Below are 288,358 nucleotides of genomic sequence, written 5' to 3'. Positions count from 1 at the left end.
GAGCTACTCCTGCTAATATATTTGTGCAGTGTAAAGAAAAAATATGGAATAAAAACAATTGGAATAGACAACAATATCAACCACATATTCTGGTTATTTTTTGAGAGGGAGGACAGAGCAAAGAGAGAAAACAGCTGCAACAAAAAAATCGTAATGACATCTGCTGGTAGTCCTCAGTTTTAGAAGTGACACCCAAAGAGAGAAGACAGCAATATCATCTGACACTAAACATATATTAAACAGTAATCAGAGATGATTCATTTACACATAATGCAACTATCAATCGCAATCATCATCATAGCGGTGATGATAATCATTGTAATGCTCGTCATTATTTTTTTTCTTCTCCTACTCCCCAAGGTGGAAACATAGAAGATTGGATTTAACGTGTTTTCTGCTCAAAGCTGAGCTCATGTATAAAATCAGCGTTGACTCGTCAACACTGAGTTATACAGCAGTTTTCTGTGGCCTGTCACTTCCTGTTTGCAACATCTCAAATATCCAATTAGGTTTCTACAATTGAATTTAGGCAGGCTGTTCCTTCACGGTATTCTTTGCCACTGTGCACGGGTTCAGGAGGGAATATTAGATTTTGCTTTACACATTTCATAGATGTTTCGGTTTGCTGTCGGAAGAGAAAAGACACATTGTATACAAGTACAATTATTGTTTGAACAGCAGCCAACATTGTACCACGACAGCAGGAGAGACTCCATGAATGCAACATTAAGAAAAGCCTCATAATCTAATGAGACTGCTGTGATTGTAGTTTGTAGCCATTCATAACTGCACCTCATCAGAGAACACAATGGTTCCTGAAGTGGAACCACTATAGTTGAATAAAGTTGGAGATTTTGGATTTAAACCTACACTCAGAGATATACTACCACTATAAAGCAAGGTTGTCCAGCTTTGGTCCTTGAGGCTCACTAGCTATGCAGTTGCTATGGTCATTTATATGTCACTGTGATCATCATAGTCTCGCATTTGGTTATTTTAAGTTTTTATTTCCCTAATCATATAGGGTCGTGTATTTACTTTTGTGACAGCTTTGCCCCTTCTGTATCTTTTTTCATGCAGTTAATTGGTTCTTTAGTCTGCTTTATTATGTTATATAGTTTGTGGGTGTGTTTCATGCTTGACTGCCAACTACTGGTTACATTTTTAAGCCCTAAACTGAGCCTCTAAAGATTGTTTTTAGTGACAGGTAATGTATTTTTCACTTAACAGTAACTGAACATTATTTTTGTCATTTTGAATTGGAAATGAAACCAATTTTTCAACTGCAAAAAAGTGAAACTTTGAGCAGGATACGTTTAGTGAAAACCCTACTTGATCGACTTTTTTTTTTTTTTTAGCCCTATACTGCACTTTCTACCTTTCCTCTTCCATATCCTGTATACTTCTGAGCCCATAGTCTCCTCTGCAGGTGACACACTATCCTGCATGTTGACTGGTTGCTTTAATGTGCCCTGTGATTGGCTGTGACCAATCCAGCGTGTACCCAGCCATTTGTCCCAAGTCAACTGGGCTGGACTCCAGCTCAGCTCTGATCCTGAGTGGGATGCACGGATAAATTCTGGCTAGCTTAAACAAAAGTGATCTTAACGGACAAATTATAAAATGTGATGTAAAACTTTTTAACGACCTATGGCGATCATCCATTTAAATTTGTAGGCAAGATGCAATCAGAGGACAGACTACTTCCCTTGGGTCAGGCATTAGTGTGTCATCTTTATTCTACTCACAACTCTTCCAAACTCTACACAGACAATTATGGCACATCCAGATGGATTTAAGAAGGGGCACCAAGGATACTGTGTGAGCTGAGATGGCACCAAGCCATATGGTTTTATCATCCTCACAGACAGAAAATGCATTCTCATCTTTTGACTAGAAACATCCTGCCAATGGCTTCCAGTCACTGATTGTGCAGTAAAATGCCACAGTGGGGAGTGCCACCTGTCTCAAAGCAGTATGATCCTGCCAAGATGATGTGCCTTTTAGCCTTTTTTTCCCCTGACTCGGCTAAATAGGTGGAAAAAAGTGCCACATTAAATTTGATCTTTCATTCATCAAATCCCTGCTCACTCAAATTGTCATACCGACGACACTGTAGCACTTGCTTTAGTCTTACTTATCAGTAAGGCATCGTGACTTTTTGAAGGTTGTACTAATGTGGATTGCACTATCCTTTTTCAGTCCCCATTACTCATCTCTTTTGAGAGACACACACATCTTGACTTCAAGTTCAAAGAACGTTTTTTTTTTTAATTTAATTAATTATACAGATTATTATCACTCATGGTGAAATTCAATTTGCACTCATAATGAAATTCAGTTTGCACTCAATTTTCAGTATTGCCACTACACAGAAAACTAGAACACATTAATGAGCTTAAGAGGTATCATGCATATAAGGCATGCAGTTCTAACTTATACAATGCAAGACTATGCATTTTGTTTTTATTGAAAATGTATGTTTCCACCAAAGTTGATGTTCATTGTAAATAAGATTGAATGTAAAACTTAACTGTCTTAAATGGAGATAAAAGCTGAGCAATATGGCCAAAAATTCCCATTTAGTTGATATTGAATTGGTTCACAATAATGGAATACTATACATTATGATCTAAACTTACAGTAAGTGTAAATTTATATATATATATATATATATATATATATATATATATATATATATATATATATATATATATATATATATATATATATATATATATATATATATATATATATATATATATATATATATATATGATGGGTAGTTAAATTTGAAATATAAACATTTTGTAATGATCTGTTTTTTTTTCTAATTTGCCTTTGTTTACATTTATTCTTATCACCTCATCCTTGTGATCTTTATTAATGTCTACCCCTGAATCAATATTTAGAATCCAAAAGAAGTCATACAGAACATCATAAATACACAACAGCATCCCCTGAACAAAGCTCCCAGAAAGGGAAGGAAAAACTCAAAAACCCCTTCTGAGGAAAATAGGAAACCGTCAGACGGGCCCGCAGGTGGGAGGAGCCCTTTTCATGGCTCAACAGGTTGCAATAGATGCCGAGTCCTAAAAATAGCAGATTGTGCCATATTAGGCAGTAAGTGTCCCTTGACAGCAGGCGAAGCCATCATGTAAGATCCTCCTCACAGTCTGACCTAGTGGATCCATCCTAACAAAAGCGCCACAGAGGAGATGGTCCATCTCAAAACCCTCTCAAAAAATGTGTCCATGTCAGGCCAGTGGCTTGTGTCTTCCAATAAGCTCCTTCAGCCGCTCGTGCCCTGTCCAGGTGGTCCTCGTACCATCAGTTTCCTTTGATTTACTTTCATGGTTTCTCTATCTTTGTTGGTTCATTTTGTTTGATCTTTGCCTTAGTAGTTGTTTGCTATCTTGAATTTCGTTTTTTGGGCTATGATCTTTAAGTTGAGTTTAAACACAAACATAAAACACAGTTTTGCGACCGCATGATCATATTGTCTAAAATCGTGATTATGGTCCAAAAATGTTGAATTTTGAGTCAGATAGCAGAGGCTTATAAAAGCAGACTTTGTAGCTTTGCGCTTCATTTCCTCACTGACATTTTAGTATGTCAGTGGCACACTCAATGAGGTGAACACAATCACCTAATAATGAGCTTCCAACATTCTAAGTCGCATTCCATTATCACTTTGACTCATTACTTCCCTGCAACATGCACTTCTGTGAGGCGCAGCCATGTGATCTTTTGTTCTTTTTATATTATAATGAGACACTTCATCAGTTTTATCAATAGACTTGCTCACTGAATAAATATACAGTAAGTAGTTTTAAATTCATGGGTGGTATCTTTGAATTCTCTGAGCCTTGACAACTGAAACAGAAACACCTTTTAGAATGTGTTATCACACTCGGCAGAGACAATTGCTCTGTTCTGCTGTTTTTACTTCGCACAGAGGTAAAATAAAATAGCATTTAATTTATATAGTTCCATCTAACAAAGTCCTGTGTCCATATGCATTACTTCTGTTCCACAAATTATTGCTATTATATGGACATTAGATTGGTTTTGATGAGAATCTGTCGTTAAAGGGACAAAGTGTAAGATTTATGCTTATGATATGATCAAATGTTTTCAAGTACCCCCTGCAATGTGGTGATATACAGTACTAGCCATTACTGTTTGGTGCATTTATTGAGCATTTCTGAAGATGTTTGAAATATCCCACTGTATCACTAGTCGTTGAATGCAATGCACCTAAGTATCTTCATGCTCATGAATCTGGTTGTTGCTAATGCTAAATGCTATCTTGGTTGACAGTTCAACATCAAAGCACTCACCAAACGTTGCTCGGTAACAGCAGCTTTTGGAAACTGGCTGTGGCATTTACTGTATCTCGCACAAGGTAAACATTAAGGCTCATTTTGTGTTGCTTTGCCCGTAGCCATTGGCTACACAGGACTACCTTTCCCATGAGTCTCGGATACCGGAGCCTCAAGTATTTATAGTACCAGTATGATGAACATGAAGCTTGCTAGCATGCCACAAAAAGTGACGCTGAGGATGGAATTGTTAAAATACAAATATTCTGATACCCATCCTTTGATTTTGGCATAGAGGGGGGTTGAAACTAATACTATGGATTGAACCGTTCCTTGTTAAAAAAAAACACTCTGGGTTTTTAGCACATGATGAGAAACAAAAATGGTACTGTACAATAAGTCAAATTTAGATAAATTCTACATTTAGCCCTAAGATTTTATTTTTATCAATAATTAATCATTGTTAAACAGAATGTACCCTGTTTTTTGGACCACAAGGTGAAAATAAATCGGGTGGAATTCATATTAATGATGACAAAATGGTAAACCATGAACCATTGATAAAGCACATGTTTTTAGAGAAAAATTAAGGATTTTAAGTGTGCATTATAGTCTGAAAAATACCATATTCCGTTATATGAATGGCACTGATTAAATATAACTTTGGCAGTCTAGTGAAAGAGTGTTTAATTGTTCTTTCTGTAACAATAAGTAACTGGGTAGATGAAGAAAGATGTAATTTGAGAGAAAAAAATCACTGCTGTAGCTTAACGTACTGCTGCTTAAAGCTTTGTGTTATTTAATTTGGCAAGAATTAATTTTAAATATAGCTCTTTGTATTGAACATCATTGTGTGTACTCAATGGTGTGATTTATGTACTTCATGTTCTTATATTGTCTTCATTTATTATTTAATAAACTTAGAAATCCATCAAGCTTTTACTAAACAAGCGATCCATCTGAGAGCATTATTCATTCTTGACAGATCATTAATATTTAATTTCTCTCACTATATTTTCCAAATATTTGATCAAAAAAGAAGGCCCTTTTGTTGGAGGCTCAGTGCAGAAGAAAAATGTTTTATGCGAAGACATTTTGTGCAACCTTGTGTACAATTTTGTAATTGAATTTCACATTTAAAAAACATTTCAGGTAGTTTGTGACAAGGTCACCAGCATTAGTACTTATAAAACATTCTGAAAATAGTGATTATGGAGGTTGAGAGTACGAACGCGTGTACCACCTTTCTTCTTGTGTTCATTAAATAGTCTTTCAGCATAACTTTTTACTAACCCTGATTTTAGTAAACATGAGATGCGGTGCTATTGAATGATCGTTTTTCCTCTTTAATTCCATTTCAATCAAAAATGTGTTTTCAGTAGATGCATTTTGCCCCTAGGTCATGCTGCAAGTTGTGCTTAGATGTTTGAATGGTATTTTAGATGCACTGCATTTAATCAAAATCTGCTGACTCATTTCAATACTTTAAAATGACTCGTATTGGAGAACAGCAATAGCAGTGGAGAACACTCAGCATGAATGTCGAAAGTCAAAAATATGGATGAAAAACAATTTAGTCTGCTTTTAGTAATGAGTCAGCTTTTTATTATTCTCCTGCCCTTTGTTGCATAAAGGCAGGCGGGACATTTTCTGGGAACAATACTACTGGGAGCTCTTCTAACATCTTGGCAAGGAAATGTGTGCAGCATGCTGCCAAAGTGAGAATAAGCTTTAATTCTTGACAAGATTCGTTTTAAACAGCCAGGTCCAAAGAAGAGGGGATATAGGAAAGGAAATATTTCAACAATACTTAAAAACACCTATTTCAATTTTGGGTAAGTAGATTGTTTGAAGAACAGTGATTTTAGTGCTTTACACCTGATTTGTTTTTTCTTGTGGAAGTCCCATGCGCTTCCAACAGCCGTGAAGTGTAAATTATTTATTGACTGCAGATGTAAAAACATTGACTGTGTATACGGTATGTGTTGACAACTAAGTGAGTGGCTGTAAACCACACAGCAATGTGTATTTAAAAAGCTTTGGGTAAAAAGAGAGAGCAATCACTTGATAATCAATACATACATTAAGCACTAATTCAATTTGATTCTTAGCTAAACACTTTACAGTTTACCGTATTTTCCACACTATAAGGCGCAGCGGATTATAAGGTGCACCTTCAATGAATGCCCTTTTTAATACTCTGTTTTTATATATAAGGCACATCGCGTTATAAGGCGCATAGAATAGATGCTACAGTAGTGGCTGCGCTTGCATTATGAATACACTAGATGGAGCTGCACTAAAGGGTTTGGCAATGAAACAATCAGATAAGTCAGTCAAACTTTGATAATAGACAATCGGAAATGAAGAATAAAGATGATTTATGAAAAGTACTATTTGAAGAATGCGGCGAAAAATACCTTTTGATTCTGTTTGAAGATCTATTTTAGATCTATGAAAATGAAACAAATTCTTATTAATATTTAAGTTAATGATTTATATTTGTGAACAGATCTCTACTGTAACCCCAAAACAGGACACTTTATGTTTCATAGTTTTCTGTGAACAAATACATATTTATATATTTTTTTTTTTAGAATAGGTCCGACACTTTATATGGATATGATTTTCAGAAAAATACTATAATATATTAAAAATTAAGTTATTTCTTTTTAACAACAGATTCCTTCCATTATCCAAAAGAGTGCACTTTAGGTTGATTATTTTCTTGTGGACCAATACAAAGTTTGAAAGGGTCAAAAGTTTAATAAATCAGCCATTGATGGCATGTTTCAAGTCTTTTTTTTTTAAGTCTTTTTTTTTCACCCAAAAATGCTTTGCATTGATGAAGGGGTACTTGATTCAAAAGATATTTCACTGGGGGTACATCACTGAAAAAAGGCACAGATTGGGGGCAGACAAGATGGTGAAACTACTAAGACTCCTAGTACAACATCATCAGTATAGAACACATTAATGAGGCTGACTTGACACACTTTCACTCTACTAGACCATTGATTCTTCACCATGGCCAGCTTGTTAAAAGAATTTCAATTTTGCACCTGTGGGCCATGAGGTCTGTGGGCTAGCATATCTTACCAATTATATACACAGGATCTTCTGCTGCAACCAAAGTGATCCTCACTTACAATTTGTGCACTAGGTGTCGAAAAACGTGTCAGACTGTTATTTGCCTGTACATGGAAGTAGATTAGAGGTAGTAGGAGAAGAACCCCTGCAAAAATACGTCCTGCATCAAGGCCAATGCAATGAATTACCGGTTATGATCAACTTACTGGATATGTAATTAAAAAGGTTCTTTATAACATTTTGTAAACATAGGCATTGTTATTGCAGTTGTACGATAATGCTTCTTGGAGGAAGATGGATGCACAAACACAAAATAAGCTTCCTGACAGAGGGTATTTCATTGTTTCGGTCAAACTGTGTGAGGGTGGAAGAGAGCTGAGGGAGCAAGTGGACCACCGCATACGCAATTATAGATTAGTATTCAAAACACCAAATCATACATATGTTCATGTCTGCTAAATTAATAGAATGTGCAGTAGAGAGTATGAATGTGTCAATTTAGAATTCCATATAAAATATGGATAGGAGTGTAAAATACTTCCACAATCGTGAGTGGAGGCATGTATTTACTCAATTGCAGATGCAATGTGGAGGCATATATGAGGTATTCAAGTATTAAGGGAAGAACACATACAGTATAGTGACTAACTTAGGGCACAATTTGAAAAAAAATATGCTATTATCTACTTGGTTGTCACATTGATTTGGGCAATGTTAGCAAGCTGTGACTTAGCAAGCCATTCACACTTTGTTTTGTGTCAAGGGAACATGCCAAACAATGGAATGATAACATTTTTGGAGAGACCTTGCGCAAAGCAACACACTCATTGAATTGGAATGAAGTTAAAGATTCAAGTGGAAGTTGGAGATTGGTTTGTTGATCTCGAGCTTTCCTTTAAAACCAATCCACGCAAAAGAACACCTTTTGTGTATGACAAGTCCGTTTTTGTAAATGGTAAATCTCACTCAATGTCAAATTGGCGCTCCCTTAAATGAAAAGGGGTGGGGGGAGGGCAAGTTATGACTAGAACCATTGACATAGAAGAGATGTTATCAAAAAGAAATAACTTATTTCTTAATAAATATTTGTCCACAAAAAACAATAGTGTCAGACGTGTTTTTAAAAATAAGTAATTAATCATTAAAATAATCAATATAAAATGTCACACCTGCTCTCAAAAACAAATAATTATAAATAAATACATATTTTCCCACAGGAAAATATTACATGTAAAGCGCCCTGTTTTGGGATTAAAGTAGAAATATGTTCATAAAAAATATTTTTAACCTAATTAATAATACACTTTTGTCCACAAAAATAATCAACATAAAGTGCCAGACTTATTCACAAAAAGAAATAATTACAAATAAATATTTGTCCACGGAAAAATATTCAATTTAAAGTTTCCTCTTTTTGGATAATAGGAGAGATCTGTTCACAAAAATAAATCATTAATTTGACAGGTAACGAGTGGTGGCACGTGACAAGTTGGGGCGAACCTTTCCAGTTTTGGGGAAAGTCTGGCTTTTTAAAATAATAAAATTGAATAACCGGAATTGAATAACGTTAAAAAAAAGTGAACTTATATTTGTTCTATGAATTTATACTAAAACATTGAATTAATTCAATAATCATTTTTAAAGGACTTTTGCATGTTTGTTGAATTTAAAATCATAAGTACCCCCTGGTACCTTCATCCCCAGGGGTACCCGTACCCCCATTCGAGAGCCACTGGACTAGATAATTGTGCCGTATACTGAGACTAATAGAATCCAAGTTGATATCATGATGTTGCTGTAAACATTCAGTTAAAAAAATGTTTGAAATAAAAACAATAATTAAAATAAAACAAAACGTCCATGTACCAGTTTTTTGCGGAAATATCTGAAGTTATAACCTACGGCTTATAGTCCAATACATGACAAAAATCAATTTTTTGTTAACTTTTTGTTGTGGAATTAGTCTTGCTTGGATGCAGATCCGATAATGTTATCGCTATCTGACTTTTGTCTTGCCTTCCATATTCAAACAGATACAACTACAAAAACACAGACTACAGAAAAATAAAAACAGACACGACAGAATAAAATAATTTACTGTCGTGTGAAATCCACTTCTTTGCCCCTCAAGAGAATTAGAGAGAGGGCTGTGATTGTTTTCTATTTGCAAGGTCCTAATAGGAATATTGGAAAACTCATTACATCTGGAAGGGAACTCAATTATAGACTAAAAGTGTCTGTACTATGTATCACAAACAAAGCTGTCATTAGTGCGATTGAAAAACAAATGTCCAGTTTATCATTTACCACTTATCAAAAGTAACAAACAAACTATAAATCATTTTGTGACTAATCTCTTCACCAGTGCTATTTCTTTCATGGCCAACGCTATTAAAAGAAAACACTCCACTATAAAGCAGTCTTAATGTCTTTCAATGTACAATGAGGTTCTCTAGAATGTTATGTTTTTGATCCTAGTATTTACAAGGCTCAATCTGGAGTTTTTCGTTGCTGTCACCATAAGAGTAATATGTGATATTTACAGTACATCTACTTCATAGACAATGACATTTTCAATCCCATTTTCCTATTATTGTAGTCTCCCATCTTAATGACGATTCTGAATGTTCAATATGCAGCAGGGGCATTGAAAATTTTCAGTGGGGAGGCCAAGGTGACAAATACCTCATGGAGGTTTGGCAATGTGTGCGTCGGTATTTCTTTATCATACTTTAAAGTTTGCATTCAGATCAATTGCACATTCTTTTTTTTTTTTTTGGAAGTACTTTGAAAATGTGTGAAAATGTGTCATGTTTGGGCATGATGGTTGGCAGAGTTGGACCCAAAGGCAGTGAAGCTGGAAGGTGAACTAAAAAAGGAGGACCAATAATCAATGTAGAGAACAGTAAAGTAACAACCAAAAAGGACATCAATTACAAACGCAGCAGATAGGGGGGAAACACAGAACTGAGACAAACTGAGACAAATGGACTTAACTTTAATAACTTCAAGCAACTTGGGCCTGGACATATACTAAGAGCAAAAACAACCACGTGTGACATAGACAATGACCCAACAACTAACTGAATGCAAACTCTGACTTAAATAGACTAGTGACTTGACAAGGAAATGCAAAACAGCTGGAGAGGAACAAAAGGCAAAGGAAGCTGATTGGACGACACGTGGAGGGAAGCTACACAGACATGTGGAAACAAATCACTCTAACGAGGACCGACAAGAGGGAAACCAAATTGGAATAAGACACAAGAACTAAAAAGAAACACACAACTTGAAAATGCCAAAATCCCCCAAAAGAGATAAAAAACAACTGGAATGCACAACCGAAAAATAACAAAAATGTAGGGAGGCATCGTATCAAGTGGTCTTAGAATACTGTAGGTATATGTGTGAAAAAGCCAGAAATGACAGATTTAAAACATCCCCTTGGTATGGGGTGGCAACAGGGGTGCCCACTGAGCCATGGTGTAGCTCTGTCCTTGACACACAGTAATTATAGCCTTTAGTTCTCCTGCATGCCCCGTTAAAAGTACAATTGCAGCGCTAACTGACAAAAAAAAAACCCAGATTTTATAACTCCTTTTGAATAAGTTTCTTACCGCCTACCAAAAATGTCCTTCAAAAATCAAGTACATTGTAATTCTGTTTTAAACGCACCTCCTTCATTCACTTTAAGAGGAATGAAACTCAAACGTGTTTAAAAAGGAAAGCCAATCAAATGTTCCTCTTATTTGAATGTGAAATAGCATAAGATATTTTTCATCATTGGGGTTGCAGGTGAGCTTGATTCTTCCCAGCTGACTTTGGGTGAGACACGTCATCTGTCCTAGACTGCTCACCAGTCAATCAATGAGTGTGAAAAACCAAGGCTATGCTTTTGGGCGTACATGATTTTCATAGAAATGTAATATTTTAAGTTGCTCAAGACTTACTCTTACTGTATGTTCATGGCGTGAGTTGGTGTTCATTCGTTTTTCTTTTCTTTCATTTTCCATCGTGATTGAAGCTCATTCTGAGCTTCCTGTAAGTACTTTTTTTCCCCACGTAGCATGTCTCTGGTTAATGATTCGCTTTGCATTGAATTTCCTCTAGACCCAAATTTCTGTCATTCATGTTGCCCCCCCCCCCCCCCCCCCCCCAATCGCCAATCTCCATTCACTTTCCGTTTAAAGACAAGGCATTAGTATTACAAAGTTTTGTTGTCTGCTTTAGGATTTGTAATTTAACCAAACACACATTTGTAACAGTTGACTGGCCTAAAAGATCATTCCAAAGTTTTTCAAAAGAAGAATTGGAAGTAGGATGTATTAAGTTTAAAACTTCCTTTATGATGAAACTTGTGGTCAGGGATGACTAATGTTTATACTTGTGCACCTTTTACTTATGTTGCCATTGTCTTAGACCAAGGGCTGCACAAACCTTTTTGCCCTATGATCTACTTTTGCAGCAGCCAACAGCTCAGTACCTATATAAACCAAAAATAAATTAATAGCTCCTCTTTTGCAGTGATAGCAGTAAAAAGTCACAACAATAAATCTTGGCACCCATACAATAAATCAATAGCTCCTTGGAAATCACTCGACACTATTTTGTGAACACCATACAAATGAAAATGCATATCTGCATCATCCAACTGCTGTAAGAAACACTGTCATTCCACAATTGCTCAATCATCAGATCTTTTTCCGCATCAAGCAGAATAGGGCTCCTCAGCCGTGTACTCCATTTTGCTGCCATACAGTAAGTACGAAGATCTCAGTTTTCCAGTTCTAGTAGTATAGTGAGTATAAAAGACAAAAAAAAACCTAACACAGTTACCATCACCATCTATCATCACCATCTTGTGGCGCTATGCGACACCAGGCACAAAAGTGAGTAGACCCAACAGACACTGAACACAAACTATCAAATAATGAAAAAGTTTAATACCGAAAAACTGAAAGTGTCATTGCAGATAGAACAAGTGTGTGACAAACAACAGGAGGGGCGGAACCAATAGGGCGATGACATAAAACAATACTTGATAAAAGTAACAAAGTAGTGCGTTCGGAGAAGAACTTGAGGAATCAGCAAAGAAGCAAACAAGAGTCGCGGCGAATATTTACGGAATCCAAAATGACAACCGGGAGATCAACAAGGAGAGTAGCAAACTAAAGGACTAGGTAGTGGCTCGGAAAAACTCGGAGTTCATAGAATGCGCGGATAATCTGACGGAAATTCAGAGAATAATCCCACCTCGTAGCCCTGCCCCGGCTGCGCTTAAATAGTGGGTGATGAACATTGCAAACGGGTGCGCAGGTGGTGGTTCCGCCCCTCACACAAGATTGTGCCCGTCCTGCAATAAATGAGAGCTCCACTATTACTTTCTGTTAGCACTATCATTTTCATATTTATACAATTTCTTCCACTCCATCTACTCCATAATAAGGTGAGAATGTGTCTATTCTTTTATTAGTGCTTCAAGATTATGCCCTTATTGCTCTATTACATTTATTTTCCCCCAATTTTATTGCCTACTTTATTATTTGCTCAGTTGTGATAATAAGAATTTCATTGTGTAGTATTACTATGCATATGACAATAAAACTCTTGAATCTTACTGCTACTTTAATTTTTTGGTGGATTCTGTTTACTTCAATTTACAAACCAAAATGACTCTTACTGACTTACACGTATGTTTATGACATATTTTTTGCCATGTATGCCTGAATAATATGCTCACAGTTTGCAGATGGTCATGTAATGTCATCCTTCTCAATCAAATATTCACCCAGCACAAGTAATATTGCTCCTTGCAAGGTAATCGATGGCATGAGCAATCTTTTACGTCTTTTTTTGAACACAGAGGCCTGAAAATATATTTCATGCTTTTAGGGTAAGCCTGAGAGCAAAAAAAAATAGTGTGTTAAAGCTAGAGTATATTAACTCTAAATTTATTTGGCAATAAAACGAAAAAGCTGTACTGGCACAAAGCAAACCATGCTCTTTAATCCACCATTATTTGTAGCCCCACTCCAAAAAGTAGAATTAGACACCTTATTTACGTACTTGCTCTGCAATTAGAAATTGAATCCCTCCCGGAATTGGTGCTGTTTTGTACTAAATAGACTCACAGCAAGTATTTGCATTCACTCTGTTGGTGTTGGAGTGGCGCCCAGCAGCCTGAAGGAGGCAAAAAAACATCAAATCACATCCTGAGCCATTTACAAAGATTGTAACCACACTGAATGACAAGTCACGATGATTTCGAAGCAGAGGGAATAAACATCCGGTGGATTGAATGTAGATGTTTCTGTTTGCAGAAAATGTAAAGCGCTGAGCCAGCATTGGGGCGTTCCCATATTTTGTAAAGGCTGAGTAAAATGAAGTCATATGTACTATGTTTAATTTTCTCACATTTTGTCAACAAGGGAGCTATTATCATAATGCGTTGCCGACTTGCCGTTGTGTTTACAAGTGGATTTATTTAAGATACAGTGCACATGATTTGTTTTCTGTATTCAGCGGAGAAAAGCGTTAAGTCCTAGCATCAGTTTCAATATAAATGCATGATGTTGGAAAACAAATCTTATGAATAGACCTTCATGGTTCCCAGAGGGAGAACCCTAATGAGTCGCTTAATCACGCTCCACTTGGAAGTTCAACAATACTGTGTTGAAGAGTGAAATATGCATTCATCACTTTCTTGCTCTTATCATTTAGCATCATTAGGAGATTACAATCCACCGACTGCTTTGTTTCATGTCTTTATCCTTGTAAAATTAAATATACCCTTCTTGGTCACAGGCAACCTGTTTTTTTCGTCTGCAACAAAGTCATTTTCCACTGTGGCGCTTGCTTTGAGAGTGCACCGCAGACTCCTCCAAATTTGTATTCGCAAACCAAACCATGGCAACCATGCTGCTGTTTTTGACCTGATGACATCACATGCCATTCGATCAATGCGGGCATGTACAAAAGCACTTGTCATGTTTATCACCTTTCAAAATGCCACTCGAAAGCCACCATTGTAATATTGTCTCAATTAATTCGATGCAGTTTTCCTCAGCGTTACACAAGATTTGTCAGCGTCGATGCTGTTACCATAGCAACGCTTTCAATGCCTTCCCAGCTTTTTCTTGAGAGATACCCTTAAAACAAACTTCAGTCAGTGTAATGCTGAAATATAGCTGACAAGAATGACCAATATTATGAATTTTCTTTTTTTCCTATTAATAATGTAGTACCATAAAAGTACCAAGCCTGACTATATAACAATATGTCATTTTACACTGTAGAAAAATATGACTTCAAGTGCCGCATTACATGAGGTGTACATCATAAGCGTCTTGGACGGCTCGGAAAAATGAGCTGTCAATGAAAGTGAAACTTAAGCTTTTCATTGAATCCCTGTGCCAGTATATTTTACTTAGTATGAAAACTGAAGGGATATATTGCTGAAAGTCAATGAATTTCAAACACCAGAAGCCTTATCAGGAGAGAAAAAAGGAGTACACTGGAGAGATATTTGCTAGGTCTGCAATAACTTAGCTTTCTGAGATCCTAAATCGAGGTGAGACTGAAAGCAACCAAAAGCAGGCTTGTTCAGTGCCCTGTTACTTAGTTTTTGTTAGATGAGCCAGAGAACCTATATATATATATATATATATATATATATATATATATATATATATATATATATATATATATATATATATATATATATATATATATATATATATATATATATATATATATATATATATATATATATGTTCAATCATCTCAAATGACCACAGCATTGAGTAAGCTACCACGAGTGGAAAAGTTCTACACAGACAGATGTGTTTGTCGGATCTCTAAACTGATTTGGTCTGGATTTATGGCTTCATTAGATTGTGTTTGGACTCCTGTGAGCACCAGTGACAGACATTGTGTAAGATACAGATAGGAATCTTGTAAAGACACACGACAATTCTCCCAGTGTCCTAATAAGAAAATATAAATCAAAAGAAATATGATTACAAGACAGTGTTTGTGAATAATCAAACTTTACATATTACCCCATCTCGGACTCATTACGATTCACTGAGTGATACAGCTGTGGCAATGTAATCCAATAAAGTGGAACAACAGCACATCGCTGCCACTATATGTTGGATTTTAATGGATTTATCGCACAGCATTCTTTGACCTCATTGTTGCCTCTCAGGGATGAAAATACTCCTGCGCTCTGCAGAAGTCGCACTCTGCAGAAGTGAGTGGTGGTAGTGGGGGGTAAGCGGCTCCTTACAAAAACTCACACCCCATTGTTCACAGGGTAGAGCTGGTCAAAAGACTCGGTTCAATCATGAATTTCTCATTACGATTAGCTAAGCCTGGAGCTTCCACATCATTAGCAAGATCCTATGGTTCAAAGGTATCAGTCAGGAGAAAAGTGGAAAAGAATTTTCCAAGCATTAAGTATACTATGGAGTAAAGTCAAGAAAATCATCATTACTGGAAGAAAACACAGAACGGTGACATTACCAAAAACGAGTGTAGAAAAATATCAATGCCAAGTTATAGTTTGCAAAAATGCATATAAAGAAAATGTGCTATGGTCTGATTAGACCAAGATGTAATTATTTTCTTGAAAAGAATTTATCATTTATCTACTGCATATCTTTTGTCATTCAAGTTCTGGAACTTAACAAGGCACTTACCAAATGAATGTCATGAAAGTTCAATTACAGTTTGGATGTTATACTTAATGGAAAGTAAAATAGAACCACCAGATTACATTTTGTTATGTACTGTAGGTTTCACATGGGAATAAACCATACAATGCGCTCTACTTACATTGATGGACCGTATTAAAAATGTTGCTCGACATACGACCCTTTGAAAGCTTTCACATGCAATCGAGGCATAACCAATGTCAAGAAGCATTACATTGATTAAAACTCTTAAAGTCATGACGCTGCTCTTCTGAGTGTCTCTTGAGGGTGCTTCCAACCAGAAAAATCTCATAGTGTATCCCCACCGTTTTATTTTTTTAATTCTACAGATTGAAGTTGAATATACCACAATGGATTCATATACATGCATATACTGGTAATACACATGGTTGCCTATTGAGAGTAGAAGTGATGAAAAAAATGGGACAAAAACGGTTTTATTGTCCCCAATAAAATTTATTGTTCACAGGCAGCTGGCTGACTCAGTACGCAATGCAGATAGAAAACATGAACATAGTAAATTATTGGAGTCTTCTGACTTTGTCAGCAAATTTGTTAAAAAAGCATTTTTGCTGTCGGTATTTGAAAGAATATCTATTTTTTTTTCAATAATGAATTATGAATATTGCATCTTAAAGCACTCATGTGAAATACAGTATCATATAATATAGTCAAATAAATAATGTAAAATTATGAATAAAATTAATAAATATACAATAATATATAATAAATAAGTAACATTTAAAATGTCAGTTTATTTATATATATTTATGTATTTTTTATATTATTTAACATAATAAAATCACCATTTCCAAACTCACCTATTAGCATTTATTTCTGTAGGACTGAACAAACAAATATTCTGTGCTGTATTGTTTATGTAATTGGTGAGAAGTTTCAAATTTAAATTTGTGTGCACTGGTTTCCAAATGTGGATATGAGTACCCATGGAAATATGCAAAGGCATTTCTAATTGAATGCATGTTAATGCCGTAACGAGAAGACTATGTTTTCAAATTAAGGGCAAATTAATCGGAACACGAGGAAACATATTGCTAGGTTGTGTTAAAGTGACTACATTGTAATTTTCTGTTTTGATAAGGCTTATATGGAAGCACATTGTCTTCAGTGATGCACTTTTCTAGCAGATGAGCAAGAAATAAAACAGGTTATATTACATGAGCTGTCATCTGGAATTACAGTTTAATACAGTAAATCAGACACAGAGGTCACAGAATTCTATTTAAGCTTTTTTTGTTGTCAAAAGTACTTTTCAGTGGTTGTTGGTTACTTGGCTGAAAAAATATTTCACGGCAGCAAGCACATCATTGAAAAAAAGGTCGAGAAACATTGTTCCACAATATAGCAACTCTCATAGCAGATCTGACAGGCCCAGATTTCACACCAAGTTGCTTGTATATATCTTTTGTAATCATTTTATTTCATGGTCTGCCGCCATACTTTTCTTATTTAAAATGAGTGCCTTTGGGATACACTGCATTGAAGCATTTCATTTTTAAGACGTTTTGCTTTTGTACCGTTTGCGAGACGCCAAACCTTTTCCTTTAACCTATGCCGCGTGGAGTTTCCTGTCAGCATAATATAATTAGAGCTTCATTTCATTCTAATTAATGCCTTTTGTACCCTGTTACAAGAAAGTGCAGCCGCATGGACCATAAAGTTGATGGCATTTAAGTGGCATTTATGCAGCCATTATCTGTTTGCCTCATCCCATCGTCTGAGATGGCTTCTCAGACCCAAGACCGATACTTCGCTCCTTGAGTGTCACTCGCCGTGGATCAGTGACTTGCTGAAGCCTGTCCAACGACATTGATGACCACAGGGTGCAAGCACACTCTTCTTCATTGATTGATTTGTTTTTTTTTCTAACTTCCTTCCTTAGCTTTGTCAGACCCAATTCTGAGATACGTAAATTCCGTTTCATCCAAACAGCATCCATAACAAGTCCTGTGTAAAAACCAGTGAGGACATTGTGGAGGCTGCAGCGCCGCATGTGAAAAGATCACTGACTTTAACCACATCGATCTTTTGAGCCGCTCCGGAAAGAGACGACACGAGAAAGGTTAAACCATTAAAAAGAACTGATCTCCGCAAAGATTAAAGCCACTGCAAGTTCCTCCTCTAAAGTGTACCGGTGCCATTTTAGATCATAGATTTTAGTTTCTGGATTATATTATTCCATAATCAGAGTAAACATACAATATGTGAATCCTAAGAAAAATATTATTACTCAAGGTATTACTAAATCACATTAAGGAGTGTCAAAATAATATTTGAAATGATATTTGATGAGTCATTTTCAATTTTATGTGTAACTTTATGCCTTCTATATGCTTGATTGGATCCATTTTTATGAAGGAGACTTCTTGTGCTTGAGTTGTTGGTGGTTGGAAAAAAGAAGCAGCTCAAGTTTAGCCTACCGCATGAATACAAAGTGCTCGGTTGTTTGTGACTGCAGCCACAGCGAGGTGGTCAAGGTCAAGTTGCATTTAAAAATATCATTCTTTCACTTTGACTGTATAATTTGTTATTATGACATCTTGATCATTTTGTGAAATGGCCAAAACACCATTATGATCAAAATGGTAAATGCAGTGTACTTATACCACAATCCCGACATTGTACTTCACCTAAAAATTTGTATCATACAGATTGTTGCATCATAAATAATCAAGAATAAAGACCTGGTTAGAATGTTGAAAGTATTTGTTTTCTTTATTAGACATAGACACACATTACAGCACCACAAAATTGACATTGCAAGGGCAAAATGAATCCAAAATTGCAAATTAGACATCAAAGACTTGGTCCAAAGTTGCATAATTACAACATTCCTATTTTACTGACTCGACACGGAAGCGTTGAACATTTAGAAACCGTAGCTTTTTATGTGTAGATAGCCCTCATCTGAGAATCGTGTCTCAGGGTTCACTAATGACTGACTCAATGTGAATGTTTAGTTCATTTTAATTTTTCTGCCTTATAATTGGACAAAATGATCACTTTTTTTGGCGTGTATGTATGTATGTCTGTAACCCTAACCCTAACCCTGTAATATTTTACAGATATGCACTCAGAATGTATTAACTTTGCCAAATATAAATGTCATTGCACCATTTTCTTTCAGACAAGCATGCACGGTGCAATAATCTTCCATCCATCCCTCCATTTTCTTTTTAATCACTTCCTGCCTCCTTGCATTTGGGTCTTCATCCATATGAAATACGACACTGACCAATTAAAATAAACAAGGCATGGAATGGATGTTTGTTTTTACAAACGCATACATTTAAAATTCCTTTTGTTCTGATCAACAAAGGAAAAGACAATAGTTGCCTTGGGATGAAAGGAAAAATAATCAAAGTTTTTTTTAATAACTATAATACAAATATAATGTTTGTGGATGACGAAACATATTTGAATATATATATATATATATATATATATATATAAAATTATGGGTCAAAATTACACAAAATTTGTCTCAACTTTGTGGGTTGTTTCTTTAAGCTTGTCTCAAACAACGTGATCTATTTGGAGGCTTTGTTATGTGCAAAACAACCCAGAAAGCTGGGTCAAATTGACTTAAATATTTGTCAGCCCTTTTTGACCCATAATTGGATTATTTTTCTAGTTTTGAGAATTATTAATTTTGAGTGGTGGATTTTGGAGTATAGCAAGGGAGACCAAAAAAAAACACTTATGAAAACATGAAACAACACTGAAATATGTTTCCTTTTTTTGGAGTGGTTAAAAACAAAATCGCAATATTTATCCCTTTTAATTCCAAAATAAATAAAAGACAAAGATGTTTTCCAAATCTTTTTTTTCAACCTTTTTTATCCTTCTGTGTGTGAAATGAGAATCACATGGCTCAGATTCACGTGGAAGCCGGTTTGAGTCAAACCAACTTGTAAACATGTTGTTAAATATGACAAACATGTGGTCCAGGTGTTCACTGACATGTGAACATATGCTTGGAATCGATGTTCTTAATTTAAAGCAGCACTTAAGTGAAGCGTCAATTACATTGAGCGGTGATTTCTTTTTCAGCCACACGTTCAAAAATCAAGAGGTCACGTTAAACGCTCGTTACAAATACATGAACTCATTCTGTCGTTTGTTCCATTTCAATCGGGTGATTACGTGAAACCGTTAAACATTCTTGATAGGATGGATGAGCACGCACATGGGAAATTTCCACTGGTACAGGTCGATCAGCACACAGCTCCTGTTTTGTACCGTCCACATGTGACGGGCTAGCAAAAGCTCATCCAGCTGGCTAATTATGGCGTTATATTTGTGCCACAATTACGCACGCGCGGAAAAAAAAATTGAGCGGAGAAAATCAAACTGAGCGAGCGAAAACAGATTTTGAGAGCAAGAAAAAAACTATTGAGCGCGTAATGATAAGAGTTTGAGCGCGCGCCGATGGAGTTTGAACACAGAAAAAGAAATTGCTCGCTCAAAATTCCTTTTTGCTCGCTCGGGATAGCCCTCTCTCGCTCAACATCTCGCTCTCGCTCGCGATACTCCTCTCTCCCTCGCTCAACATCGCGTTTGCTCAACATCGAGCTCTCGCTCGCTCGAGTCGTCCTCTGCGCTCGCTCAGTTCTACTCACGCGTTACGTTTGTGCCACAAAACCAGCCAATCAGAGCTTGTAAAAGCACTTTGATTGACACAGCTCAGTATCCAATGAGATTGCTTGTACGCTATCCGTTGACGCACTCTCGTTTGCCCTGTGTTCACCCGGAAAGGGCAAACGAGAGTGCGTCAACACGGTCTTGGGCTGGAGAGTTACTTTTATATCATTATTATTACTGAATTGTATCATTTGACAGAAATACCTTGTTAGTTTTTGTACTTTAATAATATAAGCCCACAACTCCCGCCCATGTCGATGTGACGCACTCTCGTTTGCTCCTTCCGGGTGAACACAACAAGCAATCTCATTGGATATCAAGCTGTCAATCAATGTGCTTTTACAAGCTCTGATTGGCTGGTTTTGTGGCACAAACGTAACGTGTGAGCAGAACTGAGCGAGCGCAGAGGACGACTCGAGCGAGCGAGAGCTCGATGTTGAGCAAACGCGATGTTGAGCGAGGGAGGGAGGAGTATTGCGAACGAGAGCGAGATGTTGAGCGCGAGAATGCTATTGCGAGCGAGCAAAAAGGAATTTTGAGCGAGAAACTTCTTTTCAAGAACTTTTTTTCTGCGCTCAAAATCTGTTTTCGCTCGCTCAGTTTTATTTTCAACGCTCAAATTTTTTTTCCGCGCGTGCGTAATTGTGGCACAAATATAACGCCATAGCTAATGCGCTGAAAAGGCACAGTCGTGACATGTTATTTACAAGGTTCCTCAATGTGAATGCTCAAGATGGCAGTTTATCCAAGAAATAAATGAATAAATTAATAATACAATAAAAGCAGAAATATAGGGCTGTCTGTACATTCCATAAAATAACAACAGTTGCCTTTTCCTCATGCTGAGCAAATGGTAGGCATTTGGCACAAACAACACGCCATCTTTTTATAAGAACTGTACATCTTGAATGAATGCAACACTTTATTCAACTTCACATATTGTATTATTGGAACCTTGAAGCCAACTATTTGTGACACCGCAGCTTTTGATTTTTATGTTTTGCAGTAGTATTTACGTCTTGTTATTTACATTCAGTGATATCATTAGGTAGCATTATAAGCGCATGGCCAGAAAAGTATTCACCACTACATTCATCATCAATAAATAAGTTTACATTCCATTATTCTTTCCGATTTGTTTTCATCAAAAATAGATACATTCATGTACGATAAATGGTTTACATTAATGTAAAAATGTGATGACAAAAAAAACAGATGCATCACTTAAGTTTAGAGTCACTTCTTGGAAATGATATGACTGAAAAATAACGCAAGGAGACGATATGGAATGTATTCACATCAGGTGACATTTAAAAAGAAAAAAAATATGCTTCCACATGCAGGATATCAGTTTCTTTTATCTGCATTTAATGTTTCATAAGTCTTTCTCAGTCATATGTCTCCTTTGTGACTTTGGCTTTTCTGGAGAGTTTCTTGGTTCTGCTTGTTAAGTGCATCCAGAGCCGTTTGGGTTTCCTTCTGATCCTCTATGGAGCAGTTGGAGACGGCATTGGCCACCAGGCAGAATTTGCGAAGGAGGATCTCTCTGAGGAGCAGGTAAACCCACGGGTCCAGGATCTGGTTGAGAGAGGCCAGGCGGATGGCAGTCAAGAAGAAATTACAGTCCAACTGGACGTCTCGCACCGAAGACGGATGGGAGCTATCGGTTGAGGAATTACATTCGTGAGAGGACACTTGGGTGGAGATCATCCTCAGCATCAGCACCTGTGGAGGTAGACAAGGTGTCTCAGGTTGTGTTCTTTGTCTCTAGTTTCTCTTATTGATAACAAACACATGAAACATTGTCAGAAAGGCCAATTACTGAGGACAATAAACAAATGTCCACTACAACGGACATACGGTAAGTGAATAGGCAAGTTTTCAGGAGAATATGAAGAAAAGTACAGATACTTATAAACATGGCGCACCACAAGGACAAAGCCTAATAAAATTCTGGGAGAAAGTTTCATGGACAGATGAGACAAAGATTAAGTACAAGATTAATATCGTCTGTGGAAGGCCTTAGAGGTAATGGAATAGCTTGGGTCTGCATTGCTTTTTCTGGAACAGGCTCGTTAATCTTCATTGATGTAAAGTGACAAATCAAAAGCCTACAAAAACATTCCGTCTTCCAATTTAAATAAAGATGCTAACCAAAATATTGGAAGGGCCTTCATCATGCTGCAAGATAGGTTTCTAAAGGAGTTCATCAGGGGCAATTGGACTGGCAGACTTAAACCCTACAGAGCATGCACTTTACCATCTAATATAGGAGCGGCGAAGTCTGGTCTTCTAGAGCCACAAACCAGCCTTGTTTTTGATGTTTCCCTTCCGGCTATAAGCAGTAAACAAGTTTGTCCAGTAAATAAACAAGTTATCAAAATGGACATATTGCCCCATCTTGAGATCAGTTCGGTGATTGGGTATTGGTCTATGACGTTGTTAGGCATAATTTAGGGGTCTGAAGGCCCTCTGAAAAGTTCTCAAGCTCTCCATAAAAATAATTTGGTTGCATTTTCAATGCATTTTTTTATTCATATATTCCAAAAAAATGGTGAAAATGTTCAATGTAAAATGGCACGAAACCAATTTTAAGTAAACATACACTTAATTCATCTTTTTCTCTTGACTTTTATTACCTTTGTATTTTTATATTTTGTTACTTGAAAATGAGGGACTTTGCTTAGTTTGTGACAACACAGTGGCTCTAATTTGGGTAATGTTTTGCATACACTATATACATATTTTAAATGTGGGGGGTTGTTAATGCATTAAACACATTTACTCTATTTGTGGAGTGCATTAAAAACACACTAAAATAACACTACATATTGAATCTGTTGACTTGGAAAGTTTACACGGTATTAAAGAGCTGCTTGTAAAATTTTGCTCCCCTTGCCCATAAAACTAAGTGATATCACTTAGTTTCATCGATGGTCATGAACAGCCCCAAAAATCCTGATCGTGGAATTAATACTCTCATATTTTCATGAAACACACTGCTTGTCATTGCACTACTGAAAATTAAACTTTTGCAATCATCTGCTTTTTGCAATCATCTGCTTTTTATCATCATGTTTTTTTAACATCATTTTTAACTTCACCTAACGTAACCAACAGATTAATCTATTATTAAAAAAAATTAAATCCTTAGTTGCAGTCCTAATTATAATATTGAGTCAAATTCACCGCCACTTTTTGATGATGCTCCCAATGAACAGCTGTAGCAGAACAAGGACCGTGCTTTCCTAACAAGGCTACCACACAGACATGCGCTCACTAATAACGTCCTTGGTGGATCAATTACATATGTGACTGACAAAGCATGCCCTCTTAACACATGCAGCAGACCCCTGAAACAGAACTCAGCTAAGTGGATTGGCCCTAAATGGATAGCGGCGGGAATGGCGGGGGCGGAAGGGCACCGTTCATCTGCTCAAAGCAAAATAATCGGCGTATACCTAGAAAAGTATATTTTGTCATTTCACAAATATACAAAAATCTTTTCCCCACACTCCATGAAGTGCTATAATTACCTCTTAGATTTTTAACTTCACGCACATAAATGGACCGATTTCTCAGCTTGTGTAAGATCAAACGAAACATTTGGGGGCGGGGGATCTTCTGGAGAAAAGAAATGATGCATCTCACACAGCTGCGAATGCGGCATGAGAGCGCACGTGTCCATATCTGGACGTCCAATTATTTGCGGATTACCGTGTCATAATATTGTATAATGTCGCAACGGTTTATATCTCACGGCACTGAATCATCTTTAGCATTCTTCTTGATGTTCTTGATGCTTTTAAAGATGAATAGAAAGCCCACACGATTTAGATATTAACAGTTATTAGCGTCAAATGCAGAGGTGGAGCTTTTTTCTTTTTGATTTTGAAATGTCTAACTTCATCTGAATGCACCACGTAATAGTAATGCTGGAGACTTTGAGGTGTATTGTACAATGACAGTATAATTGATACGCAGTTTCTTTGCATCCTTAATCAGCAATTGAATCAGATTTTATGATAGTAATGTGTTGGTAAAGATGTAATGTGATGGCAAAAAAACAAACAAAAAGTCGTGAGGAGGAGTAAATCTAGCTGGTAGCAACCACCTCTGCAAAGGCTAACTTCAAAATAAAAGTGTTTTATATCCATTGACACTCATGCATTTATTATTTGGTGCGTTTTGCCTTTTTTGGAAGTTTACCTTTGCTGCTTGCTGTTGGCATGTTACATGATGTTTGTTGCCTCTTCCTAGGTAAAAAGTCCAACATAGTGTAAACTAAATAAATTATTTAAGGAAAATATTAGTTTATAAAACAAATTTTATGTTTAGTAGGTCATTTAATTTAATGATTGTAAAAACTCAGATTCTCCCCCATACTGGAATGGTTTGACCCAACATGTCATGTGCCACCTCTCGTTACCTGTCAAGTTAATGATTTTTGGTTTATTAATAATGAAGTTGATGGTTTATTTTTATTTTTTAACAGATCTCTTCTGTAACCACAAAACAGGATGCTTTATGTTTAATATATTTCTGTGGACAAATATTTAGTTATTTTTTAGGTCAGGTCTGAAATTTAACATCGATTTTTTTATGGAATATTTATTAATAATTAAGTTATTTCTTTTTGATAACATATTTCTTCTATGATCCAAAAGAGGACGCTTTAGGTTGATTTTTTTAGTTGTTTTTTTTGTGGACCAACACAGATGAAGTTTGAAAGGGTCTGAAGTTTAATAAATCAGATACTATAGACATGTTTTCCTTTTTTTTTTTTAAATAAAAAATGCTTCAAGTGGTTACTTGGCTGAAAAGATATGTCACAGAGACATCAAATTTGTAGCGCAAAAGATCCAGTCTCAAAGCAATCTAAGCTTGAGAAAAGAATTAAAATATGGACAAGTATAATACTTCCCTTTTATAAATGACAAGTGGCTTTTCATAATTAACATCTAACTCATGTTAAATCAGACAAAGTGCTATTACTTTGAGTGCCGCTAAGTATCCCCACACAAAGTTTCAACTGTTCAAAGTAGTTTTTTTCTGTCACCTGTTTTGCTTTTTTTTTTTTGCAAATATTTCAAACTGTTTAGACTTCCCAGCACCTTGTCTGAGCAGAGAATTGCCCCGACCATTCTTACCTGTAGGTATGATTTTGTTATGTGTTTTATTTATGAGCAGTGTTGAATTTGTGCCCAGAATAACTTTAGGAATTATGGGCAAAAAGTTCAATTTCGGTTCCATCGTACTATAACTCATATTCCCACACCTATTTGGGAGATTTCAAGTGTGCTTGTATTTTAACAAATGAAGGTAAAATAAGGCTCCTTCATGTCTTCTCAACTCCACAGCCCAGACATACAAAAAAGTTAGGAGACTGTTGATGTATGAAACAGCCAGTATTTTCCAGAGATTTTTCCAGCTGTTGCTGTTGGCCTCTTGGCAGCCTTCTTTCTCATCAATTTTAGACACTTCCAGCTGTCAAAAGACAGTGCTGTGCCATATTTCCTCCAGTTGACGACTGATCTTCAGTGAATACACTTTATTGTGATACACTGCTCCTGTCTTGACAAACAATGTGATCCCTCAGATGCTGTCTGGAAAAATGCAGGAAAAACCCCATGAAACCATCCAAACTTATTCTACTTTGAAATGAGGCAGATGTGACTCCCATTTACTATGAATGTGTAGCCTCATGCCAATATCCTTCCGAGACCCAGCCTGTCCATTTGTGTGCAGCATTGTGTCCATTTTGGCTGAGCAACAAAGCAAAGTTCATTTCATCCTATACAAACACACGAGGTGCCTGTAGAACGACAAGACAACGATGTCTTCTAATGAGTATACTATAGTAGTAGATTACTTTGCTATCTCGAATGAGTGAAAACATATGCACAAAATGAGAAATGTCCACTACCGGCGGACACACATATGACACAAATAGTTTATCCTTAGTATTCTCTCGTTCGGTTCTCAATTTAGCTGCAAATTAACACACCGCAAAAGTTTTGAATTTATTTCATAGGTTCGATTGTTGAGAAGCGCTGAGAATACAAACATAGACATCATTTTGTGAATGGAAAAGTGAAAACGTACCAGTAGAGGAGACCAGCACACAAGCAGGACGCACATAATCCCCATGAGTTGAATGACGGTCTCCGTGGTGAGTCTTTCCCAGTGTTTGGATGCCAGAGACGTGCCGGACTTGGTCTTACAGCGACTAATCAGGCCGCGGATGGTCACCACGTTGCAGGACACCGTGACGAGCAGCGAGAAGATCCCCAGTAAGGCAAAAGTGAAGGAGAAAAAGATGTTGCCGGGCACTTCTCTGTCCCCGGTGCTGATGAAGCACCAAGTGCCGGGCCACTGACGCGTATACTTGCCCACGCCTGCAACGGGCAGGAGGGCGAAGAGCAACACCAGGCACCAGATGACCACCAAAGTCTGCTTGGTCACGCTGGTCTTCATGTGGTTGGAGTACCAGTGCGGGTTGGTGATGGCCGTGGCCCTCTCCACGGCCATGGCGCTGGCCATGAAGAGCGCGCACAGGCCGAAGGTGGTCATGCACACGCCGAAGAAGGCGCACAGGTTGCCCGACGAATCGATGCGCTCCCATCTCAGATCGGCGCGATAAACCGAGATCACGATCGGGCTGGTGAGGAGTTGGCCGAACAGGTCGGTCAGCGCTAGAGAGCCGATGCAAAGCAAGAAGGACTTCTTCCTTCTGTTCTCCTTCTTCTTGTAGGAGATGTAGACCAGGATGAGAGCCAGAGAGTTGCCCACCATGCCCGTGGCCATCATGGTGATGGGGAAGACAACCGAGACGTAACTGCAGCCGGAGTCCGTCCTGGTTGCGTTTTCCTCCTCAGCTGACTTGGTCACATTGGATGTCAGCATGGCTCCTATTCTGCTTTGCGAGCCGCCGAGAAAGTCACACTTGTCCGAAGTCATCCTTTCGGACGGGCTAAGGAGTGGAGGATAGCAAAAGCCCGACGTGTGGCCACCATCTCTTCCGAGATCCACACTGAGCTGAGCAGCTCGGTGCGTAAAAGCGCCCCCAGCTCCTTTTGCGCACCGGAGGCGGGACTGGCGAGGAGCCTCCTCAAAATAAAAATGCTTAGAATGCTTGCACTTTTGTCTCTTCGTTATTGACACAGTGAACCGCAGCCGCAGACAATCGTCGCAAGGGCTACTTTGATCCCCCCAAAATAAAATAAGTTGCACCAAAATCAATAAATTGCATATGCACATGCTTTTATTTTATTTTTAAAAACCACAACTTGAACTGTTTTAAAGATGGCAATAAAAGGATCTTATAAGATTTTTAACTGCACGTAGGGCTTGCTAGGCGAAAGGCAAATAAAATCTTTTTTCGACATTCTACTATGATTTCAATGAAAATAATAAACAGCCAAAACATTTAGTTTAAATTTACTGGAAAAAAGAAATCACGTGAAAAATGGCGTGTATACTGGTTTAAATCACTTTAAATTTAACATAAAAAAATGATTGTAGCACGTGCATTAAGAGATTAAATGTAACAAGTACGTTAACTATTGTTATCAATTCTTGCAAACCATCAGTGGAAGCATTCTTCCACCTGGAGAAAACTTCACGTTCATTGTCCAATTTCCTAATAGTCAATTTTTAGAATGAAACAAATCTAATGCATTGCAAGATGTCAAACACTATTTTTTCAACTACTAGTTCAATGGGAAATAATTTGATATGTTCAGAATTTGTACTTCAACAGAGAAGTAAATGAAACCATTTTTGCTTGTAAAAATATCTTATTGACATGTTTTGGATATATACGTTGTTTAGTTGTAAATTGATTAATTTGATCTTCCATAACTATTAAGAAGTCACACAGAGAAAACTAATTACTTGAAAATGTCTTTTTTTGTGTGTGCGTATGCCATGGCCCACTGGGCAATTTTAAACCCCACCAGTTTAATTCATTCGAACTGGCGGGTGTTTAAGAACGTTGATTAAAAAGTTAATCAAAAAGTGGAAAAAAAAAAAAATTAGTTTTATGTTAGCATTTTGGTTACAAGACAACCTATTTAAGACCTAAAATAAATGATTGCAGCCAAAATTGAAAGCACACATTACAAAGTTTCACATTTTGTACGCTAGATATCTCCTGAGAAATGACAAGGACCGAAGTTGACAAGACTTTATTCACACACGTAGTTATTCCATGTGTTTCATCATGTACTGTACTTAAAAAAAGGCTTTGGAATACTAATATGGGGATTTTTTTTTTTTTTTTTTAACCGAACCTGCTGTTTCCTCCGGTAAACACTGTTAAGTGTTTAATCAGTTGACATTTATGCATAAATACTTACCTTAAAACAAAGTACTGTAAACAGTCAGTATTCAGCTCTAAATGTACTTTTCCCGCAAAAGGAGCGCTTATATTCTAAAGATTCCCAAAGATTGACAAATACCGTCAACCGACATTATCCGCAAGTTGGGCAGAGAGCATGTTGACATATAGGAATAATTGCTACTGTAATATGCGTGTGTGCACGTGTGTATTGGGAGAGAAGGGGGATGAACAGCATACTGTATGGATGTGGTTGTTCCTCATGATCACATGCACTTTTACTGAGGCTTATTTCACTGTGGATTTAAAACTAATTGCTTTTCTTTTTAGAACTGGAGTCAGAATGGGACGATCCGGAGGACTGGTTGCTGCCCCTGAAAGCACACAAAGTGATGGGAAGGGAGGACGCGTTAACATGGATAGTCGGCCGCATTCAGCAAGGCATACTGCAGCGAGTCAAGATCGTGGCGTGAAAACCGGGCGATAAACGGCTATAGTGAGCGCCACTGTGGTATTCCACTTTAAACCCAAACCTTTCGGACGAACGGGATCTAGAGCGCCTCCGTTTTCTCCCTTGGGACGAAGACCTGGAGCGACTGCGCTTCTTCGCCCCCTCGGGGGAGGAGGGCGGAGAGACGGACCTCTTCCGGGGGGAGGAGCCCTTTCCAGACCTGGAGCTGGATCTTTTGAAGGGATAAACCAAGCGTTCAGGTCAGAAGGGTCTGAGAAAGATCAGTACCAGCATGAAGCCTGAGAGGACAAGCTACGGCTTCAGTGGGCACTGATCAGTTCACTTTAGCAACGGCATTTTTGAAGAGACAGTCCAATACAACGGATTGAACAGACTTGGGTTATGCCACTCGGAAGACACTAAGACCATGTTCTTCTCTAGTGGCCAAATAGGAAGATTTCCATCATGGGCTAAAAATGCATCTAAAAATTTTGGGGCCCAGGTAAGTAGGTAAAACTACCAATTTAATACGTACTTAAAATTAAGGGTGGAATTTGCCTTGTTAAAACCGATCTCAAAGAATCCATACATAACTCGAACCTAGGTAATAAAACTGCTTATGGAGCCTTGGGGCCCATACAAACACTCTCTGTGCTGAGAGAGAGTGCATGTCACCTCATTCACCTGGAGCGGGACCTCGAGCGAGATCTGGATCGGGAACTAGAGGAGCTCCTAGAACCGGATCTGAAAGACAAAAACACACAAAAACTCTCCAATATTTTTTCAAAGAGGAGCTTCCACTGTGCAATAAGTTAATAATTATAGCCTCTCGATAAATGGCATATAGATTTTCGATATTTAAATTTTGTCCGTTTTTTTGTGTGTGTAACTTCACAATCTGTGATGAATTATCAGCCACGTGACTCCCCACTAAAACGGCTTCAAAATTTGGGGTTATTGCACCATCTGTTGGTTAAGGAAGGGAATGGCAACTCATGAATGGATTCTCAGTTATATTTTTTCACATCTAAAGGGGAGTCAACACCAAATAGTTTTCTTTCTTTTTTTTTTTTTTTTTTACTGTAGGTTCCATGTGCCCCCACTAATCTAAATTTGGCATGAGGTTCAATAATATGTTTGTGGAACCTGGATTAAGCAGCAAAATCAGTTTTTATCCCATCCCAGCGGGTGGCCATTTTGTCACTGGCTGAAAATGACAATAGTTGCTCAGGTAATAACCAATCACAACTCACCTGTTGTCAGAATTAAGTCATGTGACGCTTGCAAGCTAAGCAGTGATTGGTTGTTACCTGAGAAATTGATGTTTTCAATCAAATTTGAGGCAAATGGACACCTGAGATGGAGTTAAAAATAAATCCATTTTTTTTAGACTAGTGGGGCTGCATAGAACACATCATGAAAAAAAGTTCTCATCGCCTCTGAGAGGACTCAATAGGTCTGCACTATAATTATGGCACAGTACAACAAATGGAAAAACAGGAAAACAGCAACATGAAACGTAAGCTTTTCATAAGTTCATCAGAAGGAAAAGTTGAGAGCTGATACTGACATTTTGCCTGGAGTTACCCTTGACCTGCGCCCGTTTACCTGGACCTCGACCGAGAACTGGAGCTGGATGAGCGCGAGGACGAGCGGGAACGGGACGAGCCCGAGCGGCTGCCCTTTTTCTTAGCTTGCTCCTTCTCCTCATCGCTAGCATCCAGGTCGTACTTGGACAGGTCGCCGTCTTCGTCATCTTCGTCGTCATCCTGAGCGGACGTTAACATCAGACTCGGCACACGCGTAGACCGAAAGACTCTTATGTCATGCGGCAGCCTGTGCGCTTACGTCTAGTTTGTACTTGGACAGGTCACCGTCTTCGTCGTCGTCATCCTCTTCTTCGTCTTCCTCCTGCTGCGGTGGCGGCTGGACCTTTTTTGAGCTTTCTTTCTTTTCACTGCTTTTTGAAGAGCTCTTGCTACTACTGTTCTTCCCACGATACTTTTTCTTTTTCCTCCCAAACTGTGACAGAAATCACATTACCTCGATAATGGAAAAACGTGTGTGCACGTTTACACACTGTGAACATGCAACCACAATTTCTGTCCAATAAAAACCTCACAACAGAATCACATTTTTTAGCTGCTTAATAAAATTAAATGTGGACGTTTTGTAATGCTATGAATGTATCTCCCAAGTCATTCACCACAAAAAATAATAAAGACTTTGGAACTGAAAATAACCAGGCAAGCTAACGGTTTGTAAATGATTAATAAATTTGACATAAAACTGCATATACTATTATAAAAAAAAAAATGTGACTAGATGGACCATTTATTGTAATTAAATCTTAACTTTCAACCTCACGCTATCTGATGTTTATTTTTATAGCTTGATAGGAAGACAACAATATTTAGACATTTGTATTTATTAACGTTTAACGCCTTGATTAGTTCCTGGGATTGACGTTTACAACGGCGTTTGAATGCACCATGTGTGGTGCATTGATAGTTAGCCAACGCTGAGTCATGTATCATATGACGATAGCGTAGTTGATTAGCAGTTCCTTATCATCTTTAATCAGTGATTGAAAAGGATTTTTTTTGTTTTGTGTTTTAAATGGTGTGCTGATGTTGGTAGAGACATGTGGCGGCAATAAAGACTGACACTGGGAGGACACAAGTTAACCACTCTGCTAACACAGTTACAAAGTCCAACTTAAAAATAAAACCTTACTACTGCTAGTGCCACCCGTTTATTATTTGGTGTTTATTTTGAAGTTGGCCTTTGCAACACACTGCTGGCATGTGATGTGATGTTGTTCCACCTTCCTATGTAGGTCTTTTTTTGGCTCACCCGAAGTTCCGGGAAAGAAGCAGAAGCTCGGCAGTGTTCTTTTCTCGACCCTGCTGAAATGCTACTGCGTTTGCCTACCATTTGATAGCCTGTGTGCTTGTGTAAAATGTTGATATCTTAAGCTTTCCGATGCATAGTTTCATTTGAAATTGTATAACTTTTTTTTGGACGAACATTTTATACTTTACAAATAATGTGCATATCTACTCTAAATCCTATGTTGTTTTGTTTTGTTTTTTTTGTCTGGATGCTTGGCCTTTTTCACTTGCCACCATTGCATCTATAAGATTATAAGTTTATCATTTACAAGTCTTTGATCAAGTGCATACATAAGCCTGTAAAAACATTGTAGAGGTGTGTGTAGTGCAAAAATGGTAGTATGACATTGATTGTCATTGAATAGCAACAATATGCACAGTAATTTTCAAAAATGCACCAGGAGGAAGGGAAGGGCGCACCTCATCATATTCACCATCAGACTCCTCTCGCTCAATATATTCCACATTTTCCCTTTCATTAAAACCGCCACCATAACCTGAAAGTGCATGGAAGAGGCACGGATAAGAGATTGGCTTGCATACAGTAATTGAACAGAAACGAGATCGTCGCACATTTTGCTAAATTACCTGTTCTTTCTTCAAGCTTGGCATACTTGGGAGTGTTACACATGTTGCACTCCGACCGCCTTGCCCAGTTGACGTTTCCACATCTTCATGATGGCAAGAGAGACAGGACAATGAACATGAACATAAAATTCGGATTGAACTTAATAGGAATGTGCTAACAGCTGACACTTACGTTTTACATTGCCAATCATTAGCACTGAACAGTCCTCTGCTCTTCTCAGCCAGAGTTTTCCCGATCTCTGTTCCCCCTGCCTTCATCATCTTGGCTTCTGTGGTTTTCTCTGATCAAAAACAGACAAAAATGTCAAGAAGTTCAAAAGCTCGATTTGATAAGCGATTCCCAACAATGATATTGATAAAATTACCCAAATCTACTTTACTGATCCAATGATTACTCATTCTATAGAAACCGGCAGAACAATTAAAAATGTTTTTCCACTAGATGGCAGAAGTTACAATTAACCTGTGTACTGACCTGTTGCCATTCATGCAGACTAGCCTTGAGTTCAACTAAGCACACCCAGATTTCTAAATAGTTTCTAAATAGTTTAGTTTTTTTTCTCATGTAAATGTGACCTAAATCAATAAAGGCTGAATAACACTGCCTTATAGATTTAACAACATAATTATACTGCATACTCACCTCTTCCACATCTATTACAACTTGTTCTCCTAGCAAAGTTCACATTTCCACATCTGGAAAAAAAAACACGTAACGTGTAAAGCTACAATAAACACAGAACACACATATTGATTTTGTGTTGCACTGACACATTTCCAACAATCATGCAGGAGCAAAGTCATAAGCTTTGCAGCTGCCAGCTACTTGAGACGCGAGTAATACATTTAAACTACATAATGATATTTATGACCCGAGCAGAAACTCACGTGACACTTTGTCCTGGACGCAAAGAAAAACAAAAACGCACGACCCACAATCGCGAGTGGAGGCTCGTCAAAAGCAGCTAACGCTAGCCGCCACGTTTGCTTGCAAGTCAGCAAACACAAAGACTGATCGAAATTAAATACACCAAAATCCCCACTGTAAACCAAAGCTCTGCTTCGTTTATTACTTTTATTTATCTTTCTAATTTTGGAGCAAATAATTTGAAGGGTGAAGATCCCCGCTACTTTGGGCGAACGATGGAGGGCCTTGCAAGCTAAACAAAGTTGACCTGCAGCTTGAGTCAAGATATTCTCTTGAAAAACGACAAAATACTTCCAGCAATATATAGTCATCTTACTTCGTGCGATAACTTACTTTTTATCAGGACATATCCAGTCCCCGTCGCTTACTCGAAAGCTCTTTCCCGACATTTTGATTCGTGTTCAAACGTCGAGAGAAGCTAAACTGCTCTTGTTAGCTAAATGTGCTCAATGTGGTTGTACAGAGCCGCCCACCCCTTATGCTGCATTCGAAGGCCGTTGGCCACCAAGATATCGTTTTGCTCAGCGCATGAAGTCCATATTAATCTTAGAAATTTTCAGCAGTCTTTTTTTTTTATACACGTCTGCTATCTGATATTGATTCAAGTCCATCACTTACCCGGTTTTCAAATCAATTCTACCGTACAAAAGCACATTTTAAAGTTATATTTGAAACTTTGTAAAGACTTGAATGCATCAATGGCACGGGCCCTACAGACAAAATCAGTGTTCACAAATCAAGATAAGCAAATGATAAGCTTAGTATAAATAAAGCATGCATTACCCCTCTTGAGATATAACATATTATTTAATACATTTTTTTTTATTGTTTTGGTAATATTCAATAATACAATTACACAAATAAAGCCTTTCAAATTTCTATTAAATGAACTGTATTTGATTGCAAACTTAGAGACACTTATTTCATGTTACAAACCAGACTTTTTACTGATTTTTGTTACTTTCACAATTGGCCACTAGATGCCTCTTAATGCTATTACTGTACTGCACAGGTAAAGTGATGCGTGCTTCCGATTGTCTCCTTTTGCCCTGATCAGATCATTTGGAGAGTTGTAACATAGAAGACATTCACACTGAGGTGAGTGTTAAAGTTTTATTTCCTTGTATTCATATTTGTAAGTGACTGCACGATTAGGGATACAGTATTCTATTTAAGACTTCTGGAAAACCCAAACTACAGTAGACACTAGAATTACAACAAAAGTAAGTGGCATTATTGTTTTAAAAAAACAAAACCACACACTTATTTGGTCAGTGTTCTTTGATCACACTCTGAACAGAATAAATCAAGGTCTATCTGACAGACTGCTAAGAGAAATGCAGATAAGGAAATGTACAGGTTCTGATCCAAAGCAAATCACACCATACGTTAAATACTGTGGGCATAGTGTTGTTATAGACATACACGATGTTTAATTCATTCATGCGGACAAAAATGTCAAAACGAATTTTGAAGCGCATACTGTAGTACCTACTATACTCTCTCTACAGTAAAACAAATAAAACATACAGTAACCAATGAAATGGCACACAACTGTGGAAGCAACTGATAAGTCTACTCATCTAAATCTTTTAAAAGTTTCATTTTGAATATGCTTTAATTTAACAGTGCAGTTATTGTAACTTGTGAAAACCCCTCAGCAAAATAAGGACCGTCAAAAAATAAAGATTAAAGAAAAAAAACTCGACGCAGCACATGAATGTCCCTACTTGCTCACACATGTTTGAACCCTAATGAAATACAAACCATACAGATGAATGCCACAACACCTGTAAGACAGGCAAAATGAGGTGCAAGTACCTACAGGCGGTTTCATTCATTCGATTGATTAACAACTATAGATGCAATTTTCGAGAGAAACATGGAGTGTGTCCATTGCACTTTTAACATGGCTGTTTTTGTCCTCTGCAGATATTTGCATTTAAAATTGAAAACAACAAAAGAAAACTTAAAATATACCACAAAAATACAAATTGTTATGCCACTGCACAAAGAGTACGATGACTTTGTGTTTAATCAAACAAAAACAAACAAAACATGTGTAACAATTGCAGGGAAGTGCAGGGAAACCGCACACATCCCATCACTGGCAAAAGATTTTATTATAAGTTTAGTAATAGGTAAAACTTTAATTCTTTTTTTTTAAAAATAAAACAGAGTTGCATATACAAAAGCAATACAGGAAAAAGCCTTATTTATTTTAACAAAAAGCATTCACTATCATAACACAGCATTAAAAACAAATGAATCATAAACAAAATATGTAAATTATTTGAGGAGATTGTAATTTTGGTGTTTGATTCAAGTCACTATTTTCATATGGATACAGTTGGAATAAAAGAAATAATAAATAATAATAAATGAATAATAAACAATAATAATAATAGTAAATAATAAATAAAAACAATTGACAATCAAGGTTTTGGCTGCAATGTTGGGTTTGCATGCACATGAAGATTCATGTTGCCCGTTTCATTGAAAACCCTGGCACATTTGGACTTTAACCACAGGTGCTTCTACTTAATTGGTGGGTTAACAAGCTCATTTGACTGCAGGTTGAGTAGTAGCACTTGTGCCATAAAGCCAAACTGCAGCATTGTTTTTCCTTTGTGGTTCTGATTTTTCCATCTCTGCCACATGAAGAATGTGAATTACACAGAGATTAGCAATTAGACAAAGTTGCATCGTCATCAATCATGTTTGTCTCGTTTCCAGCAAAATGTCAACAAAGAATGCTACACCCACCCTTTTTGTTCTGTGATACAAGCAGTTGTAGAGACAACTGATTGGGTGATTGGTGGTTTGTTACCTTTGACAGATTGTGGCTACGGCTTCCAGAAGTACCTAGTGCGCCTGTTGACTTATTTGCCTTGAGTCCCGATAGCCAAAGCTCCTCTCACACCACGCCTACTTTATGAAGTGGGCCATACTGCAGCCAGAATGGACAACATCCTCAAAGAGGTGCAAAAGTTCAAAATATTTGCATTGCTCTTTTGTACTCCTAAGTGAAGAAATCAATTATTTTTCATTCAGAATGCTTATGAATATTTTAGAATTCAGCGGTGCTCAAATGAGGGTATGTGAAGGCACTTCGGGGGTGTATTTAAGAATTTAACAGTGTTTCCGAATGCATCAACACATCTACTTTAATGACAGTAGCAGTATACTATTTCTTCAAATTAAGAGCAAATTAGTTGGAACATGAATTAACTTATTGCTAAACTGTGTTATAGTGACTACACTATATCCCGCTGCAAAATGGCATATGCCTTTATTTTGTTAAGTTTTATATGGGTGGACATTGTTATATTGTTGCTGTTGACAAGCCAGAAATAAAATGCTAATTTTTCTCTGGAAATTGTCACTATAAAATAGATGTCCAAGGTTTCATAAATTAGCCAAGGATGGCACTGTTTAATTTATGATTATTATTATTATTATTGTTGCTATTTTTTATTTCATTATTTAGTTTTAATACAAAAATGCTTTGCCGGTTAGGGGGGACATAGCTGAAAAGTTATTTTACAGGGGGAACGTCATTGGGAAAATAGTTGAGAGACACTGCTTCAGATTACACCAAATGTGGATGACTTGATCCAACATTTTGGTGCTAATTCTGTTTCAATAACTGGACTTTTCTGATGCAAATGTTTGTTTTCCTTATTAATTAAGATCATATAACCAAGATCATATAAGATCATAAAATAAGATAGTTATCCATAAAAAAACGTAAAAGTATACCTAAAATTGTATCCTTTTTGACATTAACAAAAGATAAAAAAGCAATCTTTTTGATTGAAGTTGATTTACAACTTTCAATTTTACAGTTTATACAGGTTAGAAACATTTTCGACCCACTGAATTGTCTGAAGCTGAAAAAGATATTAAATCAATCAGTAATAATACATTTAAAATGATCAGGAACATTAAAAGAGGACACCAATATGTTAAACACATTAACCTAAAGAAAAGAGGCTTGAGACATTGTGCAGATTTTTTTTCTATATCACATCAATCATTAATGTGATTCAAGAAAAAAAACGTTGTTGACACAAGAGCACCACAGCACTACACTAATGCCGTGGAGGTGCAATTAAACTTCAAAAGTAAAGCCTGTTCCCTGGGGTTTGTGGGAGGCCCGCCCCACTATTTGTCTTATACAGTACTATTATTGTTGTTCTTTTTTTCTTTTTTATATACTCAGAGATGATATAAAATATCTGGTTAAGAAATAAGGCACCCAGATACTGATACTACAGGACTAAGTGGCAGAACAGGAAAGCAAATCATACGAAAAAAGAAAACAAAAAGAGCGAGACAAGGAAAAACCGGTAATTGCTTATCTGGTGCAATCATATCTAATGTCTTTGTTTTCTTTATACTAAGATTATCTCTCACAATCTAGCTACAAACCCTTGGTGCAGTCAACCGCTTGTTCATAAGTTAATAAGGATAACTAAAAAATAGAGCTTACTGAACATTTCCTGCTTCCCTTTATTAGGTGCATCTCTACATTTCCTCTATGTTCCTCTCATGTTTTCTTTTCTTCAGTGAACATGCAAATTCCACTCAATGGCCTATCCGAAGCAGATTTGAAGGCACATCATTTTTGCCCGTTTACTAAATTGTGTTTTCTATTTAGTCCTTAGATGAAACACCCTCAAATCAACAAGTTGCAAAGGGACTATTTTAAATGGAGTTTGTCAAACGTTCCCATTCTGGAGAAATACATGCTTATACTGGATGGAAACCCTCTTCAGGAGGTTGTAAAGTCTGTCCTCCATCAGTACACAACGAATGTCTCCGACAAATACCCCAGTTTCCGCAAGTGTAAATCTGAAATATTTTTTACATCACTCATTAAGGGGTAACTAATTACTTGAATTTGGTCAAAAACTGTTTAACCGCTTATATTCTTTTCTCTCCGACCTTTCCTCAGGCCTCATTCATGGAGACTTCAACGATCTCAATGTCCTTGTACAAGCTGACGAAAGCAACGGCTACAAGATATCCGGTGTCATTGATTTTGGGGATATGCACTTTGGTTGCTATGTCTATGAGCTAGCCATCACCATCATGTACATGATGCATTTGCACCACAATCCTATTGAGGCGGGTGGACTTGTTCTAGCAGGCTGGGAAAGTGTCTTCCCCCTCAACGGGTCAGAGAGAGACTGCCTTTTTTGGATGGTCCTTTCTCGCTTCTGTCAGCAATTAGTTTTGTGTTTGTCCATAGCAACATGCTACCCTGAAAATGAGGAATATTTGCAGCGTTTATCCGAGAGGGGCACTTTGATTTTACGCAAACTTCACGAAATCGGGAAGGAGCAGGTGGAGAAAGTGTGGTTCCAAAGTGCTGCAAAATTCAGCCATGTATAAATAAAATCAATCAAGAAAATTGATCTTACTGTTTCAATAACATTGTTTTTTGTGGGAGGACATTTTTGGAGTCATTGGTTTTTTTCTAAGTATTGTTTTGAAGGGTAAGTGTTATGAAATATCAATGTGCTGCAAAAGGTGATCATATGTCCCGTGAATTTGGAGTAAATTGAGACAAGATCATCATTATACTTTGTCTTGTTTCTTAGGGCACTAAGAGAGTTTTTGTTTTAAATGCGAGACATACATACATACATACATACATACATACATACATACATACATACATACATAAATACATATATATATATATATATATATATATATATATATATATATATATATATATATATATATATATTTACTTACGATTCGGTATTGGCAAATATGAAGTAACCTGTGATCTAATTTGAAATCAATTATTAGTAAAGTGACTCAGTTTTCAAATGAACATTTTCAAGGAACACTTTCAATTTGATCCTGTTGATAATTGTTTTATTGTTTCACAAACTCTTCCACGAAATTTCTTGGATGAACGGGAACTGAAGGGAATGTGTGTCTCCTCTATACTGGCGATATCTCAGTGTGCCCGTGTGAACATAGAGAGCGGGACATCTGTAACTCCCTGCTTCGACTTATGCCCTAAAGTAAGTGGGATTTAATAGATGTAAAATAATGAGCTGGTTACAGGCTGGAGTGGGTCAAAAGGTCCAAAGCCATTTTTTTTTTTTTTTAAATCACAGTGTGTCTCAGGTCTATTGAACTATCCATTTATTTTGGGCCTAATGAAAGCGTTTTCCTTTTTTCCTTTGTTGTTACACCTTAAATGACATATTTACAAGGAGAAGGTAATAATATAGTTATGATAAATGAGGTGGGAAGTTGTTCTCCTTTAATACAAACATACAGTAAAATGGGTTTGAGTGATATGAAAGAAAGTAGTTAAAAATGATTAATTGAAGTGACCTTTTTTCTTATAATATGCATCACTTGCACTAATAAGACACATTTTTGTCATACGCCTATGTTGTGTGCAAAAATCTTAATTTGGCCAGCATAAATATGAACAGTGAGTGACTACATATTTAGCGATTTTTAGGGACTGATTGATTTGATTGAACATATAAAGACATTACAAAATTTAAGAACAGAAAAGAAAGAAAGAACAAAAAGCAAGTTCAAAAGAAGGTAGGAAGATACAAAACTTATCTAGTCCTACTCCTTGTTTTCTATTTTACTCATGTCGTTAATTCACACTCCAAAACAAAATAAAACAAGCTCCTCTTATTTTAGTGGGGAAAAAAAGGTTAACACTTTTCTTAAGTAATTTTCTCATTCCATTTAATTCCACATTTTGCCATTTCCTGTCCACAGAAAATGACATTACACACTCAGGGTTTAGTTGTTGCCTAATCAGTGCGCAGCTTGTGAATGTCACATGACCCGACACAGAAAACATGCGAGCTGGGATTGCTTGCTACCTGAGCCCTCAGCATGTCATGTCATTCTCACTCAATGGCAAGTGCCAATCTTAAGGATTTAACAATGGTTGTAGAGACTAAATTCCTGTTTGATCTTAGTGTCACAACTGTTCACGGGTATTGCATCATTCGAAGCCATTTTACTGATTCGTCTTTCACCTTTTCCTCTAGCTGCTTTTTTTTTGACATGATTGAAATGACATTGCTCAGACACGTCCTATCTGTCTTGGACAAGGTAGTTCTTTTTAATTTAGTGCGCTCACGATAAATCGAACAGGACTTTTAATCAAACATTGTTTTAATCATCGTGTATCTGTTAGGGGGATGTGCAATAGATTTATGAGGCCTGTAGAAGGTTTATTAGGACATGGGGGGTTTTGCAAAGATGGTATCTAAGGTGAAGGAGGTACATTTTATGATGCAGCCTCCTTCTGTTATAGGAAATGACTCTTGGGACATTCATTCTTCAAACTATCACGTGCATAAAAAATTGGTAGCTCATGCAAATATCAATCAGCTGAAGTGCAGTTAATTAGCGAAAAGGCATGCTTTAGGTTTGTACTTTCTGTTATGTTGTTTTAAATGTAGGACCTAGTTCCTTATAGCGTTAACATTCTGCAGAGACACATATGACATACAAACAACTTGCTATAAATCATTGATGAGAAGTTAGTGGAAAGGGTTCACGGAAATGTTTGAAAATCGGATTCTTCCTAATAAAATGCCTTGCCTGAAGCCAGTAAAATCCTTTTCATGGTATTCTGGATTTTTAAAAGAAAGACATGAATACATTTTAACGCGAGTATACGCAAAATTCAAAACTACTCACAATAAAAGGGCATCCGAGAAATGGACAGCCTGCCATCGGATCGAGTACGTTTTCAAATTACATTGTGCAAGTATTTGAATTGTTGATTTTATTGTCTTCTATTCATGTGGAAGTTTACCAAGGCATTTTTTAAAAAAATGTTTAAACCAGATGTGTGTGTCATTACCTATTATTATATTTATATTTATATTTATTATTATATTTACTTATTTTTTCCCCCACTGAACATCCTGGGGTAGCAGCTAACTGATTACATTGGGTTACATTGCACCGGAAAAATGTGACCCACCCCCCACTCCGTTTGGGACACTGACAATCTAAACTGGCCAGATATAAACTTGCTTTGCAAGTTTTATTAGTATTTTCAAGACCAGTGTGAAAAAAAATCGTTTCACTGTTGCGCAGACAACAACTTAAGTGGATGCTAGATGATGATACAGGTTGCATTTGAAATTCACTCTGTTGAGAATTTATATTCCACCGCAAGAGCATAAAACAATCATCCACTAAATGTCTTCCATGCACTGTAGTCTCAATTAGTTTATAAAATGAAACCATCAGGCTTAAAATACAACTTTTTACTATCATTTACACTTTTAGAGGACGCTCTGACATTTCCTGGTTGTGATAGGTAAACTGCAATGTTAGTCAAGCCCATCAGCGTTCTATAATGCAGACGAGTGCACAGTAAAACAGCTTGCTCTGGCAGATGTGCAGCTGCATTGTGCCATATCTCTGCTCCTCTCATCCGGTCCTTATCGCAAAAGCACATTCATTTGGGAAACCAAAAGCAGAACGTGCATTGTGCAAAGAAAAAGCGGCCAACAAAGCATAAACATAAAAACGAAGAGTCCAGTGTTTAAGCCATTGTGTGGTAATACATGCGAGACCGATTGTCATCATAATATTTGTCTTTAATTGATTACTAGCCGTAGCAATGATAAAACAGATATTGATATTCTCTGCTTGTTATTTAACTTATCCCAAAATAACTTATAATGCTTTTATGTCGCGTGTAATATTTGGCTGGTAATAGAAATATGTTTCTATAAAACCGATCAGAGAATTCTAAAATGGAGTGAGAGACCATCCCTGTAGCTGTCAGACATTTTAGTCAGACACAAAAAAGGGCAACAGTGCTTTAAACATTAATAACTAATATTGTTCATAATGTCATATTATTGTGTGATTGACCATCCCCCAAAAAGCTCCACGAAATTCGAAAGTTGCTCATGAAGTCAATGATTCGCAAAAATGCTCTATCTAAAAACAAAAACAAAAAAAAACCAACAACTAAGTTTTGCATCAGGACAATTTTAGATCTCTAAACAATGATCAAAAATATTTATTGAATGATAGCGAAGTGGTTAGCACTTTAACCTCACAGTGCCAAGATATTACCATTGGTACAATGGTGTTCCAATTTTTTTTATGAAAAATGAGTTATTTTGGTGGCTATATTTCTAACGTAACACAACCATTCATCTGCCACACCTCCTTTATGATGTCGTTCCAGTGCACTGCTGACTGCTAGGAGTATGTGGGTGAGTGTTTTGTCTCCATGGATGATATGGGGGCAGAGCTTAATCAATGGTTTGACAAAATGGGAACCTTGTTATTTTCTGTGATCAAGTGGGGCAGAAACTCAGAGTCAAGCAATGAGTTGCATTTTTATTTGATTTTATTTTCCAGCAACATTGTTTTGTTGGGTCCCAATGACCCTGTTTTTTTTTTTTTTTGTCAAACAAGCTTAACCAATTAAAAACGGATTTAAACTGTTTATGTTCACGTCAAATTGGCACTAGAACAACTTCCTGTTTCCATGTCGTTGACTCAGGGGAAATGAACTCAGGCCGTGGTGAGCTTCGCTTTCTTGCGGCAAGTTCCCAATGTGGGACAGCCAGGTATGTTGTGCTAATTGATTTTCAGTTTGATTAACAAGGTTTTAAAACAACAACAGCAAAACAATAAAAAGTGCCCACATTCGTTTGACGGATAGCCATGTAGTGAAGCAAAAAAAGGCAAGTACCGTACTTACTCACACAGTTCAGTGGAGATGCATTCAATGACCCCTCACATAGTAGTAGGACATCCATCCATCAATTTTCTGTCGTCGCGTATCCTCACAAGGGTCGCAGGCTTGCTGATGCCTATCCCAGTTAGACAGCCACAGCATGTTCTATTATTGTGTATTCTCCAAGCCATTAACGATGTATTGACAGATGGCCTGACATCAAGCAGATGGATTCTCAACAGACAAAGTACAGAGAGCATTTTCGGAATTCAATTTAATGTGTTTTTCCTGCTTTTCATGACAGTCGATGGTTCTTCTTTGCTTACCTCAAATTAATTCCTCTAACTTGATTTATCTCACCGCGCCTCCTCCCTGCTAACTTTTCAGCAAAAGCTGTTTGGATTCCAATACGGCAGCGGCTAATGCAGGTAAATGGGAAGCAGCTTCCTTGCAGCCTGCTCTATTTGTCACCAAGGGTCTGCTGCCGGCACTGACACAGTCCTGGCAATAGGGTGATTAATGTGATAGGTGGAATTTGTCTCGTTATGTTGACAGCGGCTAATAAATGCCTTGTAAACAGCCGGTCGCAGCTGTGAATGCATCATCATAATCCTGGATTAGTTGCTGCCAAGAATGACCAATCAATGCAATTAGTTAGACGGAATTAATTTGCCCATTCTTTGACTTTCCCGCAATGAGTTTCGGTTCATTCAGAAACTCGATTCATAAAGTGACTCTGAATATCTCACGTTCAATAAAGAACATCTGCTGTAACTTCGTGTCCACTGTAGCACACAATTTGTTGAATATATGCGCACACGAGATTGAAATGACAACCAATATTCATCCTTTTTTTTCCATTGGCTAAAAATCCCAGCAGAAGGTGCTGAACCGCTGTTGCAAAAAAGTCATTATGTAAATGCTGCTTTTAATTCCCACCTCCCAGTGTCTCGGAGGGAGAAGACGGGTGACTTTTAAATGTGAGCATTCGGTAAAGAGGTCACCAAGAATGTCATTAACATGCTGTCACTTATCTCTGTCACGGCTCACTGCTGCCAGCTCCATTCGCTTCTTCTTGTAGTTTGTCTCACTTTGCTTATTTTCAGCAGCTGCATGGGACTTTGCTTTAGTAAATATCCCAAAACCTCAAGCGCCCGGTCAGCTCATCCTATTACCAACGTGCCGGTCAATTGAGATGATCAATTTGCATAATGGAGCATTAAATTGGACCCATCAAATCCACTTCTCAGCAGCTTGCTCTCATGGAAAGCTCACTCAGACCGAAATTTTCTTTCCAATCGGTGACAGGTATCCTTACTTGAGTAGCCTTAAAGGGCCTGGATCACGGTATTTTCCCTCTTTCCAAAGTCAAATATATGCTTATGAATTACATTTGGCACATTGACAATTTAATTTCTTATTAAATATGAGTTTTATAGTCTTGATATTTACTGTATAACCAGGAAGTAAAACACCTTGTTTGCAGAGGCCACACCTTTTATTGTGTGGATGCCTCGCCCCTTTCACAACACTGTTCAATGCCTGCCGGCCATGAAACATCTATCCATCCATCATCTTGGCCGCTAATTCTCATGAGGCTTGCAGGAGATGGAGACTATTTCAGCAGCGTGAATACCTGGGCCACAAACAGGCATTTTACTGATATTAAAATGCAATACAGACTCAATACACTGCTCTCACTTACACCCGTAACATATCAAATCAATCCCAGTGGGAATCAGAATTCATAACAAGAGTTTGGCCCGGGGGCGAATCATTTACCAGTGATATTGATTGTCCGGCTGTGTGTTCCCAAACGTATTTCTTTGCCAATTCAGCATTTTCTACAGTAAAACGTTGTAGCTAATTAATGAAACATTGCTGTTTACTTGGACGGCTGCAAATTATTACATCCTCAACCGAAACCAAAATGAAACGAAAAGATGTATTAAAGGTCAGCTTGTATATACCCTTGCGCCGGTGGTACGGTACCAAATTCTTCCGTCGGCAGAGGACCTCTTTAAGTCATATTTATCTGCTGGCCGGTGTGAAAGCACAGAATAAGAAAAGAATGCTTAGGAAGGCATCACTGAAGGAAAATAACACTTTGGGGGTGTTCAGGGTGAAAAATCAACATTGTAAAAAAGTTGACTTTTCATCATAGAGCCCCTTTTAACTACACAGGTTTTGGAAATTAATGACTCAAGATATTTTATTCATGCAGGAACGGTTTTATTATTGCTGTACGTATAGACAATTATTGGTGAGCTTGCTTACTGAAATTATGCTAAACCATTTTTAACTGACTCCTCTCTCTATGGGGAAGGGATTTTCAACTTATGCAGCCATTTTTAGCATGGTCATTTGCTGTTCGGAAGCTGAGCTGTGATTGGTAAATACTCCATCCCTGAGCATGTAATGTCATTTTCCGGCAGCAGCAAGTGGCAAAAATGCTTTTTGAATTTATTCATAGTCAATGAAGAATGGTGAGTGACAAGATCAAATTACAGACAAAATATTCACGTGTTACAACTGAAAATGGCAAAAGTATCCCCTCATGCCTATTGCCACCAATCTGTGTGGCTAAGTGGAAATTTCTCAATGTTTTTGCTGCCAATTTTATGAACTTTTTACTGGCTTTTCATTAGTTTAGCTGAATGCTCTTCAACACTTTTGTGTTACAATGGCGTAGAAAAAATATTTAGAAAACTGGAATATGTCAAAGGATTTTAAACTGTCTCGCCTGCTCAAGGACAAGAAATGCTTCACTGCTAATTTAACTTTTTCTCAACTCAATTAAAATGAATTAACAAATAACTTAACAAATGAGGACAGGGGATGCTGACATTATAATTTCATGATCAGGACCTAACTCAATGCATAATGCCACTCATCTTTTCTACAAACGGAAGTGTATAAAAGCTGTGTATAAAATATATATATAACAAGTTGTACATCATTAATTGTACAAAGAACTTTTTGTGTTAATATATAATAGCATTAAAATCACATTTTCCACTGAAAATAACATCACATGTGTTAAAGGGAAAGATAACGACACCGCGGCTAACCTATTTTCATGTGACATTTACAATTCGAGCTGTGATTGGTTTTGGCAAAATTTGTTTTTAAAGGTATCAATCTTACATAAAAAAAAGTCAGTGCATTGTTATCAAATTAACATTTTACTACGCTGTTAATTTGTTCATTGGCGAATAACAATAAAAGATAGAACAGCAAAGCCTCACTTCATTTTACCCTGCTATCATCTTTTCCCATATTTTTGTCCATATCTTAGTGTCATTGTCTTTGTGCATTTTCTTTCAAAGTCTCTAAAACAAAGTCGGGGCTCTTGACCTTTTATGATCGTTCCTTTTTCTTGAATGTAGAGCAGAATCAAAGTCGCTATTTAGATTCTTGTCAGCGCCTTTTGGCTCTGCGGCCAATTGTGTCTGAATAGCCCCTGCAATGTGAGGCTGGCGGTCCATGATTGATGGTTGGGCTGTGTGATTGGCAGGGGGAATAAGACAGCACCATTGCTGGCCTACATCTCCTACCATGTTTCCATTGTGCTGGGACCTTCCTCTGGGGAGAACTCTGCTGAGAGGACAATGGTCCACGGTCTGCATGTTTTTTTAACTGGATAGTTGAAGGGGTGTATTTTAACTTGGTTGGTTTGGCAAGAAGCAGAAAACTGGACTGCTAAAATAGGATGGACAAATGTATACTGATATGGCTATAACAATTGCTACATTTCTACCATCATCCCTCTCAGAAAAGATGAAATCTGATGGCAAGATGGATGTGCACTGTAAAAACCTTGCAAACCTCACCACGATAAAAAAAAAAAAAAAGGATTCCCACCCTGACAAACTGTTAAAGTCTTCTCAAGTTGATGGTATGAAGGAAAAAGTGCTTCACTTTGCTCAATTCTATTAAAATCACTTGTCAAGCCAAAAAGCATAATTCTCACAGAACCACAATGCTCATCAACAGATCAGTACGCCCGGTGGAGCATGTGGTGAGGACTGCATCCTCCACTCCACTAAGTTCCTGATATGCTATTACGGATCAAGTGCCTGCTGTATCAAGAGGTTCAAAAATACGGAAAAATAGTATCCCCAAAGAAGTGAGTGGGAAGTGAGAGTCGCAGTTGTCAATCGTCATGGTCTGAAACCATTTTCGGCTCATTTTTACATAACAGCACAATTTTGTTGTTGAAAAACACACACATACACATACATATATACCTACTAATACTACAAACATACAAAATACATATACATACATACATACAAGCATACACATTTACATATCCATTTAAACATACATTTTCTAAGGCCGGTTATCCACACTAGAGTCGCTGGCGCGCTCGTACCTGATCCCCAGTCTTGCGGGCCATCCTAAACTGGTTGCAAGCCAAGCGCGGCACACACAGAGATGAATGACTACTCACACTCACAAACACATCCAAGGGCAATTTGGAGGGTCCAATTGATGTTTTTGGGGTTGGGGGAGAAAAGAGGAGTAGCTAGAGAAAACTCAAATAGGCACGGGGAGAACATGCAAACTCCAAACAGAAAGGCCAGAGTTGGTTTTGAACCAGGGCCCGCTGAACTGAGAGGCGGACATGATAAAAGTTGATCTACAAAAGGATATTTGATACATAAGCCTTATGGGAGCTAAGAAGTTTGCAGTATCTGCCAAAGGTCAGTTGTTTTACCCTCCATATGCCACTGGTCTCTATTTTCAACCATATTTCCTCCTTTGCTCATTAGTGGTAACACCAATGTGGGTGACACATTGCTCTGTAGCTTCAAACCAACCTCCGGTGCTCTCAGATGTGTAATATTTGCGTATAATAGCAACTCTGTTCTTCACACGTTCCGTTGAAGGATTAAGCCGTGGTGATACAGCAAATGCGCGCAACTGAAATGTAGCTCTATCACGTGCGCTCAATAGGTGTGATAGAGTCCATGCAGAAATGGATTAAACACATGTGATAAAATATAAGTCACTGTCCATGTCTGTGTAGTCCAACCAAGTTCCTGTACTATGGCTGCCTTTGACACCCGATGAAAAACATCCCACATTGTGAAAAGCAACACTTTCTTCATCCTATTTTAAATGTCACGCCTGAAAGAAAACTCAGCTGAGTGTTTGCCTCTCCATGCTCTAGATCCATACCATTAGCATAAATGGAGAATCAATTATTTCAGCCCTGATGGAGCCGATTATGCAGAGAATATAAAGGCGGGCGGAAGGAGTCTTAATTACAAAATGACCTTTGTGACCTTTTCTCCATCACCGATGTAGCAGCAACATGTTGGCGTTTCATGGCTGAGTCACTAATTGCCCGAAGGTAATGACTGAGGAAACGGCAAAGCGGATTGATCCCTACGGTATATCGCTTTCAAAAACAGCTCATTGGCAGTGCCACATCGCAAAATGTGAAGCTCGTGCAACACATAAACAAAACCCTCACAAACGTAGCCCTCCCTTTACATTAGATGTCAAAAATACCACTTATAATGAGAATATCCAGAGCGGTGAAGGGTGAGCTGAGAAACATAATGCAAAAGCTTCCATCTCCCGAAGCAGAGGTGCAGTGAAAAGCCACCTGGTAGCACAGCCAGTGCACACAAGTGAGGCTTACCGCTTCCATGTCACGCCTGTCAGAATGAGAGATGGGCTGAAAGAGAGGCAGATAGAGCGAGTAAGGGCGATATGAGCAAATGAGTAGCAGGAGGAGGGAAGGACCAGCTGCTGGGTTTATCTCTGATGCAGATGATAAACAAGAAGACACCGTGGCTGCTGGATAAATGTGAGGATATTGCAGTGGTTATATTTATTAAAAGCACAACAAATGACAAAATGACAACTGAGTCAATATCACTGTAAATTACCTTTGGTGTCCTTATCGGAATCTTAGAATGCAGCAGAATAATAAAACTCATAATATAAGTGGCCAAACAATATCAGACACACCAGTGCCATCTAAAGTCCCCCCCACCATGGGATTTGGGTTGTCCCACACAAAGCTGTGTAAAAGTGTGTTTCACTTTTTAATGTGTCCCTGAAATTACTAGGCAATGCCCACTTTGCCATTATGGGGTAACTGTCAATTTCAGAAACTCACTATTTTTTTTTATAGTTTTTTGGCTATGCATATATGAAAATACACATTTATTCTAATGTTTTGTAATTTTCATGGATATTGGCTAGTTATTGTTTAGCTTGACATAACATGACCACTATTTCATAATGAAATATCAGCTGATTATGAAAAAAAAATGTAGTATTAAGGTGATGACTCTTAATGTCCCTGCAAAATTTCAGTTGTTTTGAAGGTCTTACAGCTGAGTTATTAAGGTTTTTGTCACTCTTGGCGAAGGAAATATTCATCATAATTTGATGTTCCCATCTTATAAGGCACGGGATCTTCACAAGTTTTGGAATATTTGTGCCCCTAAGTCTGATAATAGTTCATGCCAAAGTTCAAGTTAAGCGGGTAAACCGTTTAAGCGAAGAAGGCACTAGTTTGAGACCAGGAAATATGTCCAAGAACGGGGCAAAATTGCATAGCTAAAAAAACCAAAAAACATAAATATTTTTCTGTATATCTGAGCCCATAACTCCCTTTGACTTTTTGTAGGTCTTACAATCCTACATATGCCTAAAAGGTTTAGTAGCTATAAGTCAAACCAAATAGGATTGACTGTAATCTTTCAACTCTAATGACATTTTTTGCTGCCACTAAGTGGCGCTAACACTAAACCAGAATATATGTTTGTTGATGTCTTCGGGAACGGACTCTCATCCAATGTGTGAAACTGTACATCACCTCATCAGTCCAAATACAGGTCATGTTGCTCAGTTAAAGTTCACCATATACTAAAAAATTACAACTGGTAAACAAAAATGTCCACCCTGTCAGTAATGCACACAGATGTGGCTGTTGTTGTGTACTTTGTCTATTGTAAAATGTAAGTGAACGTAAAACATGTAAAATGTAATGTAAAAAATAGAGAGCTGGTTTTAGCTAGTGATCAACTTTTTTTTTTTTTTTTTAATAATGTTTTTCTGTACCTGAACTAAAAACATCCATGCAAACAACATTGTTTTGTGGAGGTGTTAAAACATTTTTAACTAAAGCCAACTGAAGGCAATAATTGGATTTTTATGATCTACCTTTTTATTGAAATTAATGCAGTGATTCTTTTGATCTACCATCTATGGACCGGAAACGTCAGGGCAGAAATTAGATTGAGATCACACACTTGTCTGCTCTGCTCTTCCCACAGCTTCCTTTGAACTTTGCGGGTAGCAGAGATTAATGAAGATGCAAGGTCGTTTGGATGACTTTTCTGCATAAGCCACCATGCACAGAAATAGAAACACACAGATACATTTTCTTTAGAGAGAGAGAGAAAAAATAATGGGTACTAAGTCATACTTAAGGTACATTTTTTCTCTAAAATATAAAGCTTTAGAGACGTTAGAGAGCTCATAAAAGCGTAATCTCCAGTTTCATAGTCCATCTGCTCCATATTTTTCAAAGCTGAGGTGACATGCTGTTTCCTTGATGGACGAAATAATATGACCTAACAATGTGGTGTGCGGTCAGATTGTTGCAAATTCTCTCCCGGATCATCCATATTGAGGGGTATCTTGCAATTTGCCGCCATCTACCCAGACAGCTGGCTACAATTGTGTTTGGCAGATGTCAAGGCATTCTGGCAATGCAACACAAATGTGACACAGTTGGACTGTGTCAACTAACAAACAGGCCGCGCTCTCGTTTTAGAGTCACCACCAGAGGACACTGTTGATATATCAACCCCCTCACAGGATATTAATGTTGAAGCCCCTGTCTGTATAGATGGGGTCTAGATCATACTTTTTCAAATGTGAGTGCATGGAGTATGTCAGGGGCTACATGGACGATGATTTTAACTCTCTAATAACCTCAGGTGAAAATACTATTTCAAGGTTTACGATAAGAGACGATGATCATTTGTTACTGTGATGCGCAGTTAAAAAAAGAGACTGAAAACGACACAGATGTAGCTAATAATGAATAAGAAAACCAATTTGAGCTTAGCCCTTTTCAGGCTGTGGCAGACTGACATAATAATATCCTCTCTGGATTCCAAAACGACTTTCTGTCATGTTGACACCGTTGCAGCGTTTGTCCTATTCCTTGGATGTGAATGCAGATGCCTAATCATGGAGAAAAACACTATTAAGGCAGTATTGCATTATTTCCCTCCTTGCCATAATTATCCTTACGCCCATTCACATAGTCACAATTATTTCCTCCCAACAGACTGCATTTAAATCAAACACAACATTGACACCGCATTCATTTCACACGGGTAGACAATAAGCGAAAATAACGAGCAGCGTATTCTTCAAATTTGCATAAATGTTCTTTCGCAGTGACACAATAATAGTTGTGATTGTGGATTATGTAAATTTTTGGACAAAGCAGTCTCACAAGTCTACTGTCAGATTACAAAGTCGAACTTTACAGAAGAAAGAACCTCGAACAATACGGAAGTGTGGCGGAGGGAAAGCCATTCTAAGGAACATTCAAATGTATGTTAGAACATTTTCAAATGTTCATTTATTTATATTATTTTTGCGTGCCCAAATGAATGAAGTAATGTGAGTATTAAAAAGTGTGCGAGAGAAATATAACAAGGGAGGGCTCATGTGATGTCCAGGTATGTTGTAAAAAGTTCCGGCATGCTAGAGGCTAAAATTGAGAGGTGCTGGTAAGATGTACCCCTGCGTAGACGCACACTTAAAGCACCTCTATTAAGGTAAATGCTAAATAAATTTGCTCCCATAAAACCACAGGGCATTGATGAGCATACTTGTTATGCTATTTTAACCATTTGTTTGAATGTTTAATTTTCTTTAATTTTCTCATAAAACGGCAGTTCATTCCTAAAATGAGTAAAATTGTTAGAATAGGACTTTGGTAAGCCCTCCGTTTGACTGACTTAGGACATTTCCCACTGACACAGGGACATTAGGGAAGGAACAGAAACAATACCTATGCTAGCAATGATAGAGCAATCAGAGAACATCACATAATGCGTGCAGTGCGCACACTGGGAGTGGTAAGCCAATCAGATAATATTACGTATTACGTGCAGTATGTATGCTTCTATACTCAAGTCCCACTCATGATGACCACGCAATATTGTTGTGTGACTTTAGCTGTTGGTTTGAAAAGAAAACTTGGTTTGAAACAAAAGTAAAAGCTAAATAGATGTAGCCTATTTAAAACATATACTGTATCATGTGACTTTGAAAGGAGAATCGTTGCACTTAGTTTTATTGCAGCTATGACTAACTGTGCAACTGACTGCAAGGTCAGCTAAATAATAAAATTATTTCTTGTGGAAACATCTGTTTTAAATTCATCAGTTGATAGCCAAACAGCGTGACACACTCAACACACCTCAATCGATATTTATAGTTATCCAAAGGTACAGTGGCAGTTATATTATCTAAAGTGTTTCTTCAAAAACACCCATTTTATCAAGAAAAACAGTCTAGGGAAACTTGGCTGTGCTCCTAGTTCATAAATACATTTTAAAGCATGTCTGTACAATACACAGAACACGATCAATCGCGAGGCTGTATTTTCATTACTCGTAAGAATGCACCTCATTGTTTTGCACAAAATATGTTGGAGGTTTCACTCACATGCATCAAGTCAATGCCTAACTGAATAACTAATTGGAGCCACAGATGGTTGCCTGGCTACCCCAAGGCAATGCACATAAGGTCACAGCCAATTGTCTAAGAGATGGCTTTTCACATTTTTGTGTCGCAACATATTTGATTTTTTTAAGTTAAAGGAATAATTACAGGTAATAGCATTCAAAACCTATTATGGTACATCTACCTTGAAAAGAAGGTTGACTGCTTTGTGTGTGTGTGTATATATATATATATATATATATATATATATATATATATATATATATATATATATATATATATATATATATATATATATATATATATATATATATATATATATATATTCTAGATTGCACACCTAAAGTATTTCTGGCTTCATGCTAGCTAGTTAATGTGCAGTCAACACTGCGATGTTGAAGGTTCTGGTACAAATCGGTATCTTCTTTTCCTATGTGCCATATTTACCACCTTTATTCTATTTTACATCCTCTGTCTTCATCGTCTATCATTTGTGTTTGTCTTTGCTTTGAATTTCAATATTTGAAAGTGTTAAGGGTGAGCGAGAGGTTAGCGTGCGCCGCAACTACGATAATGCATATTGAAATGTTTGATCAAGAATGGGAGGAAAGAAATAGCGGCTGTCTCCTCCTTCTCCATCTCAATCACTTCAGTTTGAAGTGATTACTCATGTCGGAGAGTTGGTTACAACCTCTCTAATCCAGTGTGCATAATCACCAAAGCTTTTCAACCAGCCAACATGTGCAGCTTCATAGCGATACAGTATGTATTTTTCTAGATTATGGACTATATACGCTGATGCTTTAGTAGAATACTGCTTACATAACACATTTTATAGTTTGAATTAGTTTTTTTCTTGTCTTTAACACACTCATATCTAACAAAGAGTCACTCAATATATTATGCTAGCTAATTATTTGCATGTAAAATCTTTTTGTACTATTCAAATAGCTTCAGGGCCAATATAGATTTTCACTACCTGCACACATTCTCTTTCATATTTTTGTTAAACAAAACAAAAAATCAGCACAGAAGGTTCAGCTGAATGATTTTGAAGGTTTCATACTTGAATGTTAGCACAGAGAATAGTAACCTGGCCTCAGTTTATTAACATGGGCCTGAACAGGATAAGCACTATATTTGATTAGATTTCAAGGGACTTAGTTTCTGTGCAGTGATTGTGATGATGTTTCAGGAGTTTGCCTCAGCAAAATCTTGGAAAAAAAAACAAAACAACTTGTATTTACTAAAGGGGAACACAATGAGTGTTAGTAAACTGTTTTGGTCAACTAATGTAGGTCTTTAAAGAAAGGGCTGTGAGCTTGTTGGTAGCTTTTACTCAACAATTTTAACATCAATGTACAATGTGTCATGTCAGGTACAACACAAAGATCATCTTTCATTGAACAGATAATACAGTGTAGTGAGAATGTTTACACCACATTTAAAATGTATTTGACATGAGGAAAAATAAAACATGTTAACTGCTCAGTGTAATGCGGCTGTGGTCTCAGCATAGTAGTGTTTCTTTCCCTCTAGAATGCTGTGGAAAATGATTTAGCCTGAATGGAACATCCTTTCTTCATAACATGCACTTTTCCATTTCATTCATTTCCTTCACGCTAAATGAAGCCATCAACTTCACTTTTAGCTTTAAAAACTGGGCGAGCTTAAGGTATTGTCTAATTGACAGTCACAAAACAGAAAATAGATGGACTCCTCTTTGTAAATTATATCATCGCTTCTCATCTTCGAAAAAGAAAGAAAGCCAATGGTGTGTACCTTTTCAAGCCCAAGATGGATCTGATCACTCTTCACCGCTCAAATATGAAACAGATGTTTACTGTGGTTCTTGCTTGGTGTTGGTCAACTTTTAATCTTTTTTGCCACTTGTCATGGATTTTCTTTTCTTTTAGCCTTCCATGGGAGTAACTGTGAGTGTCTGGGACGATCTCTTCTGAGCAACTGTAGAATGCATTACAATGAGATATTAGCTCCTGGTGATAACTCGCATTACGTCACATCAGGGAATTTGAATCTAAATCCACTCTGAAAAACATCGGCTGGAGGTTAGCATGCATTCCTTTTGTGACCAGTCGCGCCATTAATGTGCCAATTATGTGATTTTGAAAGAAATGAGAGATTTAAACTACTTTAGACTGTGAACGAATAGTCTCTAATTACTAAATTATTGGACACAAATGGAATGCCTTTGCAAGGAATCATTCAACACAATCGTTCATCCCCGCCCACCACAGAATTCTGCAGAACGCGTCATCTTCGCATATTGGCGCCATAGAGTTGAAAGTCTTTTCTTTCCTTTTTTTTTTTTAGCTTTGGAGCAAGCGCAAAAAAAAAAAAAAACGTCAAACAGGGACCGAGTGGAGAGAGAAGAAAGGGAGGGGTAGATGTGGAGCGTAGGAACTGGTGAAGACATGCTCTATATGGTTTGTATATTTAGATTTACAAGTCTACTAATAAATTACAGAGAACACAATGCTCATTGCCGAAATGTACTTACAACTGACAATAATTTAAAGGAAGATAATATTATGTCCCATCAACGTATTGAACAACGCATGACATCAATTTGAAAATAATCTCTAATTCTCATGTTCATTTTAAGAGCAAAACAGTCATGTTTTAAAATAAACTAAAAACAAATGAAAATGCTAGTTACTTGAATGGCTCTTTTTAGTGAACAGTTCCATCACTATATTGTGCTAAGTAGAAGTTGTATGAGTCACGAATGATCAAATAAAATGGCTATTGTAAAGTAAACGTTTGTGTAATGTAGTTTTAAATGTCAGTTTTTTCCTTTGTGTGGAAGTACTCATACGTCTCCGAGCAATAAAAATAACCTGGCTCTCATAAAAATAAAATCAAACAAACAAAACAGAATCCTTATTAAAAGTCATTATCATGGCTAACACTCTACCTGTCCAACTAGTTACTCTTTTATGCTTTCGAATTGATGGGTATTCAAAGCAAATTAAGCTTAATAAACCCAGTGATTAAAAAAATGTTTGCTGAGGTAATTCATTATTTAGTGGGGCAATATTGTTCAGTGTAAGTGAATGGGCGTGTTTGCGATCATACTATTAGAGCTCCACATTTCTCTCATCATTAAACGCGAGTTGGATTTAATTGTTTCGACGTCATGCGTGTGCGTGCGTATGTGTTTGTGTGACATTGCTGTCGTTTTGGCTCAGGCCCAGGTTGCCACATCCAAACATTCACAGCTGTTGCCACTGTCCTCAGAGGCAAACATGACACACTTTGTGAAAGGCATTCAGTGGTAATTCCGCCCCAGTTAGAAGCGCGGCTCCACATCATCTTGCTTCACAGAGAAGATCAGGAATGCCGTCGGAGCGCACTGGTAGCTCCCATTTCCTCTTCATTACGTATCGGCTTTGATGAGTTTGTCACATCAGGGCTGCCTAATGAGCCTGTGGTGAGTCCTTAAATGTGAAATGGCCTTGACAGAGGTTGATAGCAATGGATGACGGATAAAATAATCATCTGAACCACACATTTTTTTCAGTTTTGAGCCGATCAATAATTTAATTCCAGTCAGATGGCTGACAATCACTCTTAACTTTGCTAACTATTTCATTCCATCGCTGGCTAGTTCTACTTTGTTAATGTATTCATTTCGCAACTTTTGAAGGACGACTGGGTGTACGGCCATAGATTCAATGTTTGATTTGATTCTGCGGCTATGCCAAACAGACGACACTTTTGTTCTATTCATTTCGAAATGCTTTTGCTGTGTGCAACTTCACACTGCACTGCTGTGGCACTTACTGCCGTATTCTGAATTAAAAAGCAAAAAAAGGCAGCAGCTTACTAATGAGCACAATTGGGACATTTTATGACTGATACAATACCAAGTTAAACAGAAAAGGATTTCATTATTACTAATGTTTTGCATAAAACAGAAGCAAACTGTCCATTCCGAATCCCCTGTAATGGCAAAAAATTGAAACATGCTCTTGGCACGTATGAAAGTGATAGTGATAGTAATGTTGACTTTTAGGGCTTTTAGGGCTTCTAGGCAAATTCATATTCAGCTCTGTCAAAAAATAAAGCATTGAAACGTCAAACATTTTATTTTAGCAATATCAGTTTCACCATACATTATGTGTACATTGCCTTGCAGTCTTGTCCATTTTCCATAATTATGTTGGTGCTAAAAATGCAGGTGTGTTCACTCGGTTGAAAATAGGATGTTGGTATAAGCAGGCAATTAAAAAAAACTTTAAATTAAAAAAGGAAAACTTCAATATACTGTACACCATCTTTATGTGTAAATATCCAATGTTACACCCTGCGGCTCATCGTCCAGTGTGGCTTATCACTGATCATTTTTGTTTTTTTTTTAATTTTTGAGACTATAGTCCAGAAAATACGGTTGGTAACTACGAAAGTCAGGGGTAGACTTATCATATTTTTGTAAATTTCACCCAAATTGCAGTAAAATAAGAGGGTTGAAATATATACCAGGTCGAGAAAAATGGTACAGTAGTTCCATTTTTTTCTTTTTAATTGAACCAAATAGACATTTCTGTATGACTTTCCTCTACTAACGAAAATTGTGATGTCAAATGGGGAATGACACCACGACTCCTACCCCATGTATCCATATGCTTATTAAGGCACTGTAATGAACACAGTTCATTATGTGACAGATGGCTTAGTTATAAGAGCATCCTTTTGGAAAGGGAGCTCAGTCTTCATCAGGACACTTTGACACATTTCAATCTGGGGCACTTGATTGCACTATTCCAAGCAATCCCCATGGAAATAATCTTGGATTATCCATGAGCAAAGCTTATCCCATCCTGCTCCAACATCTCTGAAATGGATTTCCCCAAGATGCCAACCAGCACATGGCTACCAAATGGAATGTCTGTCATTGGCAATGCCATCACGGTCCATATGTGACTGAAATGTTCAGACCAGTGTGGCCAAAGATGAGTCCTCTTTATTCCATGACCAGAGGCAACTAGGAATGGCACTGGGCCACCTTTTTATTGCATCTATCTGTGAGGCTTCAATAGGTTGTCTGCCAAAGGGAACACACTTATAGATAACAAAGAGCGTAGGTATGGTAGCGTGAAGGTCACTGTCAGTCAGTGCCTATTATTATTAATACAGCAATATGTCAAAAGTACAAAGGAACCGCTAAGGTTGAACACACCGTTCAATTTTTCCTAAAGGGGGGAAGTGAATATGAAATGATCTGTTCAAGGGTCATATTATATATCTATCTATCTATATATATATATATATATATATATATATATATATATATATATATATATATATATATATATATATATATATATATGCCTAAAAAGGAGTGCCACACCCATGTTATATAATTTAACTAGACCTACAATTACATTTAAAACATACTGTTGGTCGTTAAGAAGACATTTATTTGGCAAGTTCTTTAAATTCATAATTTAATCTATTCATTTTAATCAAAAACGGTTTAAATCTTACATATTGTCACTTTAAGGCATGCAACATAATGAAATTATGCAATTTAATGAAACGTCTAAGTCTTGTAATACTGTGTTACTTACTCTATTGAGAAAACGTAAATAGAAACAAATTTGTGTTCAACCATTAAAATGTTTCTGACATTTGTTTTCTGGCCAAAAGAATTTTAGATATCTGATATACTGTATAATATCAATGATTAACCTTTCTGGTCACCGCTGGGTCTCACCAATAGGCAATTTATGTTTTTATTGACACAAAAACCCAGTCAAATTTCACATTGCCATAATCACCTAAAGGGTTAATAATGTTGTTTGGTGGTTGAGGCCAAAGAACTATTTTTGCCCAATGTCATCTGTTGACATGTTTAACTTTCTCATTTAAAACTCCCTGAAAGTTTCAGGTCAATATCTTTTTCCTAAGATAATGCTTGCAATGGACATTTGAAAGGTGAACATGCCAAAACTTGCCAGAATGCCCTTATAAAGTATGTAGAAGAGCAGTGGTTTAGTTTTAAGCAAAGGTACCTTCATTTGAGCACGATTTTGTGTTAGGGCTGTTGGATTGCTTCAGACACCACAATAAGACTGAGCGTGGGATTGTTCAGTGCATCATGCATTACTGTGAGGTGACAGTCCTTTGAAAAAATTAAACACAAACCACTGAAGGTCACAAAAAGTGAAGCTCGATGTAGCTATACTGTATATATATAATGCATACTTGATTCATTATCAAGATGTAACAATGTCTTATAAAATATACCTTTTTTGTAGGCAATTTTTCTCCGAGTAAGATGCCTGGCTCTCTTAAACTCTGCTTCTCACAGTATGTCTGCTGTACCCCTTTTATACCGTTGTCCTCCTGCACCAATGACTGCATTGAGTATGTGGGCGGTACTCAATTTGCGATGTCAGAAAGTAAGGACCTGCCATTTTAGCAGATTGGGTCAGGCTGGTAGTGAGGACTATGGAATGCTCAGAGATGAGTGAAAGGAGGAAAAACTCTTTGAAGTGGGGTGGGTTAGGGAAATAGCATTCTAACAAGGCCAAACGCTTCTAAGTTGAATTTGCATGATATAGGCCTATTAACATTTTACACTGTGGGTCTTAAATCCACTTCCCAAAATTGAACCCCGTAAATTTTAACACTCCAATTTTTGCTGTTTATCAGGACCTTTTGCCATTTTGGAGTCTAGTCCCTGCAGAGGAGAATGAAACCTTATAGCCACAGGCAGCTGATGAACCGATTTGGCTACCAGTTTCCACGTTCCTGGCTTTCCATGTTCCCTCCCTCCTTCTCATTCTCTCCTTCACGTTCTTCCTTCCAAGTCTCCCCAGCATGCAGCACCTGTCGCCGTACCAAAAATACCCAGGGATGACAGCAACACTGCAATCTGTCACCTCCAGGGCCTTGCTGACATTTTTAATCAGAAAAGGCTAGGATCACAGCTATAAACGATATTTGCCCCCTTAGCAAACACACCTTCTTAGCTATGATTGTGATTTGTGAGCATCCTTGTTGTGAGAGTGGAATACACCGGTTAAAAAATGAAAGAGCAACCAATGTTTCCCTCTGAAAGCTCTCTCTGAATTGCTGCAATGTTTACAGGTAGAAATAGCCTTGTCATTTTTCACCAACTGTATCAAATGATTGAATATTAGTATTGGGCTGGCAATGTTAAAAGTCCATTCGCAAAATATTACTTAGTATCCCCCCCGTGCACCTCCTTTATTTATTCTGTATGTATTCTTAGTCTCTAAGTGATAGATTCTCTAAGAACTTCACAATGAAAAACGGAACCAACCAAAGAACCTACATAAGCCAAAAGGTAAAGGAAATGCATTAAGAATTTATGTTAGATCTTTAGCCTATTTGCACAGACTCTTCCTCGGAAATATCCAATAGATTACTGCAGTTTCTCATTTACTCCAGATAGAGCGCTTTCAAACATCAAATTTGACCCTTCTCTTCCACATCCCTTGTTTAGTGGTGTTAAATTCCTTTGAAGCTGTTTCTTTGCGATTTTCTTTTAGAGAATATGCTACACCAGATTGAGCCATCTTGCTCCCCATATGACTTGTTCCGTTTAACTTTTTTTAAAACATGTCTTTCTTGTGTATTGGTAAATCAATTTTTAACATTAAGAACAGTCTTCTTGACTAGTCCCCCAACATTTCCAATATGCTGTGGCACATCTCCTGCTCAAGAAACCTGGTCTTTTTGGTGTGTTGTCAAATTTTTCAACCCATTTTCAGCATTTTTTTTTTTAAAGGAAATTCTCGTGCACACTGTTCACTTTTTTCTTGGATAAATATAATGCTATGGAGATGTTCTAGGCAGCCCTGTTATGAGCATTTAATGACATTTTCCTGTGCAATGACACTGCAATGACACAAAGTATTCAGTTTGATCATTTGCAAGATCAGGTTAGATTAGTGGTCAGCCCTACTATCTTATGGTATTCCACAGGGTTCAATCTTAGGGCCTCTCCTTTCTTTACTGTATTTGTGGACCCTGGGTTCCATCTACAGAATACATGGTATTTCTTTACATTGCTCTCAGATGACAGCCAGGTCTATAGAATGTGCTACTGAGCAAAAAGGAAACTTTCTCATTAAGGCCACCTTTGTCCTAGAAAATCAAGACCTGGATGACAATGGAATTCTTGAATTTCAATGAAAAGTAATACAATTCATGACGTTTGGTCCCAGTAGACGTTCTATATCCCACCTTGCTGACTTGGCCCCCCTGGCGCCTTATTTAAAGCCAACAGTCTCAAACTTGGGTTTTAAATAAGACACTGAATTTAAATTGGACTGGCAAATTGGTGCTGTTGCTGAATCCGTTTTATTTTTTGGGCATCAGGCTAAGATATATCCTCTCTTTTCTCAACTGCATTTAGGAACTGTAATCCATGCCTTTGTTACATTTTAGCTGGATTACTGTAATTGACTTTATTTGGAAGTTAGTCAGTCCTCCCTCAAGCATCTTCGGTTTTTGAATGTTTAAGTGGTCTTGCCTTACTTTACCTGTCTAAGCTCCTCCACCCCTATACATCTACCAGTGCCACAAGTAAGCGGACCAGAAGCTCCCGGAGGTACAGAGGAAGATTACGTAGAGGCTCAGAGGGGATCGAGTGTTTTCTATTGCTCTTTATTCTCTTTGTGCTTCTCAACGTTGGAGTCAGACATATCCTCAATCAAAAGGGAAAACTGTCGGCCTGTCAATCTGTCATTCTGGACGGATAGATGTTGTCCCCATGTCCAACCTTCATGAAGTGTCTTCATGCATATAAGTGAAATGGTAGAGGTCATTGTAGGGATTTACCAGTGACCTTCTGGATAGTGGTCCTACTGCTGGGTTGTTGTTGCTGCCCTTTTCCCTTCTCCTGGTGTGCTGGCTTGTTTTCCTCTCATCCACACATTTGACACTGCACTGAGAGACATACAGTAGCAAAGCTTCTGGCCCATGTGTATGTACTGTCTATGCTACCTTGAAGTAGCAGCAATACCTGAGCAACTTGTCAGGGTTACAGATAGCGCCTCATTTCAGTCGTGAAAAGGTCACTGAAAAAATGCAAAACTTGCCAGGAGACTATCAGAAAGGAGAGAGAAATGGTCCATATCCACCACCTTTAAAACCTTTCCTTAATAAGGCCTGTCTTGTTAGTTGCTTCTTCTTTTCACCTGTTGTTTGTTCCATTTATACAACAGCAGGTGAATGTGAGTCGGCATCATCATTGCTTTCTAACTACAGGGTGATTGACACGCAGTAAGGATAACAGGTTTCTTTTATTTTCAGCAGAGTATACTTAATGCAATCACAGAGGTAAAAAGAAAAAAAAAGACTATGAAAATAAATGTGGAATATGCGTTCATATCTAAACATAGTCTATTTGTCTTTGCCAAAAGTTTGTTATATCCCATTGGCAATTTATGAAAATGTGTGCTTAAGGCAAAATTCCCTGGCCATCACTACAAAAGATTTCTTTGTACCGTGGGATGCTGCTGCCTCTGGAAAAATAACAAAGATTCTCTTGAGCTTGGATAGGCTGAATAAATCCCAAATGGAAAGTGAATTTTTATTTCAGTCGCGCTAATGGATAATTGATGCAAGACTTGAGTCTGAGAAATGTCCCGAATAGTCACTGTCACTGAGGAGAAGGTGCACTGACTGGCAGATGTTAGCCTCAGGCGACAGATCAGTAAATCACATCCCCTCCTCCATCTTTACATGGACAATAGCAGGCACATTTGTGAAATCATCTCAAGATGTGCACCGTCATTAGTTCACATACAACTTGCTGAGACAGACAGGTGAGTAGGGCCGGCAATCAAAAAAGAAGTTCAAAAATCCAACGGTCCCACCGGAGAGATAAGCCTCACCTCACTCTAACTTTTACAGTCTGCTGTATAATTAAGGGTCTCTCATCTCCCCATTTCAAATTGGTCTTTTTCACCGGCAGCCTATAAATACGACTGTGGCTGTATCCCATTTTCTGGATGAAAGTGCCTGAGCAAGGCAACGGCTGCCACCCCCTCAGTGGTTGAATAATGGTGCGATGCCCCGGCTCGGCAGCCTCTTGGGGATTATGTTTCAACAGTGACCTGCCAGAGTAAAGGTTGTGGCAGTAATTAAAACCAAATATTTAAGAGCTGGCCAGCACTCGGACACTAAATTTTCAGATCAGTGTGTGCCAAGCCCAAAGACCTTGTTGTCTGCCCAGGGCTCCATGTGCCCCGCAGTGAAAGTCAAACTGATTGAGTCCACTCAGCCGCTGGCCAACTCGCGGGGCGGGAAGGTACGACTCCAGTTTGGGATCGCTTATGGATGAAAGAGGATGCTCACACTATTGGCATGCTAGCGGTGCAATCATCATTACACAGAATGCTAAAAATTTAAAAAAAAAAAAAAAAAAAAAGAAAACTCTTTCTATTTGAGTAACAGAGCATTTTGTATGCTTTAAATAAGATCCCTGCAGCAAACGGTAGAGAATTTTTTTTATCGTTTATGCAATGGTGCCTAAAAGCCCCTGTCATACTGTAACCAGCCTGGAACTATGTGTGTGCCAGAACCAATTCAACTTCAACTAAGCCAATAAATGAGATATCAAACACCCCATGTTGAGATAAAATGTGTGCTTTCTAGTGCAGAGGAACCTCTGAAGTGAAATACCCGGGCAGTTACATTATGCAAGACCTCTGCATTTTGTGCAAGACTTCAGCAAATCTTGCAAGACTTTAGCATTAGCATCTAAAAGATTAATCATAATCAAGCGTACCGCAATGTGGGTAATCTGTCTCGGCCTTGGATGCTCAGAATCATATGATCATAAAAATAGTGTTGTATCATTTTGATGTGAAGAGACTTGATTGCCTGTTAACGCCGGGTGTACTGAATCTTATGAAAAAGGTATTTCCACCTGTATGAATTACGCCAAAAGCCTACAACTTTGACAGCTAGGTTGTGTAACTTTCCTTTTCTTAGCAGCTGGTTCTTCTGTTGTTGTGTTAGAACTACAATCTTTCTTAGTATCGCCCACGTAATATTCGAATGGCTGTGTTCACGTAATCCGAAAGCTTTAGTAGACGGAATCAAGGTCACGCAAGAACATTGCGAGAGCTAGCAGACGACAGTTTGCAAATAGCAGTAGCAACCGTTGTCAACAAAGTACAACTCCATTAAATTAAAAAAAATGGTGGCATTAAACAACTAATGTCAATTATAAAAATGGTGTTCAGATTTACGATGTATGGTGTAAATGTTTGAAAAAAAAGATGCCAAATCTGTACAACTCGGTGTAGATTTGCCTGAGCCTCCCAAGCACAAGCAGTTATACCTTTATGTGCAATGAAATTACATTAATATTAAAAGAGTTAATTATTGGGGGGTAAAACATTGTTTAAAAATTGTAGTTTGTAATTTAACTTAAATTTCAGCTAATAAACCCGTTTTACACCGAAACATGAATGGCATTTTTCATGATTATTTATGTGATTGTAAATTTTATGGTGACAACACCGGAAGCACATCTCCTTCACAAGGTTCTCTGACTAATGCTACTGTACATTCCACAACCATTCACCGCATTTTCGCAGCCAAAAGACGAACCGTATTTAAAGGTGCAGTCTCAGTTGCGGGTGCTATTTCTGTATTTAACACACACATAACACACATCGTATAATTAGGCGCTAGCATAAAACATGCGGTATCATACATGCCCGCTCGTGTATGTTTTTAAAAGAAAGCAGCAAGAGCAAAACCGAGTTTGCTTGCCCGTGCCTCGTTTATTAAACTTTAGAACGACATTTGTAGTGGTATCACTGGATGTATTTTATTCAGCAACTTTCAAAGATAGATTGTGTTGCATAATTTCTTTCATTTTTCTGCTGGAAATTTGTGTCACTAATGAAAATGTGCGTCTGGATAAAAATCAGCATAATAAAGGCATACGATGTTTGGAAAAAAGTCATTAATTAGTGACTTATAAGAAGCTTCATTCTTCAAACAATTCACTCTTAATTTGAAATGAAAGAACTATTGCCATTAAGGCATTAGGAAGCATCACATTTGATTCTCTGAGATCTGCAGAAACACTGCTAAAATATCACCTGAAGTGCCTTCCGGTACCCCAGGCGTACTCAGACTGGTGATCAGTCCATGGTGTTTTGGAACTTATACCCCAAATCAGCAGAGGCCCCAGTTACCCACAACCCTAATTAACCCAAATAGTGTAGAAAATAATGGATGGACAACATACTGGTCTTGAGTTGTTATCTTGAATTACAGCTCTACTGGTCTTCATGTATTTGCAAAGAATGTCACATCGACTGTACATCAAAAGGTCAGGTGCTGTGCTGCAAAGCCAGTTACAATTCACATCCTCAGCTTCAAGAGTCTCTTTTGGAGAAAGAAAAAAATAGCTTCCAGTCAAAAGTAATGCAGAATTTCAAATCACAGGACAAGTACCAGCTTCTCTCTTTGGCAGCCATGTCCTGGAGGCGGTGAGTAGGCTGGTGGAAAACATCCTTTGAGGATCATCATATCTTATGCACTATTGCTTCAAGACAAAGCCCCTCAGGCCAAAACTGAACAACACAGACAACTTCTCGACAGTATTTTACAACCCGTGCTTTCATACAACATCTACAACTTGATGAAACATTAAACTCAAACATAAACAGCCCTTTATGAGCAGTCAACAATAGTTTATCAAAATATGGTGCCGCTTTGCTTCACAGCCAGCCTCGTAATCATACCAAAGTCATGTGATATGCATGATACGTACTTGCATCCTCGCTTAGTGCAAATATTGGTGGACTAAATGTAAAAGCATTTTTTGATGAATAACAGTCTGGAGTCAAAATGGCATGCGCTGTAAAAGATTATACAACTAGAAGACCCAGTGCTAGTCTATAAACGACATAGTGGTTCAACAGTCATAGGCAAATGGTGAATGTACAAAGCCATATAAATAATAATGAATTTAAGAGGTGAAACCATCTTCATCTCACATTGCCAAATGTTTATATCAAAAGTGAAGTTAGAGACCACACATACACATTATATATACTATGTATATATATATATATATATATATACTATGTATATATATATATATACTATGTATATATATATATATATATATATATATATATATATATATATATATATGATGTGTGTACTCAAAGGCCACCAGAAGTTCAGATACCAATTACTCGTATGTCAGGGTGTAAAGTTTACTCTGTTAAATTCTGCCCTTCTTATGGAAAAAGTGTTGCATTTATTTATTTGTTGTGTGGAAGTCTTGTGAGATGCTGCAGTCTTGTTGTGCACAGTATGCTGATCTTGTTTGAAATCATGCACAGTTGCGCTATGAGCTTTTGTGTAATTTTTCTCAAATCTTTGGTTGAATTTGGTTACATTTTAAAATGTACTTTCAGGGAGATCAACTTCGAGGTCCCAATGTGTTCATATTAGGATACAAATGGACTCCTACTCCAAATTCTGACAGTTATTCCAGCCTGAGACCCAGCAATCATTTTTATGCCAGTCTTTTGTCGGATGCATTTTGTGCTGAATGCTTTTTTGTATTCCTTTACCCCTACTCAGCACTTTGCTCCTGTTTTGCTTAAGTCACTCTGGGTCAGCTGCCACAGGGTTAGCTAACTGTGATTGGGTGTTTATGCGTAGCCACAGCGGAGTTTTTGTAACCCAGATACATCATTTAGAGCAGTGACCCGTTTGGATTCGCTCTAATGGGAAGAGCAGAGTGCACACATCCTCTGGGGTGCAATCCCTCAAAACTGAATGGGGTCATAACTTCCATAGGTAGAAGCGAATCAGAGTAAAAATGACATTTTATTCCACTTGGTTGTTATTATTCTTACTGAATGTATGTCCACAAACACCTAGAATAGAATAAATGTTACGTTACACATTATGTTAGTGGTTCTTAAATTACTGAATGTTTTAGGTTCTGTATACATAAAAAAAAAAAAAAATGCTAATTGAATAAAAAGCTAGAGGGCTTGCAGGTCTGCAGCGGAGCTCAGATCAAGAGGAAAAAATATCATGGTGAATCAGAAATTAGCGATTATTCTGCACATTAAAATAAAATAAGATCACAATAGAAATGAAGCCAGCCCTGTAAATGCTTTTAAAACCAGGTTAAAAACTGCTTTTTCTCCATTCATATGATTTAGGTATTTTCAACCCTATTTAAAATATCTTCCCCAAACCTTGTTTTTGTTATTGGCGTTCTTTTTTCTAAATATAATTGTATTTATTTATTTATTTATTTATTTATTATTTAATTGGATTAAGCTACTTCTTTTCTTTGGCTTTAACTCATTCAATCCCAAAGACACATTTTTGTGTTTTTTAAGAGTACAGACTTTTAATTCCAAGCACTTATTTAATATTAAAGCCTGAGCTAAAGTAGACCTGACAAACTCAATCTTAGTGCTAAATTATCTAAAATAATTGATGACCTTAGTAATTAATTACTTGAAGTAATTGCTTGCTTACTGATTACTTCTTGAATAATCGAAACAAACCTGAAGTATCTTAGTACCTTAGTAAATTACCTTTAGAACTTATTTACCTAAAGTAATACTATGAACACAACCAATTTTAAACTCAGTAAATAATTTAAAAAAAAAAAAAGAATAATCATTTACCTGGGAGCAAATGTCAGGACTCTTAAAAACAGAATGTAGAATGCCTTAAGTGCTCAGTAGGTATAGAAAAAATGGGAATTTAAAGAGCCAAAGCACGTGTTCACACCATTTGAATCCAAAACGGTAGCAAAACATTCAACATAAACAAATATACAATTATACAACAAAAAACACAACATACATTCAAACTAACATTGTCACATTTTCTTGCTGTTTGAAGTAATAGACGCACATTTTTTGTTTTTTTTTTTCTTAAGTGGATCAGAGATGTCAATATCATGTAGCTGTCTGGGATTGAATGAGTTTTAAATGTTTTAAATGCTTTAAATTATGTGTGCCTTTAAATGCGTTTTGGATTATATGAAGTACTTTTGAACTCGCCAATAAAAAACAGGATGTTTTTTTTCCCTCTTTGACCCAGAGCGCTCATACTTCATGATTTCCAAAAACAATATGGACTCGTCAGACCACAGCACACCCCCATTTCGCATTATTCTTACCTTTATCAATTCCTTGAGTAGTTTATGTGTCATTTGTGCTGGTATTTAATACTCATGTATATTGAGATGCTCTTGCACCACCTTAAAGGCTTCTTTTTCTTTTTTTTCTTTTACCAAGTAGTTGTGTACACTGAAAATGTTGCCTACCTATTTTTCCATGTTTAATTCAATGTAGATAGTCATACATTTATGAAAAGTACAATTACACAAATAGGTGTTGTAACTATTGTACTTCTCAGAAAAATTCTATTGTGAAAGAGGGATGGAAAGGTTTATAAAAGTACATAGGAGCTATGTAAATGTGCAATATGTGCTGTACATAGCTATATTATGAACGGAGAAGTCAAGGAAAGTAAAAGGGTTTATTCCTCACTTGCACAGGACGTGCCCACATCACTCAAGGACACACGTAAGGATGCGAAGAGACAAAGGTAAAGAGTGAAGCAAAAGCTGAAATCTCTCGCTTTCTCCAAGCTTTGCCAATGTTTTCACAATCGGATCATTTGAATTGAAAGTTTGACTTCTTAGTTAATTAAAGTAACTGAATGTGGGATTTTGGAACTGGTTTACCTGGTTATTATGGTTTCTTAATAGTATCTGGTAAGAAATGGGGATGATTGAAATGACCTGAAGCCTGCAAGGAAATGAACCCAAATCTACAATATTTTTTTTTTAGTCCTTTGAATTTTCTTTGCAGGGTCTGCAATTACTATTAGCCATTTTTTTTTTTACAGCCCAGGGGACCATTGAAGTTGTTTTCTCCCTGCGGGCTTCAGCCTGAGCCACATCTGGAGAGGTCACGCAACAAGGACAAACCAGCTGATTACGCTCAACGGGAGGGCACATCATGATACGATGAGACACACTCCCTCAAGGCCCGTTCATGTGAGACCTTGTCCCTTCCACCCCTTGCCAAATAATCCCAAAGCAGCCGGACATTTCTTAAATGCCTCTTTCCTTCCTTTTGTTCCAGGCGTTGTGTTAACATTGCTTGCCCTACAGTCCACCGTCTACAGTGGACCATCCATTTAACTGACTAACTAAGCTACGAGCCGTTGTTTAGAGCTGATTGGCTGTGACATTGAATTACTTCTTTTTTATGGCCTAAAAACAATGGTTATGTATAAAACTACGGTTCTATTTTGCCGTTCCAGATCGCCAGAGGCAGTGCTTCAAGCACGGTTTTGATGAGTTTTCATGTTGGTCTTGCTGGTGTCACCAGCTCCTACCAGCCAGGAACATCTACTTCTTCTTTTAAAATGTTGCCATGTTGTTTTTGCTTTCATGAAATGTAATGGAGTACAACAGACTAAAGGTTCATAGTTTTCCTATTGCTATATATATATATATATATATATATATATATATATATATATATATATATATATATATATATATATATAGCAGCTATATGTATATATAGTGCATGCAGCTGGATTAAAAAAAAAAAAAAAAAAAAGCATCCTGGGTTGCTCCTGTGGGTGTTTGGACACTTAATTCTTTTCTAAATGCTTGTACTGTAATTACAATTATCATTTCTGTCACTCTCTTTTCTGATACTTTCCAACTCATTGAACCTATGGGCCCATTATCCTTATGAACTTGTTGTTTGAATTGAGGTGAACATTTGAACATCCCATGTGACTAATGGGTTAAAAGAACCTGCCAAAGAAAGTCTCTCAAAGTGTTTGCCATTATTTGATAAATGTGACTAAGTTACATTTGCTGTGAGTCATTTTACAAATGGCACCCTATACAAAGTTGATGCTTACAAACAAATTTGGGCTTTCATAGACTGACATCGGGCAGTATCCTCGAATGGCAAGTTTGTTCAACCATTTGCATTTCATCATGAAAATTTAGCAAGTGATCTGCAACCCTTTGGATTTTTTTTAAAATAATACATATGGACTGGATAATCAGTACCGACGTTTGGAATTTTGAAATACAGACATGAAAAATCTGATGAAAAATCAACTTAAAACAGTGCCAACTCCAAGGAAATTCTGCTTTATTTTTTGCTTTTCAGTTTAAGTTTAAAGAGATTCTGCTGGGAACATTTGGCACCTTTTATTGTTTAAGAGTATTTGTTTGAAAACAAGGATGAGTAAAATTTGAACATTTCTGTGAATTTTTAGATAGCTTTATTTACCTGGGAGCTTCCTGTTCTATCTGCTCAATCCCTGCATACAGCAAGCCACTGACGTTTTTGATCTGGGCTTGCAATGGCAATAACTGAGATGCTTTTGTACTGTTTTCAAGCTACTATCATAATTTTGAAGAGTCACATCAAATTGCTTTTGAGCACTACACTACAATAGTGAAGATTGAAAGCGCGCTTATGATGCGCTGTGCTTTATCCCTCTAAATTGTTACAGCCTCCAAGTGAGGGTTTGGTAGATTGGTCTCCCACAGACATGTTCATATGTGCAGAAGTCATTAGGAACAGCGTGAGGAAACTGTTGGCACAAAGTGGCAAATAGTTCATCAGTCATCACTGTGGCCCCTGAATCTATCCAGTTTTATTTGCAACTTCAGTCTCTTCACTTTCCTGTCAGCATCATTGAACAGAGAATATCACCAGAACTGCGAGACTAGAATTATTCCTCCCACTCAGGCCACCGCTACATGTTCCTGCCACTTTATTCTGTGAAATAGATGTTTATGTTTGAGGCTGGAAAAACTCCCAATTTCTTTGGATTCAAGGTTTATTGAATGAGTTTGATGTCTGCATTTTGGTTTAATGTTCCTATATAAGGAAAAAGCAAACCCTCAAGTTTTCCTTCTCAGTCAATTATTCCTTTACTACACCTTTTTGAGGGAGGAAGTAGCATTTTTAATGCTGAAAGAACACTACCCACTCAGTAATGTAATTTGTGCAGTGAAACACACACTGTATGCTCGGCTAAACATTTGGACTGAGCTGTCTTATCTTGGAGAACAAAAGTACATTCACGGGTATCCACTCCCCTCAAATATTGAGTCACTCCTTGCACTCATATCATTAGTTGATAGAATAGTCCCATACTGCTAAGTTGTATAATATTTTTTAGAATAACCATTTGTACTATATATATATATATATATATATATATATATATATATATATATATATATATATATATATATATATATATATATATATATATATGTGTGTGTTGTGTTATGTTATGTTATGTTATGTTATATGTATATATATATATATATATGTTCCTGCTACATGTGCCAGTAAATTTGGATGCTTAGTGCTAAGCTAGCTAGTATGAGTCCTGGAGGTTGAAGTAAGTGATTTTAAATTAAAAATGAAAACCTTTACATAGGTTGCTGTGGCTATTATCACACAGGCCGGTGTTGGTACAAGATGAATGTTTAAAAAAAAAAATAGATCGGTTCATGATCAAATTAGATTTTTCTATTTGGTGGACTGAAGTGTTTTTCAGCAAAGTGCTCTGATTCAAATGTATTCAGTGGTTAAGTAGTAAGCAGCTTAAAAATGTATACACTAATAGTCATAGTGAGTATTTCTCTATGTTGCATTTGTTCACTAAATGCATTCAAAGAGCATTATTTTCTGAAGCAACATGCGATATTCTGCAGCCAGGTGCTTGAAGTTCACAGCACTTTGTTAAACTGACTTTTGTTCCCATCAATCAAAAACACGGGTGACCCCAAAACCTACCGCCGTAATTGCCTTCAGGATTAAAATGGATTGGAGCTTCCTTTGAAATCCCACATGCATTCCAATTTACTTTTTACCACCAGAAAGTTGAAAAAAAAAATGCAGACCACAATTAGGGACCCAAGGCACACATGTGCATATGTGCAAATTTCCTCATCTAACGAAAAAAAGCGTGTTTCTTACAAATTGAACCTGTGCTATCTCGGCTGTCATTTTCCACTGCAGTCGACGTAACGGTGATATGCTTTTCCACTTGTATTCAATAATGAATCGAGCTTCTACTGAGAGATGGGATCATTTAAGGTCCTGTATTGTCTCAAGCAAGCAATAGATGTGATTACATCAAACATTAGATTGCATAACATTAGATTACAGTTGGTCCCCATTATGAATTCAGAGAAGGTCAAATGACTCACTAGATTGCCTGTAATATGATTACAGTTGAGTCAATGGAGGATAAGCATCCATGCAAGCAAAATGATTTTATCAACAGCGTGTCACAGAAGCAGCGAGTTGTTGCAGTGAAAGCCAATTTCAAAGATGCACTGTGAAAACAAGCTGCATCACAAGGCACAGCCATTTGCATATTTATAACACAAAGAGCCATTCACATATTGCTCACACATTAATTGGACCCAAGCTTTGCCGGCCATAAAAAGAAGACACAGATTACATGCAGCACGTTCCACCCAGTCATTAGCTATTGTTTACTCCCCACCCACTCTCATACAGTACGTATTGCTTATTTATTTCGTCTCTTTTACAGCACTGTTCCGTCGTGTGTCTCGCTGTTGAGGCCGTTCAACCCCCTTTCACTCGGAGACACGCGCTGAGCCCTTGTGGTGCCGTTAACCTCTATTGTTTGCACTTATTACAGATAGGCTTTTAACCCTTGCCCTCAATTTATACTTTACTGTGCATGCCCCTGCAGTGAGAGAAAGAAACAACATGGACATCTCCGCCCCTTCAGTCAGACAATTACCATCTTTTAAACTAGCTCCTGTATTGACATTTCCATCAGCTGGAAGATCAATAGATGCTTCTACTGGGACAAAAAAAAACACTGCTTGTTAGTCAAATTGTTCAGTAGCTGCATCAGACTTTCCTGTAAATGTCAGCAAGCACCATCACAAAATAGAGGATATATTTCGATTCGGTGGGTTTCAAATTGAGAGTCATCAGACTCTCCTATGTTCAACTCCTTCCACAGAGAATAGAAGATGTGCGACGTGGGTGTTGTGTCCAGCCAGGTGTTTGCGAGCCAAAGCGTCCGAGAACACAGCATGATGAATAACATTTGCATAAAGGCTGTCTGGCACCCTGAACCAGCCTGACTTTCTGACCCATGGACAGCACACATTGGTCAGATTCATTCCAGTATACTCTGACTCCACAAAGAATAAGACAGTTTGGGCTTGTTTCTGGCTCACTTAACAAACGTAAACAATATTTGCTCTCAAGCTTTCCCTTTTGTAGGTGTCCCAGAGTTGAGAAGAAAAGGACATGTGGCCTCTCTATCTGTTCTGGTTTCAAAACTCAAAAATCTCAAATGACATTGGAGATGGATTAGTTAGACCATTGAAAATACAAATATTTATTCATCAATTCTAGATGCAAATGAATCAATCACGACCAGGGTTGAGCCTGGAAGGGGGATGCTACCATCTGCGGACCCTTCTGAAGGTTTCTTATTTTCCCCAGATGGGGCTTTTGAGTTTTTCCTTCCCCTTCTGAGAACTTTGTTCAGGGGATAATGTTGAGTATTTTTAATTTTCTATATAACTTTTTTTTCACCTGCAAAGCTCTTTGAGACTGCGGTGATTCAGGGCCATACCAATAAACTTGACGTAACTGATTTAACCAGCTTGTATTTGTATATTTAAGTAATGGACCCCAGGAAGACTAGTTGCTACCTCTGTATCAACTAATGAGGATGCAAACAAATTCATAAACATGAACATTTCTTTCAGCAAAGATTTGTGTCATAGCTTGCAACAAATGTGTCTTTCAGGGGCTTTTGCAAAATAAAAAATAAATAAACAAAACCAGCAGATGTTTGATGGGCCATAGATGTCACAAATAACCTGCTCCGACCACATTTAAAAGCCCTTGATGACAAACTGTTGTCAGGTGTGCGGCCGGTGACTCCGCCCTCTCATGGCAGAAGGAGAACCCCGCCTGAAAGGCAAAGCACAGTGAGCGGGGATTGTGACAATAGATTTCAAAAGGAAAAAGGAGAAACAAATAAAATAATTCAGCAGACAAAATCAATGCATGTTTACTTTGTAGTGAGAAATTGTCAAATAACAAATACGTCTTACTTGCCTGATGTCAAGAAGCTGTCCAGTGATGTCCAGGAGGTCCAGTTGGACAAAGACAGCACCCTCCTTCCCACTCTCCCCTTGTTCCTAGCACTGTCAACATTTCTTACATACAAACACAAAACAATGGGCGGTTTGGTCAAAAACGGTCATAGATTCATATTAGTTTGAATTGTTGTGATTTAGTACCTAAATCCTAAAGTTGGTACCTTGCAAAGTTCTTGAATGTATAAACCTCCCGATGGTCATTGGCTGGCTTTTTCCGGTCACTGTTCATGCAACCATTAGTTGAGTTTAAATGTCGATAATTCCAGGAAGCACTAGTAATTACAGTAATGGGTTCCTTGGTGCAATATCGCTGCTGGTAAGTCAACGTCAATGATTATACGAATTCCAATAAGTAGATTCGGTGGGCAGGAAGCATCTTCTGAAAATAGGTCACGGAAATTCGTATCAGAATGATTGACAATTACATGATTTTTTAAATTTTATTTCATTCTGTCTTTGGTGGAAGAGCTTCAACGACTACAAAATATAATTAGTATTTTTTAGTCCGGTGATGCTGAAGGCCATCAAAGTATTCAATTACCAGATGTGTTCTTACTGAGGTTTTTTGTGTGCATTTGTCAAAGACAAAATGAATGTTTCAATTTGCTCTTATTCAGGAGTTAGGACATTTCCTCTTTCTTTAAAAAATATATGGATGGTTTCAGTTAGGCTATAATTTGCAAGTAGTAACTATACTTATCCACGATGATGATTCGTTCCATCAAGCAAACTGCAGGGCCCTTTTCTTACATTCAACTTTTTTTTTTTTGACATGTTGGGTTTCTTCCGAGACCTGACAAGGGGCCAATTATACAATATACTGCATGGATACATATCGAGTTTCACTGAAGCAAATCAAAATAAAAAAATAATGTGCTAATATTTTAGTCGTCTGCATTGGCCAGTAAAATTAGTGTTCATGGAATCTTCAAAAATGTTGAATGGATTCCTGAAAGATACAGCACTAATACTTTTATTCTTAAAAGACAATACTTTCTCTTAAAAAAGACCTTAAACATGGGTATTTATGTATGTCTGCAGAAGAAGGTATCTTCATATGTGTTCCAGACGCCATCTAGGGAAATATGTATATTTGACAAAGAAAAGTGGGGCATCAGATGGCATCACGATCGTATAGCACACAAACATGGGCTTAGCTGTTTATGGAAAGCAGCGACAGTGACTCACTTGGACAGAATATCAAAAGAATTTCCCTGAAGGAAACCAAAGTAATAGGCTTTCCTTTCCCATTCTGCACATCAATAGCTGTGGCTGCATGTTCATCTGTCAGTGTATGTACAATGAAACGTTTATGCCAGATTCAGGTGGATTCTGGGAATAAAATGCTTTGATGGTTGAACAACTCGGAGCTGTACCAAAAACATATATGAAAATGTGGTACAAAACAAAAGTCAAGGAGCCCAATCAAAATGAGATCCTTGATGTATCAGTTGGTATGCGATTGCTATCTTCCTGTAATTGTCACCTTTTAGGGCTTTAGGTTGTCATAGGGTGATCATTTATCATAGTGGTATTGAGCATGGCCCTAGCTCATGGGTCGGCAACCTGCGGCTCCCGACCCGCATGTGGCTCCTTGTTGTGCGGCTCACCATGGTTTGGGAAAATAAACAATGTTTGGTTTAGATCGACTACGTGGACGGCGCAACATGCGGCATATTTGAATTGCAGTCAATGAAGTGTGAATGGGTGATAGGGCGACATCTATAGGACATGTTTGGTGCCACGGGGCACAAAACGTGGCTCGGGACAGCCAATCAGTTTAGGGAAGGTAAAAACAGGAAACGAAAATATACTTCGGCCTTCCAGATTACACATTTTCCTAAGATATAACTGATCCTTAAAAACTAAAGCGCTTGAAGAATTCGTAACAGAATAAATCTCATCTTAATGCCCCTGTGAGAACACAGATGGATTCAGACGTTGGTTCGGCCTGCTTTCTTCTTTTACCGAAAATAATGTTGTAGAATGTTGTTTCCGGCTCCCAGTGTTGTCTTATTAATGAAAATCGAGCCAAAATGGCTCTTTGAATGTTAAAGGTTTCCCACCCCTACCCTAACTGGATTTGCTCTTACAACACTTTGTCAGGGCGTCAATTCTGTCTTTCTAGTTTCTTCCTGAGTTAAGTTTCAGAGTCTAGTTTTCCAAAGTATCGTTTTGTTGGATTTTAGTGTATACACTTCCCACTTTTTCACTTCCTGTCTGCTTCTGGGTTTAATCTTTGTCTTCACGAAGCATACTTTGCGGTTTTGCATTTTGAAAGTTTGGCCTGAGATACAAATTTGACAACGCAGATGAACAAACAAGCTTTTTCAGAAACTTTTAATTTTTCTTGTTCTTTTTGATGAACAACCTAGCGCCCTCTATTGGCTGTCCCCCACTGAATACAAACAGATACAAAAGGTCAAACATCTCCCTGGAACAGATTGATTTCCATGAGTCTGTTATGCTGTAAATCTACACCTAATCTGTCACAGATGTTGTTTTGGTTGTAACCCTGTTGCTTAAGACGCATCTTAATGAGACATCCTTCGCCGTCTCCTGATTCACGCTTTTAACGTCAGACTTGATGGTGGCGCCAATGAGGCAGGTGCCAATCCCTCTTTTCCTCGAAAAACAGAGCGTCGCACAGGCGGGCTATGGTGATTTAATTGGAATAATGTATGAAATGAGTCAGAGACGCAGGCAGGGAGCGTTAACTCTCAGCTGTGCCAGCTTCGACAGAGATCAATGCACCTAACCTCAATTCAAGAAAACATTCTTTAATGGATCCCCACGGGACTGCACACCGTCTCTTCCTTCCTCTTCTTTTATTTATTTGTTTCAATCCTTCTTCATTTTGATTGCGGCACATGCTTTTTAATTACCCGCCGGAGGATTACGGGCCAGTGGGAGAGGATGATTTTTTTTTTTTTTATCCTGTCACACCAAACAATACTGTATCACCATGTTCCTTTCATTCTTCGCCCGTCCCCTTTTCTGCTAGGAATGTACATTTATGATGTCTCTCACCTGACAGCATAGAACATTACGTTTAGAATTCCCCCTGTATTTGGCCTTTACCCTTTATCCCCTGTTCCCTGTATGTCCATTTTCCTCAACAATATTCACATGCATGCGCATAAAGGAATAGGCCGGCCATAAATGATCTGGACGTATTCTCGGCATCTTTATACGACTGCATATCACTCAAAAGACAGCACATTGACTATGTAGGAAGAGTATTTGCAGACAGAGAAATTTGGTTATTCATAACCCTAATACATAAAGCCTGATTAGATATGGAGCCATTTATGCACCTATATTATATTGGGGAAAACCCTAATGGGAATAGTTCATTGCGATATGACATTGACCTAATTTATTCTGATTAATCAGGACATGAGAGTTTCTCTCCCGGGAAAACAATTTGGTGCATTGAATGTTTATCTTGACAGAAAGTAGGATGTTACTCTTTTCACTGACTTCAATAGACGTGGCCACATTGCGAAAAATTTGAATCCAAATAGTGCCAGCTCTTTAACAAACCATTGTAATGTCATTTTATATGACTTAGGAAATGAAATAACTTGTTGATATATTCTGCCTCGTGTTGAATTATTTCCTCAATATTAATAAGTGGTCCAGCTTCATACAATGTCCCATATTTAGCATTCCGTAATCCATCATGTTGACACAACATTGACAACAATAGTTTGCTTACCTATTTTAATTTCTATGGTAATTACAGTGTACATCAGTGTACCATGTCATCAAACTGTAATATTCCTGTTTCAGTCTCAGTGGTCAGTCAGAATTTTTGTCAGATTAAAAAAGAGAACTTTTCCTTTTGTCACTTTTGCTCCATTTAAACTCAACACTGATGTGTTGTTGATAAGCACATATTCATACTGGCTTTGTCAAAAATTGTGACAGGCTCTAAAATATCATATCTACAGTATAACTTTTGGAGTCTTTTTTTTGTTTGGGTATGGTCTCCGAAAGGGTAAGCGGACACTTTGCTGTCTGCGGATTGGTTAACAGAGAATCATCACTTCCATGCTACAACAGTAATGGAAAGGGAAGAACACAAAGGGCACATTTTCTCAAACAAAGGCCACATGTCAGGAAGAAATAAGACAAAATGGTTAATGAACTCTTTTGTTGCCCTTTGTGTAAAATTTCCAAACGCGCCATGGTGTGTAAAACTTGACGGTTTGCCATCAGAATGACATGGGGCACTTGGATTTAACTGTGTTTCAAGATGGTTAGAATTGCCTGAAAAGATAATGGAGGATGGTAAAATTAAGAAGTGTGTGTGTGCAGGTATACAACATATACAGAATGGACTAAAATTTGGTGGAAAAAGAGGCTCAAATTACATTTCAGGTCTAATTACACATTTTCCAATTTGGTGTTTATGTCTTACTATTTTGAATTCTTATCTCTACATAGGTTTATGCCAACGTATGGTTTCTCAAAGGTTTTCTACTTTTCAAATGGTTTTAAATACTTATTTTCTGTGAATTATTTTTAATTCCAAAGTTTTGCCTGATTTGTTAACATTTTAACCATCTGAGAGTCATTGAACATGCCTGCCTATTGTACCTAAAAGCCAGTTAAATTGCACCACAGAACTAGCGAACCTGGACTCTTTATTCAAGTTAAAAATAATAAATGAATACAATTAGAAAAAAGAAGTCGAGAGCCGAGGAGCTGAACATCAATCAAAACTCTTTCTGCAAATAGGTTGAGCTAATGTGGCTATTTTATGATTCCATGAATGCCTTGATGACAGCCATCTTGGCAGTAAAAGTGTACACTGTTGTAGGACTTTATGTCAGAACCTGACCGCATCATTACCTCAACAGCTTAAACTCATCGTACAGGATAATCAGGTTGACGGCGTATGGACGTTTGCCAGTCAAAAATGTTTACACATTAGTGGCAGCTCCAAGCTCCCGTAGGGCGGAAAGGAAGTTAACATGGTGGAATTATTTAATCAAAGTTGTTAGTTAATTTGTAAAGAATAGCTAAACCAATTAGTTGACAAGCTCACAAGTTTGTATTTGCATCTATTTAGAGTCACTCAACATTAGTAACAAATTTACTTATTACTAGCACTAGCATCCATTTTCTTCTCTTCCAACTCTCTCCCCATAAATGTTGGTCTATGAGATGAATTTGGCAGCTGAAAGAGTACATTTGAGTCAGCATGTTTTTTTTTTTTTCAAATGTAATCAGGAACGGCAATTGTGTCAGCCCATCAGCATCAAAGTGTGCAGACATTTACGTCGGTCATGCTATCCAAGCACAAAAACACTGCGAGCTAGCGGCTAATTTATGCTAGACGCAGCTATAATGGAATTGGTACCACAATGGTAAACACTGGCAACGGGCGTCGTATGGCAATGTTTGAATATTTGTGTCATTTGCTAGCATGCTGACCTGGTCATTGAATATGATTTCAGGACAACATAGTGTTTTTTTTTTTTAATCGGCAGGAAAAGTTGCAGTGGAAAGACAAAAAGAATAATATAAACATCAAAGTACTAAAATATTCATATCCATTGACCATTTTGTAAATGTAATTTTATTTTGAGGTTTGCTTTCTCAAAGCATTTCTGATGCATTTTACTATCATACGGAGCATGAGCAAATGTTGCTGTGGACACTATAAGCGAGTATCCAGCGCAAGAAAAATACCTTGAGGATTCTTGCTGACTCGAATCACTCAATGACTTGTCTCACCCTTAATTCAAAACCAAATACGCTTCTATATTTATTTATTTATCCTTTTCAAACAAATCACCAACTACATGCAGGCACGTTACATCAACCTCTGCATGCATTTTTTTATGGTCTGGTCGTATTAACTTACTAACCCTAACCCACCAAGCCACCCTCCAAAATTCTAATACTTCTTAAGGATGAAAAAAAAAAAGAAAATTTACAAGATGGTGAGTTGTAAAGGGATTATTGGGACTTGGAAGACTTGGTCAGACAATGCCTTTCAAAAGCCACCACCATCATCCTGTCATTGCCTGTTGTCTGGTTGGCGATATCACAGATTTCAGAATAGGGCTGTCAGATTCACAAAAAAATCCTTTGTGATGTGATGGTGGGTTCACACAATAAGCACTTTTTTTCCTGTGATTTCTTGGTGGTCCATGTGCAATTAACTCACCAGACAAAAGGTTGCATGTTTTGATACATGTTTCACTACAGCTCTGTAAATCATTTTGCCTTGTGATTCTCCATTGTTTTGTGTGTAAAAATAGTTTTCCTTATGTGTGTTTCAGTGGTTATCCAATTCCGTTTTCGCACAGGCACATTGCATTTATTATATATATTTTTTGTTCCCCCTCACTGACTGCTGTGCCACACTGCTGCTTGAAACATGACTTTAACAATATAATTAGGCTGAGCATTACCTTTAAACTAGCTTCCATGGATACCGCATTGGTTATTATCAACACTGGTCCACTGTGTCTGTGTGCTGTGACACAGTGTGTCACTTAAGTCATTACCAGGCTGTGACTGAGAGCAATGATAGACAGCATCTTGTGCATTGCTTCATTTCCATTTCTGTCAAACGTGTTGTTTTGTTCTGCCTGCTTCGTTCCGCAGCATTCGTATGGCCGTTCACTTTTATCAACAAGCACGAAGCAAAACCTGATTATTTACCTACTGAGACTGCACAATAGACGGAGATGCGAAGGTTTAAAAAGCATCATTGGCAATCAGAACGTGCGGAGTGGAGCCTTCCTCTCTAATTAAAAAGCAATGAGAAGCATGAGTTATATACCCAGTGCATTTCAGGTAAGGCTTCAGAATTGCTTTTGTTTTTATGTGAGAGCATGGACATGTGAAAAATATAAAGTATATTCACACATAAAAGTGAGCAAGTTCAAAAGGAGAAGCGTCTTAGTCTGGCTTGTGACCAAGGTGAATTAATTTGGGAGATCTGATTCAGTGAGTTGCCAAACGGACACACTCTCATCCGAGGTTGTCAGCTAGGCTGAACAACACTATCAATCATTGCATCCAATAGTGATGCATTGCTGTGCCACATGGAACGTTTCTTTTTTTGAGTCAACACACACAACTTTGGCTTATTAGTACGTAGGACATCACGTGATGTCAATAACACAGGAAAGTCGAAGTAGAGATCAATCAGTGCTTTCTGGATGATTTGCGATAGTGTTGATTAGAGTTGGTCACTAATAGGTGATGTCAAGTTGAAATTCTACTAATGTCACACAAGTTAACAATCTACAGCACCTCTGCTGGCTGCACACACGTATTGCACTTTATATTGCCGGCACAATTTGCTATGCAAAAGCAGGTGACGGGTAACCGCAAATATGCTTTTTTTGTTTTTATTTTAAAAGAACTTCAAAATGAACAGAGGGCCAAGGAATGCCAGAATTGGAGTTATGTGCTCCCTTCTGTGAGGTAGGAGGTGCGCAACAGCATCCAAGATAGAGCTACAGTTTGGTATCTGTATTCCTGCACCCCGGTCAAAACGACAATTGTGTTAGACCAACAATCAACCCATGCACCAAGACATAGGCGTGAGCTAAGCACGTATAAGGATAAATCAACTTTCTGTCGCCAAATTGACACTCCGCCAGGTGCATCTTCAAGGACACACACTCTGATGTACCATAATGTCCATCTTGGCACAGGTTGGGTTGTTGAATTGGCAAACATGTACGTTGTATAGCAAGACTTGCCCTTGCACTGTACCATCGCTCTCCATCGCAGATCCACCATTTAACGCCTGTACTTTGTGAGACTGATACAGTGAGTGAAATATGTTCTATGTCATTAATGTCGCTGACTTTTTTCTTTATTCTGGCAACATTGGTTCTGTAGAAGCAAGTAGTTAATTGGAATGTATGCAATTGTATGCTCAGATCTCGTCCATTGTTTTGCCATTGTAAGACAGTGTCACCAATGGTCTAGACTCTAAATTACAGTAATACATTGGCAAGATGAGTGAGATGTGTCTCTTGCATGACATATTTCATCCCCCCCCAATAAAGTGTATCAAGATGAGATGACAGTCAATGACATCTTATTAAGTTTTGTTGCCTGAGAACCATTTAAAATTACAAGGACGAGTACCTGATATGTTGGCACTCCTTGCAACAGTTCTACATCTCTTTCTCCAATCACGGCTCTCTTGTCCCCCCCCCCCCCCCCAAAACATTATTATGCAGGTGGCATGAGCATGTTTCATTTACCAAAGCAGGACTCTGTCATTTGCCTTGAGCAGAACAAAGTAATTGTGGCCTTCGTTCCAAAGCTATTTTACACTGTTTGCATAAACAACAAGTCAAAGTGACAATGGTTTGTGTTTTCCTTGAGCCATGAAAACATTCCTGACTGCCCTGTGTGTTTAGTACAGCTACAATCAATCATAAAGGGCAACTGCAAATTATTGTACCGGTCAGCAGCTTTCCAGCACATCTGCAGGTCAACCAGTGGCAGGGTTAAAACACAGTCAAAGGAAAGCAAATGGGAGTGTTGAGGCGTGCTAATTATGTTCAAGCACTCTGGGAAAGCAAAGGTGAGACCAAAGGGTCATCGTTTGGTTTACACCACTTCATAAATTATTACATACGAAACAGGCCACAAAAACAAGTCAAATTAAAGCAGCGAAGCAACAACAAACCGTAAATGTTTTTTTCACCAGCCTTAGTTATGACTCGATAAAAGCCTTTTATTCAGTTGTTGCGGTTGTGCATGTTCAATATCCATTCATAACAGACTAATGTTTATTTTAAATTAGATGTTAAAAAGTATTCTGATCAGTAAATGGTGACTGCTTCATTGCTTGTATAGAAAATAGCAGCATATGTGTGTATATATATATATATATATATATATATATATATATATATATATATATATATATATATATATATATATACCTTTATAAAACATCAAAAATACATACTGTACATATGTGATCCCAAGTGTATGTGCTTTATGTTCAATAGTCAATCTTCCTATTTATCAAAGACCACTAAAGATCAATTTACTAGTTATACTTAAGAAAAAAAAACATCTAAACTAAAAGCCGGCTTGCAATGAGTTCTAACTGGTGCCTTTTCAGTTGCACTATGAAAGTAACATTAATTGAAAAAAAAAAAAAGACACCACTCAGAGGAGTACATTATTGAGCTGTGCTTCAAAGGCTCATGCTTTAACTTCATTGGACCTGATAATAGTCGACCCCGTTCCACGTCTTCTGAACATCTGAAAACGATATGATATTTAAGTGCTCTCCTTTTCCATCATAATGGATAACATCTTCCACTTACTGGGAGATTGCAACAGTACGGCTTACGTGCAAGTCACTCTTTTTGCTGTTTCAAAGACATGAACATTATGCATCACCTTTCTTCATCATGGTCAAACACCTCACAGGAGGTCCTTGAGAATATTTTATGATGAAGAGGTGAAGTGCCAATAAATAAGTACAAAATACTAAAGGTTTTAGCTGCTGGAAGTATTGTTGTGACCTCTCCTTAAAGGGCAACGATTTGGTCTTTTATTTTTTTCATTTCACTCTTTGAAGCAACATCAGCCAAACTTCAACAGTACGATGACCAAACATTGCCTTTTTTCTGGGTGTGAAATTATTGGACATGTCAGGAGAAAGTTTCCTGCTGATATTCTAAAATAATAAGTTGATCCATTCACTGTCTGAACATTTACAGTGGGGTGATAGGCAGGGATGAACATAGCAATTTAAGTCTCATAGTTCTCCAAAAAGCACCAGAGGTTGTTGTTTGGCGATCCTTTTTTCTGCCTCGACAACCTCATGCATGAACTGAAACAGCACAATTGTGCCAAATACAGCCCACAGACATTAAAAAAAAAAATTGACGTTAGCATTTTCCCCTTGATAGCCTTTTAATTTCCTTAAATAATTGCACAATCTTACAGTATGGAACTGCACAAATCATATTCTTTGTTTTCAGTCACTTTATTTTGTCTAATCCTTGACTGTACACAGCACCTAAAATGGAAGGTATATGTTGGGTTGCCTTATAGCCTTGTAAAAGGTAACTAACTCATACAAATGTCAATCGAGACGTCCCACAGAGTATCGTTTTAAGCCCCTTCAATTTCTCTTTATATTCCAGTGGTATTGTTACCATATGCAGCTGTATTTCTAAAAAAGATTTGGTGGATATGCACCAACAAGCCTGTGACCCTTCTGAGGACAAATGGCTGAGAAAATTGACACATATAATTAACTTCAGAAAGCAAACGTTGTACCATATTTTTTCCTAATGGCGTCAAATTTTACAACTACTTTTCAATAAAGTTTTTGCTACATAAACATAAAAATAGTAACTTACACAGTAGGAGATAACTATAATATTTTGTGTTTTTCCCCAATCTTTGATACACTGTGAGGTTAATATAGACATACCATTGCATCAACCTCGAAAGCACAAACACACACACACACATCCTTTTGTCATCCATCAGGGAATGTATTAGCATGGGCCACTGCATTTACGAGCATAACTACTTACTTGTTTTAATCATCATTACCCCATGAGTATTAGTATGACTGACAAAGTAATTTTCATTTGATCACAGCAGCAGAACACTTTCACTCAGATTTTGTTATTTTGTACTTTGATATTTCTAACGTGAACATCCTTTGGGATCTTTTGGAACGACAGCCAATTTATCCAATGATGAAATAATGATCTTTGTAATTAGATTAATTCTCCTGATCATGACCCGTGCACTTTCACTGCAGATTACCATGTAAACACAATCTCTCTTTGTGATTTGCCATGCTGACGGGATGTTCCGTGATCGCGAACCCATACGTGCGTCCCGAGATCCGATTAAATAATAACCCCAGCTCTTCAACCAAAGTCAACTTTGACTTCATCTGCCTGCCGAGGTACATTAGCTATCAATTATCACGTAATTGAGATACAATGTATCTTAGCTTTTCTTGGATAAAATCAAAACATGAGTGAAATGCCCATGGATAACTTCAGCATGATTCGCAGATCTGCCACATAGTCAAAGGGTCTTGGTATAAAGAGGTCCTAGGAAAGAATCTGGGCTCGGGACCTACTACATGTGTTTTATTCCCATGTCCTGTGGCTATGGGTTTTCTCTGCCTAATTTTACTTTTTCCAACATTTAAATTATGACTTTTATTTTCATTGGACAGATGGCGAAGCACGGTGCATACACAAGGCTTGATTTTTTTCATTCTTTTTTTTTTTTGAGTCACTTGCAGTGTCTTCAGTTGAGGATCTGAGGAAAAGTTACATTTATAGTTTACAAAACATTATAATTTTCCATCACTAATATCACTGTGTCTTCGTATATAACTTGACAAAAAAGACACATCACAACACAATTTAGCTATTAGTTGTTTCATGTTCCAACTCATTTGCTCTCAATTGCAAAAGACAAATCTCCTGCTCTTATCATAGCATTAAATTAGACTTGCTGATACCTGCAGAAACCCTGTAGCTTAGATTCAAACCCTCAACAAAATTGTGTGGAGTATCAATCAATATACTGCCTGGATTAACTTTAACTCTTGCATTCTTTCGAATTAGCAGGAAAAAAGTATGTTTAGCGGGTGTAGAAATGAGCCACAGACTCCCAAATTTGCACAAGCCATATTCCAAGTGCCTATTGCAATCAAGAGTTGGTCATTGGCCACAGAAAGCTTGACCTTCTGAGAGAGCTACATGAGGATCATCTGCCCCCACGCATTAGCAGTGCAGCTTTGCATTCAATATGAATCTCTGAGAGGGCATTTGGCTGGTCTAAATCTTTCATTCTCTCTTTTGAGGGGACTTTCATATTTTTGCAGTTGAAGGAGACATGGCGGCTTAAGACACTCACCAATGACATGTTTGCGGGGAGCTCATAAGAGCTTGTGACATAGAGATGAGATGTTTGCCGTCAGCTGCCACCTTGCTCATATTGATATTTTCTGCATCATGGTGGAACTCATGCAGGGATAGATTGTAAGAGATGGATATTGTCCTTCACCCTGCAGCTTCACTTTGAAATGATAGACCCTTAATATCAGCGCTGGTATCTTTGCAGAGGCACTTGATGTGCTGATGTTGGAGATATAAACTTCAGGTCTAGGAGGGAGAATTTCCAAGTGAAAAGCACCAATTGCACGGCATCCTTTACCCTTTGGAGGCATTATGTCCGATTATCTGTCTATCTTAAGACGATGGATCACAACATGAAAACAGCTGCAGGGTGTCGCCTGAATAAATATCAGGCTCCGATTGGCTCATCTGTAACTCTGTGTCTAGTTTGCAGCGGGCAAGTGCCACTTGCCAAGTGGACTGATGAAAATAACTTTTGGACACACGGATGTGCTTGGTTCTTGCTAGAGTTATCCTTATGATGTTCTAGGATAGATTTTAATCTAGTTATTTATAAAGGCCGTTGTTAACTGGAGTTATGCATGTTGGCTTTTTGGACACTTTTTTTTATAAATCAAAAAATATTATGTTATATCTGCTGTTGTATGCTGAACGCATAATCACAAAAGCACCATTTGTTGTTAATCAAGGGACTATACTTCAACATACTTTGGCTTGGTGTAATACATAGTGTGAGCTTCTTATTTTACTGTATATGTTTGTTTAAGGGAATGTTCCCAAATGGTTAGCAGGCAACCAGTCTAGTGTGTGCACGACTCTTGCTCAATATTAACTTGACATTTCTGGACAAATAAATAGTTTGGGTTTTTTTCAGGGCAAAGAGAGGATTAAGAGAAATATCATTTTGAGGGGGATGTTTTTTGTTTAATACTAATGAGCTGTTATGAAAAGAAATATTGTAGTTATTGAGTGAAAGAGTAAAAAAGTTCAATTCAAAGCTGTTTATTTCTCATTTGTGTTGTTTTGGCATTGACATATTTTGAAAAGTTCAGTGTCATAAATTCTCATTTCATTGTGAATAAAAAAAAAGTCGTCATTGCCACATGGATTGTAGAAGCATTTCATCCAACTCTAAAAAGCAAAATTTGCACCCACATCAGCACTGTCTCTCCAAAAACAATGATACAGGGAAAAAAGACTATTCTGTCAAAAGAGAATAAATCTGTGTTGTTTTTCTGTTATTATTCTGCGGGTATACTGTGGATTTTAGCATGGAAAAAAAACTTATAAATATTAAAATTAGTGCTCATGTTAGCAGTAAAAATAAAAGATTCCAACATAAATAATAGAAGATGAAAACACACACAAATTAAAAACAGACACTTTAGATTTAGGACAGGCAATATGTATCCTTATATTACAGTACAGTATATATTGTTGGTGGGGGGATCATATCTGCATGCACGCCCGCTGAACACAACCTAACAGTAGCATTCATGTTAGCTCATAAAATAGCCTTCATCATGAATCAGGAGATGCTAATTTGTCTCACACACACCACAAAAAAAAAAAAAACAACAACAACTAAGTCATTAAAGTTAGGGGGGGGGGGTCAAAATTGCACTTTAAAATAACATCTGGCAACAAATGAATCATTTAAACATGTGGGGACCATACATAAAACTTTTAACAGCAGCATTAGCATTCATGCTAACATGCTAAATGGCCATGAACATACACTGCAAACATACTTAAATGCACAGAAAAGAACTGGGAAGAACATGCAAACTCCACACAGCAAGCCCAGGGCAAGCTGGAATTGAACCTGTGAGGCAGACGTGCTAACCAGCCCTCCAAAATAACATGGTAATATTTGATCAAAATTGTCATGGATTTGGTACATTTTTGGTACGCTTTGCAAAAGGGTTATTGAATTCTTCATCCTATTTGTGAATATTTTCAGTATTCTTTGTCCTCACTCTTAATTTAACCACTTTAATTGGTAAAATTACCTGCTGTTCCTATATGAAAAGAAATATTAAAAAAAAACACAGTAACTAAAGAACTTGGTTAAACCCATAGAACTTTGATGTTTTTCTATATTGCTGCTGTCTTGGTCCCCCGTCCTCAAGCTTTCTCTCAAATGGCATAAACTCCCTCTTTCTATCTCTTTCACATTGTGTCATCATCTGGTGCGGTTGTAAAAAAAAAAAAAGAAGCCCATTTTGACATGAAGAAATTAGGAAATGCTCACATATGCACTAATGAGAACCACCTGTTTCCAATTGCCGGAAAATGTCAACAGCAATGTGTGGACTGTGGAGCGTGAGGACAGAATCAGCCTTTGTACCCACTCAACTCTGCAAGAAAGACATTTTGGATGACACTCATCTTCTCTAATTGTCCATTTTTTTATGCTTCAAGTTTCTCCTGAAGGCGAGTGGCCAAGTTTGGTGGATGGTAATGACAGATGGGTTGAGCACGCTATTCCCACGTTACCATCCCACACAATCAAACAGCAGCCATGGAATCCAACTTAGCAAAACATTTTGATCCTAAATACAGAAACACAGAAGCCCATGTGGGGGCTTGAGAAACATGCAATGCTTGAAGTGGAAAATGGAGGCAAGCATAAAGCATTCGCTCTTTGAGAGCATCAATTAGCTCATTATCACAAACCCACAACAGCTTTACAGGGACAATAAGGTCAACAAAGCAAGGCAAATAAACATCAATGCTTACATGACAGAGTTACTCAATACCAAGAAGGAAACCTGTGAGGTGGTCGCAAAATGAATGCACACATTTTGAATAACTGCTGAGCTGACAAATTCAATTCAGTTGTTCCACAATTTTAAATTGGATAATAAAAAAAAAGGACTTTATTACTGTGAAAACTAATAAAATTTAATTATATAATAAATGTATTCAGGCTGAAGTTCACAATGAAGCTCATAATGGAAAATGGCTATGCTGTCCAGAACAGAAGTGATGCAGAAGAAAATGTACCACTGATTAATAATAAATAATCTCAAAGGCTGAAAGAAGTTGATAGTTTTATATGGCAGGTATGAGTGGCATAATGTCTGTGAGTGTGTGCATATGTGTGTGTGTCAGAAAATTTCCCGGACTGGTGCCACAAACATTTCAAACCCAAACCCACTAACTTTTGTTCAAGTTAGCTACAAAGTTTGTCGTTGTCTAAATGTTAACCTGTTAAACTCAATTGATCATTATTTTTTTTTGAAGGAACTCAATCCAAGACGGCGACCATAAATCCTGCCATTGCTGATTATTTGCAATTTTTACCAGGGAGTTTTGTATCGTGTCAACATAAATCTAAAATTGAAATGGTAGTTTAGCTAATATTGTTTGGTAAATTGCTTAGGATGACCAGATGTCCTGTTTTAACCGGGACATTTCCCATTTTGAGCCATGTGTCCCGAGCCCTGTTAGATTTTGTCAGCCCAGTCACACAGTTGACATAGCAATTCATACATAAACTATTTAAAAAAGAATTTTAACTGTTTACTTTCACATTATCCTAGAACTTGTACTTTTTTCTGCTTCTGTGTCAAAGAGTCATGAGAAATTATGTCATAGCAAGCTGAATTTTCTAGCAATGCATTTCCAATATGGGTCAATGCGTTGCCAACCTATCATAAATTTTATGACCCAAGTTTTGGGTTAAGGCAGGGGCGTCCAAAGTCGGTCCTCACGGGCTGCTGTCCTACATGTTTTCCAGGGTTAGGGTTAGGGTTTCTTTTCCTGACGCACCTGATTCAAATGATCAGCCCATCAGCAAGCTCAGCAGAAACCTGATAACGATCCTGATCATTTGAATCAGGTGTGTCAGGAATTGAAACCTGGAAAACATGCAGGACAGCAGCCATCGAGGACCGACTTTGGACACCCCTGGGTTAGGGTTCAAAATGCTTGCATTCAATGAATGATATATACAAGCAAAAGAAAGCATGTGTTTTACTTGCTCATGCAGTTGACTGGAGGTGCATTCAATGACCACTTACACATCAGACATAAATAGGAAATCATCCAGTGTGAACGATACAAAAAAATTGTAGAAACATTTCATTTTACTGTGACTGCATTGTTTAGGGCTATTGAACTGTCATCCAATGTAGGATTTAAAGTTAGCTTAAGTACAGTGTTAACACATAACATTGACGAACAACTACATTTTTTATAGTTCCTGATGAAAATTCATTGCCTATGTTATTTTCAGCAAACTTGATTGTTTTTAATTTTGAAAATCTGGTCACCCTAAGCATCCTTTTTGTCAACTAAACTCAAATGAATTCGAGTGAAAAACATTCCTTTTTCTAGCATTGTAATCTATGATTTTAAGGAGAGGAGCATTGTTGATCATAAGACATGGTTTATAACAGTGTTAGTTTAATCAGATTGGATAGGCTTATTGAGTCTTCACTGCCACTGTAATTTTTCTGTCACTTTGCTTTTCCAGAATCCAGAGCAATTACTTATTATGGCTTGTTCACTTATTGCTTTGAGCTTTTATCGTACAATGGCATTCACATGGTGTATAAAAGAGTGCCTGTTAACAAATGGATGGAATGTCTTCTAATGGATATTTTCTTTCTGTAACAAAAAAGGAACTACGCAGACGGAGGCGCAATCACTTCTCTCAAAGCCTTTTTAATCATGCAGGAAATGTTATGATCACCATTGTAATGATCAGCATTGTTTCCGTGAGCTCGATCTTCCTCAGGACGCTTGACATTTTCAATCCCCGGGACATTTTCTCCATATGTCTCGTGGATACAAACTGCAGGATGAATCCTTTCCAGACGTTTTTGTAGTTCCTCATGTGCGCTATCTCATTTTATTGTATGCAAACGAATTCGTTGTTTGTTTGAGTGTTATGAAAAGCGAGGAAGGAGTCATGACGAGACAACTTGTGTTCTCTCAGCAGGACGTCACGCAGCACGTTTCCTCTGCAGTACGATCAGCTTTGTGCTCAGCGTGCCTGTGGCACGTTGAAATGTGCAAGCTTGCTGAAAAACAAAACAAGAAGATGTCAGTGTTTATGAGACATTATTCATCAATGTCCACAGTGAGGAATCTGTAGCAGCACCCAGCAAGAGGAGTTTATGAAAGGAAACAAAACAATTTAACATTTGCTTAAGCGGCTATAGAAAATGGACGGAGGGATTATGTTGAAGTGTCTTACATTTGAAGGACAGATGGAAAACCAAAAAAAGGAATGTTAAACACTCCAAACCCCTTCACCAAGTATAATTGCCGTTATAAAATTGATTAACACAGCAATTTACACTAGATTATTGTGAATCTGTTCTTTGCATTTTGAATCATTTGACCTCGCGTCTTCAGGTATATCCGCAACTGTGATTAATAGGGATTTCACAGCTAATTTATAGTTTGTTAGCACCCGCTATCGATGAGGGTCTGAGGCTCCGAGGGTTTTGGTTCCATCCATCCATCCATTATACAGTACAGTACAGAGTACAACCATAATTGGTTGCCAGCCAATACAGGGCACACATAGACTAACAACTGTACTCACAAACACCCCCAAGGGCAATATGGCACCAGCCAGAAGCCCTAGTAAAGCTTTAGAAATGGATGGATGGATGGATGTCTTTGGAGAATGTGTGAAGAAATAACCATACCCAGAGAAAACACAGGCAAGATGGATTGTATTGATGTATGTGCTGCTCTTGTTGGTTCCTCTTTGCCAAAATCTTCTCCTTGGATTATGAAATGATGATGGCCGTTCAGTATTCCATATACTGCATGGAAAATTGCGCAGTATCTCTATGGTGTAACCTGCTTTCGAAATATCACATCACGTCCGGTAAACCTAGTGGTGGATAGCGTACCTGTCCTAGCACTGCATACTTAAAACGCAGTTTTTAATCCATTTACGAAAGACAACTTCCTAGAAGTAACATGCATGTTTTACATAACATATTAACAAAGGATCTACAGTATGATAGGGTGATATTAAACAGACCCTATGAAATCTGACCTTTGACCTTTGCAATGCATATTATAGTATCAACATCTGTTGGTAACATTTTGGACCATATTTTGGTCCGCAGAAATACATAAAATGTGCATTACAAAGAGAAAAATGAAAAAAAACTGTTAGGCTTATTATCCTCCTGAGTCTCAACCTATTCATTACTATTCATTCATTCCTGTTCCATTTCGATGCAGCAATACAGCATTTTCACATAATTTATGTGAAAATGCATCACATATGTACCCCGGGATTGGCTAGCAACCTAAACAGAGTGTACCCGCCTTTTGCCCAAAGTCAGTTGAGATAGTATCCAGCTTCTGTATGTCTCTAACAAGGACGAACGCAATAGAAAATTGATTGATGGATTATTCCAGAAAAGGAGCAGCTTCAACAAGGGTTGCTAAGTCGGGTGCCCAGGCGTCCAGATTTGCCCTACAAAAAGTGGCTGGCAGACATTCAAAAATCCATCCAACCATTTTCTATACAGCTTATCCTGTTATGGGTCAGAGGGAGCTGGATCCTTTCCCAGTTGACTTCGTACAAAAGATAAATTCTACACCCAGTGCACAGAAACAGTCCATTTTCACAGACACAAAGCGGATTAATCAACTACTTTATTAGACACATTATTGCATAACTATAAAATTAATAAAAAATGCAAAAGAGCATGAAATAAGAAGCAAGCTCAAAATAGATCAAGCGATAAATACCAAATAACCGAAAAGATACGTTCACCCTCAAAAATTGCACTGTCATCTGAAAACGATGAGTAATAGAATTTGAGCTCACCGTCGGGATCTCTCAGCATGCACTTCCAATTTTGAGTGAGAACTCGAAATTTCACGAAGATTTGGCAGTCCTTTATGTCCTTCGTGAACCGTGACTTATTGACGCATGAAGCGCCAGGACTCATCTAATGACACAGCGGCAGACCACTGAGAACCGCCAGTCCATGAAGACGCGTGACAGTGCGCCGACAGCTCCGAGGCCGCTCAGCCAAATCCAGCTGCTCGACGCTAATGACGCGCCGTGAAATATGGAGGCTGGCACCCGTCAAGAGGACGATCCGAGGAGAAGCGCCTAAGAAGGCATTATCAGGCTTGGGGCTTGTCGAGAATAAACACCATTTGTATCTTTGGTCTATTTATCATGTGGCTGCTGGTGACCTCTCTCCTGCTGATTGCATTTCCATTAGTCCTACTTTGCAGTTGAAAAATGCACTTTGGACATAGGAATGGAATGCAAAAAACGTGCGAGGGTAATAACAGCTTCCCACTGCTTCATTGCTTATTTTTCCGTTTTTAAAAACACATTTGGTGTGACTCCATACCCATCTGTGTGTAGTTTCATCTGGAAGGTGAAAAGCAAAAAAAGGATACGATTAAGTTGAATGGCATAAAATAACAGAAAATTCAGAGGCAATAAACACATTTTTGGAATGTATCGTGTTTGAATTCAAATGGAAGCCATCGCCTAAGGGTTTTAAAAATATAATCTTGGGAGAAGTGAAAGAAGCAGTGATGTTCAGCTTAAGTGTTCCTTTCATGTGTATCATGCAGGTGCTGATATGGTCCCACTATATATCCCAATAGCATAAATGTTTACAATTTTCTCCCTATAAAAATCGGCCCTGTATATATGTTTAGTCAAAAGGGATCAAAATGTAGCTCATGCTCAAGGATCATTCTGTAATTCCCTAGTGTGGTTTACAGGATTATTTCCTTCACGACTTCACATATGGATTTTATATTCAACACAGAGAGGTGATTTCATTATAAAAATTGTATGCAAGATGATATCTTTGAAGCAATTTCTTGTCCGTGTGACTTGTTAGACCTCAAAATTGTTGGTCGGTTATGATTGAGCTTGATGATTTCTGCCAGGCAACGTGCAAAGTATAATTTGGTCTCAGAGAAAATAAAAAAAATGATTGCTGTCTCTTACAGTGGAACAAAAGCGTACATGGGACACAGAATTTACACATTATGAATTTCAAACCATTTACTTGCCTGAGATTAAGGAGGGGAATGCCACATCAAATATGGCAGACATGAAGCGACAACAAAATCACTCAAGCTGGACTTTACTGTGTTCATACTCTACATGAAGAATGTAAAATCACAATTAATCTTTACCGATTTATATGACAGATCTTTATATTCTTCTCACTTAAATGTAAAAGTGACTTAACATTTAGGTAACATTTGCTCAGCTATCGATGAGCTAAACTGTGAAGCTAACCCAGCTAGCCTGCATCTTCATACGAATGTTTGATACATATTTTTGACTAAAAACCTTGCATGTCGCTATTATCGTTTTCCCATTTTATCAACAATATACTAATTGAATGTATATTTAATCACCTTTAATCTCCTTATCCTCATTAGGGTCACTGACTTGCTAGAGACTATTCCAGATGTTTTCAGGCAATAGGCGGGGGACGCCCTAGACTGGTTGCCAGCCAATCGCAGACAGCTTATATTCATCTTTTTTTAAAGACATTATAAAAACACAAAAGAAAAACAACACCAAAAAAAACAAAACAATGACTTAAAATATGACTCACCATAACCACACTTCAACAGCACACGGTTGTTTGTATACGGGGCACAGCTCACGCAGCATTTGTTATCCATCGATCCATTTTTGGAACCACTTCTTCTCACTCGGGTCGCAAGTGTGCAATAAAGTTGTCATTAGTTATAGTGGGACATAATCTGGCACTTAAATTTGCAGTTAGCCTGATGTACAATTGCACTGCAGCATGGGGAATCTGAGCATGTGGCCAGTTTCAATCATTCATTAAATTCAATAGTCCCCAGCATAGCGATTTTCTGCAAGTTGTTTTTCCAGATCACCTGTTTTGTGTATTATGGACCTGGCGTCGGACGACTCGGCCGCAGAGTTTGAGTGGTTGGAATTTGGATTAGCCTAGTAATAGCAAATCAGGGCAGCTCTGCTTTTGTTCACATTTACTCCGACAGACCCGGCGATCATCCTGCATGTGGCGGGTCTTCAAACTGCTGTCTTTATTCTGAAATTGCCACGACATTTTTCTTCTTTGTGTTTAGGCCAGGTAACAAACTGAATCATCATGACATTCGAACCGAGACATTTTGTGACCCAATACAAAAATGTTGTACCTCTGGTAATTAATCATTGTCAATTTTGCAGAGATCTGCAGTGGTATAGAAAATAACTGCACTAATTGCTTTGCGTAATGGTGAACCATACCCAAGCTTGCGAGATGGACGCAAGTTGCCTCATTACTTTCAGTTTTCAGGTCTTCTTAATGATCAAGTTTGACACTGAATAGAGCCGGCTCGTTTGTTCTCGGGCCGTGCGGAGTTCACGCCAACAAGCGCTCTAGCTCCGGAGAAAAGTGGCAGGAAGTGACAGATGGGGCTGCAGAGGGGAGGAGAAGCTACGCTCATTTGTTTCTGAGGGCGTCCGCCAGCCTCACTCTACCTCTTATATAAGACACCGTGATCATTGCTGGGGTATTGCTGCACCGTGATGCCATTGCCATTGTTTGTTGTGCTTGTTGTTAGGATTAAACAAGTCTTTCCCACCTTTTTTATTCGCATGAAAAAAAGTCTCACGGCATACCAAACGGAAATATTTTTTAGCTTTTTACTATCAAAATAATGAGGGTGCCGTCTCAGTTGTTACAGGTTTACTTATTGTGAAATTTGGGCCTGTTTAGTTGAACACAAGCTGGAAATACTCGGAGAGGAAGACACACATGGAGTTCTTGCGGAATACCACTTAGTGTTTCCTTTTTTGTTTTCGGGGCAGTCATGCTTGAAAAGCTCAGCTCATAGGAAATATGCTTGGGTGGTTTCTCTCATTTTCAATGATTTTGCGAGTGGGCATTATTATTCCCTCTGCACTGTGTGTGGCTGTTTGAATTTGGGGATGTGTTTGGCAAATTGGTAGATAGTTTTCTGAGCTCTCTTTTTCACCGTGGTTGTTTGGGGCCTGTGACGATGTCTCAGACCCATTGGCATGTAGAGCGCGGGGCCGAAAGAACGAAAGCAGCAAAGAACATGTATTTGAGTCACGTACCGTATAGCGGCAATCAATAATATGAAAATTGTGGGCATCAACCTCGAGAAAAGTACGTCTTTTCCCCTACAGCCCAACTCCTTCCCCACGGAGGAGGTCATTAAAATGAGATGAACCCATCCCCTCCTTTTAGCTGCCACTCATTCAATTATCATTTTAAAGGTCTCGTATTGATAAAATTATTTTTTTTTAGCTTTCAATCACGTTTCAATGTTAATTTATCACATGAAACACCTCCAAATTGATAGGTTTCTAAGAATTTCTTGCATAATATTTGCTCTCAGCACCCGAGCAGATAATGAGGGCTGTTCATTCTCTCTTCAGTCTTGGTAATGTCACAGTAACGAGAAAGGCCTTCATACCTCCTCTACACCACCCCCTTACCGCTCGTGCAAGCATGAATGCACGCCTACCTGGTTAAATTATTCATTCTGGAATTGGTTTTAAACCGAGTAGGCTAAGTAAATAGCTAGGTTTCACTTATTAGTTATACAGTTTTACCATACGAAATGTCCAAGTGACGAAAATGTGTGTTGGGGAGCACATGGACGGACGACCAATGTTATAGTTGGTAATTCACCTGTGCGTGAATGTGAGTAGCGGTTTCCCGAGAGGACCGATTTGAAAGGAGGAACAGGTGTTGCTGTTGTCTTGACACATCTTTTGCTTTGTTGGCTCTCCAGTTCATTCTGATATCAATAAAACACCTGTTTTGCGCTCCTTCATTCACTCAGCTGGTATAGGCTCCAGGATATTTGGCTTAATATCAATGTCATGAAGGGGGCACAGGAGCCACAGTGAGATGTATCACTTCCTGATTAGAAAAGGTCTTTCTAAAAAAAGAAAAAACTTTGCATTTCGCAAGAAATTAAATGGCAATGTGCCAAAGGTAAGATTTAAAAATGTTTTATCTATTTATCTGACTGTGGAAAGTTTAAACTATCATGATATGGCCCCTTTAAGAATATGGCTCCTTTAAAAAGGCAAGCTTTGTCATTGACAAGATTGCACTGATCTGCAGCTTACTTTAGGTTGAACTCAGCAAGAGACAGTAGACTGGAAAAAACACTTAGTTTTGTCACTTAGCAACCAGCGCCAAAAATGGGCACACTTGCACTGTGACGCTGAACTGCCTGCGCCACGCAGGGCTCTACCCCATGGTGGGCACTACACAAATTAGGTCCACTGTGAAAGCACTATACCGTGTGTTTGATGAATGAAAGCTTAAGATGCAAATTGGAATGCACGTTTAAATGTAAAAGAAAAATAGAGAAAAATACATGAGAACATGCTCCCAAAGAAAGGAATATTAAAATCGAAAGCAAAGAGAACAAAACCAGCTTGTTTTTATGAAACATTGATCACTTGAAATTGGTCAAGTGGCTCTTTGCGGTTGGGATAAATGTTCAAGTGCTATGTTCCCTCGGCAGCTTGACAAAATCAAACAAGTACTTCTGGCATAGCTTATTTCACATGCTGTTGTCATCCCAGGAAATGCAAGTATTTCCACTTTATGATTTGGACTTTATAGCATCATAACGTTGTCCTCCTGTCTCCTCATGTATCCTATTTTTTGCCAATAAATGAGAGCAGGTTTTATCTTATTTTGTCATTCTTATAATAAGATCAACAACCAGTCCACTAAAAATGTCTCTTAAAGTTGCTGCTTACAATCAGTTAGTTAAAGAATTGTTCGGAATTTGCTACAGGGCCAGTAAATGGTGCTGTGCTGCCATCACGAAAGAGAGACAACTCGCATGTTTTCCGGTTAGTATATAATAGTGCTTGAGCAGCCTAGAGCATGATAAAACACATATCGATAAGGCAGCCATGTTGGGAGTGGCCATTTTCCCATCGATGATAACTGATTTTAGCGTAACTGAAATGACACCGCTTAAGGAGAATGTTGTATTTATTCACATTTATGGCTGTGCTTCACTTATGTCATCTATGTCATCATGTCTTTTCAAGCAGTTTCCAGCTTTTCCTTGCATACTGTAGTGGGCATTTTGAGACTATTAAAATAGTGCAAAAACAATGATTTTGTGCTGTATTGCATGGAAGTGTGGTGCTGCCAAAGCAGAGTAAACATACTTGCAAATACGTTCAAATATACTTGTATGCTAAATGCTAAAATAAATCTGGTATTTATTTGTCTGGTCCAACTTAGAGGAAGGAAACATATATAAAAAAAGAAAATAAATAGCAGGGTAAGCCTGGAATAGATATTGTCCATCCAGCCGTTACGTCCATCCATTTTCCAGAGCCGTTCATCCTCACTAGGGTCACTGATTTTGTAATGAAAATCCATGTAGTAGATAGAGGATGACATTTTTTAAATAAATAAAATTGCTCTTTTTTGACTGGTCTAAAATTTAAAGAATGAAAAATTGTAAGAAAAATAGAGACATATACCTGCAATAGAAAAAGTCATGGTCATAGATGAAATGCGCAATAGAGTAAAGCTACAATAACCGGACCGTGATGTAATTCAGGAACACTGCATTTGCAAGTAAGCTGGATCATAATTAAGAATATGTACTCGCACATCTGTTCAGATGTATTTAAATGTGTTTGAAGATTCATGCAAATACGGTCAATGCAATGAGATGGCGTCCAGTCCAGTGTGTACCTCACCTCTCATCCAAAGTCACCAAGGATTGGCTCATTTGCATTGTACCTTAATGAGGACATCATGTAAAAGTATAACCTTCCAAACTTTGTGTTTATTTTTTTTTTAAACCATGATACATTTGCTTCTGTGTTCTTGGACAGCTTAGCCTCATTTGCCACCTCGGCCAATCACATTATAATAGCACTTGGCTGGGAACCGGTCCAGGCTGTACCCAGATTCTGCCTCTAGTCAGACGGGGAAGGGCCAGCTCACCCGTGACCCTAATGAGGACAAGTGCTGAAGAAAATAGTTGATCGATTTCACACAAAACACTCACCCACTGTGATGGCTGTGAAAACACAGCTCCCAATATCTGGTGCTAAATCTGTTGGATAACAGTTGTTTGTGTTGCCTGTGTGTTTCTCTGAAACACATTGCTGTAAAACAGTTTCCCCACAAATGTGACACATGCAGTTTTCAACACGTAATATTACGGTTGCTGAATTATGTCCTGCAATGGCCACTCTTAATTGCTGTGCCAGAGCAGAGACTCATTAGTAAGAGTCTCAAGCACTTCTCGCTGTCCGCCTTCCACTGCTGTCACTTTTTGGACCAAGTCAGCCGTTCAGGATTATAAAGTCTACCTCGTCTCATTTGCATCCCTGCCGGAGCCTCCACATTTTCTCCTTCCCGCTGCAGTGTCTGCAGGTAAGATCACACCTTGAAAGAAAAGAAAAGAAAAAAAAGAGGCCAACTTCTGGACTGCATGGCTCGCTTCAATTAAGTGAAGTGGCAAGAGAGACCTGTTGTTGAAGTCACTGGAATTGAAGCAGCCAGCTGTGTTATCTTGAGAATCTCCACGGGCTTTAATTATTGGACCACTTAACGTGTACTGCAGAGTTCATCTTGATGCCGTAACACTCAATAGTAGGGCTGCCAAGAAGTAAAGGGGTGGGGGGGGGGGGGGGGGGGCTGATGCGAGTGGGCAATTAGCAGCTTCCATTCAACTCTTGTCTCACTGGACCTATATTTTCTCATGTGGTTCCCGTCAGTCCTGAACCGTTTACCAGCATATCAAAATGACAACCCTTGTGCACCCGTTCCTGGAAATCAACAATGACAGTGTTATGAAAGTGATACTATAGAATAAAAGAACCAAAACAATAATATGCAGAAAAACAGTGCAAACGTTGTCTTTTTCTATTAACCCTGGTTATGACACAAATGAAGTCGCTCTAACACATTCTGTCCTTATTACTTTAAAGTGCATTTAGGAATTAAAAATGTTAAAAACATGTATTTTTCACCTCTCAAGTGCTCAAAATTTTTATTTAGCACAGATGTAATCAGATGTTCTTGTTCCCGGTAGCAGGGCAGAACAATTCCTGTCAACACCTCAATTCAAATGCCATTTTTTTTTTTTTGCGTGAGTGTGTGGTCTAAAATTGATTACAATTTTTCATTTCAAACATGATTTTGAGGAGCGGTGTGTCAAAAATCAATTCACATTCAAATCAGTATCATCGTTTATGATTCAGAATCCATTTAAGGTAATGAAGAAACTCAATTTAGTTTTTGTCTTGAAAACCTTTATTTTCATATCTTGTTTCTAAAACACCAAGAAACATTAAACGTTTTCATTTGTGCAACAGGTTTTCACAAATTCCTGTGAAATGACAATGTATCCTGTTCTATATTCTCATAATACTGATGCACTTCATTTTTGTCTCATTTTATGTTATAAAAGCGATAAAATTCATAGGAAGCTTCAAGGGGTTTTATTTTTTTTATTTAAGGAGATTGATTTATTTATTTTTATGTGAGTAACAGGAGTAACAGGAGGATTTGTTTCATGCAAAGTGAAAGTACAATACTGATTTTTGTCAATCTGACTCAGCCCTCCTTTATGTGGACCCAAAGCAGGTATTCATCAGGTGTTACTGGAGTTTCAAGACTCAGGTTATGCTTAGCCAATTCAGATTAATACATGAAAACAGTGCAAATTGGGGCATTACCCTGCAGTGCAAACGAAGACTTCAGATTCCGATCAGCTCAGATTTAGATTCACTTTTTAATGTTGACTTCAATTCAAACCTTAAGTCTTTTCGACTGTGGCGGACACTAACCAAATAATCTCTCTCACACACGCATGCACACCCCACACACAAAAGCAAACCTCACATTTTTACAATTCCATCATCGACTGCCATTTATTAGTATCAAACCACTGCTACAAAATTACATCAAACATGATGAAAATGGACTTGCATACGTGCTATACTGTACACAATGTAGGCTTTAAATCAATTAAAGTACATGGATTTTCTCGTATTGGGACAAATATCAATATATATTTATATATTTAACTATATATAATATATATATAGGTATGGGTATATCAGTGCCACATATTTATATCATTCCAGTGGTTTAGAGCCTATAAATATACAACTGGCATCTAAAAGACCTTCATACACTTTAGAGTAAACATTTCCATTCTCCTCACACCATTTCTTTAGTAATACCGTCATAGCTTCAACATTAAATAAAAAGAAAATTTGATATGGTGCTCTCAGAATAAGTGCAGCCACATTTTTTTTTGAACAAACAACATTAAATGTATACTTGTTTGTGTAACAGTAAACCAACAAAATACATATGTTGCAATCGTGTAACAGAGCAGGGGTGGAGGACCAGCAGGCATTCAGAGGGACGCCCCAAATGTATGAAAACAAAAACGTGTGATTGTTATTGTTTATGAGCATTTTTGTATTACATTTTTTTGCAGTCTTCTTTTTTTTTTTTAACAGGTCCTTTGTGGTTTTGTTTGTTTTCAGAATTGCATGGCCTGTCATATGAAGACCTTTGGGGGCATGTATTAGGTTCTCCACTCCTGCTTTGGACCAAGAACAAAATGAGGACTTGTTGCTACAAAGAAGTGATGTGTGGTGCCATTGTGAGTTTCGCAAATAAATCCAATAAGCACACAGCAGCATTACATTGACAGTCACTTTTTTGTTTTTTTAACAGTTACTTGAACAGCCTGATGTGTTCATCATTTGGCTGGCAAACTCAGGATGCCTCACTTGAAGAGCAATGGCAGCAGCCACGCTTGAGCCAAGGATGACTATTATTTTCTTTTTTGAAGTTTTAACCACTTTCTTTTGCTTGGAACCGGGCAAAGCACATTTTGTCTTCCCCGTGTGTTCGACAAAAGGACTTACTCCAGCCTGCCGTGTGACAAACACGTTCACCAAGTGAATGCGAGTGTGTTTGTGTCGTTCTTTTGATGCTCACAACTCAGTATGCTGCTCAGGGAGGTGCAATGTGCCTGCTGCGGCAGAATGCAACAACATACCCCCAAATGAAAGTTACAAAGGCATAGGGTAGCTAGGTAGTTTCAGTAATAGCACAGCCAACCCCCCTTCCGATAAAATAAAACAAAATCAATAATATTAAAACAAATACATATGATGAATAAAATCACCATGCAGCTTCACACTTATCTAAATGGCCAGTAGATTTCAACCAATCTGAAATGGGCGGTAGAGGTATCAAAACACTATGATATTAAATACATGAATTTACATGTATACATATTGTATACATATATACAATGTATACTTATTGAACACTGGAGTTTATTTTAAAACGTTGAAGAAGCATTTAGGGCCACACTGAAATAAATAAAAACAAATCGTATGGAAGTATGCCTCGAGAAAAAATATGAACTGGTATTTGGAGAATTTTTTCAAAATAAATAAAATTACATGAATGTACAGTAATGTACGAATAACACATTCATATATATATATATATATATACTGTATATATATATATATATATATATATATTAGATGATTAGTAGACTATTTTGTCAAAACTAGGATTTCAACTCGGCAACATTCAAATTGCTGTAACATCATGAATTTTTGAGCTACCTCCATGTATTATAAGTGATTTTTAATAAAGGGAAGTTTGGGTAGAAATTGAATGTATTAATATCTCAATGTCCACTTTCTGAGGCAAAAGCCAGATTTTGTTAAAATTCATAGCTATCATATATACAGAATTAGGTCATGCCAAGTGAATAACTAACGCCAAAATTGTCCATGATTAATCGTGATGAACCCATTTTTCAACAACTATTTTCTACAAAGCTTGTAAAAAAATTAATTTTTTCAAGTTGTTTTTTTTTCTCATGAGCCATTGAGCAACTTTTTAAAGTAACACTATGTAAATGCAATTTCTTGGCTGTCTTTGGGATGGTGACTAATTTTGGTTGCAAAATTAGGAGAGCTCAGCTGCCACTGGAGATAAATAGAAGAGTTATTTTCTAAGATTTCTAAAATGTGTATTAATCTAAAAAGTTAACGCTTTAACTATGCCTTGCCAAAATTGACTTTCACTACTTTTCAAACGTTGGTTTTAATTTTCTGTTTTTGTAAACACCAATGTGCCACATTGTGGATCATTCATCAATTCTTGAGGTGACACTCGAGTGCCTGCCTGCATTGTAACACACACACACATTAAAGTGGAGATGACTGAGTGTCACTCCTGATTCCTGAAACCTCCAAGAAACATTGTTTGGGTTATTTATTTTTCGCAGCAAATCCAGTGTTTGGTATTCAAAGAGACTTAGCTGTGAAAAGTCATCGTGATGACTATGCATTCCAATTCAGTAATAGTACAAGTTTATCTCTTCTTTTGCTTACTTAAGTGATTTTGTTAGGTGCTCAAAGGTCACTCTGAAACATTTCTGGCTATAATTAAAGAGAAACATAATTGTGAGGCTACCATACAAACATGGATAAAAAAAAATATGCATGAAAATAATTACGGCCATTAGCAGTAAAACAAGTGACTGCAAGACTGCATATAATAATTTAAATTGGGACTGTAGCAAGTTTCTGAAGCCTCGATTGCTCCAAGCGGAGTATATTTCTTTTGGCTACGCTTTTATTTCTTCCTTTGTATTGTCAAAAATTAATAAATGAACAACCCAGTTTTCAGCACAGCAGAGCAGGGTAGGATAGTGCAAGGTCGAGCTAGGCACGCCGCTGTCCATTGATTGGTCGAGAGACTGCTCTCACGGAATGCACTGAAGAAAAATTTGTTAGAGTATGACGTTGTTTAAGAATTTTTAAAGAGCATGTAAACATGCAACATTCTTATTATAATTATTATATAATCAAAGATAGTCATAATCATCATAATATATAATCATTGCAAGTTTATTATTAACCAATTCAGTCCCAAAAGCATGTTTTGACGTATATATATTTTTAAGCGCATACATTCTATCCCAGGTGCTTATTTATGTATTTTTTCAATTTTTTTAGCCAAGGGAGATTCTAAAAATGTCATTGAATACTTCAGGTACTAAAGTAATTGATTATTTTAGTATTTGATTACTTTGGAACTTAAGCCTCCAAAGTAATTGATAACTTTATTCAATGAATAGATAACTTCAGTACTTCAGTTGACTACCTCTGAATTTAAGTTCTCAAAGTGATTCAGTTATTTAATACCAAACGTAATTGATTTGTTTAGTACATTATAAAAGTAGTTGGTTATCTTTAGTATTTGATTCATTTAGTATGTATGAATATATATGCAATATCCGTGATAGAATTACTAATTCATTGCTAACAAGTTGATCAGTAGTAATAAATCACTTTAGTACTTAATCTACTGAAGTAATTACTTCAGTGATTATTTCATTCAGTACAAGCCATTTCTTAAACCTCCTATAGCTAAACACTTGATAAAAATAGAAAAAATAAAAAAACATAAGTACATGGAATTGAACGGCTGGACTCAATTGAAAAAAAAAAAGTAAACATATTTGTTTGGGAATGAATGAGTTGAAAATAATGCTACCCAGAAGATGTGGTACACCCTCAGTATGTAGTTTAAACTCCCCTTGCTGAAATCCCACCGGGCTCATCTTGACAACAAACTCGAAACGATAGAATCAACAGTGCCTCTGCTGCTTGCATCCAAGAAACGCACTCCATTTTGTTTCAAATTCCACCCAGTTGGCCAAATTCTCAAGATCTAGAGATCAATGATTGAGTGGAAATACAAGCCTGATCAAGGCTTCCCCAACTAAAACAATATTACTTGGTGTAAATGTGGTTGAAATGAAATGTCTGCTTTCGTCATTGTTGGCGTTTGATAAAATTCTTTGAAGGCACATTCATTACAGTACTTCTGGGCTCCCGGGACTGGCATAAAAAGCGGCTTGAACGCATCTGAACATATCAGTTGGATTCCGATACATGGAGATAGCTTATTTCAAACTTCAAGCGTGGGCCTGCTCTACATGCAAGTGTTTATTTAAATGAGATGATTTTTGATGTCAGCAGGGAGGTGAGGCGGTGAGCTTTCCACTTGTAAATCAACATTTTAATTTGGACCGAAGATCATCATGAAACAGCCTGTTGGAGCACACAGGGAGTTCAACGGCATGTGATTCTAGTTTGTGCAAACAAAATACAATCTGAGCCACCGCTCAATGCATTCCGAGATGAAATGAACCGTGTTTTATGTTTGTAAATACGCCAGAAGATTTAGCGAGCAACGGCGCAGTCAATAACGGCGGCGGGCGGAAAAGCGGGATAATCCTATATGCTGCGTGCACCGTGGCATCTGGCCATCTGGGCTCAGCCAAGTATTTGCACGACGCGTTCGAGGGCCAGCAAATATGCATGATATGCCAGAATAATCATGAGTCAGCGGCAACACTGTGAACTAACCCCTGTGAGCGTTCGTGAACTCACATATGGGTTTAAGTGTCGGGACGCGAAGGCCGTTATTGCAAATGCGATTGAATTCATGAAAGGGAATTTTCATATCATTTCTACCAAAAAAGTCAAAATCCAGTACGTTTGGATTACATGTGGAATGCAGTGGTGCCCTGACCTACGAGTTTATTTCATACCGTGACCATGCTCATAACTCATTACACCGATTTCCACAAACATTTTACCTCACTGAAATGAATAGAAATAAATTAAATTCAGTACCACCTCCCTTAAAACTCAATACATCATAACACAATAATGAATATATTGTAAATTTTTGGGAGTGCCTTGACTAAGTTGCAGCGTTTTCATGTGTTGATGCAGCCAAACAAAGTGTTAATGACACAGTTATCTGCAGTAATTTTAGATTTTTTTCCTGAAAACAATAAGGAATATACTGTATGCCTGTGAGAATTGTCTGTCTAAAAGTGTTGCTGCACAGTTTGTGTTCAAATCACACTTCCCATTGAGTTGGTGAATCTTAAAAAAAACAAAAAAAACGCTAACTACACAATGTTGAGCTAAGTTGAGGTCACTCTTAACTCACATTTTTGCTTGAAAAAAGAAATCGGCCGAATGACACCTTACAAATCAGAAAACACACAAAAGTCTGATAACTCATATCTCAAGGCACCACTTTACAAGCAGGGTATTACTGCCCACAAAATTGCAGGCTGTCATCAAATATGCCACAAAAAAAGCAGGATAAATGATAGGCGACTGTGATGAAAAATAAATAAATAAATTGAAAAAAAAAACAGTTGATTTCCATGTTGACATGCATCACAAGCACACTCTCGGCACGTCAAACACTCCAAAGTGTGAAAACTAGGACTAAACACACTGGCTTCTAAAGATACAAGTGTATCTATATTTTCTCCACATATACACACACATCGAGTCTGCTCTAGATTACTGTTAGATTGACGCACGCCCTCTCCTCACTTCAAAAAGGAAGTCGATTGATTGCAAACTTTTGTTCTTTTACTCGACAAATAAACTCCCCGGACAGTCGTGACACCCCAATCAATGCCACATTGTGCCCATTCAAATCAAAAGAGCGTCACATCACCGCTTGTTTCGAATGTACTTTTTTACATCGTCATTTATAAAGAAAGTGAATAAATATACGCCTCACTCGTTGTTCATTGTTGCTTAACATTTAAACAAGATATGGTGCAGATTTTTTTTTTTTTTTCAGTTTCTTTGCTCTTTGTTTTTTTTTAAATTTTTTTTATTTTAGAATTTGTTAAACAAGCCAACAGTAAAAAGAAATCACCACAAAAAAACCCAAAACAAACAAACGTAGAAGCGGTAACAGTGTTTGTGCTTTAAAGTCTTTTAACTGCCATGGCTATTTCGCTAGGAGATTTGCAGTTTCAAGTTCATGTGAGCATACTGGGAGTTTGACATGATGACTTCTCGATAAATGTTTTCATTTTGCGCCCAATTGACCAATCTGGGCTCTTTGCTTGGATGGAACATTCAATAATACAGTTTATCATACAAACATTAAGTGCCTTGCCTAAATGTCTTTCATTGAGTATGTTGCTATTAAGGCATTACAGTATCTTCTTACATTGTAACTTGATAGATACTGGAGGATGATTATGCCATTTACTGAAAGTCAGAAGTCACCAGGTTTAGAGAACAAAATGCAACAAAATAGAACACTTGATTAAGTTTCACTTCAAATGGGCGTTGTCTACGGGTGTTTCAAGATTTGCACTTTTTCGCCGTTAACATGGTAAATAATAGGGGTACAAAGTGTTAAATACTTTTCAAAAAGTCTCTTTTACATTGTGGGGGCACTTTATGTCATGTTTCAGTCTATTTATGAAAAAGGTCTGGCAATTATAGCATTGGTTTGGTACAAGTGCTGCATTACAGAGAACCCGGATAATTGATAATCGTTGTTTCAACTTGTCAAATCAAAGCAAAGCAAAGCATTGTTTTCTTTGATGTCGGCACCCGCTAGCACACGACATGAACTATGTTAGCCTGTATTTATCGGCTATATAAATTTGTCATTTCATACAACACGTGTTGCATGTTAGTGTTTATATTCATATATAAGATATACTGTATACATATATATCATTAAGTCTGCCAAAACGCTATTTTATCAAATGACATATACACACACAACATTTTTTCTTTACATTCAGCAGAAAAGATTTGGGTGATTATTCTTTTATTCCGAATGGCCTTTTTCCAACTTCCTGGCAGTCTTTAAAGGAGCAGATAGGGTAACGATTTAAAATGCAACACCACTGTAAGGTAAGTATTCTTCGAGATCTATTTCAGTATTTTTTTTTTTTTTTTTTGTAAGACAAAAGGGAATGAAGCGCTTCCCCAAAACGCACACAACAAACCAGTAAACCTTCAAGGTGCTGGCAAAGCACACAAGCTCAGACTTTAGCTCTCCATTGAATCCGTAGACATTTACCAAATGTGATCAATATTTATATCAGTGAGGGGACGCAAGGTAGTCATCTGTACATTGTCATTTCATTGAAGTTCAAATTATTTTTTTTTATACTTAATGTTACAGGTGACTTTTCTACTTTGACTATTGGATTCAAAGCTGTCAAACAGGCACATTAAATAAAAGTAAACCAAATGCCGTGACTACTGCTTTTGATTTTTTTTCTTGTCGTAAAATGAGTTTTTCTTCCATTCAGCGACACACACAATACATTCAAAACGACATTGTTATGGTAATCATCTGTATTGAGAGAATTGGCACAGTTGTTTCGTTATAGTCGTGAGAGAGATAAACAGATGCAAATGTCAAGTGAGAGAAGCCGAGCGTTTGATATGATTGGACGCCAGGGAGGGGGGAGGTGATTCTGATTCATTCATCAATCAGAAAATAAAAATGCAAAGGATGAAACAAACAAATTGTATTTACATGAAGTTCACCATGACAAAAAACAGAAAAAATAGTGTATTATTTCCCCCTCTTTGCCTTGCAACAAACTGCACCCGATTGGAATCCGGTCATGGGCGACGCCACCACAGACTCGTAAATGCTCTCGACAGTCACTTTTCACCCAGCTCCGCCGCTAGTAGGCTGCCATCAAGGTAGTCAGAGCCAGGACCAGGTACCGGCAGGCCATGGGGACTTGCGCACTTCCTGTGCTCCCGTATGGTGCAGTGTTGGGGGCTGTGGGGGGGACAAGACAAGATTAGTTGCTGTGATGCGGTCGCTCGGCAGCAATATCTTAAAATTGTCAAACTTTGAGCCACTTGGTTTCTTTGAAGGAGACATAGAATATGACCAAATAATGGGCAAAAAGGATTTCCGCATACGAGATTCACAATTGGACAAAAAGCACGTTTGATCTAGATGACAAAACAAACGCGTACCTTTCGAAGCGCAATTTCACTACCCATTTGAACTTTAAAAGCATTACAGTATATCAAAGCAGAGGAACTGATTAAATAGTACTATATAAATAAATAAATCCCAATTAGTCCCTTTGTTGTGAGGCACACCGATTGTTTTCTCTTCAAAGAAGTGTTATACTTTACAAGATTTTAATTGAGATTGTTTAAAGTATTAATCATTTCTCAAATTAAGTAAAGAAGTTGCAAAAAAAACGAGATGACATAGTCATTATAATTGGCAGACAAATGTGTATTTACCCTAAAAAAAAGTGGCTATGGTGTTTAATATGATACATAACCATTAAAATAGAAGTATTTGGTTTAATTTTTTTTCTACCCTAGGGTTGGAGACAGTTCTTGTTACAGGAAATATTTTGAAAATATCCTATCTTGAGTTACTCTATTCATATGCCTATTCTCTTGAGACCTACCCCATTCATTTGTGTCCACTGGAGAAGACATTTGTTTCTGGTCTTTATCATCTGACTCATTCTAGCTATCTGTGCTGAGTAGAAGAGGTTTGGTTGGGATGAGATTAACTTTGCTGTCTTCGTAGATGGGATGCAATTAACTTTGCTATGCAAAATGGACACAACTGTGGGCATAAATGAATAGGCTATGTCACGTAGTATACAAAGTAGTCCATTCCAGACACCCCACCTGCTCTTCTATCCAGCAGTGGTCATGTTTTCTCATACCTACTGTTACTAACAATTGTTATTTTGGCTAAATATACTTTTTTCACTTGGACAAGTCTTTTTCAACATACTAAAAAATGAATAAATGAATGTATCATTCCTGCTGATATCGTATTGGATCGGTCTTGTGATTGGAGAGTACTGTAGGCTGTAATATCAGTAAACTAATCAGACATGAAAAAGTTGTATTGGGACACCACTAGGAGATTTTGCCCTCCTTAGTTCAGTTATATTGCCCATTGCATGTACGCATACCTATATCAATACTGAAAATCATTACTGAATCACATCATAGACCAATAGTCAGTATCAAATCCTAAGAGTCAAAGCCCTAATACACAGGAAATAATGGCAAAACACAGACGACTCAAGTGTTATTCATGAACAAAATTCCTCAGTAATATCATTTTGATATAGTGATATTTAATCAGGGATGATCGTTGAAATTTGTCTTTGCCTTGCTTTTAATGTGACTATCAGAAAGCCAGAGTAATAGAGGCACACCTCTCTCGGGAGCTGTGCCAGGCAGGGCAGCGTTTGGTTGGGAGGGGCTACTCCTCAATTCCAACTTACTCTTTTACCTTGTAGCTCAATAAAGCGCACAAATGCACACACAAAGCACGGCAAAGCAGAGCAAACAAGCCAGGTTCCACCAGGGGAAATCATGTGGTGCAACACCCATATCAGCAGGGTGCCTCTATTTACACGCCAATGTAATTAGTTCAGTCTAACTCCTCTGATGTGGCCCTCGCGCCGTACAAACACTCACCAGCCAAGTGACAAGTATAAAAGTACACACAAACAATTAGTAGTCGATACACATGTCTACATGTCTCACTTTTGGTAGCCTGAACTGCATTTTTTTTTTTTTTACCCTGGTTGTGTGGTAATGAATAGACAAAAACCTACAATGGCAGGGAGAGAACAAAGTGACACCTGTCCTATTATCACCTGACAGTCCTGCTTTTACCTGATATTTTCAAGCATTATTTGCTACTACTGAAGTTGTTTAGATATTACGGAGCAAATCCCTGTTCGACAGGCAGGCAGAGAGAGGGGGAAAGCATGAGTTTGAGGTGTCCAAATGAGAGCACAATTTGATGACGTGCAGCTCTTTGGCTGTTGTTTTTCCTTTTGTCTTTCCAGTTCTATCTTTGTCTCATCTTTCTTTGGAGCCCGCTCTCCTCCTCTCTCTTCTCCAATCGACAGTACGGGATAATGACACAGTTTTCGGCGAGAGTGAGCCGAGAAAAGGTTTCCATGGCAACAGCTCCTGTCCTGCTTAGCCAGCCCAGTGTTTGTCGGAGTCTGAGAGCTCCGCATTGTGCTCCAGCCACACCACAGCGACATCATTTGGACTGGTTTCCCCTTTTCATTTATGTAAGCAGTTATTAGCAGCTCCTTGCTAATATTGTCAATTGCATAATGGTAGTGAAGGCCACTCGCAATAGGAAGAGTAGAGGTAGGTAAGAAGGCTTGTCAGAGTTATTTGGTCCTTTACAGTCTTTGACTTCAGCTTATTATCTGTTTGTGTCACTGTGAAAAACGCAAAGGCAAAGCCTCCATTGTTTCCACTGTGTGGGCTTTAACTTGCCATTCTAATTAACTCCCAAACCTGGAAGTGCCTTGCAACGCCATTACTATGCTTATTAACATGAAGGCGAAAGACAGTGAGAGGAAGTAAGTGTGTGTGTGTGTGTGTGTGTGTGTGTGTATGTGGGAAGGGGGCGGGAGGTAGATGGAAGCAAGAGGTGAAATCAAAAGAAACGGGAGCGGTGAAAAAAGACATTGATTGAAGTGAAGCTTCTTTCTGGCTTCAATTTAATTGCCATGTACATCAGCAGCCGGCTACAATAAAGCGTCAGACTCCCAGACAATATATCATCAAGAAACCAACGAGGTGCACGAGGACTGGGAAAACAAACGGCACACCAAAGGGAGACGGGAGCTCAAAAATGAGCGGGGATGAAAGTGATACGCTTCAATTACTGTTTGCTACTCACACACACAAAAAAAGCTTCCACATAGACCACGACAAAGAAATGAAAACATGAAAATACCAAAACATGCTGCCATCTTGTCTTTCTGGACCGGAGTCATCAGTTAGTTTCTCTTGGGAATACCAAGCAGACTCTCTCCTTGTCCTTCCCCCCTTATCCTACCCGATCTCCAACGACAGCAGTTTTGTCACCCACATATCATATGTACAACAAATGTTAGGGCCCTGAACTTCACTCACTATCGACACAGACAATGACTCATACTGAAATATGCAACAGTGACACTGTATTAGGAGTTTGTGTGTTGTACCATCTGTGTGTGCATGTGTCTTCCACATTGTAGTATAATTCAGAGCCCAGAGTCCAATTCGAGTGTGAGAATCACAATACAAAATTGGGCAGCAATTATTTTAATCATTGAGTAATTTGTGGAACAGATTGTTGATTAAGTTAATGAATTTTTAACTCTTTCAGTGCCATAGACGAGAATGTTCATCATTTTTTTAGACCTTTCTTTAGCCAAATCCTTAAAAATTAGAAAAACATATGAATGAACCTGTGATTGAATGAGTAGAGTCTTAAAACACATAAAAAAAAAAAATCATATTTCTTTCAGATCTCACATTGACAGTGCACTCAGGAAATTAAATATTGTTGATTGGCTCTGCCCATGTTTTGTTTCGATTGAACACAAAGATAATGCTTCGATGGAAGAGCAGAGAAATAGGGGAATATTTACTTGTGAGAGGACCATTTGAAGCAATTTTTTGACGATCAAAAATAACAGTGATAATCAATTAGTAATTGATTAATTGTTGCAGCTCTATAAACACAACATATTCATTAAACAACTTCCCATCTTGATGGCATGCAACATCAGGACCATGTATAATTAAACTCCTTCCGGAACAAAATGAAAAACCCCCATTGGTTGAATGAGTTATTACTTTTCTCAGGCTAAATACTTTAAAAATGGAAATCATGCTAGGGATTGTGAGATTTCTGTAGATATAGTCCTCCTTTTTTTCCTTTTGCTGTGTGATTGATTTGCAATTTTTCCATGCACAAGATAGGTGATTCAAACACACAACATTAAGAACATATGTGGCTAAATGGATCCAATTCAGCTAAGATATAGATTTTCAACATGTCCAAGCTATTTCTGGTTCATTAAACAACAACCTTTTCCTTCACTCTTTTTAAACTTTCAAAAACCTGAAGTCTTCTAAAAGATAAATTCTCTAGTCTCCCATTCATGGGTACTACACCGATAATAGCAAGAAAAATCGACGAGACTCTCTGGTGCGGTGATATTGGATTGTGTTTTGAATTTCAGTCCTTTTATTGTTGAGAGATGATTCATCCCTCGACTCGGTCCAATCCCCAAAGCAGGTCGTTAGGAGCGACGCGTGGACAGGCGGCCAGCCAGGCAGCCAGCCAGGCAGCATTCCATTCTCCCAAAGGACGCTGCTTCTGATGGGCAATAAGGTGGGAGGAGGGGCTCGATGTCCTTGACCATCAAGTCACCGGCCTGTGGTCCTTTCCTCACGGCGCCACCGGGAGTGCCCACGTGTGGTAAAACTGAGCATGTTCGTGGGTTAAATCACCCCAGCAGCCCCAAAGAGGGTCTTCGATGCACCGTGGCAAACAAATGAACAAAGAAATCTGAAGCAAGTTGGTTTGTCGATAAACATTCGGGGCATTTGGTGGAGGGGTGATCCGCAATCAAAGATTGTGTCGTCATCTTTTTACAGGCTATGTCTGTGTTTTTTTTTTTTTTTTCATGCTAGTCAGTCGGTCTGAACCCATGGTAAGCGGACTCAACGACCCATGAGTCTAGCTAATCCTGTTCTTGTTCAAAGCGAGCAGCTTTGATGTTCGAGATCCATCACCTTGGCTATGATCACCGCACACAGCAATTCCTTGGGGCCCTCATTCACATGCACCTTCAAGCTCATTAGCCTCACCAATCATTTGCATTATAGCAAGTAATGAAAAGCCTCCATTATCAAAATAGCCTTCAGAGATCATTTAACTGCCTCACGGAAACCCCTCACATCACGGTACCTGACCCAGAGCATTTATGAACACCCAACAGAACACTTTTTTGGGTCTGAAGCTCTAATGGCACCTCTCAGCAGTGGGCTCAGAATGAGGGAGGGAATGAGCAGGAGAAGGGTCACTTGATAGTTGCCTGAGTGCGGGGGGGGATTGAAGGGAGACATTGGCCTTCAGCTTGACTCAATCAACGAAACAACGGGGTATCGGGACACATGACATGGTGGGCTGAGGAAGGAATCTCGTTAGGGGAGGCATTTCCGGTGTTTTCTATACAGATCCTTGTCAGAATGGATCGGCCCCTTGCTTGACTCTTCTGTCTTAAGTAGGGTTTATTTGCATGCCTTACTTTTAACAGGAATCCCAGTCATCAGTCAAGAGAACTGGAATACCCGAGTGGCCTACTCTTGTGTTTATTGTATCCATCTGTTCTACTCTTGATGTCTGGAGTTTGGGAGCCGACAAATGATGCATTTTACATGCACGTCTCCTGGGTAAATCTTTGTTTTAAAAAGATATTTTATTATTCCCCCCCCTTAACACCTAGAGGGTAAACATTCCAGGAATAAACAGAAAGAGCTGCATTTTTAATCAGGGTGTTTCAAAAAGTATAATTACTCAATGACTTTGACTGCTCCCTCTAAATCTGTTTAATGTTTGAGGCTTAATAAAATGCACAGGGAGACAAACAAATGGTGTCAGCATGCAGCAAATTCCCACAGCCCTCCAAACTCTCTCTAATAATCCCCCCTTCTCATATTTGGATCTCTCATGACCACTCTCGCTAATAATTCCCCTGCCCCCTCTCGTCGTTAATTCTTATCGGGGGTTTTATTTGTGTGCCGCAGACACAATGATTTTGCTGAGTCGGTTCTTGTGCCCCCAAACTGTGATGACAGTGACATTCTGGCCACTCATGAGCAACCCATGAGATGGGTTACATTCCCATGAGTTACTCCATCAATACAGCCTGATTCCATTGGATCTCCTGCCAGGAAACATCCTTGTCATCCTGCCCTTCGTTTCATCCATTTCCTTCTGTACGTTCCAAAAATAACAATTCCTGCTGTTACGTATGTAGGATGATGATAACACGGCTCGTTGTTATCATTTCCCATGATGGCGGCGATAACACGGCATGCATGAACCGGAGGGCCAAGTGTGCTTTGGTCCCGATTGATATAAGATAAGTTTATCGCTGCCGACTGCCTGGTTATCGTTTTCTCACCTGAGGCTACTTGAACGGGACTTGATTTCGCATCATGTCGAGCTCAATGACTGCGAGCTGTGGCTTGAACTTAATCGGCCCGCCCTACTGTCTTTGCCTACTTTGAGCTGTTCATTGATCTCACTCAGATCATCAGTGGTTTACAGAAATTGTTGGACTAAAAAAGGACCAAATCAATTGCCCAGTGATTAGCATGAGCAGTGGATTATGTCTTGCAGTCGCACTGCATGAGGCTGTAAGAAGAAAAATCACAGCTCAATAGCGGCGCATGCCATATGTGCAAGCAAATTATTCCTAACTCTCTGCTTTAGATAGGGAACGCCCACAGGCTTCGACAGTGTCACACATGAAGTATTCCTTTATTAAACAAACACAGAACCAGAGGCAGTGAACACAATATGGTCCCTACTACCCACTTGGCTTCCTCTTGCGTGCCTGCCTGAGGTCCAGATAAAAGCTTTAGTCTCCTAAAGAGAGCAACATTGATTCGGGAGCGCTTCCAACCCAGCCTCTCATACCACATACAACACCTACTATGCAATGTTTGGTATGAGGTTATGAATACCTTCCTTTCAGAACTGCCAGCATCTCCCGCCACGATGTCAATAAAAGCATGATACACTAAGACCGCTTTAAAGGACCGCTTGACATTTTTGACAATTAGTCTGTGTTGAAAGGATACAGCTCGTCTTAGCTGAATCTCGATGACTCATTTTGACTTGACGACGTTGGTGGTGTGCCTTATTTACACACGCCTTCTGTCTAGCTTAAGACTTAAGACAAAGGCAGTTTGTAAGGGAGCTCACCTGGATTTAGAAATACTTAGTTTTTGTGTTTAACGCAGTAATTTAGCTAAATATGCACATACACGTAAGTCATAGTCAAATTCTCTTCACCGTCGTCATCATTACCTTTGATAAGTGATTAAATAAACAAATGCAGTTTACATCATGATCATCATCATGGGCTGTAGATGTGTATTTAACGATATATAGCGCACTTAAACTTTGAGACATTAATAATTCACTCTAAAAAGCTTTTATTTAAAATAATACAATTTTGACGCACACACACTTTGGTGTTTTAGAGACCACAATTCACAAAGTTCACAAGGTTGTCTAGTCTACGGATCGAAGATGTTTTTTTGGTTGTTTTTTTTTTATGCCAGTAAACAATCCCTCGCAATGCAAAATGTCAGCATAGTCCAAATGAATAACAAAGGCTTGAATTGGAAATTTCAGAGCCATCACCTGTTATTCTACTTAACATCCTTTATTTATTTGTATTTACAAATGATCCTCAAAGGAATCCTGCTTTCGACATCCCACTGTGTCAAACAATGAGAAAAGTGCACGTTTCAAGGTGATTAGACTCATCAATGCATGAAGAAAAAAAAGCAGGTACATTTGAAAGTTAAGTATGATATACAAGCTCATTCAATCTGCTCTGAGTGCATTATGTATAATGGCTTTGAAGTGCTGAGCTCTGTGCTCTTTGTGTAATGACAATAATATTTAGCACAACAGAAAAGGGCTGACAATCATCTCACACTTAAATGTGTCAAGCATGATTTTATCTATGCGTGATTAAAAACATCCAAAGTCACTTCAGAATTTTCGATGTAAATATTTCCCCCTTTGCTACACCATTGCAAGCTTCAAGTTACTTTAATAAAAAAAAAAAAGAGCCTAAAACCAATTCCTGAAGCAAAACAATATTGACTCAGATCACAGAAAGGAAAGCTGCTTTTACTGAGAAACCAAACTTGTCAAATGGTATGTCAAGCATTTTAGTTGCTTACAAGAAACAACACACACACACACAACCAGTCCATTCAACTTTACATACCACATCATTTTAGTGTCATTTCAGCCGAAAGCATATTGTCATTTCAATTTAATGCCCTCTTTCCAATACATTTAACTATAATAGAACGTGAACTGTAACAGTGCTGGTTTCTTTCAATCTATTCAGAAAGTTATGATCAGAACCAAAGACAATATGGTAAACAACATGTAATTATTTAAAAATCTAGTCTTAAGTATGGCGCTTGCATACCCAGACTAATTCAGATGGCAAATTCCACAAAGAGCAATACCATGTTATTTCAGGAAAGACACAACTAAAGCAGTGCTCTTGTTTGCCTGCGTCCTTGCGTCCCAAACACATCATTTTTGACAGGGATACATACTTTCAAATCAATGTACATCTCTCAGGCACATCGTTCTTTTTACATCAAAATATATTCTGCTAACACCATTAGCCTCACGGCATAAGATAATAATGATCAAGTGGATGACAACTGGATAATTGTCACAGCCATGCTTCCTGGTGTAACTTCAAAATAAAATCATCCCAATGCCACTGCATTCATACATTACTTGATATGATTGACGACGGCGTGTTAAAAATAATATTTTGAATTGATTTGAAGTGTAACTCCGAGATGGATATCAGAATGTTGTTCACCCACAAAGGGGATAAAGCAGCAAGGAATGAGGAAGTTAAATGAAGTCCGAACTAGCTAGGCACATAAGTCTGTCTTAAATTCAAGCTAAGTTAGCTACGTTATTACTTGTGTCAAGCCAACCATATTAATTTTCTGTACGAGCTGTCGGGGGAATTGGCAGTGAGTTTCATCATCCTGAAACATAATGCTGCTTATGGTCTGTTGGCTTTGCGTCGATGATAATTTAGAGTAAGCTCTGGATCAGTGGTGTCAATTATACAGCCCACGATCTGGTTCTGGCCCGCAAATGGGTTTAATCCAGCTTGCAAGATGACTTTGTAAAGTATAAAAATTACCTGATTTTTTTTTCTTTTTAATAAATGAAAAACTTGAAATGTTTTAAGACTAATGTAACGTTAATTATTTATGATTAATAATGACATTGTCTTTTTTTGTACAGTATCAAAAAAAGAATAATACATTTGAAGTTGTTTTTTTTTAAGTTATATAAATATATACCATGATTGTATTGCTATGACCCACTTGGGAATAGATTTTCCTCCATGCGGCCCATAAGCTTAAACAGGTTTGACACCCCTGCTCTGGATAGTGAAGTGGTTCTCAAATGGTCTACCTTCAGGAGGAAAACATTTTCTCCTGTTATCAGGTTGTGGGGAACATTTTTAAACCACTCAATTTTTTTTTCCACGGAAAAATTGCATACTAGACCCCCGCCCCCTTAAATGCCTTCTAAAACAAAGTGCTATCATTTGGCCTCAAAACAAAGTAAACTGTGCATTTTTTTTAGTATTAGTGACAAGGCAAATAATACACAATCCAGCCAGAGAATCCAGCCACACAAGCCAGAAAGCAAAGAAGCAAAAAAATCACTTCAGAGGCTCGAGAAGCGGAACAAAATAGACATGTTGAAACTAAAGAAACAAACACTCAAAGTAAAAAGCAGACTTTTTTTTTTTTACCAAAATTGACTGTTATAGCAGTGGTTGCTATATGACGATGATGATGATGATGATGGCTGATACATGTAATTTTATTCCATTTTAATACATTTTACTGTGACATTGGTTAATATCGGTTGTTAATTTTGGCTCACGTCTTTTGAATGCAGTTTGAACATCAGACTTACTTTGTTCTTTTTCTAGTGCGGAATTTTGGGGATTACAAACATTTCTGGTAGGACCCATCGTTTCTTATCATTACGAGTCCCGGGGATCTAAAGGTTTTCAGAGGTAAAATGATCATTGCTAAAACACTATTTAATGATGCTTCCCTTTTACAGTAAAGATTTTAAATGCAATTGCATTCATCTTTAATGTATCTAAGACAATGGTCATTAAGATCACTGTATGATTTATGACCCCACTGATTCTTTAGATTTAGTTACATGTGCACAATAATTGGGTCATTTTTCTTGTGACTATTGAATGAATCATTCACAATTGCCCTAAAGGAAAGAAACATATATGCCTAGACAATCTCAAATATGTACAGTTAAAAATGCATATTTAACTTTGATGACTAGAAAGAATGCATTGGTATATTTTGGTGAGGCGGTTATGAATCCCTTTTTAAAAGACATTAATAATACTTGGTCTGAATTGAAAAAAAATGGGTTATTCATCATCTCAGCCCACATCAATCTGTTAAATGTCATATCAAAGCGAACATACCACTGAGATCCACCACAATGTCATTCAAAAGCAAGGCAAGTGAACGATAATAGAATGTCTTTGATATTTCTCTGTGATATCAAAGTCTCCTTGTGTGAAAGGCACATTTCTCTTATTCTGCTGTTTCATGTTGGTATGCAGATCTGTGGCTGAGGGCCTACTGGGAGCCATCCACCATCAAAAAGATCTCACCATGTTATATGGCATTAGGAATAACAAAATGGCTAAATCCGACGGTCTGCTTTCAAGCGAAAGGGTCCAGGATTCTTCGTTTCCAATTAATCAAAAGCCAATGGTGACAGACCTGTGAGGGGCTCGTAAGCTGTTCAAACATGTTAGCGCAGACGAGAGAAACTGAGAAGCAAATAAATATTAGGTAGCTTTAAGACTTCTAAGGCCATCCGCTGTGAACTGCGTCATTTTGCCAAAGGCGCTTTTCACCATTCTCACTGACGTTTCCTCATCATTATTAGTGAATGTAAAGAGGGCAGATCCTTGTCAAGATCCTTGAATAACTCGTCAGCTGAAATGCCAGGGGAATAGTAAAGAGTTAATAGTTTCTATTTGGGGCCTTGGGGGCTTTGCCTTTAAGCACTTGCATTTTAATTCCTTCGCTCTATGAGAAGAACTCGGCTAAAATGGGAAGCTGCTGAGCTGTGCAGAACGCAGCAAAGTGTTTGTGCAAGTGTGTGTGCAAAAAGAAGTGTATCATTGACTGTCAGCAGCAGCCATCCACAACTAATGCGCACATCCATACGCAAATCCCACCATCAAATGGGACACACTTGGCTTGCAAGGACTTGTAAAGTTTGCAGACCTGCCAACCTTCGGAAAATGTTGCTACTGCCACATGACCGAATTTGCACACAGGCATGCAACGCAAGCACTTGAGAGACGGACGGATGCGTCACAAGCACAAGTACATGATCCACGCAGATTTTCTGGCATTTCCTACTATAGCATCACGGTCAATCATTGGCACATTACCTGAAGTTTGACAAATATTTATTCCATTATGTACCCAAACAATTTAGAACATTGTGAGATGATAGTCTTGTGATTTAAAACATACAAATTACAATAAACCTTACAGTTCTAAGATATAATATTTATGACACACCAGATAAATGCAGTAATTCAATTGTTCTATCGATCAATATATCATGAATTTTGACTTTTACAGCAATGTCTAGGGCATAGGTGTAAAACTCCAGTGCTTGAGGACCGCAAACATGCATGTTTTAGATGCTGCTTTCTTAAACACACCTGCTTCAAATGATTAGGATCATTTTCAAGCTCCTGCTGTTGAGCTAATCATTTGAATCAGGTGTGTTTAACCGAGCAGCATCGTAAACATGCGGGTTGGCGACCCCTGGAGTTTGAGAACAATGGCCTAGGGCAGGCATGTCCAAACCCAGTCCTCGAGGGCCGCCTATCCGGCATTATTTGGAGGTTTCTGTCCTCCTACCACATCTGAATCAAATGATCAGCTCATCAGCAAGCCCAGCGGAAGCCTGACAACAAAACTGATCATTTGAATCAGCTGCATTGGATGACTGAAACATCAAAAACATGCAGGATAGGTGGTCCTCGAGGACCGGGTTTGGACATGCCTGGCCTAGGGGAACATTGCAATTCATGCAAAGGAAGTGACCATTTGACATTATACTCAGTGACAAGATTGATGGAAAAACACTTCAATTGTTTTACAGTAGGCAACTTACTGCAACCTCTGGTGTTACATAAGAGTACTGCACTTATCCAATTTAAATGACGGGTTCGAAAAACATTTTTGAGTGACAAACTGTCAGCAAAACTTTCTATCCACCACAGGGGTACAGGTTGACAGGTTCCAGGGACATTATGCTTCTCTGTTTGAGTAATTGTAATTGTTGGCGTAACAGTTGCCCGTTTCCCACCTGCCAAACAGTTGAAATCCGTTCAAATTGTGAACAATGTGCATGAAAATAAGGGATTAGTAGACGATATGCGCCATTAAATGATGAACGTGCCAAACCTCAAACGCATTTTTCTTAGAACTTGCGATTTCAACAGCAACATTTAAATCTCTTTAACTTTGTCAATTCATGGGCTACTTTTTTGTATTACTTATCATTTTAAAGGGAATTAAGTGTAGAATCTGAATATATCAATATATCCATCGTCTTTCTTGGAGAAATGAAGCTGATTTCCCGAAAAGGCATCACATTATTAGTACTTATTAGTTAAAAAATGTTTTGTCCATTTGATAAGGGACTGCTCCAACACTTACTATCCCTTCAATGAGTGATGGTTTGGCTGTGACATACATACTTGCATTGAGAGCCTTCAGTATTAGTCTAAGGTCAACTATCTCTTAGATATGCCAGAATGGACTGAAATTGAGCTGATAGAACTAACCTTATTTAATGGCAATACATCCAAGCGATTTCTCCAAAGAGAATGCCATTTCTTAATGTCATGACCTTTTCTAACCATGTTAAAAAACCTCAAGCTCTTCAGGTGCGGTTTGTCAATAAAAAAGATTTGGAAGACAACGGGAGTCGGTGGTTCTACTCTGCTTCTAATGGGGGTTATTTTCTAAAACTGTCGTCCGTTGTTGGTCTGAGTGAGAGCTTTTTCCTTAGGCTTGACAGTGATTGAGGCAAGTGCATTTCAGTGTGGTGATTTTAGTCAGGGTTATTTAAGTAGTCTAGGAGAAGCTTTTCTGTGCAGGACTCCCTCAAAAATAATTACAAACAACTAAGGGTACAGAGATCACGACGAGGAGGGCACAGAGGCGACATTAAAGACATCCAGTTTGACAAAAGAGGTAAATAAGTACTGAAAGTGGAGATGACAGAAAAGGTTGGCACACCCTACTCGATGCCGCGCTATAAGGACAGTGCATATGGATCCACAGAGTCGATAACACCACATTGTTGAAGGTGAAACAAGTGCAGCAAGTCAATAGGATTTGTTTAAAAATCTCTTTATTTGGACTGGGAGGGCAACACAAAAGGAGGAAACCCTGTTTGGCGAGAGCACCACCGAGTCCTCCTGTCACACTTCTGCTAACGTGAGGTGTGTTGTTTGTCTGCAGGGTGCTGCGCTGAAGAGCAGCTTGAATTCAGATACGGCCGAAGCCAGCCGATGAAAGGCCAAGAAGAGGTGCGGCACAGATGTCTTAAAGACACTTTCACGCAATGTTTAAGTGGCAGTTCAAGTTTAACCGAAGTAAACAAGGCAGCGGTGTCCTTGCTGAGACGAGATAAACTAAGACTACCGTGAAGTCAAGGGCAGGGGTTGGTAACCCAAAATGGTGAAAGAGCCATATTGAACCAAAAAAAATTCCATTTATTCATTCCATACTCATGCATAATAACAGACCATCGCTAAATTCAATAATAATACATTTAATAATAATACATTTAATAATAATAACAATAATAATAGTAATAATACAAAACTGCTTTGCTTTGAAAAAAGTCATAATATTTGAGTTCAGTAAAGTTGTAATCTCAGTTTTCAATTTTGAAAATCTGGTCATGAAGATGAATGAGCACGGAAATGTGATTCAGAGTCAACACATAAAAACCCTGAAGACTTATGTATGAAGAAAATAAAACACTATAGCATTGGCCTTGCCCAGAACTTTGTCTGAATCAGAGATACGATTAAGTTAAAACCCATCTGATTGTGAGCAGGCTTTAGTTGCCAAACTACAGCACCATCATTACGACAGATTCATTTTGGAAGGAATGGCTTATCCTCATTTTTGTTTGTCTGCAGGGTGCTGCGCTGAAGAGCAGCTTGAATTCAGATACGGCCGAAGCCAGCCGATGAAAGGCCAAGAAGAGGTGCGGCACAGATGTCTTAAAGACACTTTCACGCAATGTTTAAGTGGCAGTTCAAGTTTAACCGAAGTAAACAAGGCAGCGGTGTCCTTGCTGAGACGAGATAAACTAAGACTACCGTGAAGTCAAGGGCAGGGGTTGGTAACCCAAAATGGTGAAAGAGCCATATTGAACCAAAAAAAATTCCATTTATTCATTCCATACTCATGCATAATAACAGACCATCGCTAAATTCAATAATAATACATTTAATAATAATACATTTAATAATAATAACAATAATAATAGTAATAATACAAAACTGCTTTGCTTTGAAAAAAGTCATAATATTTGAGTTCAGTAAAGTTGTAATCTCAGTTTTCAATTTTGAAAATCTGGTCATGAAGATGAATGAGCACGGAAATGTGATTCAGAGTCAACACATAAAAACCCTGAAGACTTATGTATGAAGAAAATAAAACACTATAGCATTGGCCTTGCCCAGAACTTTGTCTGAATCAGAGATACGATTAAGTTAAAACCCATCTGATTGTGAGCAGGCTTTAGTTGCCAAACTACAGCACCATCATTACGACAGATTCATTTTGGAAGGAATGGCTTATCCTCATTTTTGTTGTTTCCCTTTTGTCATTCATCAGCCCTGCTCGAATAGATGCATTCAGATCTGAAGAGCTACAGCGTTACCTCAGTTTGTCAGTCCTCATGACTACATTTATAGTACAAACACAAGGACATAGATGATCACAAGACCTTCATAATGATTTCTCTTGAGTTTCAACACGCATGTCAATACAAGCACAATAAGTGTGGGTAGTGCACTAAAGTGAAAGGGACAGTTGTGGATAAGTACTTAGGATAACCACTTGCCACCATGGGGATCCCACTTCAAGTCATCGACAAGAAAAGCACTTTAGCTTTGTCAAGTGTGGACAGCAAAACTAGAGAGGATACAACGGACCGTCCAACAACTGCCAGATCCATGGCTGTGGTGTCCTTAAACAAGACATCGATACCACGACTTGCTCCCGGACACCACGTTGCCCTCTATTTGAGTGTGTGCCACTATTTGTGTGTTTGCCGAGTTCACTCTTGAGATGGGTTAAATGCAGAGGACACATTACTTGAATATGCATGTGTTCATACAAGATAAAAGAAGCTTGTTAAAATGTGCATTCAATTGCAATTGCAAAGCTTTTGAAAACTGTGACCATGTTAGGCCAAAAATATGCATTTAAAAATGATTAAATTACATTACAATAGATCACGTACATCAGAAAAAAATGAACCCAATAGGAAAAACAAGAAACATGCAATTCCATATGAACAGATTTGACTGTGGTGGAAACGATGCACAAATGATAGAATACACTATACAGTATTCTATACAGGCAAATACTGTTTTAGCATCCAGTTCATTAAGAAAACAAATGAGCATAAAAAGCCATTGCAGGCTTCCTCCTCAGCTCGTGCCAGTCAGAGTTTATTTAGAATAGAGATGCTAATTACAGTGCAATTCCCACCACTTATCATAGAGTGACATATAGGCATCCTGCTCCTTCAAAATTCAACCACATGGGGAAACGACATGTCGGGTGGGTAGGATTCCAGAGGTTTAAGTATTTTAAGGCTGGTAGGCTACAAAGACTCCACCCCCGCTGGCACACACACATAAAACACCAATAATCTGCTGGAAACCAGCTGTCACATATGAATACCTTTGAAAACCCACACCAAGATGGCGATGCCTTACACTTTAAGTAGGACCTCATGGAAATGTGAGGTGCAAATCAGAGAAGTACATTATATTCAATTCACATCACTGTCAAAGGGCATCGTGTTAAAAAACATACTACACACACTTAATTTGCATCTTTGCGACAGTAGTTGGGGTAGAAGTTTACTGCCAACCAAGGGATAATGTATCAAATATATCGAAGATAGTAACTAGCTATTGAATCATTATTTTTAAGTAAAGCATTCATAAGCTATAAAGTAGCTTTTTTTCTTTTTGTACAAATGCTTTGAACAAGATTGGGTTTAAACCTTTAAACATCAGTGTGGATTATTGTTTTCTGAACATTATGCATGATATTTTTGTTTGAATAGATCAATCCTTCAAATGTTTGCTTGCCTTCCTACTTTAATTAAAACAGTTTATATTAAATATTGAAAATTGAGTTTTTCTTTTTGGAGCAAGCAATGGTGTAGCGGCCCCTTGAGAAGGGGAGCAGTCCAAATTTCCCCCCTTTTTTTTTAGGCATAAACAAAGGGTGGTTTTCGAACCACTGACATACAAGGCAATTCTAACCAAAATCAGTCATTTCTACTAACAATTACAAAATGATCATGACTTAATTAGGATGGATGAATGTAAAATGTACTCATCACGAGGCACACAAGTGTAGGTTATTTTTTGACATATTTTGGAGTTGCACCCGTATACCCTCCATTACACCACTGGGGGCAAGTGCGAGAGAGAGAGAGCCGATCAAGGGATCAGGATAACAAGAACAGTTGGAAAGCAAACCTAATTTTTTAAAGCACACTTGGGATGAAGAAATAACATTAAACAAAAGCCAACATAATCCAAATAACTGGCTGGCACCCCAATAAAATGGTGAGGAAAAATGAAAACAACCTGAATGAACAATATCCAAGACTTATTTACGGAAACCTTTACCAAATTACTAGAGCAGGTTAAAAGATGGGGGGGAGCATGAAGAAGACAACCTTGCTAGGTAGTGAGATTTCTACCTAACTATCGACTGTCGCAACAGCTTACTTAGAGGTGCTTACATTCACTATTGCCCAACTTTCATGTTCAAAAAGTGCAGCATCGTATACACTGTAACTCATGAAAACACTGTTGCGCTTTCCTATAACAGGACTTAAAATTGGTTTATACTTGACACATCTACGAGGTCTGCACAGCTCCTCGCGGCAAAATCACGTGATCTTAGCAACCAGGTCTCATTTAAATGCATCAAGTACAAACCAAGCTTAAGCGTGACAACAAAAAGGCAAACTCACAAACAATCATTTTGAGAATGGTTAGAACTGAAGAGCACAAACAAATATTTTGAGAATGGCTAGAACAGAAATCACAAAATCTTGGATCAGACAAATCGAATGGAAGTTTGCCGCCTCGGCTTGAGTGTTTGCCGGTCAAAGGCAACGCCTCCGCTGAAGAGGATAGCAAAAACTTCACTTCCATTACTACTGAGTGTTCTCTCTCTCTTACCTCAAAATTACTCCCATTTAACTTTGCCAAAGAGTGTTCCCACCACACGAGAAAGAGCGATGGTGATGTAAACTACACAGTGTGAGACCACCACCATCAACAAAATTGGACAAAAAAAAGCCATCTTTTGTGATATACTGCCACCCTTACCATAAGTGTGGGGCTTTCTTCAATCATGCTCCTTAATGTACAAACCATTAGACTCTGTCCAGAAAAAGAATATACCCTGGTGTCTCAATTATAGACAAAGACTGAATCTCTACAGCAGCCTTCTGTGGCCATAAAAGGAAATGGCTATCCATTTTCTGCTTCATCTCTCGCACAACTGAGTCCTGTCTGTGTGTTGGGAGCACCAAATTCCTCTTTCCAACTGAATTGTTTCATTAATAACCACAAGCACTGTGGCTAGAGAGCCAATTAAATTCGGAAAAAGATTTGACTAAAAAAAATGTATTTTCTTTGTCCAATAACGAGTGACTCTGTGATCTTTGCTTATGTGGAAAACTTTCAGCTTATGAGTAAGACTGCAGGTCTAAAAAAAAGACCTATAAGTAAATAGAACATCAATACTGGGAATGATGACCCTTTAAAAAGCCTCAGAACACAACATAACGCACCTCAATCGTCAAGTCTGAAGATGTGTTTGCAAGCTCAAGCAAACAAAAAAGTTACAGTACTTAAATAAACACAATACAATATGATATGATATGATATGATATGATATGTTATCATATCATATAAATGAGGTATACAGAAGAATAAAAGTATGCAACTATGTATACTTTCCTGAGAAAGAGTCTATTTATTTGTGTCCACTGTAGTGGACATTTGTTTTTAGTCTATATCTTCTGACTTATTCGAACTACCCTACTTAGTCCTGGTATGCTCAGTAGAGGACATCTGGACCTCTTTAATGATGTCTTGTGTGCTTGGATTAAGTGCAATTAACTTTGCTGTTTTGTTGAGACAAAACGGACACAACAGTGGGCAGAAATAAATAGGCTAGGTTTCAGGAGGAGTTGCTGGAAATGGAAAACATTTTTAAAAATCTCCACATTGATTAGAGTTTTTATCCCAATAAAAGTGAATGTTCATTCGTTTATAATGCAGTTAACCAGCGGAGAGAAGATCAAAACACAAATGTACCTTTTTTCAAAGTACCACCTGTGAGAACATGGCCTGAGCTCCACTTGAGTGCAATAGTTTGAATGATTGATTGCTAATTTGAACATGTAGAAAAAAAAAAAAACAACCTCCAGCAACAGTAATAAAATAAGATTAAAAAACAAGAACAACCAAGAAAATAAAAATAAACAAAGCAGTCAACATTTTCCATGCTTAGAAGTCTTCCATGTAAAATATGACTAAAGATCATAATAAGAGTAATAATGACAATAAACCCCTAATAAAAAAATATTAAATACTCTGAGACAGTGCTTCTCAAATGGGGGTACAGTTACCGCTTGGGGTAAGTGAAGGACCTCCAGGTACTCAAGATTTTCAATAAACAAACATACATGCAAAGATCCTTTAAAAAGATATAAGTTCATAATTAATCAAATGTTATGTTCAGTAGGTTATTGAATTTCATTATTGTAAAAAGCTAGCTTCTCCCCCATACTAGATTGGTTCGAGCCAACTTGTCGCGTTCCACCTCTTGTTACCTGTCAAGTTAGTGATTTAATTTTGTGAAGATATGTCTACTATGATCACAAAAGCTGACACTTTAAGGTGAATATTTTTCTGTGGACAAATATTTAGTAAAAATTATTTATTTTTGAGAACAGGCCTGACACTTCATGTTGATTATTTTTTGTGGACAAATATTTATTAATAATTAAGTTAATGGTTTATTTTTGTGAACAGATCTCTACCCAAAAGAGGACACTTTGTATTTAATATTTTTTTGTGGACAGATACTGATTCATAATTATTTCTTTTTGAGGAACACATTTTTATTATGAATCAAGTTATTTCTTTTTCATAACAGATCTCTTTTATGATCCAAAAGAGAACATTTCATATTGATTATATTTTTTGTGGACTAATACAAATTAATTTTAAGAGCTTCTAAAGTTCAATAAATCAGACACTAATAGCATGTTTTAAGTCCTTTTTTTGTTGCAATTCTTTGCATTGATTAAGGGGTACTTGGCTGAAAACATATTTCACTGGGGGTACATCACTTAAAAAGGTTGAAAACCACTGCTCTATGAGGTATAAATCCCCATTACAAATCTGCATAGACACAAATTCAGGGAGTCATAACAATTTAAAAAAAAAAAAAAAAAAAAAGTTGGCATCCATATGAGTATAAATCGGCAACATTCCAATACACCTCATGAATATATATTCAACCCACGTTCCCTCTGTATTCTATGGGACTTTTATATTTAGTTTTGTATTCAGCCCAATGGCTTTAAATTAAATCACAATCCAGAAATGCAGAAAAAAAAATCCATAACGTTCCTTTGTGCGTGCAGGCATGATCTCACTGCTAATGCAAATGCCATCTTAAGACACGGGGAGTGATGTTCAATAAAGTGGACTTGCATCGCTACCACGCTTTGATGTTTCACACGATCAGTGTGTAACGCTCACGAACGCTATGAATAAGTCGAAAGGAAAGAATACATTTCATGTAAAGGGTATATTCCCAAGGGACGGAATACTTTGATGTCATCTTTGGTTACAACATGTCTTCAACTGTATTTACAGCATCCCTGCAGCCGGAGGTCAAGTAGTCCGGATGAAATGCGCACATCTGTTTATCAAGCGCTTGATTTTTCGAAGTTAACTCTTGGCAAAAATGAAGGTCAGCACATTACCTCTAAACAAACCACGAGACCGGAGGGAGGTTGCACAAGGGCTCGCACTGCTCTTGATCTTTCTACCACAGACTGATAAGGCTCCTGGAAGACGCACTTCCAAAAAGGATTATCTGTGTGGGTAGCTCAGTGGGTCTGACAGCCGGCACACAGTGTTAAGTGAGGAAGGCGAACACTTTTAACGCTGTATTTTTTAGCCTGCTAGGGCTCGCCGGATAATTCTCCTCAGAAAATAGAACCTTATCAGTAGGATACGGTCCATCCTGATGAATGTTTCATAAGTGCGGTGTATTCATACGGCCATTTGCTGAGGACGACTCACAAAGCCAAGGACACAGTCGTCCGAGCTGACAATGTAGTAATTGCCGCTTGACACACTTCCACCCGTTCAGTTTGTGCTTCTCACTACCACTGTGTAACAGGATAATGTGAAAGTTCTAGAGATTCCACAAATCCATTTATCAATTCAATGTACCTTTTGCCGTACATTTTACTTTCTGTCGAGGGTATGTCAACTTTTTATTTGGTAAAAGTTGTAGATAAAAGGTACGCCTACTTCTCGAACCTCCGCCCTCATGATACATTGTGATGTCTCGATGGGTATTGCAAAGGGATGGGACGAGACACAAATACCACCAGAAGAGATGTCTCATGAGATTGAACTCATGAGAACACAAGATTGCTTTTTCAGATGTGCAATATAAAATATATTTTTTCAGATTTCAAAATATGTGTTTTTTACCAGGCAAACTGCAAGAAAAATAACAAGCTTGCATGCAAACATAAAAGGAGTCCGATTCATTTTTCAGCTGCAGCTGAGATCTTTCTGAATACTGAATCATTTGCGTACAGTTAGTGTTAGCTTTAGTATTTTATTTCTGTGTTTACAAACAGTCGCTCTATTACCTACCAATACTAGCCATTCTTTTCTGGCAAAAAAATGAATGCCACATTTTATTTGAAAGTGAGCATCTCCTGTAGGGCTGTATCACATCTTTTAATTATTCCGATAACAATAAAACATGTTTTTTGATGACCAAATAACATATTTCCCCTAATTATGACTGGCAACTCTCTCCCGATAAATTTTGGTGGATGAGACAAAATGACGTCCCACCCACAGAACACACATTTGCGCGTGCATGGTTTGTTCAAAAGTGATCAGTAGGAATGGTGTCAGACTGTCAGCAGAGTCATTTATATCTATTAAACTGCCTTTGAAGAGTAATCCAGCTGCTGTCACCAGTCAATGTGGGGTCTCGAGCTCCGCTAGCTTGAGGCTAATTTATGCTAGACGCTGCATTAAATGCTGGCAAGAGGTGTTGTATAATAAAATGTTAGCATAAGAGAGTTGTTTTTTTAGCACGCTGAATTAAACATCATATCAGAACAATATTGTGTTGCTTCTATGAGGACTCAGGACTCAATACAGACGCAAGAATTAAGAAATAAACTATCAAAAAATATAGGAGCCTATACGACAAAGATGACATATATAAAAATGGCAAAAGGTTCATGCCCATAGCAACTACATAAAACTAATATTATAAGAACCACAATAAGAACATTAGAAAAGAGATTATCATTTTTCCGTGTCCTTGTGATTTTAACAACAGCACACTTGACAAGCAACAATGCCTAAAGCTGAAATCACAGCAAAGTTAGTTCTCTATAACTCAAACTTTAGGTGATTTGACTTATAACTGAAAAGTTACAGTATTTACTGTACAATAGGACGCTTCCCTTCCCTCCTCATTTATAATCTCCCGGGCAAAGGTTGGAGTATTATCGTCATTGCACCACATACAGCCTTGCATGTACTTTTTTCATATTTAGAGAAAACACTCAGGAATTGTAGTCACACACATTATGCATAATGCATTTAGTGTTTCTTGAACCGGAGGTTTAGTTGACTTGAACGTGGCTTAGTACAGTGCTAAGAAAAATTTTCTACTGTCAAGTGATTTGCAGAAATAAAGACAAGTTACAGCCTCTGGGAATAAATGCTATTATCACACATCTACATTTCATTGGGATGACAGGGTAGCAGCAAGCCAGCTGCTTGGGGCCACTGTGTATTACATTGAGCTGAATGCAGACAAAATACACATGCTGAAGATAAAACAAGCTTAAGAACACTATTGCCGTCAAAGGTAGTGGATATAAATTGCCTTTACACTTTTGTTCAAATGTAACATTATTGTGATATAAAGTATCACAATACAAGTACATACAAAAAAAAAGATCAAGATAAATCATTTCAAATGGTTTCCGCCATTAATGTGACCGTATAAGCTGTACAACTCAATTGAAAAAACAACAATACAATAAAATTGGGAGGGGAAGCAAAAATCAACTGAGATAACATTGTTGCACAACTGTGGACGTTCTTTTATAACCTGGTATGTGGTTGTGTTCAGAATTAATCAATCACATTAAAGTTGATATTATATGGGCATCAGCACACACTTGCCGCCATCTATTTTTTTCATCAAGTTCAGATGTTTTGGAGCCTTTTCCTGATATTTTTAGGAAGTACATCTTCGGGCACAAGCTCAGGGAGAACACTACGTAAAGATCTATATTTGTCCGTCTGTCTTTGTGCAGGTGACTCTCCTCTTTGTTTGGTTGCAGAGTTCAGTAACTATTATACATATATATATATATATATATATATATTTTTTTTTTTTTTTTTTTTTTTTTTTGGGGGGGGGGGGGGGGTTAGGTTTGTGGAAAAAGTTTTTTTGATTTACATGCTATTTGAGCTAGGATATTTACATCCGTTTTATATTACCACTTTAAATGTATGCTCAGGAAAACTAGAAGGAGTAGTAGCATATCTATTTCCCTTGTGTGTCCCTGAAAGGTATGGACATGATATATTACAGCTCCCGCTTGGATAAGTTGGTAAGTGCATTAAAAAAGGTTCATTTCTTGAGGTTTATTAATTTTCTTACGAAATACAATACCGCATATAATATTTTAGTTCACACACATATTTTAGTGGTTTCTCCCATATAATAAAGCATAGTTGAAGAGATAAAACCCTAGTAATATTCAACATTGAATTTTGACGTTGCACTTGCAGCACAATTAGTTTGACATTGGAAAGAGAGAGCGGCTTGGCGGGGGTGGACGGGTCACAGCTGGCTTAGGCTCCGGTCACGCTTGCCGTGGTGGAGTTGTGATGGCCGGTGACACGAGTGTACGCCTGAAGCGCTCCTGGTCTGCTCTTTGGTGGAATGTGCCGGTTGGTGGATGAGTGCGCTCACCATCTGCCACAGTTGGTCACAGTGTAGGTGGGAGGGGGTCAGCGAGGAAGGCGTTCATCTTATCTGTCACCATTCTCTCCGCTGCTGCCTCCACGCAGTCCACTTCCAGCCCAAACGCAAAGCTTGCCACTGAACATGCTAGGCTCCAAAAGCCGCCTCTCCAACTCAACAATGCCAAGTCAGTTCTCTGCCCACCATGGGCTTTTGAAAAGATTTTCCAAATCCTGTTGCACACATGAGAAGTTTCATATGGGGGTGGGTGTTCTGCTCTTTTTGCTGTATGACCAATATATTTTAAGTGGGACTCCAGCTGATCCCAAATTTCAGACTCTGAATGTTGACTGGGGCTGGTGTTTCCAAATTGTAATTTGGGGTCTTTTTTTTACGATGCATAGAGCTAAGTGTGACATCATTAAGGAAAATGGACCTTTTCTCACATGTTTCTGTGATATTTCACACTATATTTTTATTAATTTATTGATTATCCAGGAAGTAATTATAAAATTCCTCAATATATTTTTGGTTGCGGTCTAGTAAAATACAGAACATATTTACGTATTTATTTGTAATTTCCAGTGAGCTTGCATGTTCGCCCTGTGCCTGCGTGTTTTTTCTCTGGCTACTCCAGTTTTCTCCCACATTCCCATACATGTATGAAAGTTATGCTGGACACTTCAAATTGCGAGTTTGAGAGTGTGGATGGTCGTACATCTTAATATGCCCTGCAACTGGCTCACACTCAGTTCAGGGTATACACTGCCCATATATATATATATATATATATATATATATATATATATATATATATATATATATATATATATATATATATATATATATATATATATATATATATATATATATATATAACTTCGGTCTGCGAGTATATGGAAGAAGCAGTCAACTGATAGTCACAGTAATAATGACAGGATGTGCAGCTAAATATGATGAGGAGCAATAACTTGGCATCATCTTCCAAAGATGACAGTATTTTGACAAAAGACTTCTTTCCCATTGCTTGTGTGATGGTATTGCCAGGGCGCGTTTGAGAAAATGAAGCCATTATGCAAGGTATGTGGTAAAAAACAAGGCAAAATAACATTTATGTTGAACCATTTGAATAACTGAATAAAGTAGAAAACATGAAAATTTGAGCAACGTCTTTGCAACAGTCTGAAAAAATAAACAGCTAGCAGATTCACCGCTACAAATATCATTCAGTCACCAGAAAACATCAATCGTGTCATCTTTTGATCATGCATGGATAATTGTGCACACAAGATGCTAATGCTGTATGTAAAATTATTTTATTTATTTATTTTTTACATTTCTATGTCAACAACACAAACATATTAAATTAACATAATAATTATATTTAACATATTAATTATTCCTGAGGGGTCCACTTTTTATTTAATTGATTGAACAATGTTTTACATTTATTGTAGCGTAAACTTCACTCATTTGATCTCACACAAAAATTTGGGCACAGCAATGAGCAATGCTTGGTGATCAGTGAATGTTGGAAAATTTGTGAGAATATAACATTCTAGCATGGTTAAAGGCTCCAAAATTGTGAATTTGCACGATGCAGACACTTTATGTTTTACCATGACGGTGTTAACAATAAATTACAGTAGATATGTCAGGTCTAAAAGACTAAATAAATATATTTAGTGAAGTCTACAAATACTTTTTTTTCCCATAATAAAAAAGTAAAACTTTCATGTTCATGGGAGTCCAGAAAAGCTCAAGTCTTTTTTAAAATACAAAAACACTTACATATTAAGTAAAGTTGGCTGAATGTAACTAATAAGGTAACTTTGTTATTTAGTTTATTTTTCAAAGAAAGTGGCAAGTAAAGTTACTAAGTTACTTTTTTCAATGTAATTATGGCAACATCCATAATTGCTCCGTGGGCTACAATAAGCAAGTGACGAATTCTCCTTCCACCAATGGTTTGCTTTTTCTTGCAGACAAAAATACCCCCCACCCCTGCGCTATCCCACACACCTTTTCACAGCGAAAGCAGGGGCCAAGAGCCAAATCCATTTGCTGTCATCCATAATTATTTCCATTTTTTAGTTATTTAAGCAGGGCAACTTTCAATTTCGAAAAGTCAGGACTAAACAAGAACAGTGAGTTTCTGCACGAGTTGATCTTCACTGGTGTTCCTTTGGACCATGAAATTGTCATTTGTTCTGCCAGCATTACATCAAATGAGAGATGGGGGTCGTGCCGGGTCTGCTACTAGGCACTGAGTTTATTTTAACTTTTTATCGGACAGAATCTCCATGGGTAATTATGTTTGGTACTGGAAGCACAGGCAGGTGAGCTCATGCTTATCCTCAACAGTCTCCACTCGATGAAAGATGAAACAATGGTATCTATTCATGATGCTGGGGAAAAAAAAAAAAAAATGAAAACACTACACTTCCACCATGCAACATGAATCCTCACATGAGGTTATGTGTGGAAGTGTGAATGTGAATGTCTGAATATTTCAAGCTTTTTTTTTCCCAGTATAATGACACAATGATAGTTTTTTTGTGCAAATTTATCTTGCAATCTTTACAACTTCCGGACTTGAATGATATGGGCAATTTCGACGCTTCCCAACACTATCAAAAGTATCTACAAAATTATGATAGAGCTGCTACTGTTATATTCATATTGCTTCTGCTCTATGACATGCACAACTCCAGGAATAGAATGCTTATTCTTACATTATATAATAGCCCATGTTAACAATAACCACAGCATTACTTGAGTAATCAGTAAAATAATCAGTAGGATATTAGCATCTAAAAAGATTTGATAATGTGACAGCTTTATACATGAGTTTTACTTGAGAAGACCATTTTGATTCTCAGGCAAAAATTGTGTAAATGATTGCCATCACCACATCATGACACGCAAACAACAGGCGTGGCTTTATTAAATGGCATTTTCTCAACATCTTCATTGTGCAGGTGGGAACAAACCTTAAGTAAAAAGCAATGTTTAGGATTAGATTTTCATCTTGCTTTTTGGATAAGATTAGAATGAGTGAGTCACCGATTTCTGAATGCAGTGCAGTGAAAATCACTCTGGTAGGCTGTTTGCTAGAAAATGTAAATCTGTGCATGAGATACAAGTTAAGAAATGGCAAAGAAAAAGACAATATTTGATCAATTACACTCAACGAAGCCTTGCTTTTTACTTGAATTGGTCATGTGTGTGTTGCACACGTGTTGTGCTTATATGTGAAGGGTGTTTCCTGGAAACAATCTGCATGACGTGCGGCACTGACTTCCAGGAACGCAAAAACCTGTGAGCGTGATTTGACTCAACCCTTCCTTGCTTGTGTGTCCAGGTTCCACCAACTGTCCATTGTTGTCACTGCCAGTGGCCCATTTTGCAGACAAATGATGGACTAGCAAAAGAATTGCAATAAAGTCATTACTAACTATGTAAAAAGGTCTGGTATACAACCCATCCAGCATTCTGCTACCTGAGCCTGTTTCACCTCATTTTTAAACCGCAACATTTTAAAATGACAAACTAATGGGAGTACTTCCATTTATTCTTCAGCCCTTACTTAAATTAAGCTTGCAAAATGACGTTCGTTTGTGTGTTTTCTATTTGTATGCAGAGCACCATGTCTTTGAGGCGCTGAGAAGTGCCCCCATCGGGTAGCAGCTCTGGTGGTCTGTAAATAAACATTGCCCTTTTTGAATGAATTCACTCATTCCTTTAACACCCGCACAGCACAAGTTGATCGTTTCCTCACCAGAGTGTATCTTATGCAACATCTTGGTCACTCAATATTTCTAAGCCATCCAGTCACATGTCGGCAACCAAAACCACCCATAGCTAACGCCAAGCATGCATTCTTTCCTGAACAATTGCGCATGTAGAAGGTAATAATCCAAACAATAACAATCAGCTAAAATAAGCCATACAAGGATTACATCATGGAAACAAATCTTTTAGAGAGGGAGGAAAAAGAAACAGAGGGAAGTATTCTGGACAGCAATATGGAAGAGCACAGTGATGACGGTGGGGGGAGGGCGGTGACATTGACAGTGCACCACCACCAACAACAACACAAGCAGATCAGGGTGGCCGCAACACCACATGGCCGTTGTGTAAAGAGATGGAACAGAAAGAGAAGGAAGGGAGAGGTATGTTAAAGGATTAAGCCTCGAAAAGAGAGGGGGATAAATGAAGGAGAAATACAAAGAGGGAAGAGATTGCATCTTCCAGACAACAAACCCAGAGCCTTTGCCACCATCAGCATCCTGCCTTTGATGTTTGCTACGTTGAACTAGTGCTAAGAAGCGAAAGGAGCGGTGCTGCCGGTCGTGGGAAAGCCAGAGAGAAGAGGGAGCCATCAGCATTATGAAAAGCATCTGGCCCGAAGGCATAATGTAACAGCCACTTTGATGATGCTACCATTTACTTCACGTGGGGAAGTGAAGAGGAGGAGGAGGCGGCGGCGTCGTGATGGAAGGGGCGCCGTGCGGAGATGGTTCCAGGCTATGGAGCCGGGCTGTCGAAGCCAACTCAAAATTATAACTCAAAGAAATTTGAAAGAAAAAAAAAAGCAACTAGAAGGACATACAACAAAGCTGTACACCCAGCAGGCATTGTGGCCAGCCATTTAAAACAAAAACATCAAAAAGATGGAGACGATTTCGGTTCTGGTTAGTAGGAGGCAGCGGACCTCTTTGCTAGTTTGGTGTACAGGACATTGACATATACTGACCTGGCCTTGAGACAGCACTAGTGGTGGTGGGTTCAATAATTGCTACAGGGGAGGAGAGGGAGGAGGGAAAGGAGAGGGAAAGAGGACATTCATGTATTATTAACAGAATGGAGACGTAACGCAAAAAGGAACAAAAATATAGAAGAGCATGCAAGGAAAAAAGGATCTGCATCTCTGTGGTAAGATGCAACCTCTGCATGCTTAGGACTTCCTGAGCCACAGGTGTCTGCGTTATGTAAATAGAAAAATAGCTTGGGAACTCCACACTTAGTGAAAATGTCAATCATTCTGCAAGCCTCCTGTGCTCAAGAACTACCACTCGTAGATTGCTGAAATTGAATGTCAGTGTCTTCTTGAACACATTTACTGCCACTGATGACTAAGGTTATGTTCAGACAGCAGGTCTTGATTCAGAATTTTTTTTTTTTTTTTGTGAAATCTATTTTTTTTTAGGTTATTCTCACTATGTGACCTGTAACACCGAAAGCCCAGAATTGTCACGCATGTGTATTGAGAACACCGTGACATCACACACAGTGGGCCTGCTGAATATTAGTGTTAACAGAAGTACTACAATGAATGGTCGAATTGATTACCTGGCAACTGGCTGTCATTCTGGAGCCAGAATATTTTCAGTCTGTTAAATTGAAGGAGAAAATTGAAGAGGAGAAGAACAAGGTTTTTGGCCATGGCATTTTGTGGAGCAGTGGCAGCAAGGTCTGTGCAGAGAAGCTTGTGGGTTCAGACTCAAAGCCAAGTGTGGTGGGAGAGAAATGTGCGTTGTTTACCTGACAACAGGCTTATACACAACACTCACACACGATGAACGGATGAAAACGATCTGGCCGTTCAGACTGAAGTCACATGACAAAAGATCAGATAGGGATCACTTTCACGACAAATTATCCAAAAGGCCTGGGTCACAGTTGAAAAAAACTTGGCTCTGTGCCATTCAAGCTACCAGTAAAAGATCATATACACGTTAAAGAACCGCAAAAAAAAAAACAGGATCACTCCAAACTTGAGGCTGAAGGTAGCATCCAGTATCCATTTTATTTAAGCTGGCAGTGAATGTGTTAACTTATTCACTGTCCATTCAAATGAATCCATGATATCCGTAGCCGTGACTAACCACCCAAAATTAGAATACCTAACACCATGTTTTCGTGAAAAAAATAAGTACAAAAAACCCAAGTATGACATCTTAAACCATTTATGGCTATCTAGAATTCACTCTGTTTTGAGATGTGGTCCTGTCTAATGCAAATGAGCCATTACTAACCCTGTCCCTCTACTTCAGTGTTACCATGATGACCAAGGGCACAGCTCCGGACTCGTGAGTGGCTCTTTGTGTTCAAGTAGAAGGCCCAAAGTTAAAAGTAGATAGCTAGCCCCAATAACAACAGTGCATGGATTGTATTTTCCCTCGTGGAGGCAGCGCTTCATCATCAAGCTACCAAATTACATTCGTCAATAAGTGTGCAGATTTGTGTATTTGGCGAGTGTAGCGCAAACTTTGCTAAACGCAAATGCTATATATTATATGATTATAACATTGGTTCACTAGTGGTGCTCTGGTAGTGAGAACTGAGGAGAGAAAAATTACATTCTTAATATTCTGTCGGTCTACACTCACTCAGAGGAGGCAACCCAGGGTCCCAATCTAATTAGCTCTTGAACTTACAGTATTTCAGGCTGCTCCACAGATGACATTTGGGAGATGAAAGAATGTAAATTACAGGAATGTTCAGAATTGTGTGGCAACATTACATTTTTTCGTAGTGGTGGTTTTAAATGCCATGTGTAGACACGCCCCACAGTTAGAGAAGAGGTTGATAATGCAGAGGAAACTCTGCTTTGCTTTTTTTATGCCACTTATTATAATACTGTAGATGGACCAGCTCAAGAAAAGACCTTCAGAGAAGATGATAGAAAGGATTTAATACGGACATATTGACAAATAACCCAATCACACATTAGAGTGTCCAATACACCTGCCCTGTATGTTATGGGAGTGTGGAAAACCCATGCGGGCTAGGGGCGAACATGCAAACTCTGCCAGGAGGGCCGGAGCAGGCTGGATTTGAACTTGGGACTCTGAACTGTGAGGTGGACGTTCGAAGCACTTTTCTATCGAGCCGCCACTAGTTAGGGTTACGGATTATTTTGTGCTCATTTTAATGCTGCACAATGAAAAGTCTGATTTAATCCTAATCCTACATGTCAAATCAAGCGCTTTGTCATCCTACCACCAGGGGGCAATGTTTCCCACGTGTTTGCATGACAAAAGCATCTGCTTTTCTCACCCTAATATATTATTTACCAGTGTGAAATGGCATTGCGTTTCTTACTTAATTTCCAGTGGTGCTTGCTGTCAAATGAAACCCATTTTAAAAAATCAGATAATGGAATAAATTCAGTTTTACATTTTGACTGCTTATTGATTTAAAATTGCTTTACAAGTGCGAATGAAAAACTCAGTTAGCCATGTTGCCTGTGTGCCAAGTTTTTGCCATGTCTTGGACATTTGAATTGGTATTTACTTTATTTTTTTGTCAAGCCTTGAATCCTTGTTTGTATACTGTTTGTTTAAAAAAATAGTTTGACCAAACATGATGAATAATCGAGAATAATACGCATGATTTCAATATTGACCGAAATAAAAGCAATTACTATTTTGGCCATAATCGTGCAGCCCTAGTTCATTCCTTTAATAAGTTGAGAAATGGATGCACAGAACAACAGAATACTGAAAAAGTAATTTAGCTATTTATTTGTGTGTGTGTGTTTTTGGATTAGCTATCAAATTTATCAATTTAAACATTTTAAAAAAGCACCAGAGAAAAACAGTATGCTTGCCTCCAGCATGGAGAGCAAGGCTGTGTCCAGAGCTGCATAATGCATCGTAACTCATCATAGCATGACATTTTTTATAATAACCTATTCACTGACAGCCCGGTTAAAATACGTCTTAGACTCATAGAGCTGACAATTGCAGGGAAACAATCAATTCATTCAGCTTTAGCCCTGTTGAAAAGAAGAGATAAAGTTCAGCTTTAGTGTGTTTTTTTTTTTTTTTCATGTTAAAATAATATCTGGTTATTTTTGCACTTTTTTTTGCACAGGAATGACCCAATATTTGGCCCAAATTGACCCAACTCTATGGAATGTTTTGCACAAAAATACCCCCATAAAATGCATTGTTTTATAAATAACAACCTAAAACAAAGCTGGGCTAAATCAACCTGAAAATTGGGTCAGTTCTTTTTGATAATTTGTTATTTTTGGCCCAACTGTTTTAAGAGTGCGGTAACAACTCACATCTTGGCATTCTCATGTTCAACTTTATGATGTGGCGGATGCCCTTTGACATGGTATGACTTTTAGTAGAGAGCTGTGCGTTATCAAGACTTCGTAGCTTGCTTTTCTTGACCTATTGATGTGTTTGAGACCATTAAAACTTGAGGGTGTTTCTAATTTTTTTGCTGGCACTCCATACTTACACAAACACACATTTAATCAGGCGCAATGCAATGTGCTGATTGTACACGGCAGCTGTGTAGTTGGCATATGTGCCCACAATCAGCTGTTTAAACTCTTTGTACTTCCCACAAAGGTGTAAGCTACTTTATTCCTCCAGGCTTGGTGGCAGAAGAGCATCTTTGTGTGCCAAAAGGGAAGCCATGCCAGCATTTATTAAATCTTCAAAAGAAGACCACCATGTTGTTGGATTTGCATTAGAATGTTCCAATGAAGCAAAGAGCCTTTTTCGATTTGTAATTTGAAACGGATTACAAATAAAGTTAGAATTCAACTTTCCCCAAACGATTTCCGGTATGATTTTTCTTTCTCTATTTATACAACTGTGTACTGACTTTGTTGCCTTACACGCAAATAAGAGACCGACAATTAAGTCATCCATGCTTTCGTTTGATTTCATCATGTCTTTTTGAAGCTGAAAATGTGTATGGATCAGCATTCATGTGCCTTCTGGACAATGCATGCGGGTGCAGGAGTAGGTCGAATGCATCTTTTCTTCAATGAAAGCTTCCACTTCAACTTGTCCTCTGGGGAGCAGATATGTGAGGACAGTTTCTTTTTAGTTTCTTCTTCAAACAGACAAACGGGGGCTATCTGATTAATATTTGAGTGGGAATCACCAGTGAATCCATCCAGCTCTCAGAGACTCAGTCGCTCCATTTTTGTATGTTACTTGTCTTTTGACAGGCAAACTTTTGCCCTTAAACTTGCACATAGTAGACTTGCAGCCTCCTTGTGGCATTTGCCAAGATGCACTCATGATAAAACAGCTTCTTGAAGTTTTAACAGCTATTTTATTTGTTAATTACTTCTCTGCACTGATTCCTTTGGACTGAATAATGCAATTTATTGGGCTAGCGCTGTTAATTTATCCCAATTCTAAAATGGAGTCATTATTTAAACAAAGAGTGTAATGAAAAAGCTGCCCTGGGTTACAGTTTAATTTTAGAGGAAGAGATAAAAAAAGAAATGGAACAAATGTGAGTTAAAATGCAATTGTCACAAACATGATTTTGTTTCATAGACTCATGTTAAATAGTTTTAATACTTTTTCAAGCTTTGAGACAAAATGAAAATGGACAGCTCTGGTAAGACTCACAGCTCAAAATAAGCATTTTCGCATCTCTGTTGGTGACATACTTTTTGGAATTTGCACATGATCTTCACACATTAAATTGCCGAACTGAAAATCAAATGCCAGCCGACTGCCAAATGCTTTCTGAACAACAGAAATTGCGGCTAAACATGTTAAACGGGCTTTCTTCTGTGTAATTTTGACCTTTAGAAATAATATATGATCAATGATTCATTGGTGTTCTATTGTCTCAGGAATTTCACTTTGCCTACTGGACAATAGTAAAAATCAATTATAAAAATCTTCTAACAATGATCCAACTCCTCTGAGATGATAAAATATATATTTAGTGGTAAAGGCTGTGTTAGTTTCTCTGTGAGCTGTAAAATTATTCATTCTATGTCTTTTCTGCCTAGAGTGTGTATTGTCCTGCGGGGCATCCACGATGCTCAGTCATCCTGGGATAAACGTTTCTTGCTTCAGGAGATGATATGGCGTGGGTGTTAAGTCTAAAGCCTGCTGGGCTGCAGCATGAACACATTGCCACAGCACTGAGCGCTTCCTCGTCACTGTGCGACTGAAAAAAGATGTTAATGGCTTTTTAATTGCCTAAATATGGAAATTCGGGCATCCAAATGATAAGGAAACGGTGCAATATTTCTAGTGTGCTTTTAGAAGGCACATGTCCTATGTATGCGAGTGTTTAAAAAAAAAGAATCAAACAACGAATGTGTATTACATAAGAATTGACCTTGTAAGATTGATATTTGAGATTTAAAAAAAAAGAGTGAGGAGTGCAACCTGCTGAGCGATAAAACTGTAGGTTTCATTTCCCACCTGGCTTCAATAATGATTTGCTATTATGGCCCAGTTCTCACTTTTAGATCTCATCTCCTTGCTCCTTGACTCAGAAACAATCATGCGGCGTGAGCAAACAACATCATGTCGGATGAAGCGACATGTCCGAACGACACCTACGTGTACTGACTGATAGGTGTGACACACAAACACAATGCTCATTAACCAAGTTGCCGAGAGTGGCTCTCCTGCCTGAGGGAGACTGGGCGGTGATGGAGAGAAAGTGAGTCACTACTTTTTTCTTCATCAGTCTCTTCTGATTACTGCTTGGGGGGCGGGGGATGTGGGTTGGGTGGGTGGTAGAAAAGAAGGAAATGAAGGAAGAAGTATAGAAGGAGGAGAACGCTCCACTGGGGCTAAGCCGAGGTGGGCTGAGGGGATAAGAGCTTGACCAATTAAGCTGGAGGACTTCTCAGAAAATTGGAGAGAACAGCTTCACTTCTTTTCATCAAAATTTACTTCTATCCAGCAGTTGAAATGGGAAATCGAACTGTAGTAAATGTGGTTGCCCAAAGGAAAGTGGGAAGACCACAAGCTAGACTGAAAAAATAATTAACGGCTACAATTTGTTGCTGTCCTCTACACCTTAAATTTATTTGGACACAGCCATATATTGAGCATGTTGGGCGCTGAGAATTCTGTTTTTTTTTGTCCCCGCCTCACAAATTGTCACGTGAGGAAGAGCGTTTGGAACAAGGAGGAGACTGGCCACAGAAACGGAAAAATAGAACATCTTTTCAAAATTCAAAAAGCAAGACTCGGAAGATAAACTCTCAGAAAGAAACTTGAAACAGACTCGGAAAATAAACTTAACATCATCATAATGTGTCCCAGAACTTAGCGCTTAAATTTGGGTTGAGAAATGAATCAATTTGACACAATAAACTTTTTAAAATTCAACTATTTGAAAATTAGCTAAATGATTTTTTTTCAAGTGGCAGAACACTATGTGGCCATCTTGTAGATGTGTGTTCATACTTGTAATAGGTATTAGCTACTTAAGGTATTTAAGAAATGCTATGAACGAGCTTTTTTGCACAAGCTATGTATATTAAATTTACGGTAAAACTGATTTAAATCATCCCAGCCCAAGCTTAAATACTGTCGGACACGGACCATAGCAACTGCATAGGACAAACTTGGTTGAATGCAGGAAAATGTGAAATAACCATAGCAACCGCTATAGCAACTAATAGCACAACAGTTGCTATGTGATCATGTAATTTTATGTATTTATCCACATTTGTCATATAATTTTCTGTAGTTACCATTGTGACAGGTTTGTTCCTTGGCATATAAAATGCTATGCTCCTTACGTTTACTTTGGCATGGTTTATAGAATTGATATCTGACAATATTTCAGATTCAAGTTCTCAGTGACACATTGTCAAATTGTTAAGATCTCAAGCTGCCCTCCTGGGTTTCCATTCCTGAATCAGAGCTGTCCTCCTAGTTTACAAATCTGAGTTAATAGTATTCCTACAAGTTTAGTTTTTGAGTCTAATTTTTCAAGTTGTGGTGCATTTTTAAGTATACAGCCTTTCTACTTTTTCATTTCCAAGTCCTGTCTGCATTAAGGTCCAAATCTTCCTCCTCTATTGACATAAATATATTTTTTATTTCGATATGCAACATGGTGTCATCTCTGCAATTCTCTATGTCTGTCTTTGTTGACAAGCATTAGCATTCATTTATGCATATATAATCAGTTTATACCAGTGTGTTTATGGAACTAAAGGATTTAAACACAGCTAGAGCCTTCTGAAAATCAGCAGGCAGCTTATCTTTGCTCTTTCTTGAATGTCATTGAAATAACTTTTGATTCTTTTTTATAGTTTGTGTTTTTCAGTCAAAAATATGCTATAGTTTTAGAATTACAGTGGATAGCCAGTAATAATCCAAGCGCTTCACACAACAGACACATCATCAAAGTCAATGAATGAATCCATCGTGTGTCTCCCTAGTTAAAGTGTCCACAAAGGCTGGGTGATATTTCTTCATCAGAACCTTATCAAGATATGAACATTCAAGATACTAACATTGAAATTAGGATGATATCAGTCATGTTAAATTGCTCATTTAGACATCTGAATGGGAAGAACCGTACAGCTTGAAAACTTCTTGAAAACTCAAGAATTGTATAAACCTGAAGACAGTATTGTTCCCATTTTTAAAAAATATCCAAACAATACAAATACATTTTCAGATCTTCACACAACTGCCGTATACTGCTTCCACTTTAAATTCAGCGCAACGTATGATGCTTGGTCAAATATGCAAACCTCGTTCCCCTTCCCATCTTGCTCATCAATGGCTATTGATTGGTTCTAAAATAGCTACCCAAAGTCACCTGTGGTCTCACCTCTGGATTCTGCTATTTGCATCTGCGTACCTGTGACAGAGCACCACAGTGATTGCTTGCCATTCCTCATTAAGGGCGACAGCAGAATTGCCCTCGGTTTCATTAGTGGATATCACGGAAGTAAAAACGGGCGAGGGGAGACTCTTTTCGTATATGAAAGATGAAGGTGGATGTGTGAGATGATGACACTGGGGTGAATAGGAGACCGGGAGAGGACAAAAGAAGCAATAAGAGAATCAGACAGAAAAGTAAAAAGTGTGCCAACAAAGACAGACAAAGGGATCAAGAATGAATGAATTGAAGTTGTGGGTGGTAAAGGATCCTATTTTCTCAAAGTATGCTGAGGGTTTCTTCTTTCTTCCCTTCAGGCCTCGCCGGCATCACATTAAGATCATCCATTGGAAGATCTGAGGCAATCTTTTGATGTTCTTCGTGCGCACACAAACAAGACTGTGGAGTGTTCCTTTGACAACAGCAAACGCTACAGAAATCCTCTATATTTTTGTATTCTGAGTCCCTGGCCTGCGAGGGACGATGTTATCATCTGAGGGTGCAACTCATACTGGTGAATAATTTAATTCACCTGTTCATATTTCATCAGTGAATACATTAAGTTGATTCTTCCTCTCATCCCCGCTCTACAGCGTTCTTCAATCCTTAACTGGCATTGCTTCTTGCCGCTTGGCAGGTACATTATGTGGACAAGATAACAGTTTTTTGTCTTTCAGGTCACATTCAAAAGAGGCTCAATAACACATTGTTTGTAAAATACCGAAGTTGCTCCACTTTACTACCACACTTTATTCATGCGTACACCTTGCCTCGATTAATTGGCAGGGGAATCATCCACTTGAAATACATATGCTCCTCTTCCCAACCAGACAGCTCCTTTTTTCCGTCTCAAGTGAAATCTCTACTTGGTGCTAACTATGGCTGTTTGATGAGACACTTTTAGAAATGATACCAGTACAAGTAAATAACTCTTAAGTAGTCAACTATACCAATACCAAGTATGGATACCACTAGTACGTTTGACCCCCCTAAATCTTAAATATAAATACATAAATAAATAAACTGTGATAGATTATTTTGAAGAATATAGCTTTTCCTTAAAATTTCAAGAAAATAATGGTAATTTTCTATTCTTCTAATTTGTTATTTCTAGTTTTTCATCATAAAACTAGTCCTGGGATGAGTATCAGCTACCACCAGGATTATGATGATACCTTAATATTTGGCCACATATCATCCCGATTCCAATACTTGGTATCTGTACTCGTTCATCCCGAGTACTAATAATCATTATCCAACTTCAAAGCAGCTAGCATACACCCATCGTCATTAAAGATGATGATGTCTCGATACAACTTTTTCACTTCATGTATGATAACCACATTGCATTCTACTGTACAATACTGTTCGATAGTGATATCGAAAGGAATGATACTTGTTTGTATTTTTCTAGCATGAAATGTTTAAAGAAACTTAATCAAGTGATACTATTCAAAAAAGAAAAGTAGTCAGCACAGTAAATATGAGAAAATACTTGACACATGTATTCCAAACATTTGGGTTACATGAACTCAACCTCAAACATAAACATATTCATCCATCCACCCATTTTTTCTAGCCGCTTATCCTCAATAGGGTCACAGGCCTGCTGGCTCCTATCTCAGCTGTGAATAGCCAATAGGTGGGTGGTACTTCAGTGCAACCTTAAGATGTAAACCCATATAATCCATTTTTTGCCTGATACTGTACATCCCTAACTAGAGAGCTAACTGTTAAAAACATAATCAAATAACACATGGCCAGTCTTTCAAAGTAGTCAAATGCCTTTGTTGTCATATTACAACAAATGTATTAAAAGTGAGAATAATACTACACCAACAACAACAAAAAACACTGCTACCACTAAAGTGAGAGTAAATTAATACTTTCTGCCATTACAGAAAGACAGCTAGAAACACACAGAAATACATTTTAGACCCTGTTAGTGCAACAATGAAAAACACGACACGCAAAGGATAGGGGCCAAGCCCAGCCGCAAAAATAGCAAGAAAAAAACAACAGTTTATAACACCTCTTCTAACAATATTTATAACTGTTAACTTTACAGCATTACACTGTAAAAAGAACAGCTAAAAATATTTTCACTCATCAGAGCAAAGGCTTGTATAAACACTGGTAAAGCGCTCCAAAACTTTCCCTGACAACCCAGGGTAAACCTTGCTCATCAATGACTTATGAAGGTGGAAATCTCTTAGTTGAGTTGTATCACGTCAACATATTTCAGATGCCCAGTAAGACATGACATGAATGACTCGCAAGTGAAAGTATTACTATATATAAACACAACTCTCAGTTTTTGTGAATACTATAATATATCTTGTGAAATAACAACACGGGTAAATTTGCCATATTGTAAGTCAGTGTACAGTTACTTTAACTGTAAATTTAGCGTCCACTCAACTCAAAACCCAACAATTACTCCAAACCTTTGTCAATATAAAGTGAGTACACCGACTAATGCCTGAACTGGACCCAACTATAAGTTTCCTTCCCATGTGACATGTGACTTAGTATTACAAGGTCTCAGGTGCGAATCGGGTACAGATATATTCAATTTGGTGTTAATTGTTCTTACACTCTTTTACACTGGTCACTGAAAGTTCAATATGGCACCACACAGTAAAAACCTCTCTGAGGAGCTGTAAAACAGAATTATTGCCCTACATAAAAATGTCTTAGGTTATAAGAAGATTGCCAGCACCCTGAAACGGAACTGCAGCACGGTGGCCAGAACAGATCTCGCCATGTTTGACCAAGGAAGCTGAGTGAATGTGCTCAGTGCTATATCTAGTGGTTGTCATGGAAAAACGAACATATACAGTAGTAAAAAAAAATTGCTGTAGAGGTTATAGGCATAGGGACTCAGCCTGTCAGAGCTCAAACCAAATGCCACACACTACATCAAACTAGTCTGCATGCTTGCCATCACAAAAGTGAAACCTCCTGATGTACAACAAAGTCTACCAAAAATTTGCTGAAAATGGACAACAGGCCCTTTAATTATTAGACTATGTACTGTGAGTATGATTGCCTCCCTGGGCAATGGGACGATATTGTAACATAATGCCTAACACAACTCCTAGACCAACTAGCCTTGTCAACAAAGCTGAGGTTATGTGTCATGGACTGGCCAAACAGGTTTTCAGACCTAAAACCTAATGAGAGCATTAGCACAGGCCGCTAACATCCACCGAGTCTATGATGTCATCATGGAGGGATGGAAGAGGATTTCAGTGGTGAATTTCACATCTGAAAGGGTTAAGGTAAGTACATTTGCACAGTTAAATAAGGTCTACATTGTTTCGTTGTCCTTGAAGGTGATAAAGGTCTAATTTGCAAAGCTATTCTTGATGATACACTGTTGGAGATTTTAGCAGGATGAGAAAATGATGACATGTTTGTCGCAGTATGTGTGAGATAGTTTTGACAGTTTTGTAATCCCGATGAAAGAAACACATTGGTCTCTGCCACGTCTTCCGACATCTTAGGGAAGGACTTCACAATGTTTCCCTGAATGGAGCATGTCCAATGATATTTCCAGGTTGGGGCTGGGATGGGATATGTTTATGCAGGATAACTTAAATGTTTTTCATGACATGACCTGATGCAACACCCCTCATTCAAAGAGTGAGCAATAGTTACTCATTATTAACTGTATAATATTTTCAGATACTATATGCGTCTTGTAAATGGCATTGGCGCAAAGATTTGAGTCTTCCAAGACTTTTGCATCCTAATAATAGCGCAATAAGTGTGTTTTGTATGTTATATAATTAGGTGTGTCGAAATAACACATTTGTTGTGACCAATTAATTACAGTCAAAGTTAAAACATTATGTGTAATTATGTTAATCTAATTTGTAATCTCTGACTTGACGCTGTCTGTATGCTGTTTATATTTATTTTGATGCATCAAGCTTCTTGTGCTTGTGTCGTTGTGGGTTGGAAAACAAAGATCAATAACACCCTGAGGTGGATATTGATTGGCTGTCATTGTATTAGGCATAACCAAATTGGCTCCTGTTGTGGGTGGGAGGGCAAGTTCATGACCAGTAGGAAGACATGAAAATGGGAGAGCATGTGAGGGTTGTTGGTCTGATAAATGGTAAATTTAACTTTGAAAAGTCTTCAAATGGCACCCTTGTTAAAGGTTGAGTGATTTGCACTCTTACAACAGAAGCAGCTCAAATTTCGCCCTAACACATAAATTCAAAGCACCCAGCTGTGATTACAACCACCACTAACTATGGCAATCAAGATACTAACGTAGAAGCCATAACAAAAGGTCTTTGCCAGTCTAAACTTGAGAACACACGTTTGAGCAAGTCTGCTACGGGCACAATGGGCGCTGTTTATTTTAATGTTTTTCTCAAATTATTTGACAGTTGACAAAAGAAATCATTCCTCCTGATGGTTGAAATTTAGGATTGCAGCCAGCACATGGCACTAGTTTCAAATAAAGCAGAGGGTAAATGGTTTCACCTCCATCTGAATCTTTTGATCCATCACAATTATACTATATATCTAAAAAACACACCAAAAACCTCTTTTTTTTACACAGGCGAGATTAAAAAGGGATTAGTAAAATCAATTATTGATAGATCTTAATGAACTAACCTCATTTTTTAAAATCTCTTGACAGCATTACAAAAATTCAAAACTTCATAGACAATTACGGTATTTGCGATCATACAGAATTTAAATGATATGCAGTGTATGGGAGTCTCTTGTCTAATAGCTATTCTTGTGGAATAGTCTGGCAATTTGTGCTCCAGCAGTTTGGCTTTTGGCCCCCTACCACCTTTTGAACCCAGTTTGATATCTTTAAAAAGTATAAAAGTTCTGAAAGGGTTGACTTGCAGTTTTCTCTTGCACGCTGGGTCAGCCTGCCTTCTCAGCATTCATCTTAACACTGTTTCCCTGTGCGCCGTAATTCTGCTAATCTTTACGTGAAGCGAAATACCTGTCAATGCTCATGCAAGAATTCCAAGGCAAATCCACAGCAGCACACATACAGTACAATATAGAATATATACAGTGCAAGCAGCAAGAGTGGTGACTTAAAAAGAAGAACAAAAAAAAAAAGCAAATAATTGGCGAGTGAACGCACACTGATTGCTTGGCGCTGAAATAACAAGAAAATAAACCAATGCAGATGAGGATATGCGGGCAACAAGTTGAAGTCGTGCTTACTTCTGTATTTTTAAGCGCTCTGGATTAAATGCTTCCGAGGTCACACGCCGCCTGGGGCAGCCACTTGACTCTTCAACACCCCAGCGCGAGAAATAAAGAAAATCCGGTATACCGGTACTTACGGATGAGAGGCACACTGGCATTGGCGGTCCCAAGTTTATTGGTAGCGACACATGTGTAGTTCCCGTAACGATCTTCTGTCATATTGGTCACCGTGAGGACTGATCTGGAACTGAGGCTTTTGATGTCAATGCCCTGTCCCTTGATAATCCTGAAAATTGAGCACAATGCCAACACATTAAGCCTTTATTTCTCACCCACGCACACGAAAATGTCAAGGGGGAGGAGGAAGGTGTCAAGGACGGCACAAATGTTTGTCATGCTTGACACTAAGCAGCACTTCAATACCTCTTCAGCCGATCTAGTTGTTCCTTAGTGTTTCATATCTGAAGCCTTGAAAAAGAAGGTCAAATGACTAAAAGGCTAAGCAGCTGGGTGCTAATTTATATTTCAATAAATTGTCATGCGCTTTGGTATGAAATTGACAAACGTTAATAGGCTTGAAACAGTGATTAATGTTATAGTTTAATAGGGCCACAACAATTGTTTTAATAAACCAACTTGTCAATTATGTTTATTTTTTTAATGAACTGATGAATCATATTTTAAAAACAAGTTTTAATTTCTATTCCTGAATTTTAAAAAAATAGTTTTTTTCATAATGGCATTGCACAAACCAAACCTTTGATGATTTTGTTGCTGTCTTGGGCCATAACATGTCAAGTATTCAGCAAACATGATGATCATTGTTTCCCAAAGTAACAGCACATGCCTCATTCTGATCGAAAACAATGAAAATCAGTCAGAGAATATTTCCAGTCGAGGGACTTAAATTCTGAGCATTTGGGCAGTTGTAGGTCACTTAACCATTGGTTCTTAACCTTTATTCATAAATGTGTAGCACAACTGCACCAAACAACTTTTACTCTCTCCATATATTGCTAACCATTTTCAAGCTACAACCTTTTGAAATGGTGAAACAAAATGGAATCTATCTTCATCTTCTATAGCCGCTTATCATCACAAGGGTTGGTGGCGTGCTAGTGCCTATCCCAGCTGTCATCAGGCAGTGAGAAGGGAACACCCTGAACTGGTTTCCACCCACTTGCAGGGCACACAAAGACAAGCGACCATTCACGCTCACAATCACACCTATGGACAATTTAGAGAGTCCAATACATCTTCCATGCCTTTTTTGGAATGTGGGAGGAAGCCAGACTGCCCGGAGGAAACCTGCATGGCCATGGGGAGAACATGCAAGCGCCACACGGGAAGGCTGAGATGAGACTTGAACCTTGGACCTCTTAACTGTGAGGCGGACGTGCTAACAACTCCCTCCTCCGCGCTGCCCATGAAAATGGAATATTTTATTGAAAAAACTCTGGCCCCTAAAGGGTTGTGCAACTGGGATTCATGGTCATGTGTTCTGGGCATTACAATAGCTAAGATTGTATATCAATTTTGAAACCTCCTTTGCAATTGAAATAGTTTTGTGACTGTAGATGTGTGAGTGCGTCAGATATTTCAAAATAAGATAACACAGGTAAGTAAACAATATAAACCGGAGCACTTGAAGAATTCTTAACAAAGCATTAAATCTCATCTCAGTGTCCATGTTTTTGAACATGGATGGATTCACATTTTCTGCTTGCTTCTTTTAATGAAAATAATATGGTACAACCTTGGTTAACAAAAGCTGCTGTAAGCAACTTCTCTGGCTGCTAACACCCAACTAATTCCGTCCGCTTCCACCCTCACACTTGCCCCATTACCATAATTACCATAAGACTATTTTGTTTATATATTTAAAAATCTTCATTTCAGATGTAACAAAGTGTCTGTGCCTCCCAGTGTTGTCTTATCTGTGAAAACCGGGTCAAAATGGCTCTTTGAATATTAAAGGTTGCCGACCCCTGGCCTACATTAACATTCAGGCTTCGGCATTTTGTTGAACTTCACTTCTTTAACGTTTAAGGAAGTGCTCCTGGCTTAATCCATCACATACTCCAGAGGAGGTTGTGTAAACTATCATTGTCGGGCTGCCTTATCAGCTTTGTTTTGCATACAGTATGAGGAACTGCCTTAAACCGCTTCACTAGACCTTGTGTCAAGCAACGTCTAAAGGTGACATCCTCACCAATAATCTTGATGGTAGTCTCCAAGTGAGCTTGTCTCTTTTTTTGAGTCGACATTAAAAGAGTTTGCAATTTCCTCATTCAGACAGAAAGCAACGTCACACAGACATACACGCACAAGACTCCCTCGCCTCCATTCAAAGCCGTGACACATCATGAAAAGGAGTTTGTCAAAGACTGTTCCGCTTTTCTAGCAGTGGCAAACTGGCAGTAGCACTGACGTGATGTTAAGGCCGTGAAACACGTCGACAAAAAGAACACAATGAAAAAACAAAAGTGGCCTTCAATTCCTCTTTGTACAGACGCTAAACTTATTGAGTTCTGTGTTGAACAGTTAAGACCACATATTTCTGTCACTATCGAATCCTATGAAAATAGATTATCCAATTGAATAGTCCATTGGCTAATCAAATAATTGCCCCAAGTCTTTTTTAAAACAAGTCATCGATGGTTGAATTTGAGTTGATTTTTTTTTTTTTTTTGTTATTTAAATAATCTGGTAAGGTTGAACGCGAGTTCAATAATGTTGATACATTTACTCAATATATGCATGAGATGATAACCGTAATGACAGTATATCTCGGTTTTAGAAGTCACGGTTATTTAAAACTGTCCATGTCTGTCAAAATCGGTAAGTTTATTCCCTCCCGCATCATCTGCATTCTTCTTCTTTTTGATGAGCAGACTGAGCACATTTCATAATTGACTGCCCCCTATTGGTTGATATTTAAACACCTATAACTGAGACACTAGAGATTGTAGGAGCGGATTATACTGTATTATAAAATAATAGGGCCTAGTGCTTTTTAGGAAGTTCTTTTATTTAGGGAAGCTCCGTGTGCTAATATTGTCTTTAAAGAAAGCCCGCTAACGCTGAATTAGTAAATGTTTTTCAAGCACACATAGCATTTGCTATATATATATATATATATATATATATATATATATATATATATATATATATATATATATATATATATATATGTATTGAGTCTACCTATTTTTAAGGTCGACCACCAACATTTTCTATCAACTTCTTTTCTTAGCCCTACTTTCTTCTTTTAGTTGATGAAGAGTAAATTAGGACACTGCCATGTAGCAAGTCACCTCAGGCTCAATTAATGACTCAAATCCTGGCAACTTGACTCTTAGCAATTCGAATGAATAGATTCCAGCCCATAATTACAATTAGCACAGCATGAGCTGATAATTGAGATTGTGCGCACCAAGAGGTGTTAAATGCTGGTTAATGATCTTTCGTTTTTAAACAACCAACACTTGAATGTAAAATGACTGATGGATATGCAGAGATTGATTTTAAAGGTTTGCCAGAGAACATTATATTAGAATTTAAGGATAGGGCAGAACACAAATTAATCTTGTTGGAACATTTATGTAAGCTTTCCCTTGCAGCCAGTTTAACATAATGACAGACCATTTTCCTTCTGAGAGAAAACATAACAAAGCCACCTTTCTTTAACTGTGCAAATGTACTGCCTGTAAGATGTTATAATGTTGTTGTCATCAGAGATAGAATATTGGCAAAGTTCCAACTGCAATTAAAAAAAAAAAAACATTAGAAAGCTTGTCCTGTACATATAAAACGCACAGGGATTTTTTGGAAGTATCTCTGGTGCCTTAATATATATTTATTGTAAATAGTATGTACATAATATTGATCAATATCAGATAATTATCTGTCCCAATAAGGACCGGAATTGGCCCCTATCGGGATCACTTTTGGTGTAAAAAAGCCAAGACAAAGGACACACCCTACTGCAGAAAAATAACAAAAAAAACTGTTCCTCAGTGTACGAGAAATAACTGTTAACTCAGGCAATCTCTACTCACCTTTTCTCCCCTTTGTACCACTCAAATGTTGGCGAAGGCACAGCAGCTGCCTCACACCTCAGCAGAGCAGTGCGTCCCAGACCAACACCGTGGCTTTTCATCTCATGGATGGATGGGGCAACTGGAGAAAACAAAGTTAAACATGTTAAAAGAACACATTTCTATTGTCCTTCATATGAACATTTGCGACAATTGAGTCAGTAAGTGCTAAACTTGGTGGATTTCTTGAAAAAAAAAAAAAGGAGGAAAATGACTGTCTTTAAAACCGCAGTCAGTGTTCACATTTGTAAAACTTCTAAAAGAGAAAGAACGGGGGGGGGGGGGGGCATCCGCTGCCAATGTTGGGAAAATGAAATGACTTGTACGGGATGGCGATAAATGGCTTAATGGGGTTCAAAGACTCAATGGCAGCGGCAGGTTCTGTGAATGCAAAATGAGAAATCTTTTATGTGAAGAAATATGAAGGAATTCCATTGTCACGAAGGCGGCCATACATGTAGGGAATTTCTGAGGAAAAGTGTGCCTTTGTGTTCCAAATATTTACATTGCTGGGAGACAATCTTAAGCAAAATGAATTCATGTGCGATGACAAAGAATCAAATTCTTACAGCACTTTCTTGTTTGTTATATTCAAGATAAAATGTCTTATATCCATTGCTAAATTTAACACCAAATACCGGATGGCTCCTATCTGTGCAAGGCAACATTTTTTAACCTACATCATCCTCCTTTAAGTCTTTCAAAGCTAGCAGGTGGTGCTCTCAAGAATCACAAAGAGAATGGAATCAGATCTACATACAGTGATAATTCTTGTCACACATACCCCCCCCCCCCCCCCCCGACACACGCACACACACAAATGGTCTGTCCCCATTCCGTATTTTGTGCAGTATTTCCACATATAAAGTAATGGCAATAGCTTGAAAACAAACAAAACAAATATTGATCTTGAATGCAACATTGGGATGAGAAGCTGCAAAACTACTTTCAGTTCCTTTTTCTCGGAAGCTGTGTGGCTTAATTGTTAATTTCTTGTCTGGATATTTTTTTGACCACACCCATTTCACACCCATGAAATATGTTTTTCTACCAAGAATCACTGTACCAGTCTAAAGCACATTTGGATTAAAGAAAAAAAATACAAACCAGAGTGCTAATTTATTAGATTTTCCAACTTTATATTGTAGAAGTATCTCTAGGTGTATTTTATTCAAATTTCCAATACTTTTAACAACTGGCCTCTGTGTAAAACATAAAACAAAATCATAGAAGTTTTCCAAAGGTGTCTGTTTCACACAATTCAGCAATAAGTTGCTTCATGTTGCTATTAATTTGCTCTTCGAAAGGAAAAATGTCCTGGTCCTGTCACGACATTGACAAGAATGAATTTAGATTTGCTAATATCTGCAGAAACCAGTTAAGATCTCACAGATGCCCTGAATTGCCTTAATGTACCCCCAGGGGTACACGTATCCCATTCATCCCATTTAAGATGACGCGTGTTTAAACTCGAGAGCTATAATGCTTTGTTGCAGACGAAACCTTGTGAGACACATAGGTAGTGTTAAATATGACTTGCTAGATACGTTGGGTTAATTAGGTTACTCTTTTATCTATTGCATCGCTCGCTTTTCAAGACCGTTATGAAGAAGCATGCATATGAACATTCTTTTGAAGAAGCTTGAGCAAGCTGAAGTCCTTTTGATTCCCCAAAAAGCTGTCATTTTGACAGTGCGAAGATTCCGCACGAGATCAATGATATTTTCCTCAAATGGATCCTGATAATCAACCTTCCACAGCATTCCAAGTGTGGAAACATCTGAGAAAAGATATGTAGGATTGATGAAGAGTGGAGTGTGGACTGTATCCACAGGGTTAGCTCTTCTAACCTGTAAGAATGCGTAGACATCTGACAGATGAGGTGGGATGCGAGAGATGTGTGCAGTATGAAAAAGATCCATGCGAGCTTTTGTGAACTTGGACTATGATCGCGTAGGAGAGACTGGGGGAGGTGACAGTGTGCTCTGTGATGATGAATTTCCTTCCACCAACATTCTGCTGCAACCTAATGAACACTCATACGACTTGAGTCTGCTGATTCTCCGTCCTTGCATGTGGGTGCCAATTATACCACTCCTTTCGCTCTTCCAAGGCTGGGCCGACTAATCTGAAAGACCTGAGGTAGTCATTCAAGTGATGGCTTGGGCTATAGCTTTTCCCGTTCATTTATCACTGTGGGAAATGTTAGATGCCATGCTGTGGGGTAGTGCCAGACTTTGACTGCCTATCTGTGCTGGCTGTGCCACTAAATGGGTGTGCAGGCTTTAAGTGTGCATACCGTTATTAAAAAAAGTAATGACCCGATTCAAATCCTCACCCACTCAATTTGAATCCTTCGTGGTAATCATACCATGCTATCAACTTGGAGACATAAACACACACGTACACAGAAACACACACACAGCGGGTCTGTGAAGATGTGGCGTTAAGAGAACATATAGCCTGTATATTGTAGGATCATGAGCGGTAAGAATTTTACTCCACTTTTACCGGCACGTGATGTAAATGACGCAAATTAAATAAACATTTAATATTGATCGACGGCATGGAAATATTACAACATTAAAATCACAAAAAAATCAATAGCTTAGTCGGTCCTCATAATCCTCAACTGATGTCATTGTGCAGCGCCATTGATTATCCGGGAACTTTGAAAGCAAGATGATGGCCATGTTGAGAACTAAAGATTCTTATTTTTATTATTAATATTTTTTGTCTTGGTAAAAGCTACGAAGAACTGCACAAGAGTTAGGATTAAAAATAATCAACCCATGTTGCAATGTTGTTTTGTTAAATGAATGTTTGGATTAGTGATAGGCATGTAAAGTCGACCGAAGCGTGGCTTTGGGCAATCATTTTAAGTATTAAGAATACCGTTGCTTAGTTATGATTTGATCAAAAACAGCAACTTCTCAACCATAGTTTTGCATTTCCACAACATTAAAAAAATGTGGCACAAAGAATGACAAACAGGAAGTAATATATTACAATTATTTTGTTTAAAAAAATACTGTCCCTTTAATGTCTTTTTTCTCCCTGTATTTTTTGGTCATTGACAAAAGAAAACAACACCACATCTGATGGTTGAAACTAAAAGTTGCAGCCAACACCTGGGACTAGTTTCAAATACTGTACAGCAGAAGGTAAATGCTAACGTCTGCATCTGTTAAGTTTGTTAAAGAAAACAAATAGATGAAGCCACTGTTTTGTTGTATAATTTTGTTGTATAATCTTTTGATGTGCCTCATTTACACAATGTTTCCACATTATAATGCAGGACATTTTAAGTTATTTTTTTTTTGTAGGTTGGATTGATTCATTAGAGATTCATTAGTTAGATTAATACATTCCAGATCTTTGTTACGCTCATTTTTAAAATCTCTTTACCATACTAATTATACTTACAAAATAAAATCAAAATTGTAGCACAATGTGTATAGCTCCACATTTATGATGATGGATTTGTCCAACTTCTGGCACACATGACATATTCCAGCCAAAACTAGATGGGTTGAGCTGCCAAAACAAATGAATGGATACTAAACAACAGTCCCTGTGGGACCATTTTAAAGTTTTATAGCAAATACATTGTGATACATTTTTCATTATAATGGAGTTACAGGGAGGTAAAGAGACTAACAATCCTCTTACATTTCGCACCCATCCATTTTCATTTTTCGTTGTTTGGGTGCTGGCGTAAATCAGAGCTGACTCAAAGCTTGGTATTTAATCCAAAATAGATAGATGATGTTGCTGTTTCTCTCAGGCAATTTGTTTTCTTCATTAGGATCCATTTCCTAATTATTATCGCTTTCTTTCATCTCACCTGTCTGAGTTTTCAAGGTGGACTGCATCAAAGATCTTAAGAAATAGATTTCTCAGTGGGGTATGCGGATCTGATTTAGCGTTTACTGATCCAGTAAGGGACTGAGCATATATATTACCTATTATCTTCTCTCTTATCAAGGGCACCTTACATAACTGTTTACCACACAAAATATCTCATCTATTCATTAGAAGACTTGACAACAGTTCAGGCGAGCAAAGTATCTGCTCACCATTGTTGGACCTTTCTAAAAATGAAAATGAAAAACAATACCGCATGCTTATTGGTGGCCCAGTTCGATTTACCTGTACATGCATACCGATTCAATCAAATTAGATTCTGCCACTCAACTCCGTGATGAACGATCACACCTATAAAAAGCGCTCCGGTCCGATAATTCCAATTTCGAGTTGATAACATGTCTTACATCATCATATGACGGTAAATATGGCTTCAGAGCTTGGGGGGAAATGCAAAGTAGTGCACTAAAATTCCTGAAAGTCCAATAAGCCAGGTAATTTAGTGTCCTGAGAATGCTGCGGTAGTGCTGTAAATCATCCTTGGTTTCATGGCGACGCCACCAGATTGGGGTGAGGGGTTGGGCACAAGAATAGCAAAGACACACACACAGCAGAAAAATGTGGCCTCCATGCTACTGCCTGATGACAAATGACCAGTTGTGGGTCGATTACAAACCAAATTCCCTTGCATCTATATTATGCTGAGCTTGTCGTCTAAACAAATGCAAGGTCTCCCACTGTGCATCCCTGTGAAACGAACAAACACCCGCATGTTAATGATTAGTAAAATGTTTGACCCTCGATGTAATATTCATGGCCAGGTCGTGTTCAGAATGCATCAAACCTTAATGTAAAATCACTCACCTTAAGATGCCTCATGAGACCATTAATGATTAATTGGTGTGTTTCAAGACCGAGGGCCAGATGTGTGTATGAAGGAATGTGCGAAGCTAAAAGTTACCTCCCTCTGAGAACAATGTGCGTAGCGCACACGAGTGAATAAACAACTGGCGAGTGCCCAGTCAGTACATTTGATGTGATGAAAAACTAATGCCAAATGCTATGGAAGTTGTAGCATCCTGAATTTTATCAAGAGTAAGCATAGCAGCTCTAATGACACATAACATGAATCCACCCTCAAAATATCAAGTTGTATTAAAATAAGAAGAAAGACTATACCACAAAAGGGAGAGTAAGACTTTCCAGTAACAATCGGATCGTGTTCTTTTTGTATTTTTTACTTTTAATTGTTATGTTGCAGGAACAACTTCACTGGATTTGATGAATTACAATCGATTTTTCCTTGGTTTTGGGGTTTTATTTTTACCAACGCAAGTGGCGTCACAGATCTGTTTCTCTTACGGTTGAAGATCCCTGTCAGCAGTATCCTGTGCTGGAACTTGTGGCAAAGTGCTACCTGTGTGTTCCTGCCAACTTATTGCCATCTGAAAGATTATTATTCTAAACTGCTGGGGAAATATTAACACAGTCAAGAGCATGCTTGAAATGAAAAAAAAAGGTTGCATGCATAAAATGTTTGAGTGCTCAGAGATGTCAATGTGTGGCTTCTGAAAAAGAATAAATAGAATTTATCCATTTTAATAATTCGCTTCTGGTTGTTGTTGTTTTTGCAGTCATTTTTTATATATGCTATAGGTTTTTTTTTCTTTGCCCAATACCTCACAATACATGTACACATTTACAATATAGCATTGCTGAATTGCACTACACTTTTAAGACCCAATACCCGACCCAAATTTATATGAAGGGAGTTTATCTTTGGATCAGATGCTTTAAGAATCACGCACTGGTTTTCATTGTTGTGACAGAGAGGGACGATATAATTTTGTAAGTCTCCACTTTCTACCCAGCCCGGGCTCTTTTAATATTCAATTGTTAATATTTAATAATGAAATTGTGTGTGTGTGTGTGTATCAAAACAATAAACAATAATACATCAATAAATAATAAGTAACACTAATTTGTCTTTTGTTTTCAATATTATTTGGATAGTTAGTAATAAGAGAAGTAAAACTACCCCTCATTTAATTTATTTATATACTACTGCCGGCAAAAAAAGTACCATGAGAACACAAGCATTTTAATTAAAAGATCAATTAACATGTCTATCTCTTCAGTTAGATTGGAAAATGAGTTTTCACCGCAATTAAGAAATGGACTCATCAGTGCATGACTTATCAGCTTACACACAGAAACACTGTTCCCAATTGCCATCTGTGGGCTTCACTGTCTTCTCTATTTTTTTCCTTGTCAGTCAGGAATGATTCTGTTGCCAAGATTTATTAAATTCAGTAAGATTTCTATTCAGCACAGTAAAGAAACACTGTGTTTCTCTTGTTTTATTTAATGAAAGGCATATAAATAACCGGCTTACTCCTAGAATTGTGCGGCTCCCGTGGGACATTCAATCTATTGTGTGATTCCAACACTGAACAGTTTAAGGTATGCTAATACACATACGCGACTGAGGGATTAGATGAGGACCACAAAAGAAAGCTGTCAATCGTTAAAACGGTACGCTATGAGAGTCTCCTCTCATGAGAAATGATTTAAAAAGTAATCACTATAATTAGTAGGAAAAATGTATTAGAGCTTATTGTTATCTACTAATGAATTTTAAGAAAGCTAACAGCTACAGATGCCTACCCCTAAATGTAACATTATGGCAAAGTACTGAGTTTTTGAGAGAATTATAGAATTATAGTTAGAAATATAATTATAGAATTATCAGCACAAGGATACAGATGCTGCTGCTACAGAGTGCACTTTAAACGTGTGAATTTACTAAAAAATAATCAACACAATATCAGTATTAAGTGTTTCCTTTAATGGGTAAATCCAAAAAGTGAAGATGAAGCTGAGAGTGAGTCAATCTACTCTAAAGTGGAACTAACAAGACCATTTACTTTGCAAGTGATCAAGATTTCGTTCATTTAATCGTGCCCTGAATGCAGCAAGAAATCCAAATAGCAATCATGATGAGAGCTCTGAAGAGATGTAGAGAGACAGATTTACATCCCAGCAATGTGAGGGCAGTGACTCTACTTAGAATTGGATCAGAATCCATTTTATTGAAGTCTTCTCTTAAGAGATACTGCAGACAAACTGGAACCTTTCCCTTCATGTGACATTAAAACCTATTAATGTACTTGTGTGGTGTAATCAACATGCGGTATATTTCAATGTGATCAATGTGCTGGGTCTGCCTCCTCACAGAGGTAGCTTTTCAAACACAGACATTCAAATGCAAGGACACAGTGCACACACATTAAATATATTATAAATGTCATGTGGTAAGCAAATTTACAGTGCAAAATGATTGGCAAAGAATAATGTTAGTGCAGTGTAAATATATTCAGACTCAATTAAGTACTGTTTAATACTATGTCATTAGGAGCCACAAATTTTGTTTAGGAATAAAATAAAGTCCAGGTCGTACCTGCCAAGACCCTTTGTCCTATACCTTACTTTCATGTTAGCCCAGAACAGCTTTTTTTTTTTTTTTAAAGGGGAGGTGAGGGCATGGAGCAAAATATGAACACAAAGGTGTTGATCATTCTACTTCATCATTTAAGGAGGATATCTGCATTTGTTAACAAAGTTCATATGTGAAGCACCTGCAAATTTTTTGATCATATTTGATTAAAACCAATGAGTGATGTGTTACATCTTAACAGCTAAAATCTAAATCATAGGACTCCAGAGCCACAATCCTGCATGTGTTCGATGCTTCTGTCTTAAACACACCTGATTCAAATCATTATCTCATCAGCACGCTCTGCAGGGGCTTGGAAATGATCCTAATCATTTGAATCAGGTGATTTTAAGAGCACAGCACCAAAAACATGCAAGATTGCTGACCTCGACGTTTGAGACCTATGTTCAAGATTGCTTTTATAAACTATTGTCTCAGGAAGCATACTTTACAGCTGCAGAGCGACCAAGGAGGAATGAGGCATACAGATGGTCGACAAACTTGGAAGAACACAGGGAATGGTCTCGGGGCGGACGCAACCTTCCAAGAAAAGAGTTCCCATAAATAAAAAAAAACTCAATAAAAATATGACACACAAAGGATGACTAACACGTAGGATAAAGAAAGAAGTGATTGTGTAAGTTGAACTTCATGCACCGTACTGTAGCACCATTCTATAGTCATCCAAGTACAAAAAAATAAAGTTAAAAAAAATAACAATAACAATTTACATATTTTAATTAAAAAAAAAAGGTCATTATTTCAAACTGAAATGAACCAACTATGATTCAGCTATTGGTTTGGTCTGTAGCGTGTCATAAACAGCCAACAATGTTGATTATTATTTTCCATATTAAAAGCAAATGTTTTAATCGCTCTGATTTCATGGAGGACTACAGAATTGATTAATTGGTGATTAATTATTACAAGTCTGAATTCACAAAGAATGAACTGTGGTTGTTTATAGCACATTCAATAGTGCTTCAGCTGCACTTTGCACCGTCTTAACATCCTATTCACAAAGGATATTGCGCTAATGACATACTAGCACAAAGATACCCACAGCAAAGTGCAGCTTGCTCCTGATTTCCCCTGGTTGCAGTAAGCAACACATGGCAAAGTATACAAGTTTGCGCCAAGAAATCCCTGGCAGACCAAAAGCAGTTAGTAAAAGAAAAATGACATTTTCAGAATGGGACATTAAGGTCCTGCTGAATGGGTGCGAACAGGACTTCCCCAATGCCAAGCATGACCAATCAACCCATGTTCCATTTAATCACACCAATTGACCCAGTGACCATTTTCCGGGTCTAACAAACATTTTCGCGCCAGTGAACAAAAGTAAAAAACTGAGAGTGGGTGTTTCTATAACGTTACTTTCATTCATTCATTCTTTTTTTTGGTCACTAGTCACCTCACAATGATACACACATGTGCCATTCACAGGTACAAAAATAGGTTGAACAAAGAATGCTTCTCGTTAGACAACGAGAATGTGAATGAACAAAAAAACGGTGATCGAAAAATGAAATAAAAAAATACATGGATTGCATGGATGAATCTGAAACGGTACCAACCAACAGTCGCTCCATATGGGGCATATTTAATTAATCAAACATGCAGAGGTAGGTAACTTACTTTATTTGCTGGTCCAACATTCGTCATTCTTTAGAGCCCCACCCCCTTTCCGTCAGTGCATCATTTTTCAAGCCATACAAAATGGTAATCGTCAGTCCGTCGGTGTATTCGTCCATCATTCGTCAGACACTGGTTTGCACTCATACTTATTATTTTTTATGTTCGAGTACTCACATTTAAATTTAACACCGTGTCTGTGGTTTTACAGTTACACTGCAATAGAAACACATTGTCATGCTTTGCACGACTCTCAAATGGAGGATGTCGGTTCTCATTTAGAACTGCCTGCCCTACAAATATGAGATGGTTTCATTAACATAGGGTTAGGGAGTTAGCGTTAGGAGGTTGGGTTAGGGTTAGGCAACTGTCGCAACTATTTAAATTTGTCTAAGTTTAATCTGCCACATACACTACAATTGAAAGATAGTGTTGTTGAGTTTAAATTTACAAAAAAAAACAAAACAAACTTTAATTAGGAAAAAAAAAAAACATCTTGCAGGAACCAATCAGAGAAAAAATTTGGTCTGCATTCAAAGATTACTTGAATGCATCCCAGAATGCTCTTACCAGCAAAAAACCTGAAACAGGGGCTAAGACAGGGAACAACTACAAATTAGTCTCTCTGATTTAAATAAAGGCAGGGCTTGTTCAAAATTGTCAAAGTAATTTTAATGCAAACAGACAGGCAAGCACATATATGCACAAACGCAGCCTCAATGCAAAGTGAACTGAAAAACCAAACATTTGTGATCCATAAAGGTGTATTTGCCCGTGCAGAGTGTACCCAACAGTACAGTTGTTCTATCTCCAGTGTATAGCACTTCTGTTGTTACCATCCATTTCCTTTCTATGTTCATTATCAATCACAGAGTTCACTGGTCTGAATTCTGTGCAGGCAGCGTGGGGATGGTTCCTGCTCAGTGGTGGCTGTGATTGACTGGCAGCTACTCAAGTTGTAGAGCCCACTTTTCAAACGCAGTCAGTTTGGATAGGGTCACAAAATGATAGCTATTGGAAACAACGGATAGATTGTCATCATCGAACCTTTCATCGTGACCATCTCTGATGCTCAGTGTGGGACTCGGTGTGGCCTCAGAATAATAAATACAATTCAATTCAATTTAGTTGGGGATTTGGCTTTAAGGAAGCCATAATACTATCGCCAGAGTTGCACATATCACACATTGCACAAATTCCAGAATTAGGGCTGACATGGCATCAACAAGTCTGTGTTGCGTTCCTGCAAACTGGCTCGGTTCGGCTTTGAGACATCAACAGCTGGAGTACCATTAAGTGGCAACATCTGAAGTCATCCAAAAGGGAGCACAACAAATAAATTAGAAGACAGTTGGTTGCTTCCTTCCGTACAGATGCAGTGAAAGTGTGTGCAAACTGTCAAATTACATTTTGCAACATGGTGCTCTTCAAATGTCAGAGTGCCATTCAATAAGGTGTGAGAACAGAATACTCTCACAGAAGAGTGCTTTCTAAAGCACAAAGGAAGGTCAAGAAAACGTTGCTTTCCTACAATGGCAAAGAAGCCATGTTCTGTGACAGTTTCATCTGAATTCACCAACTAATGGATACAATTACTAGCAGCGCCTTATCTCACAGGGAGATTTCACAGTGGTCCTTCTCTCAGCCATCGCTGAGAATCAGTCACCAACTGTAGATCCATGCCTTTGAGTCTGTTTCGGCAAATCATGAGCCAAAAGCCTGCGGCGAGGATGAATTATGTGAAGTGAAATAGGAGGTCAGAGATCACATTTTTAGGAAGCAGAAAAACTGAAAATAAAAAAACATTTTATCCAAGTGGGAAGTTTCAACATTCTGAACTATAGTATGAGTCTCTGGATGTCTACCATTTTTCAAACTTATCTGATTAAAACAACAAACAAACAAAAAAAACTATCATGCCCAATTCATTCATCAGCAGACTGTATAAAGACATGAGACAAAAGCGGCTAGTAAATTAATGTGGCTGAATAAGCCTTTTGCAACTTTAAGAAACGCAGATAGATGTTACACAGCTGACTGAATGACAATGCCTCAATCTCTATTTACAATTCTTCGTATCATGGAAAGCCAAGTGACAGGCTTAGTGTTAGTGGGGTTTACCAAAGCTCCGTGCTGGGGCTTAAGTTTTTTTTCATTACTTGGTTATTTTAATTAGTGGCCTTAATCTGTAATTAGCCCTAAGGTTAACTGCACTGTTATACCCTCCAAACAGAATTGTTTTGAAATTAGACAGAAACTATTTAGCCACATATGTGATTAGACTCTTAACCCATGAAATGGCATGTGATTATATGCCGTTACATAATGGGATGAAAAATGTGGTCACAAATGACTGATGTTCATGAATTAATTTGATCGAACCAGTTTTGAGAAGAGTTGTTGTTGTTGGTGATGGTGGTGTTTTTTTTTTTTTTTTTTTAACCATACATGGTTTATTCACAATACTGGGCACATATTGTAATGAAACCGCAAAAAAAACGAGTGACAGAATTTTACCCAAGGGTTAAACTTCCAAAGGTTAGATTTCTTGTCATTCCCTAAAATAAAGATTTCTCTTAGCTGATATATCGCTGGCTAAAATGTGTCCTCAAGTAACTTGATCACCCCGATTTAAAAACTAAAAAAATGCTGCAGGCTTTCTTAAGCTACCAACTCCTTAGAGAACACAACAATAAATTTTAAGTCAATCGCAGTGACAATTTTAAATGCTCTCACTGACAATAAAACGTGCCGGAAAGCCTTTCAGAAGGCCAATTTCAAAATACACCTTTGTTGACCAATTTATATTTCAACACAAATGTTTTGGTATGCTTTTATTTTTGATGTTGTTCTAATCTTTCTACTGAAACTTCTACTTCCAACCTCCGATACAAGCAACTCAGCATTGTTATGAATAATTCAATCGACCGTTTAGGGTGCCTCCAAACAAATTAATTACACTGACATTGGCATACAGCACCTGTTGCAAAGTTTTTATTGGTGGCTTCGCACCCGTTACATTTTAAAGTATCCACTAGCTAGCAGCACTCAAGCGCTCCATATAGGCTGGCGTCATAGACGTAAATTACTCTGTAAAATGATGCTGACAGCCTGACAGCCAATTCACATTTTAACTGACCGCGGCGCTAACTCAAACTTGCTGTTTCAGCTGGAAAATGCATCTCCTCGAGCAAAATTTTTGGAGAGAGATCTGTCCAAATTCTAAAGTTTCTGTAAAGTTATGCTTTATCGCTGAAGCCCATTTGCCAATTTTGTATGCATTTTTGCGATTGTTTGCAAAGGTACTGGATGTTGTTTTCTTATCAGGGTCACTCAGACATTCTCCAACAATTGTTAAAAAAAAAAAAAAAAAAAATCAAATGTCATTTCGCTGGCTTGAGATATGCCATCTTGGGTTTTAAAAGGGACAGTGACAGACTTGGCTGTTTGTAGATCTATGCATTCGCCCTTGCCTACCACGAGTCACAGAGACTGGGACATGGACCAAATGCTTGCTCGCAGAAGAACAGTCGGGCCATGGTGAAAATGAGTCAGTGAAGATTGTTTACCATCTGGACTGGGACATCAACCGACCAGGCTTTACTCCCTCACCTCTGTGCATATCCTATGTAATATAATAAATACATACATCCAAGTAAAAGTCGGTACAAAACTATACTTGTTAAAGTCAGAAGCTTGTGTATGAGACCCTGTGCTTGTAATAAATCAAATGGCATTTCATATGCTTTTGAAGCAAGTAGGGGCAGATTCATGTTGATCATTAGTCAAACAGGATGTCAAAAAACATAAATATTAATGTCAAAAGAGTGCAAGCATGAAAATTTATCCTGCATATACAGTATGCAGAAATACAGTGTAACCTATTCGTTCAAATCGGATCATCAAAACTGTGTAGTGTCACTGATCCCCATCAGCATGTAGGAAAAATGTTTTATTCACTAAGCATAGCTCTCTTGATGACAACAGCAACTGTGTTTGCCAAACCTGATCTCATGCCTTTAATCAACATGTCAAACTATTTCCAGAATAAATTATGTATAAAGGTAAGCCTTACATGGGATTTCACTGTATGTGACACTTTTCCCTTGGGAAATCTGTCCATCAGTTTTCTCAAGCCGCTTAACGTCACTAGGGTCGCAGGCCTGCTGGTGCCTATCCCAGTTGACTATGGGCAGTAGGCAGGGGACCCTCTGAATTGGTTGCAAGCCAATCGCAGGGCACAGGACAGACAACTCCTGATTTTCAACACTTTCAAAAATAACACTCACACATGTGAACAGACCAATAGTATAATTTGTTTTTATTTTACAGGTGTTTTAAATATGTTCAAAAAAATCAAAATTTGAAATAAGGTTTCATATGGGTGAGTCTCCCAAGTAACCTAATAAATTGTGTGCATTCATTTTTTTTAAATTCAGAAGTGTATTGCTTTTTTTCTGACTCTGTAACCAATATGCGAGCGAAGGTGAAAACGTTGCACCCAGTGCATCACTCTCCAGAGGCTAATTTACAAATCACCAAAAGGAAGAAACCCACAAGGCCTGGACAATTTTCCACTATGTCGGAAATCAATAAAAAAGAACGAGCAATTGCTCAGTGACGGGAACGCTCTGACGATCTGTCAGCGTCTGATAACTTAGGGCAGGAAACACTGCCTTAACACTTGAGGAACGACAGCTTACTCCCACTCAGAGTATGACTCTGACGCTCAAGGAGAGGTGATTTTGTCTGACAGCAGAGTCTTCCTCATCAGTTCACTCATTTTGAATGGAGAAGTCATATGCTTGGCGCGAAAAAAACATGTCCGCAGACGATGACACGCCTTATTTGAAACAGTGAATATCTTTATTGGAGCATAGCACAATGGTTCTATAGCAACTTTTCATCACTGAACCCGTGTCTCAGTAGAGGTATAAATAATAACTGGCATATGAAATCCCACTCAGACCCAGCTCATTAGCGCCAGGCATTACACAGAAATAATGGCCACAAGAGTTAATTTCATAATGAAGCCAGAGCCAAAGCGCCCGTAAGAATGAGTGGAAAACTTACAGCACATACATTGGAGGGCTCAACATTGTGGTACTAATGAAAGCTGTATAAAAGGTATATTATTTCTCTAAACACCTGCTAAAAATCTTGAAAATGGTCCAGGAGGAACTTATTTCAACCCTGCCTTGCCTCTGGCTTTTTAACAGCCTCAAAGGGGAAGTTTGCAAATTTAAAAACAAATCTTGTTTTGTTGTATTTCTTAAACATTCAGGACACCTGAGGATTTAGAAGCAATGGGTAATTTTAGGGGTGGGAATCTTTGACTGTCTCACAATTAAATTTGATTCAGATTTTTTACTCTAAGGTTCTAGTGAAGGGCAATATTTTCTACTTCAATGTATAGATATGCAAAAAAATATCATAATCTTTTCCAGTCTTCTTTGTAAGACAAACTGACAAATGGAGACACTTAAAGTCTCTATTTGTTGTTGTTTTTTTACATTCGCCAATTTTTGACTAATAAGGAAAGTATATTTTTCCACCAAAAACAGCATGCGGACTGCATTGACATACCAACCACTAAAACAGAAGATGGAAGCCTTGACATTTGATTTTTCCAATAGCGGTGTGTTGATATTGGGAGGCAGTTGTGAGGAAGAGTTGCTGGTAGCAACCACTTCTACAAAGGCAAACTTCAAAATAAAAGTGTTCTATTGCTATTGCCTTGGCTTTCATGCATTTTTTGGTTTGTTTATTTTGAAGTTTATCTTCATGGCACGCCATTGACATGGCGTCTGTTAACTTTTCTATGGTAGTGCGGGTCCAGAGTAGTTACCCAGAAGCCGATAATAAAAATCGAGTTTGGGACAGTTGCACTTGATTCTCAATATAGTAAATGTGAATCTGGATTGTTACGTGGGGGGGTGAAGCCAGGCTGCATTCAAATTTTGCTAGTACTTTAAAGACGGGCAACTCCGCTTTAGGTTTTGCTAAAACTCCGATTGCGTGCAGGCTTTCAACGCAGGAGCCCAGAAGAATAAAAGGAGGAGAACGATTAAGAAGAAAGACAATGGTATCGTTCCCTCTCACGCCTCTTCGTTGTGCCTTTCCTGTGACCACAGCAGCTCAAGCCCAGTATCATTCATTAATGTCAAGGCTCCTCATTACTGTCTCTTCACACTTTTCGAAGACTCATTAACTGCATAATGGAATAGTGCTTGGAACAGTCAGACCCTCCCTTAGCGTGAATTAATCACCTATATGCACAGACAAAAAGAGACTTATCACATTAAATATTAAGAAATGCTAAGCATTCCACTTCTGCAACTTTTGGAAGGTGCAGTTGCTGGAGGCGCATCATCAGGGACACGGCACTGCTATCACTGAAGGCTGTGGATGCGTCTTTTATGGGGCTGAAAGGCCAGCGTGAAGCATGCAGAGAAAGAAGGGGTGTACTTACAGTTGACTGTGACTTTTACTGTTTTGGTGTCAGGAGAGGCGATGTCATTTAAAGCGCTGCATTCATAGTCTCCAGCTTGGTCCCTTGTGATGCCAGTGATGTTAAGATATTCACCGCTGTCATACTTCCTGGCTGTAAAAAGAGAAGTGAAGGCGCTTACTGCATGTCTACAAAGAGCACATATCCACACGCACACACTCTGTAAACTCAATATAGTATAGCTATCATCTTACTGTTACCATGGTTTATGCGAGGAAGTCTTGGGAAGCAATTCAATAAAGTGTTGTAATAAACTCTTGGTGACCTTCCTTTCATCATAAAATAGCGGCAGATGAGCAGTGCACTCATGCACTCATATAGATGTTGTGGTTGGAAATTAAATGCTGACATCTCCGCCTCTAATTTGCTCATGATTAACTCAACGACAGGAAATGCCTTTAGAGCTTCCCTTGCACCAAGGACAAAGAGCAAGCACGTGTAAGTGCTTTAGCTAACAATGTACTGGAAGATGCACAAACCATCATGCATCATGGCAAGGCTGTGGACTCACATAAGTGAACAAATAATGCCCACGAATCAAAAGTGCAAAAGGGAAGATAACCCGGTGCTGATACATCACATGCAGAAAAAAAAAAGAAAAGAAAAAGCTTGGTACTGCTTTTCTAATTGCTCATCTTTTAGAAAGTAGACAGAGCCTGAAGGGAAGGAATGGTGCACTCTTGACAGGTTACTATTCAATTAGTTAGGCGCTCATTAACATCATTGTCTTTCACCCATGCAGCCAGTTTTTAGTCATTGATTAAGTCTGTGAGTCGGCAGCCTGTTATACTCGGAATGGAAAGGGAACCAAAAGTTGACCAAGTTGGGCAGTCGACTTTAAAGTTAGGTCGGAGACGCATTTGGTCCACCATCTTCTACTCTGGGTTTTCTTGCTATTTCTTGCTATTCTTGCTAACATGTAACACTAAATGGTAGTGTTTGTTGACCTAAAATGCTCATCACCAGTATGATAATACTAATCTCCATTACTAACTGTTTGGCACAGTCAAATTCTGCTGGTGTCTAAAAATAATGTGTAGAAGGTAATACACAATGAGTATTTATATCCACTCACTTGGACTCACATTCAAACTAAGTAAAGCATATGCTTATATATAATAATAAAAGAAACACATTATTTTAAAATAGTTTTTTGGGTGTCCATGGGGGGAGATTCAGTAATGAAAGCCCTATCTGTTAAAACAGTTCTGTTAACAACAGCTCCTACATTTACACTTTTCACACATTAGCCATGGTGTGTCATGCTGACGTTTTAACCATATTGTTTTTTTTTTTTTTAGTAGACAATGTCAATTGTCTTCAAAGTTATATCTAGGAGATTTACCATAACATGAAGTTGGCATTACTTTCAATTCAAACAGCGCTGGTAGCATTAGGCACTAGAATATCCTCCTGAGACCCAACACAATTATTTGTGTCACTGTAGTGGATATATTTTTGGTTTATATCTTTTGACTCATGCAAACAATCCTAAATTATGGTGTGCTCAGGAGAGATCTGCCTGGCCTTTCCAAATAATGTTTAACAGAAATGATCTTTGCTGTCTGAGACAAAATGGACAGCATTGGACATGAATAGGCTGCATCCCAGGATGATACAGTTACAATTATAGATATGGATCTAAAAAAAATCCAAGATTTATAAATAAAGAGCTGCAAATAAGATCAAATAATAATCAACAGTGTAGAGAAATAACTGCCTATGGGCTTCCGAGTGGGAGGGTAAGTAACAAAGTACAAATTGCAACTAATGACTAAGGGGTGAACCAGGGGACTAATACCAGAAAATCACCAGAACTTATTTCAAGAAAACAAGGAGGGAGAAAAACATCCAACATAGGCAGAATCCAATACCAAACGAGACAGATTGCACACAACAAACAACAAGGGACAGACTAATTAGGCATTTTCCCGGTGAGGTCGTAGGGCTTCTGACTAGGAGTTGATTATAAATCGTCCTAGGGTCTGTGCCTCCCTGTATCACGGAGGGGAAACGGAGCATCAATTGACTAGGAAAAAAAAAAAAACATTACTCAGATAGAACTGGATAGGTTAGCTGTTGAGAGGAAAGTCCTGCTAGTGAGAGTCAGCAGCCTGTTAGAGAAGCTCCTACTTACTCTGTCTCTTATTTATGATGCTTCACCTCAAACCATGAGTAGCCGCTGCCTTTTTCGCCTTTAAATGTTTATTACTATTTGTGTTTTATGTTCACCTGCATTTATGTTGAGCACTTTGTTTCAGTCGTGGTTGTTTAAAGTACCCTATGAATAAAGATGAGTTGAGGGAAGTGAAGCAATCGGCGGTGTGCTGAGCTGGAAGGACCACAGGGAAAGGCGACCGATGTGTGATAGGAGCTCCAGATGGCTATGTTCTAAACCACGAATAGGTACTGGGTAAGGGCTTGCTCATGAGACTTCCATTACAAATGGCGAAGGAAAGGATGGTTTGACAAGAAGCCATCCATGATGTGCTTAGTTGGAAGTAGCCTGAGGACAGGTGATCCCTGTGCAGTGGACCTTGGTGATGGGTGATTTCTAGCATGATTGGACTCAAGCAGATGTGTGGGACATGGACCCATCACTGGACGACGGATGTAATTTGTGAAAGAACACGGCTCGTTTGTGCTATGGTCAGTGTACAGGTATTTTCAAAAAAGGGATGTTTGATAATATATTTCTTTTTTCAGACCAATACCAGTGAGAGCACTCAACTTTTGAGTGGTGACCGAAACCAAGAACCTATAATACTAGTACTATCGATACAAATCCCCCCCTCCAAAAAATACATCATTGCAAAGAAACACTTACATGTAGTATTTTTCTTGATTGATCCCATTGATTTCAAGAAACTTTTTCCATTCTTATAATGTTTTAATGTCTAGTTCATAATCGTAAATATAAGAGTTTACTGTGGCGTCAACTAACAAAGGGGGCTTTAAAATGTAAACAATTAGATACAATTACGTTTGCTTTTGGCATGCATTGAGGATTATAAGGACTTTTGCAAATATGTTGGCATATTTTGATAAAATGTCGGCTGAATGCAAATACATCGTTTCCCCATAACGCCACAAGGTATTGTCTTATGCATGGGAAAGAAGAAAAAAAGCTATTTTACCTAGCATTTGACTCGCAATATATCTATATGTCTGAAATTAAATAAGTAATAGTTGCTTATTCAAAATATTATGATTTTATTACGACATCTGCAGTGCCTGTTTCTTCTTTCTTTCAAAAATGTCATGAGCAGATTCAAGGAAACAATACACTGCGGAATACACACATCACTGATAAATGTTTGGTGTTTACATTACCAATATATTAGTACAGTACAGGCTATTCACTAATAAACAAATAAATAAACATTTAAACCCCCTTTTTTTCATTCTTGCACATGTGCGAGACAAAATTGCAGCATTATGGGAGAAAAAACAAACAAACAATTTTTAGCATTTGTTCTCCATTGTGTCAATGCATTCAAACATAGAGTGTTCCCTCCCTCATTTTTTTGTGGTTAATATAGATCCTGTTTTAGTTGTTTCCATCTTTTTATTAAATTTGTATTTTCATCACTGTCTGTATTTCCATGCTTTTTTTGGGTCCACTGTCTGCCTCTCTCACCATGCTGAGCTGTGATACTCACACGTGTGGCCGGAGCAATACGGGGAGGACAAAACAAATACACTGTTGTAATAAATTGGAATTTCGAGTGTAAATTTCACACGTGTGGCCGTAGCAATACGGGGAGGACAAAACAAAAACACTATTGTAATAAATTGGAATTTTGAGTGTAAATTCTGCTTCCCTGATTTCACGTTTGGTCAGCTACGGGCTCCACTTTAGGTCGAGGTCATGTGCAATTACAGTCAACTAGTCTGTTTGGCATGCAGGAAACCTTCGCAGTGTATCTCTCTGCAATAACTTTTTTTTTTTTTACCAAGAAACATTTGCACATCACTCCAGTACAGGCCTCTCTGCACTGGTTACCCATTCCTTTCAAAATAAAATTTAAAATTATACTGATCACCTTCAAAGCCCTAAATGGACTGGTCCCCCCTTACTTAGCTCAATCTAAGACTAGGCTAAAGACCCGTTGCGACCGAGATTTTGCAGCAGCCGCCCCTAGGCTCTGGAATAGTTTGCCGCTCTCCATTAGATCTGCGCAGACCCTTGTTGCTTTTAAATCCCTTTTCAAAACGTACTTCTTCTCACTTGCTTTTAATACGCCTTGAAAGCTGGCATCCCAGAAGTGATGTCTTATCTGTGTCTTAGACTGTTTGTGTGTTTTAAGTGTTTCTATTTGCACTTTTATTTTATTGTACATCACGTTGGTTGAGTATGGTCTTTTTAAATGTGCTTTTTAAATAAATTGACTTGACTTGACTATTTTTATCTTGGCTTAAAAAGCTAGAGCAAATACCAAAACTAGCAAATACTGAACTACATTCATCAACAACAAAAAAGAACAATCAAAAAACTTTTGTATACCTGCCCTAAACTAACTGAATTTTAAAAACAAGTCAAAATGAACTTTAATGAAAAATCTAAACCTATTATAACCCTGATTTATATTTATATCCACTTGCTCAAGCCCAAAGGCTAAGCGGTGGGCGAAAGACATATCCTCATTTAGTGGTGGATATGTTGCTGTGTGATGCATCTTTTCGGAAAATGTCTTCAATTTATTTAACAAGTTGTTTTTTTTTTTCATTGAGCTCTGGTGACTATATCTGCTAAATATGTCTCGTGCAACTTCAAACTGGGTGCGCTATCAATAATTAGCTTTCCATTTTCTCACACGGTTGCCTTGGCAACATTGGAGTTCAAAGTCTAAGCTAAGACATTAGTGGCTACACAATAAAAGCAGAAGAAAGAACATTTTTAAATGGCTGATTCATAACCCAGCGCTGGATGACGATAAAAAAAATGTCCTTCTAATATAAAAAGGGGAACAAAGAGGAACATAAAAGAAAGGTGTTTTAGTACTTTATAACAAAGCAGGGCAAGTGGACCGGCTTTGCAGAAGAGCCGGGGCAGCATCAGCATGAGGCTTAAAACATGTGACATGGAAGCTGTACTATACAATGAAAACTGGACAAACAAATATTTTTCACCACATGCATATATTCAAATAATGGCTTCCATGCAAAGAGATGCATGGTTCTCAATATACTTACTTAAATATATGACCAAATCTATAATGAGGGAACATATGCTGTAGGTTGTATAATATCCCATTGGTAGATTGTTGTCTGTGAATTGAGCTGAAACTCAGCAATGTGTTCAGCATCAACTTCAATTTGGATTTCAATACTCATACCTTCCACTTTTGCTCATTCTGTGCACAGAAAATCCAAGGCTAAAATATTTCAACAAGGTAGTCAGATGATGAGCAAAGCAGGTGGTTTCGAAAATAAAGCCTCCTTTATTCTGCATGATGCGCACCAAGATACAAATCACTGCAAAAAAAAGCTGGCTGTCCTAGTGATATTTAGCAAAATAGGGAGGCCTCTTGATTAAATTTGCATCAAAACTCCCTGCAAATAGATCATTCTGGTTACTGGTGGAAAAAAAAAGAAGTAAATATTCTCATTTGGGTATGTAGAGTTACAGTATGTGGAAATTTGGAAAAGGAAAGGCAGTTTTTGTTGTTATTTTGACCTGTGTTATATATATATATATATATATATATATATATATATATATATATATATATATATATATATATATATATATATATATATATATGTAAATAAATGTGCTCTGTTAAGTGTAATCAGCATATTTTGAATCATCCGTGCATAAATAACTAAAATGTTCACTTATCATTCTGACAAATTATCACTGCAGGTATTGCATAAGTGTCTTCTTTATCCTATTATCAAACAACTTGAACACAGTTGTTCACAGATCATTCGCATCAGGACGTTTTACTGGTAATTTCATTGTTTGTGTGCTGCTGTGCATTCTTGGTGAGGAACAAAGACAGTGTACCACCCGTTGTGCACCTTATGGTCAAAATAATGTGTCTGTTAAATAACGGGAAAATACCGTCGCATTGACTTCTGACCAGTGTTTTCTTTAGTTAACAGCACCTTGCGCTACAAGAGAGAAATCCAATCAAAATAACAGGGTAGTTAAAGCACAATGGTAAGTGGCTGTTAGGGGTGAGATGAGTCGTCGCCTAATTTCAATAATTCTATTAACTCGCCTGTTATTCAGTGTGTAGACACGTCAAGCCAGCAGGAGTAATGTTCATATCATGCGTCACTGGAACATGGTCATATGTTGCGAAAACCAACTTCAAAATTAAGTTTACCAAGTAATAATTGGCTATCAATGACTTGGTATCATTGCCCTTATTGCCCTATTGCTGTTTTGTATTGCCTGCTTTATTATTTGCTCTGTTGTGTGGAATGTAAGTCTGCTTGGGGAAGTGAACAGAATAAGAATTTCATTGTGTAGTGTTAGTATGCGTAGGACATTAAAACTATAGTTGATTATTCTGAAGTTGCTAATCACAGCTTTGTTTTGGGGTATTGTTAAGTTTTTTGTTTCTTTTTTTTTTTTTTCTTGTGTTTATGTTGGAATTCTTTTTTCGTTTTATGTTCCGGGTTTGAGTTTGTTTTGTTCTTAGTAATTGATGTTTTTTTTGTCCCTTGTGTCAGTTTGTTAGTTTGATTGTGTCCAGCTGTCTTCGGGAACCTCTTCACTGGTGTCGGCCAATCAGATCTCAGCGCCAATTATTTCTTGTCCAGGTGTTCATCATTGTCTCATTAGTGTGGTGTATAATTAGTTTCCTGTTTCCTCCCCTTTCTTGTCAGACCATTGTGTTATGTCATTCCATTGTTGCTGTTATTCTCACAGTAGTGTCTCTGTTTTTGTCACTTTTTTTCCCCCGGGGTCCTCTGTTTGAGTCTTATTGTAGGTTATTCCGGGTTTTTTGTTGTTACTCTCAATGCCATTTTTTCCCATCATGTTTCATTTTATCACATTGCATCACATTAAAATATCATTTTGAGCACACACCGTCTCTCTGCCTCCCTGCATTTTGGGTCCACACCCTCTCTTACCATGCCTCATCATGACACTCAAAGCACATTGTCGTGTGTTTCCGTAGTGCAGAGTGTGAACAATAGTGGCGGCTGCCTTGACTTGTTTTCCCAAATGGAGGCTTGCAAGCGCCCAGTTTTGTTTTTTTTCCCTCCTAATCCCATGTTACCGAAACCACTATGTCATCCTGAAGTCTTGTTCCATCATTAACAAGGGTGTTGAATTTTAAGGTGAATTAAAAGAAAAAAAGAGCTCCTCTATAAATTGTAGCATTCCGAGAAGATGCATTTTTCAGGGGTAAACATGATACTAAACTGTTCTATATGTTTCTCTTTTTCTCTTTAGGATCTACAAATGACCCACCAAATACCCGCCTTTTTTTTTTTTTCAACTGCCACCTGCCTGGAACCACCCTGAGCTAAAAGAAATGTGTGTCACATGCTATGATGCAAATCATTAAATATAATATATATCACCATTATACATGTTTACAGGAATGGAAGAATGTTTAAAATAAGAATGTTTAGCCAAGTTTATAAACCATTTTAAAACAATATATATTTTTTTCATTTTCATTCATTTTTTTAAAGCTCCACAGAGCAACTAGAATGGCGCAAAAGAGCTGAATGTGACTCTAGAACCACGGGTTGACCCGTGTTCTAAACTGTCCTAGGAGTGACTGTGTGCCCTTTGGTCCAAATGGTGAATGTTTATTGGTTGCCCTCATCACCGATATAAATTGGTCGAATACGCTACCATTTTAGATTTCGCATTTTAACCTAGAAAGTTGGTCAGACACATAAATCCGATGTAAATCGGACCAATTGAACCAATCCTTTGGTAAATATGACCGATCTGTTTTTAGGGTTTAGGCATAATTGCATGCTATAGTGGTAGAAATAGGCTCAGTATTTACACCTACAAAACTTGCAATTTCGTTCACCAGCCACTAATGCAAACAAAGGCACTCAGTTCTTATATAATGGAGTAGGGTCAACTCAAGTTTTCAGCTGGGCACCGTTTTAGTCAACACGGTTGGAAAAGTCACTAATTGTAGCGACAGTAGTGACAGCTTTATCTGAAACCATTGCAAAGCGCAAATCAATCAAGCTCAGTACACTGCAGGTAGGTACTGTGGAGCAGTGAAGACATGTCTGCCCACCGAGGAATTTTGATTATGATTGGCGAGGGCATTGCAGAGATATGTCTTAATCCCCGTTTCTATGTCTTGACAGCCAAATTAATTTCCACAGTTAAATTTATTTTTCTAAGCTGCAATAAAGATATACGCAGTCCTACTTGGGCAGCGTTATGATTGAATGAATGTTGTAGTATCATGCAAAAGACAGAGAAAAATAAAACCAGGAACAATGTACTGAAGTTATCGTCACTACCATGTGGCTGAACTGTCAAAAATAATGTATAGTTTGCGTATATTGTGTTTTATCAATTTAAAAATTGGTATTCAGTTCTCCCTCTTGCATTTTTTTCTACTTCTGTGATCCATTACCATGATTCTATATACTGTATTGATTAAATACTGTTTTGAAATCGAATTTCATTATTCTGATATAGCAGCAAAGAGTGTTCATTACATTATAATTTCTGAATTATGAGACCTTGGCGAGAAAGCAGTAAACAAAACAGATAAAACATTACTAAAAATAAAATATACCAGTGGTAATAGGGGGTAAGAATGAAAAATAAGTCTTCATAGTTGTAATATTAAAGCAAAAGAGGATTTGTTGTGTTTGACACCATGAAGGCATGTTTTGAATAGACACTAACCTGGCAAAAGTAACACTCCAAGCAAAATTAAAGAAATCATAGCAAGGATAATCTTAAATTCACTGCCGACAGTAAGCAATTTTCCACATTGTGAAGTGGCGCTGAACAATTCCTCCGGGCTGCAACGTACAGATAGTACAGGCATTGCTGAGGAATCCATTACACACCACTGAGTACACCCCTCCTCCACCCTTTAACTCATGAAAGGGGTGAGAAGCCCACACTGTTACGCTGGCTTGCGGTGCCTTCCGGGACTTACACCTGGTGTGGGCCAGAAGACATTTTAAGGAAACTGTGTGTTCCTTTGCTGTTGTGTAACCTGGTTGACCCTATGAGACAGCCTGAATCTGGAATGGAAGTGTGCCAGAGTAGAACTAAGCCATGTCAGATTGCACGTGGTGTCACCCGATGACCTGCAAAACTACCCCTGAGTTATTATGTATAACAGGATGGACGGTATGCACAGAAATACAGATTTCCTGAGATGGGCTTAGAAAAAGGAAGTGTGATGAAAGAAAAGGGTAACCATGATTGATTTCTTAGTTCTACATTCGATGTACTGTTTTATAATAATGCATTCTCTGCAGTCCCACTAGTACAGTTTTCTGATTAATTATATGGTTGTGGAATTTGAAAAAAAACAAACAACAAAAGCTGTCAAATCTACCTGTTTTTATCCATCTCAAGGGGCAATCATTTTGCCAATTGCTGTTGACTGAAATGATCCACACAGTTGACACAATATGAGCATTTTTTTTTTTTTTTAACTTTATGTGTGGGGTCCAGCGCTGATTAAAAAATGAAAATCCTTACATGTGTACACGGTTCATATTTTAATTCAAGTATAAACCCAAGTGATCTTTGCAGACAAGTCATCTGCTGTGGGGTGATGTGTAAAATTTTCCAGAGTAAAGATATATCAAGATTTCTCCATCAGCTACTGTCACCCCCATTCGGCATCTTGCATTATCTATCAATGCTAGCAATGACTCCACTGCACTGTGGCCATGTCAAGGTTGACTGCACTGCTGACTGCCAGTTCATTTGTCCTATCAAACAACCCGTGGCCCTCTGCTATTATCAAGGGGGAAAAAAAGATCTGCGGAATTTTAAATTTCAAAGCTCTTTTAATCATCAATTCAGCCACACCAAAATGTGTTTATTAGAGGTAACCACACTCAAGCCAAGTACTCTGGAGTGGAAGCAATACCATCAAGTCCTTCCAGCTCTTTTAGGCTTTCAACATATTGTAAGTAGTTATGTCAAGTGCTAGATTTATCATGCGAGAGTGGCTTCTGGGAATCTTACCAATGTACTTCTGCTAATGGTGTTTCTCATTTATATTCACCTTTAATTTAACCCTATGAGTTGATTTGGAACGTTTTTACCTCAGAAACCCAAAAGATGAACTCCGCGCTTTGAAAAGAAGCAGAAGTTGTTTAGAACTGCTCCCTGAGTCAAATCACAAAATATGTACGATCAAGAAGAAACATGAGCAAGTGACCAAGTCAAAAATTTCAAAATACAACATTCAATTATTTCATTTTAATCTACATTTTTTTTTTTACAGTACAAAATACTACATTAGTTTACCTTGCATACCTAGCTGCACCCATATCACATTACACAACGACTGTAAACAAACGACAAGTGAACATCAACTTTTTTGGCACTCATTGCTATTGATGGGCAGCTATAGAAAAAGCGTAACCTTGTCGGGCTGGTAATGATTGATTTGATGCTGTGCGAGCTAGCGTCACTCCTTGGCGAGCTATTAGTCGATCACGATTGATGTAATAGACACCTCTGGTTTATCCCGTCAGGGTCACTGGTGAGCTGGAGCCCATCCCAGGGCAAGAGCCCTTGTATATCCTCCAATGGTCACCAGTCAATCACAGTGAATATATCAACAAACATTCTCACTTACAAGCGGCCTACATGCATGGATCGGGAACGTGGGACGAAGCGAAAGTAGTGGGAAATAACCCAGGTAAGCCTGAGGTATATTGCAATGTACATTACTGTTGAGAGAGAAAAAAGACCCCGAAACTTCATTTTGTTAGAATAATCATCTCTTAAAAATAGTTTATGATCAAAATTCAGTGAGTGCTCGAAACGTATTTGTATCTCAACAGACAGGCTTGTAAAAGAGCAAAAAAAATTCAAAATAAATAATCGCAGGGGGAATATAAATTTGACAGTCAGTCAGGCCAATTTATCATTCTGTCAAACTTCACTGAATGGTGCAGCAGAAGTATCTAGAGTGTGAAACAGACCCGCTTCCACCGATAATGGTTCAGTGTTGAAGCCAGAAAATAATGCCAGCCAAATGTCGACATATTTGTGACTATAAAAAGGCCTTTCAGCAGCTTTCACTTGTAAAAGTGATGTGACTGGCCAAAGAGTCTTTACTTCAATGTTAAGGACAAAGTGTTTTATACAGTTTATTTATAATATATATATATATATATATATATATATATATATATATATATATATATAATTTTTTTTTTTTTTTTTTTTAATTGTTTACCAACTGCAATATCCTCTCTTTAAAAAACTGAACAACATTATATTAATAGAAAATGGATTGATGGATATTACCAACAGAATACTGTACTGCAGAGTTAAGTAGCAGTTCCAACTAGGAATCAATACTTTGATAGTATGCTGTCTCCGGTGTTTTAACTGCAAATAATATATACAATCATGAATTTATACATTCAATCATATATTCTGTCTACTGTAAATCAAATTTACACATCACAGACTTTTATACAAGATTTTATTCAATTTAAACTTAAAAAGTATATTTTTTATAATTTTTTTAAAACTCTTTTTGAGCACAGCCATTGATTCACATCGTTTCAGTTCTATTTAATAGTTGTTCCATAAACTGACTCTTTGAACACAGATTTGCTTGACCTCTGGGAAAAACAAGCAGATTAACCGCACTGGACTATAAGCAGCAGGGCTCAAATCATGATGAAAAAGTCGCGGCGTATAGTCCGAAAAATATGGTATGTGTGTGCGTGTGTGTGGGTGTGACACTTTTTCCAGTGGGCACTTGTAACCAAGACAAACATTTCCCTACCCTCTGCTTGCACATTCACGTCTCCTACATAAACTTGTGAAAGGGAAGTATTCCACATAGCCAACGGATTTTATGGCCTTCCAGTAAAGGGATATTAGCCTATTACAACCTTTCAGTGGTCCCACATCCTTTGGACGAATTGACCATGCTACAATAGTCAACTCAAAGATCCAATGGCTAATGGCTTCGTTTGTGATATGCTTGGAGACAGCCTGTGATTACATCCAGGCCTGCACCCTTTCATTCGACCAGCATATCATTTTCTTCCTCGGCAGACTTCAAAGAGTGGACACTTCAAAGCGGGTAGAGTGACTGCCACTCGGACTCCCAGGATGGCTCTTTTGATCAGCTTCCGAAAACTCTGCTAACACAATCAGCCAGGCTCACCAGAGAGGAGGATTTCACAGTCAAAAGATAAATGCAGTCATCCTCACAGCCATCAGATAGGCACAGCCGGCTGTAATCCATTAATATGAAAATTAGAGGTGAGTTGGAGGTTTTTTTTGAGGGCCTTACAGTTATGATGATTTCATCATTAAATAAATATGAAAAAATGGTCTAAATACCGATGGCAAATTTACAGCACTGTATTTTCATGGTTGCCACATAAAACGCCACCTGTTTTGAAAAATGATATTTGACTTTGCTCATGGCCTTTCTCTTTATAAAAGAAGAAAAAAGTCGTCAATATTTGAGACGAACCCAGTTTAAAGGTCAAGTTCAATTCCAGCATGTTTCCAAATATCTCTGCCTTGGGATTATTTTCTTGTTTTCAGAGGAAGAAAAGCATTTCTGAGAGATGTCCTAACTCCTCATTGGTTGTCCTTTTGCGGGGACACCAGGCTGCCAAAATTTTTTGTCGAAAGCTGAAGCTTTGAAAAATTATTCAATGATCATGACATTTCTGTTTAAATACTTATTCTTCTGACTTCAGGCCATATTTTTCTCTTAGGCGTATTGATTACAAATATCTTAAAAGATGGCAATGTAGTCATAACCATGGTTGATACAAAATATTGATATTATGAGTCATTGCCTCACAATAGTAAGCACTCTCTGAAGGTCTTAATGATGGATGTGAAAGAAGGTTGTTTCTCTGTATTGTCTATTTTTCTGTTAGACATCACGGTTTTTTTGTTATTTCCTACAATCCAATCCGACCATTGTCTTTACCACTAATCCTCACAGGGGATATGGGTTTGATGGAGCCTTTCCCAACTAATTTTTGGCGAGAGACAGGGTACATCCTGAAATGGTCCCATGCCATGCCAGAAAAGATCAACTATATTCACAAGCATTCAATGGACAATTTACAGTCATCAATACCTAATAAATGATTGACCTCCAGCTTGAGAAGGTTTAGATAGGCCCACAAATGTTACGCTTCAATCATAATGCTTAAATCATATTGACAAATGACAAAAAAGGTTTGCGTGTAAGCCCGGTTTATGTCAAACAGATGTTTATTTTTATGTATACATTGCAAGAGGTTTTATCAGTGGAAAGCAGAAGTGCCCAACTTTTTTTGACCCAAGATCTACTTCTCAAAAAAGTCGACCTCCTGACATCGAGCAGTTGAATGTCTACGTCGCAAATCCACACATCTTTTCCACCCTGTATAACACATTTCTAGTCGTAAAATCAGTGCTCCGCACGTACGTGAACGCATGCACTCACGCACAGCCAAGCATAAGAAAAATAAACCAGTTACAAGACAGGTAGATCCCGGAGTTTGAAACAAAAAAGAAAATCATTGACTGCCTTAGTGGGAGACTTGACATTGGGAGGTGTTGGTAAGGACATACTTTTGTAGTTGATAAAGCCATTTCGGCAGGAATGTTCCAATTGTGCCTTGTTTATGCCATTTAAAAATGCCGCTCAAGATTGTCGTTCTTCACCAATGACATTGTTGCATTGCACTCAAATAAACTTTGAATGGCCATTAATGATAACACTTGGTTACTTAATGAATCCTAGCACTAATTGCATGTGACAGATGACCGCTGTCAACTTCCTGTTATACAGGTCAAATCACACAGTAAATTCAAGGTGACAACATATTTTTTTAAACTTTAATTTGCGCTAGATTATAAGGCACGGTTTCAATGAACAGGTCTGTTGAGGAAGTTGCCTTAGGACAGGCGGATTCAAGTGTAAGGTGCACCAGATTTTAGAGTGAATAACTGCTCATTAAAGGAAACAAACCAGGAAAGCAAAATTGATTTAACTCCAATTTGGCATCTGAACATAAGGGTTAGAATTAAAAAAATGAAAGGAATCTAGTTGTGCCTTGTCATACAAAAAAATGTTACATTTTCCTTTTAATACATTTTTGTGAATGCCAAACTGATGTGAGCACGCTGTAATGTACACTAGTGTCGCATTATGTACAGGTACCGATACTGTACTGTATATTTTAGCCATAAAATATCCAATTTCAAAAAGATTTGGGCAAGTGTGGTTGTATCTACTGAAATTGATCAAATCATTTTACACAATTTTAGCATCACAAATTCTTTGCACATCCGGTTTAATCAGGGTCTTGTTGCGCTAATCCACAAAATTGTAATATTTTTATATATTTTAAATATTTGCCTTATCATTTTGTGACTTGTACTCTGGAGGGACGCATTGTCCGAAAAATACTATGTGTATATATACAAGGAAAGGAGCTGTTTTTTTTTTTACTTTACATTATGTCTGTTTTTATGAACAGCAACGCCATTTCAGGACTTGACTTTGTGCATTGCGATGCATGATGCATTGCACTCAATTATTTTTACATCTAGTGCCATCCACACCCCTTCACTCATGGATCCAGTCAACCACACTACTCGCATCTTTCATCTCAGCCCCTTTCTCCCTTCCATGTCTCAATGCACAGCAAAACTACCAGCCATCTCTCCTCAGTCTTTCACCTATTGATCCCAACCATGCTTCCTCATTTCCTCTGAAGGTGCATCCATCCAAATAGCCGTGAATCCACCCATTCATTAGCATGAGTATGCGTGAGGTGACGTGAACTTACCTAATGGGGTTATGTGTCTCCAGGAAATGGCTGGCTCAGGTTTCCCGCTGGCCGTACAGATGAGCGACACGTTGCTGCCCTCGTTTACCGAGATGTCAGAGGAAATGTCATATATCTTGGGAGGAACTGTAAGGGGCGGGAAATAAAATATTAATTTAAAACATATGAAATATATGATCATAAATGTATTAGGACAGAAACAACGTTTAATGAATATAAGTGGTTATCATCATGGGCAGTAGAGAGACTGAATTCTCAATAAGAACAAATTCATAATTTTTGTATTGATTGCACTGTTTATAATAATCTATATAATAATCTATCAAACGAGCGGAGATAAGAAAAATGCTATTGAAGTATTGATTTCAATTTTGAACTGCTATTTAACTAACAGTATTCTGTTAGTGTTGAAAATATCCATCCATTTTCTATGAATATGTTGGGACTATACTATTCAGTCTGTTAAAGAGAGGATGTTGCTGCTGGCAGACAATTACAAAAAAAATAAATAACAACAACAAAAAAAAGGTTAATCTGGGTTCTGAATCCAGTGTGTGCTTGTATATGGTAAAATAAATAGGAGTCCTTCAAAACACTGATTTAACAGAATCTGTTTATTTGCTTTTGTGAGACTTTGAGCCTACAAACTATGTGAAATATTTTACAGGCCTGCAGTGCTAAGAACTCTGACTTCAACCCACTCCAAAATTGTTTGGTAAACAAAATTATATTAACTATCCGGTATACTGCGCTGTAAAAACTAAGATGTTGGCAGAGGCTCGAAAGTCTGCTCAGAGGGCTTAAGGTAATGATCCAAAACAATTACAAGAAAAGTATGAAGTAACTTCTATTGAAGGAAATGATTGTCAATTACTTCCGGCATCAAATCATAATAGTCAAGGTTCTGAGATGATGATCAACACCCATGGACGCAAATCAAAATATTGTCTATTGCATGACAAATTTGAATTAGGCATTTGTGTGGACAAACAGAACACCAGTAGAGGCTTATGAGATTCCTTTTTTTTAACAGAACAATTTGATTGATGAAAATTGAAGAATTGTGCCATACCAAACTCAACAGTGCTATAAAGTAATCCACCATTAAAAAACCTTCTTGAATCTACTCAAAGATAATCCAATGCAAAGATCAGAACACCTTTCACAGAATTCCCCTTTCGATAAACATCATATGCATCGAAATTGCTGTTGGACAAGATTTCTGGATGATTCATCACCAAAATAATCAATATGTGGTGCCATTCTTGGGATAGAGGAATTATGAAACATCAAAGAGTCCAGCCCATCTTCATGCAAATTAGCAGCAATGATATATTCCTTTTTTGTGGTATAAGATCAGAAACAGATCTACATCAAAGTGAGATGAAATTGCTGGTGGACAATTTGCTGGAATGGACCTGTGTTGAATCTTGGTTATTACCTGGCGCAGTCTTGTGTTTACTTGCTGTAGGATGTGACTGTTGACACAGCTTCTAAGTGTCTGATAGCACAAAATTGAAAATGTTCGATTTATCTACTGATGCTATCGCATCTTTGGAAGAACTACTTGGTTTTTCAAACAAACTGACGAAGACTTGCACTACAGTGTTAAACACATCATTTATCCAATGCAAAATTGCACAACTGCACAATTATTTGTTTTCTACATTAAAATATGTCTGAACTGCAGATATGATCACGTTTATATGACACAAGCTTCAACATTAGCTTTTTGTGACCACTATTATCATTACTCCATTGTATTGTCTTCGTATTGGCTGTTTACGGATTTTGTTACCAAGTTGTGTGGGATAAACCACATATGTTTTCATCTTGAAATATCTGTGAATTTGGCAATATTTGGTTTCTCTCCCATTTACATGTTTCCTTCAACATAGGTTGTGCTTTTACAGATTATGCAAAGGCAATAGCGATCTGCTACATGTCAAATTATCCAGTGTGAAGATGTGACTAATAAAATATTCTGTTTAAAATAAAAGATGCTGTTGCTTTGTGTTTTCTATTATTCTGAAATGAAACATCATCTTCAAAGTTCCATAATCCCCAATATAATTGATGTGGATTTCTTTTCACTTCTTTCAATTGTAATATCAAGGGTACCGATATAACTAACCACACAGATACGTTAAGAGTGTGACCCTTTGCATCGAATATTTTACCCAAGACAAAGTTTCTGTCAACAATGCTTTTTATAACAAACAAAACTACAGATCAGTTATTTCTAGTGCAAAAACTCTTTTATGAATACCAATACAATATCAAATACAGTGATATTTACTCTCCTAAACAAAATTGCAATCTTATCATTCTGTTTTTCAGCATACACTACTTGTTTCTTCACATGCTAATTCATTAACAACACAATGATTGTGATGTTTTCCCATTCGCCTCTAATTTCTCCTCCTCTAACCCTGTGGGAGGTGCAGAGAGCGAGGTGCCAAAGCTGATCCAGCCAGCTTCTCTCTCTCCTGTCGGACTCAGCGGGTGAAAAAAGTAAGCATCTAATGATGCCACCTTGAATTACAGAAATGCTTACAGCTGCACTAACAGAATGCATGGGTATTCTTCTACAGCTGCAAGGTGGGTTACACGCAACCGAGCTCCTCTCTGGATTCCGACAGAGGCTTTTTTCCACCAAATACACCACTCCATTACGGCCTGAACATAGTGCCAACCCATTTTACAATTAGAGTAGAAGAGACAACTGGCTACTTGGTTTAATTGACCTCTCAGTGCAAGGAAGAGATGAGTTGTTATTCACATTCTGAACCAGAACAATAAAGACAGAGTCCTGCTATAGCTGTCCTTGTGCTTATCCATGCTAAACATAATGGAGTATAATGGTCTTTCTAACACCACGAGACAAACCGATCTGAGTGTAGATCATTTATACATCAATAATTGCAGCACTAAAATAGTAGTGTGGGGAGCTTTGAGTTTTACGTTTAAGACCAACTAATTAGATATTGCTCTAAGGCTTTGCTTAATTGATGTATATGAATTATAACATACCTGCATAAACGATACCACTGTGTCGGTTGTAAAATACACCTCAGTAATGAGACAGCTATTCCTAAAGGTGTTCACAACTAACACTGCAGCACAAAGGACCAACTTCTAATTTGTTAATTACGTGGCACATCCTGAAAGTAAACATACACGCTGACAGATTATATTACACATAGGGATTAACTATTTTTGTAGGCAGTAGGCACAGCTCAATGGTAGTTGTTTAATTCAGGGTACAAGCAAAAAACTCTGAATATTTGTCGCAGGTTGGGGGTTGTTGATGTGGTGGCGGCACAAAGGTAGACCTAAGTGCAGGGCAAAAAGACGGGAGTACACGCGTACTTTCTATCTATCTAAATTATGTCCCTGAAAAAAGATCAGAAATCAATTTATAGTCATTTTAATAACACTGCTCAGTTGTCACCGTCATGCTCAAATCAGTGGAAATAATAAAGGGTTTGAAAGGATTTTGGAAAAAAAAAAAAAAAACATTATCTGCCATATGTATTTGTCCATTCAAGTCTGTACAATAAGTGCGTAACAATCACATAATTCTTGGTGTCAACTAACATCAATTCAGTTGTGATTGTCTGCAGCAAAACATGTTAAACAATGAAGTGACTATACAAAGATTCATGGTAAAGCTGAAAAGCATATATATGTATATTTTTTTTAATTAATTTTCCATCCAACCCGGCAACAATATTGGCAGACTAAATGCAAGAGTGGATGGAATGGCAGAAGCCAGGATACAACCCTTCTCATCCTTTATTGCTTGGCATCTCATATTCCTTCTGCTTGTGGCTAAGACATTGCCTTGATGAATAAAGAATGGTGGCAGAGAGCAAATGACTTAAGACACAAATACATTCCAAGCAAGTGCACATTGACTTATGAGCATTATTCCATAATGGAATCATTATCAAAGATGAATTCGGCGATTCACCCTCCTAATGTTCCACAGAAATTAGCCTGAGGGAGTAATGATTGCGTGTGATAGTGTGGTACAGTGGGATATCAAGTATGTCAGCAGACACGTAAGCCTCGGTTTTAACGCATGATTTCATGTGTATGAAAATGGTTCATTTCCTCTACAGAAATTTACAACAACTCTTGTCACGCATAGGCATTTGAGATCTGAACGGTTGCCGCTAGAACAGTGTCATTATTTCCAGTCCCACTGAATATAGAAGTCTTTGTACTGCCTTTATTAACAGAAAGTGATTTTGCTATGGCAAAAATAAAGCCAACAAATTGTGAATACGCAAAAAGCAAAACAAAAACAAAAAGGACATAAAAAAGCCAGGTTTTTTGTAATATTATTTACAAATGATCAGCATAAAATTCGGTCATAATTTATTGTTGTAAAAACAAGACAAGCCTTTGTGTATCTGATGCACTGACTATTTATTTCAGTTGGGGTTACTGATGCCAATAACATTACAATATACTCTGCTGTGATTTTTTTGCGCAATGGGGATTCATGAATTAAAAAAAAAAACATCAACTGATGAAAATGAACATTCTGAAATACCATGAGCGGCACTTCAATGGGTTAGCAGAGCTGAGCATGTAATTCAAAGATATGCTATCGCCCACTAAGTGACATTACTTTCTAATTTATTCATGCTAATCTTTCAGCCTCGGCATCATGCTTGGATAAACACAAGTCCTCTACTCTTGCAATATTTTTTACATCCTCAAAATCCTGGTTATTTTCAACCAGCAGGACACCAACAGAAAAGCATAAAAATAAATATAATTTAAATATAAACTTAAGATACGCTTATTTTCATTTAGAAAAAAAAAAATCCACCTGGGTCCACCCAGCAATGGCTTGGCAGAAGAGATCCTCTCTTGATATCTGATGGTGTATGTGCATGTGTGTATGTGTGTGTAAAATCAATGATCTGATGGCAGGACAAAAGCTTCATCTCCATATGTCACGGAACAGAATGCAACACTGAAAGGTCAGAGTTCAGCGTTTTAAAGCCCTGGTCATGATTAATGTGGAGGGAGGTTTTGCCAGCCTGCTTCATGCAGTCATATGAAAGAACTCCTCACAGTAGGTGGTGGATTCTGCTCTTTAACAAGGTCTCTTCTACTCAGTCAATGGAGTGTGTTAACAGTCGCTGCAGTAATGATAAGAGGTGTAGAATTATGCCCACAATTCCAAATCAAAAAAGGGTTACTACATGTACAAAGGTTGCCAAAGGAATTATTATTTAGCCCTAAAAAAAATTGTTAGCATGCTGCTAGTACTTGGCGTTAGAATAGAAAGGTTACTATATAGACTACATGGTATTCGCATTACGTCGCCAAACCAGGCCAATCGACTCGGTGACTACATTGTGGGGCTAACAATCGTAATGTAAAAGATAAGGCACTTTGATGTTTCTAATACTTTACTTCAATTATATGTTTTTCTCACTAACCACTTTACAATGTTACACACATGCACTATTAACAGGTGTAGCAGTAAACAAGAATGTGAACAGAAGCTTCTTTAGAATACCTCTTTTGAAACGACGAATATTAATGTCAAATTAAATCAAATTAAATTTGTATAGCCCCAATCACCGAAGTCTCAAGGGCTTCACAGGTGAAAAGAGATCATATCGAGACTTCCTTTGCAAAAAAGAAGACGTACAGAAACAGGTTTTCGTTATAGGTACACAACAATATCCCCTGCTCAAAACTCCCAAAAGGTGAAGGAAAAACTCAAAAAACCCAATTTGGGGAAAATCAGAAACCTTCAGAAGGGACCACAGATGGGAGGAGCCGCCTTCCAGGCTCAACAGGTTGGAGTGGATGCTGCATGTACCAATTATTGAGCAGAAGAAGAGTGTGACCATAGAAGAAACACATTCACTGTAAGGAAAGGTTTACGACAAAGTATATCGAAGTTTGGTCTGACCATTTTTTATTGGTAAGTGATCCATCCTTAAGGGCTCTACTTTCCTCTGCTACCAGCTCAAAACTTGAAATTGTGGTCAAGGTTTATGAAAAAAAGTAATTAGTCAACAATGTTACTGTAGTCAACATGTTTTTTAGGCTACTTGTAGCTTATTCATCTCAGGGAACTTTTTAACCTGGTCTCAAAACAATACAAGAGTCCTAGTCTCTAATATTATTACACAAATAACACATCTTACCTGAAAACATATGCGAATGTTGTCATGAAATCTTGACATATAATAAAGTTTAATGCATATGCTCTAAGGACTGCTGATCTAAAGTGTTCATTGTTGTTTTCAGAATTAAATTTACAGAAATAGAAGTGTGACATTTTCCATAATAAAAGAACATTTGATTTCAAGTTGTAAACATAACGGGGAGCAACAATGACACACTGTACATTAGCACGACACAATTGGCACTGACCCACGAGATCGTGTCAGCCTGTGACGTCAGTGAATAATATTGGAAGAAATAATAACAATACGTAATCTTATTTACAACTTCATATCTACCTACAGTTGAAATAGAAAAACATTTTGGTAAAAATATATGCGTGTTGCAGCATTACGAGCCCCGCCATCCAGTATATCCGCATTTTATTCACGTCCGTATCTTCTTTCTGTAGTGTCTTCCTTGACATACACTATGCATTTCTAAGATTAAGATTAAAAGTGTGATATGGTTCAACGTAGCTTATCAGTTGTATTTGGAAGCATTTTGCAGTGTATGGAGGCAGTCTTGCTCACACCTGATTTCACACTTGAGGCACATGTCCAAGGTTGGCCCGAAAAATAATTCTATCCATGAAAAAATGCATTAAAAGTGCTTATTATCCAAATGAAAATGTCTGTTATTGCTTAACACTGTAGTTCTTGGTCAGACTTGTGGACGCTGAAATGCAACTTCATTAATTACAATTTAAACATGATTGATTTGCTTTAGTCTATATCCATTACTTTTTTTCCCACACATACAAAACCTTGTTTCCATACAACTGTGATGTTTAATTCGGAATCCCAATTTGCTGAGGGAAGCTATTTTTCAATGACTTTTAGGAAGAGAAACTCTCAACTCGAAAGCCTCCAAATGCTTTTGGCATCTATGACAAGCGCCATAGAAAAACAAATCTCGCTTGGGCTTCTGGTAGCCTCCCCGATTAGGGCAACGTGTGAAACCGTCCTTGCTCATCCACTGATAATGACATTAAACCATTTTAATAAATGATTCATGTAGATCTCTAATTAGATTTTGGGTCGCAATGAATCTTCATTTTTAAAGTTTAAACATATCTTTGCCTTGCTGGTCTCTGTTCTGATTCACGTTACAAGGTGATGAGTCATAAAGTACGCCATAAGAACTACTGTGGCTATGGTAGTATCCTATACATTGCATTTTTAAGGATTTTACAAATACCCATGGATACTTTTATTTCAGTGTCAACTGCCACTTTCATTCTCTGATGGCGCACATTATCGACCGCGATCGTGTCTGAATAACACACGTGCACTACAGAGCAATCTGGTCCCACTGAGGTGTTTTGAAAGGCCAAAGTCATGAATATTCAATACATTGCTCATTATGAAGAACCCTGAGCTTGTGCTTTACAGAATACAGATGTCATACCATCCCGTTTGTTTAGAGTAGAGCCTCTCTTTGGACTTGTTCACTGATTTTTCTTGATCTTCATAAAAACGGCAACCATCAGCAAATTTGATCTTGTTAAATATGTCATTTCAATCATTTGTCCATGTTTTTGGATTAAAATTTTTAGCCATCCATCGGCAATGGTCGAGTATTATAAGTGATAGTCGCCAAGGCATGCTCGCAACTTATGATCGGGCCAACGGATGAATTTGTGGGATGATACAATTGGGAGTCTCCTACTGCTGCTGGTCAGTCTGTATTCAGCATGATACATGCAGTAGTGCTGCAGGGAGAGGGAGCACAGCCTGTGATATTTATCTACCCAATTAAGGCCAGTGTTTCTCATAGATGTCTGCCAATGCTTCACCCCCTAAAAATCTGTTTCACCGCAAATCTAATTGTGATAAAGTGTATGATAAACAAAGCCTGAGGACTGTTGACTGTGCTTTAATCCACACAGTGGAAACAAAACTTACCCAACTTGGCTACAAAAGAAAATGTTTCCCACAAAGCAGGAAGCAAACTATTGTCTGAAGAATATATTTACTCAAAAACAATGTAGTGCAGAAAATAGTTCTAGTTTTTTAGCCTTTTTTGAAAAGTCCCGTGATGAAAATATCTTTCAGCGATTCACACTCATAATGACTACATGGCTAATGAATGAAGGATTTATATACTATTTTCTTATTTGTCAGTACAAGTGCTGTAACGCTAGTGGTGTTCTAAAGAAGAAGAAAAAAATTGCGATAGGCTAACTCCTTGCTGACCTCTGCTTTGGCACAGTTCATCTGGGAAGCTTTAATCTGCTACGGATATTGGTGTGATAGCAGGAGCTCAAAACGTTGAGAGAGTTACTGCTCCAACTTGATTACATTTAGATTGAATACAACCTATCAAAAGACAAATGCACTCTGCACGAAGCCTTGGATTTCAAAACCCAAATTAGCGGTCACTTTTCACTTACTATTCAACCACTGAATCTTAAACTCATTTGAATCAGTTATTTTGCTGAAAAACATGTCATACTCCAACAAATGAAAAATACAATTTGATCATAAGGGTAAATAGGGTGCTCATCTACACCATAAGTTTTTGTACAAAATTTTCCGCACTATTAGGCGCACTTAAATTTTCTCAAAAACTGACAGTATGCTTTATAATCCGGTGTGCAGGATTTTCAACCTCCGTATTTCAGCTATACGTTTTTTATCTACAACTACAGTTTTATAACATCCTGTTTGAGATTTTGTGATGCTGTACATGCTCCAATTTTGAAGCAATTTATACATAAAAGGAAGTGTAATTTTATCAAATACATCCAGAAACTGTTTTTAAATCAACAAAACAATATATCTCAAGGTTTTGGGTTGCAATTTGATTAAAAATGTAAGTTTAATATTTAATGAATTCATATCATATATTCTTTTAAACTCTTGATTCATCTTGGCATAGATCTAAACCAGTGCTTCTCACTTATATTCTGCCAAGCCCCCCTGAAGAAAGAGAAAACGTTTCGCGCCACCCACTTGACGTGCAGACTATAAATATGATCAATAAACATTGTATACATTGTATACATTTACCTAAACCTGTATCCTTTTTGACATTACCAAAAGAAAAAGGTAATATTAATCAACTTTCAACAACTGCTAATATTTTTTACAGCATTTACACAGGTTACAGCTTAGTCTAAAACAGAAATTAAAAATAACCGTGCGTCAAAGTGCCTGAAAAGAAAATATATTGCAATTATATTTCACATGACAAAAACAAAGACCTTTCCCTGGCATCACCTAGCGCAATCTTTTAATGAGGTATTTTTTCAACATTTTTCGGATTGTAGTTTCCACAAATCATCTTTATTTAAGAATCAAGATTGTTTATTAATAAATTTTGACGGACTTAGCTGAGTTTTTGATGACATTCCCTTTAGAGCAGCTTCATCCAGTAGATGCATAACACAACAACAGACACTGTTGTAGCTTCTATTCTATGCACCTTATAATGCCGTTTAACCCATATGAAAACAGTTTTAAAATAAGCCTTTCACTGAAGGTGCGCCTTATAATCTGGTGTGCCTTATAGTGTGGAAAATATGGTATTTACTTTTGGGAAACGTAACTGTAGTGTACAAACACTGACCGATGTGCTAAAATAGACACATCAACATGTGGAAAGGTTTCCATTAATCACAGACTTGAAAGTCCAGAAACCCTTACCATAGACTCCCCAACAGCAGCACCAGAGTGTTTTTTCACTTGTCATGTTAGCTCACTTGCAATTCAGCCTTTGCAAGCTCCTTTTGTGCTAGCATAATGTAAAAGGCCAAAAGTTATGTTAAGATGGCCTTCATTGACTTATTGCTTAATAATTTAATATAATGGTCAATAAGCAGCACAATTCACAAACAAATGCAAACACTCTTTCCCTGATGACAATTTGCTATGAAACCTTACAATAGAATATGAAAATTGTTATTCGACGTTAGTTTCAAACACCCAAATCACTAAACGCACGTTAGAGCTGACTTGTTCCTCACTCTACTTTACACACATTGTAATGCCGTTTTGGGAAAATTTGAGAGCTTAGTTGTCCTTCCTCATAGACTAATTCACAACCCACTTTCACTCATAAACCTCCATCTAAAGAAAGTTCTGTTAAAAAAAAAAAAAAAAAAAAAGCCTAAGACTAGTATAATTCAAAAATAGTATAACAGTATAACATATTCTCAATAATCTCAATAAAAGGAAATAGGCTATCAAACTAAAGTCTCACGTCCAATGCTGTATCCCTTTTACTGAAACTTTTGCACCTCCAGCAAAAGCAGGTCAGCTGAAGTGTAGGTTTGGAGTCATCTACATGGGTCAGGACCAAGTTGAGTAACGTAAGTAATATCATGCCAATGTATAAATGATTAACGATATATATATATATATATATATATATATATATATATATATATATATATATATATATATATATATATATATATATATATATGTATATAATATATATATATATATATATATGTATATAATATATATATATATATATATATGTATATAATATATATATATATATATATATATATATATATATATATATATATATATATATGTATATAATATATATATATACACACACACATACAGTACATACATTATACTCATTCTACTGGTGCGCCACTGTTTCTCCGCTACATTAATGCCAGACTGTTTGAATGCTTCACTACCCCGCAGAGAGGCTAAGAAGGCATCCCCATTTGGAATGTTACTCTCAATTACTTACCTTAATTGTGAGCACTTGTTTATAGCACATGCACTGTTATGAGGGTCTTTGTCTATGAAATGCACATCAATGAAAAATGCTTGCCTGATAGAAATATAAAAACTACTACAAACAAATTTGATGTACTAAGCGGCATCCACAGATAATTGCGTAGCACTATTTGTATTCACGACACCTGCCTACAAACCTATAGCATTTGCACAACTAAGAGTATGGATCATAATTTATCCTAAATAAAAGTGTGGGCCTGTGATGACTTTTCTGCATAACCTTCACTTCATTTTTTCCCCATTAAGAACATTTGCTGTCATAAAAATATATAATTTCACTCATTTTCAAGACCAAACTACAAACAAAGACTGGCGTTCACAAAAAAAAAATATACAGTACATACAGAGGTGATCAAAAAACAAGCACTGTTAAAGGTGTTTAAAAAAAATAGTAAGAGATTCATCTTCCACGGCAAAGAAGTGTTTGTTGATTAAATGCCTGTCGGAGCTACGTCGCAAGCATACAAGCAGCATCTTGTTGACAGCTGATTGTCAACAGTAAATGTGTGGAAATATTCCAGATTTTTAACATGCATGTGTAAGCCTTTTGGACCGATCCGAAAACTCTGAAGCCTTGGATCAATGTGAGCAGTTGGATGATTTTCCGGGTCCGGCACACTGCCGAAGTCTGTGCTTGATTGACAGCCGTCAACATACAGCACAGCTGACACGTTAGATACAGTACAAAGGCGCGTAAAAGCGCTTTAAATAAAAAAGATTAAATCAAGAAGTATCCTGTTCATGTTTGTTCAGAACATTAGTCAGCCAATTAGCAAATTTCCGATTGAAGTAAAATGATTAAATACGACATTTCAAGTCACAATATGTCAATATATTGTGTGTGTTGTATGAAAGTTTTTTTTGGGTTTTTTTTTTGGCGTGTTTTGCGCACTGAGCCATTACCAAACATCACATGACCAAACTCAAATATCAGATGAGCAGTGATTGCTCGTTACCTGAGCCCTGAGCAACTGTGATCTCATTTTCACTCGACAGTAAGTGGCAAAATGGCTGCTTGCTGAGCTAGATAAACATGGGTGGATTTTGCTGCTTAATTAATGTTCCACATAATACAGCATTGATCAGAAAGATATGTTTGGACTGAGACAGGCTTATAAAACATATTATTGTAAATGCAACCTTTAAATTGACTTCTTTAATAATGATAACTTGTGGGAGCGAGTTATTTTAAACGCATGACTTCTCCAAAAAATTAAGAATTGCAAATAAGCTCAGGGGCATCGGTTTAAGAGATATCACAGATGTCTTTATGAAACCACTCAGTGAGTAGTTTATTAGGGAAAATGATGAAGTATGGTAAAAGGAACGTTTGGACCTAAGCTTGGCAAAATATCATCCATGATGTAGTTGAAAATAAATAAAATAAAAAATACTATGGACAATAGTTACCTGCCAAACCTAACAGCGCTTCAAGCTTAAATTCACCTTACAAAGACCATAAATCAAAATTAATGGTGTTGTTTGACTATTTTTGCACACATGGCCTGGAGGGTATAGTTAATTATGTTTGAGTGCAGTGTATTTGGAGTTTGACTGTACTTTTTGTCCCATAGCTCTTTGTTAGCTTGCACAATTATATACTGCTTGACACGCTTCTGGTGACCTCAAAACAACCAATCTGGATAGGCATGGGCTGCTGTGCCTTAACTGAGACCAAGAGGTGAGGTCCGTATTCCAGAATGTTTCCTCCATTATACACAAGATGTACACATTCATTAAAAATATACATGGTTGCTTTGAAGTGACAAGATGGTGTTTGTGCTAATATTCATGTAAAAATCTGGTTCAAGTACAACTGGTAATCATTGATGGGAGTGACAGATTTATTTCATATTATGATCAGCTGTGATTCACTATGCCACGTTTATTTAATTATACCCTTTCTCCTTTCAGACAGTGAGCACGGATCGACAACCTGGAAGTTCAAACCTTGACGCATTCCTTTGAGTCATCCAATGGGGAGGGGGAGATCTGCTCTGATCCATAATAATTTATGTGATCATTTTCATCCCATGCTGGATTATGTCTTGATATTTGTGGAATTAACCTTTCACAGAACTACCACATGGATTCAACTTGTATTTTCATCATTTAAAAAAACTGTGAAATCCTACAATCATGTTCTAATTCTGCAAAGATCCATTTAACCTGCATTGACGGTATTTTCTGAAGGATTTCTATTAAACATGCAGCATATATTGTGTTGGTGAAAGTGCGAATACATTTCAGCATCTCGGCCCAAAGGCATATGTTGTGTTTAAACAGACTACCGAGGGCCATGAGAGCGAAACGCCTCAAACCCTCCCTTCACTGTGACAAGATATTCTTAGACAGGGTGCATATTTAATGCATTAACACATCTACAATCTTAATTAACAAGGAGCCATGGTGGCTGTGGTGTAGTTGGATAGATAAGAATCTCTCATTCTCTGGTACAAGATGAGAAAATGGTCAGAAGTACTCTATAAATAGGTCAGCATGTGCAAAATCTTGCGTTTAAAAAAAACATTACATTTCACTAATCAGCAGATCCCGATGACCTTGATGTATGTATGAAGTTTTAGCTGGAATTGAGAGTGACTTGTGAAAATGTCAGCAAAATTCACCTTCATTTGCAACACAAAGCAAAATGAAGTGAGCCAATAGAAAATCGCTTCACCAGAAGGATTTTTTATTTTTTTTTACTTGAAATCGATAACATCCTCATGGGTGCGCTTAAGTAAGAAAAGAGTTTTGGGATGAGAAAGCGGCATCTGATTTATTAAAGTGAAACCTATGAGTAGGATAAATGTCACACGGAGATTCAAAGATTTAGAAGAGATGAGGCGGCAATCATATTCAACCACCCTTTTGCTTTTAATGCACAGCATAAGATTTTCACTTTATGAAATGCAATAATAACTAAAGGTCGTTGTAGCTGTAACTACCGGTGCAATGGATATCATTTAAGGAATCATCAATTGTTAATAATGTAGTCGATTGTGTCGAATTGATTGTTGATTAATCATGCCTGGAAGCAAATTAGAGCAGGCTACTGGCTGAAAACAGCAGTAATACTATTGATTCAGTCTGAACAAGTGAATGATTCGAAGAACACGATAGCACGTACATGAAGTTAAGCTATGAAAACCTCCGCGGCCAGCATCATTTTGTTCAGTTTAATGCTGACAACAAAACATGAGTTCTCCCTTTAGAATTGATGCTTCATTTGATTAAAGTTTATATATACTGTATATATATATATATATATATATATATATATATATATATATATATATATATATATATATATATATATATTATATATATATATATATATATATATATATATATATATATATATATATATATATATATATATATATATATATATATATATATATATAAATTTTAATCAAATGAAGCATCAATTCTAAAGTCAAGTTTTTAAACCATTTGAATTTGATTGAATATTAAACAGAGAATGAAAAACAACCATGCAACATATTTATTAGAGAGGCAAAACAAGAGCAATATTAATCAAGAGAAATATTAATTTGGTGGATGGTAAAGTAGTTGAGGTGTCAGCATATTTTGAAACACGCATCCCGTTTCTATCATTTCCGATTCAACTTGGTTGGCTTTAGCATATATGCCAGAGGGGTTTGGGAGGGTGGTACTGGGTTCAGGTGGTGGGGGGTATACATAATCAGTTATATCGTTTTAACTTTCAATGCTAACATTCATGTTGTGATATTATATATGAATGTTGTGACCAAAATGAAAACTCCAAATACAAAACCTGACTCCGACACAATATCAACATAAACATAATCTGGCTGATAATTTGAATATTTTGGACTTTGGAGAGCTCATGTATAGTTAAATATATTATAGATATTTCATTAAATTAAAAAAAAAAAAAAAAAGACATGACCAAAGCTACAACTGTACTGTATTGAATTGAATTGTATTCCTAATTAATAAAACCAAACTTAATGATTACACTTAAAAATGTATTTTTTTTTTTTTTATTACATCACATGAATCAAAAGGTGTAACAAATTATATGTAAAATGTGATTTGCAACTCCTACGTACTGGACAGTTCATTCACATTTGTGTTGTGGTGTGTGGTGAGCCTCAAGCATATGCTTCTATCCATTAGGATATCAAAGCATTATGAAACATATTTTCATACCGCTGCAAACTGGCACAATAAGGAGCTTCATCTGGCTCGTGCCATATGGCCAGTTGTGAGCAAATGCTCTGACCCAGAACACCCCCGGTAAGATGACCACTACACAATGCTGTACAGAAATCCAACAACTACAAAAACATGTTGGTCTTGTGGTGATCATTAGTCTGCCCAACAAATGACACTTGATCACATGATATTTGGAGGCTTAACGTGAATCTGTAATACCCGCACAAGTAAAGAGACAAGAAATCCGTAATGATCCTTGCATGTAAGAAGTAAAATCAGAAGAAAAATACAGTTGTTGGGGATTTGGAGGGGTCAGAACTTCACCATCTGTATGATTGATAAGGCTCAATAGCCTGGTAGTTTATCATCCGGCTATGGTGTATATTTTCATAGTACTGCACATAGGGTTGGCGTTATTGAGTATTTGGGGGATTTGGATACCCAACAGAAAATTTGAATCACATATCGACTGTTCAAATGAAACAGTTTTTATGATCATTATTTTCATTTACTTAACTGTAAACTGTACTTAGCAGGACACAGAAACATTAGACCTGGGACAACTCTCTGCCTATGAATTTTGGCCTATGAGAAAAATAAGCTCGCTGGAACAGCCCATTTGAGTCAGCATGGTTTGTTAAAAAATGATCTATGCAAACAGCAACAGTGTCAGGCTATGTGCACCAAAATGGAGCACGTCAGCTCTGCTCGCAAGCAGCTAACTTATGCTTGGCACAGTTATTATGGAGCCCAAGCCACAGATAACTACTGGCAACAAGTGTCCTATGCATTGTATGTCAGTGTAATTATGACATTTGTTAGTGCCCTAAATAAGGAGCAGCAGTCAAAAGCACCAATTGCAGTAGAGATGATTCAATATGCTACGCTGTGGAACAATCAAAACAAAAGCATATCGAACCATTTTTGTCCATATATTATTGGGGAAACTCATAAGCAGTTATCCAGAACAACAACAAAAAATAGCCTTAAGCATTTTATTAACCGAGGGACATGAATTCATGTAGGGATCATTTCAGCCTGAATTTAATGTTAGCCTTTGACTCACAGTCCTCTTTCTGGTCATTCATAGAGAGCAAACATTGAAAACAAAAGATCACATGCGATTTATCTGGGCTTCCACCATAATAAGCACATAAAAATAGCTGTTTCACTTAAGCTGACTTTGAACACATTAGAGATATCGGAGTTTGCACCACCCTGTGATGTCATTGTCTTCTCGTGTCAATGAACAGCGAATTGCAACCATTTAATGTCATTTCTCGTCCCCCTGTAGATGAGCATTTGTAATCGCTGAATGTCCTAGGGAAACCCTGAATGTTGTGTTTTTTTCAATGTATTGACTTTCACATAACCACATAATGGTGATGCCAATGGAAAAGCACCGCAATTTTTTATTGCCACGTACAGTGTTTTCTTGACTTATGAGTTGAATTTGTTTTGTGACCAGGCTCGTAACTCAATTTACACTACCAAATCAATATTACCTACTGAAATCAATTGAAATTCCAGCACTGTGTCTTTAAAAGGACTGTGGCCTGGTCAGTGACATCAGATATATGGCCAGATAGACTCTGTGAACCCCTGAATGTGAGCTTTGGCCTACCATAGCCGGTTAAGAGGGTTATCATTTTGTATTTGAACTTTGTAAAGTTAAAAAAAAAAAAATGTCAGTTGTTTTTTGACTTAAATGGACAGCGTGTCAGATCAAGACAGTTTTTCATTACGGAGGTGCTCCAAGTTCTGCATTTACCATTGTCCATAGCTATAACAAACATGGCCACCTCCGGAGAAGTGCCACCCCACATGTAATATCATATCATGATAACTACACCCATGATTATATTTAAAACATACTCTTAGTCATTAAGAACACACTCATTTGCAAGTTTTTGAAATTTACAATCAATTAATTTATTCTTTTTTGATGAAAAACCATCTAACTCTTACACACTGTCCCTTTAATTCAAGCAGGGCCGTTTATCAGGTTTTGGCTAGAAACGAATGGACACAAAAATCAATCAAGCAGCAACTCAAAATAAAATAAAAAACGTTGTTATGCGTGCAAGTCAAGGTACAAAAGGAGTATAAGATGATGAAAAAGTAAGGGCTGCCAAGCCTACATGGTAGCAATGACTGGAATTATAGCTGATTTAAATTCACATCCCCTCTGCGAGTAACCTTTCACTAAAGGGAGGTGAGAATGTGGTTCACCACAAAAGTCTTCTGCCTCCCAGTGTAATGGACAACCACACAACCGAGCACGATTGTTGAAAAGACACTTACGGCGTATTCATACCAACCACGGCTCCACTTCATACCCACTCACTTTTAAAGTGCAAAGCAAGCAGATGGATGATGGCATATCACAGCTTAGAAAAGATGTAAAAACAGCACGGCCTGAAAGCACTGCAAATTCTGAGCGCATGTTCATGATAGAAAGTGGGTTTTTAACTGTTGTAAATTAGGAATGGGTGAAATGGCCTCAAAATAATACGATCATATCTGTAGAGAGTAATGTATGTATGAGGATATTGAATGACATTTAACAGTAATTGCAGTTTTACAGGCTGTCATGTTTATTGGTGCAAACAAATATGTTTTTCACCAATACCTGAAATCTGGGCATCTAATATGCGTCTATGACCTATGTGCTCTCCATGATATGATCTAATGAATATGCCACTGTAAACTGTGTATTATACATTTACACAATATACCTGATACAATAAATGTGTATAAAGGTATCTGAAATACACATTACACATTTTATTTTATTTTTTCATTTATTTTATTTCATTGCATTAACAGCAAATATTTTACATATAGGCATTAGAGCAGGGGTGGGCAACTCCAGGCCTCGGGGACCGGTGTCCTGCATGTTTTCCTGTTTTCTCTCTCAAACACACCTGAATCAAATGATTAGGATTATTCTCAAGCTCCAGCAGAGCTTGTTGATGAGCTAATGGTTTAAATCAGGTGTGTTAGGGAGAGAAAACTGGAAAACATGCAGGACACCGGCCCTCGAGGGCTGGAGTTGCCCACCCCTGCATTAGAGGTACAACGATTAATTGATAAATCAACAACTAATTGAGTGAAAAAAAAAAAAAAAAAAAAAAAAAATATATATATATATATATATATATATATATATATATATATATATATATATATATATGAATTCCAATCATTTTCTAATTGGTGCACCTCATCACTGTCTATTGCCCTGTTGTGAATCAAAAAATTGAAAGCTATTAACTCAGCTTGCCTGATAAGTCCCTCATAAATATTCCTTAGAAATGAGTCATAAACTTCTGTCCTACCACAATAAAAAAAAAAAAAAACATAGCATTGGGATAATAGATTTTAGAGAAAGCTGACAAGCAACAGTTTGATGATACAGCACACAAACTCAGCCAATACGGCAGTGAATACTTTCCTTGCGCTCACATCCTTATAATCTTTCAAATAAAATCTTTGACCATTTTAGAGAGATGCACAAAATGAGATTCCATTTTGCCCTCCAAGGATCTATGCTGCATGTTTATGATGTTAATGGCTATATATTTGAAGACTTCCTCTTCAACTCCTTATCACACACCCAATGCTGCTTCCCAATTTATCTCAGGCTCTAAAGAATCACATATTGGGTTTTTGCCTGATATGATAAACCATGAAGACTAAATTAAAGCCCCGTTAGTCAACCAAGCCTTGATTTTGTGCTGCACAGCAGTCAATAGAAAGAAAAAAAAAAAAAATCTCCACAGTGGTGGTTCACATCCACCAGAGAAATGTCTGAATAATTTTCTGTTATTACGTAGTATTAATTCTCAAAGCACTTGTTTTCCACATGATTAAAAAAGCAGCACATATGGTGGCAGATATCCATGAGTTGTGATTGCGTAATTAAGGGTGATGTGAATTAGTGCTATGACCTCTATTCCAATACATCAAAAGTTTATAATGGCTTTCATAGCCCAACATAAAAAAAAAGTACTTAGTCTTAACTAAAAGTTATTGATGAAATGCTTGTGATCAAGCACTGCACAATTTGGTTTAATGTAATGGTGCTTAAAGAGCCCATATTGTGAGATTTTAAGCTTTCCACAGAAGAACATGTGCATGTAAATTTGTGGAATCTTACCACTGACACATTGGAAATTCAGGCATAGTCTACATGTAGCCGGGGTTCTTGCAAAAGGGTGATAAATGTCTCTGGTTTGCCTTATTTGCTAAATGTGTCCAGTGTTTTTTTTTTTTTTTTTTTTTTTTTAAATTGAAACAAAATGTTCAAAAACTCCAACCAAAGTGGGTATTTGCCAAATTCTCTGGATTTGCGTTTGTGAGTAGCAATAATAAGCTGGAGCTTTATGTCTTCAGTCTGTGCTATTTCCAACCAATGACTCCGACACTGGTGACGTTCCGATTGGACAGAATTTGGCAAATATATTGCCACCTAGTGGTCTGGCATGCTTGTAAAAGAATAACACTATGCAGATTTGTGTGACAGCATTTTTTTTTCAATGACCAAAGCCATGTGGATGGATTTTTTTTTTTTTTTTTTTTTTACTCATAATGGGGGGAAGAATATGTAGGTTCTGTGTAGACAAGGTTTCAATTTCTTATTAAATACAATTGTTTGGTAGCTGGATGTCCAACCAGGGAGTGAAACGGCCTTTCTGTGGTGAAACTTTGTGGTTAATGAATGAAACGTTGCTGTTTAGTTGGCCGACCTGTGCAAAGGATCTCCTCCACCACCATGGAATAAAAATGAAATTAAAAAGTGTGAACGTCTCTGCAGATAAGGAGGGCATGTATTTATGATCTCACTTGCGATATGGGGGTGGTGTAGAGAGGATCGTCATATTGCCTCTCACAAGCTACTTTTATCTGCTAGTACAGGCCTGATGCAGAGAGTGCAGAATAGGTAAATAGTAGTAGTAGTAGTAAGAAAATATCACTTTGGGGGTCTTCAGGGTGATATATTAACATTGTGACATGTATGAAGTGTGAAAAAGTAAAATTTCCATGATGCAGGCCCTTTAAGCATGATTGGCATTCCATGTGATTTTTGTCACGCGTTGAGATTATCAGGGGCCAACAATTTGAAGACTATTACATTTGTTCTACTGACTTACATGTTTTCAAACCATGTAAACTTTAGGCAGGTATAGCCAAAAAAAATGAAATCAGAAAGAAACAAAAACAGCTCTGACAAGCATTTAAGATTATGTAGACATACCTTTTACAATGAGGTTGAGAAGTTTAGGACGTGGGTTGCGCTCGCTTTGAATTGAGCATGTGTATTGACCATCATCCGTTACATCCACCTTCTGTATCTTAAGGCTGTACTCATGCTTGTCTCCGACGCTGGATACAATGGAAACACGTGGGTCTGTGGACCACTGGTCATCCCCTGCAAAAATGATGCTTGAGCGGTTCAACCACGCTCCTTTTGAAATCCCATCCAACAGGTAGCATCTGTAGAAACAAAGGACACTGTGGTCAGATTTGTGGACAAGCTGCTGCAAGTATCATCTGCTGTTTGAAAAGTGTGTGGCTGAGACATGCAGATTTTTATCATACAAGGAATGGTTGGTGAATTGCATAGAGGAAGATATGCCATCATTCATATGAAAATCTAGAGGTGGAAAAGTCATACATGGCATCTCAAAATGTTATCTCCCAAATGATTAAGTCCTTTTTTTAGAGGCTTTTATTGTGATACCACAACATTGAGAAACCATTGAAACTCTTAAGATTTTATTGCACAGCCTTTTGAAAAAGCAAACAATTTCTGTAGCTCTCAATGAGATGTATGCAGTTGTCAAAAGTCATTTCTGATTACGTCTCAAACTGCTACAACTGTTTCAATTTTTGGAAGGCATCTTCTTGAGACAGCATGTTTCAGTTCCTTCTATAGAAGTTTAACAGGATTTAGATAAAGAGCCCATAGAAGGCCACTTCAGGAGATCTGTGTGTTTTGGGTAATTAAGACACTTGACCTGTGAATGAACCCAAGCATTCTGAAACTGGGCAAGAAGGCCTCCATAGTTTTGAGCTTTCCTTTCACTCACAACAGACTCAAAACACACTGTGCCAGATGCAGAATGTAGTATAAAGCAGTGCTTATCAACCTTTCCTGTGAAAGCCAACTATCCACAACCAGATCCATTTTTTTCAAAGAAAATAAAATACCTGAAACTGTAATGTGGCAGACACTTCTGATTTATTAAACTTATGAACTATGCTTTTAGTGGTATCTCAAGACATATTTTGTTCATCAATTCCAGATGATACATCATGTATCCTTATGATTTATATCTGACCTTTTCACTGGAAAATACACACTAATTACAAAGGTTGATTGATTGATTGATTGATTGATTGACTAATTACGAAGGACGATGTGCATTGTACCTTACAAAATAAAGACATGTAACATTTTGTAACTATAACACAATTTAACACTGCAGAAGCTGAATGGATAATCTGTTGGTATTCTTTTTTTTTTTAATTCAGTGTCGTCAATGTCTATTTATTTTTCTGTCATTATCAAAAGGGTAGCAAAAATGTCAAAGAACATGAGTAGAGTTTGGTGGAATCATTTTTCACTCCTTTCGTTTTTCACAATTGTCCTGTGATTGACAGGTGGGCAATTCAGCGCAATCTCTGCTTTTTTCACTGTCGGATTGCAAAGCATTGTATATAGGATGGATGGGTCCACATACCATGAAACCTAACATTTATTGAGATTTTTGGCCATTGCTTACTCCATTATCAAAACTTTCTAACTGATCCATCAATGTATCTGTGGCTGCTGGGGGTCAATGATGCATCACATTCCTGCCCACATTTCACCACAAACACCAGAATGTTCTTTCATGGCCTGAAACATTGATGACAGGAATAAATACATATGCTTCTTGTTCCACTACAGACCTCTAGCCAATTGTATAACACCCCATTATGAGCTGCCAGGTGTTGTTGTGTTCACCCCACACAACTTATACGGGTCATCCAGGTTTTTCATTCGTACCACGGCTGCTGCAGCAAATGGTTTGACAAGTTAAACCTCTTTCCGGGCAACAACAGCAATAACGGTCTTTTACACTAGATCGGGTGTCGGCAATCGCGGTTCCAGAGCCTCATGTGGCTCTCTCATCCTTATGTTGCGGCGTGGCTTGCAAAAATAAACATTGCTTGGTTCAGACTAACTATGAATGGTGTAAGAGACACATTCAAATTGCAGTCAATACAGTTTGCTTGATTGGGCAATAGGACTACACCTAGGACATATTTTGGAGCGACGGAACACAAAATGCGACAAAAAACAGCCAATCTGGTTCAGCATTAAAACAGGAATGGAAATATAGTGCGGCCTTTTCAGATGAACGGTGTACATTTCAAAATATGTTATGAGTAAAAATTATGAACTTAAATGCCTAACAAATTCTTAACACAGAATAAAACGAATCTTTATGCCCCTGAGTGTGCACAAGGATGGACTCAGATGTTGGCTCAGTCTGCCAGCTACTGTGTAGCTTTACTTGAAAATCATAAAGAAATACACTAACCGCAAGTCTTATACAAAGCAAGAATTTTATGAAATCCTTCTTTCAAGAAAATACAGTAAGTCATGAATTGTCATAGCTTAAGCATGGTTTTACAAGCAAGGCTAGAACACATTTTTGCCCGTACAGAATCCCTACTTCACATTTTTCTTCGTGATTGACTTGTCCTTGACGTTCACTCACCGTCTGCTGATCAGCATTAAGCATCTTTGCACTATTCCTTTAGAAATGATTACTGTTATCTCTGCCAGTAATCCCTCATGCATCTAGGTGTCATACTGATCCTTGTATTTACACACCTCCTGACATATTTATGTCAAAAGAAGAAATTCTTGACATGATATGAAACCATGGTACTGTATTTAAAATATCTCTTCTTTTGTAGTGATATCACAATAGGAAGCAAAACTGTCTCAGGCAGGATAGACAAATTTACTGGGCTACTGGGCAGTAGATGGGTTTTTTTTAAGCCTTTTGGGCCAGAAGTGCAATGAAATATATACAGTATTTAAGTCTGTCAAGTATTATAGTAAAACAGCCAAGCCTCTCGTTTGGGCCAAAGACTTGTGTTGTTTTTTTTTTTGTTTTTTTTTTAATCCTGAACCAATTTCTTGTGTAACGATGTTGCTCCTAAGATCTTGGAGCGCAAGGCGGGTGTTGTATGTTCCTTGGACGATTCCAGCTTGTTAAGTCAGAATGCCATACATTGCAATTGTGTACAGCAGATGTAACGGCTATGTATCTAAAGTGGGCTCCAGTTGGAAGCTTACACACCTGGTATTGTCAGGTGGTCTTCCACCCAACTACAAACCAGGCCCAACCTTGCTGAGCAACAGAAATTGGAGTGTCTCAGGGTAGTACTGCAGTAAGCAGCTTCTTTTTTGATTGACATTCTTTATTTACCCCCATGTAGAGCGATTTCATGGAGCTGACAAACACTACCATCAGCACTCCTGCTTTCTGCTCTGGAATGGTCACCAGTTTACAGCTGTGCCTCATCTAAAGTTAATATCTTGAAATTATTGATCTCTTAATGTTTGTGACCGTCTGAACTTGACGTTTCCAAATGTCTGGTCGCTAGTGTAAACGACTATATGGCTATTAAAAGAAACATATATTCAGCAAATATGACCTTGCTGTCCCTCCCCTCCACCGAAAAAAGGGTGTGACCAAATCCTGTGCTGGTGCGACCAACATTTTAGTTATTTAATTCTGCCTGTGCAAAAGTCAGAGCCCAGTTCACTTTCAAAGAAGCAGAGGGCTGTGCAGTCTAATTGAGCTTTTTCTACATCCCTTTTCATTCCCTTTGCAGAGGACATAGTCACATTGCTCAACTGTCATGCATCTCGTAGGCATGTCCAGAAAGGTTAAAAGTACAGCACAGATGCCTTTGACCAGCGAAGTCTGTGCGGTGAAGGTAGTTCTGGTGTGAACATCATCACTTCACCCACATGTGGCCTGCTTGGTACACTGCTCGCTTGAAATGCTCTTCAAGGGCAGCCTTTGTTAGTGGGATTGACTGATAAAATGTGCCTCTTTGCAAGTTCTTCATTGCTATATTATTTGAGTATGTCTGCACATTTCTTTTTTTTTCTTTTTTTTACACAGCTATAGCAGTGGGTAAAATATACAATATTGTTATAACAGGCAACAAAAGTTCAACTTGAACATTGAGGTGAAATTCTGGAAATGACAAGTAATATATTTCTCAAGTAATATATTGTTAATATGCTCCCAAAGACCACAGAAGGCCTGTTTACTCAAAACGTAGTGCAGAGCGGGATTTCGGCCATTTTTTCTCTTCTGTTGCTTTGTTTTCTCACAGTCTATCAGTGTATCTGCGATGGTCAGTTTGTTGGGTTGAAAGAGCTGCTAAGTTAAGTCCCCGAGGCTCGAAGGTAAACTCTGGATTAGTTCGCGGTCTATCGATGGTCGTACATTCTCTCCGGGCCCATGATGTTCAGATAGGATACTTAATCCCTAAAAGTTTAGCCCGACATTTACCAAAACCATAAAATTTCACAGTCTCACACATCCAAACTATTCGTCCACAGTTATCTCCGTGGCCTACATGAACATGACATAAAAACATTGCATAAAATGCGAAAGATGGCTAGAGCAAACTTTCAAAAGCACCCTTTAACAGTATTTGACAGACTTCAAGGTAATTAGGAGACTGACTTTTTTTGAAAAAACTAAAGGCTGAACGAATCTCATAAATTAGGAGTTGAAATATGTGGGAGAATTATAACTGGCCTTTGCTATAAAGAGTATGAGCAATTATCTAACAATAGACAATTCCTCCACATAATTATGTGAAAGTACTGCCCATAATACATCCACACTCAAAGTTCAAGCACAACCTAAGTAAGATTCATTTAATCAACATTTCAGAACAGGGGCATGAGCAGCAATTAAATTAATGTTATGTTTGCATCGCGTTAGCGCGTTCCCTAGAGAGATTTGGGCTTTTAGCTTTGACGTGCTTTCTTTTAATCTCTCTTGATACTAATTCAAACAAATAATTTGTCCTTTTTTAATAACTGAGTAAAAATATATCATTGATGTCCATAATAATAAAAAAATGTTTTCAGAACACAAAGCATGGTAAACACACATTGAACAACTAGATATTACACAGAAATTTCCAAAGACATTTCGCTTTTATTTTAGCTAGCATTCTCTCTCCCTTTTCAAATAAAGTTTTGGACAGCCTGTCCACTTCCTCTGGCTTGAGACATGCCTTTCTGTATGCAACAATATTGCATCGTTTTTTTTTCCACTGTATATATGGGAGCTTGATCTTAAGCGATGTGCGACTCATGATCGTTTTCGCGAACTTTCTCCATCGTGTCCCTTTCTTATCGTATGTGCTTGCTTGTCTGAGTGAGCTGCTTTTGAGCAGCAGCAGTTTGTTGGTTGACACTGTCTTGTTCCCCTTGCAAAGCTTGACATTTTACATACTTGGTCTGGGGCCTTTTGTTTTAAGTGCAGAAATATGTTCAATGCGCTGCTGCCTTTTATTGCAACGGGCTTTAAACAAACATTACAGTGTGGTGTTACTTGTTCTACATCTGACGCCGCAAACCCAAACCACTAATGACACAACACCAGTCTTAGGAAAAAAACTGTATACTTTCATTAGCCATAGCGATGTAGCCTTAGCCTACTTTTAGAACAGTAAACAAGAAAGATGCGGGAGCTATGGAAGCTCATGAGGGTAAAATGCGGCAGAGCAACAAGGAAGGATCTATTTTTTTATTTTTTTCATGTGGGAAATTATCTGTTAAAAAATTGTGGTTTAATCGAAAAAAAAATGTGCAAATTGCCCAGGCCCACTTACTATCAATATGATTGTGTTACTGGGTCTGCTATATTGGAGGGTGGACACAGTTAACCCCCTTTAAGTGCAAACAAACCATCGCACCAAGGAGTTTTAGTAACAGTTATCGAACCCAAATGTATTGATTAGGAACACAATTAAAAAAAGAACATTTTTTTGTTAGTTAATTAGTTGGTATTCATTTATTTGTGTGCAAGTTGCAGGACCAGCCAAACTGTGAAGAACAAATGTGACTTACAATCCAAATAATACAGTTATTTTCATTTAGCATTATTCATATGAAATTGGTCTATTTTAGAGGTCATTGCGCTAAGTACATGATTGACAAACGCAAATGAGAACTGTGGAAAAGAATAGATAAGCTCAATTCACTGACCAGTATACAGTACATGTAGATATTTTAATCCAAGGTCAGACATATCTTTGTCCAAAATCAATGGTGTGTCTCAGAAAGCAATATGCCTGAACAAAGACACATTCTTAGATGTGTAAGGTCATGCCAAAGCAACAGGTGGCAATTACAAACCTAAGTGCACGCAGTTTTGTCTCTTTAGTTCGAAGCCAACAATACATTTTCAAATCATAATTATCGTGTCCTTGCAAAGTGATGACGCCACACATGTGTACGACCCTGACAATTGAGTCTCCAACTGAGGCAAATTTGACTCATCCTAAAAACTCCAAACAAAGAGGTTTTCAGAATTAACAGGGCTTTAAATGTCTTGTCAATGGTGCAATTGTGAGCTCGTAATGACTGACTGGCTTTTGACATTTACCATGAATACACGTCTGTGCAAATCCACCCTTACAATGTATTAATAAGATGAAGGAAACTGCATGGATGCAAACGAGAGACTGACTTAAGTATAGCAGGTAATTAATAAATATCATGACTGGCGCAATGTACAGTACAACAGTAAATATGTGCAGAATAGTAAAATTGCTTTTAATATAACAGACCATGAAAAGTACCTCCTTGCTTCTGTTGCGGCCATAATTAGGTCAGACATAATAATTACTTTATCCACTTGTCATTCGAGTAATAAAATTGACAGGATAGTTTTTTACTTGACTCAATAAATTTGGCTATGTACGTCATCAACATTACTTTGCACTGCTTTTTCCCACTCCTGGCTATCACGACTGAGTTCGCACTGAAAGCGGTTCAGTTCAGAACAGTTTTGTTAGTTCTTCTATTCTTGTTCAAGAGACTGACGACCAGCAGCAAATACACATTTTGAGTGTCAGAATTGACAATGAGAGTGCTGAGACTGAGTCCATATGTCTATTTTGCCATGGAGATAGTACAACTTGCTTTGAATTGCTTTGAGTTCATACAAGCATGTTAGTCTATGTGCATGTGTGTCGATGTGCATGTTATCTTTACTACAAATATGATTTATTTTGTAAGACAATATAAATTACAGAATCGTTTTCCTTTGCTCATCTGAGTTTCTTCTTTTCCATAGAAAAAATTCATAGACAAATGCCAGCCAATATAAAAGAAATGTATGAAAACTGAATTAAGATCTTATTTCAATTCAGTCACTTTCTCAGTGGGAAATCTGGGCTTACTTAATTGAACACAAAGCTGTAATATTTGCAGGGAGCCATGAGTTCTTTGGTTGAATAAATGGCAACAATCGGATACACAGCTTGATCACACGTTTGCCATTTGCCATTGGAAGAAAGGAAATTGTTATATATATATATATATATATATATATATATATATATATATATATATATATATATATATATATATATATATATATACACACACACACACATATGCATATATATATATATATATATATATATATATATATATATATATATATATATATATATATATATATATATGCACATATATATGCACATATATATGCACATATATATGCATATAGGCAGCTTAATATAGTAGTAATGGTGGGGGTATTCCAAAGGTGCATGAAAAAGGGAGGTGAAGCTTTTCTCTGTTTCAGTGTTCCCAGTGACATTTCTGAATGTGTGTTTTAGCATCTGTTTTCCCAAATCTTGCCACACGCTCTGAGGTAGCCTTTTTGCTTTGCATACTTCTGTCACTGTTTCGGATCTGGCAGGGACCACCCTGAACAGCTCAACTGGGACATCTGCTTCCCGCAGCCATCTGTGCACAGGTCCACCTAATCCCCCTCTTGCTGTCAACCTTTCTCACTTTGCTTTTTCGGTCTTCCCCTTCGAATATGTATTTTTGCTCATGCAGTATTTCAAACAGGTGAAGATGTGAATACAAAGTGCATATACTGACAAACTTCATGATGACTTCATTTAGAGGTGGAAACCAATATTTCACCTGGAGAGGAAAAAAAAAACTGTCACAGATAGTTAAACCCTCTGTGGAAAGACACTATCCTCCTTAGGGGCAAATGCAGGTGAACATGTTAAAAATATTCTTGGAACAAGAGCACTACTGGAAACAAAACAGCGATTTTTGTGTAACCCTGGAATAACCCTTATAAGATCAAAACAACCGCAACATTCACAGACACCAACGTTCGCTCTTTAGCAGCATAGGGGCTGGAGGGAATGCCTGAACACAAATGTCTTACACTTAATGCTATTTTCTCCAGATCTTTTTTGTTAAAAATGTACATACAATTTTCTCAGTGTGACACGCTTGGCAATTTTACATTCTTGTTTGGTCCTATGCATAGTTAAAAAAAAATACACTAGAAAAAAAAATTACAGCTGAAACAAGACATTGAATAATTTGAGTACCTCCTTTCATAAATGCTTGAGAAGTTTTTACACATATCGCAGCCACAATTGTTAATGCTCTGGATGACGGTAATACCGAAAAGCTGTAAGGCCAACTTAAAAATTAAAATTTGCAGACACAAATTCATTTATATACAGAGTGTTATGGCGTTAATATGACGTGTATTTCTACCACAATTGTTACCTCTGAAAACAACACAATGTTGTTGTGAAATCATGTTCAATCACCAATTTAGGGTGCTCTCAAATGACGCAATAACAATGACATTGCCATTGTCTATGACTGAGGATTTGTTACAGCTGAGTCAAGCATAAATTAATCGCTAGTTAGCAGCACTCGAGTGGTACATAACGTCTGTCGTGAATGACTCTGCACACTTTGATACTAACAGCCTGACACAGTTTCACATTTTAACAAACCATGCAGACTCAAATATGCAGTTTCATCTCGACAAATTTGCCTCATCGACAAAAATTATGGGAAGAGATCTATTTAAACTCTAATGTTTCTAGTGAGGAAAGTAGCTTGCTGCTAATCCAATTTTAAAATTGTTGTTTGGGCTTCCTTACTTATACCGTAATATCCCGAATATAAGACACACTTTCTCAAAAATGAAGTATGAGTGCGTCCTATAAACAGTCATTTAAATTATATATATTTTTTTATTAGACACTATTCGAGGAGGATTGATCTATCAGCCACGTTAGCCAAGTTTTGACGCACAAATCTTTATATCGGTTGTATTCTTACTTATAATAATGACCATACCGGCACGAGCAAGATGGAAGAAGACATTAGTTGGCTGTTAGCAGTAAGTGTCTGTTGCAGCTAATAGCAGCTTGTGTTAGCTCAGGTTGTTACGGCATTATATTCAATAAAAGAAGTGAGCAGACTTAACAACTGTCCAAGGAATATTTCCAAAATGGAGAGGCTCATGTAAAGGTAATGATTTGTCAAGTTGTAGAGCTGTGTCCACTGGTTAGAGCATACAGAAAAGGATTTTTTTGGCTTGGTTTTTAAATTGCTTTCTTTTGGCATGCACACAATCATAAACTTGGTGAAACAAGGATGCGTTGCTATTTTGGGTATATATGTTAAAATGAACTCGAGCTTTGTCGCGAAGAAAAGAAAAACTACTTCCTGGAAAGCACTATGCTGGTGAGACGTTCACTGACCACTCACAATGTGGAAAATTTGAAAGACACATAACGAACAACAAATACCGTATCCTGACATGAAAATAGGAGAAGTTTAGGAAAATGAGATTTACTCTGTTTTGCAGTAGTTTTGTACATTGTTGCCAAAGTGTGAGTGTGTCTTATACATAGTCTTATAGAAAATAGAATTTGAACCCAAAATAATGATCTTTTTAATAATGTCCTTTTCACAGTTGTGCCTTACATTTGGAGACAAACAGTAACTGTTTTTCACCAAATACTCAATGTTCAATTTGAATTTTCTATAGGATATCCAAATATCCATAATGCTCAAAAACAAGTTTTAATCTGTATATTTTCGCTTTTTGTTGATGGATGATAAGACGCCATGCCTGCCTGGTTGGATATTCTGCTGCTGTACAGTTTACTCCAAACATCCAGCACCCAAGTGACAGGTCAGCCTTGGCAGTAGGCCAAGGAGTGCGAAGGGAAGTGAAGTGAGGGTCAAGGATGGGTGGTGGGTAGGGACACTCACTGCCTGCTTGCTAAAACCGCTAAGCACTTACAGATTAGTTTGTGTTCCGCTTCATATGAGGTCCAATCTGAATTAAGGGGGAAAAACACATTTATTTAATGATCACACACTACACTTGAGGTTATATAAATTCTCAGGCTTGTATGGCATTTGCTCAATGACAGTTGTTTAAAGCATAGAAAATAACGCCTATTGTTGGAACCTATCGTGATACAATGTTGGGCTTCAAGTGAAAAGGGAGGTTGTGTGCCACCGGTCTTTAATGCAATGATTTTTTTTTTTTTTTTTTAAGTGCCAGTAACAAAGGGGGTGTTTGTTATTGTTTCCCTGTGGGGCTTATCCACCCAGTTGATGTGCTCTATTCATGGCACAAATGGACAATCCTTCATTGTCAAAGGACATCGGAACCGCGGCACAGTCTGATAGGTCTGACCGCATTTATCATTCTGACAACGGAAGTAAGCAATTGCTACAGATGTTAAATAGTTTCAGTCATTTACAAATATTGGAATAAATACTTTGTGCAGAGGCTCCTTTGGGTCGTGTCACATTTTACATGCCCTACTTGTCCTTATGTGTTTGCTCCAGGGACACACTTCTGTTGTATAAGTCAATGCAACTGCCTCAAAAAAAAAACAAAAGTAGTAAGAGTAAGAGATATCACGAAGCCAAATAGAACCTTCAAAATTGACCACCCCAGAATGGAGTTGAGTAAAAACTTACCTAATGAGCATCTAAATGATCAATGGGAGGTGAACAAATTATTCAATTCTAATCAAATTGTTGAGAGTGAAGACTCACTGAAAAGCCTTCATTCGTTCATGTGTGTCACATCATTTGGATATCTTACTTTATTTATTGAGCATTTATTAAACATAACTTTGTTTCTGAGCATGTTTGTCAAATGAAATTATGATTATTACACACAGCACAACAATACTTATAATTACAACACTGACAATTTCACTCAGATTGTGCCAGTCCGGCATCTTTTAATTTTTATATTAACAATTTTTATGCAGAGAGGAGCCTTGTTATGTAAAATATCACTTGAAGAACAGATGTAGTTAATGTTTCTTGTGATATTGATACTTGAATTAGAAATATATTTAAAAAATCTGGTGGGGACATAGGTTTTGATATTGGTTTAAGATCACTGATTGGAAAAAATACAGACATACTAAAATAAATACAGCTGTATAAGACTTGGTCCACAAGATAATAAAGATGAGGGAGATTGTGCCACCTCCCCCTAAATAAAAGTGAAAGACAGTTTTATATGCTGCTTTTCTTCTGAGCCACCATTATTTGATTTTTTGATGTGATGATGTTGCACATGCTTTTATGGAAGGCCGTGATAAGAGAGTTGGATGAAAACAGATATTTAAATGTTGCGGCCCTGCTTAAAATGCAGATCCTGTGTACCGGCAGGGACAGAAAGGTCTTTAGTTGAGCTAATTGCAAGGTCCATTTGGCAGAGATTATGTTCAATTTAAGGTTGGTCAATGTCTCTGATTCATAACAGTGAATTGAGAAAGTAGTCTGCAGGAAACAGACTATACTGTATATTGAAAATCTCTTAATCCCAAATCTAACTCGTGAAACATCAGCCCAAGCAGGAACTTTAATTGATATTTGAGTCTTTGGATTTGAAGTGGGTTAACCAGAGGACAAACAGGAGTCAGCAAAAATTTTCTTCTTATAAGCTAAGTGTTGGCACAATTTAGGCCGGAAAAAAAAATCTTTACTTCAGTGCAGCAGGTCACAAAGGGTGGTGCTCTGAACATACTTGAGTGGATGTCAGTGAGGTAAAAGCAAATAAAGAAAAAATCTAACCCTTTCAAAGATTGTCAACAGAGCCACACAATTTCAGGAATGAGTCAAACAAAGTTAACTTGATCAAAGACTTGACAAAGCAATTCAGGGAAATGATGAACAATTTTCAAGTTTAATGTTTACATTTAGTTTTGTGATGTGTCTATTTGCCAAGTAAATGCATGAATATCCGCTGGTGGGCCAATACAGACATGCTTGTTAGAAAAATGAACCAGAAAATATTATTGTTGTTTTTTTTATTGTCTTATATGAAGAAAAAATTAATATCCTGACATTTTTATATACATTTATAAATGGAAATTACAGGTTATGGACACAAACAGAGGTTGGGCTATACCTCTTATATTAGTGGACGGTAAAACCTGATTCTTCATCTAACCAAGATAGCTTGAAAACCTAGGAGAAATCCTTGCTCTATATCTATGCATGACTATGCCACTGTGCACAAACGTGAAGTCCACAACTGCATGATTGGATTGATTTAGAGAATGAATTTGGAAATGCACTTTAAGAAAGAAAACTGAGAGAAAAAAACATAGGAAATTGATAGTAGCATCTCAAGGTAATGAACAGGCTAATCAGTTGCATACACACTGGGTGATCTTACATTATTTAATCCTGCAACTTTAATTGTATGTTTTATGTTAGTGCTTTGAATAACACATCATGAATGCAGATCCTTTCAGAATAAACAAGACAATGTTAAATCTAATCAAATTCTGTTGTACTCTGTCGCACAAAAATTGTCTCTACTGTCCAGAAAAGTTAACTGATTAGGTTAATTCTCACCATAAAGTGTTTTAAAAAGGATATTATGTGTGAAGCATGACAGTCATTTTTTTTTTAAGTTGAGTGATAAATTCTTGCAGAGAACCTTGAACAAAACTGCAGTTGATGACAGTAATAATCCTCAAATAATTATGAAAAAGCCAAAAAGCAAAACCTTTGATTAAGTAGGTTAAAAAGACAAAGCCCTCATTGTATTATTTTAATTAAAATGACAAAATTATCAGAAAACTATTCCAAGTCACCCAACAAATTGAATTATGTTGCGTAAATGTGCATTCAGTGGCACAGCGCCAAAGAGTAGTAAGTGATTGGCACCAAAACATTAACAATTAAGATCTTGTTATACAAAGCTTATTACATGAAGGATTTGGCCAGAATTTTCCTCCAACATGCCAGCAAGAAAAGAATGACTAAACGAGCAGGTTCATTAAGTCTGTGCAAAGCTACAGCATACAAACGCAAGCATTGTGTTAACCGGATGAAAGGATAGACACCCAACTGAGAAAAGTCCTTTTCATACCTTCCCTAGGCATTATTACCAGCTTGCCATGCTCATTACAGACATAGCAGACTTGGCCATTTGCTTTGACATACTATACACTGAAACCCGTAATTTAACAGACCAGGATCAAACAGAATCTGGATTTAAACGACAGAAAGAAAGTCAGGTTCACTCAAAACACCCATTTGTACAGTAATTGTCAAAGTCAGCAACCTGAAGAAGAGGTCGCTGTTGTTTTACAGTTATAACACTGTGTTGGAATCAACAGACAGAGATGCTTAAATTTGCCACTGTTGTTACAGTACAGATACTGCATATTGTACATTATAAAACAACAAGCTAATGGACGTGACTATGTGGCAGCCATATTAGCACGGGAGACTTTCACATTAAGAGCAATGCATAGACATATGCAATGACCATACTAGCACAGGGGAAATTCCCAGAGAAGTTAATGGAAAGCATAGACATTATCTTAGCATTGCCATAGAAACGCAATTCAAGACAAACATGTCATATCTACCTATTCATATTCATGGTGTGAGCTCTCATCATGTACAGTATGTCTAGCAATCTCTCGGACGCGTCCTTCTCTAATAGCACCCAGTCGTGACGGAGATGAAAAAAAGCAAGTTTGCTAACAAGAAAGCAACCGATGGCATGCTATTAAAAATATATACCTGCCAGCACCAGTGAGTTTCATTGTTTGCATCAATAGATTTTTCCTTTTTTTTTTTTTTTACAATAGGTTTATACTGCACAATGATTCTGCAGTATACTGTTCATTTCCAGGTCGTTAAACAATATCATATTAATAGTATAAAATTGTGTACTGAACTTAGCGTTTTTAGGCCACAAAAAATAGACTTTATTCCTAGGCTCCATGTGCAAATTTCAAGTCATGTTTTTCCCCCAAATATGATAGAGATGTTTTTATATGTTTTGTCATTTGAGGTGAGACTAAAATCGCTGATAAAAAAAAGTAAATCCAGCTCAGCTTTGGATGGCTTCTGTATTGCATTAATATAAATAGCTGGCTAAGGCTGCAGTGTGTACTAATTTTTCTTTATCAATTTCTAAAACTCGCAATTAGAAGAAGATGGCTGCAAGGTTTGCTGAATAACCACATTAAAAGAGAACAATGTTAAATTGGAAAGTGCCTGAAGGCAAACATAATGGGTTTTTCCATTGACATGCTCTCTATGTGATGTAAGAGAATGGGTTTCTTGCTCCTATTTTAGACCTTGAACTCTTCGAGATAGATAGAATGCATTTACTCTACACTCACAATCACAGCGGCTGAAAAAAGCTAATTCCATACCTCATACATTTAACAGGGAAAAAAATATGTTTCCAGAGCCTGCAGGCATGCTAAATTCTTTTTGGGTTGGAGAGAATACAGAGCAGATTGGTTGTTGCAGCTTAGCAGATAACTATGTGTTAAAGTGTCTCCACTCAGTGAAAATTTGAGCTTTATGGAGTCTATTTTTAAACAAACCATTTAGGATTGTGTGTCTAATGTAGAGATCTGATGCTTTTTGTGTCCATCTTCTGAAGGGTTCAGTTACACAGCAAACTAGAAATAAACATTTGCACTAATGTCGTTAGCCCACTCCTGTCCCACTGTCTTCTTCTTCATTTTCTGCTTTTGGCTTTTCGCTTCAAGGGTCACCACTGCGAATCAATTGCATCCATCTGAGCCTTTCTCTTGCATCCTATTCATCTGTGTATTTATGAGCCGTACCAATGCAATGAGGAAAACTCCTGACTTAGTAGATCGCTGCTAATGCTGTATATTCTACTCGCTTTGATCTCACAACATTCTCTTTTTTTCTTACTAAGCACGGGCAACAGAATGTTTTTTTTTTTTCTGCTGAGGTCATGACAAGGCTGTTCTTAGTGTTAAAGCCCAGCAATCTCATATCAACCGCCCATGGACAAATGGAGGAAGTTAATTTCCTAGCCTAACTTTAGTCACACTTAATCCAAAAGCAAGCTACTCAAGTATTTGCCCGGTTCACGTAAAGTGGAGCATTGAAGGTTGAGTAATATCTTTTCTGGTATTTTATTCAAGTTGAGACTTGTTTGGACTAGGAAATATTTATTTTCGTGGTGAAATAAATTAAGTATAGTTGCAAAGACTCTAGTTAATGTATAGTTAAAAAACAACAACAACAAAACACAGCGGTCAGTTAACATTTGTCCCGTGGTTCTGAAATGTCACTTCCTTGACCAAAAACTATAGTAGGGTTGCAACAAACAATTATTCTAACAATAGATATATTGTTGAATAGTTTGTAGATTAAAAAAAAATAAGTTTTACTTTCCCTTCTTTTGTTTAAAAATAAAAACACATTATTTCAATATGACAGTGCAGAAAATGCAAAATATGAATAAATTAGGGTTATGTTATAGGTTTTGTCCTTAACATGTCAGCCAAAAAAATGGGAGGGGGGGCAACAGTGATGACATTTTTTGTACTAAGTGAACGCAATTGTTTTATTTTGATGAAGTAGCACAAAGATAATAATTCCGCTTACGTGAAAGACTAATCAAACCAGAGATTTACTGTTTGAGAGGTTGAAAATCAAAGATTTTGGTTTAAACTCATTCTCGAAAAGAATAATGAACTACCGAGAATGAAGGTCAATTCACTTGCTGGATTGATGTAGATTTGTTTGATTCATCATTGCAAGACTAAAATATTGTATAGTTTCAATCAGATTCTTTCATTTATGCCCTCATGATTGTGGTATAACCTGCTACTGTGTAAACGAGCACAAATGTGGCTCAGTGTTTGAGAAATTGTATGCCCTGATGCAGCTATGCTGTGGCTGGAAAAAAAAAGGATCTGTTTTTCCTCCTATGGCTCTGACCTGATGACCTATTAATGTTCACAAAGACAACAATTGCTGTGACATTTAATTTAATTGGCGATAGAAATGTACCACATGGAATGTTTTAGTAAATTCACCAGGTTGCCACTCTTTTATAAGCCCCATAACCACTGACCTTGACAGTATGATAGGACAGCCCGCATCCATTGAGGTGAGCTCTGTAACCATATCATCCATCATAGAAGCACTGAAGCAAAGCCCCAGCTAAGACCTCAAGCTACAACAGAAGCCCTTCCAACCCATGGCGTATAGTGGACGCACACATACAGGCCGGAAGGAGGATCTTTTAGCCTTGAAAGGATGTGGCTGGATGTTCATTTTTGTCAATGATTAACGACGTATGGAGCTCCATAGTGTAGTGGGAATTAGGTCTGTCAGTCAAGCACCGCCCTCCCACATGGACACACAGACTCACATCCATGTCACCAACCCACTAGCACATTACACAAGCAGTGTGTCTTGACAGACGTGATCCGAATAATGTTTGCCCCGCACTCTGAGTGCGTGCTCTTTCTATAGCTTTCTCATATTTCTTTTTTTTTTCCTAGGCTTTGCTGAAATAGTCTGCAGCTTCAACGGCTCACCTCCTAACAGAAAAGACCTCAATTCCCCACCAGTACACACTAACAATAGAGCAAGAGTCCTCCTTACAGCATGTAGGTCAGCCGTGCCTTCCATGTCTACTGGTTACAAGAGGAGGTTACAAGGGAAAGGTTCCAAATTGGGTTGCCTTTAAGTGCACTGACCGACTTTTTGCTGGTCTTGACAAGAACTTGCTCACGTCAAATCTGATTTCAGTACCTTAGTGTGCATCTTTGCATGAAACTGAGAGCAAGAAGCATAACAAGAGGAAGTCATCGCAACAGCTTGTTCGATCAAGTGTTGCGGATTAAAAATGTAGGTTACACGCTTGCTGTTTTAAGTGTGAGATACAATATTCATAGTTGAAACTTCTTCAATTGAAAACCTTGTAACCACTTCAAAAAATTGGAAAACAATGTTACCATATTTTCTTCCTGTTCCTGACAAGTGTAAAAAAGGACCTACGGCAATCTGCTTTATTGCTAAGGCTATTACCATTTACATCCAATGAATAGTAGTTGTGCAACCAAATCTGAAAACACTCTACTGCATAACTCTTTGTTAGAAGTAGTTTACCAAACAGAGTCAGAGAAAATTACATTTTGCTAGACCACACCAATTGACAGCCAAACAACCACTCGGGGTCACACAATAGGGAAAAGAAAAACAAAAAAAAGCCATCTGGGGAAAATACGAAACCTTCGGAAGGGAGGAGCACCCTTTCGGGCTCAACAGGTTGCACTAGATCCCGAGTGCTAAAAATAACAAATTGTGCCTATTAGGAAGTAAGTGTCCAGTGCAAATATTCCTTGACAGCAGGCAAGGCAATTGGGTAAGATCTTCCTCACAGTCTGGCCGAGTGGGTCCACCCTAAAATAAGCTAGTTAGTTAGTTAAATACCCAACTCATCTTACATGATCCATAATAATATACATGCATGCAACCTTTCTACTAACAACCAGGAATAAAATGATCTCCTTCCTAATGTGCAAATCTTGACTCTGTTTAAATGCATCACTTCAATATGCATATTGTCCCAAAAGCCTCCTGACCCCCTTAATTCCAGGTATGTCTGCTAGACTTGTGCATTATAATCTTCCACCTAAAGAATTTAGACAGCCTGGTTAATGCTGTATTTGAAGCCCCCGCTGAATCCAGCTTTTGTAATAAATTCCAGAGCAGCCCTCCAGAAACCTTTTCCCTGCTCTAGAACAGCAGTGGTGGTACGGGCAGGCCTTTCTACTATGTGGTTTGTTAAGAGTTTGTGTGAAATGCACTACGCGTTGCAAGTCTGTGACTGCCATAAAGTTTCTCAAACTGGCGCTAAACAGCAATTGGGGAAGAAAAACGTCTTGCCAGGTGGCAGTTTTGCAATTCTGCTCCATTCTCTGTTGGTGAATCAAGGGCAAGGAAATGATGGGCTTAGAAAAACTGCAAAGCCTCAGCTGTTAAATGCTGATCGAGTCAGGTCTGTCCAAATAATACCTAAAACAATTTGGAGGGTGTTTTGTGACTTTTGGTATTTCCTATGCTTCCTTAACACCAACAACTACAAATATTACTTTGTAGGTCAGGACATGTGTGAAAACAGTCCTCCTATTCAGTTCATGATAGGTCTGAGCTAGGGCTGGGCGATAAAACAAATTCATTGGTCCAACTAATTGGTCATTTTAAAATGTGAAGATTAAAAAATAGGTCAAATCGTGACATTGAGATTTTTTAAAAGTGGCAGTGCTGGATGGATGCTTTTAAAGAAAAGTTTACAATATGTATTGACAATTTAATTGTGGTATTTAAAAGGATTCCACTTATTTAACTGTTTTAGCAGTAAAAATGATATTGTATAATTGTTTATAATTATCTCTTTTAGTACGAGACATTTTTAAACATTCCTTTAGCCCAACACCTGAACACATTTGGAAAAAAATTACACATAATAACCTAGTATTGAATGTCTGGACTTTTAAAATGGTAAAATTACGATATAGAGATTGAATGAGCTAATCTACCTATGCATTTTCTTTAGCTGCTTATCATCACAAGGGTCACTGGCTTGTTGGTGCCAATCCCAACTGTCTGCAGGCAGTAGGCGAGGAACACCCAGAATTGGTTGCCAGCCTATTGCAGTGAATGAGTTCATTTGATGACTAAATTATTTTTCACATTCTTTTAAAAACAAATGTTGTTCTCTTGCTGTCAACTGAAAATTACAGCACGTCTGCTGAGGGCCAGGTCAGGACTAATTAACCATGATTCAATTTATGAACGTCACGTGACCCACAGGCGAGGCATGATATGTCATTACCCCAGCCTTGAGTCATGGTGATATAATTTATAGTCAAAAGAAAGAAGAAATAAAATTGTACATGATTCAATTAAATGAAGAAAAAAACTAGAATGTTATATTTACATTGAAAACTGTTTTAAAACAGTAATCATTATTATAATGTGAATATTTTTCACAGTTTTTTTTCTAATTAAACGGACCATTAAATACATGTTTGCTGGGTTTATTCTTCTACTAAAAACAAGCTTTTAATATTCTCAAAAGCTCACAGTGTGCTTTATAATCCAATGCGCCCTTTACAGCCCAGATTTTCATTTTTGGAGGGCCGAAAAAATAAAATAACTTAATCACCATGTAAATTCTCCCAATTTTATCCCTGTATTTTAGTTATAATATATATTTTTTTACAAAGAGAATTTTTAGAACACACTGTTTGAAATTTTGATACGCTATAAACGCTCCAATTTTGAAGCAGTTCATATGGGGCAAGACACACACACAAAACACACACATAAAAGAAAGCTCGATTTTATCAAATTAATCCAGAAACTGTTATTAAACCAACAAAAGTATATTTTTAAGGATTTTGTTTGCAATTTGATTAAAACAATCATTTTAATATTTTATTGAATCATAATGATAATCTTTTAAACTCTTGATTTGTCTTGGCATTGATCTAATCAGTCTTTTAATGTAATCAAGAGGTATTTTTTCCCATTCTTCAGTACTTTTTAACAAATCATCTTTATTCTTAATTTTTGATATTCTTAATAATAATCATTACCCTCATGTCTTTTTGACTGACTGATTGCTTTGCTGACATTCCCTTGAGCGTAGCTCCATCTAGTGGATGCTTAACGCGATCTCAGCCACTACAGTAGATTCTATTCTGTGTGCTTTATAATGTGATGTGCTTTATATATGAAAAACATTTCAGGATAGGCCATTCATTGAAGGTGCGCCTTATATTCCGGTCCGCCTTACAGTGCAGAAAATACGGTAGATATAATGCCCAAAATGATAAGATTTGGCCATATCACTCAGACCTGCTCTGAGCACTCCCATTTTAGTTGGTCCTTAATTGAATACACAAAGCTGATAAATTCGGAATGTAACAATTTTTTTTTCTTACCTTATAGACATAGAAATGTGGTCATCTTTGTAAAATATAATCAGCGAGCCTCATTAGAAACATCTCCCCAGAAGCAATAACACTTTTTACCTCCACTGGTGACCAATGCAGCCACACATGCCATATGGATATTAACATCAAGATAATGTTGTTGAGGATGATTTGTATGTGATGCCATATCGCTCTAATGGAGGGACAAAAACCTAATCACACCATTCAGCTTATGTTGATGATGGTTTTATGGTGGGTGGATGCCAGGCAGTTGGACAGTCAATCAAGAGTCATTGTGTTTGCCTACCTGATCCTGACATTACTGCCCATGCGTGTGTGCTTCAGGTCATATTAAGAAATAACTGCAGTGTAAAAGCATAATCATCATACTAAATTCTCTCAGTCAGAGTTTGCGTCCCATTGCGAGGGCAGCTTCTGTGACCGTTCCTTATTATACTAATGCATGACTCCTGAGGGAGGTATTACCTTAAAGTATGATACACGTGGCATATCACCCTGTAGAGCATATGGCCAATAATGAACCAAAGCTCCTCCAAAGAGAGGAAATCGTAACTTAGATCCCTCATACATAAAAATTACACAAGAACATTCTGCATTTGATATGTACAGTAGATGACTTTTTCAGGTGGTGTACCCGATTTCAGCAAATGTTTCTGAAGAGTTCATTGAGCGATTTTCTTTTTGTACTCAAAGAAACTAGTATTCATGTTATCGTCATAGCCAGTGTTGGATTTAGTATCAAGCAGGCACTTGCCTGTGTTCATCATAATGGACATGATATTCACTGGAGTGTTTCAGTTTAGTGATGTGTGTCTAATCACCTTTGATAACAATGAAGCTGTATGGCACAGTGCTTTGCCTATACATTGGATTTAATTATTACTGGGAATGAAGGCTGAGGGATATGGCCCAAAAACAAAACCTCAATCATTTTACTGCTGAATTCAAACTTGAAAAAAATTAGCCATGGGTCCCATGATTGCTAGTGATGTTAAAGAGACAAGTAAGATAATGATTTATATGGAAACGATGCTGGAGATAATCAAAAAATACGAAGCTAGGCTAGCCTAGGCTACCCTTACCGGATTACTCTGATTGTATACATGTATATTATATATACTTAGCGTACTATACTATTTTGGTACTAATATTTAATATGTAGGTACAATGTTGATGTTTTTACCTGTGCTTAGCTATCTTACATAGGTTTGGATTATCCGCCATACAGTGAATTTGCCTTACGAACCCAACCGCAGAACGAATTAATCTTGTAACACGGGGGCCCACAATTTACAGGAACCTGTGAACCCATGTGTAAATTGAAAAAATTAACAGGCTCAATAATAAGTGATCACTGTCCCCTGCTAAGTGAGATCAAACATGTTCTAAATCGGCTCCTCCTTTTTCCTCCTTGTGGTAGAAAATGGTTGGTGCTAGCTGAGTGCTGGTGTTATGATTGATGACACATCTCCTCTGGTGCACTCGTCACTGCTGATGTACTCTCACATTGCTTCACATTTCAGCACTAATTGGGCAACCCCACCAATTCCCTACCCTGCGTATGTGAGGTCCAGCTCCAAGCGAACCACCCACACAGACGTGTGTGAGTTACACTCTTCTGATTAATAAGCACTACTCACAACCTTGCTAACATGTCAGCAACACGGGGGGGTTCATTTCACCATGTAGTGCACAAAAGGTGAGAAATATGGTGAGCAGCACCGGTTACAAATATCTTTCATACCATAACTATCAGGTTTCTATGCACGTCCAGAATACATTATAACAAAGTTAGTAAACAACAACACAGTCCAGACAATAGCGTTGTGATATCCCATAGGACTATGCTCTGGTTTCCAATGTAATCTCTGGATTACTTTGTTTCTCCAGTCTTCATTGAAGGTGACTCATAATATATCCTGTGTTATGTGTGTAATGCTTGTGACGACAGATAGTAGCAGACACAATTTTGATTTAATAATTCGCTCAAGGACACATCGGCGGTATCCCTGCTCCCAGATTTGAACTGACAACCTCGGGATTTTTAATCCGTTTAGGGCTTGGAGATTTGCTGCAGCATAAAATGGAAGGAATGTGTCCTTTCAAACTACATGATGAACAACAAACCATGGTCACATTCAAAGCACTGCAAATTTAGGCACTTGCCAAGGTTGCAAAGCTTATGGCTGTAAAGCATATTATCTGGTTTAAAATAAGGGCAGTGGTTTAACCCTTGTGTGGTATTTTGTCCAATTCTAGGCTCTTTACATTAAAGGCATTTCACATCAAAGGGAAAGCTTTGAAATGACACTCTATAGCGTTGAAATTCCAAGCAGAGGATGACAACGTGTCAAATTTCAACATGGCACAACCACTTTGTGTTGGGCAAGTTACTTTAAAATTATAATGCATTATTTATTACGTATTACTGTCATTCCAATGTAATTAGTTATATTACAATAATACTGCATTTGAAATGCATTACTTTTTTATAACTCTCACCACCATAACTGGAAATATGGATTTGCCATTCTAAATGTAGCTTATTATGCTCTTTACACATCCAGTGGAAGGTTTTCTTAAGTCTAAAAACAGTACAAATCATTTGATCTGTATTGCATTGTCAACCTTTAAAGACATGACAAGATACAGTGTTTTTAATTTATTTTAATCCTTTCATTACTCAGCTTCACAGCATAGTTACGCAATGTTTATGCTCTTAAAAAGACTGTGATTGCATTCCACAATTGCGCAAGCATTGCTAAATGTTTGAGACAGAGCTGATTCCTTCAATGCTTTCGAAGTTTGACTGTTTGGCATTTACGTTGAATATTGTTTATTCTTAAATAAACGTGTCATTTGCCATATACCAATGACCGAGTTGTGTTTTGGTGGGGGTATTATGTAAAATAAATGTAAATTCACAGTAAGGGAGTCTTCAATTGCATTACTTTCACAGTAAATTACATTAATTTCATAGTTTACATTGTAAAATTACAGTATGCTACTGTAAAAACAATGCAAAAGTGATGCAAAAGTTTGTAAATCCCCTGTGAAATCTTTGTGAATTTTTTTACAGTGTGATCAAAATACTGTTCAAGGGTTAAAACTTAAAACCCCTGGTTGATGTGCACTGAAACACAATTGATCTGCACAATTTGTGAGAAAAGCCTTACATGACCATTACTCCTACCTTGTCATTTTGTGTTTTGTTTAGTTGTTTTCTGGGTTGTGTGGGTTTTATTCATGTTATTTAGTTCATGTTTATGTCTCCCTTGCCTTTCCTGTCTGTGTCGCATTAGCTTGATCTCGTCCACCTGCCAGTTTACCTGCTCCCTGCATGTCATCCAATCCGCTTTCGTTGCCTCTTGTTCCCTTCCAGGTGTAGCATGTTTCCCTGATTAGTTTTCTTTTGGTATTTAAGTCCCAGTTTTGGGTTTAGCACTTGTCGGGTCATTGCTCATTTTCCTTGCTGCTATGCTGTCACCCTTGAGTTCATTTTACTTTCTAGTTCGGTTGCTACTTTGTCCATTTTTTTTATTGTATTTTGTTGTTTATGCCTTGTTTACTTATTAAACCTTCATTTTTGAGCTATTTCAGTTCCTGCATTTTTTTGGGTCCCCCTCCTTCCTCACCTTCACTCGCTATGACTCGAAGTGGCATAACTCAAATTATGGTATAGAGAAGAGCTAAAAATGATTAATTAAATCTCATTTGGCTATCTACAATTTCAATGGATGTCCGTAAAAACTGGCAAAACAGTTTCCTCACATTTAGTTCTCACTCAGCCTTCACTGATGCTGTTCTTGCACTGCAATTTCAAAGCAACTCAGGGTTTCCAGGCTGTATCATTAGGCCCTGTCACTTTTCATTAGTTGCAAAGCAAACTAGGAGAAGCTTCAGCTTGTGATATCCCAAAGAAAATCAGAACAATTTCCGACGACGAGCAGGTGGAGATATGTACTGAAGCTTGTGAATTTTGGCTCTAATCTGGGTTTACACAATGCTCTCTTGAGGACCATCTCAGAACATAGCTGTCCTTTCCTTTGACAGGCTTGCTTATTCATTAGGTGCTCACTGGCTTGCTTTTCTTTTAATATGAAATATTCGTATTTTGCCCTAAATCTCTACAAAGCAATGCTTCATGAATAATTCATGCAGCTGTACACCATCCCATTATTAATCGTAAGATGATAAAAGGATATACATGTGAGTCAAAAAATTGCCAGCGATCCAGCTAATAAATAGACAGAAATATATTTCAATTGGTGGAAAAATATAAGTGAAAAGCAGCCATTTGATATGCCCTGGAGTCACTTTCACAAAAGTATCTTCAAAATGATGGGTAATACAAATATATATGTACTGTCTCTATATTTACTCAAACTATGCCTCCAGAGTGTTATACATGGCTCACTGTATTTACTATGACTCAAACACACTAGTGTAGTATATTTATTTACATACAATATTATAAAGTTAATTATCGCTCTTTGAGCTACAATATTATTATAAGCTAGAAACACACGAATGTGAAAACTAAACACATTTTTTACACATCTCAGTTTTGCTTTGTATTATTGAGCACCTATTATCTCCATATCCGTATTAATTTGAGTAAGAAAGGACTTTGCAGTCTAGTGATGCATTGTGGTGACAGAACGTTGTTACCTGTTGTCAGGCCAAGAAAAAACTCATAAAGGAAACAGAACAGCTTGTCAGACACCTCTTTAATGTTAATTCATTATGACGCACTCCCATAGCTGCAAAGAAAATCAGACAACAGAAGACAGTGCTGAGCTGGAGACAGGTATTATACATTACCCAAGCATTAGAATTTTGGTAAAATAGCTCTCATGTTTTCAGACGGGGTGGGGGGGGGGGGGGGGGGGGGCAAATCAACACTTGACAATTTTATCAGTGACAGGGAGGAAATGGCGAATATAAAGTGCACATGAAATCTGAACTCACCATTAACGCCTGACTAATCGGAGCCCTCAGCTTGTTTCTCTCTTCGCAATGATGGGATGTCAGAAGTCTCCAACATACTTTTAGGGGTACCGCTCAACTGGTTTGGTTACAAAAAGGCGGAGAATCTATTCCTTGTCACTCTGTGTGTCCTTTTGGAGGAGCACTCAAGTCCATAGCGCAAGAAGCCACTTAAGTAGGACTCCTGGTATTGCCTGTTAAAAGCTTTCTTTTTCTTCGAGGGTGTAGACTCTTCACCAGTCTCTTGACCGGGACTTTTCCCTTCCCAAAGATGTCTGTTTCTTACTCATTTAACGTCTTTGTGAGTGAAATTTTGGTACTCAAGTGACCAAAATGAAAAGACAATCCGGGCAATTTTCATGGAAAAAATGTTTCATAAAAAATAACTTTCTTACTTGAATAATACATAAAATGCAAATACTGTAGTTCATTATAACGGGTGCGCCTCATGAGGCCCTGTATCGGTTGATCCATGGACCAGTGCCGAGCAGTGGACCGCTGATTGGGGACCTCTGCTTTAGGGAAATAATAGCTACTTAGTCCCATAATTGTCAGGTAAAGGAATGATATATATATATATATATATATATATATATATATATATATATATATATATATAAATCATGTACTGTGCATTTGTGCATTTATGTATGCTAAGTGGAACTACGCAATGTGCAATTCTGCCTTGACTTTGTGCCCACATATTGGCTATTAAATGACTCTGGTGACAGGTATCAATTTGTCTGCGTTTGAACACTGGCTATTCCCAAGCAACTATTCACTGCTGAAGAGCTCGCAGACGTTTAGTTCTAGTTTTGAACATTTCTAGCTTCTAACATTTTTTTTAACAGAGGCACACAGCCAGATCTGTATCATGTATTGTACTTCACTTGATGTAGTCTATAAAAGTTGGTCATTACAATCAGGTGGGCTTGGATTTGTATTAGATTCTTACTGTATGGTAGGGTTATTTAAAATATTCTTGCTATTGGAATATTGCAGTATGATGTCTAACATACTGTAAATTTGTGGATTTAAGGATGCTACCATCAATTGAGTAATCAGCAACTAATTTGAATTGTTCATAGTAATTGTCCAAATCTTCTTATTCCAGCCTCTCAACAGTAAATATTTATATTTCAGTATTCCTTTTGGAAACCAGACTGATTATGTTTGCATTTGACCAAAATTTGTAACATTTGTAAACATCTGCTTTTAATTTTGAGAGCAATGATTGGAGAAAAAATATAGGAAAATATAAAGTTTGTCTTCGTTTTCTGACATACGGTAGGCCAAACAATTAACTGAATCATAATGAATTGATGTAAAAATAAAAGTCAGTTCAAGCCATTAGAAAAAATATTATTTGTCGCTGTAGAATGACTGTTTTACTTTTATGTGTGTGTGTGTGTGTGTGTGTGTGTGTGAGAGTGTTGTTTGCTATTGATTGCCATGAAACAAAGATGACATGCTTACCCACTTCAAAATTTTGAGGACTACTGCATTACCAAGTAGGCTGACAAGAAAAAAAATAAATAAGTAAAAAAAAAAATCAAAGTTCCCCTCACATGGTGTTGAGAAGAAGCCAGCTGGGGCATTGTGTTCATATCAAAGGCAGTGCCTGGATTTAGGTTTGTAGGAGAGAGACTTGGCCCACACAGCTCCACTAAAGACAACTGGCTGTTTTAGAGAAGATGGAAGATTCTGTGCAAGCTGGAAAGTGTTTGCATGCCTCAGGGAATTTCGATTGTGGCACCTGACTGCGTCACACAGAATGCAGATAGATGAAACAGACTGTGTGTGCGTGTGTCCATGCCATTGGTTTTTGCTACATGGCGGGGACCAAATACTGGATTTTACTGTCTTTGTGGGGACTGTTTTGATGGACCCCGAATACCTTTATTGAAGGTCAACACTTGTTTTTGATTATAGGTTTGAAATAGATATTGGTTGAGGTTAGGGTAGGCAATTGTTGTGATGGTTATGTTTAGGGACAAGGAAATGCATTGTCAAAGGGCTGTCCCCACTTTAATAGTAAACCTCCCTTGAGTCTCTGTGTGTATGTGTGTGCGAAAAACCTTCTTACACTGTATATGTAAGAATATTTAGCAGGACAGACTGTTCTAGTTCTACATTTCACTTATCAAAAAATGCAATAATGTGCAGTATATTTGATCAGTTTCGAATATTATGCTGTATGCATGGTTGCTTTGGAAGTAGGACGGGACAAACACCTTTATAAGTCGTCTGAAAAGGAATTCCCGTGATCTAAATATGGTAAACAACAACTGGCGAGCACAACGTTGGGGAGAGCTGAGGAGTCTGTTTAGATCGTTTGAATCTACTGGGATTCTCTACCTCTGTCACGAGTAGCGTTGTTTGTATGCTGTAGAGTACATTTACCGCCACCTTGAGTATGGGAGAATATCGTCTGACTGCAGCGGGAAAGCCGCTCAGAGTATAAAGTGGTGTAAAACGCATGCTGGCGCGTCAAGTATAAAGCAAGTTAACACCTTTGCGTCAGGCTTTTTTTCGCCGTAGTGAATTTCAGCGCAACACAAATGCAGAAAAAAAAAATCATTTTGTATTATGCAACGTGTTTTTTATATTGTATGAGTAAGTAAGAAAAAGGGAAAAGCCTCAATACCTAGGTTAAGGCGCTGCACAGTGGCAGACCGGTTAGTGGTTAGCCAATCAACTTCACAGTTCAGAGGTTGCGGGTTCGTCTCTGGCTCTGGCCTTCCTGTGTGGTTTCCATGTTATCCCAGTGCCTGGCTGGGTTTTCGGCAATGTACTATGGTTTCCTTCCACATTCCAAATGCATGCATGGTAGGCAAATTAGACAATCTACATTGTCCTTTGATGGTATGTGACGGGGAATGTTTGTTCGTCTTTGTCTGCCCTGCAATTGGCTGGCGATCAGTTCCGGTTGTACCCTGCCAAATGTCCAAAAACGGACAGACGAACGGGCGGATGGATGGATGGATGATAATGCGCACCAGGCATATTACTTCACATTTAAGTAAAGCAAATGAGTCAAACGTCATACAAATTTGACATCCATTGGGGACAACTAATGTATAAGTCAAATCGTCAATTAAAAAAAAAAAAAAAAAAGGATTTTAAGCGCCCCTTGATATCTGAAAATGTTAGTACATTTTCATGGCAAATTAAGGTAATGTGTATCATGTATTGCATTTTTGGCCATATATCGCCCGCTTTCCTTGAACAATTAGTTCAGTGAATTTTGTTCTTTTTGAACACCAGCGATTTCTAAGAGTATTCACCCTTGTGATGATTAACTTTTAAACTCAGTCCACCTAAATCTCAAACAGATGATTGCACATAAGGGAGCTTGTACTTATGAATATAGTAAAAGTAGTGTTATATCCAAATCGTAACTACCTTACAATTTCTGAAAATAAAGTCTATACAACATTGTGCTTTCATAGCATGTTAACCTTCTTACATGGAACAGTATTTAAGAGTATTATATTTAGAAATACCTGCAAGAAGTGTAATATCCCTCTTTTATCAAAGATTGCAATTATCCATGATAAGCATACGATGCAAAAAAGACAACTGCCAACACTTTAGCCTTCTCTAGCCTTTGTTTCAAAGATTTGCATGTCAGCATGTTCCAGCTAAAACTTGCTGACATGAGAGGCAACCTAAGACGCGGCGCTTCTATTCTGTAACTTGGATTGACTGAATATTTTCAGCTGTGTTTCTGCAATTTTCTGAGAGAGCAACACAGTTAAATTGGGATACAGCCCTGAAAAGGCAAAAGCATAACCTCCTGTCCAAAGAACACCTTATGTCCTTTTGAAAGACTCCAATTATGTGGATGTATACAGTGATGCATAAAAGATACATTTCCCAACGGAACTAGCTTCCATATCCTTTATCATTGCTATTATTATAGCATTAAAGTAATTTTGAAAAGCCTTGCGTGAAAATTATGTCCCACAGAGGATTTACTTTGAAAACATATTTTTATCAAGGAGTCAACTCAACTCACAGGAGTACCTCTAAAATTTATGCATATTTTGGGGGAGAAATAATTAATTTGGCCCCACGGCCGGCAAGAAAACTGCACTGCTCCTCCTGAATCCAAGTTTCTACTTCTTGACGGACCTTAGACTTAGGAGTGTGATCACTCTGTAGTTGGGACACATCCTCTAGTCCTCCTTCTTAAAGAGGAGAACCACCAGCCCCGGTCTACAAATGCAGAGGCACTGTCCCAGGTGTCCATGCGAAGTTTGTAGAGGCGTGTCAACCAGAACAGCCCAACAACATCCAGAACCTTTAGGAATTCTGGCCGGATCTCATTCAGCCCCCGGGGCCTTGCCACCAAGGAGTTTTTTAACCACCTCGGTGACTTCATTCCCAGATAGAAGAGCCTACAGTGCGAGTAGTCCTGATGTTTAATTTTTGCAGATTTGAAATATGTTTTTATCATAAGTCCAATCCTTTGTTGTTGGGTTAGGAAATGGATATTTTATGCATGACATCTAATGAAACGTTGTTCCATCTAGCATTTAAGTTATTGCGGATTTAGATGACCCACAGAGGGAACTCATAACTAAGACATGACTTGTGATGAAAATGAGTCTGACAACCCTGCTTAGTCCAACATGCTAATGAAGATGCCATCAAAATAAGAAAAACAGAAATGAAAAAAGCGGTGAAACCAAGGAAATTTAGAGATTGCTGATTCTAGTCGCAGATCCCCACCATACTTGTCAAAGTACAGGCAGATGCTGAACCCCTAGTTGCACATGATTATGTTTCATTATTATTAGTATGACTAAACAGTCATTAGCTTGTAGATTAATTCCAAACTTAGTTGTCCTTGATGATGAAGTAGCTCCAATAGCTTTGTGCTCCACGTGGAGACATTTCAGTCATGTCTTAATGAAAAATGAAGTTAATTAATTGAACTTCAGTTCGCTAGTGAAATCTTCAGATGGAACAAGTAGATTGATGACTATTTCTTAAATACCAGCAAAATCCCAACAGCAGAAAAACTGGTGGCAATCGTCTTAAAGCAAGAAAAGCAAATTAATAATCAAGTAGATGACAACGGGATTGTTGTCACGACCATACTTCCAGGAGTAACTTCAAAATAAAATGATCCTAATGCTGTTAGTTTCGTTTCAGTCCTCGGTAGCTAGGCAACATAAGTCTGTCTTTAGTTCATGCTAAGTTAGCTCACGTTATCTGTTAAATTTGCTTTACGAGCTGTCGGGGGAAATTCCAGTGAGTTTGATCAGCATGAAACATAATGTTGCTTCTGTTAGTTGACAAATAAAGCTTCTGGGTCAGGTGAGTCAAACATACGACCCGTAGGTCAGTTCTGGCCCGCATTAGTTTAATCCGTCCCGCGAGATGATTTTGTGAAGTATAAAAATGAGCAGAATTATTTAAATATATGAAAAAGTTGAGTGTTTTATGATTAATAGTAATGTTAATGTTTTATGGTTAACAGTGACGTGGTACTTGTTTTGTTTTTAACACCATTAAAAAAGAATAGTAAATTTGAAGTTGTTGTTTTAAAGTTATACAAATATATACAGTAACATGATTTTATTGGTCCGGCACTTGACTTTGCTCCATGCGGCCTCTGAGCTTAAACGAGTTTGACACCCTTGATCTGGATGGTGCTGTGGTTCTCAAGTGGTCTACCTTCAGGAGGAAAAACATTTTTTCTCTAACATCAAGTAGTGGGCCAAATTTTTAAAACATTAAAAATTATTTAACAGAATAATTGCTCAGTCGACTGGTTTGTCAGGTATCTGGTTTTGAAGATGATGAAGGATGATGAGGGATGCTACATGTAGGTTCATTCTATTCTAGTAATTTTTACTGTGACATCCGTTGATATTTTGGGGGATTTTTTGCTCACATCTTGTTAATGAAGTTTGAACCTTAGACTTACTTTGTCCTTTTTATTATGCAATTTTTGGATTCCCAAACATTTCTGTTGGGACCCATAGTTTTTTAGTAGTCCCGGGGAACCAGCGGTTTTCAGAAGTAAACTGAGCATTGTATGAATATGAACAATTAATTTCATCAAATACCTGAGAGATAACTTCAATTATAGTTAAATTAAAATCTGTGTTTTAATTACCCATACGACTGAAGCTTGAGGCTTCCAGATGTAGTGACTCTGTCTATCTCTTGGGCTACCAGAAGTGACGTTATGCTATTTAGAAAGCAGGCTACACCATAGACAAACTGTACAAATCCCCATGGGCTACACGAACAATTGCAATATTTGAATGTTGAATTCAAGGAGGAGATTTTGACAAAGGCTGACAGAAGCCTGAAACCTTTATCAACAGTGGGCAGCAACAATGTGAAAATACCAAACAATCCTTATTCGTATAGCTTTGTATGACGTTGCAGCTTTGGTTATACAACAGAGGGTGGGAAATTGACAGGCCAGATTAAGAATTGTATTTAGACTTAACTATTGTATAGCAAAACTCTAATCGCTTTGTAATAATAATTTCAAAAATATTGTGAAGATATTTTTGAGGTTTTGAGAAGAACATTTTAATCTTTTCTCCCTGACCTTTAAATGCATCCTAACCCCTGACCATTACAAGTGGCGATGTCCATGACTGATGAGGTACTGAGTCCTCTGGGGTTTGATATAAAAAACTGCACCTCAGAAGGCTATATTATGAGGTCAAGGCACATTCTGGAGCAATCAAAGTTTTAATATAGCTTTGAGTGTGGACAATTCTAAGATTTTCCTAGTCTTTGTACTACCAATGTTGGAAGGGCTAATATCAACCAATTAATCGGCAGGCCAATTATTCCTTCAGGCTTTCAAGCTATCTACGAAAATGCAGCCCTAAGTCATCAGGAAACGTATACAGATATTGCTGTATTGTTGACTGATCTGGAACAGGTATATCAAATACAAATGAGTACTAGACAAGTAAGCCATGTGATGAATACTCCAGTAAAAGCAAGTTTAGCAAGGATAAAAACAGAATGGCCATGAGGCCAACAATGTAGCGAGACAGCCTGTTTGATAGCTTTTTCACACATCACTTGATAAAAATGGAGGTCAAATGGCTATTCACACAATTGATGCAAGTTGTGAAGGCAACGAGCATATGGAATGGGAAACACAGCGCTGTTGTTCAGATTGCAACACTAGTCACATTTAAAGGTGATGCTGAAAACAGACAATATTATTTTAAACTTTCGTTAATAATCACATTCTAAGATATGTCCAATGAGTTAAACGTGGTTGTTTTAATGAGTGTATGATAGACCATAATTGAGAGGTGGCAAGGAATTGTTTGTCATTAATATTTCTTAAATATCACCCATCGCACCAGGGGGCTAGTTTTAGTTAACAAAACAGGCTGTGGTTTTACAACAAAAAGTGAAATTTAATGCAGAAAGGGAAAATACTTGTTTTTTTTGTTGTTTTTTTTTTTCCATCCATTGTTAGGTTAAGGAGGCAACAAATACCTCAGTCTCTAAATTGACTGCATTGAGAGGAAATATCCTCTTAATCATTCATATTGCTGTTTTCAATGAGTTTGTGAAGGGCTTGAGACACAAAGCACTTAAAATAGATGTTGGCTGCACAGACAAAAATACACAATTATGGTAAATAACATTACACAGTTACACTTCTAGCTAAAATAATAAGTGACAGTTTTTTCTGGGTAGAGTTAAAAACCTCAGTCGCCTAAGCAGTAAATCAATACAACTCGGCCATGCAAAAAATGTGGGTTTTAATCAACTCTTTATAAGCATGATTTAAGCGTTGGATGTATCGACTTGTGAGTACAACGTCCAACTAGGCGACGTCACTATTGTTACAGCACAGTCATTTTTTTCATTGTCTGATAGCTTGACACTGAACATCAATTTGCTTCTTTATAAGTGGTTCAGATATTTTCAAAATATAATGACAATTATATTAATCATAAGAAAATGTTTTGATATGGTCACACTTTGTGAACTACCGACTTCAGACTTCACATTTTAGTGAATGGACTAAATTAATAGACACTTGCTATTACAGACGCTTGTCCCTGTGGAAGAGGCTGCCACTGATACTGAGTGTTTGCAGACAGTGGAGTGGGTGCACACTCTTAATTTGGCCGTGTTCCTCAAGTTTTCAGCCAGATGACTCATTTACAAGTAAGAGTCAAGGTTTAGTCAACCGAATCCCAAATGACATGAAATCTGTGAAGGGTAAGAAAAAGGATGATGTGAATTAAGTACAAGAAATCAATAAGCCTCCAATGGGAGCATGCTGAAAAAAAAAAACATACAGTATGGACCCAACTTGTATCCACTCATGCATGGTGAAATGCTGTGTAATCAGCACAAGCCATTACAAACAACAAGAGCTTTTGTTGGTGGCTGAACTTTTGGGTAATCAAACATGATTAAAAGGGTGATGATACATGTGTGGACTATTCCTCATCTTCAAGAAGCTCAAAACAATTTAATTGGGTGTGGTCCAACATGAATCAGTGCAGCAGTAATGCGGTGCTCGGAATTGAATAAGGTGGGGGAAATGAATATGTGACAGAGCTCGCACCTCACGGGATCGACTCCATAATCCAGTGGCAGTGACTAATTGCATGCTCCAGGCTTTGTCAGATTCTGAGAGATCTCACCTTTTCTTCAGCCAGCGTTCGCCTTTCAGGCACCTTCTTAATGGTCAAGGAATTCTCTTTGCAATAATGGTCAGTACTCTTAACTCCCATTAGTTAAAAAAAAAAAAAATAGAAATAAAATATACATATTTTTAGAACAGATGCTTTGGAGCATTGATGTGAAGGATAAAATGCAAAGATCCCGCGTGGTTAGAGAACACAGCAAGCTTAATCGCTACTCTGGAGAAAATAAAACACAAAGAAAGCCAGGGAGGAAAGAGGAGCAATTTAGAGGGTGCATTGTTTTATTGCAACAGGTGCAAGCTAAGCACGTACTTGCAAGAATAAGGTTCAAGTCTCCTATGAATAACTTCAGAAAAAAAACAAACATCGTCACATAAGGACTAGAAATGGAGAAGAAGAAGTCTAAATATAAAATTGGAAAAACTAGACTTGGAAGACTAGGCTTATAACATCAGACCTGGAAGGAAAGTAGATAGACAGATTGACGTGATGTTCTGACAATACGAACTGAGCAACTTATTGTAGGACAAGCCACGCCTAAGCCATGAGATAAAGTAAGAGACCAAAGAGACTGACAACATCAAAGAACAAACCAGTCACAACAGTAAATACGCAACCCTTGATTACATGGCTGCTAATTTAATAAAAATAACAAATGAGAAAAATACATGACCATTATGACAAAAGGGACACATCCATGACCACAGTAAACATAGAACTGGTATCACAGAAAACCTAGCTCAAATGATGACCCATACTATATAAGCCACAAGAGTAAAAAAAAAAAAAAAAAAAACCATTTCAAAAAACAATTGTTTGTGACAAAAAAGTCCCACCAGACAAGAAGCCACAAGCCGTAACATCAGATATATATGCAGAAAAATGGGGTATGGAAGTTTTTTTTTTTTTTTTTTTTAAACTGCCTGCTTACAGCAACATCCTGTCTTCAACAGACTGATCATACCTGCATGTTTACCACCAACATATTTTCAACACAACACCGACAAAATACTGTAGAGCAATATAGCAGTTCAAACTCAAAATCACTACTTTAATAGTGTCTTCTTCTGTTCCCCTTTGTTAAATTGATTAATTGAATATTCAATAAAACTATCATACATATAAACACATTGCACACAACTGATATATACAAACACATATTTATGTGTACACATATACATGTGTTTATCAAATTTAGAGATGACAAACTTTTGTACAAGATCATATTTATATTTATTTTACTGCGTTTTAGAACTTTTGAACACAGCCTTTGATTCACATCTTTTCAGATCTATTTATTTCATAGTTGTTTATAAACTGAGAACTTGAACAGATACGCGCATTTGCTTTACCAGTGGATTGCCCTCTGGTGGCTAGTAAAAAAACTTTTAAAAAATGGAGATAAATCACACTGGACTATTAACTGCAGGTCTGAAATTTAGGGTATATGCATTACATAAAAAGTGACAAATCCAAGACCATAGAAAACACATAGCAACTGAAATCACAGCAAACTGTATCTAATTTCAGTTGTTTTTCCAATATCCTATATTTTTAGGTGGTCTTTGTTTGAAGGATTTACATGCTGCGACTTACTCTGAAGGTAGGAGGCAAGTGAGCTGGTTCACAGCACTGAGCTTACTGTATCTCTGGTGCAAAACACAATCAGGATTCAGGCAAAGCTTTTGCTTCCCCAGATTGACACCAGGGAGTTGAAGGGCTGATTTTGGCAGTAGAACCGGAGGAAGACGAACCAAGCAAATCATACAATTAGAAAACATCTCAAGCCTCTTGATAGCGGTGCACGCCTTGCCGCACACTGATGATAACCTTACAGCACAATTCCTCTATTCAGAGGGCTAGTGTGAGACGTCAGTGACTACGAGCAACCCTGAGTGGAACTTTCAAGTTCAACTGCTCTGTATTCAGGTGCACACCCAGCATCTCCTCGTGTCAACATCTAGAGAATTCATTGAAATGGGACAGCCTTGCCCTCCACATCCCTCACGTCCATTGAGCCATCACAGCGGAAATTTGATATTGCAACAACAAGATATCATCGAGGCTTGCCTTAAAGAGTGCATATTTTCGTGTGTTTATGTATGAATCAGGCGATCTAGTGTTGGTATGACATTTCATGCGCCGTACACACCCTTTTATAATAACCTACGACAGCAAGTGTATATCATTTCCATACATCCACTTTCAGTAGCACTTATCCTGTTCAGGGTCACAGGATGGGGTGCACCTTGCACTGATCACCTGTCAGTTACAGGGTGGCCAAATACCCTGAGACAACACCGAGACAGACAACATTTCATATTTTCAGAGAATATCGGCACTAGATTCTATAAACTTGTATCATTTTGTATCAACAGTGGCATGAAGTCTGAGTATAAAGTACCAAGCAGAGATACGTATATCAAACCCCACTGATATACCATTGATCCAGTGCTGCTGTTTATTTCTTATAAAGTGAACTGAAAAAAAAAAAAACAAGCTTTAATAATTGACCTAAACTTTAACTAAAAAATGTGTTGAGACAAACAACCATCTGCATTTTAAACATCTTTTTTTCAGAGACATTTTGTCGATGTTCAAGATTTGCTGTGAAGGAGCATAATTTGTTTTTTCTATTGCATGAACAATTATCCACGCTATCAAAGATTGACAGAAATGGCAGGGGTGTCAAAACTCATTGTTGGCACGGGCCAAAACAATATTCTTATTTTTCTTTCCCTTGGAGGGGAGGTATGTCTGTGAAACCATATACATTTTGATTACTTCTTTGTATTAGATAAACTAGACACAGCAATTGATAAATAAGCTGTCTATAATATTTTTTATAGAACTATTATTCAAATAACTGTCATAATGTCACAGGAAATAACTGCGATATCCAAAATCCCCTTTAATATTATAATAATAGGATATGATTTGATATGATCATTTGAAGCTATAGTACAATGTTCTTCTGTCATTCTGGATGATCACAATTTTTTTTGACTAAAGACAGTTATTTAACAGTTATTTATGTTACATTTGTTACAAAAGAAACATTCTGTAGAAAATATTCAAAGAATTATAACGTGCACTGATTTAAAATCAGTTTTATTTGAATTTATGAATAGCTTGTGAAAAAATACTGCCTAAATAGCGTGTACATGACTTGCTGAAATGCCACAATTAAGTGGTTCATAACTATCGTAAACTTGTCTCGTAAACCATCCACATTTTAAAATCTATCTTTAAAAGGTAATCAAATTAATTCAACTTATGGCCCAGCTCTAAGATTTAAGAAAGCATCATTAAAGTTGACAAGCTTGATTCACGGACCACAATATGATGAGGCGGACCAGATCTGGACCCCAAGCCTTGAGTTTGATACCCGTTATACTAATTCATATTCAAACAAACCAAAGCTTAGGGTGTATGATCGAATATGGAGCTTCAACATTAAACTCCTATTGTAATTATAGGTATATATTTGCATTTTTAACAGTCATGGAGCCTTTGGGACAAAACCACACCCATAGCAAACGGTATTAAATAAACCCAAAGGACTGCTACCTGTGCGGCTGGCATGTCGCCCAAAGTGATGGAAGGGAGTGAACTCGGGATGTAGAAGAGGAAGAAGGGGGAGACAGCGATTCATGACCACACAACCGTTCTTATGCGTCGCATTTTCAACTGCGACATCACTGTGTATCCTCCCCAAAGTTGGCAGAAGCCCCAAACGATTGCATTTATTTCTCTTGAATTCGTTTCCGAATACGAGACGTATTTACATAGCCTGATCGTGATGCAAAAGACGCTTTGCGATGCACGTCCAAAGCACGATGCATTGAGAAACTATTTGAACTTGGAGTGCGGTATTTATCGAGATCGACCTCTCGAGAAAAGTAAACATGTCAAAACTTCGGTGGGTGGGACGAGAGCGAGATTGCACTTATCTCGGGCTCAGGCGTCTCGTTAGCGGGCTACATATCCCGTAGTCGGTGCACCCCCACCTCCAGGGTCGACTTAGGAGGGGAAAAAAATAGCACCCCATTGTTGTCCTCCCTCGGGGTGACAAAAGCACTCCCTCGGGTGTTTACAAGCAAACGAGCTGAAGTTAAAATGTGCGTGAATGTTTGATGCTGCGGTGAGCAGCCAGAAGTGAAGTTTGTGTTTTATTTTGTATGTTTGTTTTACCTGAGTAGAGCCGTGTCGCCTTGCCTGCTGACCACACTTTCCACCGAGGAATAGTCCACAGTTTGTCCCGCCGGCAAGCACGACGGTAGGAGGCAGCCCAGGCTGAGCAGGATCGCACTTAACCACTGAGCAGAAACACAGGCATCCGACAGCGCAATCATTATGTCCGTCACAAACTGGACGTGGCCGACGCTCTTTCCCAAGTCTGCCAAAACGTGAGGCGAAAACGAGGAGGGAGCCCGTTATTTCCACGCTCCGCGCAGCCGGCGAACGAACAAGCGTTGAGTTGTCCCGGGTTCGTTGGATGCTGTGAGCCCACTGTGCGGGGAAGTGTACTCTCCAGTGGCTTGCACACCATCTAGCGAGGAAAGGCGGTTTAAAATGGGAGCGGAGCTAGAAGCAGACAACCCCCAGGCTCTGATCCTGTTGCCATGCGGCCGTTTCCCGGGCAACCCCCTTCCCAGTGGCTGGCGATGGAGCAGCGAGACCGCCTGGTATTGATACAACCCAAGAGCAATTAAAGATATCGACTGGAGAACCACCCCTATTATTTATTGCTATTAAGGGAAAAGTGAGGTGAGCGTTTGCTGCAAATGGAGTTGAGATACACATGGGCCGAAAGCAAAACTTCCAAAAGTATTTTTTATCTTGCGGTACACTTCACAGAACACAGTAGTATTCCGCGAGATAATGTCGGATTTGCCGTTGGAAATTATCCACTTTCCATGTATTTATCTATTTCCATGTAATTGTTGTCATTTTTGGAAACAATGTGCCTATGTTGGCTGTGAGAGTAGTGTGTTGCAGCATAATCATGTAATTAATGTGATTCGCCATTAGGTGGCAGCACACTGCTTCCATGATATAACATGAAAAGGGAACTTTTGGGAGCTTTTAACCTTGTTCCAATGTTGATTTCTTACCCTAAACACTCTAAACGTGTTATTGTCCTTTATTGGTGTAATGGATGAGTAAAACAAAAGGCTGACTCAAACACAGACTGAATAAAAATAAAAGTATCAAATCAATATAATAAAAAAAAATATCCAAATGGTGCCCCCCCCCAGAAAGAGAAAACAAACAAAAAAATTCCTCACCCCCCACTTGCCACGCCGAACATAAATAAGATTAGCTATAAAAAGTTTATAAGTATACCTAAAACTGTAAACTTTTTTAACATTGACAAAAGGAAAAGGATATACAAACCAACTTACAGCAATTTAACTGTTTTGTTTTACAGTATTTATACTAGGTAAAGTTTTGTCGAACCAGAGAGAAAAAAAACAAGTGCATCCAAGTGCCTGAAAAAAAGATGCCTATCCTTATTTTATCACATTTGCACTTCACATGGCAACCCCCCCCCCCCCCCCCCCCACACACACACACACATATTTGGAAACAACGTTCTACGCGAACATTGTGTCTTCCCATGGCATGTGCGATGGCCATGTTGCTTCCGAACATAAACTCAAATGGTACAGCGTCATTTACAAATGAAACGTTTATAACGAAAATATACTCAACATGCACTTTATGGTTTAAAAAAAAAAAAAACTAGTTTTGGTGTCTCCCAGGCTGCCTTACTATCCTTGACTGATCATATGAAGAGCGTTTCCTTCATACTTCGGGAAGAATCCTGAGAAATATCTACGCTGGATTCAAGTAGAAAGAATATACAGTGAAAAATGTTACCAAAGACACCTAAATGTGTTCTCTCTGGGAAACGGGCCAACAGCTGAAAATCAACAAATTATGGATATCGAGTTTAATATTCTGAGTTCAATTATAGAGGTAGTTTTTTAAGACATTATTTTCCACGTTTATGAAGTGCAGAAATGGTAAAGCAACACAAGTTGTTTGGCAATCACCAAAAGAAAGTAAAACTGCAGGAATGAGTTATCTTCTTTTTACAATGTCTCAGCTATAAAGAGACACTTGACCTAGCCAAAGGACAATACATTCAGAACATAAAACTAACAGTCCCAAAGTAGGCTCTAAGTCGTCAAATGAAAATTGTGACTTTTTCGTGTTTTTTTTTTTTTTGTGAAAATTAGCACACTTTAAAGCAACATCATGTCAGTCAAGGTTTTAGCTGTTTTGGATAGTGTTTCTCCATAGAATCATGTTTAAATTTAGTGACTGCTACGTCATCCTCTTCCAAAATAATGTGTGTCATGGAAACCTTTGTGCAAAAGTGCGAACATTACGCATAATAATGAGCAAATGTGACGTCATGTGCGAGCAAACTCATTACACTGGGACAAATATATAATATGTTAATGAGAAGATTGCAAACCAGCGTAATGGAGCCTCGGGGTTAACCAGAGTCTTTCTCATGAAGATTGTCAACCTCGGATTCCTTCATATTTCAAATCATGTGTTCCCATGGGAAATAACAGACTAAAATGTTGTAGCTGCCACCACTAAACCTTGCACTGTACAGGTATGTCTGACATTGACAATCACAAGTAAATTACAGCCCGTGACTCACATTGCAGTTGACCCAGACTCACACACATACTGCATGTAACTGATTGCAAAGGAAATAACTACAATTGTCGGTGTTATGGGAAGCAAACCTTTGAGGTTCCACGTTATCATTTTATTGAGCCACAATCATGACTTGGATCCATTGTCAAGAAAGAAGGAGAATGCCATAGCTATAATAATGAAAATAGGATAAAAATAAAGAAGAAGCGAGTGCGAATATCTGAGAGGCTTTTGCCAGTGATTGTCCCATCTTTTCAACAACAAAGATTTATAATAACGAGAGAAAGGAAAAAACATAAGTACAGTACATTAAAAAAAAATATGTTGCATTTTGAAGTAATTTATTCCAATTTACAAGTTCCATAGTTCTTTTGCAATAATGTAATCTGGATTTTTTTTCCCACAATATGCTCATATCTCTTGAGAAGAAATGTAAACACTTTACACATACAAGATTGTAAAACACACACAGTATTAAAAAAAAAACAAAAAAAAATTCCCATTGGGCGTTGAGTGATTTAGTGAGGTATTTATGTCCGTGTTAGTAAAATTCCCCCCTACACATAGAATATGTATGCACAAACACACACACACCGACACTTACACTCATACACACACTGGGGACTTTGCAAAGTTTGTTTTAGAGCAGTAGCCCCCTGCATTATGCTGCTGTAAGCCTTTCGACTTAGTCAACATAATTCCTTACAGGCTGAACAAGCGTAACCATGGAAATGACATACATTCCTCAGATGTGACATGTTGGCGTTAAGCCTCCAAATTATTGCAGATAACACTTTATTTTGAGGGTAACAAGACATGCCAATGCTGCCATGTGTGGAAAAAGTTGGACAGTTAATCAATCCAGACAGTCAAAATATGACTATGAATTTTCTTATGAGGTAATTGTGTACCTTTTACCTTCTTCAAATATCATTTCCTTATTTATTCATTCTTGATTAATCTATTGATTGTTTTTCACACACTGCTTCCCATTTTGTTCAGTGTTTTCCATTCCATTCCGGGAACTATATTTAAAAAAAAGAAAAAGAAAAAGAAGACTACTGCAAACACCAACTGTGGTTCTCATGATAGCAACTTCCAATTACAATTGTAGTCTGTGCTCATAATGCTATCACATCATCAAATATATTGAGGAAAAAAATATGGAGACTTTGTGAATGTTGATTGTTAATTGTTATGACGAATTATATTTATTTAAGCAATTTTTATTTTTTATGATTATATCAAGCTATATCAAGGCTACACAACTGGCAATCAAAGTTACTGCGTTAAATAAAATATATATTCAGTTTGTGTGTGCTGGTGTGGCTGCCAGCGACCATTTCAGTTTTTCACAATGCAGCATCAAAAAATTAATGACTTGCTGACTTGCATTATAAGACAGTGTGATCAGATAGCTGATTTAGCATAGTTCTGCAGGTCAACCGTCTGGTGTCCATTTTTTTTTTTTTTTTTTTGCACAGCAGTTTGATTTCCCATAATGATATATTTTGTCAGACCGTCAAAGCTGTGCACAAGAAAATGACTGTACTGTCAGCAGTGTTCTGGTGTTTAGCCACCCACCAGTGTTGGGCAGGTTACTTCAAAACTATATTGCATTATTTATTACTAATTACTGTCATTTCAGAGTAATTAGTTACATTATAATATTAATGTATGGAGGCATGGACGATACCAAGGAAAAGTTAAGTGTAACTGCAATAATATGAGTATTTGCATCTTTTCATACACTGGGTTATTTTTAGTTGTTGTTTTAAACTAACCTGTAAAATGTATAAACACTGTAAAAAACAGTTGTTGAAAGCGGATTTACAATGTGTTTTCTTTTGTTTATGTTGAAAAGGATGTTTTACAAACACTTATACAACTTGTATCATTAATATTCTTATTTAGCGTCGGTGCGGTGAGTGGGTGGGAAAGGTTTTCTCTTTCCTAAGGGGGGCTTTGCAAAAAATAATCGAGAAGCACTAGTTTAAACCCAGTTGTTGAATTTATATATATATATATATATATATATATATATATATATATATATATATATAAACTTTATATCACTTTTTATTGTTTTCTCCCATTTCCTCAACGGGATAGATGTAGTGCCATGGTATCTTTAAATCACATCTCACTGACTACAGATCCACGACTGCAGTTATCAAGGTACAATGTAGGGAGCAGTTCTGGTGAAAGTAGAGGAATGTATTTTGCTTCAGTTTACATACTTCCGATTCAAGGGCAATTCAAGGGCTTTCATTCTCTAAATAATCTGGTGTGAAAAGTTTCTTCTCTATTTTTGGTAATTGTTTGTCTAAGTGCATTTCCTGTTTGTGTTATTTTTTTTTTAATCTGGGGGTCTACGATGAGAAACAGGCCTACATTGGAAAGTGTTTCCCAAAGGTTACAAAGGACAAATAGTGTCAAGCAAACAGCGCTCAAGAGGAGGAGTGAAAAGTTCAGGCTTTCAAAAACACAACTCAAATTTGCATAAATGAGGTTCCTTCAACAGCGACATCACCACAAATAAGAGTATTAACAGTGTTTTCTGGGTTTATGAGACACCTGCTTTCAGGCAGTGGTATTTGTCATTGGTTGCTTGTCGTTAGAAATGTCTTATTTTGTTTTTTTTCTGCTTCCCTTTTAGGCTTTTCAAATCATCTCAAAGCACCTCGTCACGCATGAAAGATACAAAATAATTACAACGACTTCATATACCTCTACCTATCTGTGTAACTGAGACTATGAAGGAAAGAGTCCACCTTTAATATTCAACGCTCAACATAAAAAGGATAGAAGATTATATAAGCACCTTAGGTGTTTACAGTAATGGATTTATACTTTTGACGCTTGCAAAAACAGTCATCTATTCAAAGACAGAGTGAAATTGATGATTGTAATTTTCTCTCAGGTCAATGTTTCACTGAAACGACCTCACAATGTTTAATATCTAACAGTTAAAAAAAAGCCAAGTGCAGAAGAAAATTTTGGGGAAGATTGTTTACGACAAAATATGGTCACAAACTGTGTCATTTTGGCCCATCTATAATGATGGCCATTTCTGGAGTCTAAAAACAAACGTTTAAAAAAGGGATCTCAGATTTAGAGTTTTTGAAAACAGCGTGGAACTCCCAATGTGGAATAAACATTTTTGACAGGCAAATGCATTTCAAGTGCAGTATATTTCATGTTGAATCTCAGTTGGCCAGACAAACATATTTGCAATTTCAAAAATTTATCGCAAACACATTCAAATGTGTAGAACCTGTAAATTGCCAAAAATAATAATGCCTTATTGCCACAGAGTATTGACTTGTCTATACATGCGACTAGCCCTTAGCATTTTGGGATAGGTTTTTACCATTTTTACAAGTACATTTGTGTTTATAAGAATATTTACACATATTGGCAATACAAGTAAACATAAATAATACATTTGAATGTATTTGCCAGTCAAAAAAGTTCCATGCTTCCATAACATTTTTTAAATACAACAGATTTAAAATGGAAACCATAATTGTATTTACTACCAGTAAATCAGAATTAGATACAATAATGGAGGAACACAGCGGTCTTGTAACACTTTCGCTTACAATGATTATCCTGCAAAGTGGAAATTAATAATGACAGGACTATTGTGTCCTCAGGAATTCATGTCAATTACGAGTGAAAGGTCCTCAAAGGAAATAAAGTAGTACAGTATGTATGCATGAGCGGTGTCACCAGCTATTATATATGTATATTGGATATTTGGATATTTATATATTTGCATATTTGTGTATGTTGTTGGCATATATACAAGTTTACTATTTTTCATGGCTGCAGCGTATAAATATATATTATTGGTTTAATCGTTGACTAACTATGAGGCAATGAATGGAGCACACACTGCCTATTTTTGATGATGACCATAAATGACCGACCGCGAACACAAAGCCTAAACAAAGATGCATTGTTACCCCATGTTTTGCTCAGGTAATTTTAGATTTCAACACAGTCATATATCCATCAATTTTCAATAGCAATTAACCTTCCCAAGCTTGCAGGAAGCCGAGGGCGATTAATGTCTTTCAATTACAACTGACTTTGAGTGAAAGGCGAACTACACCTTGAACTGGTCACCGTTCACTCGCAGGCACTAGAGACAGCTTTATCGGCACTGAGTGGGCACTGAACCCACGCTCCCTGCATAGATGTCAGACCAGTATACCATCATACCATCTTTGAGTCCAATGTCGTCCTCAGTGTGGGTTTAACACAGCTAATTTTGCATTGCTCAGTAAAAGCTATTGTTTTCTCAAGTACTTAAATGAATGTGCATTTTCCTCTCTAATAGTGATTGAGCCTGCTATTATGGTAATGGATGACATCCAGCAGAGAAATGTGCCAGTTGATCACAACAAACACAACAGCTTGGTTAAATGGATCCCTGCAGCCCCATCTGTGATGGGATATATGGAAGGACCACTGAGCTCATTCTCAAATGGTCAATTTTTTCATGTGGATGTATATAATCCTGCAAGCACTAAAATCAATGTGTGGTGATCATCCATTATACACACACCTGTAATTGTTATTCTGCAGGAATTAGAAGGGAAACTAAACAAAGGAAGAGATGTGCACAACTTGTGTTGGGGCGGGGGGCTGTAACAATGAGTCTAGATCCCGCTGTGGACATCCTCCAAACAAAGATCATTCCATACTCTTACCACCATTAAAATTAGGGGGTTCGACACAAAAGGCAGAACCAATGCTTTTGTCAAGCCTGCCATTTTCATGAGAGCAAGGTGTAATTCACAACATGAGTTTCTATTGGTAAATGGACTTTCACTTATATAGCGCTTTTCTACCTCGGGTACTCAAAGCGCTTTCCATTAACTAGTCATTTACCTACTGTTGACACAGCATCAGGAGCACCTAGGGGTTAAGTGTCTTGCTCAAGGACACTTTGAAATGGTCTTGATAATCGGGGGATCGAACCCACAGCCTCTCAGCTGGGAGACGACCTTTCTACCACGGAGACATGCAGCCCCTGTATTAAGAACTCCAGGCAACAACTAATCTTTTTTTTATTAATTTAGCAACACGTAGACAACACATATCTTATTTTTATAAACCAGCCAATAGAAATATGTCACAAAGGCTTAAGAAAATCCCAATTGATGCTATATATTAATAACGATCTAGTATATACAACCAGTATAGTAAATATCTTGAGATGAGAAAAAAATGTATAAGCCATGAGTTTTACTATGTTTTCCTTGCTTCATGACCGCAGTATTCTTCATGAAAAATACCTGTTAATGATTAAGCATTATTATTCACTTTTTATTGTGTGAAACAAATAATATATAAAAACTCTTGAAATGTTGTTGCAAAAAGTAGGAAAATGGTATGCCACACTTGTCTGCTATATGATAAACAATGGACTTCGATTGTATGCTAACATCGGGCAGGTCAACATTCTAAAGGCTGTCTTAAATGCTAATGTTTGTAAGTAAACATTTCTATCATCTATCTGATGCAAACTTGCAACAAACAAACTGTTAATCTATACTGGTGACATAATCACACAGCACATTTAAACTATATCACATACAGGCTATGCTTGGCTAAGGACCTGAAACTGAAGTCAATAATGCATATGTTCCTTAAAAGATACTAAACAGGAAGGGCCTAAACCAACAACATTCGTTTTGGGTTTCACAATGAAAACATGGCATTACTATTAATGAAATAAATCAGTTCTAAAACCACGGAAACACAAAATAAACACAAAATAAACACGAAGATCATGTAGATTTATTGCAAACAAAAGAATTTCTGAGTATTGCAGTTCACACTAGCCAGCAGGATGGCCAGTAGACTCATAAGGGTGGCTCTATGCCCTGGGGTGGCACCTCAAGCACGGCAGTAAAATAACACGGCTACACCACAGGATATTTTGTTACCATGGCATTAGTAATTTTTCTATCAACCTAGACAAAATGACGGCAATGGCTTGTTGTCTATGAGCATTCACTTGGCCAACAAAGATAAATATTGCCTCTCTCTTTTAATAATTGAACTATATTATGTAGGCCTGGGATAACTCTTGTTGTGAAACTGTGCCCTAAAATTTCATCTGAATAAAAGCAAACCATCTCATCCCTTGATTCCCACTTATGTTCACAGTTTTGAAGTCTCAAGAGCCTTTTCACAGCTTTCCATGTGCAACAACTGCTGGCCTAGGTGTTGCACTTCAGCAAGCACATTCTTGATGAGAATCCGCCATATATATATATATATATATATATATATATATATATATATATATATATATATATATATATATATATATATATATACACACACACAAGCACACACACATTTGGTGGCTATGTAACTATCCCCTGATGGCTGCCTTTAACAAAACCCCCTCACCTGAGGGAGCTTACATAGTAACACCCTTTAATCTGTTATAATCAAACTCTAGTTTGTTTCCTCCCTAGGTGTGGTTCATTTAGACATGTGTAAACATAAATAACCTGTAGAGTCCAAGACCTCCTGCAAGAGGTGATCGTTTCCTGGTTACTGTTTCCTGGTTACTTGATTCAGGTGTGTTGGGGGGAGAAACTTCAAAACCATGCAGGAACCTGGCCCATCAGACTGGCGTTTGATACCCATGCCCCAAGGTGTGCTGTGGTAAATTATTTACATTCAGTTACCCATCTCAAGCTCAAATCAGGTTTTGGATGTTTTTTTTTCTCTTCCCTTTAATTTTGAGTTAAAAATGGCACATAAAATATTAATATGGGGTAGTTAGGGGATTCTCATTTCTTTGCTGCAAATATGCTAGGCCTGCCTGACGGAGATTAATTGGTCAGAATAATATTTATTTAGAACAAACAATGAATAGTCAGCGATGAATAGTGATAGACTATATATATATATATATATATATATATATATATATATATATATATATATATATATATATATATATATATATATATATATATATATATATATATATATATGATTTATTAGATGTCCAAAATTATATATTTGATTATTGTGTTCACTTATTGTGACATTTTCATTTGGTCGTGTGCCGTGACATTTTTTCAAACTTAAAAATAAACTTAAAATAGTCACCTCGCTAAATAAAGTTTGGGAATCAACGGTCTAGGACTGATCAAGGAGGACTTACTTTCCTTGCAATAATGTCTATTTAGATAGAAAACTTTAATAGAAGTTCAAAGTAGAAAAGGATGACCTTTACAAAGATAAATCTAAGCCTTTAAAGACTTTTGAAACGGTTTTCAAAAGAAATCAGACTATGAAAATAATAATCTGATACGTAAATAGGGTCTTTGTGTAGGCTTTATATAGATCTTTGTATAGGCTGACTTTCAAATATTTTTTGCATGATGTTTAGTTATATAAGTAAACTTAAAAACATAAAACAGTGCGATCGATAATGAGCTCCCTCTAGACAACAGGAAATAACATTCTTAATCGCCAAATAATATGAGTTTAAAAGAACATTCTCGGGAGTTAAAATAGTAGTATAAAGCTTTTTTTTATGTCTGGCCATTGATTTGATGGAAAAGCATGACTAATAAATGTATAAATCTGAATCTATAATAAATATGGATCATTTCATAAACATCACCAGACAGAATTAGAGCTGCATTAAATGCGTGTGCGGATAGATCAGCTTATTATCTGCGAGGAGCGTGTCCTCCCACTTTTCCTGAATTTGCATCTGGTCATTGGTGTCAGCAAGTGCGGTAGCTGAACATATTGGAGTCATTGGATTCTAATGCAGTTCTAACACATTTTAGCATTTGTTTTTTTTTTTTTTTTAAAGAGGGTTGTGTGCATCACAAGTAGAATTTTAAAATTAGTTTTGCATTTTTAGTACCACATTAAACTAAAAGAGTCAAAGAACACCAGATGATTACAAGTAAATAAACCAAATCAAAGGTCTCCATTGCCCAGACAGAAATGCCACCGTTTCAGCATTAATTTAGCTTGACTTCCTAGGAAATACAAAACAAGAAAACATAACGCCTTTGCCTTACATAAGAAATTCCATTATGTTCCAATTCAACAACCGCGCTTGTCCGGGTTAGACTAATGTATTACATTTCTCAACCTTTACTAGCTGTCGAGGTCTAGATGCACATTTATATCATAGACGTAGTGAAGGAAACACAGTTGGAATGAACTTGATATATGTAGCCCCGCAGCAGTGATTATTTTGAAGCCTTTTCCTCCCTTTGTCTCAACTGCACGGCCCATGTGGGACAAAACCTACAGCGCTCATGAGTCATAAGAGATTTGTGCTCGCAGAGAGAGGCCTACCACATTTTACCCACGAAGGAGGGTTCAAAGAGCTCTCACGAGTCATTAACTATATCAAGCAAAATCTTTGGGTCCCGAGAGGGGGCGTGCGTATGAACTTTCTGTACTGCCGGGCAAATGAAATTAAAAAGCAAAGGAAGGGAAGTCAAAAGTTCAGGTTATCACAAATCCCCATAATAATGGAAAGTGCTGAAATATCACTGACACATACTGTATAGGATATTGTTGAGTTTCTTGTTCATCCTAATTGCTTAAATGTGGAGCAGCTGTCTCGAACAGTTGAATGGCCAGTTGGCAGAAGGCTGAGCGTTCTGCGGTGTAGCGAGTTTGCTTCAGGCTACATGATAATGAGGCTCTGGGAGACGACACGAGATGAAATTGCAGATGAAACCTTCGTGACAGCAAACATCTCATTTAGAACTTTTGTTAGTGTTATTACAAAATGCTGCAATGGTATTCTGATCATCTTATTTAAAGATAATATGACAGAGTACATGTTTATATGTGTAGAATTTTAAAACTTGGGTGGAAAGAAATACTTCTAGAGTCTAGGTAAACTTAAACGGTCGCTCTGGAATTCTAACCAGTATATATTCAGATGGTGTGTGAACTAATAGGATAATAGTTAACTTGAATGATTTGCTGGGTGGATTTTGAGCCTGAGTTCCAAACGGTTTTGCCGGCCCCATTGTTTTGTATTGATCCCAGCAACCAGTTGTTGTTGGTTTTTTTTGTTGTTGTTTTTTTTTAAAGCTAGTTGCTTAGGCAACAATTTGCTGCTACGACAAGCGTGTGTCAATCACACAGCTGTCATAGCAATAATTATAGGATAATCCTCTAAAATGGGATTTAAATGGTTTCCATTCACATTTAAGAATCATGGGCAATAGCGAGCTGTGCATTTCTGGCATGTTTCCCATGTGGGACCCGTATGTATATTGTGACAATTGATTTTCAGTTTTTTAAACACTGTTTTGCAAAAAGAATAAAACAGACCGGTAAAAGTACCGTACTGACACGGTTGACCTGAGGTGCGTTCAGTGACCATGGTAGGAAGTCTCAAACACTCATTTACTACAGTAAATCGCAATGGCAAGTCTGTGAGCACATTTCAGGAGGTGATTAGAAAAATTTTATTTCATTTATTTGACGTATCTAGAGCAAGGCAGTCATATGTCAACTCAAGTTGCAGAGACGAGGGATACAAATGTGCTTACATTAGCAAAAAAAAAAAAGTGTGCATTTGTCTTTTTTAGTGATGTTGAAGTGTCATCCAATATATTATTTTGCCTTCAGCTGTATGTAAGAACACAGGTTGACGAGTGATTCAGTTCATTGCAAATAATTCCTGGTAAAAAATGTATAGCATATTTTAATTTCAGTTAAGTTATAGTGTTATAGCTTTCAATTTTTTAAAATCTGGTCATCTTAATTCATGCCAAAGGTCAGTTTGACTTTGCGCTGTTTAACTAAAGTTGATATTCATTTCTAAGTCGTAATTTTAATAATTTTTAACCATTTCGGATTGCTAGCTCAATTTCAATACCACAATAATAAAAGTTAGAGATGATAAGTAACAGCATATGGGCTCACAAAGTAATCATATGTATAATCATTTGGCCGTGACATTGTTCTTGTTTATTCCAATCTTCTATTTTGATATTCACTACCCCTTAGAGAGTAACATCTGGCGGTTTAAATGTGAAAGCCCTAACGCATTACACAATAACTATCCATCTACCTTTTTGATCCCGACAGTTTTAAGCACTATCTGTTTCAATGCTTTCAAAAAGAAAGTTTGAAAGAGAATGGAAATACAAAGTAAATATGAGAAAATCATAGATAGATAGATAGATAGATAGATAGATAAAAACATGGGTATTAACCCGATTAAGCTCACATTTTTCCTGAAAAAAAGTGAAATAGTTTATGAAAAGGTGTGTTTCATGACCGGTCACAACAACGTAATGACTCATTGTGCAAACAGACCAAACCAATTTGTGTCAGTGCAAATGCATATATCATCTTGAAGATCCTGTGTATGAAAAATATTTGTTCTATGTACAAAGTAAACAGCTTTGGTCATGTGACAATATTCTCTAAACATGCAACATTGCACACATTTCATCTACATATTGTAGTATTTCAGTATTTCATGAAAAATGATTGAAAAATCATTTTTAGAGCTTCGTCAATTAGAATTTTCTTTACAGTCACTTTTGTGACAGAAGGGTTGAAATGGGTTAAGACGTGTTTTCCAATAAAAAGATTAAATCAATGGCTTAATCTAAATAAAATAATAATTTGTTTAAGCACTAGTATATTAACTGAATCTTTCGTTTTATTTTTTTTCTTCAAGAAATGTAAAACAGATTCACTTTTACAATGCCAACCTGGGAATTTTATATCCGATGTTGTCGGCCAGATTGAAAGTCATACCTGTAAACGCTATCTCCCTGTAGGGGTTCCTAGCCTGAATCTGTGAGGGTATTTCTCTCCTCCGAACATTTGAACTTCACATGACCACGTTTGTCTGCTGAGTTTAGGGTCTTGATAGAAGTCTGCACTCAGAGTGCTTATTTATTGTATGTTTGTTTTCCTGTTACTTTACCACCTGCATACTTTGTCATGTTTTCCTTCTGAAGTACTGTTCCCTGCTGTTCAGTGTGATGAACGATACATCTTTTTGTTTTTTATAGCATTAATTCTGTGGATGCCTTTTGTATGTAAAGCATTTCAGTGCTCCTTCGTGCACTCGAATTTGTTGTTTTTCCGACAATAACCCAGCCACAGGCAACGCAACAGCGCCAGTGTGATTTCTTTGATTGCACAAGCTCACATTGCAACCCCGTGTCTGCCAAACAGTTTTTGTTGCATCTTGTAAATGTTTCTTTGCTTTGCCAGGATTTGAAACGTTCAACTGTTGGCTTTTTTTTTTTTTTTTTTTAAATGAAACCACTGTGCCCTCTACAAACCACAATGAAATGAGTCGAATTGTGGCCTGGGTTAAACACAATGTCGATATTCACAAGCATATCTTGAGACGGGAGGTGGGCGGTGGGGTGGAGGTGACTGGAGATTCTCGATAGCCTGTGCTGTGCTCAAGCCATGAATCCTTAAGTCCTTTTTCTTGCAATATCACAGCAGACTTGTTCACAGTGCCGTCTTTCTTCTTTATAATGTTTATGTGAGACAGTACTTGTGCTTTGGAATGTTTTCTTTTCTCATTTTTACATCCATAGTGTAATAGATGAGATTCATGAACCTTAGTGAGATTTGTCACCAGCAGCATGAAGATGTATTCAGACGATATGGGTTTGACGAAATTGTATCATAGGAAACAAATTGTTGATGATTCTTGAAGACAGTGAGCTGGATGTACTAGATATTTTGCTTAAATGTCCTAACAAAGAAAACTGGCAGCACACATTTTGTGACATTGCCTCAACGAAAATGCAGTTTTGGGTTGTGTCTACTTGAACAAGCAAATATAATGGGATCTACATATATTTAGCATTTGCCATGTGATTTATTAAAGCTGAGACAAATTGCAGTGGCTTATTTTGAGTTTTTAAGTAAAATTTGTTTTAGAGAACATTTGTCAAATTGGAATTTTTAAACATTTTTCCTTTTTGTTTTTTTCCTTCTCCTTCTGGGAGCTTTGTTCAGGGGATGCTGTAGTGTATTTATGATGTTCTCTATGACTTATTTTTCACCCGTGAAGCCCTTTGAGACTGCGGTGATTCATGTCTATGCAATTAAAGTTGACTTGACGTACGTAACCTTATTAATACTGTATATGGACTATTTGTCAAGTGAAAGATATTATGTACATATAAAAACAGTCGCCAAGTATTTTGTAATATGCTGTGAAGTAAACTACATTTTATTGAAACAATACCAAATTAATCAATTTTAGAGAAACTCATAAAGGATGTATGAAAGACATAGGAAGGACATTTTCACCATAAAAATAGTTAGCATTATAATCGTAAGATGTAATTTCAGTTTATTTTCTAATTAATTATCTGAACAAAAAATGTTTTTTAGTTTGTATTTTTAATTTGTTTTATTGCTTTTTATTAATAACCTGACTACTTTGCCATCTTAGATTGTGTTGCTCTTTGCTTTAGCTCCTCCTCTTCTGCCACTTCAGTCCAAATGCGAGTTCTCCATCATGTTTGTCAGTACTTTAAAGCTGAGTTCCACCACATCAGTGTGTTTTCGACCAAATGTGCAAGATTGTTCCAAATTCATTAGTGACCGAAAAAAGGGCCCACACAATGAATCAAAAAATTCAACTTGGCACTTTTGATTTATTTCTTCAAAAAAGAGTGCTCTGTCGATGAAGCTTTCTTAAGCAGAAAAGTGTGACTGGCAAACATGGAGGAAAAAGGCATCAGCCTTCCCCAGCTACCCAAAAGAAAAAAAAAAGTCTACATCTAGCCATGCCTTATTGATTTCTCCTTTACACCATCTCTGAATTGATGTCAATAAACTCTGGAGTGCTCCTTCCCTACAAGAGTCGCCAACTGTTATATTTAATAGAAGCGATGACGTGGGGGCCATGTTTGAGTGGTACAACACTGAAAAAAATTCTGCCTTGATTGTACATTGGCTTTTATTGTAAGAGAATCTTTCATGCGTATCTTGGAGGAAGGATTAATATGACAAAATCTTGTAACATTTGACAAATATTATAGACGGGGAAAAAGTCATCTCTTTGCATCTTAAAGGCTTCATAATCAACCCCCCCACTTCTTTTTTTTTTTTTTCATCATGTGTGTGACAAATAATGACAGTGCATTTTTTTACCCTGCAAATTTCCCTGAGGGCTAGCGTAATTCACGTTTTGTTCCATAACTGTAGCTTTCTGAAACACTTAATTCTGAGTAACCGTTTCAAAAAAGTGGCAATATCATATTGTGCAATAAAACAGATTATAATGTCAGATGTGAATAAAATTTCTCTAATTAAGCAAGTAAAAAAAAAAAAGATTGGTTTGACCTTTGAAGTGATTCCAAACAAAAGCAAAGGCAAATAAAGATAATGACTACAGTAAGTTTAAAGCAGTTTATAGGAGACCTCTACAATCATAATTAGTCGCTGTTATTTACTTTAAGAAGGACAATATACTTCACAGCTGGGGTGTAAATTGAATTGATGTGATTATTTCAGTCGGAAAAAAAATATGAGCAATTGGAGTGCAGTGGTTGGGGGGGATAAAAATTCATGCACGTTACATGAAAGTGCTCCTGGCAATTCACCTTATGTAATAGACTCGAATATGTATACATATGCATATTTAAAAATACAGGTCATTATGTGCAGGATTAACACTGTGTCTATGCAAATGCAAGATCCCTGGTCGGCCTTTCGCCATCACTTTCACAATACTGAATGTCGACCTTAACAAATGCATCGGTGAAAATTAGAAAGCAATCCTCGGTTAGCAAAGTATGACCTTCACACCGAATACAGGAAGTTAATTTTACATCTCATTGAGAGTTCTGATTTCGAGCTGTGCTCCCCTGCAGCTGTCATGGAAAAGTAGAATGTGCATAGCGACGTTTAATCTGTCTGACCTTTTGCCACGAAAAATAGATTACCTACTGCACTCCAGGAGCTCTCTCTTTCCTTACTCCATCTATTACTGTTTGCATACCAAAAAGGACATCACGCTAGTTGTCCATCATTAGAGTATCACTACATCTGTGCTTTGTGTGGGGTCAGACTCAAATAGAAAAGAAAAAAAAAAGTTTTATTACTGGTCACATTTTGATGTCAGTAATCTATCTATAATACCCAGTCTTAGTCAGTCACTAATCAAACTTTAGTACAACTTTTTTCTTTTCTTTTTGTTTATTTTGGTGGCTATGGGAATTTTTAAAATTTTACCAGAACGATTTTTTTTCATTGATTCTAACTGTTTTTGTTACAACATCCATAAACAGAAGCACGTTTATTGAATTTGAGCACATGTTTGAGGGTAATCAAAGTCAAACAAGAACAAGATACACTTGTAATCCAATCGAATCAGGCAAAAAAAAACATTAAAATCATACTTTTACAATTTAATAAAAGTGTATTTACATTTTTTAGACTTGCATTATTATTATATAAATGATCAAAATGTGACGGCATACAGCACAAGCACATGTTAATTAAAGCAGTGCCCATTAACCAGCGCAAAAGCATCCTGCAATGAAAAAAAAAGAAGTTCAAAACCACATACATCTAATCTCTAGGCATATTTTATTCAGCAACTTCAGAGGATAGTCAGGTATCACCATGATGGCTCGCCTGTAAATGAAAGTTGTGCAACTAATGGCAAATAATGACAGTGCGCACCCATATGAAATTCAACATTGTCACAATAGCACGCAGGAGTCACTAAAATCCAATTTAGCAATGCTGCCTTACATTCCAATAAATTTGCTCTTAATTTGGAAAGAATTTACTATTCCTGCCATGGCATTAAAAAGTACTGAATTGGAATTGCTAACACCTGCTGAAACCCTTGTTAAATATCTCACATCTCGCCCTTGAAGTGACTTGCCAATTTGAGAACTGCTGGGTTAAAGTGTTATAATGGAGACGGTTTGATTCTTTAAGGAATAAATTATTTTCACAAATGTTCTCATGTGCAAAGGAGTGGATATCTGAAAAAACAGTATAGTTGACGGCATGACTTACATATTTGCTTCATTGGAGATTTGAACTTGATTTAAAAAAAACAAAAACAACCAATTGGCTCTAGAATTTAGAGGTTCACGAGGTCACCCGTTAGTTTTATTTCTCCGATATCACAAAACACGTCTTTTACAGGCAATGCGTTGAGCCATGTGGGTGATATTAGACTCCGGGCTATTTTGCTGCAAATCTGAACGGAGAAAAGCACCAGGGACGACAACAACAACAGCGCATTTCCATCTCGAAAGATCCATATGATTTTGCTCCAGCGCTCTGCTCTGTGGCCACAAATGTACTTTTCACGTTGTTTTGACTCTGGCAAAGCTTGAGTTATTTTTTTTATTTCCTCTCAGTTGACAGGCCCAGCAAGCCTCGGCGGGATGATGAGGATAGAGGTGAACATGTCAGTGTGAAATGAAATGCTCTCTATCTCCGGAGGGAGGTCCCTGCACTGAGGCGCACCACTCAAGGAGAAATAACACAGCAGTGTACATGGATTTGTGAAGCAAACTGTGTGAAAACACTAATATTGGGCTGGGAGGTGAAATGGAGGCAGCGCTTTGGTGAAGACTGGCAAAATGTGTTTAGGTATTGAATAATTTTGTTAGCAGAGGTGGGTAACTTCCAGTTTTTTGCTGGGCCGTCATTTGTGAGAGCCCCGCCCCCTTTCCGTCATCGTCGGTCTGTTATTTGTTCAAGCCAGATAAAGGATTATGTTAGTAGGTGTAGTTTGCCTACCGTTCTACCATCACGACAGGGCAAAATTTAACATTATTTTTTAGTGCTTTATTTCAATGTGCTGGTCTGCTTCTATTTATATTTGTTGTAATTGTTTTTACTGTTATTGAGCTTGCACTAATAAATCGTACCATGTTGGTAATTATTCAGATTATAACTTAAATATGTTAGAAGCATATGTTTAACATGACTACAATGCCATTTTCTAACTAACATATGAGACAGAGAGTGCAATTACCTCTTATGCCCATCAAATGATATCATCATGCAACACATGACGTTCAAAAGTTCATTCAACAACACATTCACTTTATATGTTCCTTCCCTACAAGTTTAGAAAATTGTTTCATTAACATTTGTCTAAATTTGTCTCAATTTCACCTGCCCCATACACTATAAGTAAAACAAAGTATTCCTTAGGTTGAATTTACTAAAAAGAAAAACATTTTTAAAAATGTATATCCTGGCCAAGAGCCAATCAGAGAGAAATGTTAATTGAGAGCAGCCCATTGGTTGCTTGAAAGGGTGACCTAATCACATCCCAGAATCCTCTATTAGCAAGACATGTAAAACATAATTAAAATGCAAAACAACACAAACTGTCACTTAACGCTTAATTTTAAAATTACAGTTGAGAAGTGATTGAATAGGCAAACAAGGAATAATAATACTGACATATTCCTGGATTCATCCGTCGGTTCGTCAGTCCGTCAGTGCTTCAATCGGTGAGCGACTGACGAAGAATCTGTCATTGCTGATAAAGAGCCCATGTCTGTCTGTTAGTCATTTTGAGTGATCGAAAGGGGTCACTAAACCCTGATCACTGATTACAAATGGGGATTAATTTATCACGACTGTGATTGAGGAAACCTGTGTGATCATAGTTTTGTACACTGCTTAGTAAGGTCTGAAAATGAATGTCAAGCTCCATTAGAGGATACATTGTGATCTAATGAGCTTGGTAACTGTTTGAAATGATTGCGCCTGCTGAGGGGACTAATAGGTGGTGTTTTGATTAGCTCGCCTGATGTTTTGCTTCCTCCCTATTAGAAAGTTCAGACATGTTGTAGTTACTGTAAAGATGTTGCACTGCTATGCTGTGAACCGATCTGACCATAGTCCTCCACAATCTTGACATTGTATGGCAAATATCATTTTTAAAGCGGAATCACAAAAATCAGATGATTCTGGGGTCACAGGGAGAAGAATTTTAGCAGTATTTTATTAAAATTATAGCTCTAAATTGTCATGCCAAGTTAGCGTCTCTTCTGATCCTATCAGGTTAGGGTTTGTTGTTCAAGGTTGCTTTTTTTTTTCTTAGGATATTCCTAAGACATTCTGAATCCATCTCAATTGCTCCCAAGAAATCTTCATTTTTTCATGTCACAGGGAAATTCTGACTGTCACACAGTAAACTCAAAAGTTTTATAATGTTTTAAAAGCAACTGGGACCTTGAACAAAGTCTAACAAATCCCTGACATGACCACAAATTTGCTATACCACTAAACAATTTGTCATTCGTCACATGGAACATTCAATGGCATACAGCATTTTTTTTTTTAATATGAGAAGGAGAAGATTTGGATAAACAAGAGGCCGACAGAATCCCCTAACGTTCACAGAGGGTGCTTACATACCTGGAAACAGCTGTAAAATCCCAATTCACATGACCTTTGACATCATAAGCGAGAGTGGGTGATTCAAATCATTGTGGACATATTCTACTTAGTGATAAAAGTGCTGTATACCTTCTATCTAATTGCTTTATATTGACAGTTATGCCTTGTGATGGAGACTCCAGAAAAAATGTTTTAATCTTCGCTCCCTGACTTTAACGTCAAAGGTACAGTAAATCAGAATATTCTAATATTTAGGTTGTTGAAAATCTGAATCAAACACCTGTTAGGCCGTTTCTAACCAGAATATTTGGGCATATAGAAATACACCGAATCTTAGACACATCACAGCACCACTTTTGAAGTGAGGGGGAAACCAACTACTTTATTACTGGGGTGAGTTACATGAATATAGAATGTGTTTTATTGATGGTAAAATTTATGAAAAAAGTGACGCTGATGTCACTTTGACTTTGACTTTGATAAGATTATTCTCCCTGTTCATGCATTTAAAAGGGTTATTCAGAATTTTCAGAAACTGGAATTTTGTGTGTAAACATAGTCATGATATAAACTTTTCTCATTTTCTAGAAGCCTCAAGAACTGTTTCTTGACCAGATGTAGCCAACTTGTACATACTAAATACATTTTTTATTTATATTTTTCCTATCTTTGTATAGTTCTTAAAAAATAAATTCCATGAAAATCTTACCTCAAAACTGTGATGACGTTGTTCAAATTGTCTTATGAGGCAACAACCTCTGCCAAGGAAAGCACCCAGTACTGCTTCAAGGAAGTCCTACTATAAAGATGGCTCTTCATAGAAGATTTTTTAATCGCCCTCCGATTTGTTATCTCACGTTAAAAATCCGATTCTGGATTAAATCCTTTAATCTCTGTTTCCGGTTGAGGCGTGCTGCCTTGGTCAATAGGGAATTATCTCAGGCCACCCATGGTTGCATGCACCTTTGTAAAATAGAATAAGATTTAAGTGGCAGTATGATACTTTTCTTGATTGCTAATTGAATGACTCACATTCTGTGTGAACTCACACTTTTTTCAAGATTCTATTTCTGAAGGTGTATGTGTGCATTTTTAACGTGTTTTTCTTGAAATTCACCCCTTGGCTTTATGTGAAATATGTACACTTTCATTGCCACTAGAATAGATGGTAACTTCCGAGTGGCTAACTGCTTCTGTTTAACAGTTTTTAATTAGGGTGATAAAATAATCTTTCACAAGAACTTTTTTTCATGATGTTAGAACTTCATAACATTGCTCTTCATTATCAGGCGATGCAGAGATTTTGCTGTCTTCGCTCACATCCTAATATCACATGCCTCTTTCTTCTCAACGTCACATTGCTCTGATACAATTTACCGTGTCAGCGTTTTCTGCCTCCTGGAGCAATTTTAATTTTAATTGAGACTGTTCAGTGTTTAATTGGACACCTTTTTTCCTCATTATTTTAGATTGCATAGGATTTAAATCGATATGTTTCGCACAGTCACAAAACACTCCGAAATGTTTTAGGTTTTTGAAAACTTCAGAAAACTCAATTCACACAAAGATTTCAATGATTTTTGCAAATCCACCACAGCCATTATCACAGTATTTAACTTTGAATATGTTTGTATTTCTTTAAAATCAATATGTAATATGCACATTTTCCCTGATAAATTAGAGTAGTATTGTTCTTTGTCCACTAGTGCTGTGATACGTCACTTTCTTTTTCATGACCATTGGCTTTCGCTACTTTCCAAGATGCACAGTGATCATTTAAAAAACTATAAACTACTCTAAACTAATAGAGTTGGTCATAATTGCATAAAAGAGCTATTTTTAGAACAGTGCGATGCACATGTGTGATGGCAATATTGCTTTTGGACAAAACCTTCAGCAGTAATACTTCTTTTTACGAGCCAAAAGTTGTAAACTAACTTGCTATTTCTTCAAAAATATCCTTCACAGGCTTATCATGCCTCATGATAAGTACTGTACCTGTGATCATATAAAGAGTTTTCTTTCATGTTAAAAACCTGAGAAATGTCTGTGCTGCACTTAAGCATGCACATGGATGGGATTTACATTGAAAATTGTCACCTGCATGCCAACGAGTAGCAATGTGACGTTCATGAACGAACTTTTCAACGACTCTTCACTGTGAATAACGGGACTCAAGTCTTTATAAGGGGCCATTTAGACAGGACTAGACCAATTCAACTGGGCCGACGAGTATAATACCAGCTCAAACCTACACACTCGCTAAACAACAATGCACTTTGCAAACTGACGCTGTTACACTTTATAGACCATTTGTTGCCGTCTTTTATTGCTGTGTAACTTCTGATTCCATGCTGTGCATTTCTTCTCACCTGGCAAGGGACTATAAATGTGCAGAAGTGTTGCGCTAACTGGCATATTTACAAATGTACCTTTTCAAAAGCGTACATGTGCAGGGTTCAAAATTCAAAGATATCAATCTAAAGATATGGTAGAGAAGCGACCGGAGACAATGGGAAGCTGGAGATCAATAAAAAGTCAGGGAATGATGATGGATTTCCTAAAAAGTGGAACACTTCACTGCTGACTCTTGTGACTGTGAGAGAGGCTGACATGTGAAATCAGACACTCCATTTGTATCCTGTGCAGCCGCTGAACACAAGCTTTGCTCCTCTCACCTTTTTCGAAATCAACGCGGATGTTTGTTATGATTAATGCCACATGTGACCACATTTACTTAGTTCGCCTGCAAAATGAAAAATTGTAGCTGTTTCTGGTTTGCGGTGTGTGCATGTGTGTGCTGTCACAAGCTTTCATCATGGGTTATGTATTCGGGGCAGAGCCGAACGATGCTGTCGTGTAAACCCGCGAGTAGGTATAATTTATCCTCGCTGTATGTTCCAAAGCGCTGCTATTTTTCCAATCTGCTGTGATTTGACAGCAGACTGGGTAGCCACAATGTGGAGCCACAAATGGCTACCAGAACAGACTCATGCACAATTTTGAGTTCTTTGGATTGCTTAGATTTCAAAATAACAAAATGTCACATCCTCAAATAAGTTTATTTTTTGTTATCTTTTGACCAGCTTCAATCAGGTGCACAAAGACAGTGGTTCTCAACTTTTTTTTTTCTTTCCAAATAGGTACCCCCTGTGAAGTATGTTTTCAGCCAAATACCCCGAGAAAGCCAAAGTGTTTTGGGATGAAAATCTAAGTCTTAAAATAAGCGTGCTGTGTTTTCCTTGTCTGCTTTACGGAAGTTAAGAATTCATCGCTAGCCACATTTTTCCGTATTAAGCAACTCTAAAAAATAAAGTGTATGCAGTAACATGACCTGTTTTATTTTGACTCATCTACTGCAATATTGCATCAGTAATGACTTTTGGGGGTCTGTCAGAGAAATCTCTAAAAGAATACTAGGACAAGCCTAGATGCTAAGCAGCAAAAAGAGTAACTCAGACCAGCCAAGACTGACTTTTCTATGCCAGGCATAGGGAAAAACCTTGGGCAAATGAACTCCTTGGTTTTCCAAAGCTAATTCAATGCCCAAGCGCCCCTGCCTGGTTTTTATTAATCCAGCAAAGCATTGCACATTACAAGACATAACAAAAAGAGCCAGTCGGGCGCCACCAACAGCTGGGCCAAGGTCCCGGCTCACACTTTCCTGCGTCAACAGCTTTATCTAAGGACTGGGGCGAGATGAACTAGGCCTGCACAGATGGATAGCAATGCACACTATTCTAGACAAGAATAAGCACATAATGATAACAATCGAATATATGATTTCCTTCACAGGGTCACTTTAACACAATTTACCAGTAAATTGCATGTTACAATTAATCTGCCTTTAATTTGAAAATGAAATCTCACCATGGCATTAAAAGCTTAAAATTAGATTTACTGATACTTGCAACAACGACTTGATACAACGCCTTTAAACTCTTACATACCTCCTGAAATGTCTTCACATACTCCCATTTGAGAATCTCTGCAACAAAAGAATGTTTAGTTACAGAGTCCCGATTTCAATTCCACCTTGCAGTTGCCACCTTTAGTTCCACCTTCCAACTGTAGTTGCCTTCCTGTGTGGAGTTGGCATGTTCTCCTCAAGCCTGCGTGGGTTCTCTCCGGCTTCCTCCCACACTGCAAAAACATGCATGGCAGGTATATTGAACACTCTAAATTGTCCTTAGGTGTGATTGGGTGCCTGAAGTTCAGGTTGTCCCCCGCCTACTGCCCATAGACAGCTGGGATAGGAACCAGAAAGCCTGTGACCCTTATGAGGTCTAGCCGCTCTAGAAAATGGATGGATGGAAGTTTGGAAGCCTAGGATGGATCAATTGAAAATTTTACTATTTTCAATGAAACCATCCATCAATTTTTTTTTTAATGTATATCCTATTCAGGTGAATATTCAGGTGCCTATCCCAGCAAACTGATGAAAGAATGGCTGTACCTTAATTAAACTGGTCACCAGCCAATCTTCGCAAGTGACAACCATTCATGTTCTCATGTAGTTGTCTAGCTGTAGTCAGTCTTGTGTACCATAATGCGAGCACTGATCTCAATAGGTACAAGTCTGCACTCGACCAGGATTGCATGAAAACTGCTCAACTAATTCCCAAAGAACTTTTTAGAAGGGAATGGAACACCAAAAAGGAATTACATTTTAGTAAGGAAGTGACTAAAGAAATTTTATTTGTTTTGTCGCGGCTGGCACTGAAATTAAAATCTTTCTGTGAAACGCTCAATATTCGATAAGGAAACACATATTGTAGGGCAACAACAGAGAGAGAGGAAGAGAAAAAACAGAGCTCCATAAAAGAGAGCCACAAAGATCGAGACTGACTTTAATAGCTGTATTCAGAATTATACACTCATTTCCTCGACTCCCAAATCAATATCTAACTATTTTTATGTAATAAACTTTGTTTACTCATCAGTCAAATAAAAAATGTTTTCAAACACCACTCAATTGCGTCGTTAATGAGTTTGTTGTGGTCAGTGTAAAAGGTGTCTCATCCCAAAACTTTCTCCATTTAAAAAGTGCCTTCAGATAACTTTAGTTGTAAGTTGGTGCACTGTATATAAAATTAAGCAAATATATTCCAAAAGTAGATCTAATCCCATTTTTAAAATTAGATCGTTACGTTGAGATCGTACTGGGTAAAATCCGTGAATGTGAAGTGCACGAGAAATCGAATGAGACAGTAATTGTACATTAATCTACATTAAATAACAGGGCGAGATAAATCCCATTTAATGAATAGATGTCTTGGGGGAATGAAATATAATAGCAGGTTTCAGCAAGCCTAAGTGCATTAGACATGGGAGACATTTGTCATGTTTAATGACAAAATACAGAAATGGTAAGTGGATTTTGCTTCATCTCCATTGTTTCTCATATCAGCTACCTTGTGATGAAACGGTGCATTCAGAGTCTCTCCTGATGATGTGTGCTCACATGGCATCCTGACCCCTCTGTTGAGCGCTGTGATTTTTCACACACGCATCCAACCAGTCAGCGGAGGCGAGACTTCGGTCAGGGAGGAGAAGATGGAGTATGCGACTCCTCCCTTCCTGTCTCAGGGTGACAAGGCTTCTCCCTCCAAACCTTCACATTCTCCTAATGAGGTGATAAAGTGAAGGAATGAAGCATGAAAGGAGTCACGCTGCCAAGGCCAGTGTGTTCCCCTGACACCAATCGCCACTCCGCAACCTTTTCGTTTCTCTGTATTTTCCGGACGAGAACAGTAGAGAAAGAACTCTCAGGAGAATGAGGCAATTTCAGTCATGTTTCTGCAACACATTTATCAGTCATGGGTGGCATGCGTGCGGCCCAGGTGCTTGATACGATTAGGCTGAGGAACAGGAGTGAAGGAAGATTTGAGAAATCATTACCTCCATCCTACATTTATGTCATACTTAACTCCGTTTGGCACTGGAATTGACATATCTTTGAGCTTTACAATCTGTGCACACACACACAAGAAAAGATTTTTCCATGAGTTCAGAAAATAAAGAAAATGAAATATGAAACAAAAGTGTCCCTTTCATTTCACCTGTCCAACCGAGTAAATGTTTCACATTTAGAAGAAAGAAAGTAGCCAATTTAAACAGAAGAATGAGTAATGTAGAACCAGCAGAGTTGGGGAAAAAGCTGATTTATAAGCAGAAATTAAATTCAGACAGGTTATTTAAGGAAAAATGCTGTGTCAAAATGGCTTCCACTGTTATTTTACTGATTGGCTCTCCAGCACAACGGGTCTGGTAATTCCATACAACATATCCAAAAGCGAGAGGGATCATTTCAAAGGGAATACATTATTGTATTATTTATATTCAAGATAAAGAAAAGGACTTTGAGTTTAATTAGCAGAAACTCCATTTGAAATATTTTACAAAGGCAAAATCATGATGCAGCCAAGTGTAGCACTACTGGCACACTTATGGGGGAGTCGTTCATTTTCCTCACCTCTTAGACTATTCAGGGATACTTTTTCTGCTTGTCTCTTTCCACAGCATGCAAATGGCACCTCCCCTCCATTATCTTTGCTCTGGACACAGCAGTATTAAATTCCAGAACCTTCATTTTGATTAAGAATAGGCGAATGCCAATGCCAGGTACACGAGCTTATTCCAAGGTATATTAGTTCTCGCAACGGTGGAGGAAATTGGGATAATCTCTCTTTTGCTTGAGTTTTTTGACAAGGAAGTGAATGTAATTCCTCTATGTGTAGAATTCAGTGGCAAAACCGATCGTCTTGCGCATAGTTTGCAGATTTAAAATAATGCATGCGTTTACATGAAGGTTGCATGTTCAAACAGCATCGCACATTCGCAAAAGCGCAAGAGTCGAGCAGAGGAGGAGAAATATGTGTGAAACAAGTCCTTGAGTAATGTGGTTTCTTAAAAATATATAGGCAAGGAATTTATAATAAAATGTTTACTTTATGATCATGCGATATGCACCATTAAAAATGCATCAAGTCGCAAGAGTGTAAAGCTTGTTGCATTGGCGACTAGCTTGAACCGTCCTTGCAAATCATGAAGTCTGTGAGCCCAAACAACCAAATCCACACCCTTCCTGCAAAATAAAAAATGTCAATCACACATTTCTTGACATTTGAGAGCCTGCTGTTGATTAGTTTGCCTTGATAATGTATTCCTGCTAACATTCTAAATCTATCTGTCCCTACACTGGCAAGTTGTCTATTTTGCATGCCAATGAACAGATTGTTGGCTGGACTCTAAGCTAAGACAGAAAATCAGACTCTTGTTTTACCACAAGGGAGCCAAAAAAGTGCAGTTTTTCCAAACAAATGCTCAAATTAACTTGAAGTGACCAGAAAAACTGATATAAGAGACTATCTGGAACATGAATGTATGTTTCTTCCCACTATTCGGTCATTTCATGTACAGAACCCTTGTTGAAGAGTATCCAAAGTTCACTGGGTTCCATGTTCATATATCAGCAACAAGTAAGTCCTATGGTATATTTCCCTTGCTATTTCCATTAAAATGAACTTATCCTGAAATGATGGCATAACCTGTGAAAATAGGATGCCTGAAGGCCATCTTCAGGCTGTGTTTAAATAGAGAATAAATAAGCTTCAAATGGAAGATGGCATTCAGACCGTGATGCGAGTGCTCAGGCCAAGCTGCAGGCCCTGGAGCGGGACGGCACCAGAACTCAATTGATATTCCTGCTTGAGCAGCACCTCCATCGGCCAGACCTCATAAATAATATGATAATGTCATATTTCCAGTGCTGCTGAGGTTAGCTGTATGGCAAGGGGAAACAAAGCACCGGGCTATGAGTGTGACCCAAAGTGAACAGAGGGGGTCGAGTCAACCCGGCAGGCGGTCGCAATACGGTATGTGCTAGCCACTAGTCAAAAGCGCGGCGAGAGCTAGAGTGTTGACTCGTTAAATCAAAGTGTGTCAAACTCGACATGCTCAGCGTTGGCGTTATACGACTGATTAAAGGGGAAGCGTGCTTCTGGAGGATATACACAGAGGCAGCCATCTTTCCAGAAAACACCATATTGGAAGAGAAAACATTTCAAGTATATCAAAAGAAACTACTTCGGTCAGATTGTTTGTAGCTTTTGTTGGGCGTCGAGGTTGAGCATCTGTTCTGGGAGAATGATCAATCTGCAATTTAATGCGATATTGAATTGATTTGCACTATTCCCACTGCATATAACGGAGAAGGAAATTATGTGCTTCAGGGAAAAAAGCGTTAGCATTGTAAAACTATTATTAACCATGTGGGGAAAACGTATCATTGTGTGACATTATAATGGACCAATAAACCAAAAAACAAAATACAAAGGTTCTGGCCAGTAAAAAAGACACTATGGGTGCCTATATTTCATGGGAGCTTGGGTGGCCTTGTTTCAGAATGACTGCCACAAATTGTGAACACTGCTGATGTCTAGCCTCAAACATAACAGTCTGGCTGTTTAAGTACCGCATTTGTTCAAATATAACAGCCTTAAATTACTTTATTTTTATCTGAAATCAACCATGCGCCCTAATAAAAACATTAATATTAAGGCCCACTTTTTTTTTTTTTAAGTTATTTTAAAGGTGCTGTACTGTCGGACACATTGTGAAGTTTGTGTGACAATGATGTGATGTCATCTTTAGTAGACATCTCCATAATTGATTGTTTTTGTAATGTAAGAGTACTTGGTATTGGTCTATGTAGCCACATTATCAAACTGCAGGGATTACAACAACATTTAAACGTAAAAAATGGAAGTCACATTTTAAATTGTATGTCAGAGGTTCATCTTTAAATATTCATTGAGTGTTTCAACCTCCATGGTATTTTATCCTCTCAAATTCCCCGTAATAATGATAAGGCTGCAGTGAATGTTATTTCCCAAGTTAGCTGTTTTATCACTCCACATCTTGGTCTTCCCCACTGATCCTTCATGCTTATCTGAGTGTGTTGCACGTGCCAAATTGCTGATATTATTAACTCAAGCTTTTACAGTAGCTCTGAGCAGATTAAAAACAATGAAACACTGAAAACTTATGACACTGTTATAATATTTGAAGTCATAAATTTAAATTGTAAACTGTATTTTTACAGTGAAGTGCATAAAGTTTGTTTTCAATTGGAATTAATATTCCATGGCATTAGAATGTCCACTTTACATATTGGTGCTTCGAGAGTAATAATCAGTAATTGGCAGTTTCCGATGCATCCACTGCCATTGTTTTCAATTAAAACAAACCAACGGAATGTTATTCTAGTGGAGGAAGTATATTGTTCCACTCTTCGAGAAGAACATTTGATTCCATAAAAACACTTTTATAACCTACATCAGTTATTTGACTTCAGCTCATAAAAAAAAAAGTAGAATCCAAAACAAAAGTGTTAATATTTTTTGCCCTGCGTATTATGTGACTGAAATCTGGAGTGGAGAAAAAAATAAATAAAAAAACAAATCCGACACACCTGGGTTTCACATGATGGTGGGTTGGAACCTCACTCGTCAAAAAAAACTGTTTACACCTAGCAGAATCAGGCAGCAAGAAAATCCAAGAATATTCCAATCATAATGGATGATACAGTAGTTAGTATGTAAAGCGAGAAAAGGAAATGAGACATAAGCAGTCATTCATGCCATGTTCTTGACAGAGCCTCGTATTTTCTCCCTAGACTACAGAATCACATTTTTTGTAAGCCAGTAAATTCATTTCTCCTAATAAAATATTGTACAGTATGGGGAGCGGAGTATATGTGAGTTGTTCTACGTTTAAGTTGATTTCTACCTGTTGTGAGGGTAACTCAAAAGTGCCCCATTGATTTATTCGGAGACTTCACCGAAAGAGAAAGACCCCGCTTTTATCAGTAAAGCCATGCAATTCACGCCTGACTCAATATTGATGTCCCAGAAAAAAAAAAAAAAGCATAGTCCTAACATGCTCCTTCCTCCTTAATTAGTCTACGTGTATCCATTAAAAACATTTAAACCATTCTTAAGCGGAATTATCATAATTAGAGGCTGCCTTTGGCTTCCATGGTTGTTGATCACAGCCACCAAGCTTTTAAAACTACATTCATTTACACTCTTTTATAGATTAATCAAGCACATCCACATTAAGCAATGCAGCATGACAAGAAAAACACGAAGAGCACTATCAGTCTGTAGTCTTTAATTAGGCTTAATTAACATATGCAAGCTGTAATGTCAGATGTAGCCATGTGGGCTGTATAGCTTTTGATGCTGTAAAAAAAAAAAAAAAACAAGTTAATATATTCAAAGCAGCCTGGTGATGTTTGTCATCTTCAGTACATCAGTGGGCTGTGTTCAACACACTGAGTCGTAATGAAATATAGTGTATATATTTTTAAAACCTCTATACTGTAATTCGATAACCACTGTATTGATGCGCTATACTGACATACGTCAGCCAAGGCTTTGATTACACTGGACGCGAATGTCTAATATTGATTCAAATCTGAGGTCTGATCACTATTTGATGAACCGTATTTAATGTATTTTTTTCCATCACTCTTTACAATGTAGGTATACGTAAACACGGTCTAAAAGACAAAAAGAACACGTTTTCCCTACAGACGGTAAAAATAAAAATAAGGAAGCCGTGTTACTGTGTTCATGTATTTACAGTATGCTCTTGTACAGTATGTGTGGGTTGAAGCCAATGGCTAAACACCAACGTTCGATTCTCTAGGAGAATGTGTGCCAACACTTTTGTGGTGGATATAGCTCAGACGATCATCCAAACCACCTCAGGATACACACACCTAATGACTTTCTGACAATGCTGCCACACCGTTTAGATGGTAATTGTATACAATCAATAGTTGGCAGTTTCACAAAGATTTGTATTGCAACTCTAAAATAAAGTTGTTCGTGCACCTAATGACTACATTTACATACTATTTCTTCTTTACCAGAAAGTTGCCTAGAAGGGAAATTTTATGTAAATTATCGTGTACGTTAACATGCAGTATAATAATACATTGTAACCCGGACACACACTATATAACAACATGTTATTCGATCCTATGGACAATGGACAGATATTACCAAGAAATAGTCAGTGTTTACCATTTCTACTCAGTAGAAGACTCAAATTAGCAATTTTGCCACTCCAAACTTGGTTCATGCTTGACATGTCTATGAAATTCTGTCATTTCAGCAACCACACCAGGTTTTTCACACCTCGTATCTGCTGAAATTTTTTAACCAGATGGACATTTCCACAGGAAAAAAACATGGTGGACAACCAAAAGCTAGTACCGGCGGTGTCATATTTGGGTTGGGGTTTGTTGTTTTTGCTGGTTTTGTGGAGTTTTGTTCATGTTTTTGTTGCCCTCACATCTGCCTTTTCTTGTCTGTATCCCCCTAGTATGATTTCGTCCACCTGTCTGCTTACTCGCCCCAATGCGTCAACCAATCAGGTTCCCCATGCCTTTCATGCTTGTCCAGCTGTTTAGTGTTCTCCTAATTGAGTGTGAGTGTATTTAAGTCCCAGTTTAGTTCTTTTTAGTGGTCGGGTTATTGTCAATGTCATGTTGTCATTCTGCTGCTGTCACCAGTTTTCTTCAAGCCGAGTTCCTGTTGCGAGTATCTTCCGTCCACCAGTCCAAGTATGCCCTGTCTTCCTGTTGTTGTCTTCCTGTAGTTCCCTGTGAGTTTATTACGGTTTTGAGTTTTTGATTGTTTGTATGTTTTGGTTCCTATTGTCCTGACCTCTGTTCTTTATTAAACTTTAATTTTTTGAGCCTCAACCCCTAGCCTTCTCTGCATTTTTGGGTCCCCTTTCTTCATCCTCTTCACATACCATGCCGCGCCATGACAGGTGGAGGTCCGTATGTACCTACATTTGTATGATTCAGCTCATAAAGGCAACCACTGATGATATGTTGTGAACAACTCTTGGAAAAAATCACTAACACACTTGGGAGACAGGGAGGCAATCTAAAAGAGTTGCGAAAACTTACGAGAATTACATAAAAGCAAGAAGGCGGGCCACAGGGAAGAGTGGTGCTCGAGGAGGAACAGAGAATACACCCTTTCTTCTTTTCAATATTGTGAAAGTCGTTCCTCTTTGTTAAGAACCATGGGGATTATCGTGTCCTAAAGAATAGCTATCTCTTCCTACCGATCTGCGGCCTCCTTGCGACCGGGGCGCACAAACCCAGCAAAAACAAAAATAATAATTAAAAACAAATACGGAACATATTCATTAACCCCCCTCACCACTCCTCCCCTGCTGGGTACCTTCCAATGGGTGATATTAATATGGCTAAGTGATTATATGATTGAGAATTATGTGACCAGCTGCGAGCGGGGAGGATGCTTACCCAATCAGACGCATGTGATTCCTTACGTCTCATTTCCCCGTGGAGATTTCTTACAGAAGTCATATCTTTAAAACATGTTTAATGTCACTTCTTTCTGTCACCGAAAAAGCAAAGCTAATGGTTTGCCAAGTAGCGATTGTGCTCCTGTGAGAATTTAGTGTGACTGTGAAGCATGACAAGGCTTTGCTGTGGTGAATTCACTCAACATTGGTCACATTGCCAGGCGCTCTGCCCTCAATCCAGGTCAGCACAGGGTGCACTTGACTTGAACGAACTGACTGCAACATCCTCACTGGAGGAAGACTGAAGAAAAGCCTTGTAAAACCGGCAAAAAAGTGGTATAGCAGGGAACACAAAGGAAAAAGATGTGTGACTGACAAGCCTCAAGAGGCAGAAGGACATTGCACTGAAACAGATTTTCACCCTCTGCTTGAGAGCGCCCAAGCGGAGATACAGCAGGTCTTGCCATGCTTTCACACATGGATGCACATACAGTGGCACTTGGTATAATGGGCACTGTGTAGTTTTTTTTTTTTTTTTTAATTCATAATGTGTATTGCAATATGACGTTGTTTAGAGTGCACCGCGGCAAACAGACGTCTCCATTAAGATCTTTTTGTTTTCTTGGCCCTGAGGGGATGAGGGATGATTGTTTTGATTGATCCTTGTATCTGAAGTGATTCTTATGATTCAACGCACTTAAAACCCCTGTTATGACAATCACCAATATGTGTTTATTGGTGTAATACTTGCATTTCGATATTTAGGTTTCAATTATAAATGACTTACAGAGTAGCTTTTCTGTATACTGTACACCCTACCAAGGTGGATGGTTCATCATCATTTTGTTCATACAAAAAAACAAAAAAAAAACCTCAGACAGACACAGGTGGTCTTCAAAGCTCTTGTCAAGCCATTTTAACCTCACCGTCTCTGCATGTGACCCTCAAATCTCACCTTTGTATGTGGTGCTCTGTGCCACTCCGGGGATTTATATTTTCCTCTGTTGGTCTGGTGAAGCAGCATCATGACATGGCAGATGGAAAGAACGGTGGGAAGCTTTGTAGGGGATGCAGGGAAATGTTTGTCTCTTTAGCGAGTTGCATATTTAAAATAGAAAATTGCTACAAACGCTGAGCAATATCCTCCAAATATTAACCATTGGTTGAAGAGAACACAATGAACTATGTTTAACAGCTTAATATGACATAAACTGTACACTACACGACATAAGCCGATTTTCTCTCCCCTTCATGGGGAGCTCCCAGACTGCAAGGTCATACAAGTAATGAGCAGAGGAATAAACTTTTTATAGCGAGGCCTTGGGCAACAGTGTGTAATAATTTGACCTTAAAATAACAGCTTCAAAAATCACTTTGATAGTACACAAGCTTGTAATAAGAAGAATCGAACCTCATCACCACAGTGACCTCAGACTCTTCTACTTTTAAGGTCTGCAATAAAAGTGAACCAGCCAGGAAATACTCTCATGTTGTGTTAGCAATATGTGCTAACGTTGCAGATCATATTATTGTCAGGACTTGACAATGAGGATATGACACTCTGTTTTCATTACTTTGACTTGTTTTTGGCATTGTGTATTAAAAACAAAACAAAACGTGAAAGCACAGACACCTGCGAAGGCCAAACAATCCTCAGCAGGTCTGTATGACTCCAATTCTGGCGGAGCTCTATCAGCTAGTTGTTGAGGACACATCAAAACTTGACACCAATGCAGGTGTACATTAAATAGAAAAAGGAAAAAAAAACCATCAACATTTCTTTTAGAAAATGGTGTCAAGGTCTTGCTATAACAACCCGAAATGGGCAAATATGGCCGACACATACTCTGTCAATGACCATCAGCATGTCACATGGCAAAAATGGCAAATACATCATAACGATGCTCACTAATTAACCCTTGTGTTTTATTAGTCCAATCATTTGATCTTCACGTCAAATATCTTTCATTACAAAGGGAAAGCATTGACAAGACACTAGGGAGCTGAAATTTCACACAGATGTAGACAACATGTCAAAGTTCAACATGACATGACCATTTAGTGATAACACCAACAGGAGTGTGACATCCCTTGGCAAAAATAGTGGGAAAATGATGTTGCGGGAAATGGTCAAATCGTGACCAAAAACATCCCCCAAAGGAACATTATTGTTTTCTCAACTATCAGGCGGCACCAACAGACACCCGGACACTTCTCAACTTCCAACATCCACCAAAAGAATATACTCTGAAGCCAAAAAAAACAAACAAAACCCAAAAAAACACAAAAAACAATCCCTATTATCCCACAGATAGAGTAAATGAATTCTAACAACAAAATTTCATTATCAGATGTGTTAACCTTTAAATCAATACAACAACACTTACATTGTAAAACACTGCCCAGTGATAGCCCATTTCTCCTTTTCCCTTCCTCTCTTTTATTCTATGACCCACAAGCAGTTTTTTTCATCACAGAGAAACTCTAAAGTGGGACGCAATAATCACATTTGCCCGCCCCCTCCAAGATATCCTCTGTATGAAATCGGTTCACATCTTAAAGCTTGCACAGAACGTCCCATGTTGCATCATAATGTAAAAGGATCAGATCAAAGCCAGGAACTCTTTAAAATTTGCCTCTACGGACTGATTGAGAATATTTGGAAAGAAGAAAGGGAGGATGGACATGAGACCAAAAAAAAAAAAAAAAGACTGAGAGAGATGTCTGTAATTACTGTATGAAAGTCACTTTTTGAAAAGATGTGAATTTCCACAGTTTGAAAGAAACGGTCAAATGATTTTTGACCTCAACTTCACCATCCCTTGAAGGGAAGGAAGGGATTTGAACAGCAGTGCAAAGGTTAAGACAACACAAGCAGCTCCTGGCTTCTTCTCTAAGCAACCGGCGAGCCCCAAATGGAATTCCTCTTTGGACTTAAGCTTTTTATCTTTTTACTGCCTCTCCAATTAATATTTTAACATATTGTGAAGTCTCTTTATCGAGCAGCCTCTACGAAGAGGTCAGCTCTTCAAGAAAACACTTTAAATTCATGTGAAAGTACTTTCACAAAGGAACTTAAAATTTCTCCATTTGAGAGAAAATAAATGAACTAAATATCACAAGACTCAAGTGATATCGAGTCATAATTCCACCATCTTTACTTTACCTCAGCAGCCCAAAAGACAAGTTCATTAAATAATCAAATTTTAATATGGTTCTTATTAGACATATTGGATGAGACTCACAAGTTTCAAAGCAAGAGGGCTCGCCTTTGAATTGTTTCATGCACAGTGTTACAAATGCGACTGAGAAATATGTTTCCAAATGACTAATAATTCCTCACGCTCTTATGATAATGTAGCAGGATTGCATACAAAAAACAATGTACAGCAATACAGGGTTGATTGCATCATCTTAGCCACGTTAGTAGCCTGTGCTGCTGTAGGGTTTGCATCACCACCAATACCAGTTGAATGTAATGGTCATTTGCAAGAATTCTCACTATTTTTAGATAACATCAATGTTTGAAAGGGAGTAAATTCACATGTAACTTGCGCAGAAAGCTAAAACATTAAAGTAGAGATGATCTATACTTTCAGATTAGTCAGAGGAAAATCTCGATTTTAAACTACAGTGCGTATGCAATCACATTAATTCAGCATGATAGTAATGTTTTCAAGACCAGGAATAGGTTGATCAGTGCATGTATGGCAAAGGAAACATCATCAGTGCTCAGGCGCAGCAAAATAGTTTGTGTTACAATAGTTTATGTCATTTGAAACAGTAGTAGTAAACGCATTGTGTAAATTAAAGCTTTAAAAATAATCTTTGCTAGCATGCCTATTCTCACTGTTTAGGGTAAAGCCTAATACTTGGGACCATTTGCACAAATCATTAGAGGGTTTTTCTCAGAAATGTTTCGATGACATTAAAATGAGATTAATTAGATGAATTCTTTGAAAATCTGAATTAATTAATCCCTCATATTTTTAAATCGATTGGCAGTACTAATCAAAATAAAAAAAGAGACCTTTTGTCTCTTCACAAATAATTCAGTAAAACGTTGTTCAAAAGACTGGCTTTTTATGGATTTCATTTTTTTTTTTACGTTTATTTTTAATCCTCATTTTTTTAGCTAGTGTATACACTGGCATTAGTGATACTTCACAATTGAAGTCATACTTTAAGTGGTGGGATTCTTAAAGTTGTCTCTCTGTTAAATACTGTTAGTATTAAGTACTTTTAGGCATGTTGAGAATAACTTCATTTACATAAGGGGAAGTTTAAAAAAACATTCGAAAACTTCTTATGGTCCTCATACCATTAGTAAATACAGTCTAAACATGCAGATCACTTTACTTGTGTTCAAAAGATTCTGTTTAGTTCTGATTATCACATTACGAAGTTAAACTTAAGTGGAAGCAGAGCGTATATATATATATATATATATATATATATATATATATATATATGTGTATATATATATGTGTATATATATATATATATATATATATATATATATATATATATATATATATATATATATATATATATGTATATATATACTGTATATTCCAGTTTTCAGTCATTTTGACAAATTTATGTACATGTGTATACAGTATCTGGTAGCAGTCATCTAACGTAGTATCACCATTCTCAAGAAAAGGGATGGAGCCTTTAATTGTTTCTGAACGGATTCTTCAATCGAGTTAAGCCTAGGTTTTACAAACATTCATACAAACATCATTTACACAAATTGTTATGTTAATCAGTTATGCTAATCAAACATTTATGTTAATCAGTTATGCATTTGTGTTATCCTTAGATTATGTTTAGATTTGGCTGTCATAGGTAAAGCGTGACTCTTACGTATATAAATGACATTAACAGAACCGACATTTACATAGCATGAGTAGACTTAGTTGTTGAGTGCAGTTATTCATTTCAGTTATTTCATAAAAAGGCATTATCTCTGTGCTTTTGTGTTTTGAAAACACAAATAGATCCCTGTTAATCCCCCCCCCCCCCCCCCTATTTTTCAACCCCTAAATGTGAGGATGGGGGGGGGGGTTATATGTGTGTTTTAATTGTACAGCCATGATATGTGTAACCACTAAAGTCAGAGTGGATTTATACTTGCATAAGATTCACCCATATTCAAATAAAAAAAAAAGGGGGGGGGGTGTCAACTTTTGCACAAAGTCGACTTGTACATGGAAAAATCCGGTAATGGTTTTACAGTAAATTTGTTCTGAAAAGTGATATCACACATTTATTGGTTTGTTAGCCAGTCCAGGGTTAAATAAATCTCACACTCAAATTCACACTGGATTGGCTCCACCTGACCCAAAAGCCAAATGAGGACAAAGCAACATAGAAAACAGATGGAAGTAATTCACCCAAGTAGCACTGCTTGTAGTGTAGCAAAATTCCGTCACTGGCTTGTAAAACACTCAACATTGCAGTATCTCATCTTTTACTGAATTAGTTCAATTTAATTATTGCTGCTATCAAACTTTGACAAAAAGTTTGCTATACATTTAGTGTTAATAAAATGACCCAAGTTAAAGCACATTTTCCTATTATTCCAGCTGTTTAAACTCCTCTTTATAAATCTCCAGCTGTGTTTAGCCTCTAAGGATGTTCAATCTAACTGGAAACAATAAGCAATTTATCGTTGTAAAAGTGGAACGTTTGATCAGGTAGTCATGCCAAGTTATGAAATGAATCAGGATAAGTGTAACAGTGTGTGTCAGACTGTCTGAGGAGGTGCAGCCACAGTAGGCTTGTCACACAAAAGTGTTGCTTTGCTGCGACTTTAATCATTCCGCGTCACAGGGAGACATGACAGAAGTTCTGCAGAGAAACATGTCAAAACCCACCAGGCCGGGCTTTGAACGTGTCTAAAAATGTTTTCTTGCTGCAAAACAGAAATGCTCTCAATTAGCGAACGTGTTGACATGGTAATTTAGGATGATATTTCTCATTAAAAGTGTATCCAATGAAGTTGACACATTGTCACAACAAATGGAAGCATGGATGCGCCATGACGCTGGTTCTCAACCTTTTTTCAGTGATGTACCTCCTGTGAAATGTGTTTTCAGCCAAGTCCCCCTGCAAAGATTTTTTGATTATTATAAACTTGCCTTCAGTGTCTGATTTATTAAACTTTAGACCCTTTTGAATTTCATTTGTATTAGTCCACAAAACAATAATCGCCCTAAAGTGTCCTCTTTTGGATCATAGAAGAAATCTGTTATTAAAAAGGCATAACTTAATTATGAATTAATATTTATCCCCCCCAAAAAATAATCAAAATAATGTGTCAGACCTGCCCCCCCCAAAAAAAAATCATTATAAATAAATATTTGTCCTGTTATGGGGTTTTAGTAGAGATCTGTTCACAGAAAATAAATCATTAACTTAATCATTAATAAATATTTGTCCACAATTAAGAAACAACATAATGTGTCTCACCTGTTCTCAAAAAGAAATAATTATAAATAAATATTTGTACGCAGAAAAATATTCAACTTTTGGGATCATACTAGAGATGTGTTCACATAAATGAATCAGTAACTTGACAGGTAACGAGAGGTGGCAAATGATAAGTTAGGTCGAACCATTTTAGTATGGTGGAGAAGCCAGCTTTTAACCATAAAGAATAAGAAGAACCTACTGAACATAACATTTGCTTTATGAACTTATATTTTCCTGAAACAATTAATTAACTCAATCATTATTTTCAAATGATTTTTGTAGGTTTGTTTGATATAAAATGTCAAGTAGACCCTGAAGTTCCTTTAAGTACCCCTATTTAAGAACACAAACAATTTACATACAAGAACATAAATGTATTTATTTCAAACTCAGAAGGACAAACAAATATGACAACTGACATATCATCCATGTAATCAAATGGTTGTCAGACCTTGTCTAAGTTGACTGGAAGCAGTAACTTCACTCTGTGAGTGCTAAAAAAAAATAGTCAACTTTCAGTGAGCCTTTATGTACTGTAAGAGATACCAGTTCTTCTTCCTCACGAGAGCAGAGTAGCACTCCTCTGCATTGAAGTGCCAAGACTGCTGAGATAAGACGACGGCTTTCCATGAAGCTCCATCAGGGAGGTTCACTCTCCAAGGCGGGGTTGGTTGCCAAGCAACGGGTAGCAGGGTAGCTCAGACTGTCACTGGGCGACAGAGTTTCCTTGTCTGTACGTGACAGCAAAGTTGGTACGTAACAAATAATTTGCTCAGTCTAAACCGACACTTAGATTTGCAGGTAACATATTGATAGTCTTTATTGCACTACTTAAAAATCATATATGCTTTGGGTAGCACTCTAGAGTGTGATTAGCCTGTCGTCAACACATGTCTGTGGTTCAGGGTTCTAATTTTATCTGTGGGCTTCCTGAGTGGATTTTATATCTTCTCCCAATGTTTATAATATAAAAAACATGCACATAGACTGTAATTGTGGGTGGTAATTTGTCCACGTATTCCCTGTGATTATCTGGTGACCAAACCAGGGCGTGTCAGCTGGATAGACTCCAACTGATCCGAGACACTAATGGCGACAAGTGCTATAGAAATTGGAAGGATATGCTAAGCTTCTTAAAATGGATTATAGGTTAGAAGAAGAGAGGTTTTTTTTTTTTCAGGAGGAACAGCATAAAAGCTAACCTACACACTTGATGGGATGACGGACTAAGACTTTTTGCCCCAATCATCGCGTCACTCAAAGGGATAGAGGTCAATTTGACAAAATTTGCAGGGCAAGCAGCTTGTGAATTTAACCACCAAACTCACCATATTTGAACAGTACTCACAATCTGGCAGAATTGTATTTGTGATAAAAATGTACAGCCAAAACTATACAGCGCCTCATTTATCTGTGCAACTGGATCAAAGAGGAAACAAAGATGACAAACTACCTCATGATTTGATTAAGACGAAACAGTTTATGCTCAGTGTCATGGAAACAAAATGTAAGCTCAGACAATTTGACATACTGTAAGCATGGAAGCGCTGATGTGAGTATACATGAGTACTGTTAAATATGTTCAAATGTATTTAGAATTATCTTTGAAGATATTTACAACGAGATTCAACCATACTATGACATATTTGGATATACGTTATGTACTGGTAACCTAATCATTTCTTCCCATATCGACAATGAGTATGCACATGCAGGTCAGTGCCCCACAGCATTATGGGAAATAAACATGCTAGGTTCTTTAGCATTTTACAAACATTACAAAGGCATTTGCAAACGTTTTTACAATTACTTTTAAACATACATGTTGCAATGACGTTTGGACATGCTTTCAAATATGATTTGACATACGCAAATGTTTCCAAACATGCTTGCGTATACATTTAAATGCATTTCCATGCGTAAAGCCACCATCATCACCAAGGGGTGATCATTGGAGAGTGTCGGCGACGGTAATGGCTCTTTTATGCTTGGTGAGGTTCATCGGGTCCACCGGCGTTTGCCAGGCGCTTGCAAATTCTCCTAGAAAAATTGTTGGGAAGAGATTGGAAATTTCCTGTTCGTTGGGTAAAGCAGAACAGTAAACTATGGGTAGTTGATCCTTCAAAAATCCAAGCAGAAACATGAACATTTCCAATAAGAACTTCTGAAAAGAGTAACTTCTACATTGTTGTTGTTGTTGTTTCTCAACTTGCATTTCATGACATTCATAGTTCATAACTTGTAATAGCCAATCTATTTTCAATGATGCTTCGGCCTATAATGTTCAGGAGTGCTTGTAACATGATTGAAAAAAACTACAGAGTACACCTTGGACTGTTAGCCCGTCAATCAACAAGATAAGACAGCATGGCACTCTCCCTGTGACTGACATAATGGGAACTGAACCTAGTCACCGGTCAGGTACAGCGCTAGTCATTCATTTATCAAGAGATTCACATGATATTTTAAACATCCCTTTCAGTGATAAAACTAACTTCATCCAAACCGCTCGTTGTTTTATATTTTTGTTTTATTCATTATTATTACAATGAATGAGTAGAATTTGTTCTAAAGTCTTTTGACAAAGGGGGATTTGAAGTAAGCAAGAGTCTGGATTGCAAATGTTATATGAGAGGTTTCTACGTCTTTTCACAGCAATAATTTAATAGTATTTAGAGGAGATTCTGTATTACTTTCAAGCACTACATTACCGCCCCCCCCCCCCCAAAAAAAAAAAAAAATCACTCCACTAAAGTATCGTCTTTCCCTGTGCCTCTCGGTTGTCTTTTCCATCAGTCTTAAATGCACTTGTGCCGAGAGATGATAAAACTTTCACGCATTGATCCTTTTTTTCCGGTTGTTGAAATGGGTAAAAGCGTACAACAAGCATTGCCCACAGTGACATTCAGAATGATTGTGTTTCTGTTAGCGTCAGCAAGCAATATGAGAGAAGTCTCCTGAATGCACCATGGCTGTATACTGTGTGGATCAACTTAAAATGCCTGTATGTCACGAGTCAGCAAAAAGCCCGAACAGTACTTTACTGTACACCAAAATGCATCCCTCCCGACAGCTCAATATTCTATGATGCAATCTATGGACATGCACCATACAAACTGTTCAACAAATGTATTTTCTTACAAAAATGTATTTAGGTGAAAGTGTTTTTGAACGATATTCAAAATCTACTTTGTTATACAGCGATATCATGTTGTAATTGAACACTGTTGCAAACCTCGAAACAAATCTCTGCTGTGTTCTGGGCAAAAAAAAAAAAAAACTCTATGGACACAGTGGCTGGGCTTCTATTAATCCAATGTAGCCCCTGGTGGGATTCAATAAACAACGTCTGAGCATTTTTATGTGACAACGCTGGCACACAAGTCTCAACAGTAATATTAGCACTGTTTTATTAGGATTGATCAACAGTGCATGGATCAAGTGGCAACGTTCTGATTTCTTTTGCCTTCAAGTGGCGCAAATGTATGTGTTCTCACAGAGTAAATAGAGGAAAAAAATCCGATACCCAAATATTGTAACAAGGCCACTGTAGATAAAAATCTTGTGTGTATTAATGCAAGTGCAGAGTAAATATGCAACTAAGATTTAACTCATCAGTGCGTGATTGATGTCATTTAGAATTATACATTTAGAATTATACATTTATTGTTGATGCACATTGTTTTTACAATTATTTCTGCCTAAACAACACAAATATTTTCTGTAAATTTGACCAACAGTGAAATTACAAACTGTTGAGGATCAAATGTCGTCAAATTTTGGAAAAACCTGTTCAAATTCAGAATGGTCTAAAGGACATTAAGAGGTCTGCAAATACAAGCTATTTGCTCTTTATATGCACATATGTGCATTATTTCCTGGTTAAAAAGCAACTACATCATCAAACTGAGAAAATACCAGTATGTTCAAATCTATTTTCTGAAACAAAAAACATACTTTGAACATTCTGTTATTACGCAGTCCGTTTTATTTGTTTGTTTGTTTTGATCATTTTTCCAAACAATTCAACATTTTTTCATAAATAAGCATTTTACTCTTAATGAATGAAAAAAAAACTAAATTAAAAGGCTTTTCCAGACTTTAGACCGCTACTCTTAATGAGATGCAATATAATATTTATTAAATAGTGTATGCCATCAATATCATGTAAATCTTAAATTTGAATCACAAATTGAACAAGAGCCTCAGAAGGAACTGCTACAAATCACAATCAAGTAAAGTTAGTATTTCAATATTTTAAAATATTTTTTATTGATGGCAACCCAATATAATGGCACAAAGAGGACATGTAGTTCTCAAAATCAGACAATGTTTAAGAATTTGTTACAAAATCATAAACCTTTTATGTCATAACGGAGATACCATAAAAAAATAGATATACCGTGTCTTTGCAATGCTATCCTTGAGAGCTACATTGTCACATATTGAGAACATACATCTTAGGTAGGCTTGTAGTGCGTCAGTTGACAGTTTGCCATCAACACTGCTTGAACATGTAACACATGTAAACAGTGACACATTTTCACTTTGCGTCCTGTAACCAGTGTGAATCTCAGCGAGGTATGGCTTATTTGCCACATTACTTACACATTCTCCATCAGACCTACACGCCACCAGTCATGCAGCTAATCTCTAATTACCCTGCCACCTGCTTACCAATTGTACAATATATGTGAGTGTGTGTGAGTGTGTGCAGTCAAACTGCATATAAAATGCATATAAATATGACTTGACTTCTAATGGGGTAATGTCAAAACAAAAAGCTTAGCAAGACCACACCTCACAAAATGCATCTGAAAAATAAACATATTGATTTTTGTTTTGTTTTGTTTTTTTACACAGTGAACAATACGCACTATAGTTTTGTTGCTGTGTGTACTTGCATGTGTGTGTCTAAAACATTAGAGGCCTCTCTTCAGTGCGTGCAATCTTGATAAACGGTGTGGTTGCTATGGCGACTGAATTTCACAGGCAGGGAGGTCGGCTCTCTTTTGACGGCGATACTGAGACTTTAAGCCTATGCACATCAAGTGTTGCCATATTCTTGGCCGGGAATGCTTAAAACAACTTTGCTGCCTTTTCAAAAAGCTTTTTAATTTTCTATTCTGTTTCTGCATGGGGAAGACAGAAACTTTGTTCTCTTGGTTATTTATTTTTCAAACCCTTTAGTGATTGAAAAGATCATTACTAAACCAAGAAAAATTGGCTGTGTCGTCTTGGGGCTCTCTCCAACTGAAACGTGTGTTCACTCCAGTAGATCAGAACATAATTATTATGAGATATTGCATTGCAAAAAAGATAGGGAAAAAAAAGGTGACCTGACATGCTGAGCACACTATGTGGGGTTTGACATTACCATCATCAGTCAGCGTCATGACACTCATTTTGTTGGGGGGTATGTGAATTTCTGGGTCAAGTGTAACAGAAGCATTCCAATGATCCGAGCAAGACGACATCCATTTTTCACAAGAGGTAAAAATAGGGGGAGGCTGCCTGTGACTAAGACCCTACAACATAAGTCTTACGTCACTGCTAGGTTGAACAGTGCCCCCTCATGGCTTTACGATTACATACATCCTTTGTTTAATTTCAAACGACAAGCTGTTATGGTGGGATACAATTGAGTGGCTGAATGCACTGGCTTGCTTCTATGGAATTATATTGCAAAGGTATTGTATGGTATTATATGGTAAAAGTATTGTAAGGGAAAGGGAAAAAAAAAGATTATTCCATGGACTTGCAGGTTATGTGTATGCCTCTAAATACCATATTTATGATCATTTCTATTGCTGGTGAGGGAGTGGCCTTGATTTGTTCATCTTTGGAATAACCTGAATTTTTAGTCAGGTTGACTTCATATTAAATTAAAAGGTCTATTAATATGTT

At 37.6% G+C, this 288,358-nt stretch overlaps 3 protein-coding genes and 1 pseudogene across 5 annotated transcripts; 1 reads left to right on the top strand and 3 right to left on the bottom strand.

Annotated features, from left to right (window-relative positions):
* Positions 1-21,419: 21,419 nt before the first annotated feature.
* Positions 21,420-27,774, bottom strand: ptger3 (prostaglandin E receptor 3 (subtype EP3)). Its single transcript, XM_088426103.1, has 2 exons — positions 26,903-27,774; positions 21,420-22,522 (listed from the first exon to the last, which is right to left on the bottom strand). The coding sequence occupies exons 1-2, from the start codon at positions 27,755-27,757 to the stop codon at positions 22,190-22,192; spliced, it is 1,188 nt and encodes a 395-aa protein (XP_088282229.1). The 5' UTR covers positions 27,758-27,774; the 3' UTR covers positions 21,420-22,189.
* Positions 27,775-28,970: 1,196 nt separating this feature from the next.
* Positions 28,971-34,475, bottom strand: zranb2 (zinc finger, RAN-binding domain containing 2). 2 transcript variants are annotated; one of them, XM_088426374.1, is made up of 10 exons: positions 34,333-34,475; positions 33,715-33,767; positions 33,244-33,352; positions 33,072-33,154; positions 32,904-32,980; positions 31,438-31,611; positions 31,198-31,358; positions 30,274-30,333; positions 29,672-29,821; positions 28,971-29,512 (listed from the first exon to the last, which is right to left on the bottom strand). In XM_088426374.1, exons 1-10 carry the CDS (start codon positions 34,386-34,388, stop codon positions 29,449-29,451), a joined length of 987 nt encoding a protein of 328 aa, XP_088282500.1. In that variant the 5' UTR covers positions 34,389-34,475; the 3' UTR covers positions 28,971-29,448. The 2 variants fall into 2 exon arrangements, with proteins under 2 accessions (XP_088282500.1, XP_088282499.1); XM_088426373.1 differs by having other exon boundaries at positions 28,971-29,821.
* Positions 34,476-35,773: 1,298 nt separating this feature from the next.
* LOC148417019 (hydroxylysine kinase-like) lies at positions 35,774-39,399 on the top strand (annotated as a pseudogene).
* Positions 39,400-101,515: 62,116 nt separating this feature from the next.
* On the bottom strand, positions 101,516-244,066 carry negr1 (neuronal growth regulator 1). 2 transcript variants are annotated; one of them, XM_088425813.1, is made up of 8 exons: positions 243,710-244,066; positions 205,696-205,934; positions 185,257-185,382; positions 170,236-170,367; positions 154,727-154,847; positions 150,803-150,951; positions 137,581-137,622; positions 101,516-109,305 (listed from the first exon to the last, which is right to left on the bottom strand). In XM_088425813.1, the coding sequence occupies exons 1-8, from the start codon at positions 243,868-243,870 to the stop codon at positions 109,205-109,207; spliced, it is 1,071 nt and encodes a 356-aa protein (XP_088281939.1). In that variant the 5' UTR covers positions 243,871-244,066; the 3' UTR covers positions 101,516-109,204. The 2 variants fall into 2 exon arrangements, with proteins under 2 accessions (XP_088281939.1, XP_088281940.1); XM_088425814.1 differs by lacking the exon at positions 137,581-137,622.
* Positions 244,067-288,358: the final 44,292 nt, after the last annotated feature.

Source organism: Hippichthys cyanospilos, chromosome 10 (genome assembly GCF_059441005.1).
Source record: "Hippichthys cyanospilos isolate Australia breed blue-spotted pipefish chromosome 10, RoL_Hcya_1.0, whole genome shotgun sequence".
NCBI classification, from domain to species: Eukaryota; Metazoa; Chordata; class Actinopteri; order Syngnathiformes; family Syngnathidae; genus Hippichthys; species Hippichthys cyanospilos.
The sequence above is the reverse complement of the archived record's forward strand: the minus strand, read 5'-3'. Positions and strand labels throughout refer to the sequence as shown.

Excerpts from the sequence above, each read along its gene's own strand:
- ptger3 (XM_088426103.1), bottom strand. The coding sequence starts at position 27,757 with ATGACTTCGGACAAGTGTGACTTTCTCGGCGGCTCGCAAAGCAGAATA. Across the intron at positions 22,523-26,902 it reads TGTGCTGGTCTCCTCTACTG|GTGCTGATGCTGAGGATGAT; the intron begins GTACGTTTTCAC and ends CTACCTCCACAG.
- zranb2 (XM_088426373.1), bottom strand. The coding sequence starts at position 34,388 with ATGTCGGGAAAGAGCTTTCGAGTAAGCGACGGGGACTGGATATGTCCT. Across the intron at positions 31,612-32,903 it reads CTGATGGTGAATATGATGAG|TTTGGGAGGAAAAAGAAAAA; the intron begins GTGCGCCCTTCC and ends TTTCTGTCACAG. Across the intron at positions 31,359-31,437 it reads TGTCCAAGTACAAACTAGAC|GATGACGACGAAGATGACGA; the intron begins GTAAGCGCACAG and ends ACGTCCGCTCAG.
- negr1 (XM_088425813.1), bottom strand. The coding sequence starts at position 243,870 with ATGATTGCGCTGTCGGATGCCTGTGTTTCTGCTCAGTGGTTAAGTGCG. Across the intron at positions 205,935-243,709 it reads GGCGACACGGCTCTACTCAG|ATGCTACCTGTTGGATGGGA; the intron begins GTAAAACAAACA and ends TTGTTTCTACAG. Across the intron at positions 137,623-150,802 it reads TGCCAGTGTGCCTCTCATCC|CAATTATTGAACCCACCACC; the intron begins GTAAGTACCGGT and ends CCTCCCCTGTAG.